Consider the following 288,358-nt stretch of genomic DNA (forward strand, 5'->3'; position numbering starts at 1 on the left):
ACGTCTGTGCCTCTGTGCAGGACATGGACCTCTGCAAACCAGTTCTGTTCTGGTTGCTATGGGAGACAGATTGCAGCTTAGGAAGTGCCAACAACATCTCCCTCATGGCTAGAGGCAATTCCCCCTTTAAAAGTTATATGTTATGACAGACTGCTTTCTGACTGTACCTTCCATTACTTGTGGCAACTACATGTATGACTTGTGTTAAGGTGACTCTTAGGATGTTTACTGTTCATTCCCTATTTAAAGGTGACCCAAGCTCTGTAGCTCTATAAGCGTGTTGGTTACTTGGAGTTCATCCCTTTTAAGGACTTCAGACCAGGCAAGAAGGCAAAGTTAGAACGCTATACTGAAGTAAGTGCAAAACGGTACAAAAGATCCAAAAACCTAACAAGTTCCATAGACATAGGGGATGATGTACTAAAACTGGTGTACTCAATTTGGTGCCACTGTTCATGGTAGCCAATCATCTTCTCACCTCACCGCAATTATGCTTTGGCAATAAAACGTAAAAACTGATTGGTTTCTTATGCAGCGTTGCATCAGATTTTGCACTCTCTAGCTTTAGTAAATAACCCCCACAGTCTCTTCCTAATTTCCTAATCCCTACTCCTAACCAGGCTATATGCTGCCCTGGTGTACCTGCAAAGGTAGAGTTTAACAGAGGCATTCTCCAATGGCTGGTATCTTCATGGAGAACTCCAAATTCAGAAGTTTTTACATCTTGGCAACCGATGATGGCATCTTTGTACCTCTCCTGGGTACAGTTTTCTTCGGGGAACTGGGGAGATGGGCAAAACCGTGGAAAAGAAGCAGGGCTAGACAATGGCAACAGCAGTGACAACTCTCTGACTTGGCCCACTGTACACTTTTATATGCACAGATGCAGTGAGTCAGACCCAAAAATCCCGACTTTCAACCCTCATTTGACACTGACCATCCCAGCAGCATTCAAAACCCCAAAAACATGCGAACCCTGTGTCCTTTTTATGTTCATTCTCACAGTGGCAGGCCCTCACACCATCACAATAGTGAACCTAAAACTATACACTGGTCCCTTTTAGGGATGAGCGTACCCAGCTTCCCTAAACCTAAAAGATTAGGGTTCCAGTTCCTAAATTTAGGTTTTGATACCATTATTCACCCTCAAAGAAAGCATTTCATTTGTTTTGTCTCTTTTATGGTAGGCCACCATCTTAAACCCCGTCTTTCCTAAAATATAACCAATCAGACATGTGCCTTTCCCGAAATATAACAAATTAGACATCCGCCTTTCCTTACTTGTCAGGAACATGGACATGTGCAAAACTAGATAAATTACATGTTATTTCTACTAGTTATTGGCACAGGTGAGTCTGACCTATTTGCTGCCTAAAATGACACCCCTACACAAAAATAGGAGATTTGTTTGCACAGTTTTTACTGCATTCCTGGGTGTAATAGGGACAGAATACATGGGGGTTTTTAAAAAGTGAGGTTTTCCTTCATTTCCTGTCCTGTACACCCAAGAGAAAGAGAAAGAAAATCTCTCCAAAGTAAGAGAAATGCTTTCTTGTACAACTGACCTGCAAATGCCTCATTAGAAGATCTTTTATGTTCCTTTACTGGTGACAATACAAAATTTGGGATTTTCCCTTAGTTTCAGTCACCAGACCAACTAAAGAGAGTAAAACTCCCTAGGGACACATATAACAATAAAAACATGACGGAGGGTCAAACCCCTCAGCACTCTATCCAGCACTTAAAAGTATAGAATTTTACAGGTACAAAAATGTAGATTTTAGATACACTTTAAAAGATCAAATCTGTTTCATATACCTACGTCTTCATTCTGGTATGGGTATAAGTGTTAGTTTTTCCATCTTCCCAGCTTTCATGGAAATGTTCAGTATTCTACTAAGCTATTAGGGAACCCCTCACCATTACCTGCTTTAGATTGGGTAATTGCTGATGAGAACTCATTTTGAGAATATTTCTTGATGTCTTACATCAAAGAATGTTTTGTGAAAAGATGAACTAAGCCTTTAGCCCTGGTTCAAACTATTGTGGTGCAGAATTCGCAGCGTGTTCAGTGAGAATTCTGCACCACATCAGAATCGCACCCCGTTCATGCGAACCGCTGCGGGTGTGTATGTTAACAACACCCTGAACACGGTCCGCAAAACACGTTGCGATGTGCAGAATCAGATCGCATAGGTGTGAATACCCATGCGATCTGATTCTACAGGTGAAACTCGAAAAATTAGAATATCATGCAAAAGTTCATTTATTTCAGTAATGCAACTTAAAAGGTGAAACTAATATATGAGATAGACTCATTACATGCAAAGCAAGATAGTTCAAGCCGTGATTTGTCATAATTGTGATGATTATGGCTTACAGCTCATGAAAACTCCAAATCCACAATCTCAGAAAATTAGAATATTGTGAAAAGATGCAATATTCTAGGCTCAAAGTGTCCCACTCTAATCAGCTAATTGTAGCTAATTGTAAATCAGCTGTAGTGAGGACCCAAAAAGGGTCCTGCACGTTTTTAGTGCGGGTGCGGTGTGAATAGAGCCATACAAAATGTATGGCTCCAATTGCACCGCTTACAAATCGCATGTGATTTGTACAGGAATGGAGGAGCGGTTCCTGTGCGAATCACATGCGATTGACCGCACCGCACTGATGTGAACCCGGGCTTAAAGTGAAATTGCACTTTGCAAAATATATGTTAGTAAATAAGGTGAACCTGTGCTTACTGGTTTATTGCAGTGAACATATCACCTTATTCACTAAGCTTCAGGAACATTCACTTAACAGATTATACTCTTTTAGTAAGTCAACCCTACTGTTTCTCCGTGATTCTTCCCTTTTCAGACCCACAATTTTTACATGAAATAAACAAGTAAAGGCAAGAATTCTATTTCTCATAATGAAAACGCATTTAATGCTTCAAAAAAAATACTAAAAGCAGCTTTAATTCTGTAATTAGAGGCCTGTGTAATTTTTTGGGCTTTTGCATTTACAAATGCCCTTAAACATTACTTGGTAATTAATGTAATCAAATTGCGAAGTGGTAGAAATAGTTCTATTTATTTATAAAACACAGTGTAATTATCAGTGGAAGGCTTAATCACGTAAATGTTATCACATTTATACAGAAATATATTTATATACAGCACATTAAATCAGTTAATTTGGATAAAAAACAACTTGCAATGAAGATGAAAAAAAAAAACTGAACCAGAAACATATTTGTCCTTTGAATTCAATAAAATACCCTAACAGCAAACACTAATAAAATGTAAGATCTGATTAGTCGCTTTAGGTTAAAGTGGAACTACACGGCATCTGAACACCTCAAACCAAAAATGCTATTTAATTTATTTTTAATATTCAAAGCAAACTCTCCCATCCATCCACATCTCAATGCTTTATTTTGCTAAGAAATCTCTTTGATAAACACCCCCTAACATTTCTGGAAGCTGTCATCTTGAATAAGGGCAGTAGCATTTACTTCCTGGAATCCATCTTCCCATAGATTAGGCAGGAGGGTGTGCATAGCTAAGAAAGCCCCTCCTCCACTTCTGAAGACTCCTGGGATCTATGACATCATTTGCCTAGGCGTGGAAACCAGGAAGTAACCGAAGAAATGTTAAAAAAAAAAAAAAAAAAAAGTATCTATTTACTAATGCTAGCAGCATAAGGAGAGTGAAGTTTCACTTTATTGTCCACATTGCCTTTTGGACTCACTTGGTAGGTCTGTACACAAACCATTAGCGTATTTTCTAAACGTAACCCCTTCCTGGTGGCCCTTAACACCAGAGGGATGGACTTCCTGATTACATGATCACTGTGGTTACATGATCAGGAGCCTGTCCCATTGACCCCCTGATCATAAACAGAGATTAGAGCTGTCTGGGACAGCTCAGTCACTGTGCAAGGTGTGTACAGGGGGTGCGTTCTCAGCACAGAAACATCTATCCCCATTGATGAATATGGCTCAAAGCCTACCTTTTTTGCTGCCCTGCATATGCATTATGTGGTTAAGAGGTTAATGAAAACCTGGAGCAAATGAAACATGGAAGTTGCCATTGCTGACACTTTCCTAAGATGCCAGTTACCTGCTAGTAATGTTGATTCACTGAACTCCATACATTTTGAGCTACTGACCTAGAACTAGTGTGAATTCACATTGAAGTCAAAACTCCTAATAAACGTACTTGTTCCAGGTCAGTGACATAGAAAGAACTGAGTCACAGAATGTGTTCACTGAAAAGACAAACATTCTTGTTTTCTTTAGGGCCTATTCACACTTGTCCATTTTGATGCAGCAATTGTTGAATTTTTCTGCATGAAAATGCATGTCAAGATCCAGTTATTTCCTGTGTGGCTATTTCACATATATAGTCTGCAGTGCAGTGTGAAAGACAAAAGGAAACTCCATGGGCCCATTCACATCTACACATGTGCATTACCATGTGCACGGAATAGTGAAAAATCTAGCTTTCATTACAAAATTATGTGGCCCTTTCACTAATAAAATCTATGAATGGTATCCAAGTTCTTCAAAACAAATCTTGTTGAGTGAATGACAAGAATGAAGCTACATTTAGATGCTCATGTATAACGGTTACATTTTGCTGCAAGGCGTTAAAGTGAACCTGCAATCAAAATGTGAAGATTTTCTATATTATAAGGAACATTTAGAAGTGGTAATTGTGCCTAAACAGTTCACTGAAAAAATGTACTTTAGGTCTTGAATACCTCCCGGAAAATAGCAGCGCACTTTCTGTGCATAGGTACTCCTGTGCCTTCACCCTCATAGCTGTATATCTGCAGGTTCATATCATCTAAGGCACTGCTGTCTGTGACTTACAGTCTGACAAAATGTGGAGTGAGATTTGGTGATGTCACTGCTATTCTCATCATTCTCCTTGCTGGGGAGAATACTGTACCTGGGGACCTGCAGGTAAGCATCTCCCTGCTTCCACTTCATTCTGTGGATCTGAGCTTTATCTGACTTTCTTACTGGTGCTTGATCACTATTTCAGCAGTCATCAGGTGGGCAGCTCTGACATGAGGAAGCAAAGCTTGATCCTCTAAAACACAGGTGTCAAACTGGCAGCCCTCCAAATGTTGCCAAATTATAAGTCCCATGAGGCATTGCAAGATTGCCTCCCAAAGGCAGAGGCATGATGGGACTTGTAGTTTCGCAACAGCTGGAGGGCCGCCAGTTTGACATCCCTACTCTAAAAGATTCAATGTAGAACAAGGCATGGTAGGTGGGTAATAGAATAAAGATCAGCTGCGTGCAGACCATGGGTTATACCAGTGACTAGTCCTTTGTCATCAGCTTGCCTTAAAGTATAACTAAAGGCAAAGCTTTTTTGTTAGTTTGGATAGAGTGCAGGAGGATTAGAAAGCTGTCATATTTTATTGCTATCTGTGCTCCCGTTAGGGAAATTCCCCCTCCCTATATGTCCCATTCACTATTATCATTGAAAGTGAAAGTAAAAGAAAATCTAAAATTGTGGGTTGTCCCCAGAAAAGTAATACAGGGGAAAGTTCTGCTGGCATAGGGATCCCCAAGGAATTTCCTTAATTTGCAGGGATTTGTTTGGCTATGGGACAGGAAGTGAAGGGAAATCACCCCAATGGGACACAGATGGCAAACAAACTGACAGGGGTTAAAATCCTCCCTTGCTCTATCCAAAATTTAAAAAAAAAAAAAAAAAAGTTTTGCCTATAGTTCTACTTTTAAAAAGCAGAGTCAACTTCTCCATTAATTGGTACCAATAAGACATCTATAGCGCAGAGTATTAATGGCTGATGTAGTAAATGCATTTATACCTTTTTTTCAGGATAGGAAGTAAACTGTTCATATAAAATACTGCAAAATCAAAATTTGCCTTTTTTTTTTTAAATAAAGCCTTCTAATAATGTACAAAACACCTACTTATCAATTTATGGCTTACTAAAATTCATCTGTATTAAATAGGAATTCATTCACCTAATGTAAACTACTCATAAAACTGTGCAAAATCTGCACTCTTGTAAAAGCACTTGTGTTTATTCTTCCAAATGCAGAACAACTTGGGTCTTCATGTAGCATATAGAATTACATCTCAGTTTGTTCTCATGATATGTGTAGGAATGGTATTACTGATATTACCACAAAGCTGCATATAGAGGTTGTGCAATTCCATCACTAAAGTATTTTTTATAATAAAACCCCTGGATTAAACATATTGATAAAAGGCGGTTCAGTCTAAAGAGTTTCTTTTGGAATCTTAGGCCTTTTCTGTGTACATTCACATTCTTCTTTGTAATGTTGCTGGTCTCTGTCATACTGATTGCTAAGCTCTTTCTCCTGGCATGTATGACAGCAGGCAGTGAGCCCTTGCTCCTGACACTTTGTGCAGGTCAGCACCAGCTGGCAGCAGCGATGAGTAGAGCATAACTTGTATTTGTCCCAGGCCAAGCCACAGTAATGGCAACCTAGTTGGAAAAACAAGGGAGAGAAATTCACTATCAAATCGTACATACACAGAAGTGCCAGACTATAAAGGATTTTCTTTTTAAAGGTATCGTCTGCTGTAATAGTTATAAATGCATTGGTTACAAAAGCCCACACCAATTAAAAAAAAAAACCCAGGTACAATATGCCTGACAACACCTTGTACAATATGCCCGACAACAAAATACATAGATCAAGGTTTGATCTAGTTCAGTGCCAGGGTTAGTGTTTGGGTCAGGGTCAAAGGTCAAGATCAAAAGGTCAGGGTCAAAGGTCAGGTTTCTTTTTTTTTTTTTTAAATTGGTATTAGTGTCAGTGTGTTTTAGGTAAAAAAAAAAAAACAAAACAAAATGACCACTATGGTTTCTGGGCTGTACTACGGGTACAAACAACAAATAACATACACATATATGGTATCGCTGCGATCGTTAAGAGCTATAAAATTTATTTTGGGTTGTTCTTTGGTGGTACGTTATGGTTGTAACAAGAAACACACAGCTAAATTAAAAAAAAAAATGTCTTACTATTTTTGGCTAGTTTTCCTTTGATAATGAAAACAAAAAACACAGGAGATAACCATTACCAGTCACCACCAAATGAAAGCCCAATTTGTCCTGAAAAAACAAGGTATAATTCACCTGGATGGAAGTAGTTGTGATGATATGTATGGTTTTACTAACACATGCCAACATTGCAAAATTGTGCTCGGGCATTAAGATTTGTTTTACCCTTAGGCGTGAAGGGGTTGAAAAACACACCGTCTTTTTCCAGAGAAGCCTGTATTTCTCCTGAGGTTACCTGTGGGTTTTTCTTTGTATCCTGAACAATTCTTCTGGAAGTTGTGACTGCAATTTTTCTTGGTCTACCTGACCTTTACTTGGTATCAAGAGATTCCCAAACTTTCCATTTCTTAATAAGTGACTGAACAGTACTGACTGGCATATTAAAGGCTTTAGATATATTTTTATAGCCTCAATATCTAGCCTGCTCAGTGCATTTAAAACACAGGCATTAATTGCAATGTAAAAAGTCACAGATGTGGGAAATTAACTTTTAACTGCGATTATGGCCTGTTTGTGTCACCTTGTGCATCTGTACCAAGACCATACATTCCAGGGGATGTAAACTTTTGATTGGGGCTATCTGGGTGATTTCTGTTATCATTATGATTTAAAAAGGAGCCAAACAACTATGTGATAATGCAGCCCTCAAAATTTCCACTCGCATTGGGCGAGTGGAAATAAGATGGAAACGAGCAGCGCATGGACTAAGTGTGTGTGGGTGGGGCAGCGCTGGGGGCGGTTACAAGCAGCAATCTCCTGTATGTCTTTCGATGAAGCAGCTCGAAGCCACAGGAAGGAGAGGAGAGGCGGCTTCCAGCTGCTTCAATGAAGGACGTACAGGAGATTGCTGCTTGTCACTGCCCCCACCACTGCACCGATCATCCCGATCGTTCTGTTTCTTTCCTGGCCCCCTCACTGTGTGTTCCTCAATGCCCAGCCCCTCCCCCCATCCTTCGCACCAATAGATGAAGAGGGGAGAGAGGCTGGATCTGCACTGCCTCCCCCTGTGCCCGCCCACACTCCAGTCCGTGTAGCTTCTCAGAAGAGGATGTGTGGTGGGAAATTGTACACAGAGCAGCCGGCAGCTCTGATGCATCTGACTGAACATGTGAGTCCCACCTCCCTCCATTCCATCTACGACCCTCTTCCTTCCACCCACCCCTTCTTTCCTTCCCTCCCTTCCACCCACCCCTCCCCCTTCCACCCTTCCCTTTCACTCACCCCTCCCTTCCTCCCACCCTTCTCATCCCTCCACCCACCCCTCCCTTCCTCCCACCACTCCCTGCCTCCCTTCCGTCCACCCCTCCCTCCTTTTCTTCTATCCCTCCTTCCCCTCCACCCCCCCCCTCCTTCTTTCCACCCTGCCTTCCCTTCCTTCCACCCCTCCCACTCTTCTTTCTACCATCCCTTCCGCCCCTTCCTTCCAAACATTCCTTCCTCCCACCCATCCCTCTCTTTCCACTCCCCATCTTCCACCCCTCCCCCTCTTCCTTTCTCCCATCCCTCCCTTCCTTCCACCCCTCCCTTCCTCCTTTCCTTCCTTCCTTCCACCCCTCCCTCCACCATCCCTTTCACACCTTCCTCCTCTCCTTCCACCACTCCCTCCCTTTCTCCCTTCCTTCCTTCTCTCTCTCCCTTTCTCACTTTCTTCCTTCCACCCCTCCCTTTCAACCCTCCCTTTCTCCCTTCCTTCCGCCCCTCCCTCCCTTCCTACCATTTGCTTTCTTCCTTCCTTCCTTCCCTTCCTTCATTCTGCATAAAACATTTAACAGTGCCATCTCATGAGATAATTTACAAGGGCGTGTTTAGGGGCAGAATTAAAAGCGAGGCAGGGTAGGGGATGAGTGGGGCAACTTTGTCGAGTAACTCTTAAGTCCTGGCTAGTAGCTCAGAACTTGAAATTTTGAGCCCTGTGATAAATGGCCTCATAAGATCACTAACCTTAAAAAAAATCAGTCATATTTTTAAATCTCATATTTAAGTGGGTAGCACTTCCAACTAGCAGCAATGGGGTCATTGGTTCGAATCCCAACCACGGCACTAACTACCTGGAGTTTGCATGTTCTTTCTGTGCCTGCGTGGGTTTCCTCCGGGTACTCCTAGTATCTGTATGTGAGTTAGGGACCTTAGATTGTAAGCTCCTTAAGGGTTAGGGACTGATGTGAATGTTTAATATATATGTAAAGCGCTGCGTAAAATTGACAGCACTATAAAAATACCTGAAATAAATAATAATAATAAATATAAATGCCAAAAGTTCACGATTTCTGCCAGGGTATGTAAACTTTTGAGCACAACTGTATATGTCTATGAGCCTTGAAAGCTACACTCAATCCAAGATTTTGTCATCAGCACAATTTTCCTTTTCCTTTGTGACCCCAAAGCTGAACTTTGAACAGATATAAAAAAAATGAATTTTATTGTTTTGATTACAGCTGTTATGGTTGATATTAATAATGTGCTTTTGAAAATAGATATTTAAAAAAAAAAAAAAAGATTTTCATAATTTTCTACTAATGAATGTGTTCAGCCGGAAAAGGTATAGAGAATGTACAGTACCTTCAAGTTAAACTATTCCCTGCAGCTTGCTCCTGCCGATTTTAAAATGATAAAAAGCTTCCTGTTATGGTTATCATGTGACTTTGACAAATCCCCTGCAGCACAAAACGCTTTGTTATGGTAACCAGAACCTTTGTGGTCCAAGCCTTAATCTCCTGTAGTGTCAGTGGCCCTCCTCCAGCAAATCCCCAGTTCTTTTGATTTTGACTCCGGTGTGCTCTGTTGTTACTTCCAAAGTGCGGGTGAGACAGAAGCCACTTCTTACACCAACAGGGATTCACTATTTGGAACCTCACTACAACACACCTTGGCTGGAACGACTTATTCTCTACATCTTACTACCACCATTGTGCCACTGCCAATTGTGTGTATTGCAGCTTGGTGACCACAGATGCTTTAGTCTTTTATTTCTGTGATTTTATTCATGGTTTCTTAATAAATTCTGTCATCCATGGAATGTTTGGACGCTTATGTTCCTTCCTTATAAAATGTTATTTGGATACACTAGGACAGCTGGTATGGTCTAACACAGTGGTCTCCAGCAAAGTGAATGTTCACTAAGCTTAGTAGCAAGGTGAATCTATGCTCTGGATCAACTGTGGGTATACAATTCTGTATTTGTACATTTTTTTTCAGCTGGTAGAACTAGATGGACTTGTGTCTTTTTTTCAACTTGACTAAATAACTACATGTAACAGTACTTACTTGATATGATGTCATCGTTAGAAGAAATGGTATACCGTCCATCAAAAACAAACAGCTTTCCCCTAAAAAAGCCATCTGGGAACTGTTCTAAGTATTTATGGATGCCCCCCTTTAGCTGGTAGACTTCTCTGCAAACAGCCTACAGAAGGAATAAGGAAAAAAAGAACTAAAAGTACTGCTTCATAAAAACTACTTGAGGTGACTGCAGCCAAATTAATGCACTTGCGGCAAAAAGATACTTTTTCAATTTGAACAAACAACATTTACATTTTTAGGTCAAGCTTTTGGGGTGGTCCCTTCTTCTCAGTCCAACAGGTACTGCTTGGACTGAGAAGACAACCTGAAAGCTTGTCCTTAAAATTTAAAATGTTAGTGTAAATTGAATAAGTATCACAGACAGTATTTAGTTGTTTAAAAAATTTAATTTTGAAGTGATTTGTATAAACACTACTGTAAATTTAAGGATTGAGTCCTTCCCGCCTGCCCTGGCATCCTTTTAAAAAATTCTGAACACTGGTGGCAGGAAAGATCAGCCAATTAAATGGGCACTGTGATTGGTTGTCCTGCCGACTACTGATCATTAACGAAGTCTAAGAACAGTCTTACACAGCTCAGTCTCTGTGCTGGGAGTGTGTACTTAGCATGCTCTCAACATAGAAACATGCCTAACAATGCATATGTGCAGTGTGTGGGTGGTAAAAGATAAGTTCACCTTTGGGAAAATGTAACATGTTCCCACACTGGGAGATGCAGCCTGCTCCACTGCATCTAGTGACGGCTAATGGGGGATATTCTCCAGCATTAGTAGCGGTCACCATAAAAGAAAAAAAAAAAAAAAAAAAAAAAAAATCGCACACGCCCGACCGCACCATTAATTTACAGAATTCTGTAAATGGAAAACTACAAGTACCTACAGTCTTTGAGGCTGTTAGATTGTAGTTCTCAATGAACTACCATGACGCTTTTAAGCACTGTAGTAGTTCATAGTCTCTTCCTGTCAGTGTGTATCTGCCTGCCCGTATGAGCTCCAGGAGTCCTGCATGGCACCCGCAATCTGCCAATCACGGGGGCAATGCTTTCTAGGCTCTAAGTAAAAATAAATAAATAAATGTACTTTTTTTTACCTGCAAAAAGATGTGCATTTATTTATTTATTTTTTTTTAAGTGAACTTATCTTTGAAAGCACGCCATTTTGCCGCCATGCATATGTGTAAGCCTTACAGTAAGGGAGTTAAAGAGGATTTATAACTGATATAATTTATGAATGGTATTCTTAATAAATGTCATCATTCTAGTGGAATTAAAGAAATCTTAACATATGATCATTCTTAAAATTTACACTTCAAAAGGAATCAACAGGGCATGTCAGCATTAGCAAATCACATTATTGTACCACTTTCTTGATATGAATAAAAGCTGCTATACCGAAGCTACTTCATATGACATAAATGTAAGCCTATAACAACATGATCTTTGTCTACAAAGAGCATTGTGGGTATTTCATGTCATTACACCGCGTTCCAAATTATTATGCAAATTCTATTTAAGTGTCACAAAGATGAAATATTTTATTTTTCAGTTTAACTCATGGATGGCATTGTGTCTCAGGGCTCTTTTGATCACTGAAAACAATCTTGGACATCTGTGATAATTAGATTGGCCGGTGAGCCCAATTTAAGGGAAAACTTCTAAAGGACGGTGTTCCACATTATTAAGCAGAGCACCATTTTCAAGCAATATGGGGAAGAAAAAGGATCTCTCTGCTGCCGAAAAGAGTGAAATAGTTCAATGCCTTGGACAAGGTATGAAAACATTAGATATTTCACGAAAACATAAGCGTGATCATCGCACTATTAAGAGATTTGTGGCTGATTCAGAGCACAGACGGGTTGGTGCAGATAAAGGCACATTGAGGATGATTTCTGCCAGATCCATTTATCGGATCAAGAAAGCAGCTGTTAAAATACCATTACATAGCAGCAAACAGATATTTTAAACTGCTGGTGCCTCTGGAGTCCCACAGACATCAAGGTGTAGAGTCCTCCAGAGTCTTGCAACTGTGCATAAACCTTCTATTTGGCCACCAATAACCAATGCTCACAAGCAGAAACGGCTGCATTGGGCAGAAAAATACATGAAGACTAAATTTCAAACAGTCCTGTTCGCTGATGAGTGCTGTGCAACCCTGGATGGTCCAGATGGATAGAGTAGTGGATGGTTGGTGGACGGCCACCCTGTTCCAACAAGGCTGCAACGTCAGCAAGGCAGTGGTGGAGTCATGTTTTGGGCTGGAATCATGGGAACAGAGCTGGTCGGCCCCTTTAGAGCCCCTGAAGGTGTAAAGATGACCTCTGCAAAGTATGTGACGTTTATGACTGACCACTTTCTTCCCTGGTACAGAAGGAAGAACTATGCTTTCCGTAATAAAATCATCTTCATGCATGACAATGCACCATCTCATGCTGCAAAGAATACCTCTGCATCAATGGCTGCTATGGGAATAAAAGGAGAGAAAGTCATGGTGTGGCCTCCATCCTCCCCTGACCTCAATCCTATTGAGAACCTTTGGAGCATCCTCAAGCAAAACATCTATGAGGGTGGGAGGCAGTTTACATCCAAACAGCAGCTCTGGGAGGCTATTCTGACATCTTGCAAACAAATTCAAGCAGAAACTGTCCAAAAACTCACAAGTTCAATGGATGCAAGACTTGTGAAGCTGCTATCAAATAAGGGGTCCTATGTTAAAATGTAACGTGACCTTTTAAAATGTTTAAAAAGTTAAAATGTTGTTAAAAGTTTGATTGAAATAGCTTTTGATTTCAGTAAATATGCTGCAAACACAACAAATGACAATTTTCACTTCTTTACAACCTATAAAGTGTTTTGAAACTTACTGTGCGTAATAATTTGGAACAGTGCATTGTAAGTGTTTAAAAAAATACTGTTATCATTAGGAGGTTTGTTCAATAAAATGTGAATTGTACTCTTAATAGTTGATAACATGAGAATTATGCTGACTGTTATTTACATCAATTATTTAGGTAAATGAGAAAAATATCATTTGCATAATAATTTGGAACAGGGCGTAGATACTTCTGAGACTCTGATCACAATCAGACACATTCACCTACCTATAACAGAATAGTAGTGAATCAGAATGGTTCAAAGGAAAGCAGAAACAGGAAACAGAGCCAGTATAGCTATAGATGGAAATGTGGGTGCCCCCATAACCTACGTTTATCTACAAACAAGGTTTTAAAACATGAACACTCTGATAAAGATATATACTGAATAGTGCTCACAGAATGACATAGGAAATAGTCCACTGTCACTTGCAGACTGTCTGCAAGAACATTCTCAGCATATTAAGCAATTACGCCTTTCAATGAAAATTCTGAAATTGTACATAAATGTTTCCCAGTGTCAGCTATATGGAAAACTTCTAGTGTTAATTTGTCAAGCTCAGTTTAAAACAGGATCTGCTAAAAGAATATATTAGGATACAATTCTATATTATTCTAGTCAGCTAAATATCTTACAATAATTTTCTCACCTTTGACCTGAGGTAAGCCGAACCACGTTCACAGCGAATTCCTCCTGTACAGTACATTAACACAGTCTTATCCTTAAATAAGTCCAGATTTTGATCAACATAGTCTGGAAAGTAGCTAAATTTCCTGATGTCTGGAGCTAGACAATTCTGAAACTGCCCCTAAATAAATACACAGAGCAGGAGAGGATAATAATACAGGCTATTAATAAAGAAATATCATTCATGCTGGTAATCACATTAAACACAGTAAATTATTCTGTATCCCAATTAGGGCTGAAAAAAACTAATGAACATAATCGGTTATAAAAATAGTTGTCAACTATTTTTATTATCGATTAGTTGGTCCTTACTATACATTACTATATTATCTTATCTTATTAGTTTCAAATTGCAAAATCACAAATACAGTATAAATAAATAAAATACAAATACATTTTCCAAAACATATTTTTCCAAATTCCCCATCCCCCATTCCCTTTCCCCCTCCCCCAGAAATTTACCTCCCTGACTCCTCTCCTGGTCACCTTTTCCCTTTTTCTTCTTGCTCCTTCATTACTTTCTTTATCATCCTTCTTCCCCCTTCTTTCCTCCTCTCTACTCTTTCCTTCATTTTACGCTTTCTTCTCTTCATTTAGACTCCTACCAGTTCTACATATCTTTTTGAGATTTTAAACTCACTCCACCTTTCCCATATTGTTCTAAATTTTTCCATTTTTTTCCTCTCCTATATGGTATAGTTCCTCCATCCTATATATATGCTCAACCCTATACAACCAGTCTTTTATTTTTGGTATCTCCTTTTTCTGCCAAAATCTAGGGATCAATCCTTTTGCCGTATTTATTAAATGAAATACCATCGTATTCATCTATGGTTTCACTGTTAACTCGGTACAATGGAATTAACATACCGAAGGGCCTTTCAAAATATCTCATTCCCGAGATCTCATATATTATCTGAATTATTTCCTGCCAAAACTCCTGTATTCTGGGCAGTTCCACTATATATGGGTTATTGTTCCCTTTATCCCACACCCTCTCCAACATAAATGTGATTTCTCTATGTTTTGCCTATGTGCCACATTAGGAGTGATATACCATCTCACCACACATTTATAGTTCATTTCTATTATAGTCATATCTATGGCACAGTGTGCTAATTTACATATTTTCTGTTTTTGCTGTTCATTCAGTTGTGTTCCCAGCTCCATTTCCCACTTTTCCAAACACAGTGGAGAAGAGGGTCCAGATATTGCAGTAAGAATCTTATAAATACATGAGGTACTGTGTTTTCTTATTATATCTGAACTAAGCATTTGTTCAAATGGATACAGGTCTTCCACTGATCTTAATGGCTGTGGAAGTTCTGTAACAAAATGTCTTAATTGAAAGTATCGCCATTCATCTAATGTGAAAAACAAATCCTTTTTATTTTTTAAATCTTTAATCCACTTTCCAAAAATGTTATCTTTCCCTAGTGGAAAATAATTTGTTCCTACCAGTGATATTAACAGTGAATTATATTCCCATCCCATTTTCACATGCAATGTGACCCATACTCTAAATACATTTTGAGTTAAAGTGCTTGTGTGGTCATCAGACATACACAATTTTAACCCAACTTTTCCCTTGTGTATTATATTTCTTATCAACTATTCGTGATATTAATACAGAGTGATATCTCCTAAAATCTGGCACATTTTTACCCCCATTTACTTTATCTTTACACAGGATTTTGTATTTTACTCTTTTTTATTTTCCCATATATATCCAAAGTATAATTTTTTTTTATAATCTCAAAATATGTCCCTGGTAAATGTATTGGGAGCATTTGAAATTTATATAAAATATTTGGTATTATCGCCATTATTACCAAATTTAATCGTCCAATCCAGGAAAGTGATCTTATTGATAGTCTCTTCAGGTCATCTTTTATCTCATTTATTAATGGAATGTAGTTTACCTGGTATAAATTCTTAAGGGATGGAGTTAATTTTATTCCTAGATAATTTAATTCTTTTTCCCTGCACATGAAAGGAAAATCCTTCTGTAAGGCCCTCTTCTCTATCAGCGGAACATTGATATTTAGAATCTCTGACTTTGAAAGAATAATTTTTAAAGTTTGATAATTCTCCATAAAGTTTTAATATGCTCATTAAACAAGGTAGTGTCAACCTAGGATTTACAATGTAGAATAACATGTCATTAGCATATGCCATGACTTTATGTTCCACATCTCCCATCTGAATTCCTTTTATATCTACACTGTTCTGTATAATCGCCAGTAATGGCTCTAGAGACAGAACAAATAGCAAAGGGGAAAGCGGGCATCCCTGCCTTGTTCCATTATGCATTTTAAAAAACTGTGACAATGAACCATTTACCTTCATAGCTGCTGAGGGATGGCTATATAACTTTTTTGTATCCATTGGCTCATTTTCGGTCCTATTCCCAATACTTCCAGTGTGTCATAAAACCCCAGTCTACCCTGTCAAAAGCCTTTTCAGCATCAATTGACAAAATCAATTACAGGAGCTGTTGGTTTTTTGCGGGGATAATTTCCACTTGGTCTTAGTGGATCTACTCCAGCATTAGATCTTTCATCCTAGTTGCGAAGACCTTTGCAGATAATTTCATATCAGTATTTAATAATGATATACAGTCATGGCCGAAATTGTTGGCACCCTTGATATTTCTCCAGGAAATCATGTATTTCTCACGAAACGTATTGCATTAACACATGTTTTGCTATACACATGTTTATTCCCTTTGTGTGTATTGGGACAAAACAAAAAAAGGGAGGAAAGAAAGCAAATTCGACATAATGTCACACAAACCTCCAAAAATGGGCTGGACAAAAGTATTGGCACCCTTTCACAACTGCGGATAAATAAGAATGTTACAAGCATGTGATGCTCCTGTAAACTCACCTGGGGCAAGTAACAGGTGTGGGCAATATAGAAATCACACCTGAAAGCAGATAAAAAGGAGAGACGTTCACTTAACCTTTGCATTGTGTGTCTGTCTGTGCCACACTAAGCATGGACAACAGAAAGAGGAGACGAGAACTGTCTGAGGACCTGAGAACCAAAATTGTGGCAAAATATCAACAATCTCAAGGTTACAAGTCCATCTCCAGAGAACTAGATTTGCCTTTGTCCACAGTGCGCAACATTATCAAGAAGTTTGCAACCCATGGCACTGTAGCTAATCTCCCTGGTCGTGGACGGATGAGGAAAATTGATGAAAGATTGCAACGCAGAATAGTCCGGATGGTGGATAAGCAGCCCCAAACATGTTCCAAAGACATTCAAGCTGTCCTGCAGGCTCAGGGAGCATCAGTGTCAGCGCGAACTATCCGTCGACATTTAAATGAAATGAAACGCTATGGCAGGAGACCCAGGAGGACCCCACTGCTGACACAGAGACATAAAAAAGCAAGACTACAGTTTGCCAAAATGTACTTGAGTAAGCCAAAAGCCTTCTGGGAAAACGTCTTGTGGACAGATGAGACCAAGATAGAGCTTTTCAGTAAAGCACATCATTCTACTGTTTACCGAAAACGGAATGAGGCCTACAAAGAACAAAACACAGTACCTACGGTAAAATATGGTGGAGGTTCAATGATGTTTTGGGGTTGTTTTGCTGCCTCTGGCACTGGGTGCCTTGACTGTGTGCAAGGCATCATGAAATCTGAGGATTACCAAAGGATTTTGGGTCGCACTGTAGGGCCCAGTGTCAGAAAGCTGGGTTTGCGTCCAAGATCCTGGGTCTTCCAGCAGGACAATGACCCCAAACATACGTCAAAAAGCACTCAGAAATGGATGGCAAAGAAGCGCTGGAGAGTTCTGAAGTGGCCAGCAATGAGCCCAGATCTAAATCCCATTGAACACCTGTGGAGAGATCTTAAAATTGCTGTTGGGAAAAGGTGTCCTTCCAATAAGAGAGACCTGGAGCTGTTTGCAAAGGAAGAGTGGTCCAAAATTCCGGGTGAGAGGTGTCAGAAGCTTATTGATGGTTATAGGAAGCGACTGATTTCAGTTATGTTTTCCAAAGGGTGTGCAACCAAATATTAAGTTAAGGGTGCCAATACTTTTGTCCAGCCCATTTTTGGGGTTTTGTGTGACATTATGTCATATTTGCTTTTCTGCCTCTGTTTTATATTTGTTCCAATACATACAAAGGGAATAAACATGTGTATAGCAAAACATGTGTTAATGCAATACCTTTTTTGTGTGAAATACTTGATTTTCAGGAAAAATATCAAGGGTGCCAACAATTTCGGCCATGACTGTAGGTCTATAACTGGCACATTGCGATCAATCTTTATCCTCTTTTGGTATAATTGTAATATGCCTGCAATGACTCCTCCCTAATTTCCAACCCCTCACCTAATGCAGTCATATACATACACATTTTAGGGACTAATTGTTTTTTAAATTTCTTATAATGTCTCACTGTATAACCGTCTGGTCTGGGGCTTTTCCCTGCTGCTGTACTTTTCAATGCTACTTGTATTTCTTCTTGTGTTATTGGTTTCTCTAAGGCTACTAGTCTTTCTTCCCCCAATCTCGGTAGTCTGGCTTCTTTTAAGTAGATCTGCCTTTTTCTCCTTCTTTCAAGGTCTTCGGTTTTACCGCATATAACCTGCTGTAATATTTTTGAAATACATGAGCGATATACCATTTCCCCATTCTCATCTTTGATTTTCTCTATATAGTTCATCACTTTTTATTCCTCAATCTTCTCATTAGATATTTTCCTGGTCTATGCCCCCACTGATATCTTTTTTTTGCCACCATGTTAAACGTTCTCCTCGTTTCTTGTTCCATTAAATCCTTTAACTCATCTCTTTTTATCTTCTGATATATATCCATTTCAGTTTTCTTTTTGTGTAGTTGTTTTAATTTGTATAAATCCTCTGTTGACACCCTGATTTTCTTTAACCGTTCTTTTTATCCACTCCTATAGCAATCAAGATACCCCTTATATATGTCTTATGAGCTTCCTATACCATTGCTACGGAGACCCCTTCTGTTTCATTTGACAAAAAATACTGCTCTATTTCCTCTCTTATTCTTATCTCCGTTTCCTGGTCCTGTAAGAGCGTCTCATTAAATTTTCACCAGTTGTAACTTCAGTGTGACAGGTGCATGATCTGATATTGACATAACTTCTATATTACCTTTAACCGGAGACTCCAAGAGTCTATGTTCTACCATTATATAGTCCAATCTAGAATACATCCCAAATGCTGGAGAATACAACGTATAGTCTCTTTCCCTTGGATGTTTAATTTCCAGACGTCCATCAATTGACACTGATGCAACATCCTTTTGATAGACTTTAGACATTTACCTCCATTTCTCTGCACATGTGATGATGTATCCATCTATAGATCCATACAGAAATTAAAGTCTTCTGCCACAATCAGTTTACCCTTCTTAAAATCTATAAGTTTTCTTAGTGTATTCTCCAGATAACTTATTGGGTTTTTGTTAAGACAATAGATATTTGCTAATGTACATTCCAATTCCTGTAGCTTCCCTCTCACAAACAAAAACTGACCCTCTGGGTCAGTCAACCTGTCTTCAATATTAAATCTTACATTCTTAGCAAATGCAATTGCAACCCCTTTAGCATGTTTTATTGGTGTATCAGCATAATACCAGGTCGGGTAGTACTTGGAATATAGCTTAATATGTGTATCCTGAGATATATAGTGAAGGAAATAAGTATTTGATGCCCTGCTGATTTTGAATGTTTTCCCACTCACAAAGAAATAAGTCTAAAACTCGAATGGTAGGTGTATTGTAACACAGAGACAGAATAGCAACCAAAAATTTAAAAGAAATGCATGTCTAACAAATTATGCACTGATTTGCATGTTCATGAGGGAAATAAGAATTTTATCCCCTATCATTCAGCAGGATTTCTGGCTAACAGGTATCTTTCATAAAGGTAACAAGTTGGGATTAGAAGCAGTCTCTTAAAGGGAGTGCTGCTAATCTCATTTTGTTACCTGTATAAAAGACAACTGTCCACAGGAGCAATCAATCAGATTCCAAACTCTCCACCATGGCAAAGACCAAGGAGCTGTCAAAGTACAAGATTGTAGACCCACACAAGGCTGGACTGGGCTACCAAACTATCGCCAAGCAGCTTGGTGAGAAGGTGACAACAGTTGGTTGGTTGGTCATTCGCAAATGGAAGAAAGACAAAACAACTGTCAGCCTCACTAGGTCTGGTGCAACATGCAAGATCTCACCTCATGGAGTGTCAATGATTATGAAAACAGTGAGGAACCATCGCAGAACTACACGTGAAGATCTTGTCAATGATCTCCAGGCAGCTGGGACCACAGTCATCAAGAAAACAATTGGTAACACACTACGCCGACAAGGATTGAAATCCTACAGTGCCCGCAAGGTCCCTCTGCTCATGAAAGCACATGTCCAGGCTCGTCTGAAGCTGGCTGAAAGTGTTGTGGTCAGATGAGACCAAAATCGAGCTCTTTGATATCAATTCAACTCGTTGTGTTTGGAAGAGGAGGAATGCTGCCTATGACCCCAAGAACGTCATCCCAACTGTCAAACATGGTGGTTGAAACATTTTGTTTTAGGGGTGTTTTTCTGCTAAAACAGGACAGCTGCACAGCATCAAAGAAACGATTGACGGGGCAATGTACCATCAAATCTTGAATAAGAACCTTCTTCCCTCAGCCAGGGCATTGAAAATGAGTCGTGGATGGGTGTTCCAACATGAAAATGACCCAAAACACACAGCCAAGGCAATAAAGGAGTGGCTCAAGAAGAAGCACATTAAGGTCCTGGAGTGGCCTAGCCAGTCTCCAGACCTTAATCCGATTGAAAATCTGTGGAGGGAGCTGACATTTTGAGTTGCCAAACATCAGCCACCAAACCTTAATGACTTGGAGAGGATCTGCCAAGAGGAGTGGGTCAAAATCCCTCCTGAGATGTGTGCAAACCTGGTGGCCAACTACAGGAAACGTCTGACCTCTGTGATTGCCAGCAAGGAATTTGCCACCAAGTACTAAGTCATGTTTTGTGAAGGGGATCAAATACTTATTTCCCTCATGAACATGCAAATCAGTTCAGAATTTGTTAGACATGCATTTCTTTTGAATTATTTGTTGCTATTCTGTCTCTAAGTGTTACAATACACCTACCATTTGATTTTTAGACTGATTATTTCTTTGTGAGTGGGCAAACGTTCAAAATCAGCAGGGGATCAAATACTTATTTCCTTCACTGTATGTGTCTCCTGCAAAAATACTACTTCAATAGAATGTTGATTTAATTCTCTTAGGATCCTATGTCTTTTAACTGGGGTATTCAATCTCTTCACATTATAGGTCATAAACTTAATCACATTCATTCCTTATACTTTATCTTTTACCGATCTATACCCAATCTGAAAGGGGAGCATATATATATATATATATATATATATATATATATATATATATATATATATATATAATCTGGAGTAAGAAGGTATCTCCAGAGGAGTCTTCCCCCCCCCCCCACCCTATTTCTACCCCTCCCCACCCTTCTGTTCTCCCTGCCCTCTCACACCCCCCCCCCCCCCCAGATCTCAACACCCCCTGGCTCATCTTGTCCTTGAATCTATTGTGGTTCAATCCCATTGGTGATTATGCTATAGGATATAGCTCTGACCACACACGCCTAACCTATTCCCAAGCCCGATCCTTGGGTCTCACGTTTGGGTGCATGTTGGAATGTTGGATCCCCTGGAGCTCTGTCTTTACTATGTTTTTCTCTACCCATCTACCTTAAAAGTTTCTTCTTTCCAACCCACCCCCCCACCTCCTTTTTCCTTTCTTTCTCTCTCTGTTCGACAATTATACCTTTTAGATATCCACTGCTTCCTATTCCCCTAACCTCCCCCTTCTTCCCTCAAGGAGGGGGAGGGCAGTGCACTATTGGAATGATGTGAGGGTAAGAGGGGGGGAAAAAAAACAAAAACCTCCCTTCCCCAAGACTCTTCCTCCCAGCCTCCCCTCTCATTTCTACTGCAGTCTCATTTTAGGGACTAATTGCCACTTCTCTTCTTCCATCCCCACACTCTTCTTAGCCCCTCTGACCATCCTGGGATGTCCATTCTCTGTAAGTCTAATCTTTCACAAAAGTCCCCTAAATCTTCTGGGAACCTTAATCTAGTGGAACATCCATCTTTCCATCCAATCAAACATGTTGGGAATCCCCAACTGTATCGCACGCTTTCTTTACGCATCTGCTCCAATAACGGCTTCAGTGATCTTCTCCTAGCCAATGTTTCAGGAGCTATATCTGCAAATATTTGTAGACTTGTTTCTCCATATTTTATTACTGGGATCCCTCTCATCTTCTTCCATATATTTGCTTTGTCTTCATAATAATGGAATCGCAGGATCACATCTCTGGAGATTTCCCTTGTCACTTTTTGGGGACAGCCAGTTCTATGCACTCTATCGATTTTCAGTTGATCAGTTACAGATCTATCAAGTATTGAATTAAACACTCTTCATTATATCCATTAAATCTTCTCCTTGAGATACTTCTGGCAATCCCCGAACCCTCAGGTTTTTCCTTCTATCTCTATTCTCTTGATGCTCTAGCTTATACATTATCTTACAGAAGTGAGTACATCACTCACATTTTTGTAAATATTTTATTATATCTTTTCATGTGACAACACTGAAGAAATTACACTTTGCTACAATGTAAAGTAGTGAGTGTACAGCTTGTATAACAGTGTAAATTTGCTGTCCCCTCAAAATAACTCAACACAGAGCAATTAACGTCTAAACTGCTGGCAACAAAAGTGAGTACACCCCTAAGGGAAAATGTCCAAATTGGGCCCAAAGTGTCAATATTTTGTGTGGCCACCATTATTTTCCAGCACTGCCTTAACCCTCTTGGGCATGGAGTTCACCAGAGCTTCACAGGTTGCCACTGGAGTCCTGGAGTCACTGGAGACATGCTTGGCCAGTCTATCACCTTTACTCTCAGCTTCTTTAGCAAGGCAGTGGCTGTCTTGGAGGTGTGTTTGGGGTCGTTATGTTGGAATACTGCCCTGCGGCCCAGTCTCAGTAGGGAGGGGATCATGCTCTGCTTCAGTATGTCACAATGCATGTTGTCATTCATGGTTCCCTCAATGAACTGTAGCTCCCCAGTGCCGGCAGCACTCATGCAGCCCCAGACCATGACACTCCCACCACCATGCTTGACTGTAGGCAAGACACACTTGTCTTTGTACTCCTCACGCTTGACACCATCTGAACCAAATAAGTTTATTTTTGTCTCATCAGAGCACAGGACATGGTTCCAGTAATCCATGTCCTTAGTCTGCTTGTCTTTATCAAACTGTTTGTGGGCTTTCTTGTGCATCATCTTTAGAAGAGGCTTCCTTATGAGACAACAGCCATGCAGACCAACTTGATGCAGTGTGCAGTGTATGGTCTGAGCACTGACAGGCTGACCCCCTCCCACACCTTCAACCTCTGCAGCAATGCTGGCAGCACTCATACATCTATTTCCCAAAGATAACCTCTGGATATGATGCTGAGTACGCGCACTCAACGTCTTTGGTCAACCATGGCGAGTGGAACCTGTCCTGTTAAACCGCTGTATGGTCTTGGCCACCATGCTGCAGCTCAGTTTCAGGGTCTTGGCAATCTTCTTATAGCCTAGGCCATCTCTATGTAGAGCAACAATTCTTTTTTTTTTTTTTTAGATCCTCAGAAGAGTTCTTTGCCATGAGGTGCCATATTGAACTTCCAGTGACCAGTATGAGAGAGTGATAACACAAAATGTAACACACCTGCTCCCCATTCACACCGGAGACCTTGTAACACTCACGAATCACATGACACTGGGGAGGGAAAATGGACATTTTCACTTAGGGGTGTACTCACTTTTGTTACCAGCGGTTTAGACATTAATGACTGTCTGTTGAGTTATTTTGAGGGGACAACAAATTTACACTGTTATACAAGCTGTACACTCACTACTTTACATTGTAGCAAAGTGTAATTTCTTCAGTGTTGTCACATGAAAAGATAGAATAAAATATTTACAAAAATGTGAGGGGTGAACTCACTGTCAGGAATGGACTTGCCAATAGTGGTGGGACTCACCTGCCTTGTGGGCTGCAGTAACAGGGCTGGCCAGCGGGTGCTCTCAACAACCAGAGGTTCACTTCGGCAATTAGCCATCACCTGGGGCTGATTGCAGGTGGTGTATTTAAGGGATGGCCAGACCTGCAGTCTGTGCCTTGGTGTGTGTTTTTCCATGGGCCCCTGTACCTTGTAACCTGCGTTCCTGTTCCTGCCTGACTTGTTGCCGACCCTGCCTGATCCTGACCTCTGCTGACTTCTCCTGTTTGATCCCTGGATTGTGAACCTGACCATTCTCTCCGTTTGCTCCTCCTGTACCTACCTGCCCGATAGTTATCGACCCGGCCTGCCTGACTACATTGTGCTCTATATGTGTATGTACCTGTGTATCTTTATCAGTTTAGGTTTGGGTTTGTTTCACCTTGTTGTATGTATTTGTGTTAGCTTGGGGTTTGGTGCACTGCGTTTATGTTTGTATTGTTAGTCTTAATAAATTGTCTTATTTATACCATATCTGAAGCTTGCGTTTCCCTGTGTCAGTCCACACACTTCTGGTCATACCTCCATCCCTGACACTCACTTCTGTGAGATACTGTATATTAATTTCCTCTGCTCTTTTCGGAATTCTTCCATTTGCCCTTTCAATTTGATTATTATGTGATCATGGTTGTCCAATTTCTCCTCAGTATCTTCCACTCTTGAGAGTACCTGTCCCAGATCCTTATGTGGTACCACCATATCATTCTTTATAGAATACTTTAATTTCGCAAAAATTTCTGCTATTTCCTTTTTTGTAGGCATTTGTGAACTTCATCCCTGTTCTGATTTTTCTAAGTCCCATTAATTTTCTATATTTGAGACTTCATTAACTTGACTCAAATTGGGCATTCCCAGTGATAGTCTCGCTTGATCTCCAATATTATCTCCTGTCTCTTGTCTTCCACTTACTCCCTGTTGTCTGTTTGACCATGTGCTATCTTTTCTTGTGAGGACATATGCAGTGGGGCAAAAAAGTATTTAGTCAGCCACCAATTGTGCAAGTTCTCCCACTTAAAAAGATGAGAGAGGCCTGTAATTGGCATCATAGGTAGACCTCAACTATGAGAGACAAAATGAGAAAAAAAATCCAGACAATCACATTGGCTGATTTGGAAAGAATTTATTTGCAAATTATGGTGGAAAATAAGTATTTGGTCACCTACAAACATGCAAGATTTCTGGCTCTCACAGACCTGTACCTTCTTCTTTAAGAGGCTCCTCTGTCCTGCACTCATTACCTGTATCAATGGCACCTGTTTGAACTTGTTATCAGTATAAAAGACACATGTCCACAACCTCAAACAGTCACACTCCAAACTCCACTATGGTGAAGACCAAAGAACTGTCGAAGGACACCAGAAACAAAATTGTAGACCTGCACCAGGCTGGGAAGACTGAATCTGCAATAGGCAAGCAGCTTGGTGTGAACAAATCAACTGTGGGAGCAATAATTAGAAAATGGAAGACATACAAGACCACTGATAATCTCCCTCGATCTGGGGCTCTACGCAAGATCTCACCCCATGGGGTCAAAATGATCAGAACGGTGAGCAAAAATCCCAGGACCACACGGGGGGACCTAGTGAATGACCTGCAGAGAGCTGGGACCAACGTAACAAAGGCTACCATCAGTAACACACTACGCCGCCAGGGACTCAGATCCTGCTTAAGCCAGTACATGTCCGGGCCTGTCTGAAGTTTGCTAGAGAGCATTTGGATCATCCAGAAGAGGATTGGGAGAATGTCATATGGTCAGATGAAACCAAAATAGAACTGTTTGGTAGAAACACAACTCGTCGTGTTTGGAGGAGAGAGAATGCTGAGTTGCATCCAAAGAACACCATACCTACTGTGAAGCATTGGGGTGGCAACATCATGCTTTGGGGCTGTCTCTCCGCAAAGGGACCAGGATGACTGATCCATGTACAGGACAGAATTAATGGGGCCATGTATCGTGAGATTTTGAGTGCAAACCTCCTTCCATCAGCAAGGGCATTGAAGATGAAACGTGGCTGGGTCTTCCAACATGACAATGATCCCAAACATACCGCCCGGGCAACGAAGGAGTGGCTTCGTAAGAAGCATTTCAAGGTCCTGGAGTGGCCTAGCCAGTCTCCAGATCTCAACCCCATAGAAAACCTTTGGAGGGAGTTGAAAGTCCGTGTTGCCCAGCGACAGCCCCAAAACATCACTGCTCTAGAGGATATCTGCATGGAGGAATGGGCCAACATACCAGCAACAGTGTGTGCCAATCTTGTGAAGACTTACAGGAAATATTTGACCTCTGTCATTGCCAACAAAGGATATATAACAAAGTATTGAGATGAACTTTTGATATTGACCAAATACTTATTTTCAATCTTAATTAGCAATTAAATTATTTCCAAATCAGCCAATGTGATTGTCTGGATTTTTTTTCTCATTTTGTCTTTCATAGTTGAGGTCTACCTATGATGCCAATTACAGGCCTCTCTCATCTTTTTAAGTGGGGGAACTTGCACAATTGGTGGCTGACTAAATACTTTTTTGCCCCACTGTATTTCTTTATTGTACTTGAACTTGTTTAAGGTGTTTCCGACCTACTCCCTTTTACAGATCTACTCTTCATGTTGATGTTATATTTCTTTCTTTTTAGGGTCTATTAAGCGTCAGCACAGAGTATAGTATCTGCGACTTCAAAAGCTACATCTATGTTCCACTGTAGGTACTCTTTTCTTCTTATCTCAGGTATAATAGTAATTTTAGGCTCCCAACTGTGTATCCTTTGCATATCCTCTCTCACAACTTTCTTTTCCTTTTTCTTCTTCTATTTATCTCTTCTGGTCCCACTAGTTGACCCCTCATTCACTTTTCCTGTTCAGAAATTGTTTACCACTGACCACCCAAGATATCTATTCCTCCTCCTCCATGTGGTAATCAGCTTATATATGCTTTTAGGTCTCATCACTTCCTGCGGGCTCTCACACATCTCCTCCGCTCTGACTTCCCGATCTGTCTGCTCTGCCGCCACTAGAATTCAGCGTGTGAGCACCACATCACTCTCAGTCCCTTTCTCGGGTGGTCCTAGGTGATTCAATGTGGTCCGCTGGGGGGGTCACCCTCTGTGGGACCTTTCGGCACCAGTCCGCTCTAAGAAGTATCCTTTCCTCCTCTCCTCAGTCGGCATCTCCCAGGACTCCTAGGAGTCCTCAACGTCATGTCACCTGACCTCTCACAGGGTCCACTATTCCGACTCTCACCAGCACCCGCCTCCGTTCCACTCGACGATCAGGGTCTCCTCCTCCTCCAGAACCGACTTGGGGCTCCCCACTGACTCACTCTCAACTCGAAGGGTCCAGACCAGACGAGGGATACACACAGCACGCAATAGGGTGGTGGGTCCACTTTAGCTCATATACTTTTCCATCTCAGGACCGGTGTGCTCCAGGAGCTCCTGTTACACGCACCTCAACGGCGCCATGCTCATGCTCTGCCCCCAATCTCCCCCCCCCCCCCCCCGGACAATGCTGGTTTGGTGTGCGATTCGTCAGAATGCATTATTTCTATTACAACATCCTGTCAAGGACTAAGGACTAGACCGCGCGCTCATGTCTCTTAAAGCCCTGAATCTGACTTTGAAATCATTCGACTTCACTTGAAGTTGCACAATTTCAAAGCTGCATGTCAGTGCAACTTCAGGTGCAACATGGCAGACATCTGTGTGACTTCATGAACAGATGTCTATGCAAGTCGCACTTGAAATCGCAAAAAATAGTGCACAAACCTTTTTTTCAATTCGGTGCAGCATCGTAAAGTCAGAGTCGTACTGATTTGAGTGGTTCTATTGCCAACAATAGGGTGCAACTTATCATGCAATTTGAAACTGTCAGAAATCATGAAATTTTGCCATTGATATTGAAAAATATGACTGACCATGCCAAAAAACTGTCTTTTATTTAAGAATAGTGATCATATGAAGCCATTATCTCCTTTTTAACTACTTGCCTACTGGGCACTTTTACCCCCTTCATGCCCAGGCCAATTTTCAGCTTTCAGCGTTGTCGCAATTTGAATGACAATTGAGCGGTCATGCACCACTGTACCCATATGAAATTTTTATCATTTTTCACACAAATAGAGCTTTCTTTGGGGGTTTTTTTTTTTTGCACTATACACAAAAAAAAGAGAAAAAAAATTTGGGAAAAGAAAGAAAAGTTTCTTTGTTTCTATTAAAAAAAATTTACAAACAGGTAATTTTTCTTCTTCACTGATGTGCATTGATGAGGCTGCACTGATAGGCAGCATTGATGGGCACTGATAGGCAGCACTGATAGGCACTGATGAGGTGGCATGGATAGGCAGCACTAATCGGCTGTACTGATGGGCATTAATGAGGAGGCACTGATGCTGCTGTAATGATGGTCACCGATAGGCGGCACTGATGGACAATACTGACAGGCGGCGCTAATTGACAGCACTGACTGGTGGCACCGATGGGCGCAACTGCCGGGCAGCACTGATGAGGGGCACTGCTGGGCACTGATGGGTGGCATTGCTGGGCGGCAATGCAGGGCACTGATTGTCAGAGCACTGATCATCAGTGCTGATCTGCTCTATGACAGCTGCCGGTTATCGGCAGTACTTTCCTCATGCTGTGACAGTGTGAGGAAAGCGAAGCCAATAATCGTCAACTGTATTTGCTCCGTGATCTGCTGCGTCATTGGACACTGCTGATCACATGGTAAAAAGGCCGCTGTGATTGGCCTTTCACCTCATCATTTGATCAGCTGTGTCCGTAGGACACAGCGATTATGGAAATCACCAGGTGCATGCCGCTGGGGGCATAATGTAGGGTGTGTTCTGGGAGGACTTCATATGACGCCCTCCCAGAACTGGACAACCGCGCTGTAGCCATCATTTGGCTATAGCGTGGATAGCAAGTGGTTAAATCATAATGAGAACAGAAATCACCATAAATGGTGCTGATCAAAACTTTACATACTCTGGAATGTTTGGACTTGGTACAGACATACAAGGTGACACACACAGGTTAAAATGGCAATTAAATGTTAATTTACCAATTTTTAAATTGCAATTAGTGTCTGTGTAGAAAGTTAATGAGTTCATTTGGATCACATGGATGAATCACATGGATGCACTGAGCAGGCTAGATACTGAGCCATGGGGAGCAGACAAGAAGACCTGCGTAACAAGGTAATGGACCTTTATAAAGATGGAAAAGGTTATAAAAAGACATACAAAGCCTTGAATATGCCAGTCAGTACTATTCAACCACTTTTTAAGAAGTGGAAAATTCGGGGATCTTTTGATACCAAGCCAAAGTCAGGTAGACCAAGAAAGATTGCAGCCACAACTGCAAGAAGACCTGTACAGGATACAAATAAAAACCAAAAAGGTAACCTCAGGAGAAGCACAGGTTGCTCTGGAAAGACAGTGTGGTTGTTTTTAAGGAGAAGAATATAACATTACTTGAACAAAAATTAGCTGCATGGTCAAAAAAAGCCTGGTTACAATATACCCAAAAACACATTGACACACCTCACCAGGAATTTTTGTGGCATTGGTGCACTGAAGTCTTCTTTCTAGCAACTTGACCAAGCAGCTCATTTTTGTTCAAGTATTGTATTGTACTCCTTAAACAACCACATCTTTTTCCTGTATTTCTCCTGAGGTTACTTGTGGGTTATTATTTGTTTTCCAAACAATTCTTCTGGCAGTTGTGGCTGCAGTCTTTCTTGGTCTACCTGACCTTGGCTTGGTATCTCAGAATTCACTTCTTAATCAGTGATTGAACAGTACTGGCTAGTATATTCGAGGCTTTGGATAACGTTTTATATCCTTTTCCATCTTTATAAAGTTCCATTGCCTTGTTACACAGGTCTTTTGACAGTTCTATCCTGTTCTCCATGTCTCAGTATCTAGCCTGCTCAGTGTATCCATGTGAGAGCTAACAAACTCATTGACTATTTATACATAGACACTAATTGTAAATTAAAAAGCCACAGATGTGGAAATTTAAACTTTATTTGCCATTTTAACCTGTGTGTATCACCTTGTGGTCTTTTGGGCTTGCTTTTTTGATCCCATGACTCAATATCTAGCCTGCTCAGTGCATTTAAAACACAGGCACTAATTGCAATGTAAAAAGTCACAGACGTGGGAAATTAACCTTTAACCACTAGCCTACAGGGCACTTATACCCCCTTCCTGCCCATGCCAATTTCCAGCTTTGAGCGCTGTCACACTTTGAATGACAATTGTGCGGTCATGCAACACTGTACCCATATGAAATTTTTATAATTTTTTTGAGACAGATAGTATGGTGGTATTTAATCACCTCTGGGTTTTTATTTTTTCTTAAACCAAAAACCACTGAAAATTCTGAAAAAAAAAGTTTTTTCTTAGTTTTTGTTATACAATTTTGTAAATAAGTGATTTTTCTCCTTCACTGATGTGCGCTAATGAGGCTGCAGTGATGGGCACTGATAGGCTGCACTGATGAGGAGGCACTCGTAGGTTGTACTGATGGGCATTGACAGGCATCACTGATGGGCACTGAAAGGCAGCACTGATACATGACACTGATATATGGTACTGATAGGCAGCACTGACTGGCACTGATAGGCGGCACTGACTGGCACTGATAGGCGGCACTGACTGGCACTGATAGGTGGCACTGATGGGTGACATTGAAAGGCAGCTCAGATGGGCACTGATATGTGGCATTGATGTGCACTGGTAGCACTGATATGTGGTATTGATGTGGCACTGATGAGCACTGACTGCTGGCACTGATGGACACTGACAGGTGGCACTTCTGGGGCCACACTGATCATCAGGGCACACTGATCATCAGTGCCCTGATGATCAGTGTACATGTCCCCTCCGCAGAAAGCGGATTACCAGCTCTCCTCTCCTGACAGCTCGAGAGGAGAGAAATGCCGATAACTGACATTTCCGTGTTTACATGTGATTGGACACAGCTGATCACATGACCGAGCCGACATCTTTGGCTCTTTCCGTGATCCGCTGTGTCCGAGGGACACAGCGCACCGGTGATCGCTGCGCGCTCCCTGAGCCGCGAATGCCCGGTGAGAATGGAAGGATGCCATATGACGTCCTATCAGAACAAGAGAACCACCTTGCGCCTGTCATTGTACTATATGGCGGGCGGAAGGTGGTTAATTTCCATTTTGGCCTCTGTGTGTCGCCTTGTGTGTCTGTACTAAGGTAAAACATTCCAGTTTGTAAAGCTTTGATCAGGGCTATTTGGGTGATTTTTGTTATCAATATGATTTAAAAAAGGAGCCAAACAACTATGTGATAATAAATGGCTTCATATGATCACTATCATTTATTAAAAGACATTTTTTGGCATGATCAGTCATATTTTCAATATCAATGAATGAAACAAAGTGGATTTTGAGCTTAAAGTAGAACTGCACTGCATCTGAGCACCACAAACCAAAAATGCTATTTAATTCATTTTTAATATTCAACACAAACTGCCCCATCCATCCATGTCTCCATGCTTTATTTTGCAGAGAAATAATTTTGAAAAACACCCCTTAGCATTTCTAGTAGTGGCCATCTTGAGTAAGGTCAGATGATCCAGGTAGCATTTACTTCTTAGCCAATGCCTTAGCTCAGGCATTGGCTAAGCTGAAAACCCTTCCTTCTCTCTTGAAGACTCCTGGGATGTATGACATTTGCGTAGGCATGGAGTTTTTACTTCTGCCGCAAAATTCCATTCTTTTCATTTATTGGATAAAGGATGTCTGATCTGTTTGGCCACTAGGTGTCCTCATATTTATATTTATTTTTTTCTCTCCATTGTTTGTTTTATATGTTTATTATCTGTTTGGCCACTAGATGTCTCTGATTATCCAGGATTTGGATATTCTTGCTTGGCTTCACACAGAAGTCTTCTACTTCTACTCACAGGTAACTTTAGACCAGTGTTGTCCAAAGTGGGTTTCGCGGAACTGAAGCTCCAAGGGTTTCGCAGAAAGAATTTGGAAATATTCACAACTTTATTTCCAGAAATACTTCCCAAACCTGGATGTCTCCGGAATCGAGTGGGTGCTCAATCCTTTTGTCAAACATGAAATCATTCTTCTCAAACCAGAAGCTGAAGAAAACCTCACTGATTTGAGAAATGATCCGGAGTATAAAAATCTCTTTGCTTCTTTGACCACCCTGGAGCTGATCAGTGGCTGAGTCTTTGCCATTCTGGCTATTCTTCGATCCATTCAAACGGTAGTTTTTCATTTTCTTCCACGTCTTTCTGGTTTTGTTGCCATTTTAAAACATTTGAGATCCTATAGCCACGAGGATTCAAAACAAGATCCTCACCAGATGGTACAGGGTTCCCTTCCTATTCCACTGCATCTCTCCCCAGATCCCAGACACCTGCTGGCGCTGTGGTGCTGAAGGTGGGACCATGTTTCATATTTTCTGGTCATGCCCAGGAATCAAGTAGTTTTTGCGTGATGTGATCTCAGTTATTAAACAGCTTACTGCAGTGGATTTGCATGACAACCCGTCGGCCTATTTGTTGCACTTGATGGAGAGACCTATCAAAAGTACAAATCCTCCCTGACAATCCAGCTCCTTAATGCAGCTAAGTCGTGCATTCCGCTCTGCTGGAGGAGCACTAACTCTCCCTCGAAGGCTCTTTGGTTTGCTAGAGTTAATGTTTTCCGGGATATGGAGGAACTTATGGCCACCCTGCGCAATACGGAAGAGCCCTACACTGACACATGGAGGCCATGTAACTATTTTGTGTATACTGACTCATACCTAAAAGGAATTGCCAGATTCCCAGTGAGTTGATCTAGATGTATCCTGGGCTGGGAGAGGGACAACTCTGCTCTCCCTCTCCTACTTCTCTCCACCCCACTACTGACCTACAAGCCATGTTTTTAGGTTAGCGGTGTCCCTAGAGTCACCACTGTATATAAGCTACAGAGGACTGCGATTTCCCGGTTACCCCAGTTATTCTTCATAGTTGGGTGCACACGTGATATGTTCCGGAACCTGGGGCCCTGTTTCATGGAAACCGAACTACTTATTTGGTGATTTTCTATTGCTTACCTGTTATTGCTCTATTGCCTTACTGTCAGGAATCAAGGAGTGACCAGAAAGGTGTGGACTGACACAGGGAAACGCAGGTAATATAATAGTTTATTATTAGCCACCCAGATATATATCTATATAAACGCACAGTGAACAAACCAACCTTCCACTAATCTTTAGGAGGTGCAGGAACACAGGCGTAGTCAGGACTGGAGAGGTGGAACGGTCAGGCCGGCCGTAGGGTTCTGTAATGACCGTTTGGTGGTACCTCTAGCGGTCCTCAGGGCAGGATTCCCCAGGGCGCGGAGTCTAAGCCCCAGTCTGCCTTTTCACCAGAGCCCCTGATGGTGGGGATGGACTTGGCGCAGGACTGAGACCAGGTCGCGGCCCCTGAGTACACCTGCTAGTGGTAGAGGGATCCGCCAGAGGTATGTGCAGGTACGGCTGGATCCGTGCAGGATGGATGGATGGCAGAGTAGTTAGCGTGGTCAGACAAGCCGGGTCTGTAACAGTGGAGGCAGATCAGTACAGAGCAGCAGGCAAAGAGTAAACGGGTCACAAGCCAAGGTACAGCAACAGGAGGTCAAACAGCATAGGAGTAGGCAGAAGAATAGTCAGGGATGAGCCAGTAGTCAGAACAGGAGACGGTCAACAGAGATCAGGATCAAGCCGGGTCAGCAACGAAGCAGGAACACAGGGTACAGAGGCTCATGGGAAAACATACACCAAGGCCCAGAGCACAGGCCTGGTCATGCCTTATATACACCTTTCTACAATCAGCCCCAGGTTTGGCTGATTGTGAGCTTCTGGCTGCTAAGAGCACCCGCTGGTCAGCTCTGGTACTGCAGCCCACACGGCAGGTGAGTTCCACCACCAGTGCTGAGAGCACCCGCTGGTCAGCTCTGGTACTGCAGCCCACACGGCAGGTGAGTTCCACCACCAGTGCTGAGAGCACCCGCTGGTCAGCTCTGGTACTGCAGCCCACACGGCAGGCGAGTCCCACCACCAGTGCTGAGTCCATTCCTGACAGTACCCCCCCCCTCAAGGAGCGGCCTCAGGACGCTCCAAACAGTCCTTAGTGGGCAAAATGTTCCACCGCCCGGGTCAGGTAACTGGCTGAATATCCTACTGCCGGAGTAAACCGGCTGGCTGGGTTTCCTGCTGGTAGACTTCTCTTTGTGTAGGAGAACCCAGGAAGGCAGGTCACTGGGCACAGGATTTCCAGGAGCAGGCTGGGTATCAGTTATGGGCCAGTTTAACTGGACATCAGGGGCTGGCATGTCGGGCTGTGCAGCGGGCAGAGGCATGTCAGCGGGAACCAAGCCATCTAGCAGAACCGCGGGTACCGGGTCACCAAGCTCGACAGCAGGCACCAAATTAACTGGCACAACAGTGGGCACTGAATCAACTGGCACGACAGCGGGCACCAAGTCATCAGGTATCAGGTTATGTGGCTCAACAGCGGGCACTGGGTCCTCAGGCATCAGGTCATCTGGCTCGACAGCGGGCACCGAGTCAACTGGCATGACAGCGGGCACCGAGTCATCAGGCATCAAGTCATCCGGCTCAACAGCGGGCACCGAGTCAACTGGCACCGAGTCAACTGGTACGACAGCGGGCATCAAGTCAACTGGCACCGAATCATCAGGCATCAAGTCATCTGGCTCGACAGCGGGCACCGAGTCAACTGGCACCGAGTCAACTGGTACGACAGCGGGCACCGAGTCAACTGGCACCGAGTCAACTGGTACGACAGCAGGCACCGAGTCAACTGGCACGACAGCGGGCACCGAATCATCAGGCATCGAGTCATCTGGCTCGACAGCGGGCACCGAGTCAACTGGTACGACGGCAGGCACCAAGTCAACTGGCACGACGGCGGGCACCGAGTCAACTGGCACGACGGCGGGCACCGAGTCAACTGGCACGACGGCGGGCACCGAGTCAACTGGCACGACAGCGGGCACAGAGTCAACTGGCAGGATGGTACAGTGAGTGGGAGCAAGGTACTGACATGTGGTAGATTGCTGGGTATACTGGGCTGTCACTGGGGGGGCTGTCACTGGGGGTGCTGTTGGGAATGCAGGAAAAGAGCTTTGAGCAGAGGACAGATGAGAAACAGGACTGGTTCGTTGCAAGCTGATAGAGGCTGGGTGTAACAAGTCTGACCATGTCTGCAGTAAGGGTTGGACAACGCTCAGCTTACACAAAGCCTGTCTGGTCAAAGATTGCACTGCGTTTATACACTTCTCTAGCACATGTGGTGAACATGCTGAATAATGCTCCAAGAAGCAATCCGGATCATCTTCCAACAACCATACCAGTGATATTATTTGACTCGCCCTGAATGGAGGAAGAAATTCATCCCTGCTTTCAGGGGTACTAGATGAAGCCAACTCAACACAAGCCTGAATCAATGGTTGCACCTCAGAGAGCTCTAGGTCCTGACCTACTAGGGAATGAGCGACCCGTATGCACTCTAGCAGCTGATCCCTGGGATACTCCTGCAGAGTCTGATAGGCATATTCCCTGTCATCAAAGACTAGCATAGACAAATATATAACCTCATCAGGATACATCCTTTACAACAAGTCAAGATGGCTTCCCTGTGCAGCCACTTCTGGTCAGGAAAGGCCTTGGTGTGATGTCAGGAATCAAGGAGTGACCAGAAAGGTGTGGACTGACACAGGGAAACGCAGGTAATATAATAGTTTATTATTAGCCACCCAGATATATATCTATATAAACGCACAGTGAACAAACCAACCTTCCACTAATCTTTAGGAGGTGCAGGAACACAGGCGTAGTCAGGGCTGGAGAGGTGGAACGGTCAGGCTGGCCGTAGGGTTCTGCAATGACCGTTTGGTGGTACCTCTAGCGGTCCTCAGGGCAGGATTCCCCAGGGCGCGGAGTCTAAGCCCCAGTCTGCCTTTTCACCAGAGCCCCTGATGGTGGGGATGGACTTGGCGCAGGACTGAGACCAGGTCGCGGCCCCTGAGTACACCTGCTAGTGGTAGAGGGATCCGCCAGAGGTATGTGCAGGTACGGCTGGATCCGTGCAGGATGGATGGATGGCAGAGTAGTTAGCGTGGTCAGACAAGCCGGGTCAGTAACGGTGGAGGCAGATCAGTACAGAGCAGCAGGCAAAGAGTAAACGGGTCACAAGCCAAGGTACAGCAACAGGAGGTCAAACAGCATAGGAGTAGGCAGAAGAATAGTCAGGGATGAGCCAGTAGTCAGAACAGGAGACGGTCAACAGAGATCAGGATCAAGCCGGGTCAGCAAGGAAGCAGGAACACAGGGTACAGAGGCTCATGGGAAAACATACACCAAGGCCCAGAGCACAGGCCTGGTCATGCCTTATATACACCTTTCTACAATCAGCCCCAGGTTTGGCTGATTGTGAGCTTCTGGCTGCTAAGAGCACCCGCTGGTCAGCTCTGGTACTGCAGCCCACACGGCAGGCGAGTCCCACCACCAGTGCTGAGTCCATTCCTGACACTTACTCACGTGTGACTGTATTACCTGAAAACCCACCCATTTTAGCTGAACAGCCTATGTGTTCCTGCAGTTCTTTATATGATTTTGCCTCTCCAATCAACTTTTTATTTAAAGTACGCTGTTCTTCTGAACAATGTCTGAACGACCCATATCATTCAGATTTTCAGAGAGAAATGCACTATACCCAGCATGTATAACATTTGCTGCCTTCGTCCTTAAATAAGGGTCACCTGTTTGACACCTATTTTTTCACAGACTGAATGACCTCAGTAATTGAACTCCACCCTGCTATTATTTTGAACACACCCCTTTCAATTAATGATTCAATTACACAGAATCATCAGCATGCATGCCATGACTGTTGGGTCTGTTGGTCTTTTATTACTCTACTACACCTACTAGTAAATTTGCCATGTAAAAATATAATTTATACCAAAAACAGTGATTGATCAGGTTAGTGATGTCTGACTGCTATTATTTTGAACACAACTGTATCTAGTTTTTAAATAATCAGGGGATAAAATAGAGAAAAATATTACAATACTTACAATTTTGCTTTCATAAAAATTCCGGCAATCCAGCAAAATTGTGTCCTTGTGTTCATGAAGAGATGCAGACAAATATTGTTCCACTCTTTTATGAAACTCCTCCGGAGAGAGATGCATAGCTGTACAGACAAAAGACAATGTCATGGTATTAAAAAGCTCACTAGCATTACACGGTTACATCCTTGATTTCCATCTATGTTATGCTTCCAACAATGAAGTCTGTTCTTTAAAGAAATTGCAGTCAACAAATACAATCATTCAGTGAGCTATGCTATATATTACAAGAATCGGTGCTAAAGTCAGAAAGTATTAATTTACTTTAATTTGAGTTATACTTAACCAGCTGCAGAATAAGCACATACAGCTCCAGGCCAGTTGGGAGTACTTCCTGATGCCTTTGCTGCTTCCTTTCACATTTATTCTTCCAAGACAGGTTTGAATCTGATTGGTGTATGTGAAAAATATCTTATTGCTGGCATTGTATTACATTAGGTTTTGCATGTGAGAGGCAAGAAGAGCTGTAGGTTCCAGCATGAAAGGTTGATGTGTTCCAGGATCACAAAATTGCCAACAAAAGGGTGGATTGGTGCACTACAGCAATGCCTAGATATAAAACAGATCTATTGAAAAGTAGTCTATTTCCCAGGATTAATCTCGCGGATTATTTTTCAGTTTTGGCTGAAGTATACCTTTTCAGGGGTCTTAATAGTAAAATATTCACTTCCAAGTGATTCTAATACAGACTCTTCTGTTCCAAAAAAATGGCATCCACTATTACATGATGGATAATTGACTCTTGGAATTTACTCCTCACCATCCGACTGTCTCCTGCAGGATATAATGACGTCAGCGCAATTTTCCTGCCCTATGTGCTTCGTCATAAATTACATCAGTGGCCCCTGATTGACATCATTTATGACGAAACATGTAGGATGGAGCATAGCGTGCTGACATCATTACGATCTGCAGGAGACAATGAGGAGCAAATTTAACACGCTTGCATTTTTGCATACTCAAGTTTGAAAGTTTGTCTCTTGTTTTTTAAATAAATGTGAAGCTTTTTTTATTTGCAGACCTTTCTGTGGACACCTTTCTCTTCTACATTGTATTAAACTCTATGATTATGAGGCACCTTAATTGATGGATGGCCGTTCAATACTTCCATTTGTCCTCTGTGAGAGAGTTTATCTATAAGTGCCGTTTGACCTTTTATGGTCTTGAGGTCTAAGTTTCTAGTAAGTGTTTGCAGTGGCGGCAAGTGACATCATGGAGGAGGTTTGCAGTTCTTGGAGTTGGATTGTTTCAGATCGCTTGTTACTCTTTCAATTGTGAAGATTTATTTTGGGATGTCTGGACTGCACTGTAAATATAACAATTACTATACAGTGTGTATATTATATATATGGCTACCTTTGGAACTGTATGTGTATATATTTCGCATATTCAGGATATTGTGCAAACTACTTCCTGTTCCATATTGTGACTTAATGCACTAAGTGAAGAATTTCTTTAATTTTTTTTTAAAGATATTCCATGGTTTAAAACAAACACAAAGTTTCAAAACACAAGACCCCTACCTTATAGAGGAATTTTACTCCCCCCTTTTAATTTTTTTCCCTTCTCTCTTACCTTTATAGTAGAGTTGTGCACAAAAAACACTTTCATGCCCAGCAATTCAGTGGTGCTCTCCAGAGATCTGCTGCTCCACCCTAGTACACCCAATCTCATGCTGCCATTACCTAATGATATCACAGGGGGCTGGCGATCTCTTCTGGATTCTTCCAGCTGGCTGCAAAAACCATGTAGAGACAGCCTTCCCCTCTTGATGACGTGGCTCAGTGCATGCACTGTAGAGAACTCTGCAGCCTCCTGGAATTCATGAAGTGAGTATTCCGGAAGGCAATTGTACATATATTTCTCAAAGAAATGGTGTACTGCTGCACGTAATCGCAATACATAGGTGAGAATAGGCCCATGATTTGACTTTTATTCTTTTAGCATGACATTTACTAAGCAGATCAAACTTTTCTGTGGTAAATATCTCTTCTACCCATTATGTCTTATTGCGTTTATAATACAGGTGTTAGTGACCTTGCTAAACAATAGAGATCAACTGTTTATAAAAATACCTGTTTCTTTATAGCTGACTTTGTGTGGATCAACACCCATTGGCACGATTTCTTGGAAAACTCCAACACGAAGGTCGGGAAAACAATGTGCATCCCCTTCACTTGTCTTCAAAATCATAAGATAAAGAAAACACAGAATGTTCATGTAAAATTGTATCTACTGAAATATACAGAGCAAATAAGGGTGGACAAACACATGCAGAATTTAGGATGCAGTGAACCCGGTCTTAAATCCAAACTAAATTAGGAAATCAGGACATGTGGCAACTAACAACAACTGAAAAACTTCATAAAAATTAAATACTAGATTTTTTTTTTATAGTTCTAGGTTGCATAGTTTTTGGAATCAGTAAAAGACTTTGAAATGCAGCCTTTTTACCCCTTGAATTTATTTTCAGGCCTTGGAAAACCCCTGCTGAAACCAATTTGTTGGAGGTCCGCCGGAAACATACATCTTGCATTGGTGGTTTGTTGGAAGACTGCCCCCCTTCAGTGGTAGTCAGAATGCCACCCTTGCAGACAGCAAAAAATATTTCTTGCTGCTGGTGCTGTTTAGTGGCATTGGCCCTGGAACAATGCAAGCCCCATCAAATCAAAGGTACATTTTTGTCACTGCTTTGAGAACTTCTGGAGGAACCCTGCTCAAGAATGGCTGATAAAATGCATACTGTATAAATTACATCCTGCAGTTTGCATTTTCGCTTAAAACTTAATTAAATTATATCCGTCACTCTAGAGCAGTGATCTCCAAACTGCACTCCAGGGGCCGGATGTGAATCATACTGAGTTCAAACATGGGGCACAATTCACTGACACTAATGGGGCACTATACCTCCTAATGATACCAGCAAGAGGCATTTTTACTCCCATTAAAATCAACGATGGAGCATTGCTAGCTTCTACTGATCACAGTCCACCCAAAACCTGAAGGACAGTAAATTGACCCTTTGTCAGACCCCTGCTCTAGAGGAAAAAATTCTTAAAGCATGAAATCAACCATATTCGACTGGTTTGCATATATGAAGAAAACAGCTGTTCGTGGCAACTGCATGTATATGTGGTCATCTTGCCATTATTTGCATTGTGTGATTGACCACTGAACAATCCTACAGTGGTTGACGAATGCTCAAAAGTGTAAGATTAAACCATACAATCAAAACTTCAGGTCAAATGTTGTTAATGTGTCTTACCTTGAAATCCTCCAGGCACATACTGTGTTTAAACAGAGGGTGTGAAAGCATAGTGTCGATGTAAATTTTGGTGGAGACCTTGCTTCCCCCTACAGTACCATTTATTCCTTCTGTAGCTATACGAATCTACACAGCAAAAGATTAAAACAGTAATTTTTATCATCTCACTTGCTTCAGGAATTTATGAAAAGCCTAAAATAGACCAATAAGTGCTCTACTTATTTATACAGTCCAAAAGTAGTTTCTGGATCTGATTAGGTTTCATCAAAGTATATGGTTACGTAAAAGAAATATGGAGGCTGCCATTGCTGACCTTCCCAAAATGCTTGTTGCCTGGCTATTATGCTGGCCCAACAGATTTAATACTTTTTCAGTCAATGACCTGGAATAAGCTTGAAGGCTAGGAATGTTGAAAAAAAGTCAGAAGTTTGGGTCAGTGACTTAATGTATTGAAAGTCATTGATTCAGAACGATAGCAAGGCACTCAGAATTTTCAGATGAAATTGTGAACAATGGAAGTCTCTCTTTAGGACAAATTGGGGATTGTCATGCATGACATGCTGCCCCCATATCACTTTCGCATAGTTACAGCCATCCCTCTCTTCTGTAGCTACATGTATATAAAATTAGGATGAGGAGTACATTTTTTAAAAAATTTCAAAACTCCCCAGTTCTAGCTGTCCAACAAAACAGAAAATTAACTCAACCCAAATCATTCAGGAATGCAACAATAAAAGGATATATAACATTCGCTAAATCAGAAACTGCCCAGTTATTCAACAAAGAAAAAAAAAAAAACTGTGGATGTGCTAGTATCACACGAGTGAACCAAACATATTAATATTATGGCCCCACTACTGCAGTCCCTACATAATGTTATCATTCATCAGGGAACTCAGAATTCTGGATGACACCAAATTGAGTCAGTGAACTATATACATAGCATCTACGATACTGTTTTTTTATTTTGATTGCATTTGGTGAATTATACACACTTTACGCATATGGTTTCCTGGTTCAGTGCCACTCAGGGCTCCCTGTTGATGCCATTATACAGGGACTGGTATACTGATACTCCTTTTTAGGGGGTGTATGTTTTTAAATGTTTTTTTGTGGTTTGTTTTATATTTGTATAATTTTTTCTGATTTTGTATTCTATGTTGCTTCCTGTAATCTGTACAGATTTTTGTTTTGTTTTTTGGGCCAATCCTTGAGGTTCTAGGAGGGGGCAACTGCGGAAAAAAAAAAAGAAGGCAAAGAGCAGCAAAATCTGTAGTAATGATAGAGATGGGCGCAGTCTAAATATATCATGAGATGACAAGGCACAATCCATGGGCGCCCGGGTGCCTTGCCTAGACTTTTAAGAAATATTGGAAATGTTACTGTCTCAAAGGCATACGTTCTACTTACTTTTCCTGTAAGATGCAACAGTTGGCACAAACTTCGTTGCCAGTCACAGATCCACTGTGGGTCATTTACATCACAGTAGCAGTAATATAAAAGAACTTCACCTGGATCACTGCAATAAAAAAAATAATAAATGCATTAACAATTGATTATGCTGTCAAAAATTCTGAAAATTCTAAATGAACATATGAAGATTAAAAAATGTAATTTAAAGAATACCGCCTCAAAACAACCAGTAGAACCAGAGATAGGCAGCTGTCTTCATATGTAATCTTGGCCCTGGCATTTGACACCCCTAAGCCTCATTATCCATCACAATTAAATACAAAAACATTGGCATGCAGCTAAAGCCATATTTTACAGGATATCTCTAGAAGTAAGGTTTATCTTGACAAGTGGTTTTCACGGAAGTATCCTTGGCATATGCATCTACCAGCTCTGCTGCAATCGAAAGTGGAATTCTGGAAGTGTTAGTTTCCTGGCTCTTAGTCAAACGCACAGGTTTCAACACCTTGAGCTACTGACCCAGAATAAGTCTGCATACAAAAAAATAATAGAAAAATAGTTAGAATACTAATTTGCTTGCTTGTTTGGGTCAGTGCTTCATAATACTGAATCCAAAGTGATAGAAAGGGAACTAGCATTTTCAGAAGATCAATTATAGTCAGCAGATGTAGCTTCCATATTCATTTACATAAATATTTCTTTTAAAAAATACATAATCTAGTTTGTTTTCCCCCCTGAAAAAAAAAACACAAGGCCACTCGAGTGCTTTTAATGTAGATTTGCATACAAATCTTTGCCAAGGAAACATTTTATGTGACCATGCAACTGCATTACCAATTAAATTACACAGTACTGTATATGTGTCTCACCTTCCTGCTTTAACCTCTTGCCGTCCGCCTGCTGTTTATAAACGGCAGGGCGGTGGCAGTCCAAGGTCGGGTTGCCGTTCCTAAACGGCACCCGCCTTTTCTAGCTGTCCGGTGTCCGCGATCCGGTGTCCGCTGTGTCCTCCGGACACAGTGAAACACCGATCGTCGGACGGGACCTCTGTACGAGGTCCCGGTCATGTGATCACTGATTGGCGAATCAGTGATCACATGCAAAGTAGTAAGCAAGATGTCACTTGTGACATCATTGCTTACTACGTGTGAAATCTGTGAATGATCACAGAGGTCACATGGTACAAGGCTATTCACAACAGCCTTGTACCATGTGACAAGCTGTGACCAATCACAGCTCACTCAGTATTTCTCAATGACTGCAAGAATGCAGACAGAGAGAAAGAGAAATGATTGCTTTTACATCCTATATGGGTGTAAAAGCAATCAGTGTAAAAAAAAAAAAAAAAAATCTTCATCACCCCCCACAAGTAGTACAGTGTCACCATGGTGACACTGTACTGCTAGGGTGACGGTATGTAAAAATAAAAAATAAAAATAAAAAATAATATAAAAAAAAATAAAATAAAAATGTAAAAAAAAAATGTTTAAAAATTATAATGTTTGGTTATAAACTAATTTGGATTTTTTTTTTTTACTAAAAAAATAACGGAATAAATTTTGGCCAAGATTTAGGATGAAATATTATTTATTTGCAAAATTTTATTAAAAAAAACACTTTTTTTCAAAATTTTTGGACTTTTTCATTTACATAGTAAAAAAAATATAAAAATCCCAGCGGTGAATAAATACCACCAAAATAAAGCTTTATCTGTCTCAAAAAAATGGTAAAAAATTCATATGGGTACAGTATTGCATGACCGCGCAATTGTCATCCAAAGTGTGATAGCGCTGAAAGCTGAAAATTGCCCTGGACAGGAAGGGGGTAAAAGTGTCCGGACAGGAAGTGGTTAAAAATCAAAAGGTAGAAAAAAAATGTTTGTTTTTTTAAGGACAAGGTTGACTATTGTCACCAATACAGAACGTGATGGGAAATATAAACGTTTTAAGTTGTCATCACATAAAGGCCTCATGCACACTGGGCCTTTTTCCTTTTTTCTACAGTCAGTAAACTCCCCAGCATGTTATCCTATGTGTTCATGCACACATAGTATTTTATCAGCAATCTTGGTAGGGGTGGTTTCGGGCCGGAAGAATTCCCCCAGAACTACTGCGTTTGAAGGAGTTTTTCAGCTGTAAAAGCGCTCTGATGCTGAAAAACTTGACTGGCGTTTTTGAGCCTCAAGGTTTTGTGGGAGTATAGTTTTCCTAAAAAAACGCAAATGCTGAAAAACACTAATGCAAATAAAAAAAAAAAAAGGTGACAAAACTCACATTTCTAACATGGCATTATACAGCTAATGCTACTGGCATGTCTTTTAGGGAGTATGATATTTCAGCTTTAAATGGAGGGGTGTCAGAGCCATAGTCAACATATTGAAGTGCTAAACGTGTTTGAGGGCTTCTTGCAGGCGAGTATTTTGCATAGACTTGTCAAACAAACAGCATAAACATATTTTCTCTTGTAGGAGTCTATATTAGCACTACATATGTAGCCTCCTGCTTTTTCTTGCAGACCAAGCTCCAACGCGTCTATGGTCTGTGTCGGCAAAGACAGGCCTTTACTTGCACTCAAAATATACCAGGAAAAAATATTCATACCCCTTGAAATTTTTCCACATTTTGATATGTTACAACCAAAAATGTAAATGTATTTTATTGAGACCAACACAAAGATGCACATAATTGTGAAGTGGAAGGAAAATGAAAAATTATTTTCAAAATTTTTTACAAATATCTGAAAAGTGTGGTGTGCATTTGTATTCCGTCCTCCTGAGTCAGTACTTTGTAGAGCCATCTTTCGCTGCAATTACAGCTGCAAGTGTTTTTGGGTATGTCTCTATGTATGTGGCGTGCATTTGTATTCAGCTCCCTCTGCTCTGATACCCTAACTAAAATCTAGTGGAACCAATTACCTTCAGAAGTCACCTAATTAGTAAATAGAGTCCACCTGTGTGTAATTTAATCTCAGTATAAATACAGCTATTCTGTGAAGCCCTCAGAGGTTTGTTAGAGAACATTAGTGAACAAACAGCATCATGAAACCCAAGGAACACACCAGACAGGTCAGGGATAAAGTTGTGGAGAAGTTTAAAGCAGGGTTAGGTTATAAAAAATATCCCAAGCTTTGAACATCTCACGGAGCACTGTTCAATCCATCATTCGAAAATTGAAAGAGTATGGCACAACTGCAAACCTACCCAGACATGGCCGACCACCTAAATTGACAGGCCAGGCAAGGAGAGCATTAATCAGAGAAGCAACCAAGAGGCCCATGGTAACTCTGGAAGAGCTGCAGAGATCCACAACTCAGGTAGGAGAATCTGTCCACAGGACAACTATTAGTCGTGCACTCAACAAATCTGGCCTTTATGGAAGAGTGGCAAGAAGAAAGTCATTGTTGAAAGAAAGCTATAAGAAGTCCCATTTGCAGTTTGCGAGAAGCCATGTGGGGGACACAGCAAACGTTGAAGAAGGTGCTCTGGTCAGATGAGACCAAAAAAGTTTTTGGCCTAAAAGCACAACACTATGTATGGCAGAAAACAAACACTGCACATCGCCCTGAACACACCGTCCTCACCGTGAAACATAGTGGTGGCAGCATCATGTTATGGGGTTGCTTTTCTTCAACAGGGAAGCTGGTCAGAGTTGATGGGAAGATGCAGGGAGCCAAATACAGGGCAATCTTAGAAGAAAACCTGTTAAGAGTCTGCAAAAGACTTGAGACTGGGGCGGAGGTTCACCTTCCAGCAGGACAACAACCTTAAACATACAGCCAGAGCTACAATGGAATGGTTTAGATCAAAGCATATTTGTGTATTAGAATGGCCCAGTCAAAGTACAGACCTAAATCCAATTGAGAATCTGTGGCAAGACTTGAAAATTGCTGTTCACAGATGCTCTCCATCCAATCTGACAGAGCTTGAGCTATTCTGCAAAGAAGAATGGGCAAAAAATGTCACTCTAGATGTGCAAAGCTGGTAGAGACAAACCCAAAAAGACTTGCAGCTGTAATTGCAGTGAAAGGTGGTTCTACAAAGTATTGACTCAGGAGGCCTGAATACAAATGCACACCACACTTTTCAGATTTTATTTGTAAACAATTTTAAAAAATCATTTATAATTTTCCTTTTACTTCACAATTATGTGCCACTTTGTGTTGGTCTATCACATAAAATCCCAATAAAATACATTTACGTTTTTGGTTGTAACATGACAAAATGTGGAAAATTTCAAGGAGTAGGAATACGTTTGCAAGGCACTGTATATCCTCAGCATGCTGCCTGTATTGCACCGGCCTACTAGAAGACTGGGGTACCTGGGGGTCACGAGAGGAAGTAAGAAGTGCCCACCACAGAGAAAAAAATATTGGTATAGATTATCTGAGGTGGCATAGTTAAAAAGGCAATCTTTAACAGCTGTTGTTCATTTTAAGTCTATATGACGACATGTAGTTATATAGCGCCGTCAATTTACACAGCACTTTACAAATATATTGTACATTCACATCAGTGCCTAACCCTCAAGGAGCGTACAATCTAAGGTCACTCACTCACATTCATACAAACACATATTAGAGCCAATTTTGACAGGAGCCAAATCACCTACCAACATGTCTTAGGAGTGTGGGAGGAAACTGGAGTACCCGGAAGAAACCCACGCAGGCACAGGGAGAATTTGCCAACTCCAAGCAGGCGGTTCCGTGGCTGGGATTTGAACCAGTAACCCTAGTTCTGCCAGGCAGAAGTGCTAACCATTTAGCCACTGTGCTGCCATATATAAAAGGTTTTCATTCTTTTTCTCAGTGGCAGGATAGTCAACCTTACCTGCAGCCCAGTGTTACTATACATACTGTATGTTACAAAAAAACTGCCAATGGGCACTTGTATGGACCAAAAATACTGTCAGACACTAAAATAAAATAAAATGGTATCATTAACTGCTCACACATTTACCATTGTTCTCCACAGGAACAGAATCTGTTCTATAGACAGTAAAACCTACAATATATATAAAATTTGATACTAAACAAACACTTTTCAATTTACATTATCCCATCTCTTTCTGTATGTAGATGATGGCGCTGTAATTATTTTAGTTAAAAAAAAAAGCATCTAAGTATTTTTTTCCTAATCGATATACAGCTGTCACATGACCCAGCTTCTCTGCAGGAAAACAGTGGCAGGAGCTTCTAGTCCTCTGCTGCAGGTCACATGTTCAAATTTAAAAAAACAGCCTCTGGGATATAGAGTGAAAATTAATAAATAATATAAACTGTTTTAAATTCTCATACAAATATATATTTGAAATCACATCTTTATTATTTTTGGCAATACCATGATGTGGGCGGATTTCTGCCAGTCACGATCTGTGGTAATCTCCCCCTCCAGCCTGTGTCTTAGAATAACAGGGAGGTGAAGCCTCCATCAATCAAGATGTAATATCCCATCCCCATCGTGTTTATCTGGCTAGTGGGCATGGAGGAGGAGGGATGCAGTGGGCTGCCATTTACCACTGTGTATATGCCCACATGTGTGACTCTACAGTCACATGGGCTGCTCAGATGTGAGAAAAGAAATGCTCACCAGAGAAACTCGCTGAAAACAGCATGTGCAGTAGCTGCCAACAGTGCTCTGTAAAATCCCCAGCTGTATTGGGAACTTGAACAGAATGGGGAGATAAGAGAACAGCAGGATCAACCAGGTTTTTTGCAGAATACAGAAAACAAATTTCATAGTGACTGAGTGACTATAAACAACAAGTAATACAGCTATTTTTGATCATTTTTTATGATGTGGATTTGATGACACTTTAATATACCATATACTGTCGTTATTAAGGCATGCATATATGTGTTTCTACCTTGTTAACTCTTCTTTCTTGTAGTGACTTAGATCTGGTAACCAGTCAGAAACTGGACAATGATTCCAGGACATTTTCGCTGAGGCATCAGTGTTATCATCAAAGTCAGAGCATGGCACAGTGGTTGCAGCAGCTATGGCAAGTTCTTGTAAAATACTTTGTGTCCTTTTCCAAACTTCGTATGCATGAAGTGCAGCTACATGTCTGTGAACAGTTCTGAGGTCTGTAAGCTCTTGCCCGCAACATCTCCACCGAATCACATTTTCTTGTGCAGTGCGAAGTGCCTCACTGGTTGACTGCAGTTCTTTAACAAAAAGAGCAAATGCCTGCAGATGAAGAATATTGCTGTGGTCTTATATATGTCAATCTTAGATAAAATAAATAGTGAGAGCAAGGAATAAATATAGAAAGCAGCTGGCACAACGTGGCAAACCCTCCATCTCCACCAAGCAAACAATAATAATATAAAATGCAGCAGTAAGGAGAATAATAGTGAATGTAAAAAGACATAATACACGTACAGACAATGTGCAGTTATAAAAAGTCCACAGTCAGGGGAAAGGTAATGATAACCCAAATATGTAATATGATCAACCAAAGAATATATATATCAATAACTACTGTGACTTGCACGTTGAAATAAAACATGAATGAATGAAAACATGCAACTCTGAATGACGTAAAAAACGGTGAGCACAAAGGACAAATGTCAGAGGCATGGACACTGTATGGTAGACCCTCTGTGACCACCTAATGAACAATAATAATGATACAAAAGTGCAACGCTAAAAAAATGTGTGAACTTGTGTCGCTACATAACCTCAATCTTATATCAACATGATGAACCACAAATATACAAATAATGCACAATATTAAAAAGTCCTTTAGACAGGGAAATATATTGATAGTCCCAAAACGTGTAACGTGATCAACATAAATATATGTGACTTCCACGTAATCCTCCAGACTCTATAGTGTATACTATATTACACTGTCTTCGGGCTCTGTTTATGAGCTTACACTCTAGGATTCCCATTTCTGGAATACCGGGCTGAAGATGATTTTGGAGCTAATGTGTGGTCCAGTGTCTATTGGTTCCTTCTGATATACTACTGGCCTCTGGAGAGATCTTACCCTGGGACAGATCTGCTGACTGGGGAATCGAGCAGAGTCTGCCTTTAAGGTGTATCCGTTCTATGCTGATTTACCACTTGCTTCTGGTGAGTGCATTAAGGTGGAGGATTACGTGGAAGTCACATATATTTATCTTGATCACGTTACACGTGGGGACACGTTTTGGGACTATCAATATATTTTCCTGTCTAAAGAACTTTTTAATATTGTGCATTATTTGTATATTTGTGGTTCATCATGTTGATTTAAGATTGAGGTTATGTAGCGACACAAGTTCACACATTTTTTAGCGTTGCACTTTTGTATCATTATTATTGTTCATTAGGTGGTCACAGAGGGTCTACCACGCAGTGTCAATTGCCTCTGACATTTGTCCTTTGTGCTCACCATTTTTTACGTCATTCATATGTTTTATTTCAAAGTGCAAATGAGCAAATCACAGTAGTTATTGACATATATATTCTTTGGTTGATCATATTACATATTTGGGTTATCAATACCTTACCCCTGAAGTGTGAAGGCTAGCATTTATTGAAAGTTTAGGTCTGCTATATAGGAACCCTATGCGGAAAAAAATATAGATATGGTCATTGTTAACAACGCTTTCTGAAAATATTAGTTGGCCAATTGTCATGCTGATGCAATTGTTTCAATACTTTGGACACCAACTTGGAAGTAGTGCACAAATCAGGGGTTTGACTTCACTGTCTGCATGCCAAGTCAACAATTTAAAAAGTATTCATGCCAGAGACCCCTGGAAAACTAGACTCAGCAATTGCTGTCTACATATTATTCTTAAGAAAAGGCTACCTATGCTGCTGTCAGCATGTATTTAAATAGTGGTGACAGTTTGTCTTTCATAATTTGTTCTGCCCAAGTATATACCACTTATTTTATTTTGGGTATTTTTCTTTTTACATATGTTACATAAAATGCATAATACATATCATTTATATGAACATGAAGTATATCTAAATCAAGGACAGGTAGCAGGAGAGCTGTCTAGCATAATTCTTACAATACTACCAGTGGTGTGAATAAAAGTTATAGTAGCAATAACAATAACCATCATGATATCAGCTTTTTAAGGTTTTAGCTGAGGATTTGTGACTACATAAAGGATTCATTTCACTGTGTAGCAAAAGTTCATAAGGTAATAAAACTACACTAAGAAAGATATGCAAATACAAAAAACTAGAAAAATAAGAGCTTTGGACACTTCAACTATTCCAAAATTTCAAGCAATAAAAAATATAAATACAGAAAACATGGCAAAATACTTTACACCTTTGTAGATTTTTTTTGCTTTGTTTTCTTTATATATTTTTTGGGGGATTGAATCCTGGATAAATACCCATTTTTCTAGTTTCTGCTATCAGTGATATTTGGAGGCAGGGTGTGTTTTCTCCTTTTATCCCTCTGGGTTTGGTTCCCCAGAAAGGTAAGCAAATGATTCTAAGGCTGGCCATACATTATACAATTATCTGCAGATTTTTGGTTTAGATTTACCAAAAACCATATAATAGGAGGACAAACCTAAACAACACTTTCAGTTGTATCCAATTAGGCAGGCCCTTGCACTACATAGTTGAAGGTAAATCTAAAGGAAATTGGGCAGAAAATCTGCAGATAATTGTATAATGTATGGCCAGCCTTACTGTACAGAGGGTACTGATCTATGGTCTGACTTCAGCCTTTCTATACTGGAAAGTTAACAGTTTTGTTTTTTTAAATCCTCTTTAAATGGGCCTCCCTTCTACCCCAGACACCAATATCAGCTATGTAGGCTTCTATGTCTATTGCTATGTCACTGGCAGCAGCGTCTCTGCTCAGGCTGCCAAGTTTCTTTCTAGATTCCCTTTCATCCCCTCTGCACCTATTTAATAGCCACTGATTGACAGTGAGAACTGTCATTTCTTAGCCTCCACTGCATGTGCTTGACATGTAATATGGTTATCTAAAAATAAAGAGGAGAGGAAAGAAGGCAGGTGGGTAAACATGAGCCTAAAAGGTAATTTCACTTTCGTTGAGAAAAACAAAACAAAACAAAAAACATATATATTATATATATATATATTTTTTTTTTATACCCTGTGGGTGATTAATGTAAATCGCAAGGATTTTAAGCTATTTTCTATCACCATGTCTTTTCCAGACTGACTGTGATGGCCTGGTTCATTAACAGGTGCACTCTCAAAGTTCTGATGAGAAAATCTGCAGTGTCTGCAGGATTTAGAAGTAATTAACCCTTGGTGAGTATCCCATCAAAACTCAAATTGGGTAGACTTCTAGGAAATTCAGGGAGCTAATCGCACCAGTAGTAAATTAAATTTTTTCGGGGCATTCTGTACACCAACGCTGCTGCTTAGAGGGGCATAAATACAAATGAATTGCTTTGCCCTGCATGCCTTGCTCATTGACTCTCCCTATTTTTAAAGCCTACGTCCAGGATGGCAAAAGAAAAAAAAAAAGAAAACCTTGCCGAGGGGATGCACGTTATGTTAAATGCTTGTTACCTCTAGGAGATGCTGGGGAGGATGTAATACTTACTTTAACCCCCACTCCATGGGCTCCAGCGCTGTCCACTTCTTCCTGACACCCCAGGCTGTGGGTAGTCACTCAGCGCTACCATGTAACCATAACTAAAAATGAAAGTCAGTCAGTGTACCCATGTACATGTGTTATCACAGCACAACTGTGTGAACCCAGTCTAAGGGCTTACATTGAATTGTGCATTAATGTGCTTGCCTTAAAGTGGTCGTAAATCTCAGACATGAAATATGAAGAAAGCAAATCCCTCTATAGTGTGTACTAAGTGTCATTTCTGTCTGCTGCCTCCTTCCTCTGCTCTCAGCATGAGTCACTTCTGACAAGTTTTCCTGACACCAAGAGAAAAAAAAAATGGTGACAGGGGAGGGACCTCCAGCTGATTGACAGCCTCAGCTCTGTTCCTCTGAGCTCTGTGGAGGGGAGGGGGTGTCCCTTCCCTCTTCCCTCCAATTAGCTTTCAGAGCTCTCCTCACTGAGCGCTGCAGAGTATAATTTCATCTCTCCATCCCCTTTTTCTGAACTCTCAGAGAAACTTTATAAGTTCTGGACTTTGAACATATGAAGAGAGGAGAAGACCGTAGATAAACAGGTACAACTTAATCAGGAGGATTTGTTTCATCTCTGTGTATCACCTGAGGCCAGTCACTTCACTGGGTATATGGAAGGCTTTACAACCACTTTAAAGCAACCCATTCATTTGCACTGCAACACAAGTGTGCTGGGAAGGCGCATTGGGTTGCTGTTCAGAATGAATTGCACCAACACATATTATCGTACTGCAATAGTGTGAATGGCAAAAAATGCCTCTTAAAGTGATTCTAAAAGGTTGTTTTTTTTTTATAATAACATGCATGTTATACTTACCCACCCTGTGTAATGGTTTGGCACAGAGCAGCCCCTATCCTCTTCTTCTTCGGTCCCCCACCAGCACTCCTGGCTCCTCCCCCTTGACTAGTGCCCCCAATAGCAAACCGCTGGCTATGGGGACATAGGTGCATGCTCGCTCTCAAGCCCCACTCTATGGGGTTTATTTACTAAAGCTGGAGAGTCCAAAATCAGACTCCCTTCTGAATAGAAACCAATCAGCTTCTAACCTCAGCTTGTTCAATGAAGCTTTGGCAATGAAACCTGGAAGCTGATTGGTTTCTATGCAGAAGGGAGTCTGATTTTGGACTCTCCAGCTTTAGTAAATAAACCCCTATGTGTCCATAAGATACATATAGCTGCTGCTCAGCCCTGCCCTCCACTCTCTCCTCATTGGCTTACTGGCTGTGATTGACAGCAGTGGGAGCCAATGGCTGCTGTGCCTCAGCCAATGAGGAGAGCAAAACCTGGGACAACCGAGGCTCCCATGCACATCGCTAGATCGAGAGGGGGCTCAGGTGAGTATTGGGGGGAGCAGCACACAGAAGGTTTTTTACCTTCATGAATAGAGTGCATGAAGGTAAAAAACCTTCAGCTTTTACAACCACTTTAATATTTACCTATCCTTCAGGCTGCACAGCTAAACTTCTCTGTAATAGAGAGAAAATCTTGCTGAACAATACTCTACATTTGACACATCTGGAAGTGTAGAATGCCAGTGACGCCCATTACATTTTGCAGCTCCATCCCCCAACCCCAGTGTCACTACAGGACACAAAGGTGCTTTAAGTTCCACCAGCAGATTCAGTATAAAATTTAAAGTGGAACTTTACCCATAACAACTTGATAAAAAAATAATGTTCTTTAGCAAGCGACATACATTCCACATTAATAATTATGCTACCAAAATCAGTGCTTGCTGTAAATTAACTCCAGCATTGCTTCTGATTCTTCTTGCTGGAAGTCCAGAGCAGCAGAGCAGCAATAAATCTTTAGGACATTTTCTGACTAAAGTTCCACTTTAAAGCAGAGCTCCAGTCAAAGTGTAAAAAAGTAAAAGTCAGCAGCTACAAAAACTAGTGGTGCACTGAAATGAAAATTGTGGTGCCAAAACCGAAAACTCAGGATGCACTTGACCGAACACCGAAACGTCTGCGTATATGGAGTTGAGGAGGATCACATTTTTTTTTTTTTTTTACTTTTAATGTATGTTTTTATTAATTTTTTATTAACTTATGATTTTATTGCTATCGCATAGGGGACCAATCGTCTCCTATGTAATAGCATATAAGTGACAGATCCTCTTCCTAGGGGGAGGGGGTGCAAGGAGGGGGCAGGAGAGGAGCAGCGTATACAGTGAGGGAGCAGCATATACAGACAGGCTCTCTCACTTGCCACCGTTAAATGTCTTTGCCAGTTTTTAATTGCAGTTTCTTTTCTTCATTTTATAGCTCCAAGAAGAAGCTGTCATTCGCCCAGCTTCTAAAGTAAACAAAAGGGAGGGGTCACTGGGTAATGCCACTGAGTGACCCTGCCCCTTTGTTTACTTTAGCAGCGGGGAGAATGACAGCTTCTTCTTGGAGCTATATAGTGAAGAAAAAAAAAGCCGGCAATTGCATTTAAAAACCGGCAATGATATTTAGCGGTGGCAAGTGAGGGAATCTGTCTGTATACACTGCTTACCTCCTCTCCTGCCCCATCTGCAGTACACACAGCCCCACTCCAAACCCCCCGGCCAAATAGTCAATTTGCCCCTCGGGCCACAATTATTGGCACCTGTCTTGTCTCACTTTTTTATTGGCCGATAGGGCTATTTTTGGTCGCCAAAATTTTGGTGCATCCTTAACAAACACTGTAGCCACTTTTAAAAACCAGACACTCTCCTGTCCCTCGATCCAGCAGTGTCCTCATCGCAGCCAGTTTCAGCGGCTGTCCTCTCTCCCTGGTATCATAAGTGTGGGCACATGGCTGTGACAGCTAGCGGCTTCACAGCCGGATACCCACTGCGCATGCGCGAATGGTCCTGTAGTCTTCTGGGACCTTTCATGTGTCCCAGAAGTCTACGGGGGGGAGGGGGGGGGGGGACAATCACAGCGGGTACCTGTCAAAATGGGGTACCCCCTCCCACAAGGTGACAATCCATAATGGAGAGCAGGGGATGGGGCCTTAGGGCCAGTTCACACTATAGGAACACAGTTCAGATGGGTTCTGGATGCATTTATGCATGCACATATTTGGTGTTTTTGATGCGTTTCAGTGCGTTTCTGATGCTTTCCATTGCATTTCCCCCCCTCTTTGACATCAATTTAAATATTGACATGTGCGTTCCAGTTCATTTTTGGTACATTCCAGTGCATCTTTGATGTTCCAGTACAGTTCTGTGCAGGAAAAATGCAGCCCGTTCTTTTTTGTCTGCATCCAGAACGCACTGGAACTGCAAGCACTGATGTGAACTATGACATTGACAACCATATAACCTGCTTTCTGTGCATTTTGGATGCAGAAAAAAAAGCAACTGAAACGCATGTAGTGTGAACTAGCCCTTAAAACGGAACTTCCCCTTTTGGGTGGAGCTCTGCTTTAAAGGACAAGTTCACCTATGGGAACATGTTACATGTTCTACCTGTTTTTAGTTTGGAACATGTAAAATTTTCCCATAGCTGCCCCCCTCCCTCTGACCGATAGGATGGGGAGAAGTCTCCCCGTACTATGTCAGATTTGAAAACAGAGAGGCCGTGCGGGGCTCCACCAACATTGCCGTGTCACTCATTCACAGTGTTCTGTGAATGAATGCCTACAAGTCCCAGCAGCCTTAGCAGCTGTCGGCTTGTAGTTTTAAATGAACTACCATGGCACTGTTGGGTGCTGTCCTAGTTCATTGAAGCTTCCTGTCAGAATATCTGCTTGCTCTCCTACATCCCGTACGGCAAGCAGATATTCTAATAGGTGTGCAAGAAACCTGCATGGTATCAGTGATCTACTGATAGCTGGTGCAATGCCTTCCAGGCTCCTTTGGACAAAAATAAATGCATATATTTTTACCTACAATTAACCACTTCCAGACCGGACACTTTTACCCCCTTCCTGACCAGGGCAATTTTCAGCGCTATCACACTTTGAATGACAATTGCGCAGTCATGCAACACTGTACCCATATGAATTTTTACCATTTTTTTGAGACAGATAAAGCTTTATTTTGGTGGTATTTATTCACCACTGGGATTTTTTTTGCTATGTAAATGAAAATGTCCGAAAATTTAGAAAAAAAAGTGTTTTTTCTATAGAATTTTGCAAATAAATAATATTTCATCATAAATCTTGGCCAAAATGTATTCTGTTATCTTTTTAGTAAAAAAAAAAAAAAATCCAAATTAGTTTATAACCAAAAATTATAATTTTTAAACATTTTTTTTTTACATTTTTATATAATTTTTTTTTGTACATACTGTCACCCTAGCAGTACAGTGTCACCATGGTGACACTGTACTACTTGTGGGGGGTGATGAAGTTTGTATTTATTTTTTTTTTTACACTGATTGCTTTTACACCCATATAGGATGTAAAAGCAATCATTTCTCTTTCTCTCTGTCTGCATTCTTGCAGTCATTGAGAAGTACTGAGTGAGCTGTGATTGGTCACAGCTTGTCACATGGTACAAGGCTGTTGTGAATAGCCTTGTACCATGTGACCTCTGTGATCATTCACAGATTTCACACGTAGTAAGCAATGATGCCACAAGTGACATCTTGCTTAGTACTTTGCATGTGATCACTGATTGGCCAATCAGTGATCACATGATCGGGACCTCATACAGAGGTCCCGTCCGACGATCGGTGTTTCACTGTGTCCGGAGGACACAGCGGGCACCGGATCGCGGTGCTGCACGCTCCCAGGGAGCGCGCATAAGCAGGGTGCGGGGAGGCCGATTATAAATGGCCACCCGACCCTGCACTGCCACCGTCAGGCCCTTTATATGCAACGGCCGGGCGGGAAGTGGTTAAAATGTGCAATTATTATTTTTATCAAAAAGGTGAATTTATCCTTTACCCCTTAGTAACATTAAAGCCGATTTTGAAATCGTGCGACTTACAGTGAAGTCGCACGATTTCAAAATCAGGTGACCTGCCAATTTCATTGTGATTTGCAAGACATCTGACACGGATGTCTATGCAAATCACAACAAAAGTAGTGCATGCGCTGCTTTGGAAGTCGGTGCGGCTCTGACCAAGTCGGAACCGCATCGATATGACCGCTCTAATAGAGGACAATAAGTTGCAACTTGGCATACGATTTGCAAGTCGCAGGGCATGCAAATCGCATGCCAAGTCGCACCCAATGTAACCGGGAACTTAAGAGACAAGCATCCACTGACAACAGAAAGAGTTCAGAGAAGCCCTGCACCAGAATTTGCAATGTTTAAATCCCAAATGACATACCTTCTTTTTTGCAAATGTGTACTCCTTCCGTGTACCGCCATCCAATCCTGCTTTTAAGGTGCTCTGTGGTGTGGGATCAGCATTCAAGTCTTCATCAGGAAATCTCAAGTCACAGTAGTCCAACAGTTCACTGCAGGAGAAGACCTCTGCCTCATTGCAGTAGGAAGACATGGACATTTTTTAGCAGCTTCAAAATGCTAATATTAAGTGGTTTACAAAAATAATAAATATATTCTCTTAAGGCACGACGGTTGGCTGATTCAATTCCAATAAAATGATGAAAAATCTAGCAGTAAATAACTTACTTGTGTGGATGTGTACACGGTTTAATAATACTCATCTGCAAGTTTGCATGCTCTTTATCCGGTTTCCTCAGCAGTATGCAGCTACTTATGACACCTGAAGGGTTACCAGCTAGTGCTGGACCTAAATTCTTATTTATCAAGGTATAGAGATGTTACAACACTAGGTCAGCCTTGCCAGCACAAAACTGTGAATGAAGCTGCTGCTGGGGGAAGCGTGTCAATGCCCCTCCCTCCAGGAAGTCTAGTGGCTTAGGGATCATCTGCAATTCACAGGCTGTACCTATTCTCATTCATGGAACAGCTCTATCATTTACTGATCTTGCTGCCCACATTTCCACAGACATGAATGAGGACTAGTGATGAGCACGGCGATCTCAAGAGGGTCCATTTACAATGCTGTTTAACATGCTTTAAAAAAATGCTGCTTTTACAGGCATCTGGCATAATTTTCAGCCTGTAAAAGCACCTCTTTATAAGTCTATAGGGGATATTTACTAAAACTGGAGAATGCACAATTGTATTTATTTATTTCAGGTACTTATATAGTGCTGTCAATTTACACAGTGCTTTACATATATATTGTACATTCACATCAGTCCCTGACCCTCAAGGAGCTACAATCTAAGGTCCCTAACTCACATTCATACATACACATACTAGGGCCAATTAACCTACTAGCAAGTCTTTGGAGTGTGGGAGGAAACCAGAGTATCTGGAGGAAACCTGCACAGGGAGAACATGCAAACTCCAAGCAGGTGGTGCCATGGCTGGGATTTGAACCAACGACCCCACTATCTGGTGTAACTGCACAGAAACCAATCAGCTTCCAGATTTTAATGACAAAACCTAATTGAACAAGCTGAGGTTAGAATCTGATTGGCTACCATGCAGAGCTGCAACGGATTCTGAATGCACCAGTAAATCTCCCCCGTTTGTCTCCATTCACACACAAGCGTTTAGCCCTGGTTCACACTGATGCGGTGCGGAATTTGCAGTTTTGTGTGTGAATTCCGTCCCGCATTAGAATCGCACCTCGTTCATGCGAACCGCTGCGGGTGTGTATGTTAAGTTAACAACACCCCGAAAGCAGTCCACAAAATGCGGTGCGATGTGCAGAATCAGATTGCATAGGTGTGAATACCTATGTGTATGCGATTCTACTGTGGACCCAAAAAAGGGTCCTGCATCTTTTTGGTGCGGGTGCGGTGCAATTAGAGCCAAATAAAATGTATGGCTCCAATCGCACCGCACACAAATCGCATGTGATTTGCACAGGAATACGGTGCGGTTCCTGTGCAAATCACATGCGATATACCACACTGCATATATGTGAACCCAGGCTTACAGGTGTATTAGAAGAGAAGTGTTTACAGGCTAAAAAAAATCATTAGCGTATTCAAGAGATGCTTTTGAGCATAAAAAATATGCAGGACATGCCTAAAGACATATATTACACACGCGTTTAGGCACATCCAGTGTTTGAGTGTTACTGCATTCCAGTGGCCAGAACACCTTTAGGGGGATTTACTAAAACTGATGAACTCAGAATCTTTTGCAGCTGTGCATGGGAGCCAATCAGCTTCCAACTTCAGCTTGTTCTGTGAAGTTTTGACAATAATACCTGGAAGCTGATTGGTTTCTATGCGGAGCTGCACCAGATTTCACACTCTCCAGTTTTAGTAAGTAACGCCCCCTGTGTCCATGAGGTCTAATACACGCGTTATAAGGCAATAAATGCATTGTTCAGGTTCCTCATAATAGTGCCTGTTTTTATCTCAGTGTCAGTGATGAGCTTGGGCTTGTTGAGACCAGTATCTGAACCCAAGTGTGGGCGCTCATCAGGGAGCTGTCACCAGATGATTGGCCTGTAAAGCTGACAGCTCCTTGACAGGCTCATACACGTGGGTTTGGATTCTCGTTTGAATACTCCGCAGCTCAGCACTGCAATGCAGCGCTTTTTTAGAAAAAATACATTTTTATTTTTTTCTGCATTTTAGCGATGAGTTTAGGTGTCCTACAAACTCATCTCTAATCCAAACTAGGAGTTCCTCCTTTTTTGTGGTCTAGTGAGCTGCAGGGCTGGGAATGACCTGAACTGCTGCTCATTGAAGTACAAAAATGTGAGCGTTCGTGTTAGGCCCTTTTCACACGTGGAGGACCGCTTTGCTCAGCAGGGTATCTGTCTGCTAATCTCCTGATGATCAGAGTAGAGTGGGTGGAAGACAGGTCCGTGTCCACTCAGTTTCTGCAGAGCAAACACGGACCGGGCCCCCTCTGCTCTATGGGCGACTGGCTGTCCATTAACAGCGCAACTACCTGTGCTCTGATCTGCTTACACGGAAGAGGACAGATCACCTTCCATTTGTTTTCTTTAGCGGACAGGATCAGACTGGAGGTAGAAAGATGTAAACAGATAAATGTCCGTTTACACCTGCCGGTCCATAGAGGTGAATAGAGGGTCCCATGAGGTCCAGCTGAAGAATTGACAGGCAGACCTGACTGGAATGGTCACGTGAAAGGGGCCTTAGAGATGAGTTCAGAAGACACCTGAACTCATCTGTATTTTTGTATGTTGGGACAGGCCATGGAAGTTGCATGTAACATGCTTTTTGAACCACTGACAACAGGTATTAACAAGCCTTTGTAAATAGCTGTTAACCTTACCCACTCATTAAAAATGAATTAAAATCGTGTGCCATCAAATGCATGTCAACAGACATAGAAAATACACGTTGATACGTTATTGCATTTGCTCATGCATACATTTAAAGGGGCGGACTGACAACACATGGGGCCCCCAGGCAACAGGGGATCATAGGGCCCCTGTGTCCTTACCCACACCCAAAAAAGCCTATGAAAAAGGTACCAGGGGCATCTCATGGGGCCCCCTACTGACCCTGGGCCCTCGGGCAGTGCCCAAGTTCCCAAATGGTCAGTCTGCCCCTGAGCCACAGTATATGTCGCCAGCAAACCAAGGAATATTAAAAAAAGCCCAAATGTTTATTCGGTGACCACATCACAGTGTTTAAGTGCAATGTCTCAGGACCACACAGGACCACTTCATTAGGCAGGTATAAACAGTTTGTTGACCAGCGTTTTTACTGCCCTTGACTGGTAAGTTAACACGTTTGTATGCGTTGCCACGATTGCTTTGTGCTGCAGTAAATTTAACTCAGCATGATGCTGTTGAGAGGCAATGTTGCTCGCCAACTGTGCCCAATTAAAGTCAAGAGGACCGGTCTAAGGCACACACGTCACATGATCCAGTGAGATATCAATTTAAAATCACACTTGGGGATTGAAAAAAATAGGCGACCAGAAGATGGCATATTTATTTAAAAAAGCCTGCTTAGGTGAAATCGCTGATTCTCAGCAGCAGCTGCCCATGTGGATGGGCCCTGATAAGGTCTAAAACTGCTTGTTTTAACAGTCCATGTCCATTTACCAGTTCAATTAACCCCACTCAGGTTTCTTGTCAGCAGAACAGGAATGGGGAACACCTTCCAATGGGGGAATTAGTTTTGGTGGCCCTAGTAACAACTAAAGATTCCCTCACTTTGGAGGGATTTCTTTTCACTTCCTGTTGTGGCTAATGGACAGAAAGTGGAATCCATCTGCCCTTAGCTTAGGTATGCAGGCAGAAGGGTGTGCGTAGCTGAGAAATCCCCTCCTGAAAACTCCTGGGACTTATGGCATCATTTTGACCTAGGCCACAAACCAGGAAGTAACTAAAGAAATGTATAAAAAAAAGGTGAAAACAATTAAATATAACATACCTTCCTATTTATTTACTAATGCTAGCAGCATACAGATTAAAAATAGTCAATGTTGATTGAGAGAGCAACAGTCTTCCTTTAAAGTTCTGTCTGTGACCCCACTAGGGACATTTCTCTTAGACATTTGCATGCCAGAAAATTTAGTTTCTTTTCTGGATCCATTTCTTAATTGAAGAATTAGTTTTCAGCTGCATTCATTAATGGATCTATTCATTTTTGGAATTTGATTAGTATCTTCGGCATTCACTTTGTTTCATTCGGAATAGGTTGTTAATCTCTTTGCGACAACAGTATGCATAAATTCTGCCTCTTGGCAGGTGGGCCTTGATGCCAAGAGGCCGCATGTAAGCTTACCAAAATGTAAATAAACCTGTGCGGAGAGTGCGCACCCTGTGCGCTCCTGTGACACGGAACGCTCCCAATCACTACTTGCGATCATGAGCTTTCCGATCATGTGACTTCTGTGATAGCCAAACACGGCAGTCATGTGATCATATACCCCGCCCATCTCCCAGAATCTGAAACCCCTTAAAGTAGTTGTAAAGGTTTTTTTAACTTCATGCATTCTCTTCTGTCCAGCATCTCACCCAGACCCCCCCCCCCCAATACTAACCTAAGCCCTCTTCTAGATCCAATGATGTGCACTGGAGTCTTGGCTAGTCATTGGCTCCAGCTGCTGTCAATCACAGACAGTGAGCCAATGAGGAGAGGGGGGGGGCTGAGCCGTAGCTCTGTGTGTGAATGGATACACGGAGCAGCGGCTTGGGAGCACACCTACTCCGGTTCCCCCATAGCAAGCTGCTTGCTGTGGGGGCACCCTACAGGAGGGAGGGGCCAGGAGCACTGGCGGGGACCTGAGAAGAGTAGGATCGGAGCTGCTTTGTGCAAAACCACTTCACACACAGGTAAGTATAACATGTTTACAATGAAAAGTATACCCTATGGCACCACTCTAAGCCATGGATGGAAGGAAAAGGATCACCCCACCGACAAGTGAGAAGAGGGGAGCATGAGTCAAAGTGATTCCAGTGTCAGCCAATACAAGTGAAGGGATGGACGCTACTCAACCGACCCCAGGAATCCAATGCTGAGGAATGGCCTTAGCCCAGTGTTTCTCAACTCCAGTCCTCATGGACCCCCAACAGGTCATGTTTTCAGGATTTCCATTATTTTGCACAGGTGATTTGATCAGTTTCACTGCCTTAGTAATTACCACAGCTGTTTCATCTGAGGGAAATCCTGAAAACATGACCTGTTGGGGGTCCATGAGGACTGGAGTTGAGAAACACTGCCTTAGCCGCTATTCTGGCCAAGCCCTTTTATGCATTTCATCCCGCCCACTGGGGGCTTGGTCACAGAGGTTGTTACCACTGTGACCAAGCCCAGGTGGGCAGGATGAAACGCATCAGAGGGTGTGGCCAGAATGGTGGCTGAGGTCATTCCTCAACATTGTACTCCCAGGGTTGGTTGAGCAGCGTCCATCCCTTCTCAAGTATGACATGTCTTTTATTGTTTTAAAGTAATGTAAGCCTTTAGTATCAATTGAAGGTGCCGGGAGACGCCACGTTAAGGGATCAAGGAATGGGCCGCTGTTGCGTCCTTAACAATCATGACTCATCTGCTGTCAGCAGGATTCCCCTCTGTAAACAAAAAAAAGTGCCGTTAAAAAAAATGTACATAACATACCAGGCCCTTTGAGTCTAGTATGGATTTTGAGGGGAACCCCACACCAAAATTTAGAAGAAAATGGTGTGGGATTCCCCCCCCCTCCAAATTCAATACCAGACCCTCAGGTCTGGTATGTACTTTGAGGGAAACCCTGCACCAACATTTTAAAAAAATGGCATTGGGTCCCCCCCAAAATCAGCCACCCCCGTGGAACCTCACACATTTTCCTGTTTCTTATTTTTGTGTGAGGTTCCCCTCAAAATCCATATCAGGGTCTTTGCTGTTTTTTTTACCATAACCTCCTTTATTTCCATCCTGCTGTCAGTGGGGAATCCCGCTGACAGATGAGTCATGATTAATAAGGATGATGCAGATGCCTGCTCCTTAACTCCTTTTTTTGATATAACTTTTACGGATTTGTTTAGATTCGTTACTATGGAATTTCAGATACATCTGAATCTCCAAAATTGACATTTTTGGTCCGAAAAATTAATCTGAACAAACCAAACTTCCCTTACTCCCTATACGCCTGTGACATTCATCCACTAAATGGGTAGAGCGGTTGTCACTAATATGGGTAGTCATTGACAGTAATAAAACCTTTATCATTAGTCCTAACCCTCCTTTACTATTTTTTTTAATATATTTTATTATTCTCATTTTATTATTTATACGCACACACAAATTGGTCCGGCAAAGAAAGGGCTATCCTAGGCACACAGCTGTGAAGGGATTTGACATGGCTTTCCCAAGCAACATCTGCTCACATGGAGCTCTGCACTTTACACACGCTCCCTCAGAGAGCAAACCTCCCGGAAGTTCACACCTCCTCACACCATAGACACGCCAACCAAGTGGCTGGCAAGAACGTCTCTCTGCCTGGCCTTCCATTCTGCGAGAACCGGAAGCAGCTACAGCGGCGTACTACAGCCGTGCACGCTTCTCTCTTTGGTGCCTCTGGAGTAAGTTCCAGAAACCGGCCGGCCAATCAGAGTGGAATTCTGTGGAAGCCCTCGCGAGATTTTCTCTTACTCTTGCGCCTTTCTGAGCTGAGCTCGTCCGCTATCTGCACAGAGAGGGAATTAACCGGGGAGCAGCCATGTCTCGGCGGAGGCACAGCGATGAGAGTGATGGTGAGAGACTCTATGAGGGGCTGTGTTGAGGGTGCTGTTCGTGGTGGGGATGTGGAGTCTTTGTTTTGGGGGGTTTCTATGTGAATGAACGCAGCTTATAGGTGACTGGCTGCTGTGGGACTACAACTCCCAGCATCCTTTGTGGGACACAAGGCTAGCATTCTCTCAGACTGGCTTGTGCTGTTGGACTGACTAGCTAGGTATGGTTGAAGTCAGTTCTGCATTCTTGAAGCCTAGTCCATTGGGCACTAGATCCAGCAATACAGATTGGATCCCTTGTGTTTGAGGCAGGTAATGAGCCCAGTGGGTCCTGCACTCAGGTGGATGAATGTATGCGCCACACATGCTGGATTTCATCTGCTACAACTTGGCAGGGAAAAGACTCTACTGCTGCAATGATGCACATGTGCTGAGTGTAAATACATTCTACTGACCAAAGTAATCTGCCCACTGGAATCCATTCACACTCATGCCTGCATTTATGCATGTTTGCACACCTATGTGCCTCCATTTTGCTCACAATCTCCTCTCTAAATGCAGCTTTGGTGTTTTGTTTTGTTTTTTTTACTATAACTCCAAACGCTGTTTTTTTTTTTTTTTTTAGCGCCTGTTCACACAGGATCGCGATATGCGTCCTGAGCAATTCCTGCGCATTCCCACATGGTGCATTTTGACTGCCCATTTAATTCAATGGGCTGCAAAACACACTGGACCTCAAAAAAAGTATGGCTCACACTACATTAAGGGCTAGTTCACGCTACATGCGTTTCAGTTGCGTTTTTTTTTTCTGCATCCGAAACGCACAGAAAGTAGGTTATATGGTTGTCAGTGTCATAGTTCACATCAGTGCTTGCAGTTCCGGTTGCAGAAAAAAATTAGAACATGCTGCATTTTCAAAAATGCACTGGAACGCACATGTCTCTATTTTAATTGAAGAAAATGAGAGGGGAAAAAATGAACTGGAATGCATTAAAAACGCATCGGAATGCGCCAAAAATGCGCTTGCAAAAACTCATCCAGAACACATCTGGACTGCGTTTTTATAGTGTGAACCAGTCCTTAAAAATGTACTGTACCAATAATATGGCACCTACATTCAAACTGCAATGGCTGCGTTGTCACCTACAGTGTGGGAAATGAGCACAGAACAAGCCTTTCCAGATTTGTGTTCTGGTGTTCACTAGCCCTTAGGGCTAGTACACACTAGATGCAGTCCAATGCATCAAAAATGCATGCACAGTGTTTTCCAGGTATTCCAACGGCCCTGGTTCACACTAGTGCAGTCAGTTTGTTTTTTTTGTTTTTTAACTTATGATCAGGGGTGGACTGACAACTCATGGGGCCCCTGTGTCCTTGCCCAAACTCAAAAAAGCCTATGAAAAAGGTACCAGGGGCATCTCATGGGGCCCCCTACTGACCCCGGGCCCTCGGGCAGTGATCGAGTTTCCAAATGGTCAGTCCGCCCCTGCATATGATTTTATTGCTATCACATAGGGGACCAATAGTCCCCTATGTGATAGCATATGAGTGACAGGTCCTCTTTGTAGGGGGGAGGGGGTGGGTTGAGGAGCAGTGTATACAGTGAGGGAGCAGTGTATACAGAGAGGCTCCCTCACTGGCTGTCACTATGTCAGAGCCGATTTTTTTAAATGCAATTGCCGGCTATTTTTTTTTTTTCTTCACTATAGCTCACAGAATTAGCTGTCACTTTCTCTGGAGTTAAAGGAAACTTTTTTTTTTTTTTTTTTATCTCAGGAAAGAAACTAAAAGGAAACATTGTTTTTTAACTCTGGGGGGAGGGGATAAACTAAAAAGAGACTTTGTTCCTTTTAGCTAGGAGGAAAGTGATTCTCTGAGCTATAGCGAAAAAAAAAAAAAATCCGGTAATTGCATTTAAAAACTGGCACTGACATATAGGGGTTTATTTACTAAAGCTGGAGAGTGCAAAATCAGACTCACTTCTGCATAGAAACCAATCAGCTTCCAGGTTTCATTGCCAAAGCTTCATTGAACAAGCTGAGGTTAGAAGCTGATTGGTTTCTATGCAGAAGGGAGTGTGATTTTGCACTCTCCAGCTTTAGTAAATAAACCCCATAGTGACAGCCAGTCACTGTATACACTGCTCTCCTGCCTTTCTCCGCCACCCCACACATCTGCAGTACACACAGTCTCCTGTATCGGCACCTGTATCTGCTAAATTTTTCATAGGGCAATTTTCGACAGATATGTTTCGGTGACTGAAATTTCGGTGCATCCCTGATAATTTAGGATTTTGTGTTTTCAAACTTTTATCATACCCGGGATGTTTACTAGACTTTTGTGTGGACAGATTTAAGTGAGTTATTCCTAAGAATTACAGGCCTACAATATAAAACAAATTTCCATGCAAAACAATGTACTGCTTTGACATTCAAAAATATTGACATAATTAGACCGCCAGGGAGGTTAACCACTTGACCTGCAGAGGATTTATCCCGCTTAATGACCAGGCCTGTTTTTGCTACTTGGCGCTGCACTAATTCAACTGATAATTGCGCGGTCATGCAATGCTGTACCCAAACGAAATTTACGTCCTTTTTTTCACACAAATAGAGCTTTCTTTAGGTGGTATTTGATCACCTGTGTGCTTTTTATTTTTCACACTATAAACAAAAAAAGACCAAAAATTTTGAAGAAAAACGATACTTTTTACTTTCAGCTATAAAAAACATATAGTAAACTCAAAGTTAGTTATAAATTTAGGCCAAAATGTATTCTGCTCCATGTTTTTGGTAAAAAAAAATCCCAATAAGTGTATATTGATTGCTTTGTGTGAAAGTTATAGCGTCTACAAACTATGGTATAAATACTGCAATTTACGCCATTTTTCTGCTATACAGTGCTGTGCTAGTTTAACGGACAATTGCGCGGTCATGCAATACGGTACATAAATGAAATTTACATCCTTTTTTCCCACAAATTGAGCTTTCTTTCAGTGGTATTTGATCGCCTGTGCGTTTTTATTTTTTTGCGCTATAAAAAAAAGGCTGACAATTTTGAGGAAAAAAAACAATATTTTGGACTTTTTGCTATAAAACATGTCCAGTAAAAAAAAATGTAAAAATCAAATTTAGTCATAAATTTCTGCCAAAATGCATTCTGCGACATGTCTTTGCTACAAAAAACCCCAATACGTGTAAATTAATTGGGTGAAAGTTATAGCGTTTACAAATGGCGGGAAAGATACTGGGATTTTTAGTTTTTTTTTTTTTTTATACTAATAATGGCGGCGATCAGCGACTTATGGCAGGACTGTGGCGGATATTCTGACACTGGGGGGGAACTGACTTGGGGTCACTGACATCCCCAGTGACACCAATACAGTGATCAGTGCAAAAAAAAAAAAACATTGGGGAGGAAGGGGTTAAGTTTATTATTCAGGGAAAGGGTTAACTGTGTGAGGGGAGTGTTTTACTAGGGGGCGGGGGTGTGTACTGCAGGGAACACCGCTGATTGGGAGAAATAACCTCTTCTCTCCGGCTCAGTGTGTCAGGAGCTGTCAGGGAACTGACAGAAAGCACAGCTACTGCAGCTGTGCTCTCTGTCACTGATTGCCGCTAATCACCGGGACATAGCCGGTAACGACCGGCTGTGACCCGGCGACTGACATCAGCGGCCGTGATCGGCGGGACAGGTAGGGCGGCGGCGCGCCTCGCGCGCACCCCCTACCTGTTTTAAAAACATACGTTTTAAAATGTGGTTTTGCCCAGCTGTGCTGCCCTGCCGCCGTATTTCTACAGTGGCTGGGCGGCATGTGGTTAAGGGCTAGTTCACACTAGATGCAGTTCAGTGCGCTTTTTTTCTGCATCAAAAATGCATGCTGTGTTTTCCATGTATTCCAATGGCCCTAGTTCACACTAGTGCAGTTTCCGGTGCAGAAAAAAAAAAGTAGAACATGCTGCATTTTTTCTGCACAGGACAGTACTGGAACATGGCAAACTGCACCAGAACTGCATGTAGTGTGAACTGTAAGTAAAAACATATCGGGAATTCATCCGGAGTGCGCTTTTGTAGTGTGAACTGGCCCTTAAAGCAGAACTGAGGTGTAAGTTTATGAAACTGAGAAACTGCGACCGTGTGGATCGCAGTTCATCTCAGGTCATTAGAGGTTTATGAAACTGAGGTGATCAGCGAAGAACATGTTCTCTGCTGATCATCTCCACACATATGGAAGCTGTAACTGACATGCAGAGAAACAGCCAGTTTATGAAGGTGCGTACTCTGTGAGACTTCTCCCTGCACAGAGGTGGAGAATCGGGAAGAGAAGAGACAATCGCTGGAGAACTGAGGGGCAAGGAGGAAGTTTACTGACTTCCATATTTCTCAATAAGACCCTCCCAAGACAGTATACACATACGGTATCTCCCAGAAGTGAGTACACCCCTCATATTTTTGTAAATATTTTATTCTATCTTTTCTTGTGACAACACTGAAGAAATGACACTTTGCTACAATGTAAAGTAGTGAGTGTACAGCTTGTATAACAGTGTAAATTTGCTGTCCCCTCAAAATAACTCAACACACAGCCATTCATGTCTAAACCGCTGGTAACAAAAGTGAGTACACCCCTAAGTGAAAATGTCTAAATTGGGCGCAATTAGCCATTTTCCCTCCCCGGTGTCATGTGACTCGTTAGTGTTACAAGGTCTCAGGTGTGAGTGGGGTGCAGGTGTGTTAAATTTGGTTTTATTGCTCTCACTGTCTCATACTGGTCACTGGAAGTTCAACTTGGCACCTCATGGCAAAGAACTCTCTGAGGATCTGAAAAAAAGAATTGTTGCTCTACATAAAGATGTAAATAAGTGTCCCAAAAAAAATATATGTCCAAAAAATATATTGTGTAAAAATAAAGTCCAAAGGTGAAGAAAAATGTGACAATCCACCACCATATATACTAAGCTCACCAGAGCTGAATGCTGATAATAAATCAGCATAAAACGCTAATTGCTCTGGGAGTGATGGTCAGCAGGATGATAAGCCACTAGTTGATTTTGAACCTTGATCTCCAGGGGGTGATATTCTGCAGAAGCCAGCTCCAAAAAAACGATGTAAAGGAAACAATAATCTGTAATCGAATATACCACTAAGAAAATCCACTTCTTCTAGACTCCACCATATCCATATCCAAAGGGTTTTAGGCCAGACACTCGGAAAAGAATAGTATCTGCTCCGTGAGGATGTCGATGATGAAACGCATATGGCAGGGTTTTGATTGATGTGACGTCATTACGTTTCCCAGCGGTCTACGGCGCATGTGCTGAGTGGCTGCATTCATCCATTGTATTTTACATGCTGTTAACGCTGGTGTTGGCTAGGACACCTTTTGAGTTAAGTGCGATGAGTGCATAATAAATGAAGTTGTTTTAAAAGGTACTGCACTATGAAGCTGTTGTTGTTCTTTTCCGAGTGTCTGGCCTAAAACCCTTTGGATATGGATATGGTGGAGTCTAGAAGAAGTGGATTTTCTTAGTGGTATATTCGATTACAGATTATTGCTTCCTTTACATCGCTTTTTTGGAGCTGGCTTCTGCAGAATATCACCCCCTGGAGATCAAGGTTCAAAATCAACTAGTGGCTTATCATCCTGCTGACCATCACTCCCAGAGCAATTAGCGTTTTATGCTGATTTATTATCAGCATTCAGCTCTGGTGTGTTTAGTATATATGGTGGTGGATTGTCACATTTTTCTTCACCTTTGGACTTTATTTTTACACAATATATTTTTTTGGACATATATTTTTTTGGGACACTTATTTATTTTTTTATATTTATATTTGTTTTTTTGGGATATTTATTTGTATTTATTTACTAGCGCAAATTATTTCTGTTTCTTTGGTTATACACTTTATTAATATAGGGTGGAGTTTGCAGCTGGTAGATTGGATAGTGATCCATTAATACCTTTTCTATAGGCGCCATTATATTCACTTATTGTTTCTACATAAAGATGGCCTAAGTTATAAGAAGATTGCCAAGACCCTGAAACTGAGCTGCAACACGGTGGCCAAGACCATACTGCAGTTTAACAGGACAGGTTCCACTCAGAACAGGCTTCGCCATGGTTGACCAAAGAAGTTGTGTTGACGTGCTTGGCATCATATCCAGAGGTTGTCTTTTGGGAAATAGACGTATGAGTGCTGCTAGCATTGCTGCAGAGGTTGATGGGGTGGGGGGGTCAGCCTGTCAGTGCTCAGACCATACACTGCATCAAATTGGTCTGCATGGCTGTCATCCCAGAAGGAAGCCTTTTCTAAAGATGATGCACAAGAAAGCTGATGAACAGTTTGCTGAAGACAAACAGACTAAGGACATGGATTACTGGAACCATGTTCTGTGGTCTGATGGTTCAGATGGTGTCAAGTTTGTGTGGCGGCAACCAGGTGAGGAGTACAAAGACTAGTGTGTCTTGCCTACAGTCAAGCATGGTGGTGGGAGTGTCATGGTCTGGGGCTGCATGAGTGCTGCTGGCACTGGGGGAGCTACAATTCATTGAGGGAACCATGAATGCCAACATGTACTGTGACATACTGAAGCAGAGCATGATCCCTTCCCTGGTACGGCCCTCTGAGGAGAGAGAAGAGGATTATATCATAGGGGTTGGCAGAGGACCTTTGATTTCAGGGTGTCATCGCAGTATGGGATCAGTGGTCCCCTGCACTGGAACTAGTGGCAGTAAGGGACTTGGAGGGGGTACTACGCAAATATGTGTCTTCCCCAGGTAAGGGGCTGGGGGGCTATCAAAATGGGTTAGAGAAGGTAAAAAATAGTTTTTGCCTAGAGTGGAAATTTAACACCTAGAACTCTTTGTGGCACAATAATTTGAGTGTGCCTCTTGACTAGTGTTGAAGGGGAACGTTATGTTTTATGTTTTTCTCTATAGCTGGCCCTTTCATGGAGTGTTATCTGATCCTATTCTGTACTCACTGCATGTTTTTTGTTCAATGCAGATGGCTGAATGGGAAAAAAAACTGACAGATCGCTATACCAACACAAGTGATGTTGGTGTGGTGATCTTCTATGGAATTCTGACAGAGGGCGGCTTCACCCCCAATTAGCTGCAAAGCACTGATTGGTTTTCCAGCATGCCCGTGTGACAAAAGCCAGTCGCAAGACCGGCTTCTGTAGAACAAATAGCTGTACGTACTGACCGAATGTCAGCCTGTTCCTGAACCGGACGATTTTCAGACTGTGTGTACCCAGCTTTACCTATTGTTAAATAAAAATAGGTTTAATTATTCTTTTGTAGAAGACGATGACTTACCCTGCAGAGTTTCTTCTATTAATAGCGTGTAAATATTAAACGTGCATATGCTGTAGTTTTTACAGTATATCTAAAGGCAAAAATTTTTTTTTTCCAATTTTCGATAGCGTAGAGGAAGGTAAAAACTGTTTTTGAATTTTTATTTGTCGTTTGTGTCTCAGAGAAATTCCCTTTACTTCCTATCCTGTAGACCCAAGAAAGTGAGAGGATATCTTTCTAGTGTGAGGAAAATCTCCTTCATGTGTCCCAGCTGAAAGATTTCCTCTCTATGCCTGTTCTGGGGACAACTCAAAATTTTGGATTTGGCCTCACTTTTATTCCCAGTGTCATTAGTGAGCAGGGCATTTAGAGAGTGAATCGCTGTAATGGGACTTCAAAATAATGGTGTTTTCTATGCACCTTTCTTAAGGTGATTGTAGCTGTATTATGTCCCTCTTTCGACAACACAATTGAATAGTGCAATTAAAGTATAATCAACAGTAACCGTTAAAGAATAGGTTCATTTTTAGGTGCATGCTACACCCATATTTAGCTTGTAACCTGCTCCAGCGTTCCCATCTTCTGCTGACAGTGCTCCCCTCTGTGCAACAGCGGGCCCAGGTCCTTCTTCTCACACCCGCTGTCGCATTTTGAAAACAGCGCAGCCTTATGGGGCTCCACCCACAAAGCTGTGTCATTCATTCACAGTTTTCTGTGAATGAATAGACTACAAGTACCATTGTGGTTGACGGCTTGTAGTTCTCAATGAACTGTGGGGGATGGAGGACTCTTCTTGCTACCAGGTAGCAGCTTACCCGTAGCGGAAGTAGGGGCAGACAGCTATCTTGATATTCTGCAGAAGCTTTCCATTTCACCCGTGATCTGCCAGCTCCTCAGAAAAAAGTAATAAACACATTTTAATCTTTTTTTTTTTTTTTTTTTTTGGCCTGCAAAATAATTGAATTTTTTTTATCAAAAGGTGAACTTACCCTTTAATTTGACTGAAAAAAAAGTAGACCTCCAAAATCATGCCCTGAAAGATGAGCGACGAACTCTGTGCAAATAAAACATTATTGCTTTTGTGTAGGGCAGCGGTTTCCAAACTGTGGTTTACTGTGGTCTTCAGACCTTTGCATACCTTCATCCGGCCCTTGGCAGTATTCCTCTCACTGATACGGGGCACTGTTCCTCCCACTGACACCAACGATGGGGCACTGTTCCTCCCACTGACACCAACGATGGGGCACTGTTCCTCCCACTGACACCAACGATGGGGCACTGTTCCTCCCACTGACACCAACGATGGGGCACTGTTCCTCCCACTGACACCAACGATGGGGCACTGTTCCTCCCACTGACACCAACGATGGGGCACTGTTCCTCCCACTGACACCAACGATGGGGCACTGTTCCTCCCACTGACACCAACGATGGGGCACTGTTCCTCCCACTGACACCAACGATGGGGCACTGTTCCTCCCACTGACACCAACGATGGGGCACTAATATTTCTCCTAATACCAAAGATGTGACATTATCTACTTCCACAGGCCGTGGCCCGGCCCTCCAAAAGTGTGAAGCACAGTAAACTGGCCCTTTATTTAGAAAGTTTAGAAACCCCAGGTGTAGGGGAACAATAAAAGGAGATACTTACCCAATCCTATTCTTCACGCAGCTAAATCAGTACCTGCAGCTTTTGCACCTCCATGCTCTAACAGTCTAGGATCCTGATGTCATCAAAACCATAGCAGAGTCCGTACATCCTTCGGAACATGCATATCTGTCTCCGTACATTGCTTGTCTGCTTTTTTTGAACTGATCTGCTCTGACTAAACAGTGTATTTCATTATTTAGTTTACTATATTCTATTCATTAAAAGGATGCTTTGTTTTCAGGAATCTTTTGAATTTCCTTGAAAAATATGCAATGCATTACTTCAGTTACTTTATTTCTGTATTCTTTGTAAACTTTATTTTGAATAGTATAAATTGCCTGGTTCTTTTTTTTTTGCTATAAGTTTAATGCATAATATTAGACTTGTCGTTAGGAAAGCTGAAGGCGTCGTAGCCTTGAATTCACCTGTTTTGTCTTTGCACACAGGAGGACAACCTCATAAAAGGAGAAGAACATCTGAACCGCTTGAAATAGAAGGCCGCTTGGAGTCATTGATTTGTAGAGTTGGAGAGAAGGTAACCATTTAGATGCCAACCCAAACCTTCCTAGCCCCCCAAAAACTTGAGCCCCTGCATACAAACATAAACACATCGAGGCTCCTACGCACAAAAACATTGTTTGCGGTTCACATTGCACATATAGATTTTACAGTGCGATATATCTAGTCCCATTAATCATTGTTACTCTGGACTTATGATCTGTAGTGGCTTTTAAAACACTGCTCATGGAAAATGTACGGTACCAAAATTTGGTGGGGTGCAAATTGATGCCAATGCTAAGACTCATTAAGCTGTCAGCGGGGTTCCCCTGCTGACAGCTGAAGTGCAAAAAAAAAAAAAGGGAAAAAAAGCAGCTGTACAATGTTTATCAGCAACCTTGCTCAACCTAAAGGAGAAATCTACAAAGAAACATTGTTTCATTTTGTATCTTTCCGTATATTCATCTACAGATCAAAGGGATGAACTTCATTCTGCAGTTGAAGTCAAGTCCATTTTAAAAATGTTGCTGACATGTAGGGTATTTGTGACAGAAGAGTCCCTGTTGGTCTCTTCTGTTAAATGCATCCTCCTGCCGTTCAGCTGTCATGTACACTGAGCCACGCATGCGCAGCTCACCAAACATTTACGGCCCCAATCCGTGCCGCAGCGATGTGACTCCCATGCTCATGCATGGGAGAGGCGTCATCGTGGCCGGGCCTATCGCAAGGCCGAAGGCAAAGGACCCAGGAGGAAGACTGGGTGAAAATCGAGTGAAAGTGCATTTTGTTTTTTTTTTTTTAGTTTTGTTACATTTAATTGTGTAAGGATTGTGAAAGAAATATTGTTACAAGGCAATATTCGCGAAGAGAAAGCATTGTTTGTTCTTAGAAAAACAATATATGTATTACATTGTCTTAAGTAAAGACAGAGATACCACCAAATAAACAGGTCCATAGCAGAAATGTAAAGATTTGCTTTGGTCCATATGGGGTGAACAAGTGTGAAAGCTGAAATGGTTAAGGAGTGGGGCTGCTGCATGCTTAACAACCAATCACTTGTTCAGCTGTCATTGGGGTTCTGCTGCTGACAGCTGAAAAGTAAACAAGACAGTTGCCAGCAGGTATCGGTAATTGGTATCGGCGAGTACATTAAAAAAAATAAAAAATTTTATTGTATCGGTGCATCCCCTAATTTTGCTGAATATGTGGTCTTTATGGAGCGTCTGTGTTAACTGTAAATCAAACCTTGTGTTTTTTTTTGTTTTTTTTTCTTTTTCTCAGAGCTCATCATCACTGGAAAGTAACTTGGAGGGCCTTGCTGGTGTCTTGGAAGCTGATCTACCGAACTATAAAAGCATTATCTTAAGAATCCTCTGTTCCGTGTAAGTGTGTGTCCTCCATTAATATGGAATGGGTTCTAAAATAGTGTTATTTAAGTTTGTCACCTTACAGCTGGTCTCTATTACACCACAAATCAGTAATATAGTGAATTCATTTGTACTCATGCTGCTCCATTAACCTCTTGACGCCGACTGTATGCAAATTAGCAGCTTCACAGAACTTGGCATTTTTGCCGTGGGGCCGTTAAGATGTATACCTGTCTTTCTGCTGGGAGCATGCCGCATGGACCTGTAAATCCCGATTCCGGGTCACCTGATCTCTGTGATAGCCTCTGATTGGATATCACAGTGATCAGTCCCTATGAAGCCCGTCCCTCTTGTTTTCTCTCTCTGAATGGAGGAGAGAGGTGCATTGTATCTCTGTCCTTTCACAGAGGAAAAAAACAAGTATATTTAAAAATAAATAGAAATAATAATAAAAAAATAAACAAAAATACCCAGATCAAGGTTTGATCTAGGTCTGTGTCAGGGTTAGTGTTTGGGTCAAGGTCAGGTGGGTTTTTTCTGTTTTTTTTTTTTTTTCTTTAATTAGTATCAGTGTCGGGATAAAAAAAAAAAAAGCAAAATGCTCACTATTGCAATATGCTCACAACAACTAACATACACACATGGGGTATCTCTGCGATCGTCAGGAGCAAGAGAAATTATTTTGGGTTGTTCTTTGGTGGTAGATTATGGTAGTAGCAAGAAATATACAGCTAAATGTTAAAGAATGTTGTGGTTTTTTTTTTTTGTTTTTTTTTTACCATTTTTTTTTTGGCCAGTTTTTTCCTTTTATTAAAAAAAAAAAAAATCGGGAGATATCTAAAACCATTTACCACCAAATGAAAGCCCAATCTGTCCTGGAAAAAAAGGTATAATCCACCTGAATGCACAAAGTAGTTGTGATATGTACGGTTTTAGTAACACATGTCAAAGTTGCAAAATTGTGCTTGGGCAGTAAAATTTGTTTTACCCCTAGGCACGAAGGGGTTAAAGTAATAATTCTCTTATAACTAGCTTACAATAAAACCTAAAATGTACGTGCAGTAACACTTCTTTTTTTTTTTTTTTTTTTTTAAATCTCTATGTACTTAATGGAACGGTAAGAACCTCTCTGATTTTATTTCAATCTGAGGACTCCCTTCACTTCTCTTCCCTGTCACAAATTGTCAGCTAGACAGTGGAAGTAGAAGAATGTCCAACAGGGATACAGATGGCCACAGAGCAGTAAAATGTCTGTAGGTCAAGTGAAGCTAGTCCTGCCACTGTAAACAGTACAGGTGATGCAGCCACATTAGTTTGGTAAAGAGAATTCTGTCACCCCTGGAAGTGTCACCTGCTATCCCAATGTGAATACATTCACATGTTTTTTTGTTTTTTTTTTTTTATTGGCGGCTTCAGCTGTTGATCACTGGGTCCCGGCTGGTGATTCCCTGCCGGCGATCACCGAGTGTCACTGACGGGAGAGAGGTCTGTATGTAAACAATACAGATCTCTCCCCTGTTGGCTCCAGCACACTGCTTTGTATTGTTCTGCATATTTGACAGGTACCCTCTCCCACTTCTGCTGCGATTGCCTAGGCGATCGGAAGCGGGAGTTGTCCTCCCTCCCTGGAGTCTTCTGGGACACGTGACAGGTCCCACAACACTACGGGGCCATTCCCAAAGTTCAGCGCTTCTCCCATGCTCAGTGGGCACCCAGCTGGGATGCCGCAAGTTGTCACAGCTGGGTGCCCACACTGAAGATGCCGTGGAGAGAAGATGGCCAGTGAAACCAGCGGTGATGAGGACACCGCTGGACCGAGGAACTGTTAAGACCGAGGAGCAGGTTCTGCTACACAAAAGAGCCGAAGGGCTGGCCTGGTATTCTAACATGGTGGCGGCGACGGGGGGAATACTGGGCCGGTCACTCAATATTCGCTCCATAAGATGCACAGACATTTTTTTGGGGGGAAAAAGTGAATTGCTGTCTGTTTTTCATCCTAAAATGGACAAACAGAACTGCGTAAAAGGACCCAAAAACAAAAATATATTACAGTTTGCCAGTCCTTTAACCACTTGCTATCCTGTGAATTTACCCCCCTTCCTGACCAGGCCTCTTTTTGCTATTCGGCGCTGCACTGTTTCAACTGGTAATTGCGCAGTCATGCAATTCTGTACCCAAATGAAATTTACGTCCTTTTTTTCACACAAATGTAGCTTTTTTTGGTGATATTTGATCACCTGTGCGCTTCTTATTTTTTATGCTATAAACAAAGACCTAAATATGGAAAAAAAAAAAATATTTTTTTACTTTCGGCTATAAAAAAAATATATAGTAAACTCAAAGTTAGACATTTAGGCCAAAATGTATTCTGCTACATGTCTTTGGTAAAAAAAAAAATCCCAATAAGTGTATATTGATTGCTTTGTGTGAAAGTTATAGCATCTACAAACAATGGTATAGATAATGGAATTTACACAGCTTTTACTTTCTGACTGCCATTTCTTTAGGTGATAAAATACTAGGACAGTACAAAGACCCCCAAATGACCCCTTTTCCGGAAAGTAGACACCCTAAGCTAATTGCTGAGAGGCATATTGAGTCCATGGAAGATTTATCTTTTTTCCTCAAGTTTTTGGAAAATGACAACATTATTTTATTTTAATTTTTTCTTTACACAAAGTTGTCACTTAAATGATATATTGCTCACACAAGCCATGGGTATATATGGAATTGCACCCCAAAATATATTCTGCTACTTCTACCAAGTATGGGGATACCACATGTGTGAGACTGTGGGAGCCTAGCCACATACAGGAGCCTGAAATCCATTGACCGCTTTGAAAGCCTGAAGGTGCGTAACTTCCTAATTTCACTTCCTCACTACCTATCACAGTTTTGTAGGCCCAGAAATGCCAGGATAGCACCAAACCCCTCCAAATGACCCCTTTTTGGAAAATAGACATTTTACCACAAGGAATTTAAAAAGAGGCATGGTGAGTATTTTGCAGCTCTCATTTTTTTCTCACAAGGTTTTGAAATATAAAAAAAAAAAAGAAAAAATGTTTTCTTCATTTTCTAAAAACTTGTGGCAACAAACGAGATCTTCAAAATACTCACCATGCTTCTTATCAAATTCCTTGGGGTGTCTGCTTTACAATAAGGGGTCATTGGGGTGGGGTGCTATCCCGGCATTTCATGGCCTCCAAAACTGTGATAGGTAGTCAGAAAGTGTAGTGAGGCAATAAAGCCCTTTAAAAGCCTGAATGTGCTTATTGGATTTTGGGGTCCTGTACTGGGCCAGACTGCCAAAAAGTCTCTCATGTGGTATCCCCATACTCAGGAGAAGTAGCAGAAATTTTTTGGGGAGTAATTCCACATATACCCATGGCATGCGTGAGCAATAAATCCTTTAAGTGACAATTCTGTGTAGTGTAAAAAAAAAAATTGTAATTTTTCAAAAAACTTGTGGTAAAAAAAGTATTCTATTGACTCAACATGCCTCCCAGCAAATAGTTTGGGGTGTCTACTTTCCAAAAAGGGGTCATTTTGGGGGCGAGGGCATTTTATGCCCAGCATTAGATGTGTATGCCACACATCACTCTCTTCTAACCACCTGAAGAGCAAGCCTTTTTTGACTCTTTCTGTTCACATGAAAAACAATCAGTATTTTTTGCTAGGAAATTACTTTGGGCGGGCGAGATTGCTGTAAAAGGGAATCAGTGAGAAACAGAGGTGTCCGTTTATCAAGTGCATGTTTGGTGTGAAGGAGGCCTTAATTTAGGTGACCGTTTATCAAACAGCGTTGAATTACCGCTGCTGAGTTCGCTGGCGTTATCAGAGGAGACTGCTCTCCACAGTACCTCACACTACACTGCATAATATTAACTCCTTCACGCCATCAGTACGCATATATGTGGCCTCTTGGTGGGTGGGCCTTGGTGCCGAGAGGCCACATATATGCGTAAACAACCCTGTGCCGAGAGCACACGTCCTGCGTGCTCCTGACATAGTTACCAGTGCCTAGCGGAAAGCTACTTGCGATTATGAGCTTTCCGATCATGTGACCGCTGTGACAGTCATTCACAGTGGTCACATGATCATAAACCTTGCCCTGCCTTCCAGCAGAAACCCCTTGAGGGGCCAGGAGATGCAGGCATTAAGGGGTCAATAAAACAAAGTTAATGTCCCCCTACACAAATTATATATTTATCTACATAAACATATACAGTATCTTACAGAAGTACACCCCTCACATTTTTGTATATATTATCTTTTCATGTGACAACACTGAAGAAATAACACTTTGCTACAATGTAAAGTAGTGAGTGTACAGCTTGTATAACAGTGTAAATTTGCTGTCCCCTCAAAATAACACAACTCACAGCCGTTAATGTCTAAACCATTGGCAACAAAAGTGAGTGCAGCCCTAAGTGAAAATGTCCAAATTGGGCCCAATTAGCCATTTTCCCTACCCGGTGTTATGTAACTCGTTAGTGTTACAAGGTCTCAGGTCTGAATGGGGAGCAGGTGTGTTAAATTTTGTTATCGCTCTCACTCTCTTACTGGTCACTGGAAGTTCAACATGGCACCTCATGGCAGAGAACTCTAAGGATCTGAAAAAAAGAATTGTTGCTCTACATAAAGATGGCCTAGGCTATAAGAAGATTGCCAAGACCCTGAAACTGAGCTGCAGCATGGTGGACAAGACCATACAGTGGTTTAACAGGACAGGTTCCACTCAGAACAGGCCTTGCTATGGTCGACCAAAGAAGTTGAGTGCACATGCTCAGCGTCAGATGCTGTCATCCCAGAAGGAAGCCTCCTGTAAGGGTGATGCACAAGAAAGCCCACAGACCGTTTGCTGAAGACAAGCAGATTAAGGACATGGATTACTGGAACCATGTCCTGTGGTCTGATGAGACCAACATAAACCTATTTGCTTTAGATGGTGTCAAATGTGTGTGGCGGAAACCAGGTGAGGAGTACAAAGACAAGTGTGTCTTGCCTACAGTTAAGCATGGTGGTGGGAGTGCCATGGTCTGGGGTTGCATGAGTGCTGCTGGCACTGGGGAGCCACAGTTCATTGAGGGAACCATGAATGTCAACATGTACTGTGATATACTGAAGCAGAGCATGATCCCTTCCCTTCGAAGACTGGTCCACAGGGCAGTATTCCAACATAACGACCTCAAACACACCTCCAAGATTACCACTGCTTTGTTAAAGAAGCTGAGGGTAAAGGTGATGGACAGGCCAAGCATCTCTCCAGACCTAAACCCTATTGAGCATCTGTGGGGCATCCTCAAAGGGAAGGTGGAGGAGCGCAAGGTCTCTAACATCCACCAGCTCTGTGATGTTGTCGTGGAGTGGAAGAGGACTCCAGTGGCAGCCTGTGAAGCTCTGGTGAACTCCATGCCGAAGAGGGTTAAGGCAGTGCTGGAAAATAATGGTGGCCGCATAAAACATCGACACTTTGGGCCCAGTTTGAACATTTTCACTTAGGGGTGTACTCCCTTTTGTTGCCAGCAGTTTAGACATTAATGGCTGTGTATTGAGTTATTTTGAGGGTACAGCAAATTTACACTGTTATACAAGCTGTACACTCACTACTTTTACTTAGCAAAGTGTAATTTCTTCAGTGTTGTCACATGAAAAGATATAATAAAATATTTACAAAAATGTAAGGGGTTTACGCCCTTCTGTGAGATACTGTATATATGCCAAAGCATAGGGGTCATCCACCCAATGGCCACCCCAGGCCCCCATGCTCCGGCATATATGCTCCTTTTTTTTTTTTTTTTTAATTGTGGATGAAAAATCTCATACAACAGCGCTGCCCACACTGACTTTTGTATATTCTGAGAGCAAGACCCTGTTGCTGTCAGAATAAACACGTCGGTGCTCCAGCTGAATGACATCCTCATTTCTCAAGCAGGCTTTTCCCCTCTTTATAATACGGGTATTTACAGGCCATTGGGGGAAGCCCTGGCGATTAGGTCGCACAGTGCCACATGCAGCAATTCCAAGATTGTACAACTGTCTAATTAGTGGCATGCTTGAATAAAAATTGTCCACGTATAAGTGGTACCCCATATGGAAAAAGGATGACACCAAGTCCCAAACTATCTTGCCACTGCTCTCCATGTAGTCTGGGCATCCGGGGGGGCTCCACGTGACTATCTTTTCCCCCGTAAATCTGAAACTTGTATGTATAGCCTGTTGCCCTCTCACAGGTCTTATACATCTTGACCCCATATCTGGCACGCTTGCTGAGGAGAAATTGTTTGAATGGAAGGCGGCCAGAAAAAATGAGTGACTCCTCAACACAGACGTTTTGCTGGGGAGTATAGAGATCTGCAAATTTTTGGTGAAGGTGATTTACAAGGGGTTGAATTTTGTGAAGCCAGTCAAATTCAGGGTCACCCCGAGGACGACAGTGTGTTGTCATTGAAATGCATAAAACACATTATACTCTATAACTGGCCATGGCAGCAGAGAACACGGGCATATGATGAATCGGGTCTGTGGACCAATACAACCGCAGTTAATTTTTTTTTTTTAGTAATGCCCATGTTGAGGGTTAGGCGCAAAAAAACTTTACATTTGGAAACCGTAATGGGTTTCCATGTGAGTGGTCTGGCAAGGTTTGAATTTGGGTTGGCAGCGATAAACTGTCGTGCATTTAAATTGCTTTAATCCCCAATCAATGCATAGGTATCTTCTGTGAAAAACGGCTCCAAAAAATCAAGGGGAGTATTTAAATTTGCTGTTTCCACCTAAATTCTGGGTTGGGCAGTGAATAGAGGGGAAGTACGGGTGCTGCAGAATTTGTGGGCTAACAGTCGGGATTTGTAAGCACATCCGGAAGGATACTAGGGGCTCTATGGACCTGTGTGCTAATTCTTGGTGGCTGCGGGACACTACTTGTTTTTGCCACCTCACCAGCTTGTACTGCACTTTTGGGACTCGCCAGCGAGCACCTGGCTGTCAGGGACTGCTTGAACCGCAACAAAAAAATTTTACCGGCAAGTGCTAACAGAGATCAGGCTTGATTCTGCGAACACTGAGGTTTCGTGTGCAATGTATCGAGTGACAGTGACCTACTGGCACTGCACTTATGGGGGGAGAAGGGGGGGGTAAGCGTAGGCGCTAAACTCAAGTGCTGGAAGGTGCCAGGGGTGATCCCGCTAACACTGTGGTTTTGGGGACACTATACTAATGTGAACGCTGGTATAATGCTGATCTTATCAAAGATTGACATGTTCAGACACTATACTAGCAATGGAGGTTTGTGATTATGTTCCTGGCAATCAAGGGGTTAAATGTGATTACTGGTGTACTGACGGGCAGTCTGACGCTATCTGTGAGGGGCGCGAAAACCGCAGCAGTGCGAATCACGTATAAGTACGTGATTTTGCACACCCATGATGTAGCAGTATTTCTACTATAGGGCGGCGCGGAAGCAGTTAACCTCCCTGGAGGTATTCCCGAGTGTAGCTCGGGGTAAAGTTTCAGCATCACATGCAGTGACCCCGAGCTACACTCGGGAATACCTTGCAGCATTGCTCCGGGATCTCTTCTTCACTTACCTTGTTTTTCGCTCCCGCGATGTCCCCTGCAATGTCCTCCGGCCGATGTCGGTATCTGTCTTCCGGGTTCCTTTCCTGTGCAACGTCAGGACCTACGGGGACGGAACTGGCGGGAAATTTTAAAAGTGACATTCACCAAATTCACTACAATCACATAGTAAAACATTACTGTATCAAAGCATGTCACATACATTTTGTCCCTAGTGCTTTGTTCTGTGCCCTGCCTGCATTTTTACCGTTCTTTCTGCCTTGAAACTAAGAAATGTCCAAAAAGTGCCCCTTTAGGTCAAAAGCGGTTTTAGACCAGCTAGAGAACAGCGATAGTAAATCAGAATCACTTGCAGAATTGAGTGATAATGATTTGTGGGGAAATTCGTCATCAGACACTGAAAACGATTTTGAGACTTTGCTCAGTGATGTGCGAACTTGGCGCTATATTTCACATTTCAGTGTTTTTGGTTTGATTACATTATTGAATTAAATGTATTATTATAATATTTTATATTGATTAAATTATAATTTCGTGTTTCAAATTTTAACATACCTGGAATGTTTACTAGACTCTTGTTCAGACAGATTTCAGTGAGTTATTCCTAAAAAATTACAGGCCTACAAAAAACTACATATTTCCATGCAAAAAATGTCTTTAAAAAAAAAAAAAAATACTAATATGTGTAAATGAATTGGTTTACGTTGGTAAATTATAGCGTTTACAAATGGTATAGATACTGTAATTTTTTTTTTGTGCTAATAATGGCAGTGATCAGCGACTTATAAGCGGAACTGCGGCAGACACTAGGGGGAACTGGCTTAGTGTTGCTGACATCCCCAAGGACACCAATACAGTGATCAGTGCTAATATAAAGCACTGACACTGTAATAATGGCACTGGGCAGGAAGGGGTTAACAATGAGGGGTGATCAAAGGTTTAACTTTGTGCTGGGAGTGTTTTACTAGGGGGCGGGGGTGTTTGTTAGAGCAGTGTGCCCTAACTGACTGGGAGGAGGACTGTTGGTTAGCAAATCAGCTCTCTTCCCCGTTGGTGATCCTCGGCAATCACTGGGCACTGGCGGGTAATCACCGGCCGGGACCCGGTGATTGACACCCGGGGCCGCGATCGGTGGTGCGGGTAGTGTGCGCGCGAGGCTCGCTCGCACCCCCTACCCGGAAATGCAAAATCACGTGTGTATATATAGGTGATTTTGCGCCATGCCGCCCTGTATTTCTGCCATATGGCGGACGGTAAGTGGTTAAATGTGGTGGTGGCGAGGCTTCCTCAGCTGTAAACCTTCCTGGTTTACTTCCTTTTAACTCTGCAGCAAACCCTTTTTAAGCGGTTAAAGAAACAGGTTTTTTTTTTTTTTTCTCTTTTTGAGATAATGGTTTTAACTAAATGCAAAAAAGCTGACTATTGGAAGCTATCCCTTTCGGTGTTAAATGGTTTTTAGCTGCCACTTTTACTGGACAGCTTGGTCTCTAAAAGAAAGTCGAATATAGCACACTAACTGGTCAGATCAAAAAGTGAAACTAAGGGGGGGGGGGGTAGTCTATTAAAGAAAACCTACGATAGCCTCATCATTTTAAGGATTGGTAAGCTTCATTGTATTATATTTTTTTTTCCCTACTTTTGGGTAAGCATGTGCTTTGATATTTTTCACTTTAAACAATTATTTGCAAGCAATGGGGCAAATTCACAAGGCATTTGATATAACATTATGTTGCATTTTACATGTTTTCAAGCATATTGTTTTATAGTTATAATTTTATTTTTTTTGCAGTGCTCGCAGTTTGCCAGAGAAAATGACCGTTTACAGTACTTTAGTGGGGTTGCTGAATGCTCGAAACTACAACTTCGGTGGGGAATTTGTAGAAGCCATGATTCGTCAGCTCAAGGAAACTATAAAATCCAATTTGTATACAGAAGCTACTTACATTGTAAGCAATCTTTCAAATGTAATGCCGTTGACATAGATCTGTAAAATATAGGCTAGTACTACACAGGCCATTATCCTACTGATACTGAACCACTTGTTGGCAGTAATCTCATTTTCCCCTTTTCTGATTTGTTCTCTCTTTCACAATCTTGCCATACAGGTACGCTTCCTGTCTGATCTTGTGAATTGCCATGTTATTGCAGCACCTTCTATGGTTGCAATGTTTGAAAACTTTGTTGGGGTCACCCAGGAAGAAGATCTACCTCAGGTAAAATTTTCCAGTCATGTTTATAATGAAAAGAGTCAGTAATCATGCGATGAGATTGATTAAAATCATCACTGGATTTTAACCTATTAAACAGATGCCAGTTTAGAGAATAGTCATGTTATTTAGAAGCGTTGTTATTCACAGTAGTTAGAGAGCAGGCTGAGAAGGCATGAGTTAGTCACATATATCAATTGGATTTGAGTTTACTCTAAACATTCAGCCATGTTCAAGAAAGTGAAGCAAGGGAAAAGAACTTCAACGTCACCCCACTGTATCCTATCTTTTAAATGTTATTGGGGAAAAGGTTTTGAGGTTTGTATATGGAATATCCCTCTTTGGGCTGCATATATTAGGTGGCAGATTGACTCTACCACAACATTAAAGGAAAACGCCACTTTCATTTAAAAACCGTAACACAGCAGATAAAATTGCTACAAAGCCATTTTGCAATTTATTTTTCTACAGGTACTTATATAGCACCATCCATTTACGCACTACATATATATTGTACATTCACATCAGTCCCTGCTTGCAATGTACAATCTAATGTCCTTAACTCACATTCATATATGCACATACTGGGCTAAATAAGACAGGAGCCAATTAACCTACCAGCATGTCATTGGGGTGTGGGAGGAAACCCACGTAGGCACAGGGAGAACATGAAAACTTTAGGCAGGTAGTGCTAACCATTCAGCTACTTTATTAAAAATTGTATTTCTATTGCAGACTGCAGCTACTGTCTAAATATTAAATGCGATATGTTATTTTGAAGGTATTCTGTACACTGGTGTACAGAATGTTCCCACAAATCAAAACATTAACAATAACATTATAAAGCCATTTATAACTCTGCCCCAAATTACATCACCAATCTTGTCTCCAAATATCACCCAAACCATACTGTCCACTCCTCGCACGATCTCCTGCTCTCTAGCTTCCTTGTCTCCTCCTCCCATGCTTGTCTCCAGGACTTCTCCAGAGCTGCCCCCATCCTCTGGAACTCTCTACCCCAATTTATCAGACTATCGCCTAGTCTGCTCACTTTTAGGCGATCTCTGAAAACCTATCTCTTCAGGGAAGCATATCCTGCCCTCAGCTAATAATGGAATCTTCTATTCCTCCTACCAGTCCATCCCCCACAGTTACTACCTTTTGTACCACTAGCCCCTCCTTCTTAGATTGTAAGCTCCAAGGAGCAGGGCTCTCCTAACCCTCTTGTATTGAAGTGTATTGTTGCTGTATCCTGTTATATTGTAAAGCGCTGAGCAAACTGTTGTCGCTATATAAATCCTGTATAATAATGTAATTTCCTACTCATTTGACTTATTTTCTTAGGATTCTTCACTAGGATACAAGTAAAATTATAGGCATCCCCTGCAATAGAAATTTCATTTTGGAGAGATACTCTACATCTGGTCTTCTAAAGGGATGCAGACAATACAGCTTTCCTCTTTAGCACAATGAGATTTGTTCAAATGGTCATAATGAAACGGACCATAACATTCAGGTATCATTGTGGAATGAACATGGTGGAGAAAAAAAAACCAGTTCAGACAGAAAAAGCGGCCTGCCTTTTATAAATGAAAAGTAAAAACCAGGCCACAGTATGAAGTAATGTTACATTGCTAAGCAATACACCATATACAGGGGTTGAAGTTGTTATTCTTCTTTGATAATGGAGCTTTCTGCATTTGGACAAGTCGTAGTTTTTTGCTTTTTTCCTTACTAGAGAGTAAACTAAAATAAACAGCATGAGATAAATGTTGTGTACCAGCCATAAAAATGTGTCCAGTTTCTTATATACTGTGGCTTTCAATCATCTCTTAGATTGTAAGCTCCAAGGAGCGGGGCCCTCCTAACCCTCTTGTATTGAACTGTATTGTCACCCATTATATTGTAAACTGTTGGTGCTATATAAATCCTGTATAATAATAATTTCCCAGGCTAGGTTCACACCTACTGTATGCAGTTTGCTTTAGATCTGTTTCTGCAGTACTTTTTTGCAGTGCGTTTTTGCACATGCGTTTGTGTTTTGCGGAGGTCTTTTTGCCAACTTGTTTCTGGACAGATTAAAATGCATAAAAGACCCAATACATGCATTTCTGATGCGTCTCCATTGAAGTCTATTGAACCAAAATGCAATGTTTTGCGTTTAAAAAAAAAAAAAAAAAAAAGTCCCTGACCCTTTCCAAAAAATGCATCGGGTGAAAACGCGCAGATGTGAATGTGTACCATAGGAAATCATGTTAAATGGACTGTAGTACAAAATGCACCGCAAGTTCCTTAGGTGTGAACCTAGACTAAAGGTGGTAATCGTAGCTTCTTTTCTGTTTTTAGGTCCGTTCTGACTGGTATGTGTTTGCTGTCCTCTCCTCCTTACCCTGGGTTGGAAAAGAGCTTTATGAGAAGAAGGATGTTGAGATGGACCGCATTTTGTCACAGATTGAAAGTTACCTCAAGTATGTATAGGCAGATTTTGGCACTTCATGAATGCAACAAAGCATGCCTGCACCTTCCTACCTACTGGAAATTCCTTTTGGCTAGTAAACCTTTCATATTAATGGGCCAGTAGGAATGTATTTAGGTGGGTCTTCTCTGTGGTGCTAGGAAATTCCTAAAAATGCACTTTCCCTTAGGGTAAGTGTGCTTCATGTGCTCTGTTAACGTAATTGAGCGAATGCTATACTCCTCCATCCAAATTGCTCATGCAGACCTATTGTGCTGAGGAGGTAAGGTGGTATGCCTGAAAAGGTCTTTTAGATTTTGCAGCACGCTGGCAGCACTGTCAAACTCTGCTTATTTGGCCCATGTTGACATACTTCGACACCAAACCACTACTATAACAGTACAAAGGCTATGAAAATGGTGTTTAATGTCTGTATGATCATGTTTTTGACCGCACTTGGACTTTAAGGCTAGATTCACAGCTAAGCGGTTATGTGTGATATGTTTGTGCATGCACAGAAGCCCGTTCGTTTGAATGGGCTGCTGTACCTGTTTCCGGCAGGAAATTTATTATTTTTTAAATGCGGCAACATTGGAAACTGCATGGTGCTTTTGCACCAAGCATTTCTGTGTGAGAGAGAACAACACTGTGTTTTTCAGTGCATGAGGGTACCATTAAGAGTTAGGACTCTTACATACAGGAGTTTTTTACAGCTCTGAAATGAGATGCCTTGTTGTCTATGGGACATTGCACACAGCTAAGTAAAGATAATACAGCTTTGAATACAGAGCCATAAAACAAAGTTAGAAATTTTTACATTTGAGTGCAGTAATTTCACTCTCATATTCGTTTACTCATCTTAAGCATGTTTAGATGATTCTAAATTACAACACTGGCAATGAACACGACTGTACTCTATATGCTTGCACACTTTTACACACCTATTAATCGAGCACTTTCTGTCAATAAGTTCCTGAGTAAACATCAGTAAATTAGGACACCAGTGTGCAAGGGGCCGTAATGGGACCTCTGCACGGTTTCTTAAAAGCACCACATTTTTTGTGCAGCTACATGAGTGTACAGGAACATGTTCAATTTACACACATTCCTGCACAGATGTGAACCTAGCCTAATAGAGTAGGAATTGCTGACTTTTAGAATTGCTACATCTAGAATTACATATCTCCCTTTTTTTTTTTTTTTAGCAATTCTACCAGTATTGACTGGTATAATCATTAAAAACTGCATGTTACATTAGTTATTCTGTAGTCTAATTTACAGTACATAATACATGCTCTTTTATCTTTTTATATATTTTTTAGACCACGTCAAAAAATTCACGTGTCTATGTTACAAATATGGTCTGCAGATAAACCTCACCCACAGGAGGAGGTATGGGGATTTCTATGTTTATTTTACTGAGACTTGCATTGGATTAAAGGTGAACTCCAAGCAGATGTAAAAAACACATTAATGCAGCTCTATATTCATTAATATACACTGCTCAAAAAAATTAAAGGAACACTTTGAAAACACATAAGATCTCAATGGGGAAAAATATCATGCTGGATACCTATACTGATACTGATATGGACTGGGTAACGTGTTAGAAACGTAAGGATGTCCCATCGTTTTATGGAAATTAAAATTATAAACCTACAAAGGACTGACACCCCAAAAATCAAAGTGAAAAAATGATGCAGCAGGCTAGTCCATTTTGCTGAAATTTCATTGCAGCAACTCAAAATGGTACTCAGTAGTTTGTATGCCCCCCCACGTGCTTGTATGCATGCCTGACAACGTCGGGGCATGCTCCTAATGAGATGACGGATGGTGTCCTGGGGTATTTCCTCCCAGATCTGGACCAGGGCATCACTTAACTCCTGGACAGTCTGAGGTGCAACCTGGCAGCGTTTGATGGACCTAAACATGATATCCCAGAGGTGTTCTATTGGATTTAGGTCAGGCGAGCGTGGGGGCCATTCAATGGTATCAATTCCTTCATGCTGCAGGAACTGCCTACATACTCTCGCCACATGAGGCCGGGCATTGTCGTGCACCGGGAGGAACCCAGTGCACCTGTGTAGGGTCTGCCAATGGGTCCAAGGATGTCATCCCGATACCTAATGGCAGTCAGGGTGCCAATGTCTAGCCTGTAGAGGCCTGTGCGTCCCTCCTATGGATATGCCTCCCCAGACCACCACCAAAACGGTCATGCTGAACTATGTAACAGGCAGCATAATGTTCTCCACGGCTTCTCCAGACCCTTTCACGTCTGTCACGTGCTCAGGGTGAATTTACTCTCATCTGTAAAAAGCACACGGCTGTAGTGGCGGACCCGCCAATTCTGGTGTCCAATGGAAAATGCCAATAGAGCTCTGTGGAGCCAGGCAGTGAGTACAGGGCCCAGTAGAGGACGTCTGACCCTCAGGCCACCCTCTTGAAGTCTGTTTCTGATTGTTTGGTCAGAGGCATTCACACCAGTGGCCTGCTGGAGGTAATTTTGTAGGGCTCTGGCAGTGCTCATCCTGTTCTTCCTTGAACAAAGGAGCGGATACAAGTTCTGCTGATGTGTTAAAAACCTTCTACGGCCCTGTACAGCTCTCCTAGTGTAACTGCCTGTCTCCTGGAATCTCCTCCATGCTCTTGAGACTCTGCTGGGAGACACAGCATTGCCTTCTTGCAATGGCACGTATTGATGTGCCGTCCTGGAGGATTTGGACTGCCTGTGCAACCTCTATAGGGTCCAGGTATCACCTCATGCTATCACTAGTGAAACTGACCCTAGCTAAATGCAAAACTAGTGAAAAACAGTCAGAAAAGATGAGCAGGGAAAAAAATGTCAGTGGACTCCACCTGTAAAACCATTCCTGGTTTTGGGGTCATATCATTGTTGCTCATCTAGTTCCCTTGTCGTTAATTTGATTAACAACCCCCTCTGCTACTTACAGTGCCTTGAAAAAGTATTCATACCCCTTTAAATTTTCCACATTTTGTCATGTTACAACCAAAAACATAAATGTATTTTGTTGGGATTTTATTTGATAGACCAACACAAAGTGGCACATAATTGTGAAGTGGAAGGAAAATGATATATGGTTTTCAAATTTTTTTACAAATATCTGAGAAGTGTGGCGTGAATTTGTATTCTACCCCCTTTACTCTGCTACCCCTAACTAAAATCTAGTAGAACCAATTGCCTTCAGAAGTCATCTAATTAGTAAATAGAGTCCACCTGTGTGTAACTTCATCTCAGTATAAATATAGCTATTCTGTGAAGCCCTCAGAGGTTTCTTAGAGAACATTATTGCACAAACAGCATTATGAAGGCCAAGGAACACACCAGACAGGTCAGGCATAAACTTGTGGAGAAGTTTAAAGCAGCGTTAGGTTATAAAAAAAAAATATCCTAAGCTTTGAGCATCTCACGGAGCACTGTTCAATCCATCATTCGAAAATGGGAGAGTATGGCACAACTGCAAACCTACCAAGACATGGCCGACCGCCTAAACTGACAGGCCGTCCAAGGAGACCATTAATCAGAGAAGCAGCCAAGAGGCCGTGGTAACTCTGGAGGAGCTGCAGAGATCCACAGCTCAGGTAGGAGAATCTGTCCAGAGGACAACTTTTAGTCATGCAATCCACAAATCTGGTCTTTTTGGAAGAATGGCAAGAAGAAAGCCATTGTTGAAAGAGAGCTATAACAAGTCCTGTTTGTAGTTTGCGAGAAGCCATGTGGAGGACACAGAAAACATGTGGAAGAAGGTGCTCTGGTCAGATGAGACCAAAATTTAACTTTTTTGGCCTAAAAGCAAAATACTATGTGTGGCAGAAAACGAACAATGGATATCACCCTGAACACACCATCCCCACTGTGAAACGTGGTGGCAACATCATGTTTTGGGGATGCTTTTCTTCAGCAGGGATAGGTAAGCTGGTCAGAGTTGATGAGAAAATGGATGGAGCCAAATACAGGGCAATCTTAGAAGAAAACCTGTTAGTCTGCAAAAGACTTGAGACTGGGGCGAAGGTTCACCTTCCAGCAGGACAATGACCCTAAACATACAGCCAGAGCTACAATGGAGTGGTTTACATCAAAGCATATTCATGTGTTAGAATGGACCAGTCAAAATCCAGACCTAAATCCAATTGAGAATCTGTGGCAAGACTTGAAAATTGCTGTTCAGACGCTCTCCATCCAATCTGACAGAGCTTGAGCTATTGTGCATAGAAGTATGGGCAAAAATTTCCCTCTCCTTAGATGTGCAAAGCTGGTAGAGATAGACCCAAAAAGACTTGCAGCTGTAATTGCAGCGAAAGGTGGATCAACAAAGTATTGATTCAGGGGGGCTGAATACAAATGCACGCCACACTTTTCACATTTATTTTAAAAACTTTTGAAAACCATTTATCATTTTCTTTCCACTACACAATTATGTGCCTCTTTATGTTGGTCTATCACATACATTCCCAGTAAAATGAGTAACTTACCAGATTAATATCCCAGGAGTTTAATTGATTTGATGCTATGCTCAAAGTGTTTCTTTTTAATTTTTTTTTTTGAGCAGTGTATAATTGAAAGTATTATTTTAAAATGTAAGCAGTGTAAGTACTTGAATGTGCCTTAGTATTAGTATCTTATAGTCTACTTTACAGCAGATCTCAAAGAGCAGGAGGGAGAAGCATCACAAGAAATGAATGTAGTGTGTTGCAGAACAAGAAGCCATGTTGATGAGAGAGCAGAGAGATATCATTTTTGCTTCTTCTCCTTTCACTGTCTAGTCACAGGCTGGGGGAGGGAACAGAACCTGTAAGTGTTGCTGATCTGCAGCAGAAAAAAATCAGGTCCCCTGCTAGCCTGGGATGTGATGTATAGCAGAGTTGTGTAAATCTCAGGATTGAATAGATGGAAATACAAATCATTTTGGCTGGTAAAACAACTCTTTCTGTATTTCATCTTTGTATGTAGCGGTTTGCCAGGAGTTCAGCTTTAAGTAGATAACTTGTGCTCTTCCTGAGACATTTGCAGACTTAAAGCTGTTTGTTTTTTTGCTCTAGTACTTGGATTGCCTGTGGGCACAGGTTCAAAAGCTGAAGAAGGATCGCTGGCAAGAGAGGCACATCCTACGTCCATACCTTGCTTTTGACAGCATACTTTGTGAAGCCCTGCAACATAACCTCCCTCCGTTCACACCCCCACCTCACACAGAGGATTCAGTCTATCCAATACCCAGGGTTATTTTCAGGATGTTTGATTACACAGATGCACCAGAGGTACATACTTTGCTTTGGCTTTCAGAACTAATCCTTTTGCATGTTTTTAGATTTGTTTCCTGCTTACATTTACAGTACGAGTAATAAAATGGAGGGCTTTTCAAGAGTATATAGTTATGAGGTTGAAGGATATTTATTATTTCCTGCTTTAGGGTCCAGTGATGCCTGGAACTCATTCTGTTGAGCGATTTGTTATAGAAGAAAACCTGCACTGTATTGTTAAGTCACACTGGAAAGAGCGGAAAAATTGGTAAAGTAAACATTATTTTTGTGCTTTAATCAATCGCTGGATAAAAGGCAGCTTACTCTTACTTTTTCTAGACTTCCAGTGGCAGAAATGTACAAAATGTAAAAATGACAAAATACAAATATGTTTATACCTTCCTAGTTCCCATATTTGAAGCTGCACTACACTAGGGTGTATGTTTTTTGTGTGTCTTTTTTTTTTTTTTTTTTGTTTCAATTAAAAAAATTGTGAAGCAACCTTCCCCAAATGGTACCTGCTCATTTTAATGGCCATACGGATTTTAGAACCTCAAGGTTTTTTTTATTGCAGTCTGTGTCCTGCTGTTACATATGGGTTGATTTACTAAAACTGGAGAGTGCAAAATCTGGTGCAGCTGTGCATGGTAGCCAATCAGCTTATAACTTTAGCTTTGACAACAAAACCTTAATGCTGATCAGTTTCAATGCAGAGCTGCATCAAATTTTGCACTCTCCAGTATTAGTAAGCAGGCAGACTTTTTACTGCAGAAAGACTTGCAATGTCTCTTCTGTAATAAAGTACACCTATCTGCCTGCTTACAGTAATCTCTGGAATGTAAACTGAGCTGCTCATGCTCAGCTTAAAGCAGCCAGCCCAATCCCTGTGTGCCAGAGTGATGCTTCGGCCAATGAAGACAGCTGAAAACTGGCACACAAGAGAACATGCCAGTGAAGGACTGTGCGAAAGGTGAGTAATAACCCTTTAGTTCCGCTTTAAGAAAGATGAATTTCAGGCAGGAGTGCAATATTTACGTCAATTGTTCTCCCAAGGTACTCTTAAAACATTTCAGGATATACAGAACACTTACCAAATCCTTACCCGCAGATTTTATCAATCCTTACAACTGCAGGATGCCCTAACAGCTCAAGCTAAAACACAATCACTGCTGTTTATGGAGACACCACTAATAGAAATCTTCGCTAATACCACAGTGAGGAAGGGACTTATCTCACAACTTTACCCAACTTTTCATTAATCCTATGTCTGATCTTCCTACCCCTGGCAAGAAAGGTTGGGAGGGAGATGTGGGCAGTGCCCTCTTAACAGCATCATGGGCTTCTAGGCAAAGTAATGCGCTAGGGCCCCTAACAGCCTGTATCGGGCATCTCCATCACAGCGCCCCATACATCATGTTTCCCCATCACAGTACCCCCATCCATCATACATCAGATTCCCCCATCAGTGTCCATATTCATCAGGTGTCCTCATCTCAGTGTCCCCATGCATCAGGTGTCCCATCACAATGTCCCTATTCATCAGAGTTATGGCCCCTGCTTCTCCCTTGTACTCACAGATCACAAATTCTGTTCCCGTTTGCAAAGAAGGTGACTTCTCCTCCTTATCCTGCGCTGCAACTGAGATGTGTTCTCAGTCTGTGTCAGCTCTCTTACCCCCTGCAGTGTCCCCATCCATCAGCCGTTCCCATCCCTGTGCCCCCTTACCTCAGCTTTTCCCATCCCTGTGCTCCCTTGCATCAGAGTTATCCCCTTCTCCCTTGTACTTCCAGATCACAAATGCACTTGCAAAGAAGGCAGCTTCCTATACTGCCTGAGACTGAGGTGAGTTCTCGGTGTCAGTGCCAGCTCTCTTTCTTCCCCTGCTGGAGGGAGAAAAAAGCTTAATCCTTTCTCCAACAGAAGCCATCTGCTGCTCCTTCTGAAAGGAGTGACATTGCAGTTACTCCTGTCAAAGAGGGGCAGCACCAGTGTGCAAATCAGCAGTGCACCCCCCCAACACAGTGCCTGGCCCCGATTATGATGCACCTGGGGCCCCTGTGCAGTGCCCAGGTGTGCTCATGCATTGACAGCCCTGGATGTGAGCATCTTATCAGAGGACATCTGGAACAAGTCCTGCTGGTATCCCTGTCACCTACACAGACTTTGTTGTCCCAATTGTTTATAATACCTCACTCCCTTGAAACTTTTTCAATGTATAGAAGAGACAATCCAGATTGCTTTAGCTGCCTGGGAGCACCAGCAGACATGACACATGCTTTGGAAATGTCCCAAGCTAGTTTGATGCTGGCAATCTGTGGTGGACACCATTAATTGAGCGTATCACATAAAGCTCACTCTTACCCCTTTAATTTGTATCTTAGGGTACATAGATGTGAAAACATGTCCACTGGAGACTTGGGTTCCGGTCTCTAGACTCCACTCTGTGGCCCGCAGATTGATACCTTTTAAAATGTTTTTCCCCCAAATCCTCCCACGCTGGAAGAGCGACGAGCACACATCAATTCTACTCTTTTAAAATGTGCTATCTTTAAATGTAGAGGTGCACCCCATAAATTTATTAAGTTATTGGACCTATGGCTCTTTATCGTAGGACTCTGCTTGGCAAGATATATGGAATGAGGACACAGGCGAAGTTCCTGAAAGTGGCTTTCTTTCTACAGTGGATAAAAAAAATCATAAATATTCTGTTGCAACTTCTAGTATGTAGTTTGTGTGTTTAGGTTGTACACTTGTAATATTCTGTTGAGGAATAAGGGAAAACCTCTGGTCTGCTCGTCAGTGTTCTCATATAAGTTACTGAAATGTCCTGTACATTATTATAATGCTGTGATATGCATATGATATCTTTTGGACAATAGATTTATCTGGCCTAATATTTCTGTATTTTTCTTCATTATAACTGTACCATTATGCTGTTTATGAACTGTATGTTTTGTTTAAGGCTGGCCATACATTATACAATTTTTTTTCCTTTTAGATTTACCAAACTTATATAACATGAGGTCAAACCTTAACACTTTTAATTTGTATGCGGTCAGGCAGGCCCTTGCACTACATAGTTGAAGGTAAATCTAAAGGAAATTGTATGATGTATGGCCAGCTTAAAGGATAAGTTCACCTTTCGTAACATGTTGCTCCTATATTCAGGGTGTAACTTGTAGACCAGCCTCTGCTCTCTACTTTGACAGCTAGCGGGGGAAAAACTGTGGCCGATCAGGGCGCTGCCCGCCCTGCCCTGTCAACCATTCACAGTCCTCTATGAATGAGACTACAAGTCCCAACAGCCTTAGCGGCTGTCGGCTTGTACTCAATTAACTATTTCATTCATTCTTCCTGTCAGTATATCCTGGTTGCTTGTATATCCTGTACGGGCAAGCAGATATACTGGCAGGTCTTCAGGTGACCTGCATGGCACCAGCGATTTTCTAATCGCTGGTGCAATGCTTTACAGGCTCCTGCAGACAAAAATAACTGCATTTTTTTTTTTTTTTTTTACTTGCAAAAAAATGTGCATTTATTATTTTTTTACGAAAAGGTAAGCTTATTATCCTTTTTAAGTAAGAAAATCTTTTATGAAAAATTATTTGGGAGGGAAAAAAAAGAGAAATGGTCAAAGCTTTCTTTTTTCTAATGTTGTCCAAATGTGTGGGAGAAAAAAAAATAAAAAATAAAAAAAAACCTGTTAAAGTACTGCTAAATAAGTGAACCAATTGCTTGGTTTTCGCAAAAATACAAAGGACCAAAATTTTGCGGTTTACCTGATTCGAACCACTGTAGATTAACAAAAGACACTTCTGTTAAGACTGTCAAAAATTCAATTTTCCTAAAAAAAATGTGCTTCTTTTTTTTTTTTTAGTGCTGTTAAAGTATAACAGAATATTTTTTTTCTCATTTACTTTGTAGTGCTGCACAGCTACTCAGCTATCCAGGCAAAAATAAGATTCCGTTAAATTATCATATTGTTGAGGTATGTGTGTGCTGGTAATGTTCTGTTCAGGTAAATTCTAGTGGTACAACGAAATGAAAATGCTTGGACCAAAACCAAAAATTCACGATGCATTTGGGTGAAAACTGAAATGGACAGTTTAAAAAAAAAAAAAAATGAGATATATATATATATATATATATATATATATTTTGAATTTTTTATTAATTCCATGTATTTAAAAGAATAGTAATTTATTTTACAGCACCTCTTGGGCCAATAGGCTGCTTTCACACTGAGCAGTTTATGCAGCGCTTCTGCGTAAAAAAATAAAAAAAATGCATCCCTTTAAATTCAATATTTGTCTTCACACTGGTTTGTTGCACTTCCTTTATGGTGTTAAAAATCCTGCATGATGCATTTTTGGTGCATATTTGGCAAGTTAATAAAAAAAATGCACCTCCCCATTGAGGCCTTGTTCACAGCAATGCGTTTTTTTAGGACTTTTTGCAGAAATGCACTACAGTCCATTTAAAATGGTTTCCTATGGGACATGTTCACATCTATGCTTTTTTTGAGCTGCTACACTTTTGGAAAGCGTCAGGTACTTTTTTCTAAAAGCAAAACGTTGCGTTTTTGGTTCAACAGGCTTCAGTGGAGATGCTGCATGTAGTGCGTGTGTGCATGTAGTGCGTTTTCATGTGTTTTTAAAATTTTTTTTATTTGCCCAGCAACAAACTGGCCCAAAAGCACAGTGGCTAAATGGTTAGCACTTCCGCCTGCAGTACTAGGGCATGTTGGTTCAAATCCCAGGCACGGCACCACCTGCCTGGAGTTTGCATGTTCTCCCTGTGCCTGTGTGGGTTTCCTCCCAAACTCCAAAGACATGCTGGTAGGTTAATTGGATCCTGACTAAATTGGCCCTAATATGTGTATATATGAATGTGAGTTAGAGACCTTAGATGTACACCCCTTGAGGGTTAGGGACTGATGTGAATGTACTATATATATGTAAAGCGCTGCGTAAATTGACGGCGCTATATAAGCACCTGTAATAAATAAGACGCAAAACTCATCAAAAAATACGTCAAAAACATGCTTGCAAAAATGCAAACAGCATTGGTGTGAACCAGGCCTGAAATGCATCAAAAATGTGCACGTTGCATTTTTGATGCGTTTTACATTTTTAATCTACCCAGCAACAAGTTTTAAAAAAAAAAAATCAAAAAACGTGCGTGCAGAAACGCACTGCAAAACAGATAAAACGCAAACTACATTGGTGTGAACCAGGCCTGAAATACGTTGTGTTTGTGTTTTTGATGTGTTTTGTATTTTTTAATCTGCCCAGCAACAAGTTGGCCAAAAAATGCATCAAAAACACAAAAAGCACTGCAGAACGGACAAAACGCTAACTGCGTTGGTGTGAACCAGGCCTGAAATGCAATGAAAATTCATCAAAAACGCAAGCATGTTGTGTTTTGATGTGTGTTTTTGAATCGCATGACAAAAACGCACCCTAAACATGGCAAAATCGTGTGTTTCCGGTGGCCATTATCGACAATTTTTTTCCTATTGGCAAAATGAAAATGGATATTTTCGGCTGATACATTTTGGCCGTGGGTATATCGGTGCGTCCAAAGAATTTTTACATTTTAGCTGTATTATTTATATGATTGTGTAATCGTTTGGAATTGGTGCTCACATTTTGATGATTTTTAGATGTCTTATTTTAGCCTTTAAGAAAAATTAAAACCATTGAATCTTGAGTCACCACTACGGGTGACCACTCTATAGGTAAAAACTCACATGATCTCTCCCTGTTCTTTGGCATCTGCAGGGAAAGATCCTTGGGAGGGGCTTTTATTACTACAGTATGAGTCTGACTAGCCAGCCCTGATTTGGTGCTGTGCCAGTCACATGACTAGAAGAGCAATTCAAATAAAAATATAAATCTCAAAAACTGTTTTCTAGCTCCCAATAGGTGGTGTCATTTACAACTATGTATACACCTACATGCGTGACTCTAGTCATATGGACTGCACAGATAAGAAATTGAAGAAATGTATTGGCTTAGAAGGGTATTGAATTTGAGCAGGCTAAATAGGGGGCGCCAGCTGAATTACGCAATCTCAGCCTGCAATGGGGACACAGAGAACATGGGGGAGACAGCTGAAGGCAGGATCAACCAGGTATATTTCACTCTACACAAAACGAATGCTGAGTATGCATGCTCTGTTAGTCTCCATTCACACTACTGCAGGCCTATGTTTCCCGCAGAAAAAAGGTGCATGCACCTTTTGAAAAAGGCAGCCACAGGGAAACCACATGGTCTTTTTTGACCATCCGATTTCCTCGCCGGTCCCACATCCACAAACGCACTGCTCAATTATGGATCAATCATTTTTCATGCTGTGGCAAAAGCAAACTGTAGAATAATTTTCTTGCTTCCTATATTTCTGAGCAATTCTAAATGCATGAATTCCATAGTGCTTTTCCCAAACATTACTAGACTGTCAGTTATTTATTTTTAACACCTTGCATATCCCGAGTTCAGATGTACGATAATGGCTTTTTTTTTTTTTTTGTGCATCACTGTCCACCTGAGTGATTTGCCCCTTGAAAGCTTTTGCATTTGTTTTTTAATCCTCATAATGGTGCATACTTTTTGTTAAAAACAGATTGGAGTGTTTATAAATGTTTATTTTTGTAGATCTAAAAATGATTAAACCTTATTCTAAATGTGGCTTGTGAAAATAGGTATCATTCTTGTGATAAAGACTAATCTTACATTTCAGGTCATCTTTGGAGAATTGTTTCAGCTTCCCATGCCTCCACATATTGATGTTATGTATACAACACTGTTAATTGAACTTTGCAAACTGCAGCCTGGATCTTTGCCACAAGTGGTATCCTTTTCCTTTAAAAACTGTATTTTCTATTTTGCTCATAAATACTAAAAGGATTTTTTTTCCCAGTATATGCAGGCTTCTAATTTGGAGGCGCTCCCGGGGGTGTCGTATGACACCCTCCCAGAACTGGCTGGCCGCCGTGAAGCCATCATTTGGCTATCTTCGGTCGGCACGTGGTTAAAATCTAAAGGGGCATTTGAAATTAATCTCTTAATGTTTTACCATTGCGCTGTTTATCTCCTTCTCACCTCCATGCCTGTCTCCAGCACCGCACCCAGGGATTAGCAGGGAGGGGGAGGGGGTGGAGACCTTGCAGTGTGACAAGCACTGATTGGGTGTTTGTCAGGAGTGCTGGGCTCTTTTAACACTCAAAAGCTCTGTGAATGCACAACAATCAGAAAACATAGGTTCAGGTGACATTATTTTCAGTGGCACCTAAAACGTGGTTCGGTTTTGCCGCACGATTTACTGTATAGCAAATTGCATTGCGTGAAGCTTGTTGTGAAAAAATGGCTAAATGTAAAAAAAAAACAAAACATGCCTAGCGCCTGGAACTGCATGTCCCGAACATCAGGCAATATGATTGCAGTACAAACAAATGACACCTGGCCTTTGCAACAAGGAGCACATGGAAAAGCGATGCATTTTAAACAGAGAAAAAATCCCAGCTCAACTTACCAACAAGCCTTGCAATCAACTGAATTGTCCTGTCTAACAGTGCACATTAAAAACAGGAGTTTAGTTTGCACAAATTGCAAATACATGCGTGAGCTGTAGAGCTTCTTTGACACCCCAATGTTCTGCAGAGCCTCCACTGTAGAAGCACATGCATAATTATGGATAGACTGAGGGCAGGTAAGCCTGGAGGGACAGGACAATTTGGTTGGTTGCAAGCTGGTTGTTAAGTTAAGCTGGGAATTTTTCTCTGTTTGAGAGATGATTTGTATATACACTATATTGCCAAACGTATTGGGACAGCCCTCCAAATCATTGGATTCAGGTGTTCTAATCACCTCCATGCCACAGGTATATAAAATCAAGCACCTAGGCATGCAGACTGCTTCTACAAACATTTGTGAAAGAATGGGTTGCTCTTAGGAGCTTAGTGAATTCAAGCGTGGTACCGTGATAGGTTGTCACCTGTGCAATAAGTCCATTCGTGAAATTTCTTTGCTACTAAATATGCCACTGCCAGTTGTTAGTGGTATTGTTGCCAGTTGCTTCCACTTTGTTATAGCAGCAACTCCGCCACAAAGTGGTAGGCCACGTAAAACGTCAGAGTGGGGTCAGCGCATATTGAAGCGCACAATGCTCAGAAGTTGCCAGCTGTCTGCAGAATCAATAGCTAAAGACCTCCAAACTTCGTGTGGCCTTCAGATTAGCACAACAGTGCATGACGAGCTTCATGGAATGGGTTTCCATGGCTGAACAGCTGCATCCAAGCCTTACATCACCAAGTGCAATGCGCAAACCATTGAATGCAGTGGTGTAAAGCATGCCTCCACTGGAATTTAGAGCATTCGTATTCTCTGAAGTGACGAATCGTGCTTCTCTGTCTGGAAATCTGATGGATGTGTCTGGATTTGGTGGTTGCCAGGAGAACGGTACTTGCCTGACTACATTGTGCCAAATGTAAAGTTTGGTGCAGGGGGATTATGGTGTGGAGTTGTTTTTCAGGGGTTGGGCTTGGCCCCTTAGTTCCAGTGATGGGAACTCTTAAGGCATCAACATATCAAGACATTTTAGACAATTTAATGCTCCAACTTTGTGGGAACAGTTTGGGGATGGCCCCTTCCTGTTCCAATATAATAGCACACCAGTGCACAAAGCAAGGCACATGAAGACATGGATGAGTGAGTTTGGGGTGGAAGAACTTGACTGGCCTGCACAGAGTCCTGACCTCTACCTGATAGAACACCTTTTGGGATGAACTAGAGCAGAGAATGTGAGCCAGGCCTTCTCGTCTGACATCAGTGCCTCACCTCACAAATGGGCTTCTGGAAAATTGGTCAAACATTCCCATAGACATACTCCTAAACCTTGTGGACAACCTTCCCAGAAGAGTTGAAGCTTTTATAGCTGCAAGGAGTGGGCCAACTCAATATTGAATCCCCCTGCGGACTAAGACTGGGATGCTATTAAAGTTCATGTGCGTGTAAAGGCAGGCGTCCCAATACGTTTGGCAATGTATAGTGATATTTGTTATTGCGTTAGTCTTCTTTGAGCGCATGATTTGTTTGCTTTCTTGTATGGATACACTTTAGGGGAACGTTCTCACCACATGTAGTGGCACTGCGTTAAGTGGCTATTCCAGCAAAGCACCACCGCATGACAAGAAAAAAATTCCTTGTCTCCCTGTCTACCCGTTGTTTTGGGTTTTTTTTCCCCCCTTTGACATGTCAATAAAATTCATTAAAAAAAAAAATGTGAACAGTGCGATGTGCTGAGATCGTTTCATGAGCACTGCGCTGATCCGGACGGGCTGCTCCACACACCAGCCACTACATTGTATCCCCTAATCATGTGTGCAGTGCTCTGCAGGCTTCTAAGATAAAAAAATAAATGCAGTTTTTTTTACTTGCAAAAATGTGCATGTGAAAGTTGTTTGGTATAAATATATAATATGCTTGTGTGTGTGTTTGATGCTGTTTATTTTTACATGTATATGAGCTTGTGCTGTAATACTGTGTTTTATTGTGTGTCTGGTGGTGCATTCCATAGCACCATCCAGGAGGGTTCATAACGCTTCTTGAATCAGCTGATGATATATATGTTCCTTAATTTACCTGAATAGCTTGCTCAAGCCACAGAGATGCTTTATACACGATTAGACACGATGAATGCAACTTGTGTGGACAGGTAATTATTTTTTTCATGTTGATGGTACAGTTGATAATTAAAAAAAAAAAAAAACGGGGACTGTGCTTGACAAATGGTAACCTTATACTAGTTAACAGGATTAATTGCATTAAACTGTGTTTAAGTTTAGGCAGCCTACCCAAATTAAGGCGCTGCCAATGCACCAGAACACACAAAGAAACAAACAAGCACCACTTTTTTTTTCTAATGCACGGTAGTGTTCTGGTGTGCTGCAATCCATTTGCTTTGAAGGTTCGTTGGCATGCCATTGACAATGAAGGTGACAAAACACAGTGATGGATGTGCATGGGCCCTTTAGTATGTAAGGTCAGAAACACAAAATTTGCACTCTTTTAGCACAATGCCTTCAAAGCCTCTTGGCGTAAATAAAATATAACTACTTTTAGGTTTTAATGCACTAGTTGCTTACTCCAAGGCTGTGCAACAGTTCAGTACTGTAAATGAACGTTAACTGTGCAGAAAATCAATTTCCCTTGTGGGAAGTATTTGACGCTAACTCTGAAACTTTGCTTGCACACTTTATGTTCTAGTAAAGCGAGCTTGATTGCAAATGGGGGAAGTAAACTACTGGCTTGTATAGAGTGCAGTAGATGTCAAGGTTATGTTTTTAAAGTATGTCAAGCGCCTAAATTAAAAAAAAAAAAAAAAAAAAGTTGTAAGCATTGAAAATGCTCCCAGTGGTATATTTAACAAACCAAATATAGGGGCCAAATAAGGGAAGTTTATTGTTGGCGTTTCATTCACTTTAAGAACAATCCTTTTTTTTTTTTTTTTTTTAAATGCTGAATGTTATAATCTTTTATTTTTTTTTTCACCAGGTTCATAAATTGGTTTTCACACCATCTAAGTAATTTTCAGTTCCGATGGAATTGGGAAGATTGGTAAGCGTGTTCGTGAATAATAATTAGTTGTTAGCAAAGTGAAACTTATGTAGTACTTTTAAATATCAACTCTGGGGAAAGTAAAAACCCATGCCTTGCAATGGGGCTGCGTTCCCTCATGCCTCAGCTGTGGTCTCTTCCGCTGTGTCCTGAGTTCAGTGCAGAGCTTTGGGCTTTTATGAGGTCAGAGTACTAATCTAGCATCAAAGAGAAGTCTGCTGGAGCTAAAGGCTGGATAAGCAAAACTGCTTTCCAAGTTTCCTAGACATGAAGGAGCATTTAAACCTTAAAATTTGGATGCAGCCCCACTTCAAGGGAGTTGTTTTACACTTTGCGCTTTAGTTTAAAGTGGTTGACAGGTTTATTTTAAAGTGAATCTGTCATGAATGAACTAAGGTTACAGTGTTCCAGAACATAGTTGTTTTAGGCCTTTAAATGTATGCTGCCATTGCAGAGTAATTATAGTTGCAATAGTATTTTTGTACTCACCATAAAATCCTTTTTTTGGAGTCCATTGAGGGACACAGTCTTCTACTGTTGGGTTATACTGCCACCTACAGGAAGATTGGACACTAGAAAACAAATCAAAACAGATCAATGCAGGATAACCCTTCCTCTACTTGGCATGCCTTGGTGTGTTGCAAGGGCATGATCATAGACCTAGAATAGTTGTGAGACCTGTGTTGCCAAATAGACTTTAAAAAAAAAAAAAAACATTTTACAGTGAGTACACAGGAAGTAATCTACTGTTGGGATGTCCAAAATCAGTCCAACTGTGGTGAGTGGGCAAATAGCAAAAACTATTAACATGCTCAGCAAAAAACAGGATGCAAGATGCCTGCAGCATGAGAGCCACTTAAAGGGCCAATGCCTGGATCGGTCATCAGATGTAGCCGTATCCCATGTCCGATAAGGGGACCTGCCAGCATGACCAAACGTGATTCCTGAGGGGAAAGGAGCAAGTAAACCCCCCAGCAAAGGTAGAACCTGACTAGAGATGAGCGAATTATTCAAAAATTCGATTCGGCTGATTCGCCGAATTTGCGGAATAAATTAGATTCGATGCGAATTTATTCGCTGCGAATTTAACTTATAAAAAGGGTGTTTCTAGGCTTCAGAGAGCCTTTATATTAGTGCAGAACACTGTACCTTTAATTTAAATGCCCTTGGAGTCTGCTGGGGAAGAGAAATAATACTGTCAGTCAGTATGACATGCAGATGAGTGCCGTCGATCTTAGAATCACCGCACACTTCACTCATTTGGGCAGTCACGGGGCCAAAACCAGAGTGTGGAGCCACAGTGTGGCGGTGGAGGCAGCAGCAATGGGAGGCCATACAGCACCCTATGACAAAATGGAACCCACCAGCAGTGTGAGGAGACCTGAAAGTGGCACATGGCAGAGTGTGGCGATGGAGACAGCAGCAATGGGAGGCCGTACAGGGACCCATGACACACTCTGGACCTGGCAGCAGCATGAGGAGGCGGTACAGGGGCCCATGACAGATTACGGGCCTGGCAGCAGCATGAGGAGGCGGTACAGGGGCCCATGGCAGAGTGGCGAAGCGTAAGCAGCTTAAATTGAAGGCCATACAGAGGCCTATGTTAAAAAGTCCCCCCAGCAGCAGTGTGGGGAGACGACTATCAAGAGTCCAATGGCAGAGTGGCGGAGCAGAAGCAGCTTCAAAAGAAGAGGATGAAGAAGAAGAGGAGGATGAAGAAGAAGAGGAGGATGAAGAAGAAGAAGAGGAGGATGAAGAAGAAGAAGAGGAGGATGAAGAAGAAGAAGAGGAGGATGAAGAAGAAGAAGAGGAGGATGAAGAAGAAGAAGAGGAGGATGAAGAAGAAGAAGAGGAGGATGAAGAAGAAGAAGAGGAGGATGAAGAAGAAGAAGAGGAGGATGAAGAAGAAGAAGAGGAGGATGAAGAAGAAGAAGAGGAGGATGAAGAAGAAGAAGAGGAGGATGAAGAAGAAGAAGAGGAGGATGAAGAAGAAGAAGAGGAGGATGAAGAAGAAGAAGAGGAGGATGAAGAGGAGGAGGATGAAGATGAAGAAGAAGAGGATGAAGAAGAGGAGAATGAGGATGAAGAAGAGGAGAATGAGGATGATGAGGAGGAAGAAGAAGAAGTAGGATGAAAATTAGAATTCCAGTACAGCAAAAAGTGTATCTGCAGAGAGCACCGCTATTTCTGACAGTTCCTTCACATTTACAGCGGTTGAAACATTGTATCTATTTGTTTCCGATTAAAAACATCTGTATCCTAAATGGAAACAAATAGATACAATGTTTCAACCGCTGTAAATGTGAAGGAACTGTCAGAGAACTGTCAGAAATAGCGGAGCTCTCTGCAGGGACACTTTTTGCCGGCTGTAGAAGGGATGAAAATCGGCCAATCGGGGAAAATTCGATTCGTGCATCCGAAGTTTGCTAATTTGTAAGCGTGAGTTCTTGCATTCAAATCCCTGCACTGGTGAATGCAAACTACATAGTGGGGTTGCATTGAACTCCGTGTCAATAAATGGTGGGCTGAGCTTAGTGGCGTCATTGCCGGAACAATTTTATGTGAAATGAAACAGTATTATACTTTGGGAGATGTCCTCTGTTCTTTCTATATGTAGAGTTAAGCTGAGAAGAGTCCTGTATATACTGTCATTGAACTGGTGAATGTCATCCGCTCTCTGCTACCATCTAGAGCATCTTTTTGGAATTACCATGCTTGGTTCACCTGTATTAATTTATAGGTCCACAGTATGAGGTGAGCATCCATCTGTATAGTTTTAGGTGGAGGAATACTAAGTCAAGGTGGAGCACTGTTTTTTTTTTTTTTTTTAAAAGACTTCATTTGTCCGAAGCACATTGTAGTGATTTTTCACCATTCAAGGCCTTTTTTTATATATATTTTTTCTAATTTATATTTCATATTTTGATTGAACGATCACATTTGAACTTTTTATGGACTATTATGTATATATGAGTTAGCGCAACACTATTTATATATGTTTTAAGTGTGGAATCACCTTTTAAGTGTTATTGCAGCGGCTCTATTTTATTAGCTCATTCACAAGTGTGATAGCGCTTATTGTTTTGTTTTATTTTATGTAAACATTTTATTATATTGCAACTTACCAATTCCTAGATGTGATGGTTGCATTTGTTTTCTTTTTCAGCTTTTTCTTTTTTCACCTGGTGATCCTGCCGGCAAGTCTGTTAGACAAACCATTTACCACTGACAGGGGTGCTTACAACGATCAGCTTTTTTCCTGAAAAGAGCTAAACTGTTGCTGTAACTTCTTAAAGAGCGTTACCTGGAATTTGGCTTTATTTGTTTAGTGTATGTAATTCTGCTAGTGTATCTAACACGTCCCTCTCTCCAGACTGACAATGCTGCTGTCCTAGAGTGTCTGTTACTCCTTCATCTGAATATAGGCACTCAAATGCACAAAGTTTGTTACTGGCCAGATCACCAAGTGAAACGGGGATAAAATGCCTAAGAAAAGAAAACTGATGCAGCCATTTCATGAAATGTTTGACAAATATGTTACAATTTTGGTTTTGAATTTAATACTGGTTTAGGATTACAGGAGTAAATAGTATTTCACAGACAAGTTGTTTTTTTCAGTGTATGTGAAACAAATTGTCTTCTTGCCTCCATGTTATAGGTCTGACTGTCTTGCTCAAGATCTAGATAGACCTAAACCACAGTTTGTTCGTGAAGTTTTAGAGAAGTGCATGAGGTAGGTACATGCTTCTCTGTTGCATTTTCTCAATTTTCTGTTCAGCTTCTCAATTTCTCTTCTGTTAATTGAAAGACATAGCTGGAGCTTTAGATCACGACCGGTGGGTTACTACACCACCCTCAGGTATAGAATGCAAAGTACAACAAAAATAACATGCAACATAGGGGTGGCCCCTGCTGGTGATATCCCGCCAGAGAAATTTCAGAAACTTTTATCTTCACATAGTTGACTGTACTGTTGCTCCAGATTGTCACCTTGTGGTCGCTTTCTTTGCTTTGCAGTTGCTTATGGGTAACATCATACCAGCACTCTACAGTGGGAGATTCTGGCCAAGTTGCCTCCTGACAGGGTGTCCTTGCCTTAGTGGTTTCATTCTCCCTTACTGCTATCTGGTTAATCCTTCTTCCTTCTTTGTCCAAGGGTCATTCCAACAGATTTCAGCCTGTTCAGTCCAGGGGCAGTACTGGATCAGCTGTCTGTACAGAGTCAATAAACCCAGGAGGGGAGACCACTCCTTTTCAAGGGTTGCCTGATTCCGGCCCAGTCAGACAGTGCCAGAGCTGTGGCTTACATAAATTACTAAAGCAGTACGAAGAGCTTAGAAACTGCACTGGAAGTGGCATGGATCCTAGATTGAGTGGTACCTCATGTCCTTGGCTTGTCCGCTGTTCATATCCTGGGAGTGGACAGTTGGCAGGTGGACCATCTGAGTCCTCAATGTCTAGATTAAGGGGAATGATTTCTCTATTTTGTCTTTAGTTAGATTTTAGGATGTCTTTAATTAGATTTGTCACTGCTGTGGTGCGCCAGACGTGGATCACAAAGTTCTCAGGTTTGTAGTCAGCACAAGGGATCCCTGGGCCATTGCGACAGATGTGCTGGTGGGACAGCTACTCCCTGATTTTATGCCTTCCCTCCTCTGGAGCTACTACTCAGATGTTGTGCAGGAAATAGCTGGAGGGCATACTAGTAATTCTGGTGGCCACAAATTGGCTGAGCTGGGCTTTTATTTTTCGGACCTTTGTCCACTTAGTCATGGATGTACCATGTCATTTTCTGTTATGCCTGGACTTTCTCTCCTAAGGCCCAATATACTACCCTCTTTTACAGTCGCTGGGTTTAACAGTATGGTGGTTAACCCAGGTGCTGAAGGGCCCCTCTCCTATCATCTCCATTATGCTTAGGGCTCAGAAGTCCACCTCCTGTTTCATTTAACTTTAAACCTTGATGGCTCATTTCCCTTGGTGCGAATTGCTGGGTTTTTACATTTGCAGCTTTTCTTTTGCATGTATTTTGGCCTTCAACAGGGTATGGGCTGACTGATGGCCCAGAGCACTGCGAAGAGTCAGGTTACCACTTTCCACCAATGCCCTTTTGGCTTCGCTCTCCCTGGTTTGTACTTTCATCGAGGGGATTACACAAGTTGTTCCATCAACAGGACCCTTGCCAAAAGCCTTTGGATCTGAATTTCGCTGTCAGCTCTGCAAAAGCCTCTGTTGGAGGACATTTGGGAACTTCCCCTACTGACTGTCTCGCAAGAGATGGCCATCTTGGTGGCAATCACTTTGGTGCACAGGGTGTCAGAACTGGAAGCTCTCTTGTATGCAACCATTTATGGTGCTACACAGGAACAAGGTGGTACTTTGTCCTCGGTTGTTTTGGCATTTTTTAAATGACATCATCTTGCCTTGTGTTTCCCAATTCCTCCTATTCTAAGGAAGTTGGCACTTCAATTATTGGATGTGGTTGGGGCTTACCTGGATTCTACTCGCCCTGTTCAAAAGATGGATTCCCTGTTCATAGTCATAGGCTAGGCTTTCAGGAAGGGGCAGGGGCTTCGAAGTCCAAAATTTCCAGGTGGATCCATCATATTTTAGATCAGGCTTATGCCATTTCAGGTCAGGAACCTCCCATTACTGTTCTTTCTTCCAGGCCTCTGAGCAGACCTTGGGCCTTTCATCAACTGTGCCTCTGTTTCTCAGGTTTGCAAGGCAGCTGCTTGGATATCTGTTCATTCTTTTGCCAAGTTCTACAAAGTTGACATTGCTGCTTCAGCGAATGTTATTGTTGGCCGCAAGGTTTTGCAGGCAGTGGTTTTTAGTTTTGCTGGGGTGTGGTTCTGCTTTTTTCTATGTTTGGTTGAGATACTCTGAGCCCGCCCTCTTGCATTTTGGCACTGCTTGGAGTCATCAGATTGGTAACAATCTAATTATCCACCTGTGTTTTTCAATAAACAAAAAAGAAAATGGGATTTTTGTACTCTCCATAAAATCCTTTTCTCTGCCTTCATTGAAGAACACAGCATCTGCCCTCTTTGTGTAATTTTTGGCCTCAGTTGTTCCCGTTTACTGCTGGCCACTAACTTAATGGTGTGTTGCAAAAAAGGGTTTGGCCACCAGCATGGGCCGTTCCTAGGTTGTTTGCTTTTTTTTTGTTGTACCTGGTGTCCTACTCCTGCAGATGGCATACTAAATTGTTGGTCATGATAAAGATCCAACTGTGTCCTTAAGTGATTACAGAAAAAAGGATTTTTTTTTTTTTTGGTGAGTACAAAAAAACATGTTTTTCTTCTAATGGCCTTGCTCAGCTTTGTATGCCAGTTTCATGACCAAGTTTTATAAAATATATGAAACCTCAATGGTTCTGTCCAACTTAAACCTGATGTTTCATGTTTTGGTGGCAATGAGCAGATTGCATTATTCCTATATCTCCTAAGTGAGGTCTGCGTATCTGGATTATTTGATCATTGCCACAATTTAAGTCCAGTCTCTTCTTTTTCTATTCTCTTTATGACCTCAATACCTGAGCACTGGAAAATCAAAAGTGGGACACGGACTGTTTTTTTTCAGCATATTTTATTATAGTAAAAGGTCATTCTGGGATGGTTTTCATTGCTAGATGCCATATACAATATTTAATTCACGATAGCCCCCTTTTTTGTGTGGTTAAATGTAGACTTTAAATAGTTTAAAAGAAAATTATGTAATTTCCTTTTTAATTATTTTTTTGAACTACAATGTCTTTGTTTTTTGTTTGCCTAGGCTTTCTTACCATCAGCGGATATTGGATATCGTACCCTCGTCATTTTCTGCCTTGTACCCAGCAGAGCCCAAGTGCATTAATAAATATGGGGATGAGAGTAGCAGTAAGTGTTACTAGTCTAAGCATTCTTTCGTGATAATGGTTTATGGTTTTCTGTTTTTGACTTTCAAGTCACTCTGCCAGGAGCTCTAGCTACCAGATATAAATATTCAGAACCTTGCTTACACGAAACCTAGTATTATGTTCTAATACGAATCCAGACATTGACAGATTTGGTGAAAAAATGTTAACTGTATCTTGGTAGTAAACTGTTGTATATGTTTCTTGATTATGTATTTCCCTTTTAATACGAAACACGTGTAAATTTAAATAACGGGTTATTTTAGATTAATTAGGTACAATATTTAAATTGTTTCTTAGCAGTCCAGGATCTGCTAGCATGCATAGAAAAGCAACAGATTCACTTTAATGCTGCTTACGTTTCATCCCTGTGTAAGGCTAGCCATACATTACGCAATTTTCTTTTCTTTAAACGCAGTCAGTGTTGATCGGGGAATCCCTCCCACAGTGCTATTCTGCCGACAGGAAGTCTTTCCCACCAGCAGGATACAGTGATGACTACTGACTGCTATAGCTGATCGCTTGAAAAAAAAAAAAACCTGGCAGGCTGGTTGTACTGAAGTGGATCAAAAAAATTTACTTCATTACAATAAGCCTGCCCATAGATGGATCGAAATTCGGCTGATACCTGCTGAACAGGCCCAATTTTGATCCATCTAGTTTAGTCACTGTAGTTTGTAGGGGTATGTCTCCTCAGACTTCTGTAAGCTACAATATTTAAACTCTGCAGAATCAGAAATCTGAACACTGTTTTTTTGATAGCTTTATCCAGTAAACACATTCAATTATATAAAAGGCTTCATTGTAAGGAAAATTCCAATATCTCTAAAGTTATCCTGTATGGGGTGTTTACCTTGGCACTTGGTGTAGGGCGTTGAGTTAACTGCAGGGTGCGATACAATTTAAGAGCTGTAGGCCATTGCTATGGGACAGAGTCCCTGGAAACCTTTTCGGGGGTTTGGCTACCATGATGGGCAAAGCCTGGACTTGTATATAGCTGAGCATTGTAGATGGGTACGGCAGGATCACCCAGTATCCGTTACTGTGCAAAACGGAGCTAGGTTTGGTTTGTAAAATTCAACCAGTCAGAGCTCAGTTTTAAGTGGATGGACCAGTTGTTACTTCATATCACTGGCTGCACACATTAACGCTGCTTTCACCTACGGCAGGCCTACACAACACAACTGCAGAGTAAAGATGTTTCCGTGCATTGGAGAAGGAACTAGTTTTAACACCAATCTCAGCATCTGAACCTAGCTCTTGACACTCAACAAGCGACCTACTTGACAAAAGCAGAATTCTCTGCATCCGAATCACAATTCCTAGGACAGATAACGTCCATAATTCAGCCGTCTTTGGTTGAGAAAATGTGCGGTGTTTCTAAGCTCTAAACAGAGTTGAACCATGTTATGCTGGTCTTAGACGATGCTGAATCAAAGGGGAATTAAGTGGATGTAGAGGCAGTATTGGAGGAAGCTTCAGAAGATTTCTTGACCTTTCACAGTGTTGCTTTAAAGTGGGAGCTTTACGTGCCTATGCCTAGCAAGATCAGCGGTAGTTATGTGCCTAGAAATACAAAATGTTCTCTTCCTATTTTCTCATTGGAACACAGCTGAAGCAAACCCTTTGAAAGGGGGCTCTGTGTATATGATAAATGTTGGAGTTTCTAAAACCTAACTCTGAGCAAGACCAAATTTCTCCACTGGCAGGCTCAGCCCTGCAACCAGCTCTTGCTGCTATTTTATGTCAAACCACTGCTAACTGGACTAGAATCATGCAGTTGCAGTCCAATTGCAACAGCTACCCTTTGCTCTTCTGTGTAGAAGCCCTAGAACACATGAAACAACATCTAAAATGACTTTAATCTCCATTCATATGTACAGAATTCTCAGCTTGGACAGCAGAAGCTGCCTTTTAAAAGACTCTTCACATGTAAGCCTTTTGAAGTAAGATGTTTAATTGGTGAGGCACTTGACCAATTCGTCAAGGTCACATGTGGAAAAGTTTTGCTTGACTATCCCCTCCCTTGAGAGCTATTTAGCGCCTGTAAATGCAGAGCACCTCCATTCTTTCCCCAGGCTTAACCTTCAGAACCAGAGTTCAACCCTTCCTTTGGAAAGAAGTCTTGCCCCAAAGGGACTCCCTCACTTCTAAGTGTGGGGGATGTCTAGTGCAGTTTGCATCTCTCTGGGTCACATATGTCCCAGACCTGGGGGTTCAATCGTTTTCAAAAAGGGCACAAGATGGAGTTCACAACTCTTCCACATAACCTGCTTTCTTCTTTCAAATCAACCAAAAACTGCCTGGGGGCGGTCAGATTTGCAAAATGCCCACATCTTGTCCCAGGGAGTAGTTATTATATTTGTACAACCAGCCTTTAAATGGGAGGCTGTCTAGATGACTCTCCTGAAGGATTTATCTCTCGCAACTCTCAGAAAATTGTCCACAACAACATTCAGCTGCTCCGGGCCTTTGGATGAAACACTTTATGAACAAAAAAAATCTGCTCTAGAATGTGCCTCGAATACGTGGGCCTTATCCTGGATACATCCTAGGCAAAGGATGTCCTTCCAGAGAAGAATGTTCATGCTCAACAACTGAAATTCAAAAGAAATCTAAGTGAGATTCAATATGAGATTTCAGGGTCTAGTGGTTGGCTCCTTTGAGATTACTTTTTCACCCAATTCCATTCAAGAATTCTCCAACTAAACACTCTGTTAGCATGGAAAAAGCAGGCCCTTTTCCTGGATCTACCCATGCTCTCCTATATTCCCAAATAAGAAAGTTCTTGTCCTAGTGGATCACCACTTCTACTCTAACAATGGAAAAGTCTGTCCTGTCCTACAATTTGACTTAGGCCAGGTTCACACCTAAGCGTTTTGCAGAAATGCACTACAGTCCATTTAACATGATTTCATATGGAATACGTTCACATCTCTGTGTTTTCACCCGATGCGGTTTTTAGAAAGGGTCAGGGACTTTTTTAAATGAAAAAAGTTGTGTTTTTGGTCCTGTAGACTTCAGTGATAACGCTGCAGAAAAGCATGTAGAGTGTTTTTTACCTTGTTTTTTATGTGTTTTAAATCTGCCTAGTAACAAGGAAAAACAAGCGCATCAAAATGCATAGAAAACGCATGTGTCAAAACGCACTGCAGAAACGGATCAAACGCAAACTGCATAGGTGTGAACCCAGCCTTACAGAAGATCCCTGGCCTATTCCCTATAGGCCAGATCTGCTATTTTAAGGGCCCCTATTCCACTGTGCTTCAGTCTCTGGCTTTAATGGCATGGCCTTTAAAACCTAAGTTTTAAAGGATAGAGGGGTTCCTGAGTCTATCATTCATACCCTGTTGAAAGCCATGAAAGCTACTTCCAGAAAGATTTGTTATGGTACTTGGAAGTCTTTCTTCAGTTGGTGTGACTGCAGTCAGTTCAATCTACTGTGCCTCACATTCTGGCCTTCCTATAAACCGATCTTGACCAGAATTTTGCTTGTAGCACCCTGAAAGGGCAAGCTTTGGTCTTATCCATCCTTTTCCAAAGGCCTTTGGCTTTGCATTCCCTTTTAAAAACCTTTTATTCAAGATGTTTAACATATTATGCCCCCTATGCAGCACCTTGTTCTTCCCTGCGACCTTAATTTAGGTGTCTCTGCTTTGCAGAAATCACCCTTTTAACCCAAGGTTGTCAGCAAAGTAGTCTGTAAGATGTGTCTCTGAACTAGTGGCCCTTTTTCTGTAAAAAGCCATTCCTCTTCACGACAACAAGATTGTATCATGCCTTGGATCATACTTTCCTCCAAAGGTGGTTTCAGCATTTCATCTCAATGAGGACCTTGTTCTGCCATCCTTTTGCCCTGCTTCTAAGCATCCAAAGGACGTCTCGTATTGCCTGGGCATAGTCAGAAATTTGATTATACCTAAAAGATACCACTTCCATTAGATAAATGGATTACCTGTTTGATCCTTCCTCGATACCTCACAAGGGGCACCCTCCTTCAAAATCCACCATTGCATAGTGAAAAAGGAATTGAATTACAAGAGGTTATGCTAAAAAAAACAGAGACACGGCGGATCACGGATCAACGAAAAGAGCCGAAGATGTCAACTTGGTCATGTGATCATGTGTCCAATCACAGCTGATAACATGTAAACAGGGAATTGCCAGTTATCGGCATTTCTTTCCTCACGAGCTGTCACGCTGACAGCTCGAGAGGAGAGCCGGTAATCGGCATTCCTCGGAGGGGACATGTACACAGATTATCAGAGCACTGATGATCAGTGTAGCCCCAGCAGTGCCACCTGCCAGTGTCCATCAGTGCCAGCTCTCAGTGCTCATCCATGCCACCTGCCAGTGCCCATCAGTGCCACATTTCAGTGCCCATCTGAGCTGCCTGTCAGTGCCGCCCTACAGTGCCAGCCAGTGCCGCCTATCCGTGCCCACCAGTGATGCCTGTCAATGCCCATCAGTGCCACCTACCAGTGCCTCCTCCTCAGTGTCCATCAGTGCAGCCTATCAGTGCCCATTACTACAGCCTCATTAGCATACATCAGTGAAGGAAAAAATCACTTATTTACAAAATTTTATCATAAAAATGAAAAAAACTTTTTTTTTTTTTTTCAAAATTTTCAGTTTTTGGTTTAAGAAAAAATAAACCCAGAGGCGATTAAATACCACCAAAATAAAGCTCGATCTGTCACAAAAAAAGATAAAAAATTTCATATGGGTACAGTGTTGCATGACCGTGCAGTTGTTCAAAGTGTGATAGCGCTGAAAGCTAAAAATTGGCCTGGGCAGGAAGGGGGTATAAGTGCCCTGTAGGCTAGTGGTTAAACAGAATCTTCCAGCGGTTCACTGTCACCGTTGCAGGTGCTTCCATTTTGCCCATTCGTCCTTTTGGTTCTGTACTCTCTGGCCATTTGAATGCCTGGGCCACAATAGCATCACTCCTGTTCACTGTACCTATAGATAATCCTTATTATACGCTTACCTGTAGGTGCAAGTAAAACATTTTACTACAGCTTTAAGTGAGGTATCTAATTGTAATAAACTTGTTTTTGGCTTTGCAAACACAGTCCCTTGCTTATCGTTTAATAAAGGACAGTACAATTTATCATATCTGTTAATGCATGTTGGGAATGATTACTATGTTTTGTTTACATTTCAGGTGCTCTACCTGGATATGCAGTTGCTGTGACTTTAACAACTTCCATCAAAAATAAGGCCATGAATGATGATATTTTTAATATTTTAAAAGATTTACCAAATCCAAATCAAGATGATGATGATGGTAAGTATGTCCTGCTTTTTGCAGCACCACGTTTTTGGAAAAGACATATTGAACACTGAACAGAATAAATTGAGCAGTAAGGCAGGTTATATAGACTAATTCATTATTTTGCGTGATTTTGCTATAATTTTCCAATTTATTTAGTTTTTTTGTTTCATATTGCTTGTAGATGAAGGAATCAGCTTTAATCCACTTAAAATAGAAGTTTTTATGCAGTGCCTGCTGAACCTGGCTTGTAAATCTTTCAGTCATTCATTTAGCGCACTTGCAAAGTAAGTAGAACCTGTCTCTGAATTAATTTAACTGGTTGTAGTGTGTGCCTTTTTTTTGTTAGTGTTTTTGTTTAGAATATTTACTATTTACATAATTGCTGTTGCTTTTTTAAAGATTTCATGACGTAATAAAAGCACTAACTGACAGTGAAGAAGGGAAGATTCATATTCTGAGAGTTGTTTATGATGTCTGGAAAAACCATCCCCAGGTACAGATTTTGAGATTGTTTGATGGCTAGAAAAACAATTGCCAGTTGGTGTGTGGTTTTGTTTTTTTTCTTTTTTTTTTTTTTTTTTTTTAAAGAAAAATCCACCCAGCAATGATATTTCAGTAATGGGTGCTGGTGTTCAATCCCTGTTGTTTACTTGTGCCTGTCCCCTTTGGATAGGGAATATCACATACCATTGATTTCTAAATGTGGTGGTTGGGGTCGTGTAAGTATTTGTTGACTAAATTTTGTATGTCCCCCATTACAGTTAATATATACTCTAGAGCAGGGTTTCTCAACCAGGGTTCCTTGGAACCATAGGGTTCCTCCAGAGGTTGCCAGGGGTTCCTTGAGCAATGAGCAATTTTTGCCTCTCAGGTAAGTTCCCACTGACACCATTGATCTTTTTAGCTATCTGTAAGGGTGTAATTCTTCCCAATGACCACGAGTGTAAGGAGCATTCTTACCTCTGACTATCAATATATCATGAATTGTAAATAAAGTCATTTTTAGCAGGGGTTCCCTGAGACCGGAAAATTTATGTCAAGGGTTCCTCTGCAGTGAAAAGGTTGAGCGAAACTGAGCTAGAGGCTGTTATATTGTTGGAAGCAAATTAGGATTTTTCTTTACACCATTATCTTTAAATAGAATGTTATTTTACATTGTATAATGACAGGTTAAAGTAAATGTCACTGTAGCACACTTAGATGAAAACCATTTTTTCTTGATAAATCCATAGAGGGATACAGTTTGATGGTAAGAAACCTATGGGTATACTGTTGCCTACAGGCGAAATAGACAGTAGGCACATAGAAAACTGAAGGCCAGTTTTCCTGAGGCTATAATATTTGTGCTCTCGATCATCGATTTTCTTCACTTTACTATAAGTCAAAGCCACTGTAAGTTGTGTTTTTTTTTTTTTGTTTTGTTTTGTTTTTTTATATTATTGTGTGTGCATGCTTTTGGATCTTGCCTCAGCCCAGAGAAAGTTTCACAAAGGTTCTTGCACAGATTCTGGGTCTTTGTCTTATAGGTATTCCAGTCATTTGATGCCTTGAAAAATCTACTGTTCGAGCAGATCTTCCTGGCCTTGGACTCTTTTATGTGTCCTTTATTCTATTTTGGATGAATGCTGAATACCATGCATTTGTCTCTGATTCCATGACATTGCGTGGAGTCCTTGGGCTTTTCTTCTAGGTACCCTTCAGGCCAAGGCCTTCTTGTCACAGTAGAAGTAAACAAAACTGCAGAGTTTGGTTTGGCAAGGTCAATTCCTGCGTCTGTCTTCCCTGAGGAGCTGCGTGTAAGTTCGGACATTTTATTCCTTTGAAATGGAAGATTGTCAGGACGGATGCCAGTCTTCAGGATTGGGGTGGAATTCTCGGCTCTCTGTTCAGGGTTGTTGGTCTCAGGTAGAATCAAGACTTCTAATGAACATCTGGAGTTAAGAAAAACGAGTCTGTTGTTGCTTCAGTTGTTTATCCTGTCCTGGGAAGAGCTCCATTTGGTCCACAGTAAACATTTCCAGGGTTGAAAACTGGCAGGCAGACTCTCAGCAGACAACACCTGGACTTGAGGGGATAGTCTGTCTGTGTAGGGGACTTTGGTTGTGTATCTACTAGCTTCTGTGTTCAACAGGAATCTGGACAGGTTTTTTTCAAGATCGTGGGATCTGATGGGCAGCAGATGTCCTTGATTTAGTACTATCAAGGTAAGGTGTCTGCCATATCTGTTCTTTTTCAACACCCTCTTGCGGAGTACATCATTTTTTTTTTTTTGGAAAAGCGCTTCTTTCCACAGCATGACCCCCTTGAATGGGCTGTTAAGCCCTTTTGATACTGAGGGCAGTAATATTAAGTGCCATTTTTGTAGGGATGGGGATGCTTAAAAGGCTCATGCAAGACATGGATTTCGAGACGGAATAACACCCAATAAGACATCTATGTTTCCAAATTAAAGCTCAGAAATCTACCATCTTGAAGATCAGATATACGGCATAGGAAAAAACATAACAGGAAAAAACAATAAGGACATAATCACAAACATCAGCACACAACTTTTTTTTTTTTTTTCTTTGAGGGGAAGAGAAATATCAGCAATGTGTTTTTCCTGCAGAGGGAATACAATTTAGAGTGCAGCCAAAAAAAACCAGGAGGCTTGAAAGGAGCCTGTCTAACAAAATGTATTCAAGTATTATTGACTGTTTCCCAGGTAACAGGGGCACATGTAGGTGGGTTACAGTGGTGCAGCTCAATAGATGGGAGAGTGGCCAGGCCCCAGTTGTGAAGCCATTTCAAACCCTCAGGATGCGGAATGGAAGTGATTTTATCTAGGCACTGGACCAGGATTTTAGTGGGAAAGCCCCATTTGCAAAGATTTCAAGTTGAGTAAAAGGCTCAGGGAAGGAAGTTGCATTTTTATCTGCCAGCATGATGCGCTCTTTGGCACTTAGGCTAAGACATTGCATAGAGCAGTGGCGGGGATGTGATTTGGTTTGAAGAGTCTATAAATCCTGGTCAATTATTGGGTCATGAAGAGACAGCTCTGGGACTAGGGTCTTAAAGAACTGTTGCAGATATGGTGTGGGGTCAGTCCCCTGTACGGACTCAGGAATGCCCCTAAATTTTAATATTTTTTTCTCTAGGAGTAAACCTCCAGCTCCGTCAGTTTATTGGTGATACTTTGGAGCTCATATGAGTGATTCTGATGAGCTTCCACTAGCTTTTATATAAGCTGTGGTAAAATCACCTAGCTGCCGTTCTACACGGTCAGTGCATTTGCCCGAGTGATCTGCATGGGATTGAATCAGAGTAATAGATTTCTATAATTCTCTGTGTAAATATTTCTGGGGAGACATAAACATATGCTTTAGCCCCAGTTCATGTTTGTGGCTCTGCGTGCCATGAGTGCGTTGGTATGGCAGGCTGTTTCTTTGACAAAATCCGTTCCTCTCACTATTTCAGAAACAGGATGCCTCCAATCACCCTCTTCCATTGCCTGTAAAAGTAATCCAGCAGCTCTTTAGCTGCTTGGATTACCTTTACTTTGTTCAGCATCTCCAGCTCTAGAAAAAAAAATATCTCGGTCATCGCTGCAGTGATGACTGAGATATTACCCATGACATCCAACATCGTACCAGTAGGTCGCTGGCCATCAAGTGGGTAAAATGATACTAAACACACTTTAACTTAATTATCCTTTATCTTTCTGTATGTGGATGATGGCACTGTAATTATTTCTATTAAAAAAAAAAAATCCAGGTACCTTTTTTCCTGATCAGTATACAGCTGTCACATGACCCAGCTTGTCTGCAGGTAAGCATAAGCAGGAGGAGCTTCTAGTCCTCTGCTGCTGGTCACATGTTCAAAATAAAGAGCACGGCCTTTGGGATACACAGCAAAAATAAATATGTGTTTGTATGATGATTTAAAACAGTTTATTGATATTGACTGCGATAGTGCGGTGGACTAACTGATGGTGTGGGGAACTGACACTGACGTCACCAGTGACACTAATACAGTGATCAGTAATCATATTTTATACTGCCACTGTACTAATGACACTAGCTGAGAAGGGGTTAAATGTGTGCTTAACAATGTGTAATGAGTGTATTATGTGCTGCTTTTACTAAAAGATCTTTTTCTCACCCCTGAGATACAGATTGTTCCTTCTGTACAGAGCCCTGTGTTGATCGTCAACGCAAGTCTGTGGGCTGTGATTGCACACAGGCAATGAGCAGGTCCCAGCCATGAATCAATGTGCGGGACCTGCTGACAGACTCTCGCTGTGACTGTACAGTCACAGTGAGTGTCGGGGTGGGGCGCTGTAAACCAGGAAGCAGACAGCAACGTACCAGTATGTCGCTGTGCCTGCATGGGCCGCTCATCCACAGTACATTGTGGGCAGGCAGTTCGGAAGTAGTTAAACTATTGTATCTACCATTGAAAATATGACTCTAATATTTAAATAATTTTCTTTGTTTTCCGTGGTATATTAGTCTGCTGATTTGATGTGACAAATAATGCATGTGAAAATAGTTTGTCCTCATTTATACATGAAAAAAACTTCACCTACTTTTGTATTTTACAGATGATTACCGTTCTTGTAGATAAGCTTATACGGACCCAGATTGTTGACTGTGCTGCTGTAGCCAATTGGATTTTTTCACCTGAGTTATCCAATGAGTTTACAAGGTAATTTTCTCTGTTCTTTGGTGTTTGCTGGTAATCAAAGTATCTGACACCTATATCTACCATAGTGATTAACTGTCTGCCATTTCTACTTCAAGAATTCACATGATCTCATGCATGGTTTGAGGCTATGAGTCCTAGAAACGTTTAAAAATCTCCATGTATGTTTTTTATACTATAGATTATGAACTTTGGACATAGCTAGTAGTAGTTATCCACATTCAACTGAACTTGTACTGTATTGCGGATGTAAATTTTGTGTTTTGGAACTTTGTTTTATAGATTGTACATTTGGGAAACGTTGCATTCTACAATTAGGAAAATGAACAAACATGTTCAGAGAATTCAGAAGGAGTTAGAAGATACAAAACAAAGATTGGCCAAGCAACACAAACGTGTATGTAATCTAGAGAGCAAATGTACTATTTCTGTGATTTTAGCCTTAAACTGAAGGGTGTTATGCTATTTGGGTGCTAATATTAGAAGGCTGCTTACCAATAACAAAATGGTTAGGTCTTGTCTCAAAATAATCAGTCTGAGATACTTCTGAGTAGATTCAGAATTCCTTTGACCTGCAGCTGACCTCCTCCTGACCTGCATTTGACTTTCTTCAAGCTGATTTTGTATTCCCATAGACATGTTTTGGGAATGCAACACCTGTTTTGAAGCGAAAAAAAGCCCATAGACACATTTCCTCAGGTGTGTAGTCAGGTTAGCCCTGCATTTTTTTTTTTTTTTTTTTTTGCTATTTTTTATTATATTTGCACATACAGGTGATTTTGAAAGTACCAGATGAAGTAACATTATACTTCTTGATGGGCCTTACAATAGGGGTAGTGTTGGCATTGGATGAATTTATAACTTTACCTGCATGCCCCACTGAGGCTCATGAATGTCAAATGGCTGAGCTATGCTGTGCTAATTTAAAAATCCATCTGAATGTACAAACTCCAAATCAGGAACTCCAGGCTATGAGTGAGCTACTGATGTACCTTAGGAAGCACTGGCTGAACCCAACCCCAACAACTGTGCGAAACCGTATTTCAATGAGAATCCAGTACATACCGATTTATTAGACTTCTTTCAGAGGGAAGACTGGGGGCCCCTTATAATATAATTTGATGTTGTAAACCTTTCATGTTAAAGTGGACTCAGAAAGAAAAACTCATCATAGTGAATACAGTGTACTGCATATTCTAGGACCCTGATTTAGGGTTATAGAAAAGGAGGGTAAAAACTGTTTTAGGTACTTGGGTTTTAAGGGAGCTAGGTGCTGCAAATTGAATGAAAGAATAAAAATTAAAGCCATAAAGGCATGCAGATGTTGATGTTTAACTGCAAAATTGTTCATGTTTGACAAATGTTTAAATTTATTTTTCCAAGACGTCAGTGAATCTCAGACTATAAAAAAGCAGCTCTATTGGGAAAGGATTTTCATTGTAACATTATAGTTCTATCATCAGTCTTCATTAGCTGCAAATAAAGTTTCTTTTTTTCTATACAAAAGCACCTTTTTTTACAAAAAAACTTTTAAACAAAGCTAAAATTGAGACCTCACGTAGACGTTCAGGGACACAGGTCAGCTTCATCAGACAGGTGACATACATATTTGTAATTGCTTTCAGAGAGACAATGATGACGACAGTGGAAGGGAGGATGGGCCCCTGGAGGAACAAATAGAGCGCCTACAAGAAAAAGTGGAGTCTGCTCAAAGTGAACAGAAGAATCTTTTCCTTGTCATTTTCCAGGTAATTAACGCAACTAAATGTATCCACTGCTCCTTTTTCACTAGTGGTTTAGAAGCTTTAGAAATGGTTGTTCTCTTTCAGCGCTTTATCATGATTCTGACAGAGCACTTAGTACGCTGTGAAACTGGAGGCATTGATGTGATCACTCCATGGTACAAGAACTGTATAGAAAGGCTTCAGCAAATCTTCCTACAAGTCAGTAATACTTTCCTGAATGGTGTCTTTTTGGGGAATGAACTGCTGTAGCATGCCACTAACCATAATATTTGTTTCTTTCAGCATCATCAGATAATCCAGCAGTACATGGTGACACTGGAAAATTTGTTGTTCACAGCAGAATTGGACCATCATATCCTGAAAGTCTTCCAGCAGTTCTGTGCACTACAGGCTTAATACAAACACTGGGATCTTGTCTGCACCTTACAGAGCTGAAGGCTAATTGGATACAGTACAATGTTTTTAAACAAAACTATTGACACATTTTACATGTGGTTCTAGTAGATTAAAGAGACTTTTTTGCTAGTATTTAAAATGATCTGACTTCAGTTCAGGAATACAATATGAGTTTCTAGCAAAATAATACCTTTTTTCTTTTGGATTTTCCATGAAGCTTTAGCATTCATGTGGTTTGGATTTCCCCATTATCTTTGTAGTCCTATTATAGAATATTTTAATGTATTGGTATGCCTCCTTGTTGCAATGTGAAGATAGGAATCAAATTTTGTAAAGGGGCTGTACAACTTATAATTTTTTTTATTATCTACAAAAATATTGGAGTTGTGAAACTTCATTTGCTTGCTTTTTTTTTCCCCATGAGATGTCTTATTTTTGACACTGTCTCAATTTGAATACAGAAAAAGTTGTTTTTAAAAATGATCATTGTGCTTTTTGTTATTGTCTGCATATATAAAATGAATCTGTAACAATTCAAAGCATCTGTGTGGGAAGTCATAGAAAAGCTTATCCTTTGCCTCTTCGGTGATGGCCCATTTCAGGTTGGTGATGTCTTTCGGTGAAGCTAAATAGAATCTCATAGTCTGTTTGCTCTCTTCAAATTTGTACTGTTTTGGTACTGCTTGTAATATAGAGGAGCTATAACTATAACCAAGATCAAACTTGGTTTCTCTGTTTTAATAATGAAATATAGTGTTTACCAAGAAGCTTAACGGAAATGATGCGCAACATTTTATTTTATGTTCAACATGGAGTAGGTGTGCCTTATTTTCAGTTACACTGTATCATGGATACAATTGCAATATAAATAATGTATTGGTGGCTCTACAAAAGTGCATGAGCAACTGCATGTTCCCGGCACACACACGCACAAGAAATGCAATAGTTTGAATATCACTTGTGCAGGTCATGCAATTTTAAATCTGTAGTTTGAGGCACGTCTTTAATACGTGTTAACCGTTTCCATACTGGGCACATTTACCCCCTTCCTGCCCAGGCCATTTTTCAGGTTTCAGTGTTCTCACACTTTGAATGACAATTGCGCGGTCATACAACATTGTACCCAAATTAAAATTTTATCATTTTCTTCACACAACTAGAGCTTTCTTTTGGTAGTATTTAATCACTGCTGGGGTTTTTATTTTTTGCTAAATTAACAAAAAAAGACCGAAAATTTTGAAAACAAAAATGCGTTTTTCTTTCTCTGTTATAAAAGTTTGCAAATAAATAATTGTTCTTCATAAATTTAGGCCAAGATGTATTCTGCTGCATGTTTTGGTGAAAATAACCCAAATTAGGATGTATTATTTAGTTTGTAGGAAAGTTATAGAGTTCACAAACTGGGATATATCTGAATATTGATCAATCCTGAAGTACTGACACCCAATCTAATTTCCTGAGGTCCACGAATGTCAGAACAGTACAGATATCCCCCAAATTACCCCTTTTTGCAGAGTAGACAGTCCGTCGTACTTCATAAGAGGCATGGCGACTTTTTTGAAGTTTTTTGTTTCTTTTGTCATAATTTTTCGGAAAATGAAAAAATTAAATATTTTCACAATTTTTTTTGTTTTACATACTCTCACCAGTGCAGTACAGCGTCATCATATAACTGGCATGGTGGTGATCAGGGACACTGACTGGTGACAGTATGAAAAAAAATATATAATTTTTTTTTATATTTTTAAATTTTTTATAAAATTTTTTCTCTTTTTTTAAGATTTGTTTTTCATATTTCACTATGACCAAAGTAGTACAATGTTACCATAGTAACATTGTACTACTTTGGGGAAGTGATCAGTATTTTATTTATTTTATTTTTTTTTACACAAATTGCTTATAGCAAAGAATTACCGTATTTTTCGCTCCATAAGACGCACCTGACCAGAAGACGCACCAAGGTTTTAGAGGCAAAAAAAAAATATTCTGAACCAATGGACTGCAGACATAGTACAGGGGATGACCAGAGACTGCGGACACAGTACAGGAGATGGACCAGAGACTGCGGACACAGTACAGGGGATGACCAGAGACTGCGGACACAGTACAGGGGATGACCAGAGACTGCGGACACAGTACAGGAGATGACCAGAGACTGCGGACATAGTACAGGAGATGACCAGAGACTGCGGACATAGTACAGGAGATGACCAGAGACTGCGGACACAGTACAGGAGATGACCAGAGACTGCGGACACAGTACAGGAGATGACTAAGAGACTGCGGACACAGTACAGGAGATGACTAAGAGACTGCGGACACAGTACAGGAGATGACTAAGAGACTGCGGACACAGTACAGGAGATGACTAAGAGACTGGGGACACAGTACAGGAGATGACCAGAGACTGGGGACACAGTACAGGAGATGACCAGAGACTGCGGACATAGTACAGGGAAAATACCAGGGACACAGTACAGATGACCAGAGACTGCAGACAGTGCAGGGGATGACCAGAGACTGCAGACAGTGCAGGGGATGACCAGAGACTGCAGACAGTGCAGGGGATGACCAGAGACTGCAGACAGTGCAGGGGATGACCAGAGACTGCAGACAGTGCAGGGGATGACCAGAGACTGCTGACCTTTGGGGAGGGAGGGGGAGCGGGTACCCGAATTTGACAGGCACCCGCTCCCACTTCTGCGGAGTTGTCTTTCCCTCTTCTTCCCGCACCGGCTTCTGTGACAGCCGGGTGCCCACTGCGCATGCGTGAGAAGCGCTGCGCTTTGTGAATAGCCTGGCGCCTTCTGGGACCTGCCATGTGTCCCAGAAAACACTGGACCATTCACAAAGCGCAGCGCATGCGCAGTGGGCACCCGGCTGTCACAGAAGCCAGCGCGGGAAGACTGTGCAGCGCTGGAGCGAGGAACAGGTAAGGCCCTGCAAGAGAGAACAGCTGAGCGGCCGGCCCGGTATTCTGACATGGTGGCGGCAGAAATACCGGACCGGCCGCTTTATATTCGCTCCATAAGACGCACTGACATTTCCCCCCCTTTTTTGGGGGGAAAAAAGTGCGTCTTATGGAGCGAAAAATACGGTACTTTGCTATAAGCAAGTATTTACCTGAATGACATCGATTCGTTCAGGGTTTTTTTTTTTTTTTTTTTTTTGTGCTTAGCTGTGATTTGGCCATGGCTAATCACATGACACAGCTGGGCTGTGATTGGCCCAGCTTGTGCATGTGATCGCTGTGACTATTTACAGCTAGACACACTAGTATACAATGGATGGCATGAATGAAGCCATCCATTGTATACAACTGTCATGTGACCTGCTGTGATTGGTCACAGCAGGTCACATGGTACTGGCAACAGGGCCGGTACTCAGATCTGTCATCGGCCATGTCCGAGGTACACGGCCGGTGACAGATCGTGCCGCTTTGCAGGCGCGCAAACTGCGCATGCCCGAAAGGACGCCATATAGCGTCCACCTGTAACGTTAAAGGAATTTTGCCGGCTGCCAATCGGCCATTGGTCGGGCGGCAAGAGGTTAATGTGTATTGCGATGCCACATACAATACATTTGCAGTATAGCACAGTGCAACCACAAGACATATACCTTGTTTTGTGGTGTGTGTGTATGTGTGTGTGTGTGTGTGTGTGTGTGTGTGTGTGTATATATGTATATATATATATATATATATATATATATATATATATATATATATACACACTCGCGCCCATATATATATTTGGATACAGGCAAAATTTTAGTTTTTTTCATGTATTTACCAAAGTATATTCAAGCTATAGTTATATAATGGATATGTGCACATTCTCAGGTTTAATTTCACGGTATAACTTAAAGGAATGCGCTAAAACCACAAACTATTCCTAATTTAGTGTAGAAACATTAGTGCAAAAGATATGTATATCTATTCTCAATTATCAAAAAATATCAAAATTATGTGCAAAACTATTTTTTAGTGCATAAGTAATTTAAATAATTAAATTTGTGAATATAAAAATTGTCCAATTTTGAATTTCTTCAAATGTCCAAACAAATCCTTTTCAAATTCAAGTGCTCTCAAAGAAATTGTGCCAAAATCCACCACCAAAATAAAGTTGGGTAACTCACCAGAGCTCCATGCTGATCAATCTCTAGATCAGCAAAAAACGCTTTTTGCTCTGGGAGCAGATGCAATAAATCAACTTCTCAGGTGTGATGATCAATAGCTACACAATCATCCATAAGGTAGGTATCCACCACTCAATATAACGGTTCCAGGAGCATTATATCACTCTCTCTTTTTATATCTCTCCACCGAGGTCATGTTTGGGAATGAAAGAAAAAATCATGGTGCAGCCAGTTTTTTTTATAAAAGTATCCAACAATTTAATAAAGATTTACACTCACAAAAAGGGTGTCTTCACCGACACCAGTATAACAGCATAAAACAGCAAATGGTATAACAGTCTCCTGTTCCCCTCACACTCACTACAGCGCTCGTGACTCAATCCTCTCCACAGACGTCAGCATCCAGCAAGCCAAGCCCTACTAGTTTCGTCATGAATGACGTCTTCAAGGGGTGCCCCTTGAAGACGTCATTCATGACGAAACTAGTAGGGCTTGGCTTGCTGGATGCTGACGTCTGTGGAGAGGATTGAGTCACGAGCGCTGTAGTGAGTGTGAGGGGAACAGGAGACTGTTATACCATTTGCTGTTTTATGCTGTTATACTGGTGTCGGTGAAGACACCCTTTTTGTGAGTGTAAATCTTTATTAAATTGTTGGATACTTTTATAAAAAAAACTGGCTGCACCATGATTTTTTCTTTCATTCCCAAACATGACCTCGGTGGAGAGATATAAAAAGAGAGAGTGATATAATGCTCCTGGAACCGTTATATTGAGTGGTGGATACCTACCTTATGGATGATTGTGTAGCTATTGATCATCACACCTGAGAAGTTGATTTATTGCATCTGCTCCCAGAGCAAAAAGCGTTTTTTGCTTATCTAGAGATTGATCAGCATGGAGCTCTGGTGAGTTACCCAACTTTATTTTGGTGGTGGATTTTGGCACAATTTCTTTGAGAGCACTTGAATTTGAAAAGGATTTGTTTGGACATTTGAAGAAATTCAAAATTGGACAATTTTTATATTCACAAATTTAATTATTTAAATTACTTATGCACTAAAAAATAGTTTTGCACATAATTTTGATATTTTTTGATAATTGAGAATAGATATAGATATAGATATATCTTTTGCACTAATGTTTCTACACTAAATTAAGAATAGTTTGTGGTTTTAGCGCATTCCTTTAAGTTATAGCACTAAGAAATTTATTTGGTTTCTTTGAGGTGGAATTGCTGCTTTAAAGTAATAAGGGTGTGGCGCTTTTATTACACTTGTGATATTAATTTGAGGGTATGCACATCCAAATTGGAGGAAGGGTTTAGGAATTACAGCTCTTAAGAGTAGCCATCACCCCTTTTTTCAAGGGACCAAAAGTAATTGGACAAATTAATATAATCATAAATAAAATATTCATTTTTAATATTTTGTTGAGAATCCTTTACTGGCAATGACTGCCTGAAGTCTGGAACCCATGGACATTACTAAAGACTGGATTTCCTCCTTTCTGATGCTTTGCCAGGCTCTAACTGCAGCTGTCTTCAGTTCTTTGGTTTTTTTTTTGGTCTTTCTGCCTTTAGTTTTGCCCTCAGCAAGTGAAATGCATGCTCAATTGGGTTGAGATCAGGTGATTGACTCAGCCATTGCAGAATATTCCACTTCTTTTCCTTCAAAAGCTCCTGGGTTGCTTTTGCAGTGTATTTTGGATCATTGTCCATCTGTACTGTGAAGCGTCGTCCAATCAACTTTGCTGTATTTGGCTGAATCTGGGCTGACAGTATGGGGTTTATTTACTAAAGCTGGAGAGTCCAAAATCAGACTCCCTTCTGCATAGAAACCAATCAGCTTCTAACCTCAGCTTGTTCAATGAAGCTTTGGCAATGAAACCTGGAAGCTGATTGGTTTCTATGCAGAAGGGAGTCTGATTTTGGACTCTCCAGCTTTAGTAAATAAACCCCTATATGTCTAAACACTGCAGAAGTCATCTGGCTGCTTCTGTCTTCTGTCACATCATCAACACCAATGACCCAGTGCCACTGGAAGCCATGCATGCCCATGCCATCACACTGCCTCCACCATCTTTTACAGATTATGTTGTGTGCTTTGGATCATGAGCTGTTCCAAGCCTTCTCCACACTTTTTTTTCTTCCTGTCATTCTGTTACAGATTAATCTTAGTTTAATCTGTCCAAAGAATGCCAAAAAGCATAAAAAAGCCAGACCAGTTCTGGAAAAGCAAAGTCTAATCTGGCTTTTCTATTCTTCAGGCTTATGAATGGTTTGCACCTTGTGAACCCTCTGTATTTGCTCTCATGAAGTCTTCTCTTGATTGGAGTCTTTGACAATGGTACGCCCACCTCCTGGAGAGTGTCCCCCACTTGTATGGATGTTGTGAATGGGTTTTTCTTTACCATAGAGAGGATCCTGCGATCATCCACCACCGTTGTCTTCCATGGATGTCCATGCCTTTTTATATTGCTGAGCTCACCAGTGCGTTGTTCTTTCCTCAAAATGTACTAAACTGTTGATTTGGCCACTCCTAATGTTGCTGCTATATCTCTGATGGATTTGTTTAATTTTTTGAGGCCTTACAATGGTCTATTTCACTTGCATGGACAGCTCCTTTGAACACATGATGTATTTTCCACATCAATAGATTCCAAATGCAAATACACTTAGAATCAACTCCAGATCTTTTACCTGGCTAACTGATGAAGAAATAACGAAGGAGTAGCCCACGCTTGGCCATGAAATAGCTTTTGATTAATTTGTCCAATTACTTTTGGTCCCTTGAAAAAGGGAGGATGGCTACTCTTAAGAGCTGTAATTCCTAAACCCTTCCTCCAATTTGGATGTACATACCCTTAAATTAAATGACAGAGTGTGCACTTCCGGCCCATATCCATTATATAACTATAGCTTGAATATGTGTTGGTAAATACCTGAGAAAACTAAAATTGTGCCCGTGTCCAAATATATATGGACCAAACTGTATGTGTGTATATCTCACCATTTTTTTTTTTCTATAACTTTTCAAACATTTCATTAAATTTAAACCACTCAGAGCTCAGTCTCATGATGTGTCCCTTGTACAAAAGTAAGAACTGGCTCTAACACAGGTCTCTGCTTCCAATTCTAGTTTTGTTTCAGACTTCAGCACGCAGCCTATTTGACGAAAGCAGAATTCTTTGCATCCGTGTGACATTTCCTTCAAAAGATTACAGCCTTAATACTGCCATCTTCGTCCAGGGCCCAGAAACCACTCCTCTTCTCCTACTCCTGTTTCTCCTATGAAGTTTGAGCTCAATGTGCCAATCCCAGAGGATGCAGACACCGAAGGGAACAAAAAGTCAATATTGGGGGAAGCTGCAGAAGACTTTTCTTCCCCAGACTGTCACCATATTGAAAAGGGAGTTTCACACATGTTTGCTAATGTTGAAAAGCTCTTTCTCTGTTTGCAGAAGCCTTGGCCTTGTGCAACCTGACTCTACACCATCTCACCATGCCTCTTTGGGTACAAAGAGACCTGTAAAACCCTGCAAAACATTCCCTGTTCATGAACAGATAGAATGTGCTGTCTGATGGCTCTGTCACTCCTGAAACCCCCCCCCCCCCCTAAATCATTAAGGGACTCTATCTAGTTGGCTACTCCTGTAGTTGGTCTTGTTGTCTCAGTCTTAAACATCTCACTAGTCTTGCTGGAGATGTTCCTTCTTTGATGCTGCAGATAGGTTGAGACCCAAAAGTTCTCTATTAATATTGTGGGCCCAGCCCTGCAACCAGCTCTTGTTGCAATTACTGTATGTCAAACTGCAGCTAACTGGAGTAGGACAATTACCATGACTCTCTATTTGAGGATTGTGCCATTACACAGCAATTGCTTTTTTTTCTGCTTTTTTTTTAATGTGTAGTTACCCTAGGGCAGTGGTCGGCAAGCCGCGGCTCTTTACACACTTTAATGCGGCTCTTCTGTGTGCCAGGCGCCCGCTCCCCTCCCTCCTCTCGGGCGGCCGCCCCAAAAGTCAGGACTCTGCAGCTAGCCCAGCAATGGGCAAACTACGGCCCGGCGGACCTTTTAATCTGGCCCGCGGAGCGTGGCAAACATTGGCTATCAGGATGTAGGCGGGGCAGCCAGGATGTAGGCGGGGCAGCGTGACGAACTCCTCTCCTCTCACAGTCCGCCCTGAAGACCGGAACGGCGCGGGAACACGGCGAGAGGAACGCGCGGAGCAAAGGTAAGTGAATTGACACAATATGGGGAATGAATTACTATAGGGGGGATGAATTACTATATGGGGGATGTATTACTATATGGGGGATGTATTTTCAGTTTTAAAAATGTGGCTCTCAAAATAAATTTCAATCGTGGTTTTGGCGAGATTTGGCTCAGTTGAAAAAAAAGGTTGCCCACCACTGCCCTAGGGCATGTCTTGAGACAAATTTTCTGAATGGGTCCAATCTTCATTCACATGTACAGAATCGTATGGCCAAAAGCATGGAGAGCTGAAGCTACCTGTAAACTATGCATCACATGTGTGCTGTTCCAAGGAAAACATCTGTTTGGTGAGGCACTTGACCAGTTATCAAAGAGGACACAGGTGGAAGGTCCCAAAACCACCCTCCTCAAGAGCTCCTAGGTCCTCTAAACACAGAGGAACCACTCTAACAAAGCTTTAACTTCAAAACCCAAGTGCAGGCATTTCTTTCTGTGCAAGGCTTCAGCCTATGCAGCCTTCCCAAAAAGCCTTTTTCACAATAAAGAGACATTCCCCAACTCTTAGAAGTAAGAGCACTGTTACAGTTTTCCTCTGTGGGTTTAATTAGAGGTTTGAAATCAACCAAAAACTGCCCAAGGACCATTAGATTTGCAGAATGCCCTAAACTTCCTGTTGTGTCAGTACTGCCACAAGACAAGTTCAGAGGATTTTATTCAAACATTTTCACTGTACCAGAACCAAGCATGTTTTGTGTCATATTTTGGATTTAAAATTCCATATTTTCTCATGGAACTCTGAATGTCAATAATTGACTCTGAGACAAGTGGGAGTACATGGCATCCATGGACATCCAAGATGCCAATCTCAATGTTCCCATTTACCCACTTCAGCAGCGCTTTTTGTACTTTGTATTGGCAGACAGCCATGTCCAGTTTGTTGCATTGCCCTTTGTGAACATTCTTCGAGCAAACAATAGGCCGCTTACCCTTCTTAGAATTCAGGGCATTCAAGTCATGGGCTATCTAGATGATCATCTTTAGAAGGACTTGTCTCCCTACCAGCTAGCAGAAAATGACCAGGGCAATTCAGCCAAGAATGGCATAACCTGCTTTTTGGCCTGGGGAGTAGGCCAGGCTACAATTTCCTCAGCCTCCCCAGTTCCAGACTTCTGGGGGGGGGGTCTCTTCCTACCTGTGGTTCCCAGTGCTGAACCTCTGACAGTTACAGTGGTTGACTGTAACTAGACTAAACTAGGCACTGGCAGTTTGTTCCTGACTGTTAAATAGCGGGCACCAGTCAGCTGCTCCGTTACCTCATGGTTCCTGGGCATGGGGAAGGCTGCAACTGCAGGGCTGGTGTTCAGGTTTCCAAGGTCCTCACAAAGCATGGTCGTCTGATCTCTTTTTGGGAACCGGGACTACTGGTGATGCCCAGACTCTGCGGGACTTCTGAATCCCTGCCTACTGCATTTTCTCTGTCTCTTTGGCCCATTCTGTCTGCGCCTCCTGTGAGATGAGGTGGGTGGAAGGCATGAGGGAAGGATACACCCTGCCGTCTGCCTCATAAAAAACATGGTGGTCCCTAGCAGGGTTTCCCTGAGCCCAGACTACTGGTGATGCCCAGACCCTGCGGGACTTCTGAATCCCTGCCTGCTGCATTTTCTCTGTCTTTTTGGCCCATTCTGTCTGCGCCTCCTGTGAGATGAGGTGGGTGAAAGGCATGAGGGAAGGATACACCCTGCCGTCTGCCTCATAAACAACACGGCGGTCCCTAGCAGGGTTTCCCTGAGCCCAGACACAGTTTACCATAAGCACTGCCAGCAGCTGCTGTACCTAGATGTAAAGGAAGGGGGATTGGAGCTGAAGGCCTAAGCTCCCTCCCTGAGAGCTGCCTATCAACTCCAATAGGGCCCCTTGTGCTTCCAATCCAGGTGTAATGCCACTGCCCATGACATGCATTGTGCTGGGGTGTTGTGAGGGGGTGAATATAAGCCAGAAATAACTGTGACTTCCTGCTTGGTTTTAGGTATTCACCATGAACATTGACAGGCCATATTGGGTGATGCTCTCAATACATGTCCCCTAGGCTGCCGGGAAACAATGAGCAGCTGGTTAACGCTTTGAGTCCCCAAGCCCCCTGCCTGTAGACAATTCATTCCTAGCTTCTCACTGTCCCAATCAAGCTGTTTTTTTATCTTTCTCAGCAGGGAAGCTCACAGCTAGCCTGCTGATGGCTTCAACACTTTGGTCACTCCCCAGTGCTGGCTTAGTTGTGGGACTACAATTACCACCCAGCTGTCCATTACCATACAAAGACAACTGCTGGGGGGTTACTGAGCAGAAGCCTCTGGGCTGGAACAAGGAAAGGATCCATACCATTCCTTTGCTCAGTACCCAGAGACTGTACCAATGCCTCCTTCCCAGCACTGTGGGTGACCCCCAGCAATGAAAATCATCATTACATTCATTAATTACATTGATATCAACTACACGTGTCTACTACCTGCAGAGGGGTCCCCTCTCCTGCCCTAAGAGATGGAGAGCACTGTACCTTGACACTCTCCTCACCCTTCCTCTGTCCATCCAAAGGTTGCCTAGATTTTAACCCAACATCTGCACAAAGTACCTTAGTCTGTCCAGAGAGTTCTGTGGGGGCATCCAGGGTGTTCTTAGCAGGGGCATAATAGGAAAGAAGAGTACCTAAATCGGCACCCAACAGAACGGGTGTGGGGATTTCATCTGAGACTCCCACCTCCCATCCGATTTCCTGCACCCCAGTCGAACGCGTTGGCACAGGGTACACGTGAACAGGGGTCCCCCCAACTTCGGTGAGGGTAAAAAACTTTCCTGGGATGATGTCCTTTCTTTCAATCACCTCTGGTCTGATCAATGTGACTTCCACCCGTGTCACAGAAACTAGTTACGTGACTGGCTGCAAGTTTGTGGTGGTTATCTGAGTTTTCCTGTGGATGAACAGCACGGAAGAAGAGTTGCTGGCCAGGTTATGTCATCTGTTCAGGGCACTGCGTCCTGAGATGTCCAGGTTTACCACAGGTGTAATATCTGCGGATGTCAGTGGAGATTGGTGGGACATCCCGGGACTGCAGGTGCTGGCTGCTGGGAAACTTGATTCACCAACGAAAGAGGTTGCTATGGGTGATTTCCCTCCATTCTGAGGAGCCTAGCGATGGTCAGATACCCGAGTGTTGACATAGGTATCTGCCAGTTCTGCTGCTGCTTTGGCAGATGCTGGTCCTCTCTCCAACACAAACTGTCTGCCAGCCAGGTGCAGCAGCTGATCTTGGATTATGAGATCCTCCAGGGACTTGAAGGAGTCTTCTATCAGACCTCTGGTCCACTGCCGGAGTGTGGTACATAAGCGACTTACCACATCTGTATAAGAGTCCCCAGGTCCCATTTGCAAGGACCTAAATCGCTTTCGGTACACCTCCGGGGTTAGCTGATACTTCCGGACAATTGCATCCTTTAGAGCTTCATAATTGTCATCCTGCTCTGCTGGCAATTCAACATATGCATCCAGGGCCTTACCTCGTAGCCCTGGTGTTAGGTACCGAGCCCATTGTGCTTGGGGCAGATGGTACTGACTGAAAGTTTTTTCAACCAGTAAATACACGTCAGTGTCACTCCTTTTCCATTACCGTAAGTTTGGCTGCTGGGCCTATGGGCAGAGAGGCGTCCCTGTGCTCTAGGGACCCGAGGTTCTGAACTTGTTGCTGCAGCTGGAGCCCAGTCATCTCTAGTTCATGCGATGATCAGCCTCCCTCTCAGCCCTGTGCTCCTCTCTCTCAGCCGCTGCCCTGTGCTCCTCTCAGCTGCTGCCTGGCATTCCTCTCTCTCAGGCTGGTGGTCAAGGAACTGTAGGTATGCCTGAGGATCTGTCTCCATAATGCGTTTCATTGCTTTCTGCATTTGAGGAGAGTCTACGACGGTGGTTACAAGCATTCTTGTGCTGGCCTGCTAATGCTGTGGCATGGAGGTGACATTCAGTGGTACTCCAGTGTCAGCCTCTGTTTGCCCATCCTGTGAGGCCGTATCTGAACCACTGGGCTCGGAGATAGCAAGAACCTCTTTCGTTTCAGTTTCCACTGGGTTCTGGTCTGTCTGGAAATCATACTGTTGTAGGTATTAATGAAAAGGTCAAATGGTGCAATTAAAATATACACAAAGGGATATTAAAGAGAACAATAATGCAACAGAGAATTAAAAGTTAAGAAGGCAGAATACTTGCAAAATCCTTGGTTTTAGCAGAGTCCAATTGTCCGAGAAAAACGTTGCCATGGCTCTCTTGGGTGTTCCTTGGTTGGTAAAACGAGAGCTTTATCTCAAGTCTTGTAAGTCCCTTTTCTTTGATATCAAAAGGGTGTGGACTGAGAACAACTTACCAATTATCTGGTTTAGGGGATGGGTGCTAGGAGGTCACCAAATTTATGACCAAGTTCCAACTACAGTTTCATACTAATATTAATAACTTCCAGTATGTGCAGGTGGCATTCTATCAACTTGCAGATTAATGTTCAGAACTATATTTTGAACCCAGGGATACCAAACACAGCTTACCTTGTTATGTAGGAGTCAGGAAACTGCTTTCTCCCTTTTCCTATGTCCTAACATAGTCATGTATGACCTTGATTTGTTTGGTATGATACTTCTTATTCAAATATATACCTAATATTAATGTGTCCTGTTCCTTTTTAATTCTATGAATTGTATGTGGAATTGTTACATTGTGGAATAGATGTTTTATCACACACTCTGCATTCCTAGAGCCATAATGACCTTACCGGTCATGTGTGACTACTTGACTGAGTTATTATTGTTTTACGATAGGGCAGAGGAAAATGTTTTCATTATTTGTGGAAACAGACAACCTGCCAAGACTAATTAGCTGTTTACAGCTCTGGACACTGCATCTATTTGTGTTTTAATTAAGATAAGAGGTTCTTTTGAAGTTTGTTAAAAGTTAGTTACAAATACCATAGTTTTCAGGAGAGATGGGGAGAAAGGTCATTGCTTATGAAAAACAAAAATGGTGGTCTTGTACAGGCTCCATGTCCCTATTGCGTACAATCGTTGGGTCATGCAATCAGGGTGCAGTCAGTGCCATTGCAGCAGCCTTCATTGACCTTCAAGAGGGGACCAGGAGTCTGGCTGCCTTGAAGGAAACAAACCAGATAATCTCTTGGACACATTCGCTGTCCAGCGGTCTCCAAGTCCCCAGGAGTGGACAACTGGAAAGTGAGTTATCATTATCAGCCTCCTTCACCTGGCGCAAGGGGTATGAACCATTCCTCCAGATGACTTCACTCTGATGTGGCAAAAATGGGGAAGTCCAGATGTGGACAACCTTGCCTCCAGATTCAACCAAATAAACTACCTCTGTTGCCAGAACCAGGTATACTGTAATTCTACCTGAGTGCCAAATATAAAATGAAGTCACCTGCACTACAGTGATAACATAAAATACAAGTGGTAGCTACTGTTGTAAGGTGTATAGACATCTGTCTGTAAATTAATAAAAAATCACCAAAAAATTGGGAAACAGCACTGCCCTATTCTAAAAATATTCTCCCTGTAAACAGTTTATTACAATATTACTAGTATACGAATAATCATATACTGCAAAAAAACAAAAGTCCACAGATTATTAAAAAGTCCAAGTAGTGATAAAGTGCTCTGTGCCACTCCAAACATCAATACTGGTGCTAATAGTGAACATCAAATAATGTGCTCTGTGATGGAATTCCTCCAGATGTATTTGACCCCTTGTGTTTCCAAGTGAGTTAATGAGCGCTCAATATGGTCCAGGTAACGGCTTGCTGACGTGCCGCAGCACATTTACTGTGGTAGTTCAGCTCGTACAGGCACTATCATGTACCTTACATCGCATGCGTGAGTGGACCTGAAAGACTGTGCTGTCATTCACTGCAGCACAAGCCGATCAGCGGGTCCTGGCCAATGATTTACGGCCGGGACCCTCTGAACGAATGACAAAAGGGAACCCTGTGTTGCTAAACAACATAGAGTGCTCTACAGACAGCAGCAATGTTTTTTTTTTCCTCCCTGAGTAAAAACCAGCAAATTTCTTTTTAAAATCATCACACAGTACACACACTAAACATTGTTACACGTTTAAACCCTTAATTGCCTTAGATGTTAACCCCTTCCCAGCCAGTGTCATTGGTATAGTGACAGCGTATCTTATTAGCACTGATCACTGTATTCGTATCACTGGAGATGCAAGTGGCAGTTAGTGCAACAGGCAATCTGACATCACTGTCTCACTGTAAGTTACTGATCACTGCCATTACAAGTATAAATAAAAATTCCAATATCTATACCATAGTTTGTAGAAGCTATAACTTTCACGCAAACTAATCAATATACACTTTGGGGTTTTTTTTTGTTTTTCCAAGGACCTGTAGCAGAATACATTTTGGCCCAAATTTATGATGAAATTTAATTTTTTTTATAGCAGAAAGTAGAAAAAAACATTTTTTTGGGGTCTTTTTTTTAATATCGCAAAAAACCCCGTGGCGATCCAATACCACCAAAAGAAAGCTCTATTTGTGAGAAAAAAAATTATGTAAATTTCATTTGAGTACAGCATTGCATGACTGCGCATTTACCAGTTAAGGTAGTGCAGTGCTAAATAGCAAAAAAAAGCCTGGTCATGAAGGAGTAAAACTTCTGAAGCTCAAGTTTGTAATATGAACCCAGCCCCTTTATTAATCCTCCATCCAGCTTCTTATGGTCTTCTTATTACTGCTTCATATGGTTCAGAATTGTGCATCAAGTGTAACCATAAAGGTGAGGGAGGAGAACCTCATATAGTGTAAAACCAATTTATTAAGAGAAAAACAAAGTATTGCACTTACATAAAATACATCACAAACTGCCTGTTAGAATCATAAAGCCCTATTTCCAATATGGCTGCTGTGCGTTCCAGGCAGCGGATATGGCGTCACCCAGAAATACTGCCCTACGTTTTTTGTCATCAATCTGCAACGTCTTAAGGAGCAGATACTTCCGGCTGCGATCTCTGCTCTTGTATGTACAAAACACCACCCAGTGTACTCGGTCTACCATTTTGGTACTCTCATTCATTACAACACAAACAGCCTATTTCATCCCACCCTCCGTTACATATTTCCACTGCGCGGGAGTGACGTCATCGCGGCTTGGCCATTGAAGTGGCCGCAGCCCATGATCCTGGATGGAAGACCGGGTGAAGATGAAAAAGTATATTAAATACATTGTGTGAGCAGAGATGAATTATTGAGGGACAAGTAAAAAAGAAGGGGGATTATGATAGAGTGTTTGTCATAGAATTCAGTTGCGATTTTATTAATTTTATATATTTATTTATATTCAATGGAATTGACAAGATAGAGAAGCATTGGAGTGGTATGAATATGAAAAGAGCAGTTTCTAAAAATTGAACACGTTGGGTCCACAAACTAGACACACTCCTGTAGGATTAAATGTGGACATAGATCTACATTGCTTTATATCCAATCATTAGCAGGGTGTATTTTATTCTAATATGTTTTATTTATATATTTTTTTTAGTATTTCCTAAAATGTATACAGTGCTGTGCAAACGTTTGAGGCAGGTGTGATGAAAAGCTGTAAAACTAGAATGCTTTCAAAAATAAATATTTTAATTATATTTATCAATGTACAAAATGCAAAGTACAGAAGAAAAATCTAAATCAAATCAATATTTGATGTGGCTACCCTTTTGGCTTCAAACCAGCATCAATTCTTACAATTACTTACACACAGGGATTTTGGAGGATTAGTGTCAGGTGTATGATTAACCAATTATACTGTCACGTACCTCATAGAAGTCTGAATTGACGAGGTCAGCCCCTTGTATCTCCAGCCCAGGCCGAGGGACAGGAGAAACACGAGTGCCTGCAGATGTTGATTGCAGAACTTATGGCTGGAGGTGTATCCTTGGTAAATCAAGCAGGGCATCCGAACAGAGGAGATGCCAGAAGAGGTTCAGGAAGCACTCCACTGGAACTGCAAGATCTGGGCGCGTGGCTTGCCGGAACTTCTGATAAGCGTGAGGCCGGAACACACCTTGACAACCTTAGCTGATATAATAGATAGCCAGGACAAGCACTCGGCAGGACTATAGAGCCAAACTGGAGCCGGAAGCATAGTCATAGTAATAGCCAGGGTCAGCAGAGAGTAGGCGATGAGGTGCCGGAACATCAGACAGGGACGAGGTCAGGAGGAAGCCAGGATCAGAAACCGATGAGCAGAAGCATAAACAGAATCCAAGAGCAGGTCAACGGCAAGCCGGGTCAGTAACGAGTAACACACAGGATACAGGGAATTAGCTGAAGACCAGTCAGCACTGACAGAGAGTAAGAGCCTCCTTTAAATAGTCCATCTGGCGCCATAAACTGGGCATGCTTTGCGTGCGTGCACCCATGTGCGCGCATTCTTTCGTGCATGTGCGAGCATACGCTCATTTTTATTAGCAATGTGCCTCTGCTCATTTCTATGCGCGATGTTGTGCGCTTGAACATTTCTATGCGCCAGTCGCTGTACAAGAATTCTCTTACATATACCAAGTAGGTGCTAATGATCTTCAATGTCATATGTAGTTTGAAACACAGTAATTTACTGAAACAGAAACAGCTGTGTAGGAAGCTTAAAACTGGGTGATGAACATCCAAACCCTGCTACTAGTGTGCAGTTGTGGAAGACAGTTTCATGTCACAGGTCATACACCATGGCAACACAGCAACAAGACACAAGGTAGTTATACTGCATCAGCAAGGTCTCTCCCAGGCAAAGATTTCAAAGCAGACTGGGGTTTCAAGTGCTGTTCAAGCTCTTCTGAAGAAGAACAAAGAAACAGGCAATGTTGAGGAAAATGTAATGCAGCAGATGAAAGGCACATCATGCTTATTTCCCTTTGACATCAGAAGATGTTCAGCAGCACCATCTGCACAGAACTGGTGCAAACCAGTGGGACCCAGGTACACCCATCTACTGTCCACTGAGGTAAGGCCAGCAGTGGTCTTCATGGAAGAATTGTGGCCAAAAAGCCATACCTCCGACATGGAAACAAGGCTAAGCTACTCAACTATGCAAGAAATCAAAGGAACTGGGGTGCAGAAAAATGGCAGCAGGTGGTCTGGACTGATGAGTCATAATCTGAAATATTTGGCTGTAGCAAGAGGCAGTTTGTTTGCCGAAGGGCGAGAGAGTACTACAATAAGTGTCTGCAGGCAAAAGTGAAGCATGGTGGAAGTTCTTTGCAAGTTTGAGGCTGCATGGAGCTGGAGATTTGGTCAGGATCAATGGTGTCCTCAATGCTGAGAAATACAGGCAGATAGTTATCCATCATGCCATACCATCGAAGAGGCTTGTGATTGGCCCCAAATGTATTCTGCAGCAGGACAACGACCCTAAACATACAGCCAATTTTCATTAAGAACCATATTCAGCGTAAAGAAGAACAAGGATTCCTGTAAGTGATGGTTTGGCCCCCACAGAGCCCTGGTCTCAACATCATCTAGTCTGCCTGGGATTACTTGAAGAGGCAGAAGGATTTGAGGCAGCCTACATTCACAGAAGATCTGTAGATTGTTCTCCATGGTGTTTGGAACAACCTGTCGTGTTCCTTCACAAACTGTGTGCAAGTGTACCTAGAAAAAGTGATGCTGTTATGAAGGCAAAGGGTCATCACACCAAATATCAGGGAGGAAATACCCCAGGACACCATACATTGTCTCATTAGGAGCATGCCCTGATGTCAGGCATGCATATAAGCACATGGGGGCAATACAAACTATTGAGCACCATTTTGAGTTGCTGCAATGAAATTTCAGCAAAATGGTCTAGCCTGCTGCATAATTTTTTCACTTTGATTTTCGGGGTGTCTTTGAATTCAGTCCTCTGTAGGTTGATAATGTTCATTTCCATCAAACGACGGGGCATCCTTACATTCCTAACACATTACCCTGTCCATATCAGTATAGATATCCAGCATGATATTTTTACCCATTGAGATCTGATGTGTTTTCAAAGTGTTCCTTTAATTTTTTTGAGCAGTGTATTAACACTTCTATTTTGAATGTGTTGTTTGAGGAACAGTGACCCTGGGATGTAGGTGGAGAGATGCCATTAATGCCTGAGTATACCAGCTTAAGCTTTCTGTGACTGCTCTGAATAAGGGGGTCATTGTAATTTGGTGTGCCTGCATCTTGCCACTATTTCTGGTGTTAGTAGACACAGTGGACACTTTCTTGAGGAAGAAGGAAGCTTATCTATTTCACACATTGAAATAATCTTCTTGGTTTCCTGCATCTTGCCACTGTTTCTGGTGTTTAGGATCTTCTTTGTGTTAGTTGATGGCCTTCGGATGTATGTGGAGAAACCCAATTAATGTCTGAGTATGCCGGCTGAAGCTTTCTGTGACCGCTCTGAATAAGGTGGTCTTTGTAATTTGGTAAGCCTGCATCTTGCCACTATTTCTTGTGTTGGTGGACACAGTGGGCACTTTTTTGAGGAAGTAGGAAGCTTATCTATTTCACACACTAAAGGGGATCTTCTTGGTTTCCTGAAAATAATGGGATTATTGTAGATCACTGTCTATATGCGCTTTATGGACACTGTTTAATTTTTCAATGATTATTTGTTCACACACAATTTGTAGAGCGAGCAACAATTATTTTGCTCAATATGGTATTTTGGGATATCTCCCGTGTTTGCAGCTTTTTTCTCTTAACATTGGGCATATTGGGCACGTTTCCTTATCCTTTTTTTTTTTCAATATTCTACTGTGGACGCTTGATGTTAAAGGGGGCCCCCTCAGTCTCTCCTCAAAAGCCTCCAATGATCAGTGGTGGGAAGCAGAGGGTGAGTGGATGCTCCAGTCTCCTTGCAGGAGGTGATGTGTGATGCGGTGCTGCACTGCCCCCAGTGTCCTCACTTCCAGTGTCAAGTTCGCTTCCCCGCTGGCAGGTGAATCCTGAGAGACTCCATTCACCCCTACTGTTGCTCAGGGCACCCTGGGATCTGTAGTTCTGTAGTTCAGAAAGTAAGTTCCTGTATTATGTGGCTGCCTGTTTGGACTACACCTCACAGGATTCCAATCACCCTTCATTGAAGTCTATGGTGTTTGCTTGGCTTTAGCTCTCCCCCAGATGAAAATGGTACAGCATAACATCATTATCTCAGTAGAAAGTGAAAGTAAACTGATTGTAATGAGGGAAATGTCTTCTCTATGTTTCTAAAGTCCAACACTGTGTTATCTACTGAATGTCTTCTTTTGGGACTATGAGGAAGCAGACCAGAACAAGGTTCTTCTTACACTGCACATTCACCAGTTGTCATGCCCTTTGATGGAAGGCTAACTTAGGTGTAAATCCAAAAGCATCAATATTCTATTAAAGTACTTACAGCGGGTAAAATAAGTATTGAACACGTCACCATTTTTCTCTATAACTATATTTCTAAAGGTGCTATTAACATGAAATTTTCAACACCTCAGTAACAACCTATGCAACCCATACATACAAAGAAACCAAAACAAATACATTCAGAAATTAAGATATGTGTAATAAAATGGAATGACACAGGGAAAAAGTATTGAACACAAAGAAAGGGAGGTGCAAAAAAAGCATGGAAAGTCAAGTCACCAGCTGAAATCTATCAGTAATTAGAAAGCAATCCTGCCCCTTGTCAGTGCAAAATAATAGCTGGTTCAGTTTCAACTGATGGCGTATAAAAAGGTGTCTCATTACCAAGGTGTCACACAAGAAACATCTCATGATGGGTAAAAGCATAGAGCTCTCTCAAGACCTTCGCAACCTTATTGTTGCAAAACATACTGATGGCATTGGTGACAGATGGATTACTAAACTTCTGAATTCTCCAGTGAACACTGTTGGAGACATAATCCAGAAGTTGGAAAGAAGATCATTTCAAAATAAACCGGCCACGACCAGGCGCCCCTCACAAGAATTCTGACAAAGGAGTGAAGAATTATCAGAAGTGTTGTCCAAGAGCCAAGGACTAGAGATGAGCGAATTATTCAAAAATTCGGTTCGGCTGATTCGCCGAATTCGCCGGAAAAATTTGATTCGATCCGAATATATTCGCCGCGAATTTAACTTATAAAAAGGGTGTTTCTAGGCTTCAGAGAGCCTTTATATTAGTGCAGAACACTGTACCTTTAATTTAAATGCCCTTGGAGTCTGCTGGGGAAGAGAAATAATACTGTCAGTCAGTATGACATGCAGATGAGTGCCGTCGATCTTAGAATCACCGCACACTTCACTCATTTGGGCAGTCACGGGGCCAAAACCAGAGTGTGGAGCCACAGTGTGGCGGTGGAGGCAGCAGCAATGGGAGGCCATACAGCACCCTATGACAAAATGGAACCCACCAGCAGTGTGAGGAGACCTGAAAGTGGCACATGGCAGAGTGTGGCGATGGAGACAGCAGCAATGGGAGGCCGTACAGGGACCCATGACACACTCTGGACCTGGCAGCAGCAAGAGGAGGCGGTACAGGGGCCCATGACAGATTACGGCCTGGCAGCAGCATGAGGAGTCGGTACGGGGGCCCATGGCAGATTACGGGCCTGGCAGCAGCATGAGGAGGCGGTACAGGGGACCATGGCAGAGTGGCGGAGCGTAAGCAGCTAAAATTGAAGGCCATACAGAGGCCTATGTTAAAAAGTCCCCCCAGCAGCGTGGGGAGACGACTATCAAGAGTCCAATGGCAGAGTGGCGGAGCAGAAGCAGCTTCAATTGAAGGCCATACACAGGCCTAGGTTTAAAAGTCCCTCACAGTTAATTCCAATAACGAACTCTACTCCTCCGTGCAATCTACTTACGAGGGCAGGTCTGGGTCCAATTTGTGGTAGAGACTGGTTTTGTTCAGCCATGCTTGAGCGAGTAATAACAGGTCTGTGCTGCCCTTTGGTGTCTGGCTTAATGCGCACAACACTGAACGTCCCAGCGTTTGGCAACGATTTGCCGTTAAGTGATGCAAACCCGCTGAACCACGTTCATGAGGAGCCGGTACAGGGGGCCATGAATCAGTATGGACCTGGCAGCAGCGTGAGCAGACGACAGAGGCACATGGCGCAGGGTGGCGGTGGAGGCAGCATTATTCTGAAGCCATACACAGGCCTAGGTTAAAAAGCGGAAGCCGTCAGCAGCGTGAGCAGACGACAGAGACACATGGCGCAGGGTGGCGGTGGATGCATCAGTATTCAGAAGCCAAACACAGGCCTCGGTTAAAAAGCGGAAGCCGTCAGCAGCGTAAGCAGACGACAGAGGCACATGGCGCAGGGTGGCGGTGGAGGCAGCAGCAATGGAAGGCCATTCAGCACCCTATCACAAAATGGAACCCACCAACAGTGTAAGGAGACCTGAAAGTGGCACATGGCAGAGTCTGGCGATGAAGTCAGCAGCAATGGGAGGCCGTACAGGGACCCATGACACACTCTGGACCTGGCAGCAGCAAGAGGAGGCGGTACAGGGGCCCATGGCAGAGTGGCGAAGCGTAAGCAGCTTAAATTGAAGGCCATACAGAGGCCTATGTTAAAAATAATAACATGTTTGGGGCATGATTCATGGCGGATTTAGTCAGTTGTGTCAGGAACTGGTGGTTTGAAATCCAGACTAATCCACGCCTGATTCATTTTCACAAACGTGAGTCTCTCCACACTTTGGGTGGACAGTCGTGTCCTCCGCGGAGTTACAATACTTCCTGCCGCACTAAACACGCGCTCCGATGCCACGCTACTGGCCGGGCATGACAGCCTTTCAAGGGCAAATTCAGCTAGTTGGGGCCAAAGGTCAAGTTTCGTTGCCCAGTAGTCAAGGGGATTGTCTACCTCGGTTGGCAGGGTGCTGTCCAAGTAGGCCCAAGCCTGTTGTTTGAGGTCCTGCTCCAGGTCCACCTGATGCTGCTGCTGCTGCGGCTGGTTAGTAGTTTCCTCACTGCGCTGGTGAAGAAAGCTACTCATCATCGACTGCAGACTGAGGCAGCCGCTGCTGGTGGAGCTGCCACTGCTCCTACCACCCCACCCCTCCCCTGCTGCCATGGCAGCGGAACGCGAGCGCACAGGGCCCACAGTGTCTGAGGATGGACGTTGGCGCAGAAAGGCAGAGACCAACTGACTACATAGGTGGTTTTTATAGTACGTTATTTTGGCCTCCCTCTCAGCAGGTGTGAAAAAGGCCACCATTTTTGAACGGTAGCAAGGGTCCAACAAGGTGGACAGCCAAAAGTCATCCCTCTGTCTGATGGTTATTATTCGGCTGTCGCTACGCAAGCAACCGAGCATGCTATGGGCCATTTGTGCCAAGGAATGCGAGGGACTCCCTGCCTCCATCTCCACAGCATACTGCCACAGTGCGTCTGGGTCCTCTGTCTCCTCCTCCTCCTCTACCAGATGCTCCTGCTCCTCCACTCCTGTCCGCTGAGTGGAAAAACCACCCATTTCACTCAATAATTCCTGAGCACCAATGTCCTCCTCTACCTCCTCCTCTTCTTCCTGTCCTGCCCCCACAGGGGTCATGTGGCGTTGAGATCTGTGTGCCACGTCTACCGCACCCTGACCAGCCATTGTTAACAGCATTTGTTCCAGGACGTGCAACAGAGGAATGACGTCGTTCATCCCATAGTCCTGCCGACTCACGAATAGCGTGGCCTCCTCAAAGGGCCTGAGCAAGCGGCAGGTGTCACGCATGAGCTGCCAATGGCTGACATCTAAGTTACACAGGGGAGTACCTTTATCCGCTTGTAACATCAGGAAATCGGTGATGGCCTTTCGCTGTTCGTAAAGGCGGTCTAACATATGTAGGGTTGAATTCCACCTTGTTGCAACGTCGCAGATCAGGCGATGCTGTGGAATTCCGTTCTGCCGCTGCAGCTCAAGGAGGGTGTGCTTTGCGGTGTAGGAATGGCTGAAATGCATGCAAAGTTTACGTGACATTTTAAGGCTGTCTTGCAGTGGGATGGTGGATTTTAGGAACCGCTTGACAACCAGATTGAACACGTGAGCCATGCATGGCGCATGGCACAACCTTCCTTGACGCAGAGCAGACACCATGTTCTTTCCGATGTCGGTCAACATGGTTCCGATTTTCAGTTTGCGCGGAGACAGCCATCTGTCGATTTCTCTGTTCATTACACTCAGAAGTTCCTCCCCTGTGTGACTACGTTCGCCAAGGCATACCAGGTGCAGCACAGCGTGACACCGTTGCGCCCTGCACATGTGATATGCCGGTCGGGTAATGGGACTTGGCACGGGGGTGGCGGCTGAGGACACGGCGGAAGAAGAGGTGGTAGAGGCGGACATCTTTGCTGGACCAAGGACGTGCAAACGTGGAGGCAAAAGCGGCGTGACCTGCACTACTGGCCGTGGTGGTAGGCTGCAGTGGAGCTGGTGCTCTACTCCGTGGCCGTTTGGCTCCACTGACACTGCTGCGACCCTGCTGCCTCCTGGGCAACCCACCGACTGTTTTGCTCGCTGGCAAGCTGGCACCCTCTTCTCCTGATGATGCGGAAGCAATAGCCTGATGACGACGAGGCTGCCAAGTGCGATCAGCCTCATCATCATCAATTAGGGTCTCCGCGTCACTACTAGCCCCCTCGGCTGCGTGTGGGTCAGGAGACAGACCTGTCTCTAGACCGGCTACCGAGCCACTCTCCTCGCCAGTACTTCTTCGCCTGGCTGCTGAAGAGGCGGATGTCTCCCCCCGTTCTTGACCGCCCTCTGTTAGCTCTTCCTCACTGTACAGTGGGGCTGAGCCCACAGCATGCGATACTTCGCTTGGTGAGGGAACACCAAAGGACAGGGGCAGGTAGAGGACACGTGATTTCAGTGGGCTTGCTCCCGGGCCATGCCAACTAACGGTTGTGTCTGACGTACCCACCGACCGTTGGCTGTAGGTGTCAGAGGTGACCTGGGAAGAGGAAGACGACCGAGTCAACCAATCGATGACGGCAGGGTTGTCGGTGGAGACACGACCGCTGGATGACACCGGGAGCACTGGCCTCTGGCTGCGACTAGTGCTGCCTCGACCCCTTCCTCTGCTGCCACGTCTGCTCGCTCCTGAAACATTGCCTCCTCTGCCACTCCTCTGCGTGCTGTCTGACATACTCTTTAATTCAATAAGCACCCCAAAAATAAAACCGGATTTAACTCTTTGAACGTACAATAGTGGTTGTGAAGCAGAAAGTCAGTTTATTTAGCACAATCGGTCAATTGCAGCTTGCCGTTGGCTGTAAACTGTACGTTTATGTCACTGGAATGCACTAATCACCCAAAAAATATTACCGCCACCCGGCGTGTATATGGATTTAACTCTTTGAACGTACAATAGTGGTTGTGAAGCAGAAAGTCAGTTTATTGGACACAATCGGTCAATTGCAGCTTGCCGTTGGCTGGAAACTGTACGTTTATGTCACTGGAATGCACTAATCACCCAAAAAATATTACCGCCACCCGGCGTGTAAATGGATCTAACTCTTTGAACGTACAATAGTGGTTGTGAAGCAGAAAGTCAGTTTATTTTGCACAATCGGTCAATTGCAGCTTGCCGTTGGCTGGAAACTGTACGTTTCTGTCACTGGAATGCACTAATCACCCAAAAAATATTACCGCCACCCGGCGTGTATATGGATTTAACTCTTTGAACGTACAATAGTGGTTGTGAAGCAGAAAGTCAGTTTATTGTACACAATCGGTCAATTGCAGCTTGCCGTTGGCTGTAAACTGTACGTTTAGGTCACTGGAATGCACTAATCACCCAAAAAATATTACCGCCACCCGGCGTGTATATGGATTTAACTCTTTGAACGTACAATAGTGGTTGTGAAGCAGAAAGTCAGTTTATTGTACACAATCGGTCAATTGCAGCTTGCCGTTGGCTGGAAACTGTACGTTTATGTCACTGGAATGCACTAATCACCCAAAAATATTACCGCCAGCCGGCGTGTAAATGGATCTAACTCTTTGAACGTACAATAGTGGTTGTGAAGCAGAAAGTCAGTTTATTGTACACAATCGGTCAATTGCAGCTTGCCGTTGGCTGGAAACTGTACGTTTGTGTCACTGAAATGCACTAATCACCCAAAAAATATTACCGCCAGCCGGCGTGTAAATGGATTTAACTCTTTGAACGTACAATAGTGGTTGTGAAGCAGAAAGTCAGTTTATTTTGCACAATCGGCAAACTGCAGCACCAACTGTGCACGACAGCCACCAAAAAAAAAAAGGGTGTATGTCACTTTAAATTTTTGATTCTTTGATAGCTGTGGCCCTAAGTAACGATTCTGTGTCCCTGAGTAACGATTCTGTGTCCCTGAGTAACGATTCTGTGTCCCTGAGTAACGATTCTGTGGCCCTAAAGTCTCTGTGGCCCTAACTCTGTCCCTTCATACAGACAGGTCTGTCTCTCTTGAATGACCGGAGGCTAATGGAGAATTCTAAGATGGCCGCGATTTATAGCTCCACCATTACACAGTGCTGGCTGGCTGGCTGCTGATTGGCTAATGCGATCACATGTCATGAATGAATGCATTATGGGTCAGCGCGCCTTGTCTGCGCGCCTTCCCAGAGATCCCCGCTCCGTCGCCACACATGTCGCCGCCATTTTTTGGAAAATTCGATTCGTGCATCCGAAGTGTGCTAATCTTCGGATTCGGCGCGAATCGAATTTTTCCAAATCTTCGGAACGAATTCCACTTCGTCATGTTCGATTCGCTCATCTCTACCAAGGACCACTGGTGCAATTGTTTCAAAGAAAACAATAAGTAATGCACTCAACCGCCATGCCCTGTATACACGATCATCACGCAAGACTCCACTGCTGAAGAAAAAGCATGTTGAAGCTCATTTAAAGTTTGCTGCACAACATTTAGACAAACCTGTGAAATACCGGGAGAATATAGTCTGGTCAGATGAAACCAAAATTTAATTTTGGATGCTGTAATACACACCATGTTTGGAGGTCAAATGGCACTGCACATCACCCCAAAAACACCATACCAACAGTGAAGTTTGAAGGTGGGAACATCATGGTGTTGGGCTGTTTTTCAGCATGCGGTACTGGCAAACGTCATATCATTGAAGGAAGGATGAATGGAAAAATGTACCGAGACATTCTTGATAAAAAATCTGCTTCATCTACCAGGATGATGAAGATGAAACGAGGGTGGACATTTCAGCAAGACAATGATCCCAAACACAAAGCCAAAGAAACTCTCAATTAGTTTCAAAGAAAATAAAGCTTCTAGAATGGCCCAGCCAATCACCTGACATGAATACAATAGAAAATCTAGAGAAAGAACTAAAGATCACAGTTTATAAAAGAGGCCCACAGAACCTTTAGGATTTGAAGACTGTGTGGAAGAATGGGCCAAAATCACACCTGAGCAATGCATGCAACTAGTTTCTCCATACAGGAGGCATCTTGAAGCTGTCATTACCAACAAAGGATTTTGTACGACGTATTAAATAAATTTCAGTTAGCGTGTTCAATACTTTTTTCCTGTGTCATTACATTTTATTACAAATAACTTGATTTCTGAACCTAAACTCACCAGCCACTTTATTAGGTACACCTGTTCAATTGCTTGGTAACACAAATTGCTAATCAGCCAATCACATTGCAGCAACTCAATGCATTTAGGCATGTAGAAGTGGTGAAGATGACTTGCTGAAGTTCAAACCGAGCATCAGAATGAGGAAGAAAGGGTATTTAAGTGACTTTTAACGTGGCATGGTTGTTAACGACAGACAGGCTGGTCAGAATATTTCAAAAACTGCTGATCTACTGGGATTTTCTCACACAACCATCTCTAGGGTTTACAGAGAATGGTCTGAAAAAAGAAAATATCCATTGTGCGTGGACGAAAATGCCTTGTTGATGTTAGAGGTCAGAGAAGAATGGGCAGACAGGTTTCTGCGACATTCAGCTGGCAGGGTCAGAATTTGGTGTAAACAACATGACAAAATGGATCCATCCTGCCTTGTATCAATGGTTCAGGCTGGTGGTGGTGGTGTAATGGTGTGGGGGATATTTTCTTGGCACTAGCAAGGTGTATCTAATAAAGTGGCCAGTGAGTGTGTTTATTTTGGTTTCTTTGTATGTACGGATTGCATGGGTTGTTACCGTCATGTGGTGAAAATGTCATGTAAACAACACCTTTAGACATATATTTACAGAGAAAAATGGTGACATGCTCAATACTGATTTTACCCACTGTACATCCCATTCCTGTTGGTCCAGCACTATCACAGACACCAATTGACAATTGTCAGTTCCTTAGCCAGCAGCACCTGGACTAAGAGGAGTGGTTCTCATTGTTTCAGATGGGAGCTGTATGTGAACTTTCTGGCCTTCAGGTTCAACAAACTGGACAGGTTTGTTTCCAGATACAGGGATCATCCTGCAAAAGCAGTGGATGTTGTGGTGGCTGTGTGAGTTCAGTACACCCTGATCTATGCTTTTCCTATCATGAAACTTCTTCCTCGTCTGCTTCACAGGATTGAGATGAAGGGCATTTGGTGATTCTAAAAAAACTAGCAAATAATAATGGTGAGGCTGACATAGCAATGGTCAATGATGTAAATAGGTATGATTCAAAAACAAATCCATGGAAGTATATGCAAGAGGGACTTGGTTGCTTGAGTAAGGCTGCATTCACACCTGAGCGTAGAAATTTACTGTTGTTATATTTGAGAGTTTTTGAGGATTTTCAGAAGTGTATTACAAGTGTTTTATAAGCGAATTACAAAGTGTTTTACAGCTTCGGGTATTTTTGTTTAGCCAATAGAAAGTGATTAGTGAAAAAAAGTCAGAAAGCATGAGTAGGGAAAAAAATGTCAGTGGCCTCCACCTGTAAAATCATTCCTGTTTTGGGGGTTGTCTCATTGTTGCCCATCTAGTGCATCTGTTGTTAATTTCATTAACACAAAAGCAGCTGAAACGGATTAACAACTCCCCCCTACTTAAAGTGTTACTAAACCCACAACAGTAAAAATCAGTCTGTATATGCAGTAAAACATGCTTGTTATACTCACTTTGGAAACCAAGGGCTTAATCCTCTGCATTGTGTAAAAAACAGTTTGATCCTGACTTCTCTGCCCCTCCTCTTGTTCAAATGTCCACTGGGTTTTTAAATTTTTTATTATATAAACAAAACATGGCCCACAGCTTTGAAAAAAAAAGCTTTTTTTACTTTCTGCTATAAAACATATCCACTAAAAAAAAATGTAAAAATCGCATTACTTCATAAGTGTAGGTCAAAATGTATTGTCTTTGGTAAAATAAAAATCCCAATAAGTGTATATTGATTGATTTGTGTGAAAAATAATTAACTATGGTATATATACTGGCATTTTTTTGTTTTATATTTGTAATGGCAGTAACCAGCGATTTATAGTGGGACTATGACAGTGTGGCGGGCAATCTGACACTAACGGATGCTGGCTGGGAGGTACAATAACTGACTGACACTGAAATCCCCATTGGCACTAATACAGTGATCAGTGATAATACTATACACTGTCACTGTACTAATGTCACTGGCTGTCCAGTCACAGAAGGAGTTGACCAGGAGGGGGAACCTCAATAGCCACTGCCGACATACAGGTACATGATTATACCTGCATGAACCACCTGCCCGCAGTAAAATGCAGGCAGGTGGTTGGCAAGTGGATAATCTTGAAGTCTATTGATTGCCACAGGTCATTCCCTTCTGTGTTTATGATCAAGCTCTCTGCTTTGCTACAAAACTGAGGTTTGCTGGTAGTAGGAAGGGTTTATCCTGGGCTGGCCTACAGTTTCCTTTGTTCAATCCTCATGTAGGTGCTAGCAGAACATATTCGGAACATAATCAAGTGGAAGGTATTTTTGCCGCCTGCATTGGAGTAAGAAACTGGGTGCATATGTAAGGGGATCGGAAGATGCCCTTTCTAGAGACACTGTCACTTTTCCCTGCATAGAAAAGGTGACAGTGCCACTTTAATGATCTAACTGGGAAAATTCACCTAAATTGTGCAAAATTTCCACAAGCAGTAAAGCATTAGATAGTTGATGCAATTGTAAATTTTATTACAAATATAAAGAGTTCATTGATTTTCTAGGTGTTCACATCTTTTCATAATTTAATACATGACCACATGTGCTGCAAGTCTTTTTGTACAAATCCTCTTCAATATGTTCCTCTGGACCATACTCATGTTGGTGACCAGCAGTGTCTTTCCTCCATAAGCTACTGCGGACAGCACGGCGCAATTCTAGGGCAGGAAAACAATTGTGTAAAGGTACTTATACAGCCACAATGTGCATAAAATGGAAATAAATGCAGTCTAGATGAGCCTCCATATCTTTTAAGTATAAGTAGAAAACCATATTTCTCTAATTTACACTGAGATTTTGCCTAAAACACAACCTGAATTAGGATATCTGAAGGACAACATGGCATGATTTTTGTTCCCCAACAGATGAAAGTTCCATTTTTCGCAGTTTTAAAAAGCTGTGAAAATAAGCAAAATTAGCAAGTTGTGAGCAATTTAAAGTAGAATTCTGGGATTATCTAACTAATCCTGAAAATACTCCCTCCCAACTTCTAACACCTGTGTAAAAAGATCTGTACTACCATTCTTCTCTTTACTGTCCCTATTTCTTCTTCGTTTAACCTAGTCAATAATCTGGCTAAGCCATTTAGAAACATATGTATGCAAGGTGTGAGCTATGTCAACAACGTTACCATGGACTACCACAGATTGAGCAGAGGTTAGATCTCTTTTTCATTAGGCACCCTACTATTTTATTATATCTTTATTAATTTTTTATAATACAAATCCATTTCATACCATCATCATACTATACAAAAATCTATATTTAGTGTCATCCCCTATCCCCACCCTTACTCCCCCCTACTCTTATCATTAAAATCCTTCCGTTCACTTCTAGTTCTTCATTTTGTTAATCTAATTTACTACTTCCCCTCCTAATCTTTTCCTCTTTCTTTTCAATCTTTTCCAAATTCTTATTTATTTTCCTTTACTTAGATTTCTAGAAGTGGTTGGAGTGTAGGAGAATAAGTTTGTTTTTTTTAAATTATACCATCCTTCTCAGGCCTTCTTAAATTTTTCCATTTTGTCCTCATCAATATGGTATAATTCCTCCATCCTATGTACAGTATCTTACAGAAGTGAGTACACCCCTCACATTTTTGTCAATATTTTATTCTATATTTTCATGTGACAACACTGAAGAAATGACACTTTGCTACAATGTAAAGTAGTGAGTGTACAGCTTGTATAACAGTGTAAATTTGCTGTCCCCTCAAAATAACTCAACACACAGCTATTAGTGTCTAAACCGCTGGCAACAAAAGTGAGTACACCCCTAAGTGAAAATGTCCAAATTGGGCCCAAAGTGTCAATATTTTGTGTGGCCACCATTATTTTCCAGCACTGCCTTAACCCACTTGGGCATGGAGTTCACCAGAGCTTCACAGGTTGCCACTGGAGTCCTCTTCCACTCCTCCATGACGACATCACAGAACAGGTGGATGTTAGAGACCTTACGCTGCTCCACCTCCCGTTTGAGGAGACTCCGCCTCTATGATATTCGACTTCCAGCTCTGCTCAGTCCACGTGTTGCAGGAAGGATTCCCAAACATCATACTTATGAGCATCCATACCATTGCTTGACTAAAGAGGAATAGAGGAAGGAGGAGGAGAGTGTATAGACGGTGGTGGAGTCATTTCTGGCCTGGAGAAATCGTGTAGGATCCAGGGTGATCCAAGAGGCTTATTCGGCCCCTGTGGGTCGCAGGGGGAAGGTGAGCGGGCATGCCTGCCATATAGCAGCACTTCTCACTACCTGCACTGGCACAGGAGCACATTGTGTGATCAATGCATCGTGTGGATTTTTGAGACACAACTTGACACCGAATATAGTGGACTTTTTATCACCGTTGTTTATATAAGTCACCTATCTGATGATGCATAACCCTGTACAGGGAACCACTGTGTGACAATGATGATATGATCACTTGTTTATGATCACTTGGATATTTATAAGTCTATTCTATATTGCACGCATCACTTATATATGTCACAATTGCAATCTTTTGGATGTCAGTATTGTGATATGTTTATAACCATACTCATGAGTCATTACAGCGCTACATCATTTATATATTAGATTTATATGTTGAACTTCCAGTGACCAGTATGAGAGAGTGAGAGCGATAACACAAAATTTAACACACCTGAGACCTTGTAACACTAACGAGTCACAAGACACCAGGGAGGGAAAATGACTAATTGGTCCCAATTTGGACATTTTAACTTATAGGTGTGCTCACTTTTGTTGCCAGCGGTTTAGACATTAATGATGTGTGTGAGTTATTTTGAGGGGACAGCAAATTTACACTGTTATACAAGCTGTACACTCACTACTTCACATTGTAGCAAAGTGTCATTTCTTCAGTGTTGTCACATGAAAAGATATAATAAAATATTTACAAAATACTCACTTCTGTGAGATACTGTATATACTCAACTCTGTTCAACCAGTCTTTTATTTTGGGGGTTCTGGTGTTTGCCAATATTTAGGAATAAGGCTTTTGGCCGCATTTAAAAAATGAAACAATATCATATTTTTCCAGTGAGGAACAGAAGTATTTGAACACCCTGCGATTTTGCAAGTTCTCCCACTTAGAAATCATGGAGGGGTCTGAAATTCACATTGTAGGTGCATTCCCACTCTGAGAGACAGAATTTTTTAAAAAAATTCAGGAAATCACATTGTATGATTTGTAAAGAATTTATTTGTCTTGCACTGCTGAACATAAGTATTTGAACACCTAAGAAACAGCAAGAATTCTGGCTCTCAAAGACCTGTTACTGTGCCTTTAAAAAGTCCAGCTCTACTCCACTCATTATTCTAACTTTGTAGCACCTGTCTGAGCTCTTTAAAGACACCTGTCCACCCCACAGTCAGTCAGACACCAACTGCTACCACAGGCAAGACCAAAGAGCTGTCAAAAGACACCAGAGACAAAATTGTGGACCTCCACAAGGCTGGAAAGGGTTACGGGGCAATTGCCAAGCAGCTTGGTAAAAACAGATCAACTGTTGGAGCAATTGTTAGAAAATGGAAGAGGCTGCAGATGACTGTCAGTCTCCCTCAGACTGGGGCTCCATGCAAGATCTCACCTCGTGGGGTATCACTGATGATAAGAAAGGTGAGGAATCAGCCCAGAACTACAAGGGAGGAGCTGGTCAATGACATGAAGAGAGCTGGGACCACAGTTTCAAAGGTCACTGTCGGTAGAACACTACGCCGTCATGGTTTCAAATCATGCATTGCACAGAAGGTTCCCCTGCTCAAGTCATCACATGTCCAGGCCTGTCTGAAGTTTGCCAATGACCATCTGGATCCAGAGGAGGCATGGGAGAAAGTCATGTGGTCAGATGAGACAAAAGTAGAACTTTTTGGTCTAAACTTCACTCATAGTGCTTGGAGGAAAAAGGATGAGTTGCATCCCAAGAACACCATCCCTATTGTGAAGCACGGGGTGGTAACATCATGCTTTGGGGGTGCTTTTCTGCGAAGGGGACAGGACGACTGCACTGTATTAAGGAGAGGATGAATGGGGCCATTTATTGTGAGATTTTGAGCAACAACCTCCTTCCCTCAGTAAGAGCATTGAAGATGGGTCGTGGCTGGGTCTTCCAACATGACAACGACCTGAAGCACACAGCCAGGATAACCAAGGAGTGGCTCCGTAAGAAGCATATCAAGGTTCTGAAGTGGCCTAGCCAGTCTCCACACCTAAATCCAATAGAACATCTTTGGAGGGAGCTGAAACTCCGTGTTGCTCAGTGACAGCCCCGAAACCTGACAGATCTAGAGGAGATCTGTGTGGAGGAGTGGGCCAAAATCCCTGTTGCAGTGCGTGCAAACCTGGTCAAGAACTACAGGAAACGTTTGACCTCTGTAATTGCAAACAAAGGCTTCTGTACCAAATATTAACACAGATTTTCTCAGGTGTTCAAATACTTATGTTCAGCAGTGCAAGACAAATTAATTCTTTAAAAATCAGACAATGTGATTTCCTGAATTTGTTTTTTAAATTCTGTCTCTCAGAGTGGGAATGCACGTATAAAGATTAAATGTGAATGCAGCTACAAATATCAAATGTGAATTTCAGACCCCTCCATGATTTCTAAGTGGGAGAACTTGCAAAATCGCAGGGTGTTCAAATACTTCTGTTCCTCACTGTATATTGCTTCGCCGAAAGCTCTGATTTATAAAATAGGCAAACCCACGGGTCCATCGGCACACTTATTTTCTGAACTTCTTGTATATATTGCACTCCAAAACTCCTCTATTTTGGGGCACTCCCACCAAATATGTGCCATTGTACCCTTACTCCTGCATCCCTTCCAACACTGGGGGGAGCTTTCTGGCCTTAGTTTATGCATCACATTGGGTGTAATATACCATCTTACCAAGCATTTATAATTCATTTCAACTATTCATATTCACCGCCCCATGTGTTAAAATAAACATTTTACTTTTTTGCTGCTCATTCAATTTTGTAGCAAGCTCCATTTCCCACTTCTCCAAGAACTGTGAGGGTAGCAGTCCCTCTATTTTGGTAAGAGTTCTATAAATCTTATAGGTGATGTGTTTTTGTGTTCTCTTTATACTCAACAGTTCCATTTCTTCTTCTGTTCTTAGTGGTTGTGGGAGCTTTGCAACAAAATGTCATCTTTGACCGTAATGCCACTCATCTAGTGTAGAAAATATTCCCTTCTTACTCTTCAAATCATGTAAATAACATAAAACCCCTTTATCCAGAATATCTTTTAAATGTGTATTTCTATCAAGTATCCATTTCCCTGAAATATTGTCATTCCCGGGCTGGAAAGACTTAGTTCCTGTCAACGGGATTGACAGTGAGTTAAACTTCCAGTCATTCTGCTTGTGCATTTCATCCTAAATACATTTTGTGTACTTGTATCTTCACCCCACGTGCAAAATTCCTGTGGTATCCAAATATTCTTATCTAGTGGTGCCTTACTAAGTGAACTCTCCATTTTTACCCAGCTTCTCCCCTGCGTTATTTATCCAATCTACAATTATTGATAGTAACACTGAATTATAATATCTTTTAACCTCTTCTCGTCCGGCCCATGTTGATAAACAGCCGTTCTTTCTTTATCTCCGCCCCTATTGCTATCAGTATGCCCCTTATATATGCTTTATGCGCTTCCCAGATCAGTTTCATTAGTCTTAAAATATTGATCTATTTCCTGTTTTACTCTACTTTCCATTTCTGGGTCTTGTAAGATGGTCTCATTTAATCGCCACATATTTATTCTATTCTGTTCCCTTCCAAACCGTCTCATTGTGACAGGGGCATGATCCGATATTGACATTACATCTATATTAGTTTTCACCAGGGACTCCCAAGAGTCTATGTTTGATCAATATATAATCCAGTCTGCGCCGCAGAGAAGGAGGTATAGTCTCTTTCCTTGGGGTGTTCAACCTTCCAAGCATCTATCAGCTGGCATTGATGTAACTTTTTTTTAATAGTTTTTAGGCTCCTATCTCCCTCTCTCCTGGCACACGAGCAGGCATCCATCTTTGGGTCCATGCAAAAGTTTAGATCACCTGCCACAATCACACTACCCTTTTTAAAATCTGTAAGTTTTGCCAATATTCCTTCCAAGAATACCGTAAAATTTTTATTAGGGCATTATATGTTTACTAATGTACACTCTTTTCTCTGCAAATGTCCTTTTAACAATAAGTAGCGGCCTGCTGGATCTACCATCTTTTCATCCAGAAGGAATTTTTGCCCGTTTTATTGGGGAGTCCGCATAATACCAAGTTGGTAAAAATTTTGAGTATAACTTAATATTTAAATCCTGGGATATACAGTATGTGTCTCCTGGAGAAAAAACACTTCTGTTGATCGTTGATATATTTCCCTTAAAAGCTTATGTCTTTTTGTTAGAGTATTTATTCCTTTTACATTATATGTTATAAAATTGATCATATTATTTCCTCCCATTTTAACTGCTTTCTTCTATATATACTTTGTAGGTACAGAAATAAATGAAATGTTGAAGTAAGATTGCATTCCCTTTCCTCCCCTCCCCCCAAAGCCCCATTGACCTACTTTTGGTCCTTGAATCCACTGTGACCCACTGTCACAGTTGACTCCTTCTGGGTAAAACTCTGAGCAAGTACGCCCCTTCAGACCTCGATCTCTCATATTTAGGTCTGAATTTGGTGACATGATTAGTCTCCCTATTGTCCGCCGTGGTGCTCTTCTTCTTTCCCCACATGCCTGTTCTTACAAATTCTCTTGCCTGTCTAATACTCTCTTCCCGAATCTTAAGGTCCCGTTTAACCTGCCTTCGGAGGAGAGAGGTCTCACCTCTGAGACAGTACCAGACCGGTTGGAAGGGCATGGCGGTGCATGGTAGAGCGAGGAGGATTAAAAAAAAGAAAGAAAACATACTAAAAGGAGTAAGGGACTCCCCATTTGGGTCCTTTGCTCCCCCCCCCCCCCACTACTCTCACCACCTCTCTACACCACCATCTCCCTTCTCCAGCTCTTTTTTATAACCCTTATCATTTCTCCTCAGCTACTCTTATATTCTCTTGCTCTCCACCAAGCCATCCCTTAATATTTAGGGTCTGTAGCTCTAGTTTTTGCAAAAGTCTTTTAGATCCTCTGGAAATTATCACCGATTTCCCCTCCTTCCACCCAATTAAGCATGCCGCGAATCCCCAATTATAGCAGATATTTTTATTTCTCATCTGGTCCAGCTATGGTTTCAATGACCACCTTCTAGCGTGTCTCTCTGATGCTATGTCCGCAAAGATTTGCACTTTCGTCCCACCAAACTTTATGTCTGGCATCCCGCGTAGCTTTTTCCAAATAATTTCTCTGTCTACATAATGGAGGAACTTTACTATCACGTCCCAAGGGGTATCTGGAGAAATTTTTTGAGATCTTCTTATTCTTTGCACTCTCACTATCTTCAGTTGCTCTGTTTCTCTTCTTCCCTTTATTGGATTAAATAATTTTCTCATAGTGTCCCTTAGATCTTCTCCTTGAGACATCTCTGGTATTCCTCAAAATCCTCAAATTGTTCCTCCTGTCTGTTTTCCTGATCTTCAAATTTATAAGATAGCAATCTGTCCTCTTTTCATTTCCTCCATTTGCTCATCTAGTTTATCACTTGACTTGTTTCTCCATCTTCCCTTCCATCTCCTCTACTTGTGATAGAACTTGTCCTATATCGCCGTGTAACACCGCCATTTCGCTTTTTATAGTGTTTTCTAATTTTGCGAACATTTCAGTGATTTTGTGGGCATTTGTGACCTTACTTCTTGCTCTTCCGTATTTCTTTTCTCTCTCCAGCTTTGTGATTTCTTTCAGCTGATTTCCTTCCACTGCCTCAGGAGAAAGTCTCCCCTGCCCTCCAAAGCCACTTTCTTTTCCTTGAGTTTCTGAGGATAAATCCTCTGAACTTTCTCACGCACAGGCATATACTTTTTTATGTTTAAGTTCGATTGATGAGTCCTCGCTCCCCCTCCTTTGACAGATCTGCTTTTCATATTTCTCAGGATATACGGGGGGGGGGGGGGGGAGGGTTGTAATGATAAATGCGGGTTTACTTTTCAGACTAACTCAGACTCCTTAATGCACTGTCCTGTCCACCTCTCTCTGGGGCCCCCAAAAACACTAATATTTTGTCCTTGTGCCTTCCAGACTCCACAATAGCACACAGGGGTTCAAAGCTTCAAACTTTGGGGATTTATTGCCTCCCCCAGACACTCACCGCCTCCTGTGTGCTGTTCACACTGACTGTCCGGCAGTAGTTCTTAGTTTTCTTCCTTGATCGCGTTGATTCTCCTCTGGTGTTTTGGGGGCTCCCAGATCTGGTGATCCCTTTCTCAAGTCACCGTTTCATGGCTCCTGGCCGGCTCCGAGTAAGCTGTTATTGTGACACTCACTCTGCTCCTTGGCCAGCCACACTAAAGAGGAGTAGAGACCAGAGACCTTTTGGGGAAGGAATGGGGAGACTCCATCCTCCTAATTCCAGCGCTTGGTTCCCAGGCTCCCAGGTTTCCCAGCCCAGTCAAGCGGGTCCTCCAAATCCTCCTCTCCTCCACCGGGTCTCTCTCCCCCTGCTGTCAGCTGTCCTCCTCCCGACACGCACCACCGTATGGCTCCCTCCACTCTCCGGGGCCACCAGCTGTGCAGAACTCTCCACCTCTCGGGCAACACTGGCGGACAGCACAGACAGGCATGCGGTGGCTTCAGGTGAGCACCATCCAGAGCTCCTAAGCCATACCATCACAAGACGCCATGCTCTGGCTCCTCTCCCCACCCTTAGGCACACTACTGACTTAAGCTACATCAAATCCACTGAAAGATCCCATTGCTACCTACGTAACAAGATCATCTGCCTTAGACTAGTAATACACTGTACCGCCTACAGCCTCTGTACTGTACGCCTGCTCGCACCCTTAGTTTTTTTCTATTTGTTCTTACTTTAGATGTACATCTTGCATTGTACACTTTGTTGATGTTCTGACATATCCCACATTGGTTTCTTAATAACTCTCCCACCAGAGGATTTACCCCCCTTTCTGACCAGGCCATTTTTTGCGATACGGTGATGCGTTACTTTAACTGACAATTGCAATGCTGCACCTAAATGAAATTTATGTCCTTTTTTCCCACAAATAGAGCTTTCTTTCAGTGGTATTTGATCGCCTCTGCTTTTTTTATTTTTTGCGCTACAAACAAAAAAAAACCCAAACAATATTTTTGACTTTTTGCTATAAAACATATCCAGTAAAAAAATTTTAAAAATCTAATTTCGTCATAAATTTAGGCCAAAATGTATTCTGCTATGTGTCTTTGCTAAAAAAAAATCCCAATACATATAAATTTGATTTATGTGAACGTTATAGTGTCTACAAATGACGGTGTATATATACTGGAATTTTTTACATTTTTTTTTATACTAGTAATGGCGGTGATCAGTGACTTATAGCGGGACTGCGGCGGGCATTCTGACACTGGGGGGAACTGACTAACTGCCATTGACATCCCCAGTGCCACCAATACAGTGATAAGTGCTAATAAAAAGTACTGACAGTGTACTAATGACACTGGGCAAGAAGGGTTAACATTTGGGGCGATCAAAGGGTTAACTGTGTACTGTTTTACTATGTTGTCTGTGTGTGCTTTACTATGTAATCATGTTGCTTTGTATTGCTCTGCTATGCAAAGCAATACAAAGCAGCATGCTGGTGCTGACAGGGGAGAGGTCTGTATTGTTTACGTATATACCTCTCCCCTGTTAGTGTTCCGCTGGGTGCCGGCGGGGAATCTCCGGCTGGGAACCGATGATCAACAGCTGTAGCCGCCAATGGCAGCGCGGGTAGGGTGGTGTGTGCACGTGCCCTCTACCTGGAAATACAAAATCACGTATATATACGTGATTTTGCGCACCCTTGCCTCCCGGTAGCGATAGTTCTGCTATAGGGTGGTCGGGAAGCGGTTAAACGTTATGTTGTCTACTAGACCCTTTCTTCCCAATAAATAATTTGAACAAGAAAAAAAAAAGGTCTGTATACTTACCTATTTTCAGTCTGCTGTGATCTGCTCCCCCTGTGTCAGCAGCGGCTGTGCGGGAGAAAAGGGAGCGCCGACAATGGACAGGCCATAGTAAGCTTATGGGTAACATCACTGCTCCCAGCTATTGGCAGCTGTCGTCAAGCGCTCTTTCCTCTCCCCTGCAGCCGTCACTGAATGAGATTAGGGAAAGCATGTAACTGGACCAGAGTGGACTGAAAATAGGTAAGTACAGATCTATCTATCATACAGAGGTTATTCAGAATATGTGTTAGGAGCTGGAGGGGGGGGGACATTTTAGGATTATCCTGGAAATTCTACTTTAAGAGAGATTTTTATAGCCATACTATTCTATGGTGTTTACAGAGACCCAATTTAGCCATTTAATGTCACATTGAGAAATGTGTATCCCTTTAGACCATTCCTGATGATGGAACTTGCTTTGGGAAGAATTCTTGGGCCGGTATAGATTTTTGCAATTGTTTTTTCCCATGACAAGCTGCTGCTTGCAGGATTAAATATGAATGAGATGTGAACTGCTCTGGGGTAGTTGATACCGAGCCACCTGCTGTTAACAAGTTACCTGCTTCTTAATAAACTTTTAAAGATGGCCTTTAAGCGGAACACAGGTGATAGGAAAAGGCATTGGTGCTCATGCCTAAAGACCTTCTAAATATGACTATTGTGTGAAATAAATAGTCATTAAAATTCAGTCAATTCTGAACAACCTGGGATAACAACTCTGCTGTAGCAGGACCTGGATTGGATATTTCTCATTATTGTTCATTAGGAAGTAGCCAAGTATGAAAAACTAGGTCTTCAAACATACAGTATAACTTCTAGATAGGTCTTAAACATGAAGATGTTCATATTCTCCATATTTCTGTGTACTTATTACAATGATAAGTTATAGTTCTCCTATAAATAATGGTTTACCAACCTAGTACGACTGTTCATTTTACCTTTTACTTTTTTGTCAAACCGCTTTTGTTTCATTTTAGTCCTGGAATCTAGTTGTGCTTCTTTAGCTTCTTCGAGAGCTTCCTCGGTGCCCCATACTTCTAAAGAACGTTTAACTATCTAAAATAATAAGCACATTGACTATTAGAGGAAAAAAAGAAAGAAATATGAAACAACTGAAAAATACTTTGGGGGTAGGGGGGTTGTTGTCTACTATTTTGGACTGTCTACTAATTTAATAATTTTGCTCTGTAGGTTTACACAAGTAATCTGGACAATCCTAAGCAAAAACAAACGTAAGAAAAACTTGTTAGAAAATTATTTATACCTGCAATTTTAGGTACAGCTTCATATCACCCCAATGAGAATTGTGAGGGTTTTTCTTCAAAATAAATTTCAACACAGGTTCCCTTTTATCAATATCACAGTCTTTCAGCAGATACTCCTTTTTGGCTGCAGTCCGTGTTATGAGCTTGTGCTTTTCTTCTGAATCTCTAAAGAATTATTATTATAATTACAATACAATTTAATACAGTATGAAACAGAGCTTACAATCTAAAAGGGAGGGTCAATTGATGCAAAAAGTAATAACTGTGGGGGATGAGCTAATGGAGAATATAAAGTACAGATATTAAGTGAAGGGCAGGAAAGAGATAGGAGACAGTCGGAATCATTATTATTAATTAAAAAAAAACAAACAATTTAGGCAAATCATGGTTTAGATGGAGACAATGTTTAGTGTCTGATCAACTGGATGGTGAGAATGCAAATATGCAGTTCTAAACAAAGCGATTCTAAAGGTTTATTTTTTTTTTCCTTTGGAAAATAACAAACATGTCTATACTTACCTGCTCTGTGTAGTGGTTTTGCACAGAGCAGCCTGGATCTTCCTCTTCTCAGGTCTCCTGGCTCCTCGTTTCTGTTGGGTGCCCCCACAGGAAGCAGCTTGCTATGGGGGCACCCGCTGGTCCGTGTGTCCATTCACACACGAAGCCGTGGCTTGGCCCGCCCCCTCTCTCTCCTCATTGGCTGACTGGCTGTGATTGACAGCAGTGGGAGCCAATGGCTCCCGCTTTCTGTATCAGCCAATGAAGATGCAGAGACCTAGGACAGCCAAGGCTGTTGTTCACATCGCTGGATCGCGATAAGGCTCAGGTAAGTATTAAGGGGCTGGGGGCACTGCTGCACACAGAAGACCTTGAGCCTTTACAACCACTTTAAAGTGTAACTGTACCAAAGTTATGGTATGGGTATATTATCATATCATACCACCAGTCCAGGCTTATACTGACCTCTCCCCAATCCAGCAAGATATCACTCACTAGACTACACAGCCACTTGTCAGGTTTTTCCTGGCTGGGCTCAAACATGTGCTTTACATGCTCATTCAGTCCTAGAGACTTCCAAACACTTGGGGCATGTAGAACACATACAGTTAGGTCCATATATATTTGGACACAGGCACAATTTTAGATTTTTTTTCAGGTATTTACCAAAACATATTCAAGCTATAGCGATATAATGGATATGGGCTAAAAGTGCACACTCTCAGGTTTAATTTGAGGGTATGTACATCCAACTTGGAGGAAGGGTTTAGGAATTACAGCTCTTAAGATTAGCCATCCCTTTTTCAAGGGTCCAAAAGTAATTGGACAATTAAATATAATCATAAATAAAATGTTAATTTTTAATATTTTGTTGAGAATACTTTACTGGCAATGACTGACTGAAGTCTGGAACCCATGGACATTACCAAAGACTGGATTTCCTCCTTTCTGATGCTTTGCCAGGGTCTAACTGCAGCTGTCTTCAGTTGTTCTTTGTGGGTCTTTCTGCCTTTAGTTTTGCCTTCAGCAAGTGAAATGCATGCTCAATTGGGTTGAGATCAGGTGATTGACTCGGCCATTGCAAAATATTCCACTTCTTTTCCTTCAAAAGCTCCTGGGTTGCTTTTGCAGTTTGTTTTGGATCATTGTCCATCTGTACTGTGAAGCGCCATCCAATCAACTTTTCTGCATTTGGCTGAATCTGGGCTGACAGTATATCTCTAAACACTGCAGAATTAATCTGGCTGCTTCTATCTTCTGTCACATCATCAATAAACACCAATGACCCAGTGCCACTGGAAGCCATGTATGCCCATGCCATCACACTGCCTCCACCATGTTTTACAGATGACGTTGTGTGCTTTGGATCCTGAGCTGTTCCAAGCTTTCTCCACACTTTTTTCTTCCCGTCATTCTGGTATAGATTAATCTTAGTTTAATCCATCCAAAGAATGCTTTTCCAGAACTGGTCTGGCTTTTTTAGATGCTTTTGGCAAAGTCTAATCTGGCTTTTCTATTCTTCAGGCTTATGAATGGTTTGCACCTTATGGTGAACCATAATTTCAAATCTGCATTTGCTCTCGTGAAGTCTTCTCTTGATTGTAGACTTTGACAATGATATGCCCACCTCCTGGAGAGTGTCCTTCACTTGTCTGGATGTTGTGAATGGGTTTTAATTTACCATACAGAGCATCCTGCGATCATCCACGACTGCTGTCTTCTGTGGATATCCATGCCTTTTTATGTTGCTGAGCTCACTAGTGCATTCTTTCCTTGGAATTTACCAAACTGTTGATTTGGCCACTCCTAGTGTTGCTGCTATCTCTCTGATGGATTTGTTTCACTTTTGAAGCCTTACAATGGCCTGTTTCATTTAAATGGACAGCTCTTTTGAACGCATGGTATGGTTCACAATAGATTCCAAATGCAAATACCACAGTTAGAATCAACTCCAGACCTTTTACCTGGTTAATTGATGAAGAAATAACGAAGGAGTAGCCCACACCTGGCCATGAAACAGCTTTTGATTCAATTGTCCGATTACTTTTGGTCTCTTGAAAAAGGGGGGGTGGCTACTCTTAAAAGCTGTAATTCCTAAACCCTTCCTCCAATTTGGATGTACAGTTGTGTTCAAAATAATAGCAGTGTGTTGAAAAAAGTGAATAAACCTCAAAATCCTTCTAATAGCTTTTATTTCCATACACACAAATGCATTGGGAACACTACACATTCTATTCCAAATCAAAACATGAAGAAAAATATATCAAATTTGTGTTGTTCCTCTAAAAAAATTGAAGAAAAGTGAATATTAGACTGTTCAAAAAAATAGCAGTGTTTGTATTCTTCTTTACAAATTCAAACATTCACTATATAAACTGAAAAATGTTTGAAGATTTTGCTTTCCTTTGAATCACTTAATGAATATATAGTTGTATAAGCACTGTTTCTGAGAACTGCTGTACATCTGTGTTGCATGGAGTCAACCAACTTCTGGCACCTGTGAACAGGTATTCCAGCCCAGGATGATTGGACTACATTCCACAGTTCTTCTCTATTTCTTGGTTTTGCCTCAGAAACTGCATTTTTGATGTCACCCCACAAGTTTTCTATTGGATTATGATCCGGGGATTGGGCTGGCCACTCCATAACGTCAATCTTGTTGGTCTGGAACCAAGATGTTGCACGTTTACTGGTGTGTTTGGGGTCGTTGTCTTGTTGGAACACCCATTTCAAGGGCATTTCCTCTTCAGCATAAGGCAGCATGACCTCTTCAAGTATTCTGATGTATTCAAACTGATCCATGATCCCTGGTATGCGATAAATAGGCCCAACACCGTAGTATGAGAAACATCCCCATATCATGATGCTTGCACCACCATGCTTCACTGTCTTCACAGTGTACTGTGGCTTGAATTCAGTGTTTGGGGGTCGTCTGACAAACTGTCTCCGGCTACTAGACCCAAAAAGAACAATCTTACTTTCATCAGTCCACAAAACGTTGCGCTATTTCTCTTTAGGCCAGTCAATGTGCTCTTTGGCAAATTGTAACCTCTTCAGCACATGTCTTTTTTTCAACAGTGGGACTTTGCGGGGGCTTCTTGCAGATAGCTTGGCTTCACATGGCGTCTTCTAATTGTAACAGTATTTACAGATAACTTTAGACCTTCTTTGATCTTCCAGGAGCTGATTGTTGGCTGAGTCCTTGCCATTTTGGCTATTCTTCTATCCATTTGAATGGTAGTTTTTCACTTTCTTCCACGTCTTTCAGATTATGGTTGCCATTTTAAAGCATTTCATTGCGATCATTTTAGCTGAGCAGCCTATCATTTTCTGCACGTCTTTATATGTTTTCCCCTCTCCAATCAACTTTTTAATCAAGGTACGCTGTTCTTCTGAACAATGTCTGGAACGACCCATTTTCCTCAGAATTTCAGAGAGAAATGCACTGTAACCAGCATGTACAACATTTGCTGCCTTCCTTCCTTAAATAAGGGCAATAATTGCCACCCTGTTTTTCAAAGAATGAATGACCTCACTAATAGAACTCCACACTGCTATTATTTTGAACATGTCCCTTTCAATTACTGATTGAATTACACAGAATCAGCAGCATGCATGTCATGACTGTTGGGTCTGCTGGATTTCTATTACTCTACTACACCTGCTAGTAAATTATTTGCCATGTAGAAATATCATTTCTACCAAAAACAGTGATTGATCAGGTTAGTGATGTCTGACTGCTATTATTTTGAACACAACTGTAGATACCCTCAAATTAAACCTGAGCGTATGCACTTTCAGCCCATATCCATTTAACTACAGCTTGAATATGTTTTGATAAATACCTGAAAGAAACTAAAATTGTGCCTGTGTCCAAATATATATGGACCTAATTGTGTGTGTACATATATATATATATACACACACACACACACACTCACACACATATATATACAGTGAAGGAAATAAGTATTTGATGCTGATTTTGAATATTTGCCCACTCACAAAGAAATGATCAATATAAAAATTGAATGGTAGGTGTATTGTAACACTGAGAGGCAGAATAGCAACAAAAAATTCAAAAGAAATGCATGTCTAACAAATTATGCACTGATTCGTATGTTCATGAGGGAAATAAGTATTTAATCCCCTTCACAAAACATGACTTAGTACTTGGTGGCAAATCCCTTGTTGGCAATCACAGAGGTCAGACGTTTCCTGTAGTTGGCCACCAGGTTTGCACACATCTCAGGAGGGATTTTGGCCCACTCCTCTTGGCAGATCCTCTCCAAGTCATTAAGGTTTGGTGGCTTGAACTTTCAGCTCCCTTCACAGATTTTCAGTCGGATTAAGGTCTGGAGACTGGCTAGGCCACTCCAGGACCGTAATGTGCTTCTTCATGAACCACTCCTTTGTTTCCTTGGCCGTGTGTTTTGGGTCATTGTCATGCTGGAACACCCATCCACGACCCATTTTCAATGCCCTGGCTGAGGAAAGAAGGTTCTCACCCAAGATTTGACGGTACATTGCCCCATCCACTGCGGGGCAGTTGTCCTATCCCCTTAGCAGAAATCACCCCCAAAAGCAGAATGTTTCTACCACCATGTTTCACAGTTGGGATGGTGTTCTTGGGTTCATAGGCAGCATTCCTCCTTCTCCAAACACGGCGAGTTGAGTTGATGCCAAAGAGCTCGATTTTGGTCTCATCTGACACAACACTTTCAACCAGTCCTCCTCTGCATCATTCAGATGTTCAGTGGCAAACTTCAGATGGGCCTGGACATGTGCTTTCTTGAGCAGAGGGACCTTGTGGGCACTGCAGGATTTCAATCCTTCTCAGCGTAGTGTGTTACCAATTGTTTTCTTGGTGGCTGTGGTCCCAGCTGCCTGGAGATCATTAACAAGATCCTCACGTGTAGTTCTGGGATGATTCCTCACTGTTCTCATGATCATTGACACTCCATGATGTGAGATCTTGCATGGTGCACCAGACCTAGGGAGACTGACAGTTGTTTTGTGTTTCTTCCATTTGCAAATGATTGCACCAACTGTTGTCACCTCCTCACCAAGCTGCTTGGCGATAGTTTTGTAGCCCAGTCCAGCCTTGTGTAGGTCTACAATCTAATCACTGACATCCTTGGACAGCTCTTTGGTCTTTGCCATGGTGGAGAGTTTGGAATCTGTTTGATTGCTCCTGTGGACAGGTGCATTTTTACAGGTAACCAAATGAGATTAGCAGCACTCCCTTTAAGAGACTGCTTCTAATCTCAGCTTGTTACCGGTATGAAATACACCTGGTAGCCAGAAACCCTGCTGAATGATAGGGGATCAAATACTTATTTCCCTCATGAACATGCAAATCAGTGCATAATTTGTTAGACATGCATTTCTTTTGACTTTTTTGTTTCTATTCTGTCTCTAAGTGTTACAATATACCTACCAATTCATTTTTAGGCTGATCATTTCTTTGTGAGTGGGCAAACGTTCAAAATCAGCAGGGGATCAAATACTTATTTCCTTCACATATATATACAGTGGGGATCGAAAGTTTGGGCACCCCAGCTAAAAGTTTGTAATAATGTGCATAAAGAAGCCAAGGAAAGATGGAAAAATCTCCAAAATGCATCAAATTACAGATTAGACATTCTTATAATATGTCAACAAAAGTTAGATTTTATTTCCATCATTTACACTTTCAAAATAACAGAAAACAAAAAAATGGCGTCTGCAAAAGTTTGGGCACCCTGCAGAATTTATAGCATGCACTGCCCCCTTTGCCAAGCTGAGACCTGCCAGTGTCATGGATTGTTCTCAATCATCGTCTGGGAAGACCAGGTGATGTCAATCTCAAAGGTTTTAAATGCCCAGACTCATCTGACCTTGCCCCAACAATCAGCACCATGGGTTCTTCTAAGCAGTTGTCTAGAAAACTGAAACTGAAAATAGTTGACGCTCACAAAGCTGGAGAAGGCTATAAGAAGATAGCAAAGCGTTTTCAGATGTCAATATCCTCTGTTCCGAATGTAATTAAGAAATGGCAGTCATCAGGAACAGTGGAAGTTAAAGCAAGACCAGGAAGACCAAGAAAAATATCAGACAGAACAGCTCGCAGGATTGTGAGAAAAACAATTCAAAACCCACGTTTGACTGTACGATCCCTCCAGAAAGATCTGGCAGACACTGGAGTTGTGGTACACTATTCCACTATAAAGAGATACTTGTACAAATATGGTCTTCATGGAAGAGTCATCAGAAGAAAACCTCTTCTATGTCCTTACCACAAAAATCATCGTTTGAACTTTGCAAATGAACATATAGACAAGCCTGATGCATTTTGGAGACAGGTTCTGTGGACCGATGAGGTTAAAATTGAACTTTTTGGCCGGAATGAGCAAAGGTACGTTTGGAGAAGAAGGGGCACAGAATTTAATGAAAAGAACCTCTGTCCAACTGTTAAGCATGGGGTTGGATCAATCATGCTTTGGGGTTGTGTTGCAGCCAGTGGCACAGGGAACATCTCATGAGTAGAAGGAAAAATGGATTCAATAAAATTTCAGCAAATTTTGGATGGTAACTTGATGCCATCTGTGAAAAAGCTGAAGTTAAAGAGAGGATGGCTTCTACAAATGGATAATGATCCTAAACACACCTCAAAATCCACGGGGGATTACATCAAGAGGCGTAAACTGAAGGTTTTGCCATGGCCTTCACAATCTCCTGACCTCAACATAATTGAAAATCTATGGATAGACCTTAAAAGAGCAGTGCGTGACAGACAGCCCAGAAATCTCAAAGAACTGGAAGACTTTTGTAAGGAAGAATGGGCAAAGATACCTCAAACAAGAATTGAAAAACTCTTGGCTGGCTACAAAAAGCGTTTACAAGCTGTGATACTTGCCAAAGGGGGCAGTACAAGATATTAACTCTGCAGGGTGCCCAAACTTTTGCAGACCCCATTTTTTTGTTTTCTGTTATTTTGAAAGTGTAAATGATGGAAATAAAATCTAACTTTTGTTGACATATTATAAGAATGTCTAATCTGTAATTTGATGCCTTTTGGAGATCTTTCCATCTTTCCTTGGCTTCTTTATACACATTAATACAAATTTTTAGCTGGGGTGCCCAAACTTTCGATCCCCACTGTATGTATATATATATATATATATATATATATATATATATATATATATACATATATATATATATACACACACACACACACACACACACCGTATTTCTCGCTCCATAAGACGCACTTTTTTTCCCTCAAAAAAGGAGGGGGGAAATGTCTGTGTGTCTTATGGAGCGAATATTGACCAGGCCTCCCCCCCTCCCCCTGTCGCCACCGCCATGTTAGAATACCGGGTCGGCCGCTCAGCTCTTCTGTGGCAGAAGAGAGGAGGAGTCCGAATCAGCAGTGAAGCAGTGCCATGCAGGGCCCAAAGCCACTGCCCCTTAAGCCCGTGCCACCCTTAGATTTGGGCCCCGATCACTGCACTGCAGAGCCGACAGGGTACGCTGAGGACATTGTTGTATCCCCAGCCAGCAGGGAGGGGGTTGGGCCAGGTCCAGGAGCTCCACTGACCACGCCCCATGCAGCCTGTATGTTCGGGAGGGAACTGCTAGTAGAAGCTGAGATATGAGTGGGAGCCCCACCCTCAGAGGATGCTGAGCCCAGCTGACCAGGTATGTCCTTCCCCCCCATAGACTGCCTGTGGACTGCTATACCAAACTGTATATATGTGCACTGCTGAAAGGTCTCTGTTCATCCCCTGTACTATGTCTGCAGTCTCTGGTCATCTCCTGTACTACATCTGCAGTCTCTGTTCATCCCCTGTACTACATCTGCAGTCTCTGTTCATCCCCTGTACTATGTCCGCAGTCTCTGGTCATCTCCTGTACTGTGTCCGCAGTCTCTGGTCATCTCCTGTAGTGTGTCTGCAGTCTCTGGTCATCTCCTATACTACGTCTGCAGTCTCTGGTCATCTCCTGTACTACGTCTGCAGTCTCTGGTCATCTCCTGTACTACGTCTGCAGTCTCTGGTCATCTCCTGTACTACGTCTGCAGTCTCTGGTCATCTCCTGTACTAGGTCTGCAGTCTCTGGTCATCTCCTGTACTACATCTGCAGTCTCTGGTCATCTCCTGTACTAGGTCTGCAGTCTCTGGTCATCTCCTGTACTACGTCTGCAGTCTCTGGTCATCTCCTGTACTACGTCTGCAGTCTCTGGTCATCTCCTGTAGTATGTCCGCAGTCTCTGGTCATCTCCTGTACTACGTCTGCAGTCTCTGGTCATCTCTTGTACTACGTCTGCAGTCTCTGGTCATCTCCTGTACTGTGTCTGCAGTCTCTGGTCATCTCCTGTAGTATGTCCGCAGTCTCTGGTCATCTCCTGTACTACGTCTGCAGTCTCTGGTCATCTCCTGTACTACGTCTGCAGTCTCTGGTCATCTCCTGTACTATGTCTGCAGTCTCTGGTCATCTCCTGTACCATGTCCGCAGTCTCTGGTCATCTCCTGTACTACGTCTGCAGTCTCTGGTCATCTCCTGTACTACGTCTGCAGTCTCTGGTCATCTCCTGTACCATGTCTGCAGTATCTGGTCATCTCCTGTACCATGTCCGCAGTCTCTGGTCATCTGTAGTACATCTGCAGTCTCTGGTCATTTCCTGTACTATGTCTCTCTTCGTTTGTTAATGACAGTAATGATGGTTATTATGTCAATAATCCTGTTCACTTTACATGGTTGAAATATTATTCTGTTATATTTTATTACATATTTTAGTACACCATTTGGTTCAAAACATTTTTTTCTTGTTTCCCTTCTCTAAAACCTAGGTGCGTCTTATGGAGCGAAAAATATGGCACACACACACGGCAAAATAAATATTGAACATGTCACCATTTTTCTCTCCTGGTCTGCCAAGAGGTCTACAACATTAAAGGAGCTGCAGGAATATCTGGCAAGTACCGGCTGTATGGTACATGTGACAGCAATGGTACATACGACCCAAAAAATGGGGACATATATATCCCATCCAGGACCCATTTCTGGCATCTTGTACAATATATACATATACTGTATATAGAATTGAATCACTAATTGACATTTCAATTTTATATATGTATATATTGTACAATTGTAATTTATCTTTTGGTTTGATGTTTTGTTTGTACTTGATTCAATAAAGCAATTTTCAATGTGGAAAAACAATTAAAGAATAAATTATCCCATAACCTGTGCTTTCCAAGCGAGACCGTAATAGCCAGGAACAGGCAGGGACGTATCTACCATGTGGCAAGCAAGGCGTTTGCCTAGAGAGGCAATTTTTAGGGGGTGGTACCGCCCCCCGAAAGAAGGGACCTGTTGAGCAGCAGCGTACAGAGCCATGCAGGGCCGCCATCAGAGGGGTCACACCGGTACTCTTATAGTGGCCCTGACAGCAGGAGGATCGATGTGGGGGAGGGCAGTTGCAGAGCGATGCTCGTGTATCTCTCCCTCCAGCAGCTGACGAGCCAGGACCAGGGAACAGCCTGGAGCAGGAAGCGAAGTGGCGGAGATGAAAGAGCCCAGAGGAGATGAGCTGTGTTGTCTTCTGTGGGATCTCCCTCCTGTCATCCATGCACTGATAGATTGTATGTTACTGCACCCTCCCCCCCTTCCTGCTGCCCGAAGATCAGCAGCCCTTGGAGGAGGGGTGGGTGGGTGTGTATGTATCATACGGTGTTGTGTGCAGTCCCATACAATCTGAGAGGAGGGGGGGAAGAGAGAGAGGGGGGGGGAATAGAGAGAGAGGGGGGAAAAGATAGGGAGGGAGAGAGGGGAGGGAGAGAGGGGGAAGGGAGAGGGGGGGGGAGGGGGGAGGGAGAGAGAGAGGGGGAGGGAGGGAGAGAGGGGGAGGGGGAGAGGGGGGAAGGGAGGGAGAGAGAGAGGGGGTGGAAGGGAGGGAGGGAGGGAGGGGGGAGATGGAGAGAGGGAGAGAGAAAGAAAGAGGGGGAAGAGAGAAAGAAAGAGGGTGCAAGAGAGAAAGAAAGAGGGGGGGAGAGGAAGAGAGAGAGAGGAGGAAGAGAGAGAGAGGGTAGAAGAGGGGAAGAGAGAGAGAGGGTAGAAGAGGGAAAGAGAGGGGGGGGGGAGACAGGGAGAGAGAGGGAGGGAGAAGAGGGGGGAGAGGGAAGAGAGGAGAGAGGGAAGAGAGAAGAGGGAGAGGGAGAAAGAGAGAAGGGGGGGAGAGAGAGGGGGAGGAAGAGAGAAGGGGAGAGAGAGGGGGAGGAAGAGAGAAGGGGAGAGAGAGGGGGAGAAAGAGAGAGAGGGAGGGAAGAGAGAGAGGGAGAGAGAGGGAGAAAGAGGGTGACGGAAGAGAGAGAGGGAGGGAAGAGAGAGGGAGGGAAAAGAGAGAGAGGGAGGGGGAGAGAGAGGGAGGAGGAGAGAGAGGGAGGAGGAGAGGGAGGGGGAGAGAGAGGGAGGGGGAGAGAGAGGGAGGAGGAGAGAGAGGGAGGAGGAGAGAGGGGGAGGGAGGGTGGGAGGGAAGAGAGAGAGGAAGAGAGAGAGGGAGGAAGGGAAGAGAGAAAGAGAGAGGGAGGGAGGGAAGAGAGAGGGAGGGAGGGGGGGAGGAAGGGAAGAGAGAGGGGGGGGGAGAGGGGTAGGGAAGAGAGAGAGGGGGAGGGAAGAGAGAGAGTGTGAGAAGGAAGAGAGACCTGTTGAGCAGCTGCGGACAGAGCCATGCAGGACCGTCTTGAAGTGGCCCTGACAGCAGGAGGATCAATGTGGGGCGGGGGGGCAGTTGCAGAGCGGTGCTTGTGTATCTCTCCCTCCAGCAGCTGACTACCCAGGGCCAGGGGACAGCCTGGAGCAGGAAGCAGGAAGAGAGAGGGGGGGATGGAGAGAGGGGAGGAGAGGAAGGGAGAGAGAGAGGGAGATAGGGCAGAGGGGCAGAGTGAGGGGAGAAGAGAGGGAGAGAGAGGGGGGAGGGAGAGAGAGGGGGGAGGGGGTGGAGAGAGAGAGGGGGAAGAGAGAAAGAAAGAGGGGGCAAGAGAGAGAGGGAAGATAGAGGGGGAGAGAGAGGGGGGAGGAGGAAGAGAGATAGGGGAGAAGAGGGAGAGAGAGGGGGGAGAGAGAGGAGGGGAGAGAGAGGGGAGGGAGGGAGGGAGAAGAGGGGAGAGAGGGGGGAGAGGGAAGAGAGAGAGAGGGAAGAGAGAGGGAAGAGAGAAGAGAGAGAGATGGAGAAAGAGAGAAGGGGAGAGAGGGAAGAGAGAAGGGAGAGAGGGAAGAGAGAAGAGAGAGAGAGGAAAAGAGAGAAGGGGAGAGAAAGAGGGAGGGAGGGAGGAAGAGAGAAGGGGAGAGAGGGGGGGAAAGAGAGGGAAGAGGGATAAAGAGAGAGGGAGGGAGAGAGAGAAAGGGAGGGAAGCAAGAGAGGAAGAGAGAGAGGGGGGAAGGGAAGAGAGAGAGGGAGGGAGGTAGGGAAGAGAGAGAGGGAGGGAAGAGAGAGGGGGAGAAAGAGAGAGGGAGGGAAGAGAGAGAGAGGGAGGGAAGAGAGAGAGAGGGGGAGGGAAGAGAGAGGGAGGGAGGGAAGAGAGAGAGAGAGAGAGAGAGAGAGAGAGAGAGAGAGAGAAGAGAGAGAGAGAGAGAGAGAGAGAGAGAGAGGGAAGAGAGAGAGAGAGAGGAGAAAGAAAGGGAGAGAGAGAAAATCATATATACATACACACACTTATTGAACTCTCTCGCTCTCTCATTGTGGGGCGGGGGCAAAATTTTTGTGTTGCCTAAGGCAGCACAAATTCTAAATACACCACTGGGAACAGGGCAACCTGTTCTCGTACAGGAACCTATTCACAGTGGGCATATCCCCAAAGGAGTCTTCAGGGACTGGGTGGCATAGGAATTGACCATGGCTCTGGAACTATAGCATCCGGCGGCTAACTCACGCAATGCACCACATACTGAGGTGAGTGTTGATCCAGTGCCCAAAGCAAACATTACAGGCCAGCCTCACTTTTGTGGGGTCTGGTTCCCAAGACAAATCCAGCAATTTGATCAAGCTGCTAATGAGCCATAAGGCAATAAACAGTCAGGTCTTCATAGAAATGTCAGTTAAAAAAACAACAAAAAAACCCCAGTGTAAATAGAAAACAATCTTCTCCAACAGAAGTCCATCACCTAAGGACACTAGCAAAAATATTGAGCCTTATGGTGTGGATGGGGTTATAGAGGTACATTGGGGGGCAGTTCCCAGCAAAGCTGTTGTCATTGTCCAGTCATCAGAAGGTAGCGGCCCATGGTCTACAAATCAATTTTTGTGTCCTGTATGATTAAGATATCAAGCTATATATGTGATTTAACATGCCTATATCTCTGGATCTACTGAGTGTACCGACTTGCATTGTTCACTGAAGGTGATCTCCACATATTTATTCATTTTATGTACAGTTTACAATGAGCTTTGTGTCAGCTTTACAAAAATTATGACTTTACAAAAATTAAGACAGAAAATTATCTAGAAAGTCGCAGCTTCACGTGCCAGAACTATGTTTAATTTCACCTTTCAGAAGAAAAATCCTGAAAATCAATATATTAAGATTAAAAATCAGAGAAATTACCTGCATGCATCACATACAGCCAATTCAAAGTGATTGCTTAAGTATGAATCCATAAAATCTTTGCCACATTCCTCACAAATTAAATAATCGAATTCCAGTACAGGACCTACAATGAGAGTAGGTAATACATTTTTCTGGTTTGGTGATGATAAATTTATTTACGTTTAACAAGCATAGGACAACCTTTCAAAATCAAATGAAGTTACATTTCAGGCTCATCAAAATGAAAAGAAAGAAAATAGGTTACGGACACCAACTTATAGCTGCTGCAGAAAAACTCTTTATTATCAAACATTCAACATAGCATAAAAAAGTATGAAAATGGCAGCCCAAAATCCCTAACCCCCAAACCTCCCCCCCAACCTAAAAAAGCTGTGGACTCCCACCCCCTGGAGAAAAAAAGGTTGTCAATATGTGCCCAAGACCCAGAAGTGGTGATAAATTATGTAGTGTAATCCACAATGGGTATGGAAAAGTTTGCCTACACCGGGTCTACCTGCAGAATATTAGTAAACACAACACTCATGTATCTATAGTCAGTGAACTTGACTCAATGGCTCATGCAGCATATGAACCTGTATCACAGTCAGGGGCAGACTGACCATTTGGAAACGCGGGCACTGCCTGAGGGCACGGGGTCAGTAGGGGGCCCCTTGAGATGCCCCTGGTACCTTTTTCATAGGCTTTTTTGAGTTTGGGCAAGGACACAGGGGTCCCATGATCCCCTATTGCCCGGGGGCCCCATGAGTTGTCAGTCCGCCCTTGATCACAGTCCTAATGTATGAACAGTATGGAGAAAGTCCCTTCACAATGCACACAGTGGGGGGGGGGTACATTGATACATCCAGTGAACTAAAAGATGTCAGTACGTATTGTAACAAAGTCCAGCTGCATATGTGTATCTGGTACAGATGCAAAAAAATCCATCTAGAACTAATAACCCAGCATTATGCAGTCCTATGGATCACTCATACTAGAGACCCTGCATTTTGCAGTCCCATAGGTAAATCATACAGGCTCACACAGACTTGTGCTGAACGTGCGGTAGATGTAATTTCAATGTACACCAGCCAATCACACTCAAAGGGAGTCTGTGGGGATAGCCCAGTTTCTACAGTGCCGCTGCTGGGTGTGAAAAGTATGCATGTAAGTAGGAAGGAAAACGCTCACCAGCAAATGCAAGGCTGTATATGCCGATGTACGCAATGCTCTGGACATCGATCTGAATCCTTATGTGGATAAACAAATCTTAGTCCATTGTGGGGGAGAGCTGCTGCATAGTAGCGTTAGGCTGTGAGTGGTACCGCCTCTGTCTACCTCTTGGGATGAGCTGTGTGACACACCCAAGATGGCTCAATCAGCTACAGCTAGTGTGTGCTGTCCAGCATGTGACAGCAGAGGGTGGGAGCCCTCGGGGGGCGTGGCCCGGCCATAAGTTAGTGTCAGTTCTTTCTTTATGCTATAGTGGTTATTACCAGGACCATCCTTTCTTTTTTGGTGTATGTTTCAGGTTGGCCTTGTGCACTTTTATGGTTAGGGAGCATTAGGTTAACAATGCAGCAATCGTATGTACAGAGTTGGACGCAGTCATCCATCTTGCTACAGGTCCTCCATCTTGTATCATTCTCTCTCCCTCCAATCCCCCTCCCTCAGGAATGTGGTCTGTGTTTATGCTGAGGTCAAAAGCCATCAGGCACAGCGGGATAGCTTCATGGTTATAAACCCCAATTAGCCTGGGCCCAGTATGTCTGTGAGACTCTTGCTTGGAGGTGATCGTAAAACTATAAACCAGCCCTTCACTGAACATGAAAGACATTCCGAGATAACAGTAAAACAGACATCCTATTTAAAACCCACTTTTCTATATAATTTCATATCTTAAGACAGGAAATAATTACACTGAAAGAAAGCATATATTCGGATAGCTTAGTTTAATGCGAGTCACCTGATATCTTACACCCCTAGTTAAAGTCTACAGGAGAGCAGAAAGCCATATAGTTTTAGCTGAAATAGTAAGGCATGGCATATTTGATGTCTGGACGTTCAGGATATCATTCTGCATATTAATCTACTAGTGGCTAGGCTGCTACATGTACCTAGGGAAGGTTATTGACCATGGTATAACTTGTGAGGGATTTGGATATAGCCTGAGTTCCCCACCTAAAACACCCCTCCCCAAATGAGGCGATTGGTTCTCTGCTTTAAGGAGACACCCTTCTGAGTTCCTAGAAAAAGGCTGTTATGCTTGGAGCAGTAAGATGAAGAGATCTCCCTTTTAACACCAGAAACCAACTTTGGGAGAAAGGCACCCTTTTGCTCAGGACCCTTGAAGCTGCTTAAATCAAGGCTGACGGCAAGTATTCTACCTCTCTAACTTTCTTTCTGTTATCTCCCTGTTTTGTTATTGCTCTCTGTATTTATATATACAGTAGGGATCGAAAGTTTGGGCACCCCAGCTAAAAATTTGTATTAATGTGCATAAAGAAGCCAAGGAAAGATGGAAAAATCTCCAAAAGGCATCAAATTACAGATTAGACATTCTTATAATATGTCAACAAAAGTTAGATTTTATTTCCATCATTTACACTTTCAAAATAAAAGAAAACAAAAAATGGCGTCTGCAAAAGTTTGGGCACCCTGCAGAATTTATAGCATGCACTGCCCCCTTTGCCAAGCTGAGACCTGCCAGTGTCATGGATTGTTTTCAATCATCGTCTGGGAAGACCAGGTGATGTCAATCTCAAAGGTTTTAAATGCCCAGACTCATCTGACCTTGCCCCAACAATCAGCACCATGGGTTCTTCTAAGCAGTTGTCTAGAAAACTGAAACTGAAAATAGTTGACGCTCACAAAGCTGGAGAAGGCCTGAAGAAGGAGCCTATTGAGCATGCTCCGAAATGCATTACCACCCCTTTCACCTGCTACATCTGACTCTGCTCTCCAAGCTTCATTTTTGATGCACAGGCACATCCTGGACTCTACTATCTGATCCTATAGACATAGCTTGCTGCTGGACGGCTGGATGTCCCACCTGGATCCAATTACCACACGATGAGTCTTTTAACCGTTTATCTTTTAAGTGCAAATTTTCCATTGTCTACTAATAAATTGTTAATACTACACTTAGAGGCGCCTTCCTCTCTTTTTCTTTTTCCAGTAAAGGCAGCATGCTGAGGATATACAGTGCCTTGCAAACGTATTCATTACCCTTGAAATTTTCCACATTTTGTCATGTTACAAGCAAAAACGTAAATGTATTTTATTTGGATTTTATGTGATAGACCAACACAAAGTGGCACATAATTGTGAAGTGGAAGGAAAATGATAAACGATTTTCAAAATGTATTACAAATAAATATTTGAAAAGTATAGCATGCATTTGTATTCAGCCCCCTTTACTCTGATACCCCTAACTAAAATCTAGTGGAACCAAATGCCTTCAGAAGTGATCTAATGAGCAAATAGAGTCCACCTGTGTGTAATTTAATCTCAGTATAAATACAGCTGTTCTGTGAAGCCTTCAGAGGTTTGTTAGTGAACATTATTGAACAAACAGCAGCATGAAGGCCAAGGAATTTTTCTTTCACAATTATGTGCCACTTTGTGTTGGTCTAGATCAGGGGTGGGCAAACTTTTTGACTTGAGGGCCGCAATGGGTTCATATATTGGACCCGGGGGCCGGACCAAGAGTAGATGAATTATGTGTATGTGTCATCCATAGTAAGTATAGTAATATTCCCCCATAGTAAGCATAGTAATTAATCCCCCATATAGTAATTCATCCCCCATAGTAATTCATCCCCCATAGTAATTCATCCCCCCTATAGTAATTCATCCCCCATATAGTAATTCATCCCCCATAGTAATTCATCCTCCATAGTAATTCATCCTCCATAGTAATTCATCCCCCATGTAGTAATTCATCCCCCATAGTAATTCATCCCCCATAGTAATTCATCCCCCATATAGTAATTCATCCCCCATATAGTAATTCATCCCCCATATAGTAATTCATCCCCCCTATAGTAATTCATCCCCCATATAGTAATTCATCCCCCCTATAGTAATTCATCCCCCATATAGTAATTCATTCCCCATATTAATTCATCCCCCATATAGTAATTCATCCCCCATATAGTAATTCATTCCCCATATTAATTCATCCCCCATATAGTAATTCATCCCCCATATAGTAATTCATCCCCCATATAGTAATTCATCCCCCATATAGTAATTCATTCCCCATATTAATTCATCCCCCATATAGTAATTCATCCCCCCTATAGTAATTCATCCCCCATATAGTAATTCATCCCCCCTATAGTAATTCATCCCCCATATACTAATTCATTCCCCCTATAGTAATTCATCCCCCCTATAGTAATTCATCCCCCCTATAGTAATTAATCCCCCATATAGTAATTCATCCCCCATATACTAATTCATTCCCCATATAGTAATTCATCCCCCATATAGTAATTCATCCCCCCTATAGTAATTCATCCCCCATATACTAATTCATTCCCCATATTAATTCATCCCCCATATAGTAATTCATCCCCCATATTAAGTCCCCAAGTCCCCCCTGTGTCAATTCACTTACCTTTGCTCCGCGCGTTCCTCTCGCCGTGTTCCCACGCCGTTCCGGTGTAGCATGAAAATCTGTCTCCTATGAGGATCTGTCCCCCTCGACGTATCTGCGCATGTGCCAGTTTAAGGCATTACCAGCCGATCGGCGATCTCCTGCACATGCGCAGATACGTCGAGGGGGACAGATCCTCATAGGAGACAGATTTTCATGCTACACCGGTCTTCAGGGCGGACTGTGAGAGGAGCCTAGCTCCGCGGGCCGGATTAAAAGGTCCGCCGGGCCGTATACGGCCCGCGGGCCGTAGTTTGCCCATTGCTGGTCTAGATCATAAAATCCTGATAAAAATACATTTACGTTTTTGGTTGCAACATGACAAAATGTGGAAAATTTCAAGGGGTATGAATACTTTTTCAAGGCACTGTAAATGACTAGCTTCAGGTGATACACAGAGATGAAACAAATCCTCCTATATACAGTAAGTTTTACCTATCTGCAGTCTTCTCTTCTTAACATCCGTTCAAAGTCCAGAATTTATTAAAGGATAAGTTCACCTTTCATAACATGTAACATGTTACATTCAGACAAGCCCCCGCTCCCCCCCCATCCCTGCTTTGACAGCTAGCGGGGGCTCTTTTCCCCTAGCTGTCAGATTTTTAAAAAATGTGGCCATGTGGGGCTCCGCCCACACGGCCACATCACTCATTTACAGTCATCTGTGAATGAGAGACTACAAGTCCTGGCAGCCTTAGCAACTGTCAGCATGTAGTCCTCAATGAACTACCACAACACTGTGGAGCTTCGTGCTAGTTAATTCATTCTTCCTGTCAGTATATTTGCTTGCTCGTACATCCTGTACATCCTATACAAGCAAGCAGATAAACTGACAGATCTGCAGGAGACCTGCACGGCATTAGCAATCTACTGATCGTTGGTGCAATGCTTTCCAGGCTCTTGCAGACAAAAATAATAAATTCACATTTTTTTTACCTGCAAAAAAATGTTCATTTATTATTTTTTTCTAAAAGGTGAACTTATCCTTTAAGCTTGTTTGACAGTTCAGAAAACAGGGGGCGGAGAACTGAAATTACACTCTACAGAGCTCAGTGAGGAGAGCTCTGGGAGCTGATTGGAGGGAAGGGACACACCCCCTCATCACAGCTCACAGCAACAGAGCTGAGACTGTCAATCTGCTGGAGGTTCCTCCCCTCTCACCAATTTAGAAAATTTGTCAGGAAAACTTGTCAGACGTGATTCACGCTGATTTCAGAGGAATGAAACAGCTGATTTCAGAGGAATGAAACAGTGGACAGAAATGACACTTAGCGCTCTTAATTGAAAAAAGCACACAGTAAAGAGGGATATGTTTTGTTTATATTTCACATCTGAGGTTTACAGCCATTTTAAGATAGATAGCTAGATTACCCCTGCTCTCAGCCCATCACTGGACAGTGAAGAAGCAGAAGCAGAATGATGTAGCTACTTATTTGATCTGTGTTTCTGCTAAAATATACCTTGTCACCATGTTTGCATGCAGCAGACTGAGCTCTTCTCTTCAAAGAATTACAGGAGAGTGATGTCAAGATAAATTCAGATAGTTATAGTATTAGAATTTGAAAAAATATTTACAAACCTATTTATAGAGCAGAGTGCATATGGCTTTCTCTCCACTGCGCATTGTTAATTAACACCAAGGTTTGCATATTACGGCCCATTCATAATACAGGTAGAGCCTGAAGTATGTTATTTCTGTCTGATCAACCAGACTGGAGAGAAAGAGCTCCATGACTGAAGGAAAGCCAGTAACATGGAAGGACAGTAACACTGTTTTTAACTTGCTGTCACTTTGCTATGCTGATTTGTAAAACTGCAGGAAATCAAAAAGTAAAAAGTTCCTCAAAGTCATCATTGATAATTAATTTTTTACTTCTTCAGAACTGAAGTAAACACCTGAGTTGTCACTGAAAATGTATTAATCTCTTACAGCTTTAATAAGAGATCTCCACAAGAATGCTTAGTTGTGTTGGCTATTTTAAGTGGTCCAACTCTTCATGAATGCATGGATTTTGACAAATCAAGTCTGTCAGAACATTCTCTAAGTCAGCCTTTCTCAACCACGGTGCCCGGGCACCCTGGGGTACCTTGACATTTCTTCAGGGGTGCCTTGACAAACTGCCTAAACATTGTCCAAAAACTGTATACAAACCAGCAGATGGATCAAGCCTGCCTTTTAGTTACACAAAGCCACGGGTTTTCTTTCTGCACCATTACAACATTCTAGCCACCAGCATCCTAACAACCAATGACACCATCAGTTGATATGAAGAATGTTGATCGCCTGCATGCCATCCTTGTTTGACCGTCCCTTGCTCCTCTCTGTCAGTAATGGGGGCAAATTAGCTGCGTGATAGAGAGAAATTGAGGGAGAAGAGAAACATTGGAATACTATTCAATACTAGTGTGCAAAAGTGTATTTGCAATGGAAGAATAAATTCCCTCTAACACTTGGTGTCCTACATGTGTGCGTGTTACTGCAGTAGGTAAAACTTTTAGAATTTTTTTTACATTTTAGAACGGGGTGCCTTGAGACTGTCCATAATTTTAAGGGTTCCCTTGAGACTGTCCATAATTTTGAGGGGTGCCTTGAGACTGTCCATAATTTTAAGGGGTGCCTTGAGACTGTCCATAATTTTAAGGGGTGCCTTGAGACTGTCCATAATTTTAAGGGGTGCCTTGAGACTGTCCATAATTTTAAGGGGTGCCTTGAGACTGTCCATAATTTTAAAGGGTGCCTCAAGACTGTTCATAACTTTAAAGGGTGCCTTGACTTTAAAAAAGGTTGAGAAACACTGCTCTAAGTCTTCAGGTTGTTAATAATAGCTTTGTAATGTCTATCAACCCCAGCACCTTGATTATCACTTCTTAATTAACTTTCCACCTTTTCCAGCATTGAGTCTTCTCCATGTGACCATCAACTTTTAAATTCAGCCATATGTCAGACAGTAAATGGAAGTTTTTACCTGGCTGATGAACCACATTTTCTACAGGCTTTTCTTCTGTTTGCTCCTCTTCTATGAAGAATCCTCCTCCAGAATCAACAATCCTTGGAGGTGGTTTCACAGTTGACATTCCTATGTAACAAACATTTTAGTGGTGATTTTTATGTGTCAATAGCAGATAGTCTAATTATTATTATTATTATTATACAGTATTTATAAAGCGCCAATGGTTCGCTCAGCGCTGTACATTACAAAGGGGGACAGAACATGTGACAGAACAATACCAATACAATGCAAAACATGAGGGGATCGAGGGCCCTGCTCTTTCGAGCTTACAATCTAGGAGGGAGGGGATAGTGGTACAGGAGGAGATAGCTGTGGGGGATGGAGTGGTAGGAAGAGTGGAGGAGGTCGGCAGGTTAGCAGGGGGTGGGGTAGGCTTCCCTGAAGAGATGGGTTTTCAGGGTGCGCCTAAAGGAAAGGAGAGTAGGTGATAATCTGATGGGTTGGGGCAGGGAGTTCCAGAGGATGGGTGACACCCTGGAGAAGTCCTGGAGGCGGGCATGGGAGGAGGAGACCAGGGAACTAGAGAGGAGGTCTTGTGAGGAGTGGAGTGTGCGTGCTGGGCGGTACTTGGATATTAGGTCAGTGATGTAGTACGGGGCAGTATGGTGGACAGCTTTGTACGTCAGTGTTAGGATTTTGAATTTGATCCGTTGCGCAATCAGAAGCCAGTGGAGGGATTGGCAGAGGGGGGCGGCGGAGATGGAGTGGTTGGAAAGGTGAATGAGTCTGGCAGCCGTATTCAGGATCGACTGAAGTGGGGATAGCCAGCGGCCAGGCAGGCCAGTGAGGAGGGAGTTGCAGTAGTTGAGTCGTGATATGATGAGGGGGTGGATGAGCTGTTTAGTGGTTTCTGGGGTTAGGAACGTGCGTATTTTGGCAATGTTGCGGAGGTGGAGTCTGCACGAGTTTGTTAAAGATTGGACTTGGGGCTGGAAGGATAGGTTGGAGTCCAGAATGACACCAAGTACTCTGGCCTGCGGGGCGGGTTTGATGGTGGCGTTGTTGGATGTGACGGAGAAGTCAATGGGGGGTGGTGTCCGGGCTGGGGGGAAGACAAGAAACTCGGTTTTGGAGAGATTCAGTTTAAGGAAGCGGAGCGACATCCAGTCAGATATGTCGCTCAGTAGGTGTGTGATTCGGTCGGAGACCGAGGGGGTGAGGTGGGGGGTTGAGAGATAGATTTGTGTGTCGTCGGCATAGAGGTGGTAGTTGAAGCCGTGAGAGTGTATGAGTTGGCCAAGGGAGGAGGTGTAGATGGAGAAGAGAATTGCGGTGTTATAAAACAGTAAAGACTTTCCATACATTTCTAATCATAGAAAACTGATATAATTAAATCCCAACTCTGAGAATTACACAAGCATTTCCTTTGCACTGCCCTCCCACACACTGCAGGGGCTGAATGCTAGTTAAATTGGTTCTAAAGTCAAAAGTTGAGGAGGGAGCAGGGCCAAGCTGCACTATGCGTGCACACATATGGCACAGCTTGCTATGGGGGCACACACAAAAGAGGAGGCAAGGATGTGCAAATCCTATCGCCCGACGCCTGGGACATACAGTTTCAGGCACGGGCAGGTGTTTTGTTTTTCACATTTAGCCCTGCTGTGGGCAAGCAACATGGTTTACTTTTGTGATCTGACTTATGGTGCTACAATAGGAGAGGATCAGATGAAACATCCTTCTTCCTGTGATGATGATAGCACCGTTGGTTATGCAATAGGTGTGAAGGGTATTGTTTTCGGCCCCTGGGCTCCCTACCCGGCAGCTGTGGCGTTAGTTGATGTGTGTGCCATTCGGCTCCCGCTCACTCCATTGTGTGGAAATTGCCCAGCAGCTGTGGAGTTAATAGTTTAGCTCTGCTCCTTTGGCTCCCACTCAGCTCCTGCGCCTCGCTGCATCACAATATCTTTATTGTAAGGGCATCAATAAGCACATGCGCAAAAGGCAGATGACTACAGTGCCATGGTAACGGATCGCGGAGGGTGAGGCTACAGTGGGAACAGTGCAGGGATATGCAGCAGGAAAAAGTTTGCACACTGCACCTGTGCTTGTCTCAGGGGTGTCACCTGTCAATGGATAGGCTTGCTGGGATTTTTAGTTCTATGACATCCCTGTTTTGTTCATTCTTCACTTCCTTTGCTTGAAATTATCCACCCTCTTCTCCTGTTCTTGTTTTGACAGCCCATTCATTTAAATGGATTGTTGTCTGTGGAACACACAAAAAGTTATTCAGGGGCTACATTTACAAACTGCATGGTACTATGGTCAGGGATGCACAAATCCTATTGCCTGATGCCTGGGACATGCAGTTTCAGCTGCTGGACAGGTTTTTTTGTTTTGTTCTTTTTTTTTTTTTACATTTAGGTTTACTTTTGTGATTCGGCTGTTCCAGGTAGGGAACGTGTGCACCGCCGCCCCAGCAGTGCTGTCATTTGCTCCAGCACGTGCCGATCACCAGGTCTCGATCAATGATTTGTGGCCGGGGCCAGCTGATCAGCGCAGCGAATGAAAGGAGAGACCTCTGTGTTGGTAAACAACACAGAGATCTCTAGACAGCAGCAAAGTGCCCTGTTTTGTCTCCCTGCAAAGTGAATGAAAACCAGCACACTGCTTAGTGAAAACACCACACAGTTAACACATTAGCACTTGTTAGGCACATAGTTAACCCCTTGATTACCCCTAAATGTTAACCCCTTCCCAGCCAGTGTCGTTATTATAGTGTCAAGGTATATTAGCACTGATCACTGTATTAGTGTCACTGGTGATGTCAGTTCCCACAAAGTGTCATTTAGTGTCAGATTGCCCGCCACACTATCACATTCCCACTTTAAGTCGCCTATTGCTTCCATCACTAGTATTAAAAAAATAAGTAAAAATTCCAGCATATATACACCATAGTTTGTAATTGCTATAACTGTCATGCAAACCAATTAATAAACACCTACTGGGATTTTTTTTACCAAAGACATGTAGCAGAATACATTTTGGCCTAAATTTATGAAGAAATTTGATTTTTTTACAATTTTTTTAATATGTTTTATAGCAGATAGTAAATAATAGTTATTTCTGTCTTTTTTTGTTTACATGCATTTTATATACAAATATCACCAAAAGACAGCTCTATTTGGGTGAAAAATAGCACAGAGCAGAAAAGAATAAACCTCTTTTTTATTTTAAATAAAACAATGACTCTACAACTGCTTTAAGTATCCTTCCATATATGCAACTGGTTCCCCCAATTACCTTGTCTCGAAGACCTCCAGGACATCACATTCTGATGTCAAGTACAGTTCAGAGCATATAGTTCTGTGCTGTACATAAGGACATGGAGGGCCTGCCCACAGCCTGGAACGTCAGGGAGGAGAGTGTCGTGGTTTGCGGGTGGTGTGAGAAATAAGGAAAGCATTACACCTTATTTATTTACCCTCTAGATTCCATTTTCATCTGTGATACTGGGGTGTCCCCAGCCAGCTTGATGTGTTCTCACTCCATTTCCACTCTCCATAACTTAAGTTAACAATTCATCAAGAACAGTTTACCCCCAGCAATGGGGACATCAAGTGTGTAGGACTGGAAAGTGAAACACATAGATAAGCTTATCAGAGTTTCTGGGACATACAAGAAACGATTTTGTCGTTTAACTGTTTACTATCTGCCATACATTACTTTCCAGTTTAAGTGACCCTTCAAAGTGCTTTGTCATTTTTAAACCTATTCTGAATCTACAGGTGTCTCTTTGAAGACAAAGTTATGGCAAGTAAGGCCCCTTTCACACAAAGGGGCAGATCAGGTCTACCTGATCAGACCTTCCATTCACCCCTATGGACCAGCGGGTGTAAACAGACTTATATCCATTTACACCCGCCTACCTCCAATCTATTCCACCAAAAAAAAAAAAAAAAGAAACGAAGGGGATCTGTCCTCCTCCATCTAGGCGAATCAGATCAGAGGGCAGTCAGTCTGTGTCCACTATGCATACACTGAGTGGCCATGGACCTGTCATCCGCCCACTATGCTCTGATCAGCAGGGGATTAGTGAACAGATCCCCTGCTGATCTAAATAGAGCCCACCCTATATGATAAGGGGCTAAACAGTTATGTTATGATGTGAGAGTACCTAAGCATTACTGTCATGTTGTAATCACCTTCACCAGTTGGGTATGGTCTACTTGCAAGCCGTGCTTGTCTTAACATCAGTGCTCTTTGTCTATTTCGCTCTATCTTAGCTCGGACAGCAGCTGGTAATATCTTCTCTTCCTCCTGATGAGGTTCCGCTACTGGCGAAGAATCCATCTCTGCTTGGTTATAATCAGGTCAGTTTTAGACAGGACACCAGTGAACCTGCAACAAAAGACAGTTACTCACAACAGACGGCAAATAAATATCTCTCTGGCCAAAATTAGCTTTGAGAGTCTGTGAGCTTCTCACAGTGTGCATTAGAAGACGCAACAAGCCTGATACAGCCTGTCACATTTGCTGGCTAGAGGACATCTAGCCCTTTCCTTCATAGTCTTACTGGCCTTGGCCTGCCACTTTCAATAACTAGGTTTCAGTCCTTTCAATCATGGAGGCTCTGTATCACAAGAGGGCTTTACCTAGGGCAGTCTGCCTGCAAATGTAACTTGCCTAGGAACACCCACTCTTACAGACTGACACCCAACCATCAAGGTATTTTAATATATCCATAATTCCGCCAAAGGGCCAGCCCACTGTTTGCTTCAGAGCTGAGCGCTCTTTAGAGGGGTACTGACTGAGGCTGGATAATGTGATGTTTTAGGAAGGCTACATACAGCAACGTGCTAGCCCCTAGGCCACCAGCCAGTATTTGCCTGCACTGCATAGGGAAGTACAGAGACCCAGTGATAATATTACTGCATTTGAAAAAGGTATGTAATGAAAGCAAAAAGCAAAACATAAGTAGATTACAGTTAAGCTTTAAGAGGGTTTTGGCCTTAAACCCCTTGATGACGTGGTAACACATATTTGCAGCATCCAGAAGGTGGGCATTAAAGCTGGGCGCCACATATATGTGTTCTTGGGTTTGTGCTAGGAACGCTCTGCACAGTGCTCCCAGCACAAAGACTCGACTCTCACAAAAAGCCCTGGGTCTTGTATTAATAGGGAACTAGGACTAATCCAAGTTCCCAATTGACTGATTACTGTAATAGCCTCTGATTGGCTATCACAGTGATCAGTCACTATGCAGCCCACTCTTGTTTTTTTCTCTCTTCTGCATGGAGAGAATGGTACCTTGTATCTTTTTCTTCTTGCCAGGGGAGAAAGGTTAAAAATGTTTTTTTTTTTATTAAAAAGAATAACATAGTAGACCAGGGTATGATCTAGGGCAGTGTCATGGTTAGTGTTAGGCTCAAGATAAACGTCAATGGTCAAGACCAGGGTAAAAGGTCAGGGTCGGTATATTTTACGTAGGATTTTTTTTTAAAAACACTGCATTTTTTTCATACAATATTATTGGTGTAAGTATGTTTCAGGTAGGATAAAGAAAAAAAATGTACACTATTGTTTCTGAGCCCTACTGTGGGTACAACATTTATTTGGTGGTAAGTTATGGTAATAGCAAGAAATATACAACTACATTTAAAAAAAAAAGATTTACTATTTTGTCCCGTTTTTCTTTGATAACATAAACAAAAAACAAAAAACAGAAGATATCCAATTTGTCCTGAAAAAAATAAGGTATAATTTGCCTGGATACATTAAATAATTGTGATGATAAGTATGGCAGGGCTTGACAAATTTGCTTTGAATCTAGAAGACAGTTTTTTTGGACTGGCAGGGATTTGTTTTCAGCGACCAACCATTGATCTCTAAAGGGGGTTGTTGATAAAAGGGGACTGTAATATAATGGGGGGAGCTAATATAAAAGAACTCTGATACGATGGGGGGTGGGGGTCACTAAAGGGGGTGCTAATATAAAGGAACTCTGATATAATGGGGGTCTGTAAGGGGGGGGGCATATAAGGTGAATAATATAATTGGAGGTCTCTATGGGGGTGCTGATATAGAGGGACTCTGAACTAATAGGGGTCCTGACTTCTGATCAGCAGCAGTCCCCCCAAAGACCTCCATTAGCTCACAGTCCTCTTGAATCGGTGCCTCTCCCCTAAGAGACCTCTATTAGTAACCACCCCCTCCCTCCTAGATTGTAAGCTCGAAAGAGCAGGGCCCTTGATCCCCTCATGTTTTGCATTGTATTGGTATTGTTCTGTCACATGTTCTGTCTCCCTTTGTAATGTACAGCGCTGAGCGAACTATTGGCGCTTTATAAATACTGTATAATAATAATATAATAATAATATTAGATCAGAATGTCCACCTTATATCAGTGCCCCTGCCCATAGATTCCCTTACTGGTGGGACTGCAAGCCAGTAAGTGAAGCTCAGACCTGGAGTTGGTAGGCTGAGCTGGGTGGTGCAGCGGCTGCGGCTCTAGGGCTACTTTCCTCCCCTTCAATGTGTGCATGGTGGAAGGGGGGGGGGGTGAGGAGGCAGAGACCAAAGGAAGGCAGATGCCTTGGGTGTCTCCTCTCACTTGGGGAGTAGAGTTCGGCCAGCTCCCAGGCCCCACCTCCGACTTCCCTCCCTGCAGGGCTCAGCCAGGTTACTCTTGGCCATTGGGCAGAGCGGGGGCTCATTGTCAGCTCCTCTGTGTGCTGTTCCCAGCTAGCCAATTGGAGAGGCCGCAGTCCCCAGCTCTCATTCTTACTGGGAGAGGGTCAAAAAGGGGCAGGAAGCTCCAGCCAATGGAGTACGGGGAGAGGCTGCCCAATTGTCACTCCCCCACACAAGGTAGGCATGTAATACATGGCCAATGGAGGAGAGAAGATGAGGAGCTCAGTGTTGCTTGCACCTGGTGGCAGCGATGGATGGGCTGGCGGGATGCGATTTCTGGTCGCTGTGGCGAAATAGCGCCCGGGATTTGTTGAGCCCTGATGTATGGTTTTACTAACTCATTTCAAAGTTACATTGGGTCTGGGCATTAAGGTTTGTTTTACCCTGCTCATGAAAGGGTTAAAAGCCACCAGTAGCAGCTTCTATATTTGCATCTTGACAGGTTCCCTTTGCTGAAAAAAAACAAAACAAATAATGCAAATTATTGTTATAAGGTGACAGCTTTATTAAGAACATAGTGCAAACAATAATAGAAAAGTAAAATAAATTATATATATATATTGCATAATATAAAACACCAGTTTTTATTGATCTACTGCATACTACCAAAAGAAGAGAGAAGAGAAGCCATCACAGCAAACCGATTCTCTTCAATTGTATATGGCTTCGATGACTGTTCTCAGTCTCATCAATAACAATATCAGATATAATGGAAGAGCAAAAGCAGTCATACCCTGTCAGTGCCACCCAAGATAACACCAGCCTTCATCCCTCCCCACCGATCATCCTCCATACAATCAGCCCTGACACTACCATGTGCAGGGAGAGGACAGCAGACACTTTGCTGCCCAAGACACAACCAGGAGCCCCGTGCAGTGTAATCATTATACAACATACCCGGCTCTCCTGCACCTTCTTACACAACCACCTTCCGGATGTTGTGATCTCGTTCACTTCCGTGCTACAGGACCCACTCGTTTCCGCCCAATTCTACAATGGCATCTCGCCTGCTTCCGGTGTGTAAAGCCGCAGCAGTGGATACTGAAATGTTGTCCCTGTACCCTAGTGGTGGCAGACCGGGGAAGGTGAAAACTAAAGCCGCCCTGGTGCCAGGATGGCATTGCAGTAGTATAGAGGAGACAGTGATGTGCCAGGTCGTGCTTTAGCGCTGTCACCTCGTGCAGTAATCAGTTTTGTCAGCTCTCACAACTGTTTTGCTGACCATCCATGAAATATTTATAGACAATTTTTTTACTGACACCCACTACAAACTAAAAAAAATCCATATTTAAAAACTATAACTAAGCAAACATTAAAGTTAAAGCAAAACTTTTTCTCCTTTTTGACTGCTGCGACTTGGGATCCGACTTGTGAGATGCCAAATCACATGACGTGAAATCCCATGGTAGTCAATGAGCTGTATTGGGATTCATGTACATGAGCAGCTGCTAAACTCGAGTTTAGGAGCTTTTAGCATTTATTTTGCCAAAGCACCTAAACTCAACCCCATAAAAGCCTATGGGTCCATGTACATTTAGGCTTTTAGCAGAGTTTAGGAGCTTCTGTGTTTAAGTGAGGTTAAACCTCCCTCTCCTGAATGCAGAAGAATCACGTTCGGGATGGGAATGTTTGACCGCTGTACAGCGGTTACTGTGTTCTGCCGCGGTTTTTGCTGCAATTTGCGTTTTGCTGCAGCCGGCGGTCAGGGTAGGATCATGTACATGGAACCTTAATTAGCACTATTGAGAGTGTGAAAGAGCAGAGAGGGAGGGGACAAAGAGAGTAAGAGAAAGGAGATCATGAGAACAGAGACACAGGAAAGCACAAGAATAGAGAGAGGAGAGCGCAAAAGAACAGAGAGGGAGGGAACAGAGAGAGTAAGAGATAGGAGATCATGAGAACAGAGAGACAGGAAAGCACAAGAATAGAGAGAGGAGAGCGCAAAAGAGCAGAGAGGGATGGGACAAAGAGAGTAAGAGAAAGGAGAGCATGAGAACAGAGACACAGGAAAGCACAAGAATAGAGAGAGGAGAGCGAAAAGAGCAGAGAGGGAGGGAACAGAGAGAGTAAGAGAAAGGAGAGCATGAGAACAGAGACACAGGAAAGCACAAGAATAGAGAGAGGAGAGCGCAAAAGAGCAGAGAGGGAGGGAACAGAGAGAGTAAGAGAAAGGAGAGCATGAGAACAGAGACACAGGAAAGCACAAGAATAGAGAGAGGAGAGCACGAAAGAACAGAGAGGGAGGGAACAGAGAGAGTAAGAGATAGGAGATCATGAGAACAGAGAGACAGGAAAGCACAAGAATAGAGAGAGGAGAGCGCAAAAGAGCAGAGAGGGATGGGACAAAGAGAGTAAGAGAAAGGAGAGCATGAGAACAGAGACACAGGAAAGCACAAGAATAGAGAGAGGAGAGCGCAAAAGAGCAGAGAGGGAGGGAACAGAGAGAGTAAGAGAAAGGAGAGCATGAGAACAGAGACAGGAAAGCACAAGAATAGAGAGAGGAGAGCGCAAAAGAGCAGAGAGGGAGGGAACAGAGAGAGTAAGAGATAGGAGATCATGAGAACAGAGACAGGAAAGCACAAGAATAGAGAGAGGAGAGCGCAAAAGAGCAGAGAGGGATGGGACAAAGAGAGTAAGAGAAAGGAGAGCATGAGAACAGAGACACAGGAAAGCACAAGAATAGAGAGAGGAGAGCGCGAAAGAGCAGAGAGGGAGGGGACAAAGAGAGTAAGAGAAAGGAGAGCATTGGAACAGAGACACAGGAAAGCACAAGAATAGAGAGAGGAGAGCGCAAAAGAGCAGAGAGGGAGGGGACAGAGAGAGTAAGAGAAAGGAGAGCATGAGAACAGAGACAGGAAAGCACAAGAATAGAGAGAGGAGAGCGCCAAAGAGCAGAGAGGGAGGGGACAGAGAGAGCAAGAGAAAGGAGATCATGAGAACAGAGACACAGGAAAGCACAAGAATAGAGAGAGGAGAGCGCGAAAGAGAGAGGGAGGGGACAGAGAGAGCAAGAGAAAGGAGATCATGAGAACAGAGACAGGAAAGCACAAGAATAGAAAGGGGAGAGCGTGAAAAAACAGACAGGGAGGGGACAGAGAGAGTAAGAGAAAGGAGAGCATGAGAACAGAGACAGGAAAGCACAAGAAGAGAGAGGAGAGCGCGAAAGAGCAGAGAGGGAGGGGACAGAGAGAGTAAGAGAAAGGAGATCATGAGAACAGAGACAGGAAAGCACAAGAATAGAGAGAGGAGAGCGCGAAAGAGCAGAGAGGGAGGGGACAGAGAGAGTAAGAGAAAGGAGATCATGAGAACAGAGACACAGGAAAGCACAAGAATAGAGAGAGGAGAGCACGAAAGAACAGAGAGGGAGGGAACAGAGAGAGTAAGAGATAGGAGATCATGAGAACAGAGAGACAGGAAAGCACAAGAATAGAAAGGGGAGAGCAAGAAAGAGCAGAGAGGGAGGGAACAGAGAAAGTAAGAGAAAGGAGATCATGAGAACAGAGACAGGAAAGCACAAGAATAGAGAGATGAGAGCTTGAAAGAGCAGAGAGGGAGGGGACAGAGAGAGTAAGAGAAAAGAGATCATGAGAACAGAGACAGGAAAGCACAAGAATAGAAAGGGGAGAGCGTGAAAAAACAGAGAGGGAGGGGACAGAGAGAGTAAGAGAAAGGAGAGCATGAGAACAGAGACAGGAAAGCACAAGAATAGAGAGAGGAGAGCGCGAAAGAGCAGAGAGGGAGGGGACAGAGAGAGTAAGAGAAAGGAGATCATGAGAACAGACAGGAAAGCACAAGAATAGAGAGAGGAGAGCGCGAAAGAACAGAGAGGGAGGGGACAGAGAGAGTAAGAGAAAGGAGATCATGAGAACAGAGACACAGGAAAGCACAAGAATAGAGAGAGGAGAGCACGAAAGAACAGAGAGGGAGGGGACAGAGAGAGTAAGAGATAGGAGATCATGAGAACAGAGAGACAGGAAAGCACAAGAATAGAAAGGGGAGAGCGAGAAAGAGCAGAGAGGGAGGGAACAGAGAAAGTAAGAGAAAGGAGATCATGAGAACAAAGACAGGAAAGCACAAGAATAGAGAGATGAGAGCTTGAAAGAGCAGAGAGGGAGGGGACAGAGAGAGCAAGAGAAAGGAGATCATGAGAACAGAGACAGGAAAGCACAAGAATAGAGAGATGAGAGCTTGAAAGAGCAGAGAGGGAGGGGACAGAGAGAGCAAGAGAAAGGAGAGCATGAGAACAGAGACAAGAAAGCACAAGAATAGAGAGAGGAGAGCTTGAAAGAGCAGAGAGGGAGGGGACAGAGTGAGCAAGAGAAAGGACAGCATGAGAACAGAGACAGGAAAGCACACGAAAAGAACATGAGAAGAGAGAACGCGAGAAAAGAGAGAGCAGACAGCAAAAGAGAGCATGTGAGAGAAAGTGAGTGTGAAAGTGGGAACGGGGAGAGAGAGCACAAGAAGATAGAGGAAAGTGTGAGGAGAGAAGGAGCACAAGAAGATTGAAAGAGTTCAAGAAGGAGGAGTGGAGAGCACAAGAAGACAGAGAGGATGCATGAGGAGAGAAAGAATGCAAGAAGACAGGAGAGTGTGAAACATAGAAAGTGTGCTAGAGCAGAAAGGGAAGGGAGAGAGAGTGAGAGAGAGAGAGCAAAAGCATGAGAGAACAGAGAGGGAGTGAGCGAGGAGAGCACAAAAAGAGAGAAGAGTGTGAAGGACAGGGAGGAGAGCGCACACAAGAATAAGGAGGGCAAAAGGAGAGAAAGAGATGGGGAGTGAAAGGAGAGAGAGGAGAGCGAAAAGAGAGGGAGGAAAGCGAAAGGAGAGAGCAAGAATAGAGAGGGAGTGCATTCTATGCATGCAGGCAAAAAACCTTCTGTGTGCAGCATCCTCCCCAGCCCCCCCCCCCCCCCAATACCTAAGCCATTGCTGTCAATCACAGAAAGTGAGCCAATGAGAAGAGAGAGAGGGCGGGTCTGAGCCACGGCTGTGTGTGAATAGACACACAAAGCAGCCGCTGCTCCCATAACAAGCTGCTTACGGTGGGGGTATCAGACAGGAGGGAGGAGCCAGGAGAGCCTGCGGGGAACCCAAGAAGAAGAGGATCTGGGTTGCTCTGTGCAAATCCACTGCATACAGCAGGTAAGTATAGACATGTTTGTTATTTTAAAAAAATGCCTTTAGAATCAGTTTACATTTTTTTTTTCTAAAAATAAGCATGCTATACTTACCTGCTGTGTGCAGTGGTTTTGCACAGAGCAACCCAGATCTTCCTCTTCTCAGGTCCCCAGCAGGCTCTCCTGGCCCATCCTTCCTGTTGGGTGCCCCCACAGCAAGCAGCTTGTGGCTCGGCCCCACCCCCTCTTTCTTCTAATTAGCTCACTGGCTGTGATTGACAGCAGCGGGAGCCAATGGCTCCCATTGCTGTCTCAGTCAATGAGGAGGGGATAGCCGAGTTCTGGGATAGCCGAGACTCCAGTGCTGGATCGAGAGGGGGTTGAGGTGAGTATTAGTGGAGGCTGGGGTTTCTACTGCACACAGAATGTTTTTTACCTTCATTCATAGAATGCATGAAGGTAAAAAGCCTTCAGCCTTTACAACCACTTTAAAGAATATGTCAACCCAACATTTCATATTCCTGATATGTGTCCCCTGTACCATGTACTTGTATGTATAAGTATGCTGTTCTCTTTGTATTGCTTCCTTTGTGTGAAATCTCTGGTGTTCCTGCTAGTCCCTCTGCTTTCCTATTAAAAACTGACCACACTAGGCAAGAATGCACAGCATGGTCAGTTTTTTTGGCTGTGCTTGGAGCTAATCCAATGATCAGGCTTGTGCTGACAAGCCTCCCCTGCACGACATTCACTGGGGAGAACAGTGTGCTGCTGTTTCTCCTCCCCTAGCTCTTTAACCACTTGTCTTCCGGACGATGTACCCCTTCATGACCAGGCCATTTTTTGCTGTTCAGCACTGCACTATTTCAACTGGTAATTGCGCAGTCGTGCAATGCTGTACCCAAACTAAATTTATGTTCTTTTTTCACACAAATAGAGCTTTCTTTTGATGGTATTTGATCCCCTGTGCGGTTTTTACTTTTTGAGCAAAGTATTGAGCAAAGGCTGTGAATACTTATGTACATGTGCTTTTTTCATTTTTTATTTTTAATAAATTGCAAAGATTTCAAAACAAACTTCTTTCACATTGTCATTATGGAGTATTGTTTGTAGAATGTTGAGGAAAAAAATGTATTTAATCCATTTTGGAATACGGCTGTAACATAACAAAATGTGGCAAAATGTAAGCGCTGTGAATACTTTCTGGATGCACTGTATATTAATTGGTTTGTGTGAAAGTTATATCATCTACAAACTATGGTATATATATTGGCATTGCCACAGCTCATACTTTCTGACACATTTCTTGAGGTGCTAAAATGCCAGGGCAGTACAACCCCCCCCCCACCAAAGGCACCGTTTTGGAAAATAGACACCCCAAGTATTTTGCAGAGAGGCATGTTGAGTCCCTGGAGCATTTTATTTTGTGCCACAAATTTTTCGAAAATGACAATTGTTTTTTTTTCCTTACATAAAGTTGTCACTTAAATGATATATTGCTCATGCATGCCATGGGTATATGTGGAATAACACCCCAACACACATTCTGCTACTTCTCCCGAGTACCACATGTGAGAGTTTTTTGGCAGCCTAGCTACATACAGGCCCCCAAAATCCAATGACCACCTCCTGGCTTTCAAAGGGCGTATTTCCTCATATCACTTCCCACTACCTATCACAGTTTCAGAGGCCCTAAAATGTCAGGATAGTACAAACACCACCCCCAAATGACCCCTTTTTGGAAAGTAGACACCCCAAGGAATTTGATAGGAGGTATGGTGAGTATTTTACAGATATCATTTTTGTCACAGGGTTTTGAAAAAAGAAGAAATACATTTTTGTTTTCTTTCTTCGTTTTCCGAAAACGTGGCAACAAATCAGATCTGTAAAATACTCACCATGCCTCTTAGCAAATACCTTGGAGTGTCTACTTTCCAAAAAGGGGTCATTTGGAGGGGTTGCTTCTACTATCCTGACATTTCAGGGCCAACATTAGAAGCTTATGCCACACATCACCCACTCTTGAAGACCAAGCCTTTTCTGACACTTTTTGTTCACATGAAAAATCTGGGTTTTTTTGCTAGAAAATTACTTTGACCCCCAAACATTATATATTTTTTTAAAGCAGAGGCCTTAGAGAATAAAAAAGTGGGTGTTGAAATATTTTACGTTACACAGTATTTGTGCAGCGATTTTTCAAATGAAAATCTTTTGGGAAAAATACACTTTTTAGAATTTTAATGCACAAAAACACAATATGTTGCCAAATTATTTGATAAAATATCAAAGATGATGTTACGCAGAGTAAATAGATAACAAACATGACATGCTTTAAAATATTGACATGCTTTAAAAAACTCCCAACCCACCTTTTCCCCCCTTCCCCCCTCCCTCCCCTCTGCAAGATCTCCAATCTCTCAAGGCCCGATAACTTTAAATAACTTTCCTAGTTTAGAGTTTTCTATATTTCTCTTTTAGTCCTGATTTTTCCCATTTTTCCCATCGCGAGTAGTATAATTTCAACCTGTCTTCCTGAGTATAATAAGATTTTTCCATTCTACTGATCTGGTTTACCCTATTGATCCAATCCTCCTCTGTCGGCACCTCTGTCTTCCACCAAAACTTGGGGATCAACCCTTTTGCAGCACTTAAGTAGTACCATACTCCTGATTCTTTGTATTTATTTACTGCTGTCTCAACATTATGTAGGAGACACATGTTTGGGTCTAATCCTATGTTATTTCCAGTTATTATTTCTATTAAATTGACTATTGTCTTCCAGAAATCCTGAATTTTTGGACATTGCCACCAAATATGAAACACCGTGCCCTCCTCCCCACATCCTCTCCAACACATTTTTGACTTCTCCCCCCTCATCCTGTGCTCAGTGCTCGGTGTAATATGCCATCGCGTCAGACATTTATAGTTGATCTCAACGTCTCTCATACTAACACTCTCGTGAACTAGTCTAAATATCTTATTCTGTTGATCTTCATCTATCTCCACCTCCATGTCTCTTTCCCAATTTGTTATAAAAATTAACTTTGTGTCTGTGTCTAATTCTGTGAGTATTTTATACATTTTTGTAACACCGTGTTTCCCATCTCGCCGTGTTTCTAGTAGCCTTTCAAACATATTCCACTCATTTTTTAATCTCAAGGGTTTTGGGAGAGTTCCAATAAAACATTTTAATTGTTGATATTTCCACTCATCTATTTTAGTAAACATATCTCCTCCCCTCTCTTTTAGTTCTTTAAATGTTTTCAGTTCCCCCTCTATCAATACGTCTCTCAATTGGATATCTTCCTTTTTAAACCATCTAACTGATATCTCCTCTTTTCCTGGAGGGAAAAATTCCATGTTTGCAAGAGGCATTAATATAGAATTGAATTCCCATTTCATATGTTTGTGTAAATTATCCCATATCTTTAACACATTTAAGATGTAAGTGCTTGTGCTTTCTTTAATTGTTCTATAATGTGCTGGAACCCATATCATCTTACTCAAATTAATTCCACTCAGTTCGTTTTCTATTTTTACCCAACTTTTCCCCTTATAGTTAAAAGTCCAATCATAAATTCTTGCTAAAATTACAGCTTTGTAATATCTCTTAACATCAGGTAGTCCCATCCCCCCTTTCTCTTTAGTCCTACTTAGTGTTTCATATGATATTCTTGGTTTTTTATTCCTCCATATATATCTTGTTAGCATTCTTCTCATTATCTTAAAAAACGCCTCTGGGAGTTTGATTGGGATCATTTGAAATCTATAGAGTATTTTAGGTATAATTACCATTTTAATTAGGTTTATACGTCCTAACCATGATGGGTTTCCTCCTTCTAATCTTTTTAGTTCGTCCTTAGTCTCATTTATCAGAGAAATATAGTTTAATCTATACAGTTGTTTATGTGAGGTAGCAAGTTTTATTCCTAGGTATTTTATATCTTTTTCTCTCCAAATAAAGGGGAATTCTTTTTGTAGTTTTTCTTTTTCGCTCTTTGGTATATTAATGTTCAGAATCTCTGTTTTTGTTGGGTTAATTTTTAGATTTGATAGTTCACCATATTCCTTCAAGATCTTCATTATACTTGGTAGTGTTATTCGGGGGTTGCCTACATAAAACAGAAGGTCGTCCGCAAAGGCCGCTACTTTATGTTCTATGTTTTCTATCTGTATTCCCTTTATCGCTCCACTATTCCTTATTATTGATAGCAGGGGTTCCAATGTCAAAACATAGAGCAAGGGGGACAATGGACATCCTTGTCTTGTTCCATTGGACATCCCGATGGATTCCGACCTCTCCCCATTTACCGTGATGATTGCGGTGGGCTCCCTATATAATTTACCTATCCACTCACGCATTCTCTCTCCAATCCCCAACACTTCCAAGTTGTCCATCATAAAGCCCCAGTCCACTCTATCAAACGCCTTTTCGGCATCAATTAGCAAGAGCACCACCGGGGCTTTCCCTTTTCTACTTTTCTGAATAAGCATCAAAGTTCTCAACCCATTGTCTCTACCCTCTCTTCCCCGGACAAATCCCACCTGGTCTCCATGGATCCATTCGGGCATTAGATCTTTCAGCCTGTTTGCTAGGACCTTTGCGTACAACTTGGTATCAGTGTTCAATAATGAAATTGGTCTGTAGCTAGAGCACTGAGAAGGATCTTTTCCCTCCTTGTGAATGAGAACAACATGGGCCTGAAGGGATTCCCTCCTCCCCTCCATCCCACCTCCCAAGTCATTCATATATTTCTTTAACTTTGGTAACAGTACTTCACAAAATTTTTTATAGTACTTAATTGTATAACTATCCGGGCCTGGGCTTTTCCCTCCCCCTGTACTTCTTAATGCTACTTCTATTTCTTCCTGAGAAATTTCTGATTCCAAGGAGTTCAATAGTGTTTCACTGAGCTTTGGCAATCCCGCATTTTTTAAATATATCATCCTTTTTTCATTAATACCTTCTCTATTTTCTTTTGGTGAACCTTGGTGGCTGATGTTGTACAACTTTCTATAGTACTCCGTGAATACTTTAATGATTTCTTTAGTTGAGTGGACCAACTCCCCCTTAGGGCTTTTTATCTTTTCTATATAATTCCTGTTTTTCTTTTTATTCAGGGCTCTCATTAAGTATTTTCCTGGTCGATCACCCCATCTATATCTTTCACCCAATACCTTGTTATATACTCTTCTCCTCTCCTCTTCCATCAATCTCTCTAATTCATCTCTTTTATCCATTAGCTTCTGTCTTGTTTCTATTGTTATTTTCTTCTTATGTATCTGCTCCAACTCCAGGATTTCCTTTAAAAGTCCACTAACCCTCTCTCTTCTTTCTTTTTTTTTCCTTGCTCCCATCGCAATCAAGATTCCTCTTATATATACCTTATGACTTTCCCATACTGTAGCTGTCGATACTTCCTCTGTCTCATTCTCTTTGAAATATACCTTAATCTCTTCCTTGATCTTCTGCACAATATCCTCATCAAAGAGAAGAGCCTCATTTAACCTCCATCCTAGACCTCCCGTCCACCTTTTCCCCCATCCTATTTTCATTACGACTGGGGCATGGTCCGAAAAAGTTCTTGTCTCTATTTCTATTTTAACCAGCATTTCAATGAGTTGATGATCTATTAGAATATAATCCAGTCTCGAGTATATCTCATGTGCATTAGAGAAGAAGGTATAGTCTCTGTCTTTCATATGCATCATTCTCCAGGCGTCCACCAGTTGGTACTCGTGGATCGCCTTCTTCAAGGCTCTCAGAGACCTACCCCTCTCTCTCTGCACAAGGGAGGTTGCATCCTTTTGTGGGTCCATACAAAGATTTAAATCTCCTGCTATTATCAAATGCCCTTTTTTAAAGTCTATTAATTTTTTCAACAAACCCTTCAAAAAGACCTCAGGTTTCTTGTTGGGGCAGTATATATTGGCTAGTGTACATTCAATTCCCTGAAGTTTACCCTTCAAAAACAGGAATCTCCCTTCCGGGTCAGTCTTTCTATCTTCCAACTCAAATCTCATATTCTTTGCCAATCCTATTGCCACCCCCTTTGCTCTTTTGATTGGAGAGTCAGCATAATACCATGTTGGATAATATTTGGATTTTAATTTCACATTTGATTCTATCTCAAAATGTGTCTCCTGTAGAAATACCACTGACGTTGCCCTGTGATGTAACTCTTTAAACATTTTAAATCTTTTCCCAGGACAATTCAACCCATTCACATTATATGTTATAAACTGTATTTCTTCCATCCTTCTTAATTCTGTCTCTCTCTCTTCTAATTTGTCTCTTCCTATTAGGCCCGAATATCTTGCAAAATATTAGCCCCACGGCCCCTCCCCCCCCTTCCCCCCACCCAATCCCTGTCTCCCCCCCCGCCCCCACCCCCCCTCTCTTGTTTTTCCCCTACCCATTTTTAGGCTTATAAACTGCCTATAAATCATTTGTGGAACTATTTCCACGGTTGATTTAAAATACTGGGATTAAGCTCCGCCCATGGACGGCTCACCTCTCCTCCGAACTCCCTAGCTCCCCTTTCTCTATCAACTGGGCTGAACAATACCCTTTACTTCCCTCTCTTAACCGGAGCTTCCAGATGGACTTCCACTTCAACAAGGGGGCTACAAAAGGGGCTAGGGAAAAAGATAGAGAAAAGAAAAAGCATATATTTTACTTAATTCTCCCTCCCCTTTCTCCCCAACGCCAGAACCTCCCTCCCCCTCCCCCCGACCCGCTGCCAGTCCTCCTGTCTTGTATCATCCGTATCTTCTTTTTCTTCTTCCCACCCAATTATCTCCATTCTTTGCAAATCCAGTCTATCACAAAAATCTCTCAGTTCCTCCGGGAATCTCAGGTATGCTGTGACCCCATTTTTCCAGCCAATTAGAGATGCCGAAGTACCCCATCTATATTGCACATTCTGTTTTCTCATTTGCTCTAATAGGGGTCTCAGTGTCAGGAATGGACTGGCCAGCTATGGTGGGACTAACCTGCCTTTTGATCTGCAGTACCAGGGCTGGCCAGCGGGTGTTCCCAGCAATCAGAGACTCAACTTTGCAGCCAGCTAACACCTGTAACTGATTATGCTGGGGTATTTAAGGGATGGCCAGACCCACAGACTCTGCCTTGGTGTGTGTTTGTCCTGGGCCCTGCATCCTGTTTCTGTCCTGCATCCTGTTTCTGAACCGCTGCTGACTTCTCCTGCTCTGATCCCGGCTCGCTCCTGACCATCCCTCTGTCTGACCCTCTGTACCACGCTGCTTGCTACCTGTTCTGATCCCTGGCTTGTGACCCTGACCAATCTCCGCTTGCTCCCCCTGTACCTACCTGCCCTATTGATATTGACCCGGCCTGCCTGACGACGCTTGCTTGTATGTACTGTTATCTGTGGGTGGTTTGGTTTGGTTTGTTTGCACTGTATTATGTTTTAGTATTTCACTGCGTTTATGTTTGTATTGTTAGTGTTAATAAATTATATTGTTTATAACATATCTGAGGTCTGCGTTTCCCTGTGTCAGTCACACATCTCTGGTCACACCTGGGAGCCCTGACATTACACCAAGGCCAATCCTGACCAGAAGTGGCTGCACAGGAAAGCCATCTTGGCTTGTTGATGGGAAGGATGGATCTGGATGAGGTTGAGTATTTATCTCTGCTAGTGCTTGATGACAGAGAGTATGCTTATCAGACTCTGAAGGAGTATCCCCGGGATGAACTGCTAGAATGTATACAGCTCGCTCATGTTCTAGTAGATCAGGGCACAGATTTCTCTATGGTGCAGCCATTGATTCAGGTTTGTGTTGAGTTGGTTTCATCTGGTTCCCCCGAATGCAGGGATGAATTTTTGCCACCATTTAGTGCAGACCAGGTTGAGTCCCTGGTGTGGTTATTAGAGGATGATGTGGGTTACTTTCTGGAGCGTTATTCCACATGTTCACCACAGACACTAAGAGCTTGTATAAACGCAGTGCAGTCATTGACCAGACAGGCTTTGTGTAAGCTCAGCTTTGTTCAACCCCTACTGCAGACATGGACAGACTTGTTGCACCCAGCCTCAGTCAGCTTACAAAAACCCAGTCCTGCTTCTAACTCTACTCCTGTATTCCCACCAGCTCCTCCAGTTACAGCCCAGTATACTTGGCTATCTACCGCATGTCAGTACCCTGTTCCCACTCGCTGCACCTATCCTGCCTTTAACCCTGTAAAAAAGCCCTCTGTAGCAACTGCTCCCTCTCCTGTTCCATCCTCCAGTTTTTCTCTGTCTCCAGCTGCTCCATTCGTTTGCAGACCTGCGTTTACTTGCAGTGCTCCAGTAGTTAAAACCAGAAAAAAGCGAAAATTCTTTCCAACCAATACCATCCTGCCAGTATCCAAACCGGTGAACCTGCCTTCCGTGACTCAGCCTGAAGCCTCTCCTCAGCCTGAAGCCTCTCCTCAGCCGGATGCCTCTCCTCAGCCGGATGCCTCTCCTCAGCCGGATGCCTCTCCTCAGCCGGATGCCTCTCCTCAGCCTGAAGCCTCTCCTCAGCCTGAAGCCTCTCCTCAGCCTGATGCCTGCATTCAGCCTGATGCCGCTACTCAGCATGATGAACTGATCCAGCCCGACGATCCTATTAGGCCAGTTGACTGGATGCCCGCTGTTGATCCAGATGATCCGGTACCTGATCCAGTGCCCGCTGTCATACCTGGTGACCCGGTGCCCACTGCCTTGCCAGATGACGCGGTGCCCGCTGGCAAGCCAAATGACCTGATGCCTGGTGACCCAGTGCCCGCTGTCATACCTGGTGACCCGATGCCCGCTGTCGAGCCAGACAATCTGATACCTGATGACCCGGTGCCCACTGTCGTGCCTGTTGACTCGGAGCCCACTGTCTTGCCAGACGACTCGGTGCCCGCTGTTCCGCCAGTCGACTCGGTGCCCGCAGTCTTGCCAGACGACTCGGTGCCCGCAGTCTTGCCAGACGACTCGGTGCCCGCAGTCTTGCCAGACGACTCGGTGTCCGCAGTCTTGCCAGACGACTCGGTGCCCGCAGTCTTGCCAGACGACTCGGTGCCCGCAGTCTTGCCAGACGACTCGGTGCCCGCAGCCTTGCCAGACGACTCGGTGCCCGCAGCCTTGCCAGACGACTCGGTGCCCGCAGTCCCGCCAGTTGACTCGATGCCCGCTGTTCCGCCAGTTGACTCGGTGCCCGCAGTCTTGCCAGACGACTCGGTGCCCGCAGTCTTGCCAGACGACTCGGTGCCCGCAGTCTTGCCAGACGACTCGGTGCCCGCAGTCTTGCCAGACGACTCGGTGCCCGCAGTCTTGCCAGACGACTCGGTGCCCGCAGTCTTGCCAGACGACTCGATGCCCGCAGTCTTGCCAGACGACTCGATGCCCGCAGTCTTGCCAGACGACTCGATGCCCGCAGTCTTGCCAGACGACTCGGTGCCCGCAGTCTTGCCAGACGACTCGGTGCCCGCAGTCTTGCCAGACGACTCGGTGCCCGCAGTCTTGCCAGACGACTCGGTGCCCGCAGTCTTGCCAGACGACTCGGTGCCCGCAGTTCCGCCAGTTGACTCGATGCCCGCAGTCTTGCCAGTTGACTCGATGCCCGCAGTCTTGCCAGTTGACTCGGTGCCCGCAGTCTTGCCAGACGACTCGGTGCCCGCAGTCTTGCCAGACGACTCGGTGCCCGCAGTCTTGCCAGACGACTCGGTGCCCGCAGTCTTGCCAGACGACTCGGTGCCCGCAGTCTTGCCAGACGACTCGGTGCCCGCAGTTCCGCCAGTTGACTCGATGCCCGCAGTCTTGCCAGTTGACTCGATGCCCGCAGTCTTGCCAGTTGACTCGATGCCCGCAGTCTTGCCAGTTGACTCGATGCCCGCAGTCTTGCCAGACGACTCGGTGCCCGCAGTCTTGCCAGACGACTCGGTGCCCGCAGTCTTGCCAGACGACTCGGTGCCCGCAGTCTTGCCAGACGACTCGGTGCCCGCAGTCTTGCCAGACGACTCGATGCCCGCTGTTCCGCCAGTTGACTCGGTGCCCGCAGTCTTGCCAGACGACTCGGTGCCCGCAGTCTTGCCAGACGACTCGGTGCCCGCAGTCTTGCCAGACGACTCGGTGCCCGCAGTCTTGCCAGACGACTCGGTGCCCGCCGCTTCGTCTGGGGGCCCGAGACCTGTTGCTCCGCCTGAGGGCCCGAGACCTGTCGCTCCATCTGGGGGTCCGGCGCCCGCCGCTCCGCCTGAGGGCCCGAGACCTGTAGCTCCGCCTGGGGGTCCGGCGCTTGCCGCTCCGCATGGGGGTCCGGCGCCCGCCGCTCCGCCTGGGGGCCCGATGCCTGTCGCCCCGCCTGGGGGCCCGATGCCTGTCGCCCCGCCTGGGGGCCCGATGCCTGTCGCCCCGCCTGGGGGTCCGATGCCTGTCGCCCCGCCTGGGGGTCCGATGCCTGTCGCCCCGCCTGGGGGTCCGATGCCTGTCGCTCCGCCTGAGGGCCCGAGACCTGTAGTTCCGCCTGTGGGTCCGGCACCCGCCGCTCCGCCTGAGGGCCCGAGACCTGTAGCTCCGCCTGTGGGTCCGGCGCCCGCCGCTCCGCCTGGGGGTCCGGCGCCCGCCGCCCCGCCTGGGGGTCCGGCGCCTGTCGCCCCGCCTGGGGGTCCAATGCCTGTCGCCCCGCCTGGGGGTCCGGCGCCCGCCGCCCCGCCCGGGGGCCCGGCGCCCGTCGCCCCGCCCGGGGGCCCGGCGCCCGTCGCCCCGCCCGGGGGCCCGTTGCCCCGCCCGGGGGCCCGGCGCCCGTCGCTCCGCCCGGTGGCCCGCTGCCTGCTGCTTCGCCTGGTAGCCCGATGTGCCTCTGCCCGGGGTCCTGCCCGATGTGCCTCTGCCCGATGTGCCTCTGCTCGATGTGCCTCTGCCCGGAGTCCAGCCCGATGTGCCTCTGCCCGATGTGCCTCTGCCCGGAGTCCAGCCCGATGTGCCTCTGCCCGGAGTCCAGCCCGATGTGCCTCTGCCCGGAGTCCAGCCCGGTGTGCCTCTGCCCGGTGTGCCTCTGCCCGGTGTGCCTCTGCCCGGTGTGCCTCTGCCCGGAGTCCAGCCCGATGTGCCTCTGCCCGGAGTCCAGCCCGATGTGCCTCTGCCCGGAGTCCAGCCCGATGTGCCTCTGCCCGGAGTCCAGCCCGATGTGCCTCTGCCCGGAGTCCAGCCCGATGTGCCTCTGCCCGGTGTACCGCTGCCCGGAGTCCTGCCCGGTGTGCCAGTCTTTGATATCCCGCCAGTTACCAGACCCGGGCGGTGGAACATTTTTCCCAGCTAGGACTGTTTGGAGCGTCCTGAGGCCGCTCCTTGAGGGGGGGGTACTGTCAGGAATGGACTGGCCAGCTATGGTGGGACTCACCTGCCTTTTGATCTGCAGTACCAGGGCTGGCCAGCGGGTGTTCCCAGCAATCAGAGACTCAACTTTGCAGCCAGCTAACACCTGTAACTGATTATGCTGGGGTATTTAAGGGATGGCCAGACCCACAGACTCTGCCTTGGTGTGTGTTTGTCCTGGGCCCTGCATCCTGTTTCTGTCCTGCATCCTGTTTCTGAACCGCTGCTGACTTCTCCTGCTCTGATCCCGGCTCGCTCCTGACCATCCCTCTGTCTGACCCTCTGTACCACGCTGCTTGCTACCTGTTCTGATCCCTGGCTTGTGACCCTGACCAATCTTTTTTTTCCTTAGATTATCTATGGTTTGGGCCTGGGTTTTGACTTTCTCCTCTGTTTCTTCCATTCTCGATAGCAGATGGCCTAAGTCGTTTCGAATAGCTGTCATTTCATGTTTTATCGTTTTCTCCAAACTTTGAAACATTTCTATCATCTCCTTCTTATTCGGTACTTGTAGTTCACCATCAAGTTCTTTTTTTCCCAAGCCATCCGCTATTTGTTGGCTACAACTGCTGTTCATACCCAGTGATAGTCTCGGACTGTTTCCTGAGCTAGTGTCCATTTCCCCTTTAGCGCTTGCACCTTGGGCCCTTTCTGGCGTAATGTTTCCATATGATGTAAATTTCTTTATCGTGCCTGATTGAGACCCTTTGAGCCCTGCTCCCTTAGGACCTTTATTCTTCATATCCTCTTTAAGTCTTTTGCCTTCTATATTCTCTAGATGGAAATTGTACCTCTCCCTTATGATTTATGATCCAGACGGGTTTACTACTTTTGCTTATGCTCTCCTAGGGATGTGTGGGACTCTTCTCTTCTGAACCCAGGGAATCCTCTCCTCTCCTCCTTAACCCCTTGGACCCCAATGTCACTCAGGAGTCAACTAGACAATAGACCTCCAGCAGCTCTCACTCACCCTTCTCTTCCCAGGACGGTAGCTCCAAGTTTGGGTGGAGGGCCTTCACAACAGCTCTGTCCTGGGGGGGGTTCCTCTGGGCTTCCAACGCTGTAGCTCTTTTTTTCTCTGTCAGGATTTCGTCCAAGGGATGCAGGGTGGGTCTCCTGGCACTCCCGGGTCTCCCTGGCCCAGGATCGAGCAGTCAGCTGGCCGGGGGCTCCAGGCAGCAGTGAACCGGGGGGCTGCAGACAGTAGGTAGCCGGGGTTTATGGGCAGCAATTGGCCGGGGGGTTGTGGGCGACAGAGAGCCGGTAACCCAAGCCGGCGTCTCCCTGTCAGTCAGACGGCCAGCTGGCTTCCTCTTCTCCCAGAGGTCCTCCGCGGCTACCACACGCCCCCGCCACGTCACCTCGTCCTCCAGCGGTCCGGGTCTCTCTCTCGTGAAGCACCGGAGGGGCCGGCGCTTCACTGCAACCTTCGTCCGGCTTCCATCACCGGCTCTCCGGGCTCTATTCAGCGTCCCCCCAGACTCCGGTGAGTCAGGTCCTAAGGGTCACTAGGGCGGTCGGGGAGCGGAACCTAGCCGATAGCTAGTGCCGCTCACTCCCCACTGCCTCCATGTTCAGGCTCCTCCCAGTGCCACCTCCACCCATCCCTTCCTTAATTCCACCCAGCCTTCCCTTTCTTCCACCCCTCCCATCCTTCCTTCCACAACTCCCTTCCTTTTTTCCATCCATCCACCCATCTCTTCCTTCCTACCTTCCTTCCACCCACCGATCCCTTTCTTCCTTCCAACCCTCCATTCCAACCACCCACCCTTCCCTTCCTTCCACTCACCCCTCCCTCACTTCCTTCCACTCACCCCTCCCTCATTTCCTTCCACTCACCTCTCCCTCTCTTCCTTCCACCCACCCCTCCCTTCCTTCCACCCACCTCTCCCTTCCTTCCACTCACCCCTTCCTTCCACCCACCCTTCCCTTCCTTCCACCCTTCCCTTCCCTCCTCCAACCCCTCCTTTCCTCCCTTCTTTCTTTCCTTCCACCCATCTCTTCCTTCCACCTCTTCCTTCCTTCCACCCACCCACCCCTCCCTTTCTCCCACCCCTTCCTTCCTTCCCTCCTTCCTCCCTTCCTTCCATCCACCCCTCCCTCCCATCCTTCCACCAACCCCTCCCTTCCTTTCTTCCACCCACCCCTCCCTTCCTTCCACACACCACTTCCTTACTCCCACCCCTCCCTCCCTCCCTTCCTTCCTTCCTTCCTTCCTTCCACCCACCCCTCCCTTCCTTCCATCCTTGCTTCCACCTACCTCTCCCTTCCTTCCACCCACCTCTCCCTTCCTTCCTTCTACCTACACCTCCCTTTCGCCCACCCTTTCTTCCTTCCACCCACTCTTCTCTCCCTTCCTTCTACCCACCCACCCCTCCTTTCCATCCTTTTTCCCACCCCTCACTTCCTTCCATCCACGCCCCCTTCCTTCCTTCCACCCACCCACCCACCCCTCCCTTCCTTCCTTCCTTCCTTCCTTCCTTGTTTCCTTCCTTCCTCCCCTCCCTCCCTTCCACCTTGCCTTCCTCCCTTCCTTCCACCCCGCCCTCCCCTCCTTCCACCCCTCCCTCCCTTCCTTCCTTCCACCCACCCCTCCTTTTCTTCCTTCCTTCCACCCCTCCCTTCCTCCCATCCACCCACCCCTCCCTTCCACCCCCTCCTTCCTACCACCAACTCCTCCCTCCATTCCATCTACCCACCCCTCCCTTCCTTCCTTGCACCCACCCACCACTCCTTTCCTCCCTTCCATCCATCTATCTATATATATCTATATATATATATATATATATATATATAAAATATATTTTGAAATATATTGAATATGGCCAAAATTGTAGCATTTCAAACATATATCAATATATTTGGAAAGAGTAATTTTTAATATATATTTTAAACATATTTTTCTTCTATGTGGGCTCCTCCCACCCCTCACTTCCTTCCTTGTACCCACCCACCACTCCCTTCCATCCACAGCTCCCTTTCTTGCTCCCACCCCTCCTTTCCTCCCTTCCTTCCACTCACCCCTTCTGTTAGGATCCGCCAGGCGGAGCCCTCCGTCTGCCAGCTGGTAGACCTACCCAGAGCGTGGGGTCTAAGCCCGGGCTGTGCTTTCACCAGGGCCCCTGATGGTGGGGATGGACTTGAAACAGTCCCGGGCCAGGTCACGACCTCTGAGCGGGCCACCAGCGGCCGAGGAGGCCTCCGGGGATGTATGTAGGTACCAGGAGAGCCAGCTGTGAAGAGGATGGCGGCCCCAGCAGGGTGGTACGGATAGTGGCCCCGTGGGGTAAGCGGGGTACCGAATCGGCGGGCTAGGAGTAGTCGGGTCACACGCAGGGTCAGCCAGGTAAATCAATCCGTAGGAACAGTCGGGATAAGCCGAGTCAAAACGCAGGAGCAGGCAGAATAGTCAGAACAAAGCCGGGTCAATCACAGGAGCGGGTAGAATAGTCAGAACAAAGCAGGGTCAATCACAGGGGCAGGCAGCGTAGTCAGGGTCAAAAAACAGGGTCACAGCAGGAGCAGGTATTCAGGATCACATATAGACCTTGCGGCAATTTGTGACAGTGCAGGGCATCTTTAAATAGTGCGCCCTGCACTGTCATTGGCTGGCTAGGACGCGCCCCCGGCTGTCATTGGACGCCTGAGGCGCGCCCGCGGTTTCTACTGCGCATGCGCGGCGTCCTGTCAGCCGCGGCTCGCCGGGACCTAGTTCCTGTGTCCCGGCGTGATCTGCCGCCAATGCGCATGCGCGGGGGACAGAGCCGCGATTGCGGCAGACGGAGCCGGGATCCCTGACACCTTCCCTCCTTCCTTTCTTCCACTCACCCCTCCCTTCCTTCCAACCACCCACCCCTTCCTTCCACCCACCCACCCTTCCTTCCTTCCTTCCACCCACCCCTCCTTTCCTCCCTTCCTTCCACTCACCCCTTCCTTCCTTTCTTCCACCCACCCCTCCCTTCCTTCCACCCATCCCTCCCTTCCTTCCAACAACCCACCCCTCCCTTCTACCTACCCCTTCCTTTCACCCATCCCTTCCTTTCACCCACCCTTCCTTCCACCCACCCCCTCCCTTCCTTCCTTCCTTCCACCCACCCACCCCCTCCCTTCCTTCCTTCCTTCCACCCACCCCCTCCCTTCCTTCCTTCCTTCCTACCACCCCTCCCTCCCTTCCTTCCACCCACCCCTCTCTCCCTTCTTTCCACCTACCCCTTCCTTCCTTCCAACCACCCCTCTCTTCCTTCCTGCCTTCCTTCCTTCCTTACACCCTCCACTCCCTCCCTTTCTTTCACCCACATCTGCCGACCTTCCTTCCACCTACCCCTCCCTTTCTTCCTTGCACCCACCCACCATTCTCTTCCCCCCTTCTATCCACCCCTTCATTCCTTGCTCCCATCCCTCCTTTCCTCCCTCCCTTCCTTCCACCCACCCCTCCCTTCCTTCCTTCCATCCACCCCTTCCTTCCTTCCACCCCTCCTTTCCTTACACCCACCCCTTCCTTCCTTCCTTCCACTGACCCCTCCCTTCCTTCCATCCACCCCCTCCTTCCTTGCACCCACCCCTCCCTTCCTGCCTTCCATCTACCAGTTCCTTCCTTCCACCCCCCACCTTCCACCCACCCTTCCTTTATTCCACACACCCCACCCTTCCTTCCATCCACCCACCCTTACTTCCTTCCACCCACCCCTCCTTTCCTTCCTTCCATTCATCCGCCCCTTCCTTCTTTTCACCCACCCTTTCTTCCTTCCTTCCCTCCCCAAAATAGGCTTTAACATGTCCCTATTCTATCCAAAACTAAAAAAACGTCCTTTCTTCCACTCACCCCTCTCTCCCTTACTTCCACACACCCCTTCTGTCCTCCCACCCCTTCCTTCCTTTCTTCCACCCACCCCTCCCTCCCTTTCTTCCACCCACCCACCCCTCCCTTCCTTATTCTATCCAAAACTAAAAATAAAAAGAAAGTTTTGATTTAGTTTGATTTAATTTTTTTTGCAAATTGAGAACGCATTTACAGGAGCACATTAAACATGTTTGAATGGCCGAAAGCTTACTAAATCAAATACATAAAAAATTATCTGTGAGTTTTGCACTGTAAATCAATGGAGCCAGGATAGTTTTCTACACTGTTCGCTTAGACTTCTAGAGCTGATTGCTGAAGCATGTCGCTGTGCAGCAGGTGTCACTCTTACAGAAAGAATTTGCAGACTTGACTTAGTCTACGGGTGCTGCTTCATATGCAGAGTTACACAGCATAACATTTATCATAATGTCAGTCTTTCACTTCTACCTGTCACTGACAAATACTATAATGAATGCCCTAACAACATCCTCTATTTACTGTGGAGCCGCAGGACTGACATGTCTGCATACCAGCCATCCAACGCTGATATGTATGTTGAAACCATACCTAATTTTGTAATTCTGTCTGGTAGTTACCATTGAAGAAAATATATTTAAAAATGTCTCAGAAGTGGCAATAGAAGAACATACTGTACGTATTTATGAGAAACCTGTGTGAAGCCTGTTGTATTAAAAAAATAAAGGTTATTCACAGTTAATATATGAAATGCTGTTTCAGTGATGACAGTCATAGACATAGAACAAAAACCTGACACATACACTGGGGAATTAATAAGTTAGAAATTAGAATTGAAAATGTTGTTGCTTACACCCAATTCATGTACCTGTCAGAGACAGGTACATGAATCTGTAAGTGTCAGCAGGGCCGTGGATAAGAGGGTACCACCAGGCCTCCTGTACGGGGCCCAGGCCAGAAGGGGGGGGGCCCAGGCAACTGGGTGAATTTGATGTGGGCAGGGAGGGTAATTTCCACAGCAGGGGGGTGCAATTACTAGAACTGATCCCCTATATGGCTCTCTCTGCATCTCTGCAGCAGCTGAAAGCTGTCTTCTTCTCCTCTCCCTCCCGTTGGCTCTCAGCTGCTGCAGAGAAAGCCATACAGGGGATCAGTTCCAGTAATTGCCCCCTGCCGCACCTAACACCCTTCCTGTGAACCATATGTTTCCCCGTGTGAGTGCTGTCGGCTTCCCTCCTATCCTTCCCACCGGCAGCTGTAATCACATAATAGGATCGTTCAGGATGGAGAGTGGGGAAAGGTCTGGGAAATATGTCACATTTACCACCCCCTTCCTTTCCTGAATTAACACAATGAGTGATTGGTACCAATCATTCATTGCATTCATTCATAACTGAAGAATAGTAAACTGTGGTTTTTCCTTTTTTGGGGGGGGGGGGGTGGGTGTTAGGTTGGCTGTATGGGGACCCGTGGTTTCTATCAGCAGCCCTGGGTGTCAGGGCGTCTATACTGTAAATGACACTCCTCCCTTCCTGACAGGTGCATCCTTGAGGAGCTTGTACTGGGTGGGCAAGCCCTGACAGGAAACTAGCTCTTCATCAGGCCTGCTTTACTTTTGATTGACAATGCATGGCAGTAGGCAGATCCGCAGCCACAATTCAGTCCAAAAGCAGCCTTCGAATCCACCCACTGCCATGTTCTTTCAATTACAAGTAGTGCGGACCTGATGCAGAGCTTTTCTCAGTTCCTCATCAGGCTCTGCCCCCTCAGTGCAAAGTAATTTTCCGGAGCTGTCACATACATGGCAGTTTCCCAGCACACACATGTCCCACTCTGAGCACTGACGCACCTCTGTATGCCAGCTTAGAGGTGATCTTAAAGCGCAGCTTCAGTCAAAATGTAAGAAAATAAAACTCAGCAGCTACAAAAACTGTAGCTGCTGACTTTTCAAAAAACAGACATTCACCTGTCCTTCGATCCAGCAGTGTCCTCACTGCAACTGGTTTCACCTGCTGTCCTCTCTCCCTGGCGCTGGCATCTTCAGTGTGGGCACCTGGCTGTGACAGCTTGCGGCTTCACAGCCAAGTGCCCTCTGCGCATACCGAGTAGTACTGAATGGCCCCGTAGTCTTCTGTGACCTGTCACGTGTCCCAGGAGACTACAGGGAGGGAGGGGGGGAGGACAAGGTAATTCTTAAAGCAGAGTTCCACTCACACTGTAAAAAAATGAAAGTCAGCAGCTACAAAAACTGCATAGGGCAGTCATGGGAGAATGAAATCTCCTCCTACAAGCTTTAACCAGTGCTCTGCTGGACACTGATAGAAGTCACAAGACTGCTCTAACTGCTGATGAGAAAAGGTATTTAGCAGTTTATATTCACGAAAATAATTGCACTTCCATGTGCTGTGGGAGATAAGATATAGTGAATGCAGGGTCCTGGGTTTAGTAACATTTTAAACACGCATTGCTCAGGTGTGAATGCAGCCTTAATGGAACAAATAAATTATTTTGTGATATGTTTCACTGTAGTACGCATGGCTAAAAAGTCCCATGTTTTAATAATGACTAGTGTATACTTTCCCAGGAATGCGAGTGTAGAACCCATGGGTCACCTCATATACAACTACAGCAGTAACGGTATCAGGTCAGTCAGTGCTGACAGAGTATAGAGGTGCTGAATACATTCCTGCCAGTGGTAGTGGAATAGAACAGGTCAAGTCAGACAGTGCTGGCAGGGTACAGAGGTGTCTAATTTCTGGTCAGTCAGTGCTGGTGAAGAATAGCAGTGTCAGATTTAGGGTGGGATATTGGATACTGATGAGGGGGCACTGATGAGACTGCACTGATAGGCTGCACTGATGGGCACTGATGAGTAGGCACTGATGAGACTACACTGATAGGCTGCACTGATGGGCACTGATGAGGCTGCACTGATATGCGCACTGATGGGCACTGATAGGCAGCCCTGAAGGTCACTGATAGGTAGTACTGACTGGCTGCACTAATGGATACTTCTGGGACTGCACTGATGGACACTGTTGGGGCTGGGGTCAGCACTGATGTCCTCTGATGTGTGAATACACTTGCTGATTAGCGGCTTTCCTCTCTGTGACAGCGTATTTACATTGTGATCAACTGTGTAATTGGACACAGTTGATCACGTGGTGAAAGGGCACTGTCATTTACCATGTCATGTGATCAGCTGTGTCTAAAGGACACAGTGATCACAGAGCTCGCCGGCAGTTCTGGAAGATGTCATATGATGTCCTCCCAGAACTAGATGACCGAGCTGTAGCCATCATTCGGCTATAACCCGATCATCAAGTTGTTAATTGAACAAGCTGAAGTTAGAAGCTGATTGGCTACCATGCAAAGCCACACCAGATTCTGTGTGCTCCAGTTTTAGTAAATCTCCCCCACAATGACAGGAACACCTGAGTACGATTAGGACTTGCTCACACCTGAGCATTTTGCGCTCCTTGATGTGCTTTCATCAAAACACATGTTATATAGCGTTCAAAGCACCTAAAATGCATAAAAAACTCACCTATAATGCAATGCACCTAAAGCGCACCACACAGATGTGAACCAGGCCTTAGCTTAAAGTGGAACTAAGCCCACTAGGGTTGCCTTCTCATCCCTTTAAAACCGAACACATATTCTGGAGCTAGTTTAATGCAGATAAGGCACTAGAAGCTCGTTCACACTTGACTGTTTTTCCAACTCTTGCCAAACGCCCCTATAGTGTTGGACAAGCATTGGTCAGGCATTTGCGGAGCATTTTCAGCGTGCTCCGCGGTTTAGCGGAGGTTGCTAGGCATTTGCCAAGCGTTAAAAACACCCCACAAACGCCTATAATGAAGTTTGAATGGTGTTAACGCTCCGCAAATGCCCCGCAACCGCGTCGCAACTGCACCTCAAACGCCGGCCGGGTGTTTGCAGAGTGGCACCATAGAGTTGAATGGGAGGCTTCAACTCCTCCTGACTCGACCAGAGGTGTCTGTTTTACAGCAACGCGATGCAACGCGACGCTAACGCTCCCGTTTAAACAGCACCATGTGCTGCAATGTGCAGAATTTTCCAAGGGTAAAAACGCTTCCCAAATGCCTGTCTGCCGCTTGCTAACAAGGCTAGTGTGAACGTAGCCTAAGTGAGTTTAGTTGCTACCATAATCAGCCACAGGACCTGTGTAATTAATATGGGTTCAGCTTTAATCGCTTTCCCGCCGCCCTACAGCAGATATACTGCTACAGGGTGGCATGGGTGCGCAAAATCACATATATATATATATATGTATATATATATATGATTTTGCATTTCCGGGTTGGGGGCATGCACGAGCCACGCGAGCATCCTACCCGCGCCACCATTCACGGCTGTGGCTGGCAGCCCCCGGGTCCCAACCGATGATTACCGCCCGGTGATTACTGAGCATCTGTGATGGGGAGGAGGACTGTTTTGTTTATTAACAATTCTCCTCCCTGTCAGCTCGGGCACATTGCTTCGGATGGCTGTGCAGCACAGCCATCCCAAGCAGTGTGCTTGCAGTGAAGCAAACTGACACGCCCCCCTAGTAAAACACTAAGCAGATAAGGCACTAAGTGAGTTTAATTGCCACCATAATCATCCACAGAACCTGTGTAATCAATATATGTTCAGCTTTAACTGCTTTCCCATATACTGCTACAGGGTGACATGGGTGAGCAAAATTACATATATACATGATTTTGCATTTCCGGGTTAGGGGCACGCACGAGCCACGTGAGCATCCTACCCGCGTCGCTATTCATGGCCGTGGCTGTCAATCCCCGGGTCCCAGCAGGTGATTACCGCCCGGCGCCTGGTGATTACAGAGCATCTCCGACGGGGAGGAGAACTGCTTTGTTTACTAACAATTCTCCTCTCTGTCAACTCGGCCACATTGCTTTGATTGGCTGTGCACAGCACAGCCTTCCAAAGCAGTGTGCTTGCAGTGAAGCACCAACAGCCCCCTAGTAAAACACTCCCTGCCCCTCATGTTAACCCCTTCCTGCCCAGTGCCATTAGTACAGTGTCAGTGCTTTTTTTAGCACCGATCACTGTATTGGTGTTACTGGGGATGTCAGTGACACCAAGTCATTTCCTCCCAGTGTCAGAATGTCTGCCACAGTCCCACAATCCCGCTATAAGTCGCTGATCGCCGCAATTACTAATAAAAAAAATTACATGTAGCAGAATGCATTGTGGCCTAAATTTATGAGGAAATTAGATTTTTTAAATTTGTTTATTGGACATGTTTAATAGCAAAAAGTCAAAAATATTGTCGGTCTTTTTTTTTTATAGCGCAAAAAATATAAAATGCACAGGCAATCAAATACCACCGAAAGAAAGCTCAATTTGTGGGAAAAAAGGACGTAAATTTCATTTGGGTGTAACATTGCATGACCGCTCAATCGTCAGTTAAAGTAACGCAGCGCCTGGTCAGGAAGGGGGGTAAATCCTCAGGAGCGCAAGTGGTTAAAGGGATGAGGCGGCAACCCTAAAACCCACCGATGTGTCCCATAACAGTTAAATACAAGCTATGGCTTTAATAATAACTGTTACACTTACTATTTTGATTTCGTTAGCTCTCAACCAAACTGTCAAGCCATCTAATGGCCGGTGTCATAACTGATCGCATGTGCAAGATGTCAGCTTCCTTGGCTGCAAGGGATAGGAGGGTTCATTTCTGCTTTAACTTCACTTCAACTTCAAGTGTAGAACCTTTTACTTGAGAGAGGAACTTCCAAGAAGAACTGTTAAGGGGTATCAGTGTGAGAGAATGCCTGAGCTTAGATTTCTTCACTTCACTGACAGTGGGCAGGAAGCAAAGGGAATGGAGCAAATATAACTCAAATTCCTAAAAAAGCTGGAACATTGTGTAACATCTACATAAAGACAGAATACCAGGGCTGTGGAGTCGGTAGATAAATGTTCCGACTCCTCAATTTTGCGTACCTCCGACTCCGACTCCCCGACTCCGACTCCTCTGTATTAATATGCAAATGTATTTTATACATTCCTTGAAGGAAAGAAAGGCAACATACATGTCATTACCACAGGACTACTGGCTGGGAAGCCAACAGTCTACTGTATTGAACAGTTTAAGCAAAAGACAAACACAATGAAAACAACAAAGTTTTATTAATTTTTTTTTATTAATTAATCAAGTGGCTGGATAGTAGCAGCAGGCATAAACATCAGGAACAGGAACTTTACCAGTCCAAAAATACAAACCACATTATTTGGTTGTTTTAGAACAAAAACAAAGCTTATCTATAGGAACCAAAAACAAAATCTGTAAAACCTAGAAATGGTTTATATTAATCTTGAAATGTAGTTATAGGCTTAGCAAATGCAAATCAATTCAATGTAGAGTTCTAAGGAAGAGAATTGCCTCTGCCAGATCCTCTTTCATAGAGGCTCTTAAGTCAGACTTTATTATTTTTAGGGCTGAAAATAATCTTTCGACACTGACTTGGGTGGGTGGCATTGCAGTAACTATTCTGGCCACATCACCAACGATAGAAGTAGAGAAGTCATTAATTATAACTTTTTGTGAATTGGGACATTTAAACTTGCTTTTTTTTTAATTCCAATCTAAATTTAATCGGAGTCGGAGCACTGTTTGCCGACTCCGACTCCAGGTACCCAAAATTTCCCCCGACTCCACAGCCCTGCAGAATACATCGATTTTCAATCTCAAAAACCCATATTTTATGCACAATAGAACATATAAAACATCAACTGTTTAAAATGAGAAAATGTACCATTTTAAAGGATACGTTAAAGGATAAGTTCACCTTTGGAAACATTTTTAGGGAGGAACATGTACCATGTTCCCACTCCTGAAGCTGCTGCCCATTCCACTGCATCTAGTGACAGCTAGCAGGGGATCTTCTCTGCCCTCTAGCTGTCACCATTTAAAGAAAAAACGCGGCAGTGCGGTGCTCCGCCCACCCAGCCATGTCATTCATTTACAGAATTTTGTGAATGGAAACTACAAGTCCTGACAGCCTTTGCTGTGTTTTTCATGGTGTAGCATCCCCACTTCTTTTAAAAGAACTCTGTACACCAGAGAAACATCACTGACCGCTGCGCAGGTATCATCATGAGAATACAAGCGTACCTCGGATTACGAATTTAATGTGTTCTGCGGGACTTTTCGTATTGTGAAAAATTCATAAACCAGAAAGACACTCACCTTCACAGCTCCGGACATCCCCAGGAACGAGAGTCGGGCTATGCATACACCATCACGAAACCCACCAGGTCCCCATGCCATGTGTGTCCCTTCTTCCGTCCCTTCTTCCAAGGGGCAGTGCTGCCCCCCTGCAAAATAGCGCCCTAGGCAAATGCCTTGTTTGCATTGTGGTAAATACACGCCTGGGATGCCCAAGGCAACAGAAACTGAGAACAACTTTCTGGGACTATGTACAAGTCCTTTCAGACAAAAATCCTTTAATTGGAGAGCTAGCCAAGCTCTCCTGGTGTACCACCCCAGACCCCGGATAATCCTCTTCTATCCAGCTGTCTGAAGGAATCCCTGGGCAAGGGATCCAGTGTCTGCCACCTCAAAGTGAAACAGTCCTGGGTAAAAAGCTAATCCAGTTTCCCACTAGAGTGCCTCTTTCCTTTTTCCCCTGGCCCAGGAGATGTAGGTCTACTAACTTAGACTTTGAGCTGGTGGGTCAGTGGTTGCTTCCAGGACTTCTGCTAGGCCGCTCCTTTCCTGCTACACAGGTGGTCCTCTCTCTGGGGGTCGGTGAGGTCCTGAGCTTTCCTCCTTTCCAGTTTCGCTGCTTGTAGGTGAGCACCTTCCCAACTGGGCCCCCTCCAAGGCTCCTGTTCCTCAGCCTTCACTCTCCATCTTCCACCTGAACCCTCCTGCTACTCAGTCACTCTCAAGGGTTGCCCTGACCCCATGCCAAGCCTCCTGTTGGGGATTGGTCAGGATCCCTCTAGAGCAGGGGTGGACTGACCAATTGGAAACTCGGGCAATGCCCGAGGGCCCGGGGTCAGTAGGGGTCCCTATGAGATGCCCCTGGTACCTTTTTCATAGGCTTTTTTGAGTTTGGGCAAGGACACAGGGGCCCCATGATCCCCTATTGCCCGGGGGCTCCATGAGTTGTCAGTCCGCCCCTGCTCTAGAGTGCAGACTAGCTCCTCCTCATCCCCACCCACTGAGTTCTAGAGACTCCTCCAAGTCTCTAGATCAAAGGGAGGTGTCCGGGAACTGCACTACAGAGCCTCTCAGCCCTGACCTCAATTTAACCCAGCTAAACATTACACACGGGCCGCAGCTCAGCCCTCCTTACTACAAATCAAACTCTAGCTCCCCATAGATACCTAGGAGGGTGCTACACATATTATTCTGGAATTGTTCAACAATTTTTAAATGCAACTTTTCACAGATCTGTGAACCTCTACCCAGCTCTGGTTCACTAAGATGCTCTTTCTATACCCAGTCATGTTACTGACCTGTTGTTGCAAATCACTGCATTCTGCAGATTTCACACAACGTTTTTGAAATTGGGGTTGTACATCAATACAAGGACTGCCAGTTTGGAATTATATGCTCACTCATTGGATTAAATAATTTATCAGCTACTGTACTCAGATCAGAACAGTAAGAGAAAATTCAGAAGTCCTTAATGGCATATGGTTCCATGGTTTAAAGTATTGAGGGTAAGAGATTTAGCATTTTAAGGCGATGATGTCATCAATGGTAGCCCCCATGTTTCCCTCTTTAAATCCCATTGCACAATCCAATCGCATAGAGATCCAGTCTCTAGAGACTGTGCAAAAAAGTAGAACCATATGCTCTTTTAAATATGTTAGCAACACATTTAGCATTTTTTTCTTGCATTGGTTAAATGTAAAATGCATGAAGGTGGATTTAAAAAAAATAAAACTTGGATCCTGTAAAGAACACAGACTATGCCATGCTTTGGTAGCATAAAAAGTATGCACAATAGTACTGTTTTGTAATTTACTCCTTTGGTACTGCCTGTTCAAATTGAGAAATCATCTGCTCTGATTTAGGTGATTCCCCTGACAGTGTTAGCTGTAGTATGCTTTTGTGGGTAAAATGACAAGACAATGGATTGCTCATACAGTTAAGGATAAGGGAAAATTCTTCCTCCAAAGATCTATAATCCCTCTTGATAAAACTTGACAAGCCTAGAGAAAAGTAAAAGGGTCATAAAAATAAGATGTCATGTTCTCGATCATGTAGCATTGGGCAAGTGAATTAGTTCTTTATTTCCAGGTGTGAGACCATAACTTTCCCTCAGGGTTTGTTTTAAAATTAATCTAAATATGCTTGATAATCCCGCAAATATTCAATAAAATCTGTGAAGACGTAGAAAGGTGTCACGTAATGTGTAGATAGATTATTCGCTCGGGAACACTTGCACTGTGCGGGATTTTATTTATAGTTTTGCTGAGGTACAGTTTCATACTGTTTGTGGTGTCTTAAATAATTTTAGTTGTGCAAACATTTTTTCTTCACTTTAAGTAGGGTATATATGTATTTTAAGTGCCTTCTATCAGGTCCGCTCTACAAAAAATATTTTGACAGAAAATGACTAAAGTCTTATCTTTGAAACTTGGCCATACTCCAAAATGCTCATGCAGTGCCAACTCCTATAGTTTGTCTCATGAATCAACTTTTTCACATACTCTATTTTCCAGTCTAAAGATATTTACTTCTCTGGTGCCTATTGACATTAAAAAGACCCTGTTTCTAGACCATTAATTTCAAACAAAATCATCCCTAAGATTATATGTGCATTTAACTGTATATTGTAGGCATGCTATTTACCTGTAAATAGACATTGTGTAGACATCCAAAAGCTTGGATGCTGCTACTGGGTGCCATCATCTTGGATGTGATGCCAGCAGGGCCGGTGCTAGACTATTTTGCACCCTAAGCAAGACCAGCTACTTGCGCCCCCGAAAAAAAAAAAAAAATTAAAAGCAGTGGAAAATATTAAATCAACAAAACATGAACATGCTGAATTTCTTTTAATCTGCAAAAATAAGTGCCATATGATGCTACCAGCACCAATATTAAAGACACACCTTAGATTGTACACCCCTTGAGGATTAGGGACTGATGTGAATGTACAATATATATGTAAAGCGCTGTGTAAATTGGCAGCACTATATAAGTACCTGAAATAAATAAGACAAAACCAGTGTCATGGATGGACTGTATTTGTGGCTGGCAATGGCAGGGTGACAGTTGCCGTGAGCTTTGGATGATGGATCCATACTCTGACAGATCCCAGGCTGGAATTCCCCAGGCAATGGGGGGAGATAAAACACTGTGAAAGCAGGCAGCCCAGCCCACACACATAGAACACCTGAACTGAGCGATCCCACACAGTGACAGATCCGACACAACACACCATCACCAACATTGACACAGATCAGCAGGCACTAGAAGAGAAGGCTTTGGGATCATGATGTTGTCATCACACACTGACACATTGCACATGTGATGGATGGCTAGCCGGGTCACACTCACACAGTCACGAGACATCAGAGTCAGAGACGACCTTCCTCTGCAGGTGCAGCTCTGCTGATGAATGGGAAGAGAAGGGCTGTGATCATCAGCACAGTGGACAGTGATCATCAGTAGCCATCAGCTGGCTTGCAGTAAGGGACTGAGTCTGAGAGGAAGGAGCTGCAGCTCAACCGCTACCTTGGCCCTGGACACCGGACATCTTCCTCTGTCCTTTCTTCCTCCCCTTTGCCATCTCTCCCCTCAGCTGGAGGATCATTCATGACATGGCGGAGTTCCACACAGAGAGAGTGCTGGCCTGTGCTGCGCCCAGGCACCCCTAGGTGGTAGTACGCCCTAGGTGGCCGCCTAGTTTGCTTAGTCAAAGCCCTGGATGTCAGCAGTCCCAGGAGACTCAAAGCTGTCATTCAAATAACACTCTATAGTATTCCTTTAACAGAATAAGTAATTGGCTGAATGATCAGACAGAGAGCAACGACAATTTACTAAACACGTTCAAACTTAGAAGCAAAACTGATTTAAAATGGCAAAGAGCATGCATAGTTCTGCAGGATAATACAAAACAAATTCTAAAAGCTGTGCAAAGACTCTTCAAAGCAATATTTCTGGGAATCAATCAGAGTAATGTGGGTTTCTAGCATAGTCTCTATAAGACTTTATAACAACAGAGAGTTTAGCTGAGAAGCAATACTTCTGTATAACAGTTCAGAACATGAACAGCTGCTGTGATTATTCTCATGAACAGTGTCCATCACAGTAACGTTCAGGGTAGCTCACAAATGAACAGCTGGGGGAATGCAAGGCCCAAGGACAAAAGGCCATCCCAATGGAGCTGGGGTACTCTGGTAGCTCTTTAGGAGGTGCTATCCACAGTAGCTGAGCTTCTGGGGAAGCTGTGTCCTATCACACTCATGTCTGGCTATCTGCATGCTGGTTCTCTCAGTGAACGGCCTCTCATCTGGCTGCAGATCACTTGGTCGACTACCTCTGCCACAAAACTGTCACTAAAATTACACTTTGTAGTATTCCTTTAACAGAATAAGTAATTGACTGAATGAATGGACAGAGAGTAACTGTTTGCTAAGCAGGTGCAAAGTTACAAGCAATAAAGTAAAATATGTTCCGGATGGCAAAGAGCATGCATATTCTGAAGAATAATACAAAACAGACAATAAAAGCCACACAGACATGGACTCTTCACAGCACTGTCTCTGCGAATCAAGCAGGGTAATGTGGCTGCATAGTGGAAAAAATAACAGATTCCACCTTCCACACAAATGAGGTGGATAAAAGAATCCCCCTGCTGGGACATTGTATTCAGACAGCATCTCCTGCTGCTTTCAGAATACACTGATCAGTGGCTACAGCCTCTGATCAAGAAAGGTTTCCCAACAATCTTCTCCGACAGAAGTGGATCAAATGATTGACTTCTAACAAGCAGGGACAGCCACACACCAATCCATGTACAGCCAGCTTAAAGCTGGCCATAGATGGTTCAAATCTTGCACAGTTCAGCAGGGACCAGCAGAGATGTGAACCATCTATGGGCAGGCTGATTGTACCCAATTTGATTGTTGTGTGACTTGAGTACAACCAGCATGTCAGATTTTTACATGTGATTATTACCAGCAGCTATAGCTGCTAGCAATAATCACTGTGTTCTCCCGGCAGGAGAATACAATAGCTTCTCAGGAGGCATTCCCCCATCAAACACTGACAGTGTTGATGGGGGAATCTACCAATTTTCTTTCCTGCAACCACGGGTCGCATCATCTATGGCCTGCTTAAAACGTTGATAAACCTCAAAAAATAAATCTGAAAAAATCTTCTCTCTGCAAGTTAAGAGCATAATGTGCTAGTATGCATCGCATACTACCGCATTATGAAAGCCTTACCTGAAAACGAAGCCCTTCAGTGGAGCGCTGTCATGGCTCCCTAGGGCTTCCATCTTCACCTGGTCATCCTTCCGGGTTACCAACTGCTGCTGTATGACTGGCCAAGCTGCGGAGACGTCACTCCTGTACATGCGCGGGGGTCTCGGGCATGGCATGGTTCTCTCAATATATATAAATAGATATGCAGCGCTAAATGCAATAATAAACAGATAATGTTCTTAACATTCAAATATATGCTAAATGCATGAGCACTAATAATAGTGCCAAAATAGTGCAGTGATGTCCACGTTTTTATGAAAAACGTTGCTACTATAGATGTTTAAACAAAGTGGTGGTGATAGTGAGTCATTTCACATGAGGATGAATACATCAAGGGTAGTGCTCTGTGTTCCGTGACTTCAATTGCTGTTGTGAAAATCCGGTACAATAATGCACTTACCAGAAGTACATATAATGAAAGCATTATATGTATCGCATATATGTAGTGACATCAGGGTCTTGTCTATAGTTGCGGTAACACCTGGCTCTATTGTAGACACTCGGGGATGAAACAACTCACACTCGGGGGTCACCTCAGGCTCGTCAGTTCGTCCAGACCAGCTCAAAAACCCTGGTAGCACTTTTCCAAATGGCTCCACCTTGTGAGGCTTGCAAAAAAAATGAGCCAGGGGGCAAAATGGTACTAATAGTGTAGTATGTTTATTATCATAGAAAGTAGATCCAAAATTGGAACAGTAAAAAGAACTCACATGCAACGCAGATAGCTGCCAGGCCTTCCTCATAGGCTAATTTGCGGCTATGGCATCAGTCTGGTGGATTCCCCTGACATGTTCCGTGCATCTTGCTTTGATAACTTGCTAGATGCACGAAACATGTCAGGGCCCTTCCAATAAAGCAATACTGAACTTTCCATAAAAGGTACTCTTTCATAAATAAAAGTACATGAGAGATAAGATCTGATGAAAACAGCAGTTTCACGACTTGTGTAGTAAATGGCAGTCCTTGTGTTGACAGCTAAATATAGTCATTGAGTCACTGCCCTGGAACTAGAACCAGAGACAATAAAGTGGCTACTTCAATTTTGTGTAGTTGTAATTTGGATGCAGGGACGCACTGGATGCCTTTGCCTTTAGGTATAGATGGGCATGACGTGCATCCCTGTACGTTTAAGGAGGGATGTGCTCCTCCAAGCACACCTGCTGTCAGGAATGGACTCACCACAGGTGGTGCTGGGGCTCGCCTGCCTTGTGGGCTGCAGTGCCAGTGCTGGCCAGCGGGTGCTCTCAGCAGCCAGAATCTCACTCCTGCAGTCAAGCCATCACCTGAGGCTGATTGCAGGAGGTGTATTTAAGCAGGACCAGGCCTGCAATCAGTGCCTTGGTGTTTGTTCCCATGAGCCCCTGTACCTGCATCCTGCCTGCCTGCCTGCCTGATATTCCTGCCTGATCTTGACTCTGCTAGAACTCTGCCTGCACCGACCCCGGCTATTCCTGACCACTCTCCTGCCTGCTCCTTTGTACCTTGTCTGCGCGATAGTTACCGACCCGGCCTGCCTGACTACGCTTGTGTTCCCGCACATATTGTGATCTGTTGGAGGTTTGGTTTTTGCACTGTGTGTTTGGATGTACTGTTTAGTCTTTAATAAATTATATTGTTTTACACCATACTTGAAGCCTGCGATTCCCTGTGTCGGTCCACACATCTCTGGTCATACCCGGATCCCTGACACCTGCCCTTAACCTATCTATTGATATATGTGCTTCTACTATGGAGGCTTTGGAAATTTTATAGTTAGGTCCCAAGTATACAAAGGACCCTTGACGCAAATGTGTGCAAACAAAACCCTCTGTTTTTAACGCAAACTGTTACACAGGGCCAAATTGGCTGTTTTGCAGGCTGGCTGGTAAGTGTTGCTGGGAAATCCTTTGTTTGTTTGTGATGTGCATTGCCCTTTCATGTGCACCTAACTACTAGGGCTGGTTATAGGTTGGAACGTTTGCCATTTTTTGTCTACTTCAATAAGAACCTACCTACCACTAGCGTAGCAGAGGGGGGTTGTTGTGGCAGTCGCCCCGGATGCAATATTTGAGGGGATGCACAGAAATTATGGAGAGTCCCAGTTCAGTGGCGGCGGGAGCGGGGCAGCAAAGAGATGTCCTCGGGGTGCTAGCATCTATCTCCACATGGTGAGCAAGTGGCCTCGGAGATGGAGGCAGTGGAGAAGGTGAACAGCAAGGGCAGCTAGGCCTGAGAGCCCGGGGGGAAGAAGAACTCCACCACCTCCCCGAAGAGGCAAGCAGCAGTGGACACAGTTGCCAGCTTTTTTTTCTTCACTATAGCTCACAGAATTAGCTGTCACTATCCCTGGAGCTAAAGGAAACTTTGTTTCTTTTATCTCGGGAAAGAAACTAAAAAGAAACATTATTTCTTTTACCTCGGGAAAATAAACTAAAAGGAAAGGAGTGATAGCTGATTCTCTGAGCTATAGCGAAAAAAAAAAAAAAAGCCGGTAATTACATTTAAAAACTGGCACTGACCTATAGTGACAGCAACTTTTTATTTACTTTTTTATGACCTCCGGAACGGATTAATTGGTTTTCAATACATTCCTATGGGAAACTGCGTTTTGGTTTACAAATTTTTTGCAATAGGAAATGTCCCGGAGAACGCATTAATGTTGTAAACCGAGGTACACCTGTATACCCTTATTTTCAGGCTGCGTTATCTCCTGTGTGAGCCAGTGATGTATGCAGAGGAGAAGAGGGAGTTCCAACAACAGATGGGACATGGGAAAGTATGGACGATTTCACTGCTCCAGGCTTTGCCAGCCATTGTCAAGCACTCTTTCGTCTCCCCTGCAGCCTTGACTTACTGTCACAGGGGATCATGTAACCAGACCGGAGCGAGCTGATAATAGGTAAGTCCAAGGGTTAGGGAGTGCAAATTACTTGCCTTGCCCCAGGCGCTGACAACCCACGCTACACCACTGCTACCTACACAGGTGTTTTGCCTCATGATAAAGTCTCTTTTATATGCCATATTTTACATATGTTCCTCTTAGTCCCTACAGTAGAGTAATACCAGGCCATCTGAAGGAAATCTGTACTGAACGAACATGTTGGCAGCTAGTCTAACCTCTTCCTCTAATAATGCAAGTAACTTGAATTACATGTTGATCCACTGGATGATCGGGAACACAAATTAAAATCAGAAATCTGACTATTTTTATGTGCTACATGTGTGTTTTGGGCCAGTGACTCAAACAGTGAAGTCAGACAGTCAGGGAGATAGAACTTTCAAGAGGTCAGCTATGGCATGCTACATATTTCTGTGACCGTCTCTAAATTCACCTGTATTTACCCAAGTGGTTGCCTTTTTCTGTTATAGTATAAATAGTAGACATGTATTATTAAACCAAATAGTTTAGCATTTGAATACATGTGTTTCTCCCAGTTTCTATGCCATGTGACCTGTTTGCCACTGCAAGGCCAGTAAAAAACTTTGCACCTGCATATGGATGTGTCATATGTCACACTTGCCCACAATTATTCTTTTAGCTTGTCTTTCTGCATCATTTATCATACAGTCATTGTTTGCTGTGGACAGTGAAAGATTGGTAATTAAGGTGATCACTGGGCTGTTGAAAGCTCTGTCTTGTGACTGAATGAAAGTAAATAAGCGATATATGTAGTATTAAGATGCAGTGATAATGGTTTCATATGTGTAGGCTTTTGTTCTTATGTCTAGTATGATCTGAACATAAGTTTTCCTTGAGGAAACTATGCCATCACTATAGAATGTGCTGGCCCTGTTCAAAATAGAAAGTGCATCCAAGAGATTTACATCATCATACTGCTTCTCCGGGCGGCGCAAAATCACATAAATATACGTGATTTGCATTTTCGGATAGGGAGAACGCGCACGCCGCCCTTCCTGCGCCGCCATTGGCAGCTAGGCATGCCAATCACCGGGTCCCGGCCGGAGAATCACCCTGCAAAGCTGACAGGGGAGAGACCTGTGCGTAAACAACACAAGTCTCTCCCCTGTCAGCAAGGACATGCTGTTTGTATTTCCCTGCACAGCATGTCTCCCTAGTGACACACAGCACACAGTAAAACACACACAGCACTCAGTTAACTCTTCGATCACCCCAGATGTTAACCCCTTCCTGCCCAGTGTCATTAGTACAGTGCCAGTGCTTTTTATTAGCACTGATCACTGTGTTAGTGTCACTTGGGATGTCAGTGGCAGTTAGCCAGTGTCAGAATGCCCGCTATAAGGTGTTGATCGTCACCATTACTAGTATAAAAAATAAATAAATAAAAATTCTAGTATATGTACTGCCATTTGTAGACACTATAACTTTCATGTCAACCAATTAATTTACATGTATTGGGATTTTTTTTTTTAGCAAAGACATGTAGCAGAATACATTTTGGCCTAAATTTATTACAAAATTAGATTTTTTAAATTTTTTTATTGGACATGTTTAATAGCAAAAAGTCAAAAATATATATATTTTTTAAATTGTTGGTCTTTTTTTGTTTATAGTGCAAAAAATAATAAAAATGCGGAGGTAATAAAATACAGCCAAACGAAAGCTCTATTTGTGGGAAAAAAAGGACATTTATGTACAGTGTTGCATGGCCACGCAATTGGCAGTTGAAGTAACGCAGTGCCGTATCGCAAAAAATGCTCTGGTCAGGAAGGGGGGTAAATCCTCTGGAGGGCAAGTGGTTAAATGTCATCACATCTCATATGACCACACGATATGTAGGCTCTTCACGGTTGCTCTCTAGGATAAGTAAATATTTTTTTCACCTCTTCTGTTCCTAGCAATCCTTAAAGCGGAGTTCTTGTCAAATGGTAAAAAAAAATTAAAGTCAAAAACTGTAGCTGCTGACTTTTAAAAATACAGACTCTCTTCTGTCCCTCAATCCCACAGTGTCCTCACCCACAGCTTGTTTCACTAGCTGTCCTGTGTTAGTGTGCTCACTGTTTTTTTTAATGGTCCTGTAGTCTTCTGCTACCTGTCATGTGTCCCAGAAGACTACTGGAAAGGAAGGAGAGGAGGACAACTTCCGCTTTTGATCACCTAGGCAATCATATGCAGAATCAGATGCAGAAATAAAAATAGAACAGGCTGCATTTTTCCTGCACAGAACTGGTTCTGGTTACTTTTTTCCCCTCTCTTTTTCTTCAAAGGACATGTTCGTTCCAGTGCAGTTTTGGTGTGTTTTACCACTTTCCAGTACAGTTCTGTGCAGGAAAATTGCAGCCTGTTCTACTTATTTTTCTGCAACCGGAACGCACTGGAACTGCAAGCACCGATGTGAACTATGACATTGACGACGATATAACCTACTTTCTGTGCATTTTGGATGCAGAAAAAAAGCAACTGAAACGCATGTAGTGTGAACTGGCCCTAACACCTTTCTATTTTTTTTACATTTATTAAAGCTGGACTCAATGTAGATATAAAAGACAAATTAATTCATTAACACATTATTGAAGTGCCTAAATATGACCTGGTATCATCCTCTTAAAGTCCATGTACAGCAGAGTTCAGACTAGGAGAGGGAGGGCTTCACATAAAATAATCAGTTATGCTGCAGATAGACAGAGAGAATAACATTACATAGTTACATAATCTGGCTGAAAAAAGACAAAAGTCCATCCAGTTCAACCATAAAAAAAAATTATAATCCTACACCCACAGTTTATCCAGAGGAAGGCAAAAAACCCAGCAAAGTATGATCCAATTTGCTCCTGCAGGGGGAAAAATTCCTTCCTGATTCCCCAAGAGGCAATTGGATATTCCCTGGATCAACTTTACCTATAAATGTTAGTATCCAGTTATATTCTGTGTATCCAAGAAAGAATCCAGGCCTTTTTTACAGCAATCTACTGAGCTGGCCAGAACCAACTCTTGAGGGAGTCTATTCCACATTTTCACAGCTCTTACTGTGAAGAAACCTTTCCTTATTTGGAGATTTAATCTCTTTTCCTCCAGATGTAAAGAGTGCCCCCTTGTCCTCTGTGATGACCTCAGGGTGAATCGCTCTTCACCGAGTTCACTATATGAACCACTGATGTATTTATACATTGATCATATCCCCCATTAACCACTTGCCCCCCCCCAAGGATTTACCCCCTTCTTGACCAGGCCTTTTCTTGCTATTCGGCGCTGCACTATTTCAACTGGTAATTGCGCGGTCATGCCATGCTGTACCCAAACAAAATTTATGTTCTTTTTTCACACAAATAGAGCTTTCATTCGGTGGCATTTGATCACCTGTGAGCATTTAAAATTTAGAAAAATTTTTTTTTTTACTTTCGGCTATAAAAAATATATAGTAAACTCAAACTTAGTCATAAACTTAGACCAAAATGTATTCTGCTACACGTTTTTGGTAAAAAAAAAATCCCAATAAGTGTATATTAATTGCTTTGTGTGAAAGTTACAGCATCTACAAACTATGGTATAGATACAGCAATTTACACCATTTTTTGCTACACAACGCTGCACTAGTTTAACTGACAATTGCGCTGTCATGCAATACTGTAAATAAATAAAATTTATGTCCTTTTTTCACACAAATAGAGCTTTCTTTTGGTGGTATTTGATCACCTCTGGGGGGTTTTTTTGCACTATAAACAAAAAAAGGCCGAAAACGTTTGAAAAAATTATATTTTCTAATTTCTGTCTTTAAAAAATATCCAAAAACTCAGATTTGTCATAAATTTATACCAAAATGTATTTTGCTACATGTCTTTGGTAAAAAAAAATCCCAATAACTGCATACTGATTGGTTTGTGTGAAAGTTATAGCATCCACAAACTATGGTATAGAATCAGGGGTCTGCAACTTTTAAGACATAAAGAGCCACTTGGACCCGTTTCCGAAGGGAAAAAAAAGACTGGGAGCCGCAAAACCATTGCAACATTTAAAACAAATCCGACACTGCATATATTGTTTCTTACCTTAATGCTATATACAGGATCGTGCAGTTAGCTTCATCCCCCATATAGTAATTCATCCCCCATAGTAATTCATCCCCCATATAGTAATTCATCCCCCCTATAGTAATTCATCCCCCATAGTAATTCATCCCCCCTATAGTAATTCATCCCCCCTATAGTAATTCATCCCCCATAGTAATTCATCCCCCATATAGTAATTCATCCCCCATAGTAATTCATCCCCCATATAGTAATTCATCCCCCATAGTAATTCATCCCCCATATAGTAATTCATCCCCCCTATAGTAATTCATCCCCCATATAGTAATTCATCCCCCACATAGTAATTCATCCCCCATAGTAATTAATCCCCCATATAGTAATTAATCCCCCATAGTAATGCATCCCCCATATAGTAATTCATCCCCCACATAGTAATTCATCCCCCACATAGTAATTCATCCCCCATAGTAATTCATCCCCCATATAGTAATTCATCCCCCCTATAGTAATTCATCCCCCATATAGTAATTCATCCCCCCTATAGTAATTCATCCCCCATATAGTAATTCATCCCCCATATAGTAATTCATCCCCCATATAGTAATTCATCCTCCATAGTAATTCATCCCCCCTATAGTAATTCATCCCCCCTATAGTAATTCATCCCCCATAGTAATTCATCCCCCATATAGTAATTCATCCCCCCTATAGTAATTCATCCCCCATATAGTACTTCATCCCCCATAGTAATTCATCCCCCATATAGTAATACATCCCCCATAGTAATTCATCCCCCATATAGTAATTCATCCCCCATAGTAATTCATCCCCCCTATAGTAATTCATCCCCCCTATAGTAATTCATCCTCCATAGTAATTCATCCCCCATAGTAATTCATCCCCCATATAGTAATTCATCCTCCATATAGTAATTCATCCTCCATAGTAATTCATCCCCCATATAGTAATTCATCCTCCATAGTAATTCATCCCCCATAGTAATTCATCCCCCATATAGTAATTCATCCTCCATAGTAATTCTTCCCCCATAGTAATTAATCCTCCATATAATAATTCATCCCCCATAGTAATTCATCCCCCCTATAGTAATTAATTCCCCATATTGTCTCAATTCACTTACCTTTGCTCCGCGCGTTCCTCTCGCTGTGTTCCCGCGCTGTGTTCCGGTCTTCAGGGCGGACTGTGAGAGGAGTTCGTCACGCTGCCCCGCCTACATCCTGGCTGCCCCGCCTACATCCTGACAGCTAATGTTCCACGCTCCGCGGGCCGGATTAAAAGAGTCCTGACTTTTGAGGCGGCCGCCCGAGAGGAGGGGAGCGGGCGCCCAGCACACAGAAGAGCCGCATGTGGCTTGCGATCCGCGGCTTGCCGACCACTGAAACCCTATTGCCTGTCACCTGGTGGGCAGTGTGCTCCGGAGCCGCAGCAAAGATGAAAAAGAGCCGCATGCGGCTCTGGAGCCGCGGGTTGCCGACACCCGGTATAGATAATGGAATTTACACAGCTTTACTTTCTGACGGCCTATCACATTTCTTGAGGTGCTAGAATACCAAGACAGTACAAACACCCCCAAATGACCCCTTTTTTGGAAAGTAGACACCCTAAGCTATCTGCTGAGAGGCATGTTGCGTCCATGGAAGATTTCTTTTTTTGCCACAAGTTTTTGAAATATGACAACAACATTTTGTTTTACACAAAGTTGTCATTTAAATGATATATTGCTCACACAAGCCATGGTTATATGTGAAATTACACTCCAAAATACATTTTTCTACTTCTACTTGGTTTAAGGATACCACCTGTGTTAGACTTTTTGGAAACCTAGCCACATACAGGAGCCTGAAATCCAATGACTACTTTGAAAGCCTGAAGGTGCGTAACTTCCTCATTTCACTTCCTCACTACCATTCACATTTTCGGAAGCCCTGAAATGCCAGGATAGCACCAAACCTTCCCAAATGACCCCTTTTTGGAAAGTAGACCCCCCAAGGAATTTAAAAAGAGACATGGTGAGTATTTTGCAGATCTAATTTTTTTCTCACAAGGTTTTGAAATATAAAAAAAAGAAAAGAAAAAATATGTTTTTTTTTTTTAATATATACTGAAGCATAGGAGTCATCCACCCACTGGCCACCTCAGGCCCCCATGCTTCAGCATATATGCTCTTTTTTAACTGACAAAAAAAGTGGGTGTCACGCTTAATTCCATGTCTGCTACAGACACAACATCTTTTTTTTGGGGTGTCCTTTGGGTTGGGGTACCAGGAATGGCATCGGGAAAATGCCTCTCATGCAGCCGGCTAACTGCATCTGTGTTGGGGGTTTGGGTCACAGCACCTTCTGGATACAAAAGGGCCGTGATGATCTCTTCCTGGAATTTTAGGAAGGATCCACTTCATCCAGTGTCTTTGTAAAGCACAAAAGCATTATAGAGAGCCAATTGAAATAAATAAACTGACACTTTTTTGTACAAGCATCTGGCTTTTCAGGAAACTAAGTATGGCTTCATCATCTAGTCATTCAAATCCACCCCTCCCGTGTTAAGGTTATAGTCATGGACATAGATGGGCTTCTCAACATCACCAGCTGCAGTGGCAATTTGGATGGTCGTGTCTGCGTGAATGGAAGACAGGATGAAAACATCCGTTTGTTCTTCCACTTCACTGTGGGCAATTCCTCATTTCTCAAGCAGACTTTTTCCCTCTTTCTAAGATGGGTATTTACAAACCGTTGGGGGAAGCTCCGGTGATTAGATCGAACGGTGCCACATGCGCCAATTCCAAAATTGTACAAATGTCTAAATAGTGGCATGCTTGAATAAAAATGTTCCATGTATACATGGTATCCCTTATGGAAAAAGGATGACACCTAATCCCAAACTATCTTGCCACTGCTCTCCATGTAGTTTGGGCATCTGGGGGGTTCCATGTGGCTATCTTTTCCCTCGTAAATCCAAAACATATATGTATAGCCTGTTGCCCTCTCACAGGTCTTATACATCTTGACCCCATATCTGGCATGTTTGCTGGGGAGAAATTGTTTGAATGGAAGGAGGCCAGAAAAATTAATGAGGGACTTATCAATGCAGATGTTTTGCTGGGGAGTATAGACATCTGCAAATTTTTGGTTAAGGTGATTTACGAGGAGCCAAAGTTTGTGGAGCCGGTCAAATTCAGGGTCACCCCAAGGATGACAGAGTGTGTTGTCACTGAAATGCATAAAATGCATTATACTCTCATATCTATGCCTGGTCATGGCAGCAGAGAACACGGGCATATGACGAATCGGGTCTGTGGACCAATAAACGTTTTTAGCAATGCCCATGTTGAGAGTTAGGCCCAAAAAAAGGCCTAACCTATGGGTTTCCATGTGAATGGTCTGGCAAGGTTTGAATTTGGATGATCTACTGACACTACACTTGCTTGGGGAGAGGGATGGTAAACGTAGGGGCTAAACTCAGGTGCTGGCAGGTTCCGGGGCTGATCCTGCTAACTCTGCATTTTTTGGGACACTATACTAATGTGAACACTGGTATAGTGCTGATCTGATCAAAAATATTGATCCGTTCAGACACTATACTAGCAATGGAGGTTTATTGTGAGCGTGTTCCTGGCAATTAAGGGGTTAAATGTGATGACTGATGTAATGACGGTCAATCTGACGTTATCTGGGAGGGACTCTAACTGACACTAACGCTATCTGAATTCGCCAGCGACACTAATACAATGATCAGCAAAAAATCTGTACACTGTACTATTGACACTGGTGACAGGGCAGTGAAGGGGTTAACTGGGGGAGGGCGATCAAGGGGTTAAATGTGTCCTAAAATGTTCTGTGTGTAAGTGTGCTGTTTTGCTCACTGTGTCTTCTTTCGTCTATCTCTGGGACGGAATGTGCCCAGAGAGAGATTTCATCATTTCCTGTACCTGTGTAAGTGTAAACACAGGTACAGGAAGATCCCTGATAGGAGAGGGATCGATCATCCGATTTAGGCCTAACATCACTGGCCTAAATTGGATGATCAATCCCTTGGGAAATCACAGCACCTGCAGGTTGGCGGGGGCTCCCCTGGCCCACGGACACCACGGGAGCGCAAATCACGTATATGTACATGATTTTGCACACCTGTGCCGCCCTGTAGCAGTATTTCTGCTATAGGGCGGTCGGGAAGTGGTTAATTAAAATGCTTGTTTAAAGCAATGAAATTCATTGCTACAAGCAATCATAGTGTGTAAAAAAAGTGTACTGTCACCAGTCAGTGTCTCTGATCACTGTCACACCAGTTATATGATGACGCTGTACTTCACTGGTGACAGTATGTACAAAAAAAATATTGTGAAAAGTAAAATGCTTCCTTACGGTAATGAAATTCATTGCTATAAGCAATCATAATGTGTAATAATAAACAAATAAAATAGTTATCACTTTCCCAGAGTAGTACAATGTTACTATGGTAACATTATATTACTCTGGTCACTGTGTTTTATAAAAAAAGAATCATAAAAATGTAATAACAAATTTAAAAAAAAATTGAGCAAAAAAAATATATAATTTTTTTTCATACTGTAACCAGTCAGTGTCCCTGATCACCATCACACCAGTTATATGATGAAGCTGTACTGCACCTGTTCCAGTATGTAAAAAAAAAATAATTGTGAAATTTGTATTTTTAATTTCTTCATTTTCCACAAAATTATGGCAAAAAATTACAACTTTCAAAAACTCACTATGCCTCTTACTAAATGCCTCAGACTGTCTACTTTCCAAAAAGAGTTAATTTGGGGGATATCTGTATATTCTGACATATCTGACATTTTTGGGCATCAAGAAATGAGATAGGCTGTCAGTACAGGATTGATCGATTTTCAGATATACATCCCATAATTTATGGACGCTATGACTTTCCTACAGACTAAATAATATACGCTGATTTAGATTATTTTCACCAAAGAAATGTAGCAGAATACATTTTGGCCTAAATTTATGAAGAACAATTATTTATTTGCAAAATTTTATAACAGAAACAAAGAAAAACACATTTCTTTTAAAAAGTTTCTATTTTTTCTCGTTTATTAGCAACAAATAAAAAACCCAGTGGTGATCAAATACCACCAAAAGAAAGCTCTATTTGTGTGAACAAAATTATAACAATTTAGTTTGGATATGGTTATATAACTGTGTAATTGTCATTCAAAGTGCGACAGTACTGAAAGCTACAAATTGGCCTAGGCAGCAAGGGGGTAAAAGTGCCCGGTATTGAATTGGTAATTACCATTGGGTATTTCATTTTTTTTGCTATATAATATAAAAAAAGTACAGAAAATGTGAAAAGAACATGTTATTCTGTTATAACATTTTGCAATTGAATAATCTTTCTTTATAATTTAAGACAAAATGTATTCTGCTCCACTTCTTTCGTAAAAATAACCTAAATCATTGTATATTTTTGAGTCTGTGTGAAAATTATAGAGTCTACAAAATATTGTATATTTATATGAAAATTGATCAATCCTGATGTACTGATGGCCCTAAAATGCAGATACCCCCAAAATAACTGCTTTTTGGAACATAGACATCCCATAGTTTTTAGTAAGAGGCATGATGAGCATTTTTTCTCTTTTTTAAATTTTTTTTCTATTTCTTTACATACTGTTACCAGAGCAGTACAGTAACCATAGTGACACTGTATTGCTCTGGGGAAGTGATCAGGATTTTTTTTTTGCACTATTACAGTAAGGATCACTGTATAGGCAATAATTTTAACACTGTGAATGGCATCTGTTCATGTGCCATTGTGTACCATTGGGATAGCTGTGATTGATCACAGCTATTACATGGTACAGGTCCGCTGTGATTGGCCCTGTACCATGTGATCACTGAGATCACAATAGTACACAAGGGCTATAAATGACAAGCCATTTTTTGCATACAACTGACATGTAATTGCTATGATTGGTCATAGTGACCCAATCTGTGACAACGATCTTTGTTCCACTGTGTCCGGTGGACACAGTGTGTCACAGAATGCATCGCAGCATGACGACTCCTAGAACACTCGCAAGAGAGAGAGAATCTCAAATGACGTCCTCTCACAATAAAAGAGCACCTGCCAAGACTCCTGAGGCTTTGCAGGCAGTTATTTTGGTAATATTTGGGAGACCTGCACTTCAAGTGGTGTGAACCAGCGCTTAATTTATAAAAGGCATCCAAAAAATATTAATAAATTACATTATCTCTTTAAAAAAAATTGTGTTATACAGATTTAATGTATCAATTCTTGTATGTATGATCTTCAAATAAATTACTAAAAATCAATTCCTGGGCCCTAAATATTTATTTTTCAAAAAGCAATATGCTGACACCAGTAAGACAAATTAACACAGGGCATAAAAGCAACACAACAAAGTTTATGTACTCCAATAGCTGTAGATGAGTTCCTGGTCTAAAATATTATACATACACAGGAAGGCCAAGGTGATCTCTATGCAGATAAACTTCTCTCATCCAAATAAAACACAATACATCAATATGTGTTTGAAATGTACAGTATATCTTACTGTAAAGATACCAGTCTGATCAACAAAGAAACTATTAGATAGGATTTTGTGTTTTCACTTGAAAATGTGCACATGACTTTAGGACTGATAAGAAAAAAAATGCCAAACCAGATACAACTGGCTCTTTTGTAACAAACTGAACAACCTGCTACACAGTCCATTTTATAGTAGAGTAGAATATTGCTGTAAATCACCATGACGGGTTGTGGATTTTGTAATAAATAATAGCTAATACAACTTGCTACATGGGTTGAAGGTTCCTGTGAGAGCCACTAACAGTTGCTGCACTGTTCTCTTATTCTTGATTATCATGATAGGGAAGCTGGTCAGAGTTGACGAGAAGATGGATGGAGCCAAATACAGGGCAATCTTAGCAGAAAACCCGTTAGAGTCTGCAAAAGACTTGAGACTGGGGCAGAGGTTCACCTTCCAGCAGGACAATGACCCTAAACATACAGCCAGAGCTACAATGGAATGGTTTAGATCAAAGCATATTCATGTGTTAGAATGGCCCAGTCACAGTCCAGACCTAAATCCAATGGAGAATCTGTGGCAAGACTTGAAAATTGCTGTTCAGATGATCTCCAGCCAATGTGACAGAGCTTGAGCTATTTTTCAAAGAATGGGCAAAACTTTCCCTCTCTAGATGTGCAAAGCTGGTAGAGATATACCCAAAAAGACTTGCAGCTGAAATTGCAGCGAAAGATTGTTCTACAAAGTATTAACTCGGGGGGCCTGAATACAAATGCATGCCACACTTTTCAGATATTTGTTTGTAAAAAATTTTATAAACCATTTATCATTTTCGTTCCACTTCACAATGATGTGCCACTTTGCGTTGGTCTATCACGTATAATCCCAATAAAATACATTTATGTTCTTGGTTATATTATGACGAAATGTGGAAAATTCAAGAGGTATGAATATTTTTTCAAACTTGAAGCTTCACACAACTTAATACACTGATCAGCCCACACCTTATGGGTGTTTTTTTTTACCTTTTTGGATGGACCCCACTGTATAAATGGAGATCAAAAGTGTTTTGTATACAGTCAGAAAACATGCATCCAAATCCTCCTTAGCACGTGGTCTTCAGCCCCTTGTAGACACCATATTAAGGAAAGGCATAGAAAAAACCCAATAGTGCAGACTGTAAAAGTTTTTTTATTTGTAAATAAAAGTAGAAACGCACTCACAAACAATAAAGGTTAAATGGTATTAAAAACACATGTATGAAGGTACTCAACAAAATGGCGTTCTGACTCCGTTCATTGTAATGACCTGATGCATTGTGCCGTGATTGGATAAGGCTAATAGGTGACATCATGCATTATATACACTTGTCACATGTACCCATAGCAACCGAGTAAATAACTGGTATCATATTATTGAAGACTATACGAAGGAACGCAACAATCCTAGCAGTTCCAATAAGACTACAGACTCCATAAACCTGGAGCTTTGTTCGCAAGTCCACACACTAATCACCCAAACCCCAACATGTATCCTATATCTAAAAATCAATACATCCCCACTGAAAAACTACAATACTGGTATCTAATATCTAATATATTGTGACTATACAGTCATGGTGAAAAATATTGGCACCCCTGCATTTCTGTCAGATAATGTACCACTTCGCCCAGAAAATTGTTCCAAATACAAATGTTTAGGCATTCTCATGTTTATTTCTTTTGTTTGTATTGGTATGATACAAAAAAGTGGGGAAACAAAAAGCCAAATCTGACACATTCCACCCAAAACTCTAAAATTGTACTGGACAAAATTATTGCCACCTTCTCAAAATTGTAATTGCATTCCAGGTTTGTGATGCTCCTGTAACTTGTAATTAAACTCACCTGTATCAATTAACAAGTGCTGATAATATAGAAATCACACCAGCAACCAGTTAAAATGGTGAAAAATTGACTGAACCTTTCTGAAAAGAGAAAGAGCAGCAAAGAATTGTCTGAGGAATTGAGAACAAAAATTGTGGAAAAGCATGAACAACCTCAAGTCCATTTCCAGAGATCTTAATGTTCCTGTGTCCACTGTGCGCAACATTGGCAAGAAGTTTACAGCTCATGGCACGGTAGCTAATCTCCCTGGACATGGATGAAAGAGCAAAATTCATCAAATATTGCAATGAAGGATTGTTCAAATGGTAGCTAAAGAACCTCATTCAACTTCCAGACATATTCAAGATGACCTTCAGGCACAGGGTACAATTGTGTCAGCTCACACTATACATTGCAATGAGAATTAAAAGGGACGCTATGGTAGAAAACACAGGAGGACCCCACTGCTGACACAGAAATATAAAAAAGCCAGATTGGAGTTTGCCAAAACTTACCTGAGAAAGCCAAATTCCTTTTGGGAGAATGGGCCGTGGACAGACTAAACAAAATTACAGCTTTTTAGTAAAACCCCTTATTCTACTGTTTTCAGAAAAAGAAATGAGGCCTTTAAAGAAAAGAATACAGTCTCTACAGTCAAATATGGTGGAGGTTCACCGATACTTGAGGTTGCTTTAGGCACTGGATGTCTTGACTATGTGCATGACATTATGAAATCTGAAGACTACCAAAGAATTCTGGGGTGCAATGTAGGGCCCTGTGCCAGAAAGTTGGGTCTCCGTCAGAGGTCATGCAGGACAATGACCCAAAGCACATGTCAAAAATAACCCAGAAATGGTTTCAGACAAAGCGCTGGAGAGTACTGAACTGGCCAGCAATGAGTCTAGATCTCAATCCCATAGAGCACCTGTGGAGAGATCTCAAAACAACAGTTGGGAAAAGGAACCCTTCCAATCTGAGTGACCTAGAGCAGTTGGAAAAAGAAGAGTGGTCCAAAATCCCAGTAGAGAGGTATAAGAAACTCATTGATGGTTACAGGAAGCCATTGATTCAGTTAGTTTTTCCAAGGAGTGTGCTACCAAATATTAAATTGAGGATTCCAATAATTTTGTCCAGTCCATTTTTTGGAGTTTTTGGTAAGATTAGGCTCTTTGTTTCACCAAAAACTCTTTGTTTTTGTGTCATAACAATAGAAACAATAGAAATAAACATGAAAATGCCTAAACATTTGTAATTTCTACAATTTTCTGGGTGAAGTGGAGCATTATCTACAGAAATGAAGGGGTGCCAATATTTTTGGCCATGACTGCAGACCTCCTTTAAGTAAATGGAAGATCCAATGTGTGATTCTGCAAGGAGTTTTGTTTAGAAACCTCATTTATTACTGATGGTGTTGATAGTGCATATGCAGTCCTCAAATATTTTTGCCAATGAGTAGACTACGGACTTATTTACGTAGGTCAGAGACGGCAGTAGGGTCCACAGTAAAGGCTTGATTGGGTTCTAACTGTGAGCTCTATCATCTACCTCTGTTTGTAGAGCTCTTCAAATGTTTACTGTACACATGCTTATACCTTTTGTTGACCTCTGATATTTAGGACAACAGTGGGTTTACAAGATGCCACCCCATGTATGTGTAACAACTTTGAGCGAGGCCCTTCAAGCATAATATTATCAATCTCATGTCTAGGTGTGCAGTTTCCAAAGCAAGCTTGTGTTCCAGTATATATACCAGCGGTCACTAAATGGCAGATAGTGGTCTGCGAATGGCCCCAGCAGTGCTGTCGCCCGGATCGCCAGCCCATCAGCCCTCAATGACAGATCCGCCGTTGAGCAGGACGGTCATCACGGCAACATGACATCATGTGTGCGCCCCTTTCAAATCACTGTCTCTCTGGCTCCTGATCCCTGCCTGTACACAAGCATCCAGCAAGGATCCCGGCACAGCTCCTGTCTGCCCTCAAGGTAGGGTGTAGTCTTACAGGGGCACTCTCATGGGCACATTGAATGTTAAGGGGCACTGTGTTGGGCACAACATAGAATGTGCCCATCAGAATGCCCCTTAATATAACATGTGCCCATCAGAGTGCCCCTTAACATAAAATGTGCCCATCAGCATGCCCCTTATTTTATGTTAAGGGACACTCTGATGGGCACATTTTATGTTAAGGGGCACTCTGATGGGCACATTTTATGTTAAGGGGCACCCTGACAGGCACATTTAATGTTAAGCCGCACTCTGATGGGCACAACATAGAATGTGTCCATCAGAGTGCCCCTTAATATAAATGTGCTCATCAGAGTGCCCCTTAACATAAAATGTGCCCATCAGAAGGGCACATTGTATGTTAAGGGGCACTCTGAGGAGCACATTTTATGTTAAGGGGAACTCTGATGGGCACATTTTATGTTAAGGGGCACTCTGATGGGCACATTGTATGTTAAAGGTCACTCTGATGAGCACATTTTATGTTAAGGGGCACTCTGATGGACACATTTTATATTAAGGGGCACTCTGACGAGCCCATTTTATGTTAAGGGGGCACAAATGGGCACATACTGTGAAAAGGGGCACTCTGATGGGCACATGTGATGGAAAGGGGCACTCTGATGGGCACATGTTATGGAAAGGGGCACTCTGATGGGGAATATGATTTAAAGGAGCACTCTGATGGGGAATATGATGTAAAACGGCACTAATATGATAGAAAGGGGTACTTTGAATGTAAGGGAGCATTCTGCTAGGAATACCTGATGTAAGGTGGCAATGTGATGGGGATACCTGATGTAAAGGGGCACTCTGATGGGCACACCTGTTATGATGGGAATACATGATGGAAGGTTGCACTCTGATGGCAACACCTAATGTAAGGGGGCACACTGGTGGGCACACCCTATTCAGACCTCAGCCAAAAGAAAATTTTAGTGACCGGACCTCCTTGAATTTTAATTAAATACCCCTGATATATCCATTAGCAGAAGTCAATGATGCTCTTACCAGTGTTATTGGTGCCCTTTTTTTTAGTGCACTCCCTGTGTGGCAAAACCATTGCAGACAACCACACAAATACATGTATGTGTAAATACTCAGGCATGAATGTTATCAGTTTTTCTGGTATGTCAAGTAAGTGCTGTATTTCTGAGAAGCATTAAGCATGACAGTAAGATAAAAAGTAGGTGGTATTGCAGTGAATGTACCTGTCACGCTTGTAGAATTTAAACCTGTATAAGGAAGATGTCTTCATCACAATAATGAGAGAGGGGAAAAGTACCAGGATTATACAGTGTAGAGTCATGGCATGAATACAACACTTGCTTGGAATTTTCTTGCATTCATGCACCTTGCTTATTTTTCTTTAGTGGGGATTTATGCTTGAACCTCAGTGACTGCTATTCAGACCACACACAGAGCAATACCTCTGCACTTACGGCTATCTAGGATTAGATGGCTTTTGTCATTTTTTTCTTTTTTCAACTTTTATTATTTGAGGAACAATTGCTGTAGTTAATGGTGACAAAGTTCAATTTTCTTCTATGTATTTATACTGCTGGTACAAAAATAAAAAAAATCTAAGAAATGAGACGAACTATGTCTTTGAGGACAAGAGATGTAGTTATTCATACGGTTTACCCAGCCTGCCCTCCCATAAAATTGATGTGGCTACCACTACAAGCCTGGGAGCTCTGGAAGATGCAATACATTTGTTGTGTGCTTTTTATGACCTCTATAAGCCTCTGTAACATGCTTAGCTATCAGTCCTATTTTATTACTATACTGAAGCATATGTTGTCCTGTACTTGGTCCCATAAAGCTTACGGAGTCAAACAATTTTTCTCATTTGTTAGAACTCTAGCTATCCTAGGCTGATGACATTTTAAAATGTTGGAGTATGTGTGAAAATTCATGAAAAACAAATTAAATATTATTAATTTTTATATGGTTCTACACTGCATTATCTGTCCTGGCTCAGTGCTTCACATTAGGTTACATTTGAAATTCACAAAAGGAAACATTTGGAGGCCCTTAAAGAACAAGGGATAGGGTTGCAACCCTCTAGAAACAAAATTTCCCAATTGCAATGCTCTCTGTAATAGAATCTTCCACCTGTGGACATAGCAGTTCACACTGGCTCCTACCTATTCTGTTCAGTAAATACCTTGATGTCCAAGTTCTAACAAGTTTTCAGTCATGGATGCTTTCACATTCAGCTTGATGAATAAGCTGGCCTGACACTGGTAGATTTTTCTAGAAACATTTGAACAAAAAATGTCAGTATATTTAATAATACCATCAGAACCTTGACGAATGTACTTTGAAAGAACTTCAAAATGTTGTCAGGACAATGACCCAAAGCATACAAGTAATTCAACAAAACAATGGCTGCAACAGCACAGAATACGCCTTCTGGAGTGGCCCAGTCAGAGTCCTGACCTCAACCCGATTGAAATGCTGTGGCATGACCTTAAGAGAGTAATTCACACCAGACATCCCAAGAATATTGCTACACTGAAACAGTTTTGTGAAGAGGAGTGGTCCAAAATTACTCCAGATCGTTGTGCAGGTCTGATCTGCAACTACAGGAAACGTTTGGTTAAGGTTATTGCTGCCAAAGGAAGGTCAACCAGTTATTAAGTCCAAAAGTTCACATACTTTTTCCTCCCTGCACTGTGAATGGTTACATGTTATGTGCAATTAAACCATGGCAACATCTAATGTTTGTGTAGTATTATGTTCAGCAGACTGTGTTCTTCTGTTGTTGTGACTTAGATGATGTTCAGAGCACATTTTATGTCCAATTCATGCAAAACTCCACGTAATCCCAAGGGGTTCACGTACTTTTTCTTGCAACTGTATATTGAGTACAACAAGCAGCATACCATATCAGAAAAAAAGTGTTGATGGAAGCTGAAAGCTAGTTCTACTTGCACAAACTATTTGTTGATAGAGATTAAATCCTTTGGGTATACAGAATGAGGGCTGTTATGCAAGTTTAAATAAACTGCATACTTTAAAAAACTGGTTAAAAAAAGTATTTGCTGAATCAAGATCTACAAAAATTTAGACATAATCCTTGTGCAAATCTACCATGACCTCTACCATAGACTGTTCATTTTCTTGAAAAGCTGTGTTCAAGTTGAGTTGCTATGGGAAATTCTGAAGGTGGTGTTCATTAGCATGACACCAACACTTGACTAATTTGTCATGTTCGAGATGTTTTAGTATATAGTTCTGGCAATGCATTGTTGACAATGCATGCAACTTTCTTTCGCATGGCATACTGAAAGAATGCTAAAATACAAACTGATCTTAAAGAAATGGGCAATAAGCAAACATCTCTTTTTTACTCTTAAGTATTTTTTTCAAATAAAATAACAATTTCTTTGCTTGGGTTACCCATGGAACAATTTGGCCTTTGGTTTTTATAATGTCACTGACAACTGTTCCAGTTTGATTGACAGATTCAGTCATACAGAATTACTACATTCCAAACCAATTCGCTATGCATGAATAAATGAAAAGATATATTAACCACTTAACCTGCGGAAGGTTTTACCCCCTTTATGACCAGAGCATTTTTTTTGCTATTCAGCACGCACTATTTTAATTGGCAATCACACAGTCACGTAACACTGTACACAAATGAAGTAAATGTATATCTTATTTTCAAACAAATAGAGCTTTCTTTTGGTGGTATTTGGTCACCACTGGGTCTTTTATTTTTTGCGATATAAACGAAAAAAGTCAGAAAAAAACCAATATATTCTACTTTCTGTTACAAAACATCCAATCAAAAAATTAAAAAAAATCAAATTTCTTCATAAATTTAGGCCAAAATGTATTCTACTATATGTACTATACTCAGGGCCGTCTTTAACGCAGGCAAAAGGGGCAGCTGCCACAGGCCCAGTTATTGTTGTGGGGTCCGAAGCAGCTGCCACTTGCTTCTGCCTTAGTGTTGCCATACATCAGACATTATTTTGTTTTACTGGGCGCAGCGCAACCGCTGCAGTCCCAGCTCTTGCTCGCTGTTGCCAGGCAAGCATTAGTGGATAGTTGGAGCTGGAGCAGTGGAGCAGAACGAAGCTTCTTCCTTTAGACCTGGCTGCTACCAGTGCCCTGCCTCCCCCCCGTGCTTTACATGTAGTTGACGGCTCAGTGAGTGAATTCAAAGATGGTAAGGATCTTCTGGAGGCTCATATCTCTGGGGTTCCTGATATAAGAAGTGTGTGTTTGTGTGTGTGTGTTGACCCTGATGTAAGCAAGGGTGGACCTGAGGACCCTGATGTAAGCGTGGGGAAACTCTGGGGACCCTGATGTAAGAAGGTGGGGGCTCTGGGGAACCCGATGTAAGAAGGGGGAGCTCTGGGGACCTCAATGTAAGGAGGGGGGCAAAGGGGACCCCAATGTAAGAAGGGCTCTAGGAACCCTGATTCATAGAGGGGATAACTCTGGGAACCCTGATGTAAGTATGAGGGCTATGGGGACCCGGATGTGAAGAGGGGGGTCTCTGGGGACCCTGATGTAAGGAGGGGGGCTCTGGGGACCCTGAGGTAGGAAGGGGGAGCTCTGGGGACCTCAACGTAAGGAGGGGGGCTCAGGGGACCCTGATGTAAGGGGGGGCCTGCGGACCTTACTGTATAGAGGGGATAACTCTGGAAACCCTGATGTAAGTATGAGGGCTATGGGGACCCTGATGTGAAAAGGGGGGACTCTGGGGACCCCGATGAAGGAAGAGGGGCTCTGGGGACCCTGAGGTAATAAGGGGGAGCTCTGGGGACCTCAATTTAAGGAGGATGGCTCAGGAGACCCTGATGTAAGGGGGGCTCTAGGGATCCTAATGTATAGAGAGGATAACTCTGGGGACCCTGATGTAAGTATGAGGGCTCTGGGGAAACCAATGTAAGGAGGGGTGCTCTGGGGACCACAGTGTAAGGAAGGAGGGGGACTCCAATGTGAGGAAGAAAGGGGTCTATGGGGACTTCGATGTAAGGAGGAGGTTTCTGAGGACCCTAATGTATAGATGGGATAACGCTGGGGACCTTGATGTAAGGAAGGTGACTCTGGGGACTATGATATATGGTGAGGAAACTCTGGGGACCCTGATGTAAGGAAGGGGCTCTGGAGACTCTAATCTGTAGAGGGGATATAACTCTGGGGACCCAGATGAAAGGATGGGGGCTCTAGGGACCCTGGCATAAGGAAAGTGCCTTTTGTGACCTTAATATAAGAGGGGGATAACTCTGGGGACCCTAATTTGAGGAGGAAGGCTCTGGCAACCCTGATGCATGGGGGGGGGGGGGGGGTCAGTGGGGCCTGATGTAAAGGGGGGTGGCTCTGGGGAGACTGATATAAGAAAGGATGATTCTAGGGATGACCCTTATGAAGGAAGGAAATGTGTGGACCCTGATGTAAGGGGTGGGGTAGATCTGAGGACCCTGATGTAAGGGTGGGGAAACTCTGGGGACCCTGATCTAAGGAGGGGGCTCTGGGGACCCCAGTGTAAGTTGGGTCACTCTGGGGACCCTAATGTATGAAGGGGATAACTCTAGGGACCCTGGTGTAAGTATGGGGACTCTGGGGACCCTGATATAATAAAGGTGACTCTGTGGACCCTGATATAAGGTGGGGTGATTCTGGGGACCCTAATACAAGGAGGGAATAATTCTGGGGACTCTGATGTAAGGAGGAGGGCTCTGGGAACCCTGTTGCTCAGGAGGGTGGCTTTGGGGACCCTAATGTAAGGGGGGTGGCTCTGGAGACCCTGGAGTATGGGGGAGAGTAACTCTGGGGACCCTGATGTAAGGGGAGGTGACTCTGTGCACCTTGATGTAAGGGGGAGGACTCTGACAGAGATTTATGATATAAGGGGGGAATTTGATATGAACAGGAGGGTTTGTCCAAACTGCTGCAGTCTATATGTTCTTTTGTCTGATAGACTGGCTTCTGATGAACAGTCCTGCAGCATTAGATCAGCACGTGCAGACAGTGGCTGCATCGCTGATCTGTGTATTCTGACAGTGGGGGAATCACAGGGAGGATTTCCCCATCCACTTTGAATGTGAGGATGGGGACATTTATTCAGTGCTTTTGTTCAGCTGGCTGGCTGAATGAAAACTACTGAACCATGTATGGTCAGCTTTACTCCTGACCCCTGAACTCTATACATTATGTTGTACATAGTCCTGACCAAAGTTTTAATTGTCCTAATTGTTGCTGGTTTTAATGAAGTTCTTCTTTAAGGTAAGCTCAGTTAGACAAAGTGATCTGTTTCTGTGCAAAGTAAAGCATATGTGATGGAAATGTTTAATTTAAAAAAAAAAGATCATTCATTCTGAGGTTTAAGTGTGTCTGTAAAACTGTTTCTTATGGAACAGTAATTAGGAAAATTTTGTGGTACAAGGAATGTGGTATGTGTGTGCAGTACATACAGCGAGAAGGCACAGATTCTGTTTAATCGCCTGCCCTCCCTTTAAGCCCTTTCCACTGTAAACTGGGTACGTGCTTAAAGATTTTTCATTCAACCAGCAGGATGGAACAAAAAATAACTGAAAGATCCCCATAGACAAGCGATCCTGATGCAAGTATCTCTGACACTGTATTCTGACAGGGGGACTCCCCCTTGCCAGAATATACTGATCAGTGCTTGTAGCCATTGGCTGAAAGCACAGATCGAATGCTGGTTTTCCAGCATGCCTGTTCAACAGGCAAAATCTGTATAAACCCATCATACACCATGGCATTGCTTTGCGTGCAACTAAACTTGTTTTCCTGCTGTATCCCCAGGTTCTTCAGATCTTTCATTATTCTAGTCAAGCTCACTCTGTTTTGACTTTCTAATTTTAAAGGCAGCAGGTTACTTGTTATGGGTGTTGTGAATATTTAAATGTTTATACCGTTTAAGTATTAAAATATGCTCAGTAAAAAAAATATGCTCTGTCAGTAAATTTTTCATGGTTTGTCAGTAAAAAAGTTGTGGGAGGTTGGCAACACTGGTCTGTGCCAGTGGAGGAACTACCAGGGTCGCAAAAGTCACACTTGCGACTGGTCTCTGGTGTTCCGCCACTGTGGGGGGGCCTGCTGACTGAAGAGAGTAACTAGTTTTGCTCAGGTTGGGACTTGGGAGATACACACTCACCATAGTAACTCAACAGCGGACCATTCACCCAGTCTCTCCACCTATGCCGTCATAGGGAGGAGGTGGAGGAGGTCACTGTGTGAGAAAACTCATCTCGGGACACTTAGTGACAGATACATGTGGAGGGAGCCAAGAACTTGCATGCAGACAGGGGGAACTGAGTGAACACTGACTGACAGGTGACAGCAAGTGAGTGTCACTGATCCCATCCCCATTCAGCACTGCTACTGATCCCATCCCCCCAGCACTGCCATTAATCCTACCCCACAGCACTGCCATTAATCCCATCAAGCCCCTAGCACTGCCACTGATCCTATCAACCCTCCAGCACTGATACTGATCACCCCCACAGCACTGCCACTAATCCCAGCCCCAGCAACTAATGGTGAATGGTAATAATATGCAGTAACCTGTAGCAATCAATCAGTGAGCAGTAATAATGTGCATTAGCCTCTAGCGACCAATTAGTGAGTGGTAGTGATGTGCAGCAACCTCTAGCAACCAATCAGTGAGCAGTAATAATGTTCATTAGCCTCTAGCAACCAATCAGTGAGCGGTAATGATGTGCTGCAACCTCTAGCAACCAATCAGCAAGCAGTAAAGATGTGCAGCAACTTCTAGCAACCAGCCAGTAAGTGGTAATGATATGCTGTAACCTCTGGCAAACAATCACAATCGCTGCCTGATCTGCAGCCTGATGTGCAGCCTGATCTGAGTCTAGCTGCTATTTGTTGTACTTTTCAGAGCAGGTGGAGAGAAAAATTGCATGGGGGGGGGGGCAAGAAAATGTTTTCCCAGCGTCCAATCAATATTAAAGATGGCCCTGACTATACTGGTAATGGCTGTGATCATCGACTGCGATAGTGTGGTGGGCAATTTGCATTAGCTGACACTAGCTGGGAAGTACACTAACTGACACTGATATCAATAGTGGCACTAATACAGATATCAGTGAAATCAGTGTACTAATTACACTGGCTGGGAAGGGGTTAACAGCTAGTGGCAATTGAAGGGTTAACGGCAAGCCTAATAATGTGTAATGTGTGTAATGTGTGCTGCTTTTACTTTACTAAAAGGCTGTTTTTCCCCCCTGTTTTGCAGGGAGAAAAAACAGCCAGATCGCTGTTCCCTGTGCACAGAGTTCTGTGTTTTGTAAACACAGAACACTGTGGGTGATTGAATAGAGCCGATCAGCCGACTTCAGCCAAAAGCATTGGTTGAAATCAGCTGGCAAACTTATGCCGGCAGGAGACCCTCATGTATATGCCCCAAACCTGGCACATGGCAGATCATGTATTAGGGTTGCCACTTCATCCCTTTAAAACCAAACACATATTAATTACACGGTTTCTATCTGCTGACTATACCATTGAAAATGTCTTGTTATATCTGTCTAATACATGAAAAAATATTCCTGATGATTTGGTCAGAAATCTTGTGAGCTGATAATTTCCTGTACTCATCAGCAGTGCACCAGGAGGGGTTTTGGAGATGAGAACGTGGAGAGATGAGGAAAAGTCTGTGTTCTTCGTTATCCATCAGAAATGAAGTAGGCAGGGCTGACACTGTATGCAAGAAAATTCAGGGTTGTGTTGGCATGCCAAAGTGGAAGGTAAGAGCACACTATGGAGTTGATGTGCAAAAACTGGAGTGTGCAAACTCTGGTGCAAATGTGCTTGGTAGCCAATCAGCTTTTAACTTCAGCTTGGTCATTTAAAAAAACGTAAAAAAAAAAAAAAACCCCGGAAGCCGATTGGGTCTGTGCAGAGCTGCACCAGATTTTGCACTTTGTAGTTCTAGTAAATCAACCCCTATATATCTCGCACATCTAAAATTAATTTTATGTACTGCATGTTTAACCTTTTTACGCCTTACGTTGGTGGTGGCGGCAACTTTTTCACTCATGTGTGTACTTCACAAACCGAATGAAGTAATCACTTCCATAGGCACCTTTTGTTGATCCTCCAGCCAGAGAATGAATCAGGAAGAAACATCTATTATATCACTTGCTGGTTCAGAGCTCTCATTCCTTGGGTGCATCAGTCTGCGCTCCATTAGCTTTAGTGGAGTGCATGGAAGACAATACCCCTGTTGTCTCAATAAAGAGAACCTGTCATAAGTTATATTCTACTAAATAAGGATTATTGGTCTCCTTAGAGCAATAAAGTTATAGAACAAAAATTAAAGTGACATATAAAAAGAAAAAAACAAAAAAAAACCCAGAAAACATTTTTAAAGGCCTCCCGCTTCTACATATGTGCACATACATATTTAAATGCATTTGTTGGGTGATGCTACATATGAAAACAATGATTGCGCTACACACGTCATATATCATCATGCCCTATCGTCATCATTCTAGGGCCATTATTCACAGTTATCTCTAAACGGGTTACCTGCAAGGGCTTTTAAAGTGTCACCTATGAATAATTTGAGTACCCAGGCATGTTACTGTTTCACAGGTGTATGCAATTTTAAGGCTTGATATGTTGGGTATCTATTTACTCGATGCATTCTTATCTTTTGTATTTTTCAAAAAATGGGTAAAATATAGCTCCAAAGTTAACGTTAGTGTTTTTCTACTCAAAGTATGCATTTGATAAATTGTTACGCTAACATCCAATGACATAACAACTTTTAAATTACCACCATTTTATTGTCCAGAGAAAGAGTAGAAGTATTTTTGCAAACTGAATCACATCTACAGTATATGATATTTATAGGCAACAGTAGTGGAAGAACATATTGGTATGTCCTAAATGGAGTTGTAATACATACCTAGAGATAATAATGTAATAATATGTAAATGAGCTGCAGCCAATTATATTGGGTTTATGTATACTTTAAGAAAATGATAATAGTTATAATCAGAAATAATGAAGACTTTGAACTATAATTCCATCAGAACATACTTCAGAAAGTCTGTAAGTTATTACATTACATGTGCATTACACAACCTTGTTTGCTAACTTGGAGACATTTTTATTGAAAGAAAGCTGTTTTCCCATCAAGTGTAAAGTGTTACCCCAGACACCTTGATTATGGAAAGTCTTGTTAGACAGCTCAGATATAGATTGCTCCACTTTCCACATTCATATCATTGCTTTCTTTTCAATAGGCCAAAGAAAAAAATGTTAAGTCCTTTATTTCTGTAAATCTTCCATTACTTTACAGGTACAGTGTACGCTTCACTTAGAATGGTGTCAGGTTCCCAGAATATCACCTAGTTGAGAGCCATGACAGCAGTAATCATGATCATTATCACAAAGAATGATGAGCAGAACCAGTTGGCTAACCTGATGCTAATCCTACTCAAACATGTGTCAGAGATTGATCGTTATGTACTAATAGATGCCATGCCACAAGATATTTTCCGGTGTAGACACTCTATGACAGATTAGTGAAGTGTCATACTGCCAAAGAATTAAACACTAAGTAGAAAGCCATAAAAAAGTTAATTGGCTATACAAACCAGAAAGCAATATATTCTAAAGCAGACTATTGCTCTTTGAGCAGGAGGTATTTATATGTCATTATTTCTAGGGTTTGTCTAAAGATAAGAATTTTATTTCTCAGTTTTAGGATAGTGGACAGAATCACAGAGGCATGCAAATTGTTTCTTGATGATCCTCTGGCCAAAAGTGTCTTCAGTTGCTGCACAGATACAGGCACATAAAATTAAAAGTCATCTCTGGGAAATGTAAAAAACACACTTTTCCCTTCCACTTCACCTGCCCCTAGTTCATTACACATTTTTATTTAAAAAAAGCTAAACTAAATACCCCAATTATTCTCCTGAAACAACCTCCAAATAACAGTTCAGGTCTGATTCTTCCATTTTCTGATCCTCAATGTGGAAGGATGCTTCTTGCAATGCCTACTATGTGAATGCTGCTTATTGTGATGACAGTCTATTATTATTATCATACAGGATTTATATAGCACCAACAGTTTTCTCAGCGCTTTACAATACAGCAACAATACAGTTCAATACAAGAGGGTTAGGAGGGCCCTGCTCCTTGGAGCTTACAATCTAAGAGGGAGGGGCTAGTGGTACAAAAGGTTATAACTGTGGGGGATGGACTGGTAGGAGAAAGAGAAGATTCCATTATTAGCTGAAGGCAGGATAGGCTTTGTTGAAGAGATAGGTTTTCAGAGATTGCCTAAAAGTGAGCAGAGTACGCGATAGTCTGATAACTTGGGGTAGAGAGTTTCAGAGAATGGGGGAGGCTCTGGAGAAGTCCTGGAGATGAGCATGGGAGGAGGAGACAAGGGAGCTAGAGTGCAGGAGGTCATGGGAAGAGCGGAGAGGATGGTTTGGGTCATAAGATTGGTGAAGTAATGTGGGGCAGAGTTATAAATGGCTTTATACGTTATTGTTAATGTTTTGAATTGTATTCGTTGGGCAATGGGAAGCCAGTGGAGGGATTGGCAGAGAGGGGTGGCAGATATGGAATGGTTAGTAAGGTGGATGAGTCTTGCAGCAGCATTCAGTCTATCTCAATACTTACAGAGTTCATTAGTCTTAAAGTCATTGTAAACCCTTACATATACTCAGAGAAGTGACAAGCCTCAGGTAATATACAGAGATGAAGCAAATCCTCCTGTAAAAGTTGTACCTGTTTATCAGTTGACCTCTCTACACAGGTGGCTGTTGCATCCACCTTGCAGGGAGAATGGGAGAGCCCATGCCTTTCATCCTTTCGTGTCATCAGATGGACTACTGTCTGATTGGACACTGCCACCCAGATGACTTCTGCAGACATCTTTACTGAGGGTAGAGCTTGCAAAAAGCCCTGGCTCACTGCAGTTGGCATGCATTTCACTAGGCTAGGTCAGGGACAGGAACCTGTAAGGGGGAGTGTGCCAGTGTAGGGATAGGTTCCGGAGAAGGAGGGACAGCATAGAGACTGTCATCAGAGCCACTTGGGGAACTTCTTTGCTACTTCTGCTTTCTGCATCTGCCTTCAATCCACTCCCTGCGCCAGAGGCTGTCAGCCTCTCTGCATCACTCTCTCATCCGGAGGGAGGAAAAGGACACACTCCCTTCTACATAGTCTTACAGGGAAACATGCACATCTGAGGCTGTCAATTACCTTCTATGCACTAGAGGAGGGCGGGGCCATCTCCTGTCAGGACGGAAGAGAAAGACAGAAATGACACTTATGCAGGCCATAGATGGGACAAAAATCAGCCGATTTTCGCACCGTTAGGGGGTTAATTGGTCGGCCATTTTTTGGGATTTTGGCACATTTTTCTTATCGGTGAAGTTGGAAAAAAAGCAGTCGATTTTGCCGATCGGCTTATTTTCCCGGCAATGATGGGCAAATCATCCAATCTTTATATCAATAAAAAATCTGCACATGAGCCATGACCTGCAAGAAGCAGAAAAAGAAGAAGAAAAAGAAGAAAAAGAAGAAGAAAAAGAATTCCAGTCCGCTATTATATTTGACATGAAAAAGTATTGCGGTTGCAACAATGTATCTATTTGTATCCGAATAAAAACATCTGTATCCAAAATGGATACAAATAGATACATTGTTGCAACCGATATACTTTTTCATGTCAAATATAATAGCGGAGCTCTCTGCAGGGACAGAAGTAATTAAATTCCAGCCGTAGATGGCATGAAAATCAGCCGATTTTATTTATTGTTGGTGGTAACGTCAGCCTATTGAACGACCGATTATTCATTTTTTTTTTTAAAACGGCTGGTTTTCGACCCGTCTATGGCCTGCATTAGTGCTTTGGATTGAGGCTAGTAGTAATGTGAAAGTATAATTCAAGTAAATTACCTATTCACAGCGTGTGAGTCACATTGATCACGGATGATTACAAGTTTCACCATATTAAAAGGAATATTTTGAAAGACTGTGAGTTGTGTTATGGACATTTATTTTGCACAGTTTGAGAAGATTAATTCAGTTATGACCGTTTAAAAGATTGTGTATACAGTGTTTTATAGAGATGAGCGAATCGAAGTATCCGAAGTGGAATTCGAGTCGAATATCGGAAAAATTTCGATTCGTGCCGAATCCGAAAAACAGCCTAATTCGGACGCGCGAATCGAAATTTTTCCGAAAATGGCGGCTGACATGTGCGGCGACGGAGCGGGGATGTCGGGGAAGGCGCGCAGACAAGGCGCGCTGCCCCATAATGCATTCCTCAACGACATGTGATCGCATCAGCCAATCAGCAGCCAGCCAGCCAGCACTGTGTAATGGTCGAGGTATATATAGCGGCCATTTTGGAAATCTTCATTTGCCTGCAGTCATTGAACAGAGGCAGACCGCTCTGTACTAGGGACAGGGACAGAGTTAGGGCCACAGAAACGAGAATTGGGGACAGAGAGAAGTTACTTAGGGACAGAGAACCATTACTCAGGGACACAGACTTGTTAATGAGGGCCACAGAATCGTTATTTAGGGACAAAGAAACGCTAGTTAGGGCCACAGAATTCATACTCAGGGACAGACAGAATTGTTACTCAGTGCCAGAGAATTGTTACTTAGGGCCACAGAAACGTTATTAGGGCCACAGAATTTTTACTCAGGGACAGACAGAATTGTTACTGAGTGCCAGAGAATTGTTACTCAGGGACAGACAGAATTGTTACTGAGTGCCAGAGAATTCTTACTCAGGGCCACAGAATTCATTCTCAGGGACAGACAGAATTGTTACTCAGGGACAGACAGAATTGTTACTGAGTGCCAGAGAATTGTTACTCAGGGACAGACAGAATTGTTACTGAGTGCCAGAGAATTGTTACTCAGGGACAGACAGAATTGTTACTGAGTGCCAGAGAATTGTTACTCAGGGACAGACAGAATTGTTACTGAGTGCCAGAGAATTGTTACTCTCACAGACACAAAATTGTTACTTGCACAGACACAGAATTGTTACTTGCACAGACACACAATTGTTACTCAGGGCCACAGAATTCATACTCAGGGACAGACAGAATTGTTACTGAGTGCCAGAGAATTCTTACTCAGGGCCACAGAATTCATACTCAGGGACAGACAGAATTGTTACTCAGGGACAGACAGAATTGTTACTGAGTGCCAGAGAATTGTTACTCAGGGACAGACAGAATTGTTACTGAGTGCCAGAGAATTGTTACTCTCACAGACACAAAATTGTTACTTGCACAGACACAGAATTGTTACTTGCACAGACACACAATTGTTACTCAGGGCCACAGAATTCATACTCAGGGACAGACAGAATTGTTACTGAGTGCCAGAGAATTGTTACTCAGGGACAGACAGAATTGTTACTGAGTGCCAGAGAATTCTTACTCAGGGCCACAGAATTCATTCTCAGGGACAGACAGAATTGTTACTCAGGGACAGACAGAATTGTTACTGAGTGCCAGAGAATTGTTACTCAGGGACAGACAGAATTGTTACTGAGTGCCAGAGAATTGTTACTCAGGGACAGACAGAATTGTTACTGAGTGCCAGAGAATTGTTACTCAGGGACAGACAGAATTGTTACTGAGTGCCAGAGAATTGTTACTCTCACAGACACAAAATTGTTACTTGCACAGACACAGAATTGTTACTTGCACAGACACACAATTGTTACTCAGGGCCACAGAATTCATACTCAGGGACAGACAGAATTGTTACTGAGTGCCAGAGAATTCTTACTCAGGGCCACAGAATTCATACTCAGGGACAGACAGAATTGTTACTCAGGGACAGACAGAATTGTTACTGAGTGCCAGAGAATTGTTACTCAGGGACAGACAGAATTGTTACTGAGTGCCAGAGAATTCTTACTCAGGGACAGACAGAATTGTTACTGAGTGCCAGAGAATTGTTACTCTCACAGACACAAAATTGTTACTTGCACAGACACAGAATTGTTACTCGCACAGAGACAGAATTGTTACTCGCACAGAGACAGAATTGTTACTCAGGGCCACAGAATTCATACTCAGGGACAGACAGAATTGTTACTGAGTGCCAGAGAATTGTTACTCAGGGACAGACAGAATTGTTACTGAGTGCCAGAGAATTGTTACTCTCACAGACACAAAATTGTTACTTGCACAGACACAGAATTGTTACTTGCACAGACACACAATTGTTACTCAGGGCCACAGAATTCATACTCAGGGACAGACAGAATTGTTACTGAGTGCCAGAGAATTCTTACTCAGGGCCACAGAATTCATACTCAGGGACAGACAGAATTGTTACTCAGGGACAGACAGAATTGTTACTGAGTGCCAGAGAATTGTTACTCAGGGACAGACAGAATTGTTACTGAGTGCCAGAGAATTGTTACTCTCACAGACACAAAATTGTTACTTGCACAGACACAGAATTGTTACTTGCACAGACACACAATTGTTACTCAGGGCCACAGAATTCATACTCAGGGACAGACAGAATTGTTACTGAGTGCCAGAGAATTGTTACTCAGGGACAGACAGAATTGTTACTGAGTGCCAGAGAATTGTTACTCTCACAGACACAAAATTGTTACTTGCACAGACACAGAATTGTTACTCGCACAGAGACAGAATTGTTACTCAGGGCCACAGAATTCATACTCAGGGACAGACAGAATTGTTACTGAGTGCCAGAGAATTGTTACTCAGGGAAGACAGAATTGTTACTGAGTGCCAGAGAATTGTTACTCAGGGACAGACAGAATTGTTACTGAGTGCCAGAGAATTGTTACTCTCACAGACACAAAATTGTTACTTGCACAGACACAGAATTGTTACTCGCACAGAGACAGAATTGTTACTCAGGGCCACAGAATTCATACTCAGGGACAGACAGAATTGTTACTGAGTGCCAGAGAATTGTTACTCAGGGACAGACAGAATTGTTACTGAGTGCCAGAGAATTGTTACTCTCACAGACACAAAATTGTTACTTGCACAGACACAGAATTGTTACTTGCACAGACACACAATTGTTACTGAGTGCCAGAGAATTGTTACTCAGGGACAGACAGAATTGTTACTGAGTGCCAGAGAATTGTTACTCAGGGACAGACAGAATTGTTACTGAGTGCCAGAGAATTGTTACTCAGGGACAGACAGAATTGTTACTGAGTGCCAGAGAATTGTTACTCGCACAGACACAAAATTGTTACTTGCACAGACACAAAATTGTTACTTGCACAGACACAGAATTGTTACTCGCGCAGACACAGAATTGTTACTCAGGGCCACAGAATTCATACTCAGGGACAGACAGAATTGTTACTGAGTGCCAGAGAATTGTTACTCAGGGACAGACAGAATTGTTACTGAGTGCCAGAGAATTGTTACTCAGGGACAGACAGAATTGTTACTGAGTGCCAGAGAATTGTTACTCAGGGACAGACAGAATTGTTACTGAGTGCCAGAGAATTGTTACTCGCACAGACACAAAATTGTTACTTGCACAGACACAGAATTGTTACTCGCACAGACACAGAATTGTTACTCGCACAGACACAGAATTGTTACTCAGGGCCACAGAATTCATACTCAGGGACAGACAGAATTGTTACTGAGTGCCAGAGAATTGTTACTCAGGGACACCTAATCGTTGAATTAAATAGTATGTCAGACAACATGCAGAGGAGTGGCAGAGGAGGCAATGTTTTAGGAGCGAGCAGACGTGGCAGCAGAGGAAGGGGTCGAGGCAGCAGTATTCGCAGCCAGAGGCCAGTGCTCCCGGTGTCATCCAGCGGTCGTGTCTCCACCGACAACCCTGCCGTCATTGATTGGTTGGCTCGGTCGTCTTCCTCTTCCCAGGTCACCTCTGACACCTACAGCCAACGGTCGGTGGGTACGTCAGACACAACCGTTAGTTGGCATGGCCCGGGACCAAGCCCACTGAAATCACGTGTCCTCTACCTGCCCCTGTCCTTTGCTGTTCCCTCACCAAGCGAAGTATCGCATGCTGTGGGCTCAGCCCCACTGTACAGTGAGGAAGAGCTAACAGAGGGCGGTCAGGAACGGGGGGAGACATCGGCCTTTTCAGCAGCCAAGCGAACAAGTACTGGCGAGGAGAGTGGCTCGGTAGCCGGTCTAGAGACAGGTCTGTCTCCTGACCCAGACGCAGCCGAGGGGGCTAGTAGTGAGGCGGAGACCCTACTTGATGATGAGGAGGTTGATCGCACTTGGCACTTGACTCACATAGCTGCTGCCAGGCCCCTAATCTGCCATAGGCCCCTATATACCGCCTCCTCATGCTGCTGCCAAGTCCAGAGTCTGTCATGGTCCCTGTACGGCCTCCCATTGCTGCTGTCTCCATCGCCACACTCTGCTGCCATGTGCCACTTTCAGGTCTCTTCACACTGCTGGTGTGTTAAATTTTTTGACATAGGGTGCAGGCAGATTACGGGCCTCACATAGCTGCTGCCAGGCCCCTAATCTGCCATAGGCCCCTATATACCGCCTCCTCATGCTGCTGCCAAGTCCAGAGTCTGTCATGGTCCCTGTACGGCCTCCCATTGCTGCTGTCTCCATCGCCACACTCTGCTGCCATGTGCCACTTTCAGGTCTCTTCACACTGCTGGTGTGTTAAATTTTTTGACATAGGGTGCAGGCAGATTACGGGCCTCACATAGCTGCTGCCAGGCCCCTAATCTGCCATGGGCCCCTATATACCGCCTCCTCATGCTGCTGCCAAGTCCAGAGTCTGTCATGGTCCCTGTACGGCCTCCCATTGCTGCTGTCTCCATCGCCACACTCTGCTGCCATGTGCCACTTTCAGGTCTCTTCACACTGCTGGTGTGTTAAATTTTTTGACATAGGGTGCAGGCAGATTACGGGCCTCACATAGCTGCTGCCAGGCCCCTAATCTGCCATGGGCCCCTATATACCGCCTCCTCATGCTGCTGCCAAGTCCAGAGTCTGTCATGGTCCCTGTACGGCCTCCCATTGCTGCTGTCTCCATCGCCACACTCTGCTGCCATGTGCCACTTTCAGGTCTCTTCACACTGCTGGTGTGTTAAATTTTTTGACATAGGGTGCAGGCAGATTACGGGCCTCACATAGCTGCTGCCAGGCCCCTAATCTGCCATGGGCCCCTATATACCGCCTCCTCATGCTGCTGCCAAGTCCAGAGTCTGTCATGGTCCCTGTACGGCCTCCCATTGCTGCTGTCTCCATCGCCACACTCTGCTGCCATGTGCCACTTTCAGGTCTCTTCACACTGCTGGTGTGTTAAATTTTTTGACATAGGGTGCTGCAAGATAACGGGCCTCACATAGCTGCTGCCAGGCCCCTAATCAGCCATGGGCCCCTATACCGCCTCCTCCTGCTGCTGCCAGGTCCAGAGTCTCTCATGCCATGTGCCACTTTCAGGTCTCTTCACACTGCTGGTGTGTTAAATTTTTTGACATAGGGTGCAGGCAGATTACGGGCCTCACATAGCTGCTGCCAGGCCCCTAATCTGCCATGGGCCCCTATATACCACCTCCTCCTGCTGCTGCCAGGTCCAGAGTCTCTCATGGGTCCCTGTACGGCCTCCCATTGCTGCTGTCTCCATCGCCACACTCTGCTGCCATGTGCCACTTTCAGGTCTCTTCACACTGCTGGTGTGTTAAATTTTTTGACATAGGGTGCTGCAAGATAACGGGCCTCACATAGCTGCTGCCAGGCCCCTAATCAGCCATGGGCCCCTATACCGCCTCCTCCTGCTGCTGCCAGGTCCAGAGTCTCTCATGGGTCCCTGTACGGCCTCCCATTGCTGCTGTCTCCATCGCCACACTCTGCTGCCATGTGCCACTTTCAGGTCTCTTCACACTGCTGGTGTGTTAAATTTTTTGACATAGGGTGCAGGCAGATTACGGGCCTCACATAGCTGCTGCCAGGCCCCTAATCTGCCATAGGCCCCTATATACCGCCTCCTCATGCTGCTGCCAAGTCCAGAGTCTGTCATGGTCCCTGTACGGCCTCCCATTGCTGCTGTCTCCATCGCCACACTCTGCTGCCATGTGCCACTTTCAGGTCTCTTCACACTGCTGGTGTGTTAAATTTTTTGACATAGGGTGCAGGCAGATTACGGGCCTCACATAGCTGCTGCCAGGCCCCTAATCTGCCATAGGCCCCTATATACCGCCTCCTCATGCTGCTGCCAAGTCCAGAGTCTGTCATGGTCCCTGTACGGCCTCCCATTGCTGCTGTCTCCATCGCCACACTCTGCTGCCATGTGCCACTTTCAGGTCTCTTCACACTGCTGGTGTGTTAAATTTTTTGACATAGGGTGCAGGCAGATTACGGGCCTCACATAGCTGCTGCCAGGCCCCTAATCTGCCATGGGCCCCTATATACCGCCTCCTCATGCTGCTGCCAAGTCCAGAGTCTGTCATGGTCCCTGTACGGCCTCCCATTGCTGCTGTCTCCATCGCCACACTCTGCTGCCATGTGCCACTTTCAGGTCTCTTCACACTGCTGGTGTGTTAAATTTTTTGACATAGGGTGCTGCAAGATAACGGGCCTCACATAGCTGCTGCCAGGCCCCTAATCAGCCATGGGCCCCTATACCGCCTCCTCCTGCTGCTGCCAGGTCCAGAGTCTCTCATGCCATGTGCCACTTTCAGGTCTCTTCACACTGCTGGTGTGTTAAATTTTTTGACATAGGGTGCAGGCAGATTACGGGCCTCACATAGCTGCTGCCAGGCCCCTAATCTGCCATGGGCCCCTATATACCACCTCCTCCTGCTGCTGCCAGGTCCAGAGTCTCTCATGGGTCCCTGTACGGCCTCCCATTGCTGCTGTCTCCATCGCCACACTCTGCTGCCATGTGCCACTTTCAGGTCTCTTCACACTGCTGGTGTGTTAAATTTTTTGACATAGGGTGCTGCAAGATAACGGGCCTCACATAGCTGCTGCCAGGCCCCTAATCAGCCATGGGCCCCTATACCGCCTCCTCCTGCTGCTGCCAGGTCCAGAGTCTCTCATGGGTCCCTGTACGGCCTCCCATTGCTGCTGTCTCCATCGCCACACTCTGCTGCCATGTGCCACTTTCAGGTCTCTTCACACTGCTGGTGTGTTAAATTTTTTGACATAGGGTGCAGGCAGATTACGGGCCTCACATAGCTGCTGCCAGGCCCCTAATCTGCCATAGGCCCCTATATACCGCCTCCTCATGCTGCTGCCAAGTCCAGAGTCTGTCATGGTCCCTGTACGGCCTCCCATTGCTGCTGTCTCCATCGCCACACTCTGCTGCCATGTGCCACTTTCAGGTCTCTTCACACTGCTGGTGTGTTAAATTTTTTGACATAGGGTGCAGGCAGATTACGGGCCTCACATAGCTGCTGCCAGGCCCCTAATCTGCCATAGGCCCCTATATACCGCCTCCTCATGCTGCTGCCAAGTCCAGAGTCTGTCATGGTCCCTGTACGGCCTCCCATTGCTGCTGTCTCCATCGCCACACTCTGCTGCCATGTGCCACTTTCAGGTCTCTTCACACTGCTGGTGTGTTAAATTTTTTGACATAGGGTGCAGGCAGATTACGGGCCTCACATAGCTGCTGCCAGGCCCCTAATCTGCCATGGGCCCCTATATACCGCCTCCTCATGCTGCTGCCAAGTCCAGAGTCTGTCATGGTCCCTGTACGGCCTCCCATTGCTGCTGTCTCCATCGCCACACTCTGCTGCCATGTGCCACTTTCAGGTCTCTTCACACTGCTGGTGTGTTAAATTTTTTGACATAGGGTGCTGCAAGATAACGGGCCTCACATAGCTGCTGCCAGGCCCCTAATCAGCCATGGGCCCCTATACCGCCTCCTCCTGCTGCTGCCAGGTCCAGAGTCTCTCATGCCATGTGCCACTTTCAGGTCTCTTCACACTGCTGGTGTGTTAAATTTTTTGACATAGGGTGCAGGCAGATTACGGGCCTCACATAGCTGCTGCCAGGCCCCTAATCTGCCATGGGCCCCTATATACCACCTCCTCCTGCTGCTGCCAGGTCCAGAGTCTCTCATGGGTCCCTGTACGGCCTCCCATTGCTGCTGTCTCCATCGCCACACTCTGCTGCCATGTGCCACTTTCAGGTCTCTTCACACTGCTGGTGTGTTAAATTTTTTGACATAGGGTGCTGCAAGATAACGGGCCTCACATAGCTGCTGCCAGGCCCCTAATCAGCCATGGGCCCCTATACCGCCTCCTCCTGCTGCTGCCAGGTCCAGAGTCTCTCATGGGTCCCTGTACGGCCTCCCATTGCTGCTGTCTCCATCGCCACACTCTGCTGCCATGTGCCACTTTCAGGTCTCTTCACACTGCTGGTGTGTTAAATTTTTTGACATAGGGTGCAGGCAGATTACGGGCCTCACATAGCTGCTGCCAGGCCCCTAATCTGCCATAGGCCCCTATATACCGCCTCCTCATGCTGCTGCCAAGTCCAGAGTCTGTCATGGTCCCTGTACGGCCTCCCATTGCTGCTGTCTCCATCGCCACACTCTGCTGCCATGTGCCACTTTCAGGTCTCTTCACACTGCTGGTGTGTTAAATTTTTTGACATAGGGTGCAGGCAGATTACGGGCCTCACATAGCTGCTGCCAGGCCCCTAATCTGCCATGGGCCCCTATATACCACCTCCTCCTGCTGCTGCCAGGTCCAGAGTCTCTCATGGGTCCCTGTACGGCCTCCCATTGCTGCTGTCTCCATCGCCACACTCTGCTGCCATGTGCCACTTTCAGGTCTCTTCACACTGCTGGTGTGTTAAATTTTTTGACATAGGGTGCTGCAAGATAACGGGCCTCACATAGCTGCTGCCAGGCCCCTAATCAGCCATGGGCCCCTATACCGCCTCCTCCTGCTGCTGCCAGGTCCAGAGTCTCTCATGGGTCCCTGTACGGCCTCCCATTGCTGCTGTCTCCATCGCCACACTCTGCTGCCATGTGCCACTTTCAGGTCTCTTCACACTGCTGGTGTGTTAAATTTTTTGACATAGGGTGCTGCAAGATAACGGGCCTCACATAGCTGCTGCCAGGCCCCTAATCAGCCATGGGCCCCTATACCGCCTCCTCCTGCTGCTGCCAGGTCCAGAGTCTCTCATGCCATGTGCCACTTTCAGGTCTCTTCACACTGCTGGTGTGTTTAATTTTTTGACATAGGGTGCAGGCAGATTACGGGCCTCACATAGCTGCTGCCAGGCCCCTAATCTGCCATGGGCCCCTATATACCGCCTCCTCATGCTGCTGCCAGGTCCAGAGTCTCTCATGGGTCCCTGTACGGCCTCCCATTGCTGCTTTCTCCATCGCCACACTCTGCCATGTGCCACTTTCAGGTCTCCTCACACACTGCTGGTGTGTTGAATTTTTTGACATAGGGTGCTGGCAGATTACGGGCCTCCCATAGCTGCTGCCAGGCCCCTAATCTGCCATGGGCCCCTATATACCGCCTCCTCATGCTGCTGCCAAGTCCAGAGTCTGTCATGGGTCCCTGTACGGCCTCCCATTGCTGCTGTCTCCATCGCCACACTCTGCCATGTGCCACTTTCAGGTCTCCTCACACACTGCTGGTGTGTAGAATTTTTTGACATAGGGTGCTGGCAGATTACGGGCCTCCCATAGCTGCTGCCAGGCCCCTAATCTGCCATGGGCCCCTATATACCGCCTCCTCATGCTGCTGCCAAGTCCAGAGTCTGTCATGGTCCCTGTACGGCCTCCCATTGCTGCTGTCTCCATCGCCACACTCTGCTGCCATGTGCCACTTTCAGGTCTCTTCACACTGCTGGTGTGTTAAATTTTTTGACATAGGGTGCTGCAAGATAACGGGCCTCACATAGCTGCTGCCAGGCCCCTAATCAGCCATGGGCCCCTATACCGCCTCCTCCTGCTGCTGCCAGGTCCAGAGTCTCTCATGGGTCCCTGTACGGCCTCCCATTGCTGCTGTCTCCATCGCCACACTCTGCTGCCATGTGCCACTTTCAGGTCTCTTCACACTGCTGGTGTGTTAAATTTTTTGACATAGGGTGCTGCAAGATAACGGGCCTCACATAGCTGCTGCCAGGCCCCTAATCAGCCATGGGCCCCTATACCGCCTCCTCCTGCTGCTGCCAGGTCCAGAGTCTCTCATGCCATGTGCCACTTTCAGGTCTCTTCACACTGCTGGTGTGTTTAATTTTTTGACATAGGGTGCAGGCAGATTACGGGCCTCACATAGCTGCTGCCAGGCCCCTAATCTGCCATGGGCCCCTATATACCGCCTCCTCATGCTGCTGCCAGGTCCAGAGTCTCTCATGGGTCCCTGTACGGCCTCCCATTGCTGCTTTCTCCATCGCCACACTCTGCCATGTGCCACTTTCAGGTCTCCTCACACACTGCTGGTGTGTTGAATTTTTTGACATAGGGTGCTGGCAGATTACGGGCCTCCCATAGCTGCTGCCAGGCCCCTAATCTGCCATGGGCCCCTATATACCGCCTCCTCATGCTGCTGCCAAGTCCAGAGTCTGTCATGGGTCCCTGTACGGCCTCCCATTGCTGCTGTCTCCATCGCCACACTCTGCCATGTGCCACTTTCAGGTCTCCTCACACACTGCTGGTGTGTAGAATTTTTTGACATAGGGTGCTGGCAGATTACGGGCCTCCCATAGCTGCTGCCAGGCCCCTAATCTGCCATGGGCCCCTATATACCGCCTCCTCATGCTGCTGCCAAGTCCAGAGTCTGTCATGGGTCCCTGTACGGCCTCCCATTGCTGCTGTCTCCATCGCCACACTCTGCCATGTGCCACTTTCAGGTCTCCTCACACTGCTGGTGTGTTGAATTTTTTGACATAGGGTGCTGGCAGATTACGGGCCTCCTATAGCTGCTGCCAGGCCCCTAATCTGCCATGGGCCCCTATATACCGCCTCCTCATGCTGCTGCCAAGTTCAGAGTCTGTCATGGGTCCCTGTACGGCCTCCCATTGCTGCTGTCTCCATCGCCACACTCTGCCATGTGCCACTTTCAGGTCTCCTCACACTGCTGGTGTGTTGAATTTTTTGACATAGGGTGCTGGCAGATTACGGGCCTCCTATAGCTGCTGCCAGGCCCCTAATCTGCCATAAGCCCCTATATACCGCCTCCTCATGCTGCTGCCAAGTCCAGAGTCTGTCATGGGTCCCTGTACGGCCTCCCATTGCTGCTGTCTCCATCGCCACACTCTGCCATGTGCCACTTTCAGGTCTCCTCACACACTGCTGGTGTGTTGAATTTTTTGACATAGGGTGCTGGCAGATTACGGGCCTCCTATAGCTGCTGCCAGGCCCCTAATCTGCCGTAGGCCCCTATATACCGCCTCCTCATGCTGCTGCCAGGTCCAGAGTCTCTCATGGGTCCCTGTACGGCCTCCCATTGCTGCTGTCTCCATCGCCACACTCTGCCATGTGCCACTTTCAGGTCTCCTCACACTGCTGGTGTGTTCCATTTTTTGTCATAGGGTGCTGGCAGATTATGGGCCTCCCATAACTGCTGCCAGGCCCCTAATCTGCCATGGGCCCCTATACCGACTCCTCATGCTGTGACGTTGCAACAAGGTGGAATTCAACCCTACATATGTTAGACCGCCTTTACGAACAGCAAAAGGCCATCACAGATTTCCTGATGTTAAAAGCAGATAAAGGTACTCCCTGTGTAACTTAGATGTCAGCCATTGGCAGCTCATGCGTGACACCTGCGCTTGCTCAGGCCCTTTGAGGAGGCCACGCTATTCGTGAGTCGGCAGGACTATGGGATGAACGACGTCATTCCTCTGTTGCACGTCCTGGAACAAATGCTGTTAACAATGGCTGGTCAGGGTGCGGTAGACGTGGCGCACAGATCTCAACGCCACATGGCCCCTGTGGGGGCAGGACTGGAAGAAGAGGAGGAGGTAGAGGAGGACATTGGTGCTCAGGAATTATTGAGTGAAATGGGTGGTTTTTCCACTCAGCGGACAGGAGTGGAGGAGCAGGAGCATCTGGTAGAGGAGGAGGAAGAGGAGACAGAGGACCTAGACGCACCGTGGCAGTATGCTGTGGAGATGGAGGCAGGGAGTCCCTCGCATTCCTTGGCACAAATGGCCCATAGCATGCTCGGTTGCTTGCGTAGCGACAGCCGAATAATAACCATCAGACAGAGGGATGACTTTTGGCTGTCCACCTTGTTGGACCCTCGCTACCGTTCAAAAATGGTGGCCTTTTTCACACCTGCTGAGAGGGAGGCCAAAATAACGTACTATAAAAAACACCTATGTAGTCAGCTGGTCTCTGCCTGTCTGCGCCAACGTCCATCCTCAGACACTGTGGGCCCTGTGCGCTCGTGTTCCGCTGCCATGGCAGCAGGGGAGGGGTGGGGTGGTAGGAGCAGTGGCAGCTCCACCAGCAGCGGCTGCCTCAGTCTGCAGTCGATGATGAGTAGCTTTCTTCACCAGCGCAGTGAGGAAACTACTAACCAGCCGCAGCAGCAGCAGCAGCATCAGGTGGACCTGGAGCAGGACCTCAAACAACAGGCTTAGGCCTACTTGGACAGCACCCTGCCAACCGAGGTAGACAATCCCCTTGACTACTGGGCAACGAAACTTGACCTTTGGCCCCAACTAGCTGAATTTGCCCTTGAAAGGCTGTCATGCCCGGCCAGTAGCGTGGCATCGGAGCGCGTGTTTAGTGCGGCAGGAGGTATTGCAACTCCGCGGAGGACACGACTGTCCACCCAAAGTGTGGAGAGACTCACGTTTGTGAAAATGAATCAGGCGTGGATTAGTCTGGATTTCAAACCACCAGTTCCTGACACAACTGACTAAATCCGCCATGAATCATGCCCCAAACATGTGCCACTTTCAGGTCTCCTCACACTGCTGGTGTGTTCCATTTTTTGTCATAGGGTGCTGGCAGATTACGGGCCTCCCATAGCTGCTGCCAGGCCCCTAATCTGCCATGGGCCCCTATACCGCCTCCTCATGCTGCTGCCAAGTCCAGAGTCTCTCATGGGTCCCTGTACGGCCTCCCATTGCTGCTGCCTCCATCGCCACACTCTGCCATGTGCCACTTTCAGGTCTCCTCACACTGCTGGTGTGTTCCATTTTTTGTCATAGGGTGCTGGCAGATTACGGGCCTCCCATAGCTGCTGCCAGGCCCCTAATCTGCCATGGGCCCCTATACCGCCTCCTCATGCTGCTGCCAGGTCCAGAGTCTCTCATGGGTCCCTGTACGGCCTCCCATTGCTGCTGTCTCCATCGCCACACTCTGCCATGTGCCACTTTCAGGTCTCCTCACACTGCTGGTGGGTTCCATTTTTTGTCATAGGGTGCTGGCAGATTACGGGCCTCCCATAGCTGCTGCCAGGCCCGTAATCTGCCATGGGCCCCCGTACCGACTCCTCATGCTGCTGCCAGGCCCGTAATCTGTCATGGGCCACTGTTGTCGCTTGTTGGCATATTCCGCTCGTTCAGATGCTCCTTCTCCTGCTACTCCTCTTCACGGATTCCGTCAGCAGTCTTTCTTGGAATCCGTTTCCAAGAGACAACAGTTTGCGAGCACGCACCCGACGGTGCAGAAGCTGAACGTCCTCCTGTCCAAGTTGCTGCTGCCAGGCTCGTAATCTGTCATGCGCCCCTGTACCGCCTCCTCATGCTGCTGCCAGGTCCAGAGTGTGTCATGGGCCCCCGTACCGACTCCTCATGCTGCTGCCAGGCCCGTAATCTGTCATGGGCCCCTGTACCGCCTCCCCATGCTGCTGCCAGGTCCAGAGTGTGTCATGGGTCCCTGTACGGCCTCCCATTGCTGCTGCCAGGCCCGTAATCTGCCATGGGCCCCTGTACCGACTCCTCATGCTGCTGCCAGGCCCGTAATCTGTCATGGGCCCCTGTACCGCCTCCTCATGCTGCTGCCAGGTCCAGAGTGTGTCATGGGTCCCTGTACGGCCTCCCATTGCTGCTGTCTCTATCGCCACACTCTGCCATGTGCCACTTTCAGGTCTCCTCACACTGCTGGTGGTTTCCATTTTTGTCATAGGGTGCTGTATGGCCTCCCATTGCTGCTGCCTCCACCGCCACACTGTGGCTCCACACTCTGGTTTTGGCCCCGTGACTGCCCAAATGAGTGAAGTGTGCGGTGATTCTAAGATCGACGGCACTCATCTGCATGTCATACTGACTGACAGTATTATTTCTCTTCCCCAGCAGACTCCAAGGGCATTTAAATTAAAGGTACAGTGTTCTGCACTAATATTAAGTCTCTCTGAAGCCTAGAAACACCCTTTTTTAAGTTAAATTCACAGCGAATTTATTCGACTCGAATCGAATATTGTCCACGAATTCGCCGAATCAGTCGAATCGAATTTTTCATTTCTTCGCTCATCTCTAGTGTTTTATATACACTATATTGCCAAAAGTATTGGGACGCCTGCCTTTACATGCACAAGAACTTTAATGGCATCTATAACAGCTTCAACTCTTCTGGGAAGGCTGTCCACAAGGTTTTGGAGTGTGTCTATGGGAATGTTTGACCATTCTTCCAGAAGCGCATTTGTGAGGTCAGGCATTGATGTTGGATGAGGCTTGGCTAGCAGTCACTGCTCTAATTCATCCTATAGGTGTTCTATCCGGTTGAGTTCAGGACTCTGTGCAGAACAGTCAAGCTCCTCCACCCCAAACTCGCTTATCCATGTCTTTATAAAACTTGCTTTGTGCACTGGTGCGCAATCATGTTGGAACAGGAAAGAGCCATTCCCAAACCGTTCCCACAATATTGGGAGCATGAAATTGTCCAAAATGTCTTGTTATGCTGACGCCTTAAGAGTTCCCTTCGCTGGAACTTAGGGGCCAAGCTCCCCCCTCCACCAAACTTTACACTTGGCACAATGCAGTCAGGCAAGTACAGTTCTCCTGACAACTGCCAAACCCAGACATGTCCATTAGATTGCCAGACAGAGAAGCGTGATTTGTCATCCCAGAGAACACATCTCCAGTGCTCTAGAGGCCAGTGGCAGCGTGCTTTACACTACTGTGTCGGACGCTTTGCATTGCACTTGGTGATGTAAGGCTTGGATTCAGCTGCTCGGCCATGGAAAACCATTCCATGAAGCTCTCTACGCACTGTTGTTGTGCTAATCTGAAGGACACACGAAGTTTGGAGGTCTTTAGCTATTGACTCTGCAGACAGTTGGTGACTTCTGCACACTGTGCGCTTCAGCATGTACTGACCCCGCTCTGTCATTTTACATGGCCTACCACTTTGTGGCTGATATGCTGTTGTTCCCAGTTGCTTCCACTTTGTTATAATGCCACTAACAGTTGACCATGGAATATTTAGTAGCAAGGAAATTTCATGGATGGACTTATTGCACAGGTGGCAACCTATCACGGTACCACGCTTGAATTCACTGAGCTTCTGAGAGCGACCCATTCTTTCACAAATGTTTGTAGAAGCAGTCTGCATGCCTAGGTGTTTGATTTCATACACCTGTGGCCATGGAGGTGATTGGAACACTTGAATCCAATGATTTGGAGGGGTGTCCCAATACTTTTGGCAATATAGTGTATATATCTTGTGTCATAATCACACAGTTTTTCTCATATTATTACCTCAGCAGCGCTAAGGACTGCCAGGCCATTTCTTGATTACTCTGCATTGGATTTAAAATACCGTTCTTTTTTGCAGTTTGCTCTAGTCAACTGCTAACTTTTTCTAATATGCTTAATCTCGATTTATAATCCAAACCCCAATATATGGTGAGTCAGAGAGACTCTTTTGATGGGTGGTTACACCCTATATGATGGCATTTTCTCCTTTTTGTTTACATTTCTTGTGGCCCTCGCACCTCTCATGCAGCTGTGGCACTGCCCTCATCTCCACCTTCATTTTCACTCAGCAGTTGGCAGACTCCAGCAACTGACTCTAGGCTTCCTCTGGTCCTCATCCAGACCCTGCATTTTCTGCTTCCCAACTCCACCCTCAGCTTCTTCCCAGCAACAGTACAAGGTAAGGGGGTGCACTGTGATGTAAAGGAGAGTGGGGGACTCTTGATTCTCATGGGGGAGGGGGGGCTCTTGATGTCTGATGTAAGGGGGATGGGGTGCTCTGGACATCTGTTTATAATTATGAGAATAATACAATTATCTGCCAGTTAAAAAGGAGGGTCGCACATCTTTGGTATCATCCACAAGAACATTTTTGGAGATTGCTCAGAGAGAGCACCATGGCACCCTTCACAGCTTAAGTCTAAAGTTAGTACTAAAACCAGTAATAATCAAATGCAGAGGCAATTATTTATTATGATAAACTGTAGCTACATTTAAATAGTTTGAAAGATACGACCGGCCCTTAGGTCAACCATAATGCTGATGCAGCCCTTGATGAAATTGAGATGGACACCCCTGCTATAGAGAGATATACTCGGTTCATTTTTCATTTCAGAAATTTACAATCACTTCAGAAGAGTGGCTTCATGACATGATCACACGAGTCAGCCATACAAAACTGGTTGGAAGAGCCACAGCAGTCACTGGTTCCCATTGAGGATCACATGACTGTGAATGAAGGTAGAAGTGTGTTAAAAAAAGGAAAAAATGTGTTTGTGTGTGATGTTTTTAAAATTGTGAAATGGTAGGAGCAAGGAGGGTGGGATGGATTGAGGTGGTGGATAATTTTGCAGAGGTGGGCTTTTTTTCTAACTTGACTAGATCTGCTTTCCCTAATTCTCACTAGTAAATATTCCAGAGACACTTTCACCACTCTGCTTTCTAGCACCACCTGTAATACTTGTGAAAGTGGGGACTAGAGGTAAGAGAGGCTATCCTTGTCATCTCAGCCTCCAACCAGGTATGCAATGAAAGCAAGCAAAAAATGAACAACTCTGCTCACTGCTTTTTAATGCATTATACTCAAAATGTGTTATGATTAACGCACAAAAACACATTACAGCATAGAAAAATATGTATATTTTAAAACACCCAATGACCCTGTGATTTTAACACTCTCTAATTTGACGGTTAAAATTATTAAACCACACTGGCGACTAAATGAGTCCTTACTAAGCAACGAGGCCTGTTGCCTGGAACTGGGCGAACATCTCAAGTCCTATTTTGTAATTAACAAAGCGGAGGATACGAATCCCTCTATTAATTGGGCAGCCCATAAAGCCTCTGTCACGATATGGGTTCTCTGCCAGTTCCAGTTATTAATTCCTTGCTTTTTAATCCCTTGTGTCCAGAGGAAGTGCATCCTCCCATTAGTATTCTACTCCTGTGTGCCAAAGGCTTCTAGCTGTAATTAACGCACCCCCTCCACCCTCCTCCGGCCAAAAGTTCCCCAAATTCAATCAATGTATTCTCCCCCACTGTCATCCTGTTTACAGCTACAAATTCCATTACTGTATTTCCATTCCTGTCCATCCTGTCTTGTGCCCAAATGTAGTACATCCCTAAGTAATGCCTTACTTTTTGTGCCAGAGGAAGTGCTTTCCATCCCCAATGCAATTAGTGCCTTTCTTGCCAAATGTTCCCTAATTCTATCAAGGCATCCCCTCCATTGTCATCCAAATGGCCCCAAACTCAATCAAGGAATCCCCTCCATTGTCATCCCAAATGTAGTACATCCCTAATTAATGCCTTACTTTTTGTGCCAGAGGAAGTGCTTCCCATCTCCAATGCATCTAGTGCCTTTCTTGCCAAATGTTTCCTAATTCAATCAATGCATCCCCTCCATTGTCATCCAAATGTCCACAAACTCAATCAAGGCATCCCGTCCATTGTCATCCTGCTAATGACCCCCCTCCACCTCTCATCCTGCCCCAGGGTTTAAGAGGGCAGTGCTGGTCTCTCATGACCATCCATTCTGCTGTGCAGCCACTGGGGAATCCCAGCTGTGGCGGGACTCTAGTGGCCAGACTCTACCTGAGCCCCATTGGGGTAAGGGGGACCCCAGAAGTCACATCAGCTCTGCCTGAGACTTTCACATCAGCTCTGTCTGAGACGCTGCCAGCTCTGCCTGGGACTTTCACATCAGCTCTGCCTGAGACTTTCACATCAGCTCTGCCCGAGACGCTGCCAGCTCTGCCTGAGACTTTTACATCAGCTCTGCCTAAGACGCTGCCAGCTCTGCCTAAGACTTTCATATCAGCTCTGCCTGAGACGCTGCCAGCTCTGCCTGAGACTACCACATCAGCTCTGCATGAGTGTATGCTTCCCCTGTGTTATCCGAACTGTTTATGAACTGCCTCCTACCTCCCTGTTGGATTACAAACTGCTGTATAGACTTTAACTTTGCCCCCTGGGGTTGGATTACAAAGTATTTTGGGCTCTCTCTCTGCACTACTTCCCATTGAGTGACTGTTGTTTGTTTTAATAAAACTTTAAGTGTTTGCCATCTGCCTTGGGTGTTCTGTCCTGCCTACCCTCCGTCACAGCCTCCATTAGAGGTTTCTTTATCCATTTGTCCTCCAGGATTAAAAAAACCTGCAAAGAGTTGATTTCTGTCAAATCTAGAGAATATGAATCGTTAGCAGCCCAACATGAAATTGCCCTGACTTAGGATCTTTTATCTAAGGTGGAACACGCTTAGCTGGAGCTTAACCTCTGCCTCACCACAAAGGCGGAAAAACAACTATGCTGGATGAATCATAGATTTTTTAGATGGCGGGACAGACCAGGTTCTCTTCTCGCACGTAAGCTTACCCCAAAATTTACTCACTCAGCACTGCCCAAGCTCCAGCTAACTGGGGGTACTATCATGCAGGATCCTCAGAAGATCCTTCTGGAATTTCACTATTTTTATGCATCTTTATATGTTCACTGTGGCCAGCAGAACCCTCTTCCATTCGATCCTTCCTATTCCTTCCCTTACTGAAGCCCATAAAGAGCTTATGGAACAACCCATTACTTCTGAGGAGCTCCAAAAAGTTATTAAATGACTACCGTCACATAAATCCCCGGGCCCCGATAGACTTCCCAACAAATACTACAAAACCTTTTATGATCATTTACTTCCTCATATGACACTATACTTTAATTCATTGCGAGAGGAGGGTATGGTCCCTTTAGATGAGAATAAGGTATATATTAGTGTCATTCCTAAACCCAATAAAGATTCCACTGATGTCCATAATTATCGCCCTATTTCATTAATTAATTGCGACCTGAAAATTTTAACAAAACTTCTGGCCATATGCCTTAACTCTTTTCTGGCACAATATATTCATAAAGACCAGTCAGGTTTCATATCTGGTCGTCAAACGTTGGACCAGATTCGTAGATCTGTTACCCTGATATCAGCTGCCCATTCCAATTGGGATGCTCCTCTTTCTCCTCTTACTCTTACTCCTTTCTCTGGACCTTCATAAGGCCTTCAATAGTTTGATGTGGGAATATTTATTTACTACCCTGCAGGCCTTTGGATTTGGCCTGACATTTCTTGCTTTGTTGCACTCGTTATATGATAATCCCTCAGCCTAGGTCTCCATTAAAGGCTACAAATCCTCCATGTTCCCAATCCGAAGAGGTACTAGACAGGGCTGTCCACTTTCTCCACTACTTTTTGTACTTGCAATTGAACCCTTGGCTATGGCAATTCAGTTTCATCCCCAAATCCATGGCATCCGTTGCAGACAACAAGAACATAGCTGTGCCCTATTTGCGTTGACGTTCTTATGTATATTACTTCCCCTTTGATAACTATCCCTAATTTACTGTCATTATTATGCCCAATTTTCCACTCTTTCCAGACTTTCCCTTATTTCCCACAAAATGACAGCCCTTAATGTTTCCTTACCCATATCGGAAGAACAGCAGCTTAGAACGTCCTACAATTTTCAGCGGGCGAGTAAATTGTTACCCTACTTAGGAATACACCTCACTGCCTCCATCAAAACATTTTATCAGGCTAATTACCCTCCCCTCTTTAAAACACTGAGGGACGATCTCCATCGTTGGGCTGACTATTCCTTGTCCTGGTTTGGCAGAGTCAACTCGATCAAAATGATGTTTCTGCCCCGAATACTTTACTAATTCCGGACTTTACCGATAGCAATCCCGAGATGAGACTTACAGCTTCTACAAGCTGAGGTTCTCTGTTTTGTCTGGAGAAATAGACGGCCTCGGATGAAACAGAAGATATTATATGCTTCCAGACCGCGGGGTGGTATTGGCCTTCCTAATCTCCATGCGTACTTCCAAGCTGCGCAGATCTCCCAATTGGCTTACACCACGGCTGAGGGACATACTCCCCTTTGGGTTTCTATCGAAGCTCTTTCCCATCACTCTGTAGCTGTTGGGGTGTTACTTTGGCTTCCTGATCGATTGCGCCCCCCCTATATTGTGCCCCACTTTGTCGTTTTCTTTGGCGGCTTGGGATGGGGTATGCCATCGCAAATCATTGGCATCCCCACATACACCTATTGCTCTGGTTTTTTGCAACCCTGAATTTGTGCCTGGATTAACACCGGCCTCTTTTCAATGGTTGATCAATAAAGGCTTGCTGCGGATAGGAGACTATCTTAACGGTGCTTGTATACATTCTCTGCAATATTTTAAGGACAAACTGCATATGCCTACCACCGAAATCTTCATATATAACCACATTGTCTCATTTCTCCTCTTGAAGCTTGCTTTATTGGATGAGTCACCTTTGCTCACTGCTTTTGAACGCTCCTGCCGGAACAGGGATTCCTCAAGAGGTCCTGTCTCTACAATATATGCTCTCTCACTGATCCAAATTGTAAACTCCCTTACATGAAACATTGGGAAAGAGATTTAGCTGTTAATTATGAATTATCGGACTGGCAGGACATCGCCTTGGCACTGTCCAAAATTTCTATCAATACTATCTTAATTGAAGCAAATTATAAAAAGATGTGTTTCCGGCGTTGTAGCCAGGCGGGGTCTATGCATCACATCTGGTGGCAATGTCCACTTGTAACTAGATTTTGGATTCGCATGTTCAATTTGGTAAATTTGGTGACGGGAATAAATATTCGCAGATCCCCGGAGACGGCTCTCTTTCACAAATTTCCAGATAATGTTACCAAGAAATTCCATAAATTGATCTTCTATATATTTCTCTCAGCGAGAATTACCATAGCTAGACATTGGAGGCAATCAGTCATTCCACTTGATTATGTTAAAAAGAAACGTAACTGGATTATGGTTAATGACAAACTTACCTGTATCCTGCACAAAAATTCTAAAAAATTTGCCAACACATGGAACCCATGGATTCAATACCACTCTGTGCCTTAATGACCCTCCTCTTGATTTTCCTTTCTATTCTTTCCTTTGTCCTCTTTATTCTTCTTTTTTCTATTCTGCATTATACTTTCTATCTTGGCTAGGTAAGATACACTTAACCTCGAACTGGCTGTAATTTATGTCTTGCCTTAACTGCCAATTGTGGCAGAACTTGTCATTATTGGTGTTTTATATCTGTATATATGATGGAACATTGTTCATTAATACTTCTTGGTTTTTTTTTTTTTAATTATTCAATAAAAACCATTGGAAACTAAAAACACACAATGAATGAGCCCATATACATAGCTATAAAACACAAAAAACCTGTGCTTGGATGTAACCACACTCTAAATTCAAGAGAGCAAAATAGTAAGGAAAAGCAGCTTGCACACAAACGGCAAATGTAAAAATGAATAACAAAAATGCAGCGCTAATCAATATTGCATTAAAATATCAACATAAAAGTCCAAATAAATCCTCAAGTGAATGAGACAGGTTGTAGGAGAAGATTCTGGCGTCATAAACCGTCACCAAACACCCGAATAAATAAGCCCCTTACCGGACATTCAGACCATATAATATCGGTCAATATGCGCAGTACATAAAGAATTAACGAGGCAGGTATTTTTCACTAAGAATCCTCCTTAAGGTGATGAATACTCCTCCTCTTTAAAGATCTTCAAAAGCTGGAAAAACTCCCATCCAATATTCAAATAAGGGATATAAAACAAAAGCAACTGATAGTGTAGTATTTCAATAACGTTTTGACAAATTTAATAAAGGATCTACTTACATCAAGCATTAAAACAACCAGCATCGAATGTGAAATGTTTCAAACCAAAAATATGGCCGCTGTCCCTCCAGAACGTGGTGACGTCACACACCGAAGCTGCACCCAACGCGTTTCATCATCAGGAAGACATTGTCAGGGGTGTGGCCAGCGCTTTTGAAGATCTTTAAAGAGGAGGAGTATTCTTAGTGAAAACTATATATTCTCACAAGGAAAAAAAACCCTCTCTAGCAATACACTCCAAACTGAGCATGTGCATGTGGGTTCAGTTTGTATCAGGTGGTCATTTCAACAAGAGGAGGGGCAGAGAAGTCAGGATAAAACAACTTTTTTACACAATGCAGAGGTTTAACCCCTTAGGTTCTACAGTGTGTATAACAAGTAAGCAAATAATGCCTCAAGTGTATTCAGATCAGAGAGTGCTATCATTCAGTACTGGCTCTAAGTGCTATGTACCCAGTCTGATTTTTCTTTTCATGTGATGCTGTATGTGATAAATTACCAATATGGACGATTCCAAAGCTTTATCCCAATTTTCAGAGATATATTGTAAAACAGCGCTAACCCACAAACGCCACCTACTTCATTCACAATATGGTATACATAAATCCCAAATACTGATGGGCTACAATATTTTGTTTGCGCTACACAGGAGTCAGTTATTTTTTGGTTATGGACTTTGCAGTCATATGAATTGAGTATTTATTTAATGAGCACCACAGCACTTTTATATGTGATTTTTTTTGCACAAAATTATTTGTTATATATTGTGGTTATTTACACTATAGCAATTTTTGTTATTTATTTTGTAGTTATATAAATTGAGTATTTATCAGCACTATAGCACTTTCATATGTATTCTCGCACAAAAATAGTTTTATATATTGTGACTCATCAGTATTTGGGGTTTACGTATAACATATTGGGAACGAAGTAGGTTGCATTTGTGGGTTAGCGCTATTTTATAATATTTGTCTGTACATTTTTTGGGGTTCACCAAAAAAGGAATAGCGACTTCCCGGGGGTATCAAAACCCCAGATGTTTTGTGGCATTTTTTGCTTTTTTGTGGCCCAGTCCGACACTGAATTCTTTTATTCCAATGTTGTCAAAACATGCTGTTGAGTCTTGTATGGTGTATACATGTCTTTAGTAGGATATAGGTGGCTGAAATAATATATTTGTAAGGGGGCTGTGCTACCTATTAGAAAAGATTTGACCTGCAAAATAATGGTCAACTCAGTTAAGGATAGGCTGAGTTACTAAACCACTAGCTTAGAATGCCCTTTTATCCAAATATGTGGAAAGCAAAAGTGAATATTATCATACTTCATGTATGTCTCCCTCGTATGCTTCACATGCAAAATGCAGATTCCCATAGAGAGGAGGGCCTGAAGTATACAGTATGTGTGTTGACAGATCTGCTGATTTTGATGATAAAGACCTATGAACAAGGCTGGCAGCTTCCAAGTAAGAGTAGGTGTCTTGTAAAAAAAAAAAAAAAAAAAAGACTGAAAAACTCTGACTCATGTGGTAGCTATTGTTCATATTTTTTCCTTTAGGTAATCTTACTTTCCCACCATAAAGCAATGGTAATGGCAGAGACCAAATGACAAAGAAACCAATTAATCCTCTTTAATTTGTATCTAAAGATAATTACTACAAAGATTTTGTTAATAAAATAAAGTAAACATGAATGACCAAAATCTTTGCAAAAAAAAACAAACTATAGAGCCATGTTTAAAGTGAAACTCCAGCCCCCCAAAAACAAACTAAGATACAAATGAAAAGCCCATTAAAAAACCAAGCTTTTTCTGAAATATACAGCTTCAAGCTAGGGGTTCCCCTGCAGAACTTCATTTTGTAACTAGAAACCCTCCGTCTGGTGGCCAGTATCATTCAATCCTCTTCCTCTGAGCCCAGGTTGTCATGGACCAGCCCCAGTCCGAACAGTAAAGAGAGAAAAAGAACAGTGATGAGCTCGTCTCTCTGTCACTCTGCTTTCACTTCCTATCAGCATGCTTCTTGTCAGCACTCTTGGCTCCTTACAGTACTTCTTCCTCTCATACATGCTGAGCTCTGCTCTCAAACTTCATTATCTGCATAAAAAAAAATTTAAATGTTATTAAAGTACCATATTTTTCGCTCCATAAGACGCACCTAGGTTTTAGAGGAGGAAAACAAGAAAAAAAAATATTCTGAACCAATGGACTGCAGACATAGTACAGGAGATAACCAGAGACTGTGGATGTACTGCGGACTCCTCCTCTCCTGCCACAGAAGAGCCGAGCTGGTGGCCCGGTATTCTAACACGGCGGTGGCGATGGGGGGGAGGCCTAGTCAATATTCGCTTCATAAGACTCAAAGACATTGCCCCCAATTTTTGGGGGGGAAAATGTGCATCTTGTGGAGCGAAAAATACGGTTTATCTAAAACGAAGAAGCAATGGTATGTGTTTCAGTTTACCATACCATAAGTGTAGATACTGCATTCTTTTTCTTTTTTAGGCTTTTTCCATTATTTTTATCTGATGACCTGGCTATTAAATCTGTCATATTCCAAGCCCTTCTAGGTCACCATACACTATACAGCGTGATTGTACAATAATCTTTAGATCTATCATCAACAATGAAGTGCAAGGGTCTGCCAAAGTTTTATACTAACTGAATTGTTTGTTTAGCTTTGACATCATATTACATAATTTTGGTAAATCTAAAGACTATTGTACAGAGATTGTACAATCAGATTGTAGAGTCTATAGCCAGCTGTTAACAGACCAAGCTTTCCAGTAAAAGTGGCAGTTAGAGAGATGAGATAAACAGTGCTTACAATGATCCGTTTGTATACATTTTTTAATAAAAAAACAAAAAACAAACAAACAAGTGAAAGCAAAGATAAAAAGCCTGAACAAAGAAAACTCACCATATTTAAGGATTGGTAAACTGCAATATATGACATTTTTGGTTTGGGGTTTAGATACACTTTAACCACTTGCCTTCCGGGCACTTTCACCCCCTTCCTGCCCAGGCCAATTTTCAGTTTTCAGCACTGTCGCACTTTGAATGACTATTGCGCGGTCATGCAACACTGTACCCAAACAACATTTTTGTCATTTTATTGGGACATACAGAACTTCTTTTGGTGGTATTAATCACAAGCATGAGGAAAGTGCAGCCGATAACCGGCGGCAACTGTATTTACATTGTGATAAGCTGTGTCATTGTCCCTTGCGAGTGCACGAAAAATGTCGGGAATCTGCCCTCAGTGACATCACCACGTGGTTCTCTGAATGGCCTGGCGGCCATATTTGATACTGTTTATGTCATTTGAAATGTGAGTTCCTTTAATTTTAACATTACCTAACTTTCATTATAATAAAGCATACAGCACTATGGAAATCTCTCTGCTTGGGCTCACTTTGTTATGAGCCCTCCTTCCCAAGGGACACCCCTGAAGTTTCCATACTGTAAGTGCTGACTCCCCCTGGTGTCTGTTTGACTGTACTCCTGCTCCCTGGAAGCCTTGATGGTGTGCTGTAGATCCTGTTGATGCCCACCAGATGACCCTGTGCTCCAGACATTTAGATGCGGATGACCAGGAGTTGTTTTAATTACTCAAATGCACATTTTCATGTGCTCTCTGGTTAGTGCAATCTACATCTGTTTATTTCATCACCATTATCATGGATGTTCACTGACCATTACGGATTGTCACCTCGCCACATGCACTGTGATATACTTTTATTACGACTTTGCTATTCATTCATACTGTATAACGCAAAAATACGCGTTAGAGTGTTTCTTTAATTATAACATAGAGACTACTCCCCACCTGTTTATTTCTCTTTGAATACCTTCATTATATTGAGAGAATTTGTTATTATTCCAACATGGGTTTTAACCATTGGCATTTCTAGCGCTGCATGTTGATTTTTATATATTGGACACAGCTGATCACGTGGTGAATGAGCGCTGTGATTGGCCATTTACCATGTCATGCGATCAGCTGTGTCTGACGGACACAGCAATCAAAGAGCTCGCCTGGTGCGCAGGAAGGGAGGAAGTCATATGACACCCTCCCAGAACTAGATGACTGCGCGGTAGCCATCATTCAGCTATAGCCCAGTCTTCAAGTTGTTAAACTTAAATATTTTGGTAGCAATTATAACAGCTTACTTGGTCACTTGGCTGTTGCTGCTTTTTCTTTATAAGCTTTCCTTTCTTCTTCCTGGATCCAGTCTAAAGATCCCTGCTGCAAGGTTTCTTTCCTATTCTGGGGTGTCTTGGTTGCCTTGAGGGAACCTATGAAGCTCTCAGGAAACCACAACCTGGCTGCCTGTGCCCACATACAGGCACAACTGGGCAAGCATGTGCAGTGGTGCTTGACATCATGGGATGTGTACTCCCAAGAGGGGGGCAGGGGATGGGGTGTGTAGTTATAAGTGTGAGCCTCGAAGGGGCACAGGGCAAAATGTAGGCATGTACATGTGAACTCACAAAATTTTAAATATCTCCTCTGCTTAAAACTAATGTAATCATGCTAAAAACCTCGAGGCTTTAGTATTACATTAATGATGTATTATGTATTATAGGTTTTTGAAAAGCTAAGTTTAGAGCTACTGCATCAGAGAAGAAAAAGCACGTGAGGAGGTTTGAATCAGAGAAACAGATCACTCCTGTGATGGTGGAGTTGAGCAATAACAGCTAGGAGTCTATTAGCAATGCCCTAGAAACAAGGAAGAACAGAGGGATGCAATATCTCTGGGAGTTTTTCAATAAGGCTTCATGAAGTACTGTACGTAAATAGCATGCACCTATAGCAAGGGTATTATTCAACTTTGATCAAAGCAGCATAATATGTTTTTATTCTGATTCAACTGTTGTATTAGTGACTTATCTCTTACTGAGACCTCTATGCCTGGCCTGTATAAGCAGATACAATCACCATGGGCAGTCTTTATCAGATAGCTGAATTCACCAAAAACCTTTTCTCATCCACAAAGATCTTTATTGAATGCAGACAACAGGATGTGGCAGATGATTGAAAAGACAGTATTTGCAGGTCACAACATGGTAATGCGTGCCTCCATGGGAGCAGATTAGCATGTGGTTATGAGACAAGCAGCCATTATTATCCCATCTGAGAAGGAAGAGAAATACATCATAAAATGGGAGGGAACAAAGAAAAAGATGATGCAATAACCAAAATGATCACTAGATGGCAGTATAATAACCAACTACACTGAGGTCAATAAACAATGGCTTAAAGCGGAGTTCCGCTCACCCTGGCTCCGGGCATCCTGTATTCCTGGAAGCCGGTATCTTCAGTGTGGGCACCTGAATGTGATAGCTTGCGGCTTCACAGGCCGGTATTTTTATACACAATCCCGGTGGCTGCAGCTACTGGATTGTGTATTCAACCCCATACTGTCAGGTTTGTACAGCGTATGGACCTGGCAGCGAAAGGGTTAATCTGTGCATTACTTTAAGACCACCCTCCCACTTACCCACTTCAACACACCCACAATTTTTTGTAGCATGCTTTTCCCTTGTGGGAAGGGGGAAGTTCAGGGGTTGTGGTTAGGTTCCTGTACCTTTTCTCTGAGAAAAGAAGCCCTGTCTAAAACAACTGGAAGTGTCCTCTGGCACTTAAGACCTATATGATGTGGGTCACAGTTATAAGGTGAGGGCACTGTTTGCATATTTGTGGTGCAGCACACGAGGATTGGTTGTCATTGGAAGTTGGCCACTAAGAAGCTCAGAACTCCTTTTTGCACATGTTTGTACTGTTTGGAGTGACACAATCACTTGTACATCTGACTATACATGTATGTAGCAATACCTCCTTAGGAGTTGCAAGAGATTTTGGGGTCCCCTATAGCCCTGGACAGCCAAGGAACACGCATTTCCACGCAGGCTTGCATCCAGATGTCAGAGATCAGGCCTTGAGCATTGTGTTTTGTTATTTTATTAGGGGGATTTGAATTGGGGTAGGGTTAGGGGTGTACAGGATGCCCAACGGAACTGATGAACTGAGGATAACTTCCTGGAGCTATTTACAACCCTCCACTGCAACACAGTCTCTGTCGGAGAGCTAGCTAGCGCCTCCTAATGTACCACCCCCTTCCCTAGATGAGCCTCTCTTCCTTCACCCACCAATCTGGAGGTATCCCTGAGCAGGTGATCCGGTGCTTGTTGCTTTAAGAAATGGACAGTCCCAGGTAGGTGGCGAATCTGGTTTCCCACAAGAGTGCTCCTTGCCCTATCCACCCAAGGGGTGCAGGGGTACTCACTCAGATCCTCTCCTGTACAGCCGATCAGGGCTGTAGAGAATTTTTTTTCTGGGGGGTTCAGCTTGCAGTTGAGCTGCATTTTTACTGCTCCTCTCCTCCCCAACTTCTCCCCCTTGAGCTCTAAAGGCAGCTGATGGGGGCAACAGCTATAAATGCTGTTGCACTCAGTGGGCAGGCAGTAGCACCCATCAAATGCGACTCATTCACCATGCGGTTGTGGTGTGGGTTTTTAGGGGTTAAACAGGTGATGAAGAGGCAACATTAACCACTTCCTGCTCTACCTATAGTCAAATGATGGCCGGGCAGAACATTCACCATTCTGGGTGGATGTCATATGATGTCCTCCTGGAAAGGGTCACACTGCGGGGAGATCTGTCACCCGCTGTGTCCACCAGACACAGCGGGGGACCGATCAGTGTACCAGCCGCTGCCGATCACAGCAAGTGACAATTATACACAATGGATAGCATTCATTCATGCCATCCATTGTGTACTATCTTGTTGATCTCAGTGATTGGCAACAGTAATCACATGGTACAGACAGTGCCAATCTGAACTAGCCACAATAGTCAACATTGAATGAATCAATTTAATTCAGTAAAAATGGTTGCTTATAACAATGAAATTCACTGGTATAAGCAATCATAATGTGTATAAAAAGAAAAAATCCTGATCACATCCACAGAGTAGTACAATGTTATTATGGTAACATTATATTACTATGGTCACAGTGTGTTAAAAAAAATAGTAAAATAAATAAATAAACAAATTTAAATTTTGTTTTGTTTTGTTTTTACATGCTGTCACCAGTCAAAATCCCTGATCACTGCCACACCAAATATATGATGATGATGCACTGCACTGGTAACAGTATGTAGAAAAAAATTGCGAAAAAAACAATTTTTAAAAAAAAAGTCTTAATTTTCCAAAACTTTGTGACAAAAAAAATTACACCTTCAAAAAACTTGCTATGCCTAATTACCTCACACTGTCTACTTTCCAAAAAGAGGTCATTGGGGGGTATTTGTACTGTCCTGACATTTGGGGAGTATTTGTACTGTCCTGACATTTGGGGGGATTTGTACTGTCCTGACATTTGGGTGGATTTGTACTGTCCTGACATTTGGGGGATTTGTATTGTCCTTACTTTTGGAGGGGGATTTGTCCTGTCCTGACAATTGGGGGGATTTGTACTGTCCTGACATTTGGGGGGATTTGTACTGTCCTGACATTTGGGTGGATTTGTACTGTCCTGACATTTGGGGGATTTGTATTGTCCTTACTTTTGGAGGGGGATTTGTCCTGTCCTGACAATTGGGGGGTATTTGTACTGTCCTGACATTTGTCGGGATTTGTACTGTCCTGACATTTGGGGGGGGGGGGGGATTTTTCCTGTCCTGAAAATGGGGGGGTATTTGTACTGTCCTGACATTTGGGGGGATTTGTACTGTCCTGACATTTGGGTGGATTTGTACTGTCCTGACATTTGGGGGATTTGTATTGTCCTTACTTTTGGAGTGGGATTTGTCCTGTCCTGACAATTGGGGGGTATTTGTACTGTCCTGACATTTGTCGGGATTCGTACTGTCCTGACATTTGGGGGGGGGGGGGATTTTTCCTGTCCTGAAAATGGGGGGGTATTTGTACTGTCCTGACATTTGGGGGGATTTGTACTGTCCTGACATTTGGGTGGGGGGGGGGGGTTGTCCTGTCCTGAAAATTGGGGGGTATTTGTACTGTCCTGACATTTGGGTTTTTTTTTCTACTGTCCTGACATTTCAGGGGTATTTATACTGTCTTTACTTTTGCGGGGGGGATGTCTTCTCGTGACATTTGGAGGTATTTGTACTGTCCTGACATTTGGGGGGGGATTTGTACTGTTCTGGCATTTGGGGAGGGGAAATTTTTTCTGTCCTGAAAATTGGGGGGTATTTGTATTGTCCTGACATTTGGGGGGATTTGTACTGTCCTGACATTTGGGGGGGTTTGTCCTGTCCTGAAAATTGGGGGGTATTTGTACTGTCCTGACATTTGGGGCGATTTGTACTGTCCTGACATTTCAGGGGTATTTATACTGTCTTTACTTTTGGGGGGATGTCTTCTCGTGACATTTGGGGGTATTTGTACTGTCCTGACATTTGGGGGGGATTTGTACTGTTCTGTCATTTGGGGGTATTTGTACTGTCCTGGTGTTTTCGGACCTCAAGAAATGAGATCGTCAGTCAGTACATCAGGAATGATCGATTTTCAGATATATACCATAGTTTATGGACTATAACTTTCCTACAAAGTAAACAATATATACTGATTTGGGTTATTTTCTGTAGCAGAATACAATTTGACCTAAATTTATGAAGAAATTATTAATTTGCAAAATTTTATAACAAATACAAAGAAGAACGTGGGTTTTTTTCTGTATTTTAATTGATGATGGTGATTAATTACCACCAAAATAATGCTCTATATGTTGAAAAAAAGGATACAAATCTCATATGGGTACAGTGTTGCATGACCATGCAATTGTCCACCTCCTTAACCCCTGCAAAAAATTGGTGGATGGAGTTAGACTGGGAACCATGGACGTGAGGTGAAAAAGAGGGGGTGTGGGTAGGAGATGGGTAAAGAAGAAATGGAGTGAAACTAGGGGATCCTGGTCTGTATAGGGATAGAAAAGGGGGAAGGATTTGTGTTAGCATGAGGGATATTATGGAAGATTAGACACCTCGTATGAAAAGAAAAGTGAGCTTCAGGCTACAATAAGCAACTCGCAGCTTGTTGTACCACAGCAATCCCCTCCTCAGTGGGGCACAGGATTCATATCAGCTATACCAATATTTGGGAATTAACCTCCCTAGCGGTCTGATTATGTCCACATTTCTGTGCTGAGAGCGGTATATTGTTTTGCATGGAAATATGTTGTTTTTTTATTGTAGGCCTGTAATTTTTAGGAATAACTCACTGAAATCTGTCCGAACAAGGATCTAGTAAACATCCCGGGTATGATAAAATTTTAAATATGAACCATAAATTATAATATAATAATCATAAAAAATAATAATATAATAATAATAAATTTAATTCAATATAAGCAAACCAAAAACACTGAAATTTGAAATAGAGCGCCAAGTTTGCACATCACTGAGCTTAGTCGCAAAATCGTTTTCAGTGACTGATGACGAATTTCCCCACGAATCATTATCACTCAGTTCTGCAAGTGGTTCTAATTTACTATCACTGTATTCTAGCTGATCTAAACCTGCTTTTGACATAAAAGGACGCTTTTTGGACGCCATGGACTTTTCTCAGTTTCCAGGCAGAAAGAACGGTAAAAATGTAGGCAGGGCACAGGACAAAGCACTAGGGACAAAATGTACCGGTATGTGAAATGCTTTGATACAGTAATGTTTTTCTATTTGATTTTAGTGTATTAGTGAATGTAATTTTTTAAAATGTTTAAATTTCCGGCCGGTTCCGGCCCCCGTACGTCCCGACGCTCGCAGGGAACGGAACCCGGAAGACGGATGCCGGCATTGGCCGGAGGAGATGGCAGGGGATGCTGCAGGGGACACATTGCGGGAGCGCAGGACGAGGTAAGTGAAACAGGGAATCCAAGAGCAACGCTGCAGGGTTTTCCACTTTTGGTACTGATAATTAACCCCAAGCTACACTCGGGAATACTGTCAGGGAGGTTAAAGTGATATTAAAGGCAAGTTTTTTTTAAACAAACATGTCATACCTACCTGCTCTGTGCAGTTATTTTGCACAGAGCAGCCCTGATCCTCCTCTTCTTGGGCCCCCTGCTGGCTCCTGGCCCCAAAGCAAGCTGCTCCTGAGCCACTGCCCTGCATGTCCATTCACACATAAAGCCACGTCTTGGCCCCGTACCATCTCTCTCCTCATTGGCTCATTGGCTGTGCCAAATGGCTTCCACTGCTGTCTTAGCCAATGAGGGAGAGTCTACGGAGAGCTGAGGCTCTCGTACACATCGCTGGATTGCGATGGGGCTCAGGCAAGTATTAGGTGGGATTACGGGGGCTGCTGCACAGAGAAGGTTTTTACCTTTATGCATATAATGTATGAAGGTAATAAACCTTTAGTCTTTAGAACCACTATAAGACTTGTGAAGTTTAAATCATTTATACCTTCATCAATTATATGGACTTTTACTGTAGCAATAATTTGGATCACCTGCAGTAAACAATGTAAAAGACAAGAATTGCCTGATCACACAAGTGGAGTACTGGACTAGACCTCAAAGAGGCAGTGAGCACAGCCTATATCTTGGAAAATGTTAGCAGCTGGCTTCGGTTAGGAGTGGGTGGTTATCCACAGATGCATTCACTACAGGGTCAGGGCTACTGTTTGCAGTCCTAAGACATGGTGAAGGGCTTGCCTATAGACCTGGTCTAAAACCACTAGGAAAGTAAGAACTGGCAAGGTGTAAAGTGAAGTGCTGTGGCCAGGCCCATTGGCTGAAGATGTGCTGGAACCTCTTAGTGAGAAACAGCCGGTGGGATTGAGTTCAGCTATGGCGCTCCTTTCCTGCAAAGCTAGAGTGTAGGTGTGGGGGCCAGGAACTGGCTAAACAACCCAGCCCATTATTCATGTTGACTAGACATGTTCGGTTCATTTCGTTCTGAATTGAAATTTGGATGAAAATTTCCTTATACAACAGAAACGAATTTCAAGGAACATTAACAAAATTAATTTGGTTATTTCAGATATTAGAAGCACCCGAATGAAATAAATGATTCAAGTTAATTCAATAATAGATGGTTGTTAAGGAGCAGGGTGGCCTGCCATGGTATCCATGACTCATCTGCTGTCAGCAGGATTCCCCGCTGATAGCAGAATGTAAACAAAGAATGGCAAAATTTTAAAATGTAAAAAAACCCAGATGTATGGATTTTGGTGTGGATTTCCCCTTAAAATCTATGCCGACCTCCATGCTGTTTTTTTTTTTATTGTTGGCATTGTTTTTTACATTGAGTCATGGCTGTTAAGGACGCCGCGGCTGGCAGGCCTCCCTGTTCCTTAACAACCAGCTATTCTTCACAATTAATTAGAATGGATTCAATATTTTGTATTAAAATTCAATTGGAATACTTCTGATTCACTGGAAAATATTTGAATCTGGTCGAAAACAAATAAACTGAACAAATTTAATTACGAATGCAACAAAACTAAGGAAACTAAACACATTTTTTTGTTCTGCACATGTCTAATGGTGGCCAGGTCAATTGTCATTCACACTTAAATAAATTATTTTCTTCCTTCTTTAAACTAGCACCTTTCAGCAATGTCTAGAAATTATTCAGGGCCTGATAGACCCCCTGGCCTATTTAGCTGCCCTTTTTGTCCCTATGCATCAGTGTATAACAGAACTCCCAAATGCTTCTACAATCCTGTTGCAGAACAATATGGATTCTTAGAGCATGTGAATTGGTAGGTCTTGGAGGGATGTATCATAGTTTGCATACCTACTATCCAATTTTAGATTGTAAAATATTGGAATGTTTTAGGGATATGTTCAAGCCCTGTGTTTGTTATTGCTGCTTACTTGATATATTTATGATTTAAAGTGGAACTCCAGGCTTATTCTAACTATGCTTAAACCTGTAAGTATAGGCATATTCCATCTATAGCAGCAGTCACAAAATGACAGAACTGGACTGAGTTACAGTCCTGTCTGGACCACAGCCATGCCACTACCTCTGCATCCCCACATTCCTTTTCCACAGTTGCTTACCTCTGCATCCCCACACTCTTCTTCCACAGTTGCTTACCTCTGAATCCCCACATTCCTCTTCCACAATTGCTTACCTCTGCATCCCCACACTCCTCTTCCACAGTTGCTTACCTCTGCATCCCTACACTCCTCTTCCACAGTTGCTTACCTCTGCATCCCTACACTCCTCTTCCACAGTTGCTTACCTCTGCATCCCTACACTGCTCTTCCACAGTTGCTTACCTCTGCATCCCCACACTCCTCTTCCACAGTTGCTTACCTTTGCACCTCCACACTCCTCTTTCACAGTTGCTTACCTCTGCATCCCCACACTCCTCTTCCACAGTTGCTTAAGTCTGCATCCCCACATTCCTCTTCCACAGTTGCTTACCTCTGCATCCCCACACTCCTCTTCCACAGTTGCTTACCTCTGCATCCCCACACTCCTCTTCCACAGTTGCTTACCTCTGCATCCCTACACTCCCCTTCCACAGTTGCTTACCTCTGCATCCCTACACTCCTCTTCCACAGTTGCTTACCTCTGCATCCCCACACTCCTCTTCCACAGTTGCTTACCTTTGCACCTCCGCACTCCTCTTTCACAGTTGCTTACCTCTGCATCCCCACACTCCTATTCCAGAGTTGCTTACCTTTGCACCTCCACACTCCTCTTTCACAGTTGCTTACCTCTGCATCCCTACACTCCTCTTCCACAGTTGCTTACCTCTGCATCCCCACACTCCTCTTCCACAGTTGCTTACCTTTGCACCTCCACACTCCTCTTTCACAGTTGCTTACCTCTGCATCCCCACACTCCTCTTCCACAGTTGCTTACCTCTGCACC

General features: G+C 43.3%; 3 protein-coding genes across 8 annotated transcripts; 1 reads left to right on the forward strand and 2 right to left on the reverse strand.

The window, feature by feature from the left end:
- Positions 1-3,059: 3,059 nt before the first annotated feature.
- TSTD2 (thiosulfate sulfurtransferase like domain containing 2) lies at positions 3,060-57,265 on the reverse strand. Its single transcript, XM_089652748.1, has 9 exons — positions 56,767-57,265; positions 47,783-48,108; positions 41,919-42,027; positions 40,509-40,634; positions 39,319-39,424; positions 37,190-37,308; positions 13,886-14,044; positions 10,333-10,471; positions 3,060-6,486 (listed from the first exon to the last, which is right to left on the reverse strand). The coding sequence occupies exons 1-9, from the start codon at positions 56,941-56,943 to the stop codon at positions 6,257-6,259; spliced, it is 1,491 nt and encodes a 496-aa protein (XP_089508874.1). The 5' UTR covers positions 56,944-57,265; the 3' UTR covers positions 3,060-6,256.
- Positions 57,266-63,423: 6,158 nt separating this feature from the next.
- On the forward strand, positions 63,424-122,864 carry NCBP1 (nuclear cap binding protein subunit 1). The gene is made up of 23 exons (XM_089652750.1): positions 63,424-63,648; positions 73,029-73,117; positions 74,362-74,462; positions 83,815-83,971; positions 84,131-84,238; positions 86,579-86,700; positions 88,010-88,079; positions 91,746-91,961; positions 92,114-92,211; positions 95,868-95,931; positions 98,685-98,795; positions 101,593-101,657; positions 102,497-102,559; positions 106,218-106,292; positions 109,337-109,440; positions 114,625-114,747; positions 114,917-115,019; positions 115,135-115,228; positions 119,318-119,421; positions 119,701-119,815; positions 121,044-121,166; positions 121,248-121,361; positions 121,446-122,864. The coding sequence occupies exons 1-23, from the start codon at positions 63,615-63,617 to the stop codon at positions 121,557-121,559; spliced, it is 2,367 nt and encodes a 788-aa protein (XP_089508876.1). The 5' UTR covers positions 63,424-63,614; the 3' UTR covers positions 121,560-122,864.
- A 28,156-nt stretch (positions 122,865-151,020) lies between these two features.
- Positions 151,021-194,230, reverse strand: XPA (XPA, DNA damage recognition and repair factor). 6 transcript variants are annotated; one of them, XM_089652753.1, is made up of 8 exons: positions 194,213-194,230; positions 189,675-189,743; positions 186,804-186,999; positions 182,617-182,727; positions 175,009-175,114; positions 161,917-162,082; positions 161,591-161,708; positions 151,021-151,227 (listed from the first exon to the last, which is right to left on the reverse strand). In XM_089652753.1, the coding sequence occupies exons 3-8, from the start codon at positions 186,949-186,951 to the stop codon at positions 151,079-151,081; spliced, it is 798 nt and encodes a 265-aa protein (XP_089508879.1). In that variant the 5' UTR covers positions 186,952-186,999; positions 189,675-189,743; positions 194,213-194,230; the 3' UTR covers positions 151,021-151,078. The 6 variants fall into 6 exon arrangements, with proteins under 6 accessions (XP_089508879.1, XP_089508878.1, XP_089508877.1 ...); XM_089652752.1 differs by lacking the exon at positions 194,213-194,230 and adding an exon at positions 190,189-190,230; XM_089652751.1 differs by lacking the exons at positions 189,675-189,743; positions 194,213-194,230 and adding an exon at positions 190,189-190,290.
- Positions 194,231-288,358: the final 94,128 nt, after the last annotated feature.

Source organism: Staurois parvus, unplaced genomic scaffold, assembly GCF_062004578.1.
Source record: "Staurois parvus isolate SC_StPar_1 unplaced genomic scaffold, SC_StPar_1.0 ptg000692l, whole genome shotgun sequence".
In the NCBI taxonomy this organism is placed as follows: Eukaryota; Metazoa; Chordata; class Amphibia; order Anura; family Ranidae; genus Staurois; species Staurois parvus.

Coding starts and splice junctions, on each gene's coding strand:
- NCBP1 (XM_089652750.1), top strand. CDS start 63,615: ATGTCTCGGCGGAGGCACAGCGATGAGAGTGATG. Junction 83,972..84,130: donor ATACAGAAGCTACTTACATT/GTAAGCAATCTT, acceptor CTTGCCATACAG/GTACGCTTCCTGTCTGATCT. Junction 115,020..115,134: donor TCATTTAGCGCACTTGCAAA/GTAAGTAGAACC, acceptor GCTTTTTTAAAG/ATTTCATGACGTAATAAAAG.
- TSTD2 (XM_089652748.1), bottom strand. CDS start 56,943: ATGTCCATGTCTTCCTACTGCAATGAGGCAGAGGTCTTCTCCTGCAGT. Junction 37,309..39,318: donor AGTCAGCTATAAAGAAACAG/GTATTTTTATAA, acceptor TTGTCTGTACAG/CTATGCATCTCTCTCCGGAG. Junction 10,472..13,885: donor CGGCTTACCTCAGGTCAAAG/GTGAGAAAATTA, acceptor TTCCTTCTGTAG/GCTGTTTGCAGAGAAGTCTA.
- XPA (XM_089652753.1), bottom strand. CDS start 186,951: ATGGATTCTTCGCCAGTAGCGGAACCTCATCAGGAGGAAGAGAAGATA. Junction 175,115..182,616: donor AAATGTGGTTCATCAGCCAG/GTAAAAACTTCC, acceptor CTCTCATTGTAG/GTCCTGTACTGGAATTCGAT. Junction 151,228..161,590: donor GTTTGACAAAAAAGTAAAAG/GTAAAATGAACA, acceptor TTCCTGCCCTAG/AATTGCGCCGTGCTGTCCGC.